Raw genomic sequence first — 261,710 nt, forward strand, 5'->3', positions numbered from 1 at the left:
GTCTTCAAACAAATCCTTTAATTCTCCTTTGAGGAAAAAGCCCTTGGGTCCTTGTTTACTAATTTATTTTGAAACACAGTGGAAGCTGTGTTTGTGAAGATTCTGAGTCCTGCGGGTGGTGAGGCAGTGAAGGGTGATCCCTGAGCGGAGGGAATCATCATTCAGTGAAATGGGGGTGAAGGGAGGGGTTGAGGTACCAGGAGCCGGGAAAGGGGGTCTGCAGTAGTCTGGGAAGCCTTCAGAGACTAATAAAGTTGGCCTTGAATAGGCACACTGGTTTTGCATGGAGAGAAGGAGAAGGGAAGAAAAGCAAGAGCCAAGGCTTGAGATGGAGGTGAGTATGGCCGGAGAGGGAGGGCTGGGAAACGGGGCCCACAGAGTGGAGGGGCTCACGGACAAGGTTGGACGAGGAGGGTGAGGCCGGCCACCGAGCCGTGTGAAGGTCAGACGGAAGCGCTGGGCAGGATTTCTTTTAGAAATGGGGGGAGAGGAGTCAGAGAAGGTTCTGAGAAGAGATGGAATGAAGCGTGTGTTTGCAAGAACGAGTCCGGATGAATTTGCGGGGTGGGGATACCCCTTAGAGTTAGGCTGTTGGGATACTGAAGGCTCAGCCTCCCTAGCCATCCGCCCGGAGGCTCCGCCCACGACAGAACCTGAAGCCGGAAGTCGAACTCAAGTCCCTGGTCGCCTGGTCCACGTGCTGGGGGGGAGTAGGTGGAGAGAGACCAGTCACCGGGTCCTTGGTGGCCACCTCCTCTGGGCAAGGCGTGTGTGAGAGGAAAAGCGTGCTCATTTATTTCCTTCCTTATTCTGAAGAAGACTTGTTACTTGTTCCTTGTTGGAGGGTATAGTTTTCTTCACGTGGGGCTTTTAAAGAATTAGAGACATTTCTGCGAGGTAGTCCATTCCCAGGGCTCTTCTGCCATCAGTGAAAATATCTATTGGGAGAAACACAGCTGAGGAGCTAAGTACTGAAAACTGTGCTAATAGCTTTGGAGCCTGACAAGAGGGATTGGGGGGCGGGGCGGGCAGGATCGAGTGATTTTTTTTCTTTTGGGTACCAGGTCTTTCGCACGTTTATACTCACACCACCCCAGCAGGTTGATGGTGGCATCCTCATTTTGCAGATGGAGAAATTGAGGCTTAAATAACTTGGTCCAGAGCCAACTTGGAAATATTGGCATTGGGCCAAGCCAGGTCAAATTCAGACTCAGAATTCAGATTCTCAAGGTCCCCTTGCCTCCATACAAGGAAAAAAAAAATACCTGGGAAAACTCCTACTCTCTTATAGTTAGGCATCCTACTTAAATGTCTTTTTCTCAGATTTTTTTTGGGGGGCAAAGAGAAGGCTTTGTGGGATAGAAGTAAGTGGGGAGACTCAGTCCAGAATTCTGGGCTTTGGAGGTCAAGGCTGTGTTTGCTCAGGACTCCTGGGACAGTCCTCACTGGAGCTTTCAGCCAGAAGATCTACACAGAGAGAGGGCAGGACTCCAAAACCATCAAGAGGAGAAAACACAGAGCTTTAGGAATGCAGACGTACATCTCCTGCTTGTTCTGCTTATTTGAAAATAGGTAAATTTACTGCTAGAAAGACCGCGAGGGACTTTTTACACTCTCTATAGCTCTGGCAAAGAGGTAGTTTTAAAATAGTGGCCGTCCCCCTGTGCGTGTTGGGAGAACTCTTTTGGCATTACATTTTAAAAACTTAAGTGACTTTACATATTAAAGAACCTAATGCGTGAAACGTTTTCTTTCTATAGCATCAGTTTCACTGTGGTTCTGTCAGTGTTGGGTGATTAATGTTTGCACAGATGCACCCTCTGTGGGTGCAATCATGTGTAGGGCTTTTATCACTTGATTTTTTTTCTCAAACACATTTCCATGTGTTAAAATCATTTATCTACTTGGTATATAGATATATATATATATATCAATATATATATATAATATATCTAGTTATATTATTTATAATTTCGCAATAGTCCAGCATATTGGTTTATTATAATTTCCTTTACCATTTCCCTAATTTGGGTAGTGGGGAGTGGTGGTACGTGCCGAGGGGGGCATTTGAGGAATGTCCAAACTTTCAGTTCTCTCTGTGAAACCATCGTGAACCTCTTTGCATAAATTAGTGTTTTTTCTTTGGGTTTTCTTGGAGGCTGTTCCCCAAAGTGGAATCACTAGGTCAAACATTTTAGTATCTCTTACTAGACAGTTTGGCAGAATTTTACAAACATGGTCATCACTCTCCTTCCCCCTTCCTCCAAGGACAGATATTCCTATCCTACATGGGGACAGCCACATTCCACGTCTGGAAGTTTTACCCTTCTATAGTCACAGAAAAACAGGAAGCTTGGGTTCTAGTCTCTTCTATATTTAGCTTTGTATTTTGTCCAGTTATTTCATTCTTCCTCTCTATAAAATGGGGTCATGTTTACCCTTTCTATTTTAATTGAAAATCAAGTAAAACTTAGATGAAAATGTGAAGACATGTGAAAGTGCCAAGCAGTCTACAAGTGACGGTAGGATCAATCTACCTGGGGATATGCAGTCTTTAAGAGAAGGGAAGGGAAACTAATATGTACTTAGTGCCTTGCAGGTTTCAGGTACTTCTTAAACTTGACCTCATTTCATCCAGCCTCATTGGATCCTTATTTAACCCTGTGAGGTAGGAACCCACCTTTAATACATGAAGAAACTAAGGTCCAGAGACAGTAAGTGTTTTCCCCAGTCACATAGCTAGGAAGTGGCAGACACAGAATTGACCAGCTTGACTTGATTCCGAGTCCAGGCTATATCCTGGGTTAGGATCCTGTGGGACCTTTTGTTGTATAGCACTAGTTAACAATCCAATCTGAAAAGGCAGATGTATTCATTTGCTAGGGCCGCTATAACAAAGTCCATAGATTGGGTGGCTTAAACAACAGAGATTTATCGTCTCACAGTTCTGGTGGCTAGAAGTTCGAGATCAAGGCAGTGGCAGGGTTGGTTTCTCCCGAGGTGTCTCTCCTTGGCTTGTAGATAGCTGTCTTCTCCTTCTCTTCACTTAGCATAATTCTCTGAAGATTCACCCAGGTTGTTGTATGTATCAATAGTTTATTTCTTTTCATTGCTGAGTAGTATTCCACTGTATGAATGCACACAGTTTGTTTAACCATTCACCTGTTGAAGGACATCTGCATTGTTAGAAGTTTTGGGCTATAAACCTTTGTGTACAAGTTTTTGTGGCAACACAAGATTTCATTTCTCTGGGATAAATGCCTGCGAATGCAGTTGTTGGGTCATGTGATAGTTGCATGTTTAGTTTTTTAAGCAACTGCCAAACTGTTGTCTCGAGTAGCTGTGTTATTTTACATTTCCACCAGCAGTTCATGAGTGGTCCAGTTTCTTTGTATCCTTTCCTGCATTTGGTATCGTCACTGCCTTTTATTTTAGTCGTTCTAAGTGTGTAGTGATATCTCATTGTGGTTTTAGTTTGCATTTCGCTAATGGCTAATGATGAGTATCTTTTCATTTGCCATCTGTGTATCTTCTTCAGTGAAATATCTTCTCATGTCTTTTGCCTATTTTCTAATGGATTGCTTTTTTCAAACTGTTGAGTTTTGAGGGTTTTTAAAAATGTTTATATATTCTAGATACCAGTCCTTTGCCTGTTTTTTAATTGAGTTGTTTGGGTTTTTGCTATTGAGTTGTGTGAGTTCCTTATTTATTCTAGATATTAACTCATTATTGGATATATGGTTTGTAAACATTTTCTCCCATTTCATGGGTTATCATTTCATTCTGTTGATTGTTTCCTTTTCCTGTGTAGAAGCTTTTTAGTTTGATGCAATCCCATTTGTCTATTTGTGCTTTTGTTGCCTGTGCTTTTGGTGTCATATCCAAAAAAATCACTGCCCAGACCAGTGTCAATAAGCTATTTACCTAGGTTTTCTTCTAGTAATTTTATAGTTTCAGGTCTTATGTTTAAGTCTTTAATCCATTTTGACTTGGTTTTTGTATGTGGTGTGAGATAAGGGTCCTTTTTTATTCTTCTGCATGTGGATATCCAGTTTACCCAGCACCATTTACTGAAGAGACTGTCTTTTCTCTATTCTGTATTCTTGGCACTCTTGTCAAAGATAAGTTGACTGTAGATCTGTGGATCTATTTTTGGGCCCTCTATTCTGTTCCATCAGTTTATATGACTCTTTTTATACCAGTACCATACTGTTTTAATTAACATAGCTTTGTAATATATTTAAAAATCAGGAAGTGTGATGCCTCCAGTTTTGTTCTTCTTTCTCAAGATTGCTGTAGTTATTCAGGGTGCTTTGTGGTTCCAGATGAATTTTAGAATTTTTTTTTTCTATTTCTAAAGAATGCTGTTGGGCTTTTGATAAGGACTGCATTGACTCTGTAGATCACTATGGGTGGTATGGACATTTTAACAATATTAATTCTTCCAATTCATGAACATGGGATGTCATTTAATTTTCCATATCTTTTAAAATTTCCTTCATCAATGTTTTCTAATTTTCAGAGTACAAATCTTTGATCTCTTTGATTAAGTTTATTCCTAAGTTTATTATTTTTGTTGCTATTTCAAATGGGATTGTTTCCTTAATTTCCTTTTCATATAATTTGCTGTTTATGTAAAGAAATGTGACTGATTTTGTGTATTGATTTGTATCCTGCAGCTTTACTGAATCTGTTTATTAGTTTTAACAATTTTTTTTGAGTCTTAAGGATTTTTCCATGTATGTGATCATGTCACCTGCAAACAGAGATAATTTTACTTCTTCCTGTGCAATTTAGATGCCTGTTATTTCCTTTTCTTGTCTAATTGCTCTAGCTAGGATATCCAGTACTATGTTGGAAAGAAGTGTTGAGAGTGGGCATCCTTGATTTGTACCAGATCTTAGAAGGAAATCTTTCAGTTTTTCCCTGTTGATTTTGTTGTTATCTGTAGGTTTTTCACATATGACCTTTTATATATATAACTGAATCACTTTGCTGTACACCTGAAGCATTGTAAATCAGCTATAGTTCAATAAACAAAAACCCCAAGAAACCCAAACAGCTTCTCTTTTAGCTGGCTTCCTCTGACACTCCTCCATCAGGAGAAGAGGGAATGCTGCCTAACTATTGCCAAATGGAAGTAAAAATTTAGGCTCCCCTCTCAGCTTCTGTTGACAGTGGGGAGTTCTTCATTACTACTGGAGAGCTGTAAGAGTTGCATCTCCTTACTAGGCATTCACTGATACTGACTTGCCTGGGAGAGGTATGAGTGCCTTGTCACTGCTCCCCACGTGGTCTCCAATGACACTTTTACGTGGGAGGCTGGTCTTGTTACTGTTGTATGCTGGTGAAAGTCATGACTTTCCACTAGGCAATGTTTGGTACCACCCAGGAGGAGTGGGAGGGTGCCTCATGACTGCCTGATAGGGGTGGCAGGGCAGACTCCCAGTGTATTCTCCGCTGACACCATGGGGAGGGGTGGTGGTGGTGGTGGTTTTGATGAACAGTGTTATAACCTGGCAGGGTTGAACATCTTGGTCCACACTCTGTCTTCTTTGACACTATGGTTGGAGGGAGGTGTGTTGGAATGCCTCATTACTCCCTGAAAAGTGTGGAAATCTAGGCTCCCCACTTGGCTTTTGTTGGCATGGGTGGAGGTGGGGCCACAATTTTTTTTCCATAATATTTGGTTGGAGTAGAGCAGTTGTTGTCTAAATGTTTTCTATCTTGTTAGGTTTTTTTTTTTTTAATTTTATTTATTTTTGGCTGCATTGGGTCTTTGTTGCTGCGCATGGGGCTTTCTCTAGTTGCAGCAAGCGGGGGCTACTCTTCGTTGTGGTGCACGGGCTTCTCATTGCGGTGGCTTCTCTTGTTGCGGAGCACGGGCTCTAGGCACGCGGGCTTCAGTAGTTGTGCATGGACTTAGTTGTTCCACGGCATGTGGGATCTTCCTGGACCAGGGATCAAACCTGTGTCCCCTGCATTGGCAGGCGGATTCTTAACCACTGTGCCACCAGAGAAGTCCCTTGTTAGGCTGACCCTTATCTGGTCCTTTGGCTAGAGAGAGCAAGCTTTTGGGGGGGCTTTTTATCTGCAGTCATTTATGTTTTTGAGTTGGCAGCTTCTGAGCTCCAAGTCTGAGAGAGGTGAGGCAAAGAGAAAACCCAAGGAGCTCACTACCAGGTTCTTCGGGACCCAAAGCCCCTACATAGTGGGCCATCTTCTCTCCACCTTTCATAGTCTTTTTATGTTTTTGCACATGTAATATCCAGAGTTTTAGTTGTGCTTAGCAGGAGGGATAAGGAAAAGTGTGTCTACTCCATCTTCCCAGAAGCAGAAGTCTCCCCTGCATATTATATCACACAATAGTTTATGTTTTGACATAGTCTTCACAATGCGCATTTTTCTGTACTGTAAGTTTTAGTTGACCATTATGTTTATTTTCGTGTAGTTGTTTCGATATACCAAACTAATGCATTATATACAATATTAACTAAAGCATAGTTACTGTATAGTTGCGGTTCTAAAGAATCTTTTTCAACTTCAGATCCATAATGGTCTGATGGGCTGAGGCCAATAAATTCTCTCCTATATATAGGGTCTGTTCCTGGATATTACAGAAGCTGGAATCTAATATTTATTTCCATTTGGGCCTCTGTCCAAATAAGTCTTTGCATTTTAATATATTTTCAAAGCCCTTTCATATCCCATCTTGCCTCTCTAACTTTGTGTATGCTTTCTTTAGCATGAAATTTCCTTCTTCACCTGACCAAATTCCTCCCACTTGGTAAAATGCCACCTCCATCTAAAAGTAGCCTCTTCCTTCTGAGCTTCTGTGTTGGATCTCTACCTGTGTTCGCTTGCTCAGACCATCCTCACGTTATTGTTTCTCTATTTCACATTTCCCCTTCTAAACTACACATTTCTTGAAGGTAGAGACAACTGTGCATTTTTCATCTTTGTTTCTTTTTTCCCAGTTTCTTTTCTTTTTTTATTAAAAAAAAATTTTTTTTTAATGGCTGCATGGCTTATGGGATCTTAGTTCCCTAACCAGGGACTGAACCCATGCCACAGCAGTGAAAGCACCGAGTCCTAACCACTGGACCACCAGGGAACTCCCTTTTTAAAAAATTTTATTGAAGTACAGTTGATTTACAATGTTGTGTTAATTTCTGCTGTACAGCAAAGTAACTCAGTCGTATATATATATATATATATATATATATATATATATATATATATATATATATATATTCTTTTTCATATTCTTTTCCATAATGGTTTATCACAGGATATTGAATATAGTTTCCTGTGCTACAAAGTAGGACCTTGTTGTTTATCCATTTTTCACCTTTATATGCCCCTTGTTCTTACTGGTTAAACATAGAAATAACTCAATATATGAATATGATTATATTAATATGAATACTGATTTATATGAATAAATTAATTATCTTATTTGACCCCCTACCTCATGTGTTGTGAGGTAGACAAATATTACTGTTTTCTCTCCCAAGGGAGTGTCCATATACCCCCTTTCTATTTATGTGTATATCTGACCTTGGGAAATTAGGGGAGAGTTCAAGGAGCCGAGCTTTTGGAGCCAGACAGGTTTGGGTTCTAATCCCAGCTTCATCTCTTACTGTGACCTCAAGTCTCTTAACCTCTTAGAACCTCATTTTTCTCATCTGTAAAGTGGGGACAATAACATCCACCACTCAGAATGGTGCAGAGAGTTAAGTAAAATATTTATTCCTTTCTGCCTATTCACTCTTAAGCCTTTGCATTAAACAATTGGCCATCACTTGGGAGTTCTCACTAACAGTCTTTAAAACCTCATTCTTTATTCATTAATTCGCTCCTACCTCCACCTGCCCCCACCCTCCCCGGAGAAAAGGCACTGAGCTTTGAGGCTCCTGAGTCCCTCCTGAGAGGTTCCTGAACCTCCACAGATAAGCTGGATCCTTCTGTATGCTCCCTGGGGAGAGAGAACAATAGCTCTCTAGACAATGTAACTGTTGGATTATGCACCGTGAAATGAATCTCCTGCTACGCTAAGTGAAAGAACAATCTCTCTCCTTGGCTTTCTTTGGAAGTGTCCTCTTCCTTATTCAGATATCCTCATCAGTTTATCAGCACTCTTTCTACAGTGGAAAATGGGATCAAAGCAAGGTCTGACTTCCTGCTTGGCATTAATCATTTGCGCGTCATGGAATAATAAATGATTTACTTTTTAGTTTGTTAACAGAATGCCAGTGAGATCAATTCTTTGGATCTAAGACTGACTGTCTATGGGTTTTTAAGTTGTTTGACCTTCAGCATAGATGTGACTGAAATAAACTCAGCATGCAAAAATCTACGCGTCCCCACTCCACTGCGCACTCTCTCAGGAAAGGAGCTGTAATTCATCTTCATGGGCAGATCAATATTGCTGTGTCTTCAGCAGTGGGCAATTTTTACACAGCGATTGTACCCATAGCGCTTATACCTGGGGAAGCTGTGCTATTCCAACTATTTCTTTGGCCAGCTGAGGAATGTAAATCTGTATATTTCACCAACAGTCAAGGATGCATTCAGATGTAGAAGGCAGGAGGATGTGTAGGTGTCTTGCGGCTACTGTAACAAACTACTGCAAACTTGGTGGCTTAAAACAACAGAGATTTATTCTCTCTCAGTTCTAGAGGCCAGAAGTCTGAAATCTACCAGGGCAGTGCTCCCCCGGGTGCTCTTCCAGCTTCTGGGGCTGCCCCCTCATTCCTGGGCTGGGAGTGCATCACTCCAGCTTCTGCCTCCCTTTTCCCCTCATCTTCTCTTCTGTGTGTCTGTGTCTTCTCCCCTCTTCTGTCTGTCTCAAATCTTCCCCTGCCTTTCTCTTAAATCCGTTTGCCATTGAATTAAGGATCCACCTGGATAATTCTCATCTCAAGATCCTTGACTTAATTACATCTGCAAAACTCTTTTTCCAAATAAGTTCACATTCGCAAGTTCCAGATTTGACATGGGTATCTTTTTGGGGTCCTTGTTTTAGTCTACCACAGAGGACTAAGAATGACTTCAAATTGGATGACTTACAGATATTTTATCTTTAGCCCCATGCCTTGATGTTTTGGGCACAGAAACATTTCTGTGGGCTGACGTACTAGACAGTTCCTGGGAAAATACAGAAATGGTTATGTTACTATATCAGCACTATAATTCTGATTATTTCTCTAATTCCAATAGTGAAAGCTCACTGATGCTAAATATTTTGTAATGGGTATGATTTCTAAGACTCAGATGTGCAAAAAGGAACCCTTAATTGTTCCCCTGTAATTTCTATCTCAAGCTTCATTTACCTGATCAAAATTTAATCAAGCCACTTCTAGAAAATTCCATCCCTTCAATGATTTCTCAGTCCTTTTAGATTTAAAGTTAGCTAAGGATTTCCCCTACTCCCCTTCCTCTCCATAAGACTGATTCTAAATTCCAGGCTTCGGCAGGCCATAGACTGTTATGATCATGAATGAGGCTTTGAACCTGCACTGAAAACCAGCATCTCTACTTACAATCTTGTGCAGTCTTGGTGCTGCAGATTGGGTTCCTGGGGAGCAAACTATGAGATGCAGGATGTTTGCTAAGGAGCGCCCTCGGGATCAATGCCTTTCAGGGGAGGAACGGGAGTGGGAGTGGACAAAGAAAGATGTCCAATTGTAATGTAGACCCAAAGACAGCTTTGGCCAACCCCACGGGCTGCTCTGAAGCTAGGATAAGCCTTCTGAGTTGTCCCAAGTTGGGCTGAGATGGCCAGCTCTTCGTACTTGCACATTGATCAGTCACTGGTTGTAGGCTACCCTGGGAGGTGATGAAATCTCAGGCAAGGCAGCTCTCTGCAGCTGAGGCAAACTCTTTTTTAATTTTTTTGGTAAATTTATTATTTATTTATTTATTTGGCTGCGTTGGGTCTTCATTGCTGTGCGCGGGCTTTCTCTAGTTGTGGCGAGCGGGGGCTACTCTTGGTTGCAGTGCCCAGGCTTCTCATCGCGGTAGCTTCTCTTGTTGCGGAGCATGGGCTCTAGGCACGTGGGCTTCAGTAGTTGTTGCACACGGACTCAGTAGTTGTGACTCGCAGGCTTAGTTGCTCTGCGGCATGTGGGATCTTCCCGGACCAGGGCTCAAACCCATATCCCCTGCATTGGCAGGTGGATTCCTAACCACTGCACCACCAGGAAAGTCCCCTGAGACAGACTCTTAAGGGTCTGACAGCTGAAGGCTGTCTGCCAATTACACCCCCCCCCCCCCACCTGTAGCTGCAGATCTGGTGATACATTACAGTATCCACTTCAGTCCATCACACTGCTTGGATCTTCTCCATCTGTGTTTCAGGAGCAGCTACTCCAGGGTGCCAGTGCACTTGTCCTCCTGGGGGAAATTTACAAGGGGAAGGTTTACGGGATGAACTACAACATTCACCTCTGAGCTGGCCTCTGGGCCACGCTGACATTCATTATCCCCTTCCTCTACTGGCTAGATTCCCTGCAACCTTGGCTAGCATGTTTGCTGGTCCTCATGGCATAATACAGACTCTCACCTCTGAGGGGGTCTGAGCCGTGGTCACTAAGGCCATCTTAGGCTGGAATTCCTGCCTTTGTTCATTTTGTGTCCAAATTGCACAAAGGAGTGCCGAGAGGTGCTCAAGTGGTTCCTCCCCACCCCCATTTTGTTGATCAGTGTTAATTAGCCCTGCCAGGATGGTGCATCCCCTTCTTTCCTGGTGGTCCCTTGGCTCCAGGAGCTGAAGCGCACCGATGGCGGTCACCACCTCAGCTTCAATGGGAGTCCTGCTGTGTCCACTGGAAGAGGTGTCCTCCCTTTGGGAACCATGAGTTGCAGAGCCCAGAGCTGGAAGGACAGAAGCACAAATTCCCCATGTGGGTCGCTGAGCGTGATGGTAAGTGATGCCACCCCTTGATTCCCAGGCCATGTGTTTTTCCTTTGGGGTTACAGCCCTGTATAAAATTTTGATTAAAAATGGGTACTGCTTTTCAAATGTACAGGGAATACTCACCAAGATAGACTGTATTCTGGGCTATAAAAAAGTCTCAATGCAACAGAATTGAAATATACAAGTATGTTCTCTGATACAAAAAGAATTAAATTAGAATGCAATAACAAAAATATATGCATCATATCACAAAATAGCTAGAAATAAAACCTAAATAATCCATGGGTCAAAAGAGAAGTCACAAAGAAAATTAGAATATATTTGGAACTGAATGAGAATGTAGACACAGGACATTAAAATTTGAGGGATGGAACTAAAGAACTATTGATATACAAGAGAAAGCTAAAATGTTAAGTGCTTATATTATAAAGAAAAGCTTAAAATCAGTGACCTAAACTTCCACCTTAAGAAGCTAGAAAAAGAAAAATAAAGTCCAAGGTATACAGATGAAAGAATTTAACAAATATATGCATATCAATGAGAAAGTAAATAAACACGCAATATACAGACCATGAGTGAAACTGAGTATTGTTTATTACAAAAGATCAAGAAAGAAATATGGGTACTGCCTTGGAGGCATCGTAGCATCTGAAATTATTGCTATCAAGCTTTGATATCTAATTTGCCATGAATCCCGCACCTCATTCCTGGAGGCCTCTAATCCTTTCACGTGGGTCTCTCCCGGACTGGTAGTATCCTCACGTGTGTGCCCTCTCAGTGCTCTGCTGAATACTTGAGGGTGATCCCCTGCAGAGCTCCAGCTTCTCTCCCTGGGCAGCTCTGTGTCCTGCAAGCTCTAGCCTCCTTGGGCTCTCTAGATCTTCAGATCTGTCTTTCCAATTCAGGGACTCTGCCGGGTTCCACCTAATGCCCTTCCCTGTACTGTGTCTTGGAAACTCTCAAGGCTTCAGCTGGGGCCGTCGTAGGGCTTGCTTTGTCTATTTCCTGTCTCAGGGATCGCAGTCCTTCCCTGTCTGATGTTCACTATCTCGAAAACCATTTTTTATGTATTTTGTCCAGGTTTTGGTTGTTTCATGGGGGAGAACAAATCTAGGTGGCAGCAGAATTTGACTGGGGTTTTCTAAACCTAAAGGCAAAAACTTTTATTTCCCTCTTGTTTCTTCATGGCTCTTTTCCCTTTGGGGCAACCTCAGTCCGGAATTTCCTGGCCTGCAAAGCAAAGGCTCACAGGTTAAAGTAATGGCAGGAAAATAACAAACAAAAGCCAACAAATATCTCTTAACAATACCACCTCTGATTCTTCCAAAATGGTGACTCATGCAATTTCTTTCACCGTAATCAAGTTTTATTGTCCTAACCAAGGAAGAGACACAGAAGATTCTGTAGGTGTCTAAACCCTATTTTTTCTTGGCTTGATTTTGTAAGGGAAATTGCCCAACTATACATGAGTCCTCTGAGAAACAAAATTGCCCAATATCAGGAACTTCCAAAGCAGCCTAAGGAGAGTCCAATGTATCCCTGGCGTCTTTCTCCCCTTGGTGTGTGAGATCCATTTTCCTTGCTCTAATGTGGAGAGCTTAGTTTTTGTTTGTGTGTCTGAGTCTCTAATGCCCAGAGTCAGTGTCTGCAGCACTGCAGGTACTTTGCCAACAGTGCAGGGGAGAGAGAAAACCTCGTGCAGGGGAGAGAGAAAACCCACTCCCATCAATCCCATTCTCTGTGGGCACCGTGGGGACAGCAGAGCTAGAACTCTGGGCACGTGGGCCCCTTCAGTGTCTCAGTGGTATTGAACTGACATAGAAATGAAAGTCCCAGCTTCTTTTTTTTTTAAAAAAATTTATGTATGTATGCATTTATTTATTTTGGCTGTGCTGGGTCTTAGTTGCGGCACGTGGGATCTTCGTTGTGGCATGCAGACTTCTTAGTTGCGGTATGCAGACTCAGTTGCGGCATGCATGCAGGATCTAGGTCCCCAACCAGGGGCTGAACCCGGGCCCCGCTACATTGGGAGCGTGGAGTCTTACCCACTGGACCACCAGGGAAGTCCCAGTCCCAGCTTCTTTAAATGAACACCGTAGGAGAATGGGTGCTTGGCTAAAGTGGACTTCATTGCGAGGCACTGAATATTCATTTTGGTTGATCTCCAAATGGCTAAGGACAAAAATTTCACATTAAGCTGAAACTGAGGCAGAAGCCTGTTATCACTATCACAGAAAGAACTCATGGGATATAAGAATGAATCTGACATTTTATTAAAAATTAAATTTTTTGCTGTTACTTAAAGTGGAAAACCTGCATTTGTTGTATGGGTATGTAGCTTCAAACACAGCCATATAGATATCCTTAGCATTTCATTAAATACGTATGTGTGTCCTGCAGAGTTACAACTGCACATGACATAATTTAGCTTTTGATACTATTGATATATGGTTTAGGTACATCACAAGTTCTGTTAAATATACATATGCATTCGTTTTCAAATCCGATACTCTAGGTGCACAATTTGCCTGTACGCAGTTGGGCTGATGGTCCTAAGATGAGCTTTAGTACAAGTATCAACAGAACAGTTGCTGAACTGCTAGATTTCCATGTGGTGCTTCTATCTTTCACTTGATGACACCCACCAAACTCTTAAGGTTACTGAAGTTTAGGAGGTTAAAAAGTCAGAGTGTCTTCATTCAGCTGCCGAATCAAATTTGTACATAGCACAATAGTACTGAATACCTTTAAATTACCACTATTTCAAAATCTGCCCCAACACAGCCTGTTCTTGCTTTGGGAACAGAAAAGAGGAAGACAACTGTTGAATATATGTTTCTTTTGTGATGGAGGCTGTGCATGTGTGAGGGTGGAGGTGTATGGGAAATCTCTGTACGTTCCACTCAGTTTTACTGTGAACCTAAAACTACTCTAAAAAAAATTCTACTTGAAAAAATTATATTTAATAGTGAAATGAAGTTTATTCCTACAGTTAAACACCTGATCAAAACCCTTCTTTCAATAATCTGATTAAAATGTAGAATGCTGATGTAAGTTATTTTACAGAAATACTTGAAGGGGGAAGAAACCAAACAGTATTCCTAAATCAGCATTTTGAAGGGAAATAAGTTCATCAGCCTCTGAAGGTCAAAAAGCATTTGCTACGCTGTCATCCTGTCCCCCACCCAGCTGCGGCTGGACCATGACCCTGTGTTTATCACTTTTGTCTCTGTGTCAGGACTTTTGGAATTAATGCTGTCTTCCTCAGAGGCTGAGGATTCTGTCGTGTTCTGATAAGAGCAGGATTTCCACAGAGCCCCAGATGACTAGCGGATTCATTTGCTAGGGCTGCCGTAACAAAGTGTGACAGACTAGGGGCTTCAACAACAGAAATTTATTGTCTCACAGTTCTGGAGGCTGGAGTCCAAAATCAAGGTGTCAGGAGGATTGGTTTCTTCTGAGGCCTCTCTCCTCAGCTTGTTAGATGGCTGTCCTCTCCCTGTGTCTTCACCTGGTCTTCCATCTGTGTGTGTGTCTCTGTACTAATCTCTTCTTATAAAGGCACCAGTCATTGGGTCCCATTGGGTTAGGGCCCACTCCAGTGACCTTATTTTACCTTAATTACCTCTTTAAAGGCTCTGTCTCCAAATAACAGCCACATTCTGATGTAATGGGGGGTGTGCCTGGAAACTTCATGACCACTCTGTGTCAGAGTCTGAATTTTTCTGAGAAGGAACCCTCTTTTTTGTTTACAGATGGGACAGGCAGTTTGGGGATATATTTAACCAAGAGTCTGCAACTACATGTTTGCAGTGATAAACGAGGAAACTGGGAAGGATGCTGAGTTGGTCCCATCTTTACATTCATCCTAGCAGATGGCACATGCATCATAGCCCTCTCCTTTCTGGAATTTACATAGTCAAAATCTCTTAGGATGATCTTTATAAAATGTTTCTTCTAATTGGATGTCTGTCCTGGAAAAGTTGTGTGAATTTGAAAATGAGTACCAAGGTGAAATGGATGCCCAATAGAATAAAGAAGGTAGAATTCCAGAGGTCAGCTGAATTCCAGAGCTAAACAATGTGGCCTCTTCCTTCATATGTGAACTCATCTTTCAGAGAGTTACCCCATTCTTTCCCAATAAAGACAGATGAAATGTCATTTAAAAACCTCATTATATGGATTCGATGCTGATTAGTTAATTAGCATCAATATTGTGAACTCTGGCTGCTTTGTATTCTGCTCTCTGTGCATTTAAAGATTTATTTATTTATTAATTTATTTGGCTGAGTCGGGTCTTAGTTGTGGTGCTCGGGCTTCTCTTTAGTTGTAGCACGTGGGCTCTCTAGTTGTGGCACATGGGCTCTCTAGTTGTGGCATGCAGGCTCTAGAGCACACGGGCTTAGTTGCCCCTTGGCCTGTGGGAATCTTAGTTCCCCGACCAGGGAGCGAACCTGCGTCCCCTGCATTGGAAGGCGGATTCTTAACCACTGGACCACCAGGGAGGTCCTGCATTTAAAAATCTTAATATCAAAATTGCCATCAGTAGAACTGGGCAGAGAAATACAAAACGAGCTTGGTGTACCTTGAAGCAGGGAAGTAAGGAAGTGCTCACTAAATAAATAAGGAAGAAAGTAAGGAAATAGGAAGAGAGTGATGAAGGGAGGGAGGGAGGGAGGGAGAGAGAGAGAAAGAGAGAGAGAGGAGAGGAGAGGTGTGTGGGGAGAAAAAAAGGGGAAAAAGAAAGAAGGGAGGAAGGAAGGAAAAGAAGAGGGAGGGAGGAAGGAAGCATGGGGGACCCAGGAGCCAAATGAAAGAGCTCCTAATGGCCAAAGCTAGAAAATTTCCAACAAAATAAATAATAATAGTAATGGATTATAACTTAAGGAATAAAATAACTATCTGAGTCCATAATGATATAAAGAAACAATTGAAGAAATAAATAAATGAGGAGAAGGCACAAACTTTCCTTAAAGAGAATACCAAATTATATATGTGGACTCTCCTTCTCCAGGGGGTGGGACTTAATTTCCCTCCTCTTGGGTGTGGGCTGGACTTGGTGACTCGCTTCCAAAAAATTGAGTGTGGAGAGGGAAAAGATAGTAATTTGATGGCAGAGAAACCTGCCAGACACCACTTTAACCAAATGATCAAGGTCAACATCACCAGTGATAAATTATGTTGATATGTATTCCTTGACATGAAATGATGAGAAGTGCCTTTTGTCTCTGTGGTATTCTTGCCAATAACCCATAACCCCAGTCTAGTAATGAGAAAACACCAAACAAACCCAACTTGGGGGAATTCTATAATATACCTGACCTTTCAAGGTCATGAAAACAAGAAAAGACTGAAAAACCATCACAGACCAGAAGGGACTAAAAAGACATGATGAGTAAATTCAAAGAAGAACCTTGGATTGGATCCTGGGACAGAAAAGGGATATTAATGGAAAAATGAGTGAAATTCACATAGAGTCTGTAGTTCAATTAATAGTATTGTACTTGTATTAATTTCTTAGTTTTGACAAATGTAGAATGGTTATGTAAGAAGTTAACATTAGGGGGAGCTGGGTGAAGGGTATATAGGAACTCTGAACTATCTTTGCAACTTTTCTGTAAATCGAAATTATTCCAAAAGTAATGTTTAATTAAAACATTATTCATGAAAAGATGCTCAACATCACTAATCATCAGGGAAATGCAAATCAAAACCACAATGAGATATCACCTCACATCTGTTAGAATGGCTATGAAAAAAAAGGGAAGAGATAACAAATGTTGGCAAGGATGTGGAGAAAAGGGAACCCTTGTACACTGTTGGTGGGAATGTAAATTGGTGCAGCCACTATGGAAAATATTATGGAGGTTCCTCAAAAAATTAACAGTAGAACTACCATATAACCCAGTAATTCCATTTCTGGGTATTTATTCCAAAGAAAATGAAAACACTAATTCAAAAAGATATATGCACCCCAATGTTCATTGCAGCATTATTTACAATAGCTAAGATACAGAAGCAACTGAAGTGTCCACTGATAGATGAATGGATAAAGATGTGGTGTACATATAATATGGAATATTACTCAGCCGTAAAAAAGATGGAAATCATGCCATTTGTGACAACATGGATGGACCTAGAGGGCATTATGCTAAGTGAAATATGTCAGACAGAGAAAGACAAATACCATATGATCTCACCTATATGCGGAATCTAAAAAACAAAAAACACAAAAATCCAAGCTCATAGATACAGAGAACAGATTGGTGGTTGCCAGAGGTGAGGGGTGTGGTGGGGGTCAAATGGGTGAAGGGGATCAAAAGGTACACAGTTCCAGTTATGAAATAAATAAGTCATAGGGATGTAATATACAGCCTGGTGACTACAGTTAATAATACTGTATTGCATATTTGAAAGTTGTTGACAGTAAATCTTAAAAGTTCTCATAACAAGAAAAAAAATTTTGTAACTATGTATGGTGTTGGACATTAAATAGACTTATTGTGGTGATCATGTCACAATATATACAAATATTGAATCATTATGTTTTATATCTGAAACTAATACAGTGTTCCACGTCAATTAAAAAAATCCAGGGAAGGATAAAAAAATTACAATCATTTTTCTAATTAACTCAATGACAATCCCAGTGTTTCTTCAAGGGTGAAGGGCTGTGAGCTCACAGGCATTCTCTGGTTCTGAGTTAATCAGAAAACCCTTCGCACCTTCAGCCTAAAGTCTATAACCAAAACGTGCTGAAGGTCATCAAAATGTCTAAGGTGCATTTTCAAAACTACTCTAAATATGCCAAAATACCAACATCTAAGAGCAACAGGTTTGAGGATGCAAAGGGCTGAACAGCCACAGTGGTCGATATCTGGACGACAGCATTAACATGGCTGGAGGCCCAGCCCCAGAACCCAGGGAGGGTCATGTAGCAACATTGTTGCAGGAGAAGCCTCTGCACCAAATAGGTGCTCGCTTTTAATGGCACGTGAAAAAAATATGATTAAGCCTTTTGATGCGAGCTCCCACAGACATTTCCCCTTTCGGAGCCAATGTCGTGGCTGGACCAGCCCTTGTGTTTCTTTTCTTTTCTTTTTTTTTTTTTAATTAATTAATTAATTAATTAATTTATTTATTTATTTTTAATTTTTGGCTGTGTTGGGTCTTCGTTTCTGTGCGAGGGCTTTCTCTAGTTGCGGCAAGCGGGGGCCACTCTTCATCGCGGTGCGCGGGCCTCTCATTATCGCGGCCTCTCTTGTTGCGGAGCACAGGCTCCAGACGCGCATGCTCAGTAGTTGTGGCTCACAGGCCCAGTTGCTCCGCGGCATGTGGGATCTTCCCAGACCAGGGCTCGAACCCGTGTCCCCTGCATTGGCAGGCAGATTCTCAACCACTGCGCCACCAGGGAAGCCCCCTTGTGTTTCTTATGATGATTGCAAGATGCACCTCAGCAACAGCCATCCCGGAACTCTGAGAAAGCATGGTCCTGTGGAAGACACCTGGGCTTCCTCCATCTTGCCGAGCCCCTTGGACCCTCCAAAGGGCCCACACCTGTGCCTCGGGACAGAGCCAGCATCTGGATGCCGGCCATCCGGAGGGCCAGGTACCATGAGCTGGGAAAATCGCAGCAACCAACCAAGAAGAGGACATCCACCATTATTTTTTTTTTTCCGGAAAAAGCAAATTATTTAATGGAAGATTCCAAAATACATGACTGTTTCCATTCAGTATACTTTGCTACAATTCCATGTGCTTAGAAAAAGGAACTCGGGCTCTTTAAACACAGCAGATCACAGGATTTCCTTGTGAAGCCCTCCCTCTTTCAGCCTAAATAGCACTTCATCCAGGCTAATGATGAGCCCCACGTGGAAGGGAGGGTCATTCCTGCTGGACTCTGCTAGGAGGCGGCCGCAGGAGCCCAGAGGAGAGCTCACTGCGATGGTCTCTGGTATGTGGGCCACGGCAGCCCCTCCATCCTGCACAGGGCCACGCGCTGCCTGCCTACCTGTTGAAATGCCGCTTCTTCTGGTCCTGATGGACGGAACTCTGCAAGGATGGCTCTCAGGAAGCTCTGTTCCAGAATGGAGTGATTTCTTAAAGAAAATGAGATGTGAGTTCTCCTAAGTGGCTGTACCACCAGCTGAGAGGCTGGTGCATAGCAGAAAATAGTTTAGTATTTTAACTAGCCTGTTTTCTAGGAATAACTGGGTACCGAGGGGTCATAACTTGTGCAAATCTGAAAGCCCTTCATCTTTACCTGCTGGCATCATTCTCCAGCAAGCATACAAGCATATTTACAGACCTTTTATCTAAAAACTGTTAGTGTCTCTAGATCCCAAACTCTAGGGAACTGTCTTTTTAAAGCATTCTTATTAAGTCTGTTATTTTGAATTTGATTAGTAAAAACAAAATGTGTTCTGAGTAGCCCATTTTTCTCTATCACGTTCTTAATTTCTTCAGATATTTTATATTCTTTAAGTCTGAATCAAAAATGATTCATTGCTGGTATTGTAGTACATGATTTGGGAGTTTCAGCTTCTTAAGAAAGTTTTGAGAGCGCAGAAACAGAAGCCCGTGTGCGTGGGAATTCCTTGCTGATGCAAGTTTGAAGGTCTGAAGTTTTACAGTTGCAGCCTCTTAAGCCTAGGCCTGAAAATTTTTTTTTCTGATGGCAGTACAATTCTAAAATATTAATTCAACATGTAACCAATATGAAAACATTGCTAACTAGATGTTTTACCTTTTTTTTTTTTAATCCAAGTCTTTGAAATCTGGTGTCTTACGCTGACAGTACATGTAAATTCCAACTAGCCACATTTCTGGTGCTCATAACTCGTATTGGACAGCAGAGTTCTAGACATAATTCTTAAGCCTGGCTTGTTTGCTTCCTCACCCTCCAGCCTCTCTCTGCTTCAATTGACTGGGAGCTACCTGGAGCCTGAGTCAGCAACAGTGTTGAGTGGATGGCCGCTCTCCTAAGCTGATTGTTGCTATGGGACTGAGTCATTAAGAAGCCTGGATAAACCAGCAAAGCTCCTAGGCTTTAGGTTCCTGGCTCAGATTTTCAATCCCAATTTTTGTGCTATTTCCTCATTTTTGTTCTCAAACCAGGCATTGTTTGTGCTCAACTCTTCCTCAGAATACTTACAGAATGCAACAAATAAAAACAGACACATACTAACACCATGGCCTGTCCGACGATTTTCCTTATAACTACAAGCTCGAATGGGCCCATGGTCTAGCTTCCGAGTTATCACAGGTGAAAGTTTTACCAAATGTTGATTTGGCCTCTAAAAATCTACTTTCTTGCAGCTTGCCCCTCAACGGCCAAGCTATGGTTACGTATTTTTGGCTTTATTATGACAGCACCGCACTTCAAACTATCAATCTCTAATGAAAGATGCTGTTAGCTGCTGTAACAAACCCCCTGAATTTACATGGTTTTACAAAGTTTACTTCTTGCTCATGTAACAGTCTGGTTGGTGGGAATCAGGCTCCTTCTGTCTTGTGGATTCATGATCCCCTAGGGCCTTGGAATCCTCTCTGCCTTCAGTCAGTGGAAACAGTATAAAGGAAGTATGAGCACGTGAGAGCCTTCGCCTGAAATTGCGCACATCACTGTTCACATTTCATTGTTTAGAATGCCACACAAACTGCAAGGGAGGCTGGGAAAGGTAGTCCTGGCGCTCAGGAAGAAAAGGAGAGCATAGATTTTGTTGAGCATCAGACGTCCTTAACATAGTGTTTACATGAATGAGATTGGATTTTAACTTTCCTCTTTCATATATTCCTTGTCTGGTGTTTGATATTTAAGGATGGAGTAGATTATACTAGTTATAAAAGGATATAAATTGGGAGTATTTCTTCTTTTTCTGAGAAGTGTTTGGGTAAGACTGAAATTTATTCATTCTTCAAATGATTGGTAGATTTTTCCATTAAAGCTGACGGTGCTTTATTGTGGAAAGATTTTAAACTATTGATTCAGTTCATGAACGTTACGGAATGATTTGGTTTTCTATTTTCTATCAATTTTGGTAAGCTCCACTTTTTATAGGAATGGATCCATTTCAACTAATTTTTCAAACTTAATAAATTTCCTCATAACATATTCTCCTTATCTTTTTAAAATTGAAGTATAGTTGATTGACAATACTATGTTAGTTTCAGGTATACAGCAAAGTGATTCAGTTATACATATATTTTTTCAGATTATTTTCCATTGTAGGTTATTACAAGATGAGTATAGTTCCCTGTGCAATACAATTAATCCTTGTTGTTTATCTATTTTATGTATAGTAGTTTGTATCTGTTAATCCCATAGTTTATCCCTCCCCCCTCCCTTTCCCCTTTGGTAACCATAAATTTGTTTTCTATGTTTGTGAGTCTGTTTTTGTTTTGTATATATACTCATTTGTATTATTTTTTAGATTCCACATATGAGTGATATTGAGTATTTGTCTTTGTCTGACTTACTTCACTAAGTATAATATTCTCTAGGTCCATCCATGTTGCTGTGAATGGCAATGTCTCATTTTTTTATGGCTGAGTAATATTCCATTGTGTATATGTACCTCATCTTTCAAGCCAATTGTCTATTGATGGGCACTTGAGTTGTTTCCATGTCTTGGCTATTGTAAATAGTGCTGCTATGAACATTGGGGTGTACATATCTTTTCGAATTAGAGTTTTCATCTTTTCTGGGTATATATCCAGGAGTGAGATTGCTGGATTATATGGTAGCTCTATTTTTAGTTTTTTAAGGAATTTCCATACTGTTCTCTGTAGTGGTTGTACCAATTTACACTCCCACTAACAGTGTAGGAGGGTTCCCTTTTCTCCGTACCCTCGCCAGCATTTATTATTTGTGGACTTTTTTGTTGATAGCCATTCTGACCGGTGTGAGGTGATACCTCATTGTGGTTTTGATTTGCATTTCTCTAATAATTAGCGATGTTGAGCATCTTTTCATGTGCCTGTTGGCAATCTGTATATCTTCTTTGGAGAAATGTCTATTTAGGTCTTCTGCCCATTTTTTGATTGGGTTGTTTGTTTTTTTTCAATATTGAGCTGTATGAGCTGTTTTATATTTTGGAAATTAAGCCCTTGTCGGTTGCATCGTTTGCAAATATTTTCTGTCATTCCGTAGATTGTCTTTTTGTTTTATTGATGGTCCATATCTTTTATTTCTGCAGCATTGGGAGTTGTGTTCCTTTTTTCATTTCTAATATTATTTATCTACCTTTCTTAGGAGTTTACTTGAGGATGTTCTCCAGAAAAACAAGTTTGTAAACCAGGAAAGGGGAAAGCATGGAATTGATATTCTGGGAGCATACGCAGCAAAGTCCTGGGAGATGGCTGTGTGGTGGACTTTGGAAGTCCCAGCCCACAAGGGAGAAGAGGACTAGGGGTCTTCTTCTTTAAGAAGGGGTGGGGGGGGTGGTCACAGAATGGAGAGTATGACTAAAAGGTTGAAAAAATATTGAGACACTAAAGGCAAATAATTAAAGAAAGGAAAGAAAATTGGAAAAGAGAGGGGATAAACTGCACAAGAAATATATAAGCCAACATAAAATGTGACATAATTATAAGGAGTTAATGGGGTGTGAAAATAGAGAATCTTATTTTTCCTTGATGTTAGAGATACTCTTTCAAGTGGCCTGGTGTTGTAAAATTAAATTCATAGAGAAATTAATGTAATTCTAACACACTGTGCAGCCCAGAATGGGGAAATATTTGCATAATAATGGTAATGAAATGCTTTCTTTTATTGGTTTCAACTTCTAGAGTGAGCGTATGAATGGGGAACACTTAGATGAAGGACAGAAGTGAAGTTCAATAAGCCTTGAAAATATATAAAAATGTGAAACTATAGCTATAATCATAACATACATCTTTGTACATTTGTGCCATTATTTCTTTAGGGTAAACTCCCAGGGGCTGGGAGGCTGCAAACATGGGTGTGTACATTTATATACATAATTAATATACTGCTAAGTCACCCTCCAGAAAAGGGGACCAGTTTATTCTCTCCCAATATGTCTCCCTGCCCCCACCTATTTCAGGATTTCTAGAAAGTCCTCAGAGGTTCTGGTTCATTTATGGTACCTGTCTGTATTTTTCCAGCCCTGCTACACATATTTCCCCCTGTATTACTATTTATTGGATCATTTCAAAGGATTTTTACATTAGTGGGGAGGTAAAGTGTGTGCTCTCAAACTACCGTCTTGAAAGCAGGAGTCCCCTGCCAGATTTTTAAAATGTAAATGGTTTTTCCTTCCTGATTACAAAAGTAATGCATGCTCATTGGAGAAACAGTGTGAAGCGAAGAGGAAACACCTAGTGCCTCTGAGCTTTTTTTTTTTTTTTTTAATTTTTATTTATTTATTTTTGACTGTGTTGGGTCTTCGTTTCTGTGTGAGGGCTTTCTCTAGTTGCGGAAAGCGGGGGCCACTCTTCATCGCGGTGCGCGGGCCTCTCATTGTCGCGGCCTCTCGTTGCGGGGCACAGGCTCCAGACGCGCAGGCTCAGTAGTTGTGGCTCACGGGCCCAGTTGCTCCGCGGCATGTGGGATCTTCCCGGACCAGGGCTCGAACCCGTGTTCCCTGCATTGGCAGGCAGATTCTCAACCACTGCGCCACCAGGGAAGCCCGCCTCTGAGCTTTTGAAAAGGCAGAAAGATACAAGAAAATTGGCCAAGGCTTTCTGCTCCTTGAAGAGTAGAGATCTCTCATCTGGGACTGAGAAATTGTAAAGAAACCTCTTTCTCCCTCCTCCTTGCCAAACATATTGAGAGAGAAAGATTGTCCAGTTTTGCCTTGTAATTTTCCCAAATGAAGCAGCAAGGTTTTATTATGTTATTTTCGAATTGTCACTGGTGCTCCTATAATTCCACTTTGTCTAATATCTTTCTTTGGCCTCTTTTGTGCTGCTGAAGGATCAGTCGATACCCCGGAACCCCAGTGACCCCCCTGTTCCTTCTCGCAGCGAGATCATCCTGCTGGCTAATTTAGAACTGCTAATGACTGAAAACTCTATATGGAACGTAGGTTACATCAGCCTGAGCCGCTTGATTGCCACCAACATGGGGGAAAAAGGAACTCTGCAGAGCCAACTAGATCTGGGTTTGATTTGTAAAAACCGGATGTCATTGGGGCTCCCGCACCCCTTGAAATTCCGGGGGAACTTGACCCAGACTCATTTCCACAGCCTGGGACATTAAGCTTCCTTGCACTCTCTGCCCTTGCTTTTTTGTGTGGCATTCTCCTGCCATCCTGCTTCCACGTGGGCAGCTCTGGTTCACAGGTGCCTCACGAATTTGGTAACTGAAGATTCTCAGGGAAGGGATCATTTCCAGGCAGCCCTCGCCTTCTGCCGGCTCTCCTGTCTCCTCCTACCTGAGGCCTCCCTGCTGTCACACCTGCGGGACCACCCACCCACAGGCCTTGGAAAGGGCCACCCCTGCAGGCTCTCCTTGGGGGAACGGCCCCTCATCACACCAGACTGCAGGGTCCGGGACCCCTGAGATCCCAGTGAATTAAAATGTCTCCATCTTGCTGTTTTACCTTAGCACTTGAAAGGAATTCTGCTATGTGATGGTTAGTTTTGAGTGTCAGCTTAGCTGGGCTGCAGTACCCAGTTATTTCACCAAACACTAATCTAGGTGTTGCTGTGAAGGTATTTTGTGGATGTGGTGGAGATCTATCATCAGTTAACTTTAAGTAAAGGAAACGACCTTCAATGCGGGTGGGCCTCATCTGATTGATTGGAGGCCTTAAGGACAAAAACTGAGGTTTTCCAAAGAAGTTCTGCCTCAAAACTGCAACATTAACTCCTGCTGGAGTCTCCAGCCTGCCAGCCTACCCTACAGATTTTAGACTTGCCAGCCCCTGCAATCACACGAGCCAATTCCTTAAAATATATCTCTTTATACTTATATACATACATACACATATATATCCTATGTATATGTATTTCTATCTATCGGTTCTCTCTGTGTGTGTGAGATTATATATAATCTCCTATTGGTTCTGTTTCTCTGGAGAACCCAAACTGATACACACTGTGTATTTGTTTTAATTACACAATAAGGCATGTTTAGTATAGAAAGTTAGAAATTACAGATAAACCAAAAGAAAAATCTTACCAGCAATTTCACCACCACCACAAAATAATCTCTCAAGAGCTGTGTGTAGATGTACAGATTTCAAAAAGGTATATTTTAAATATTTTTATAAGTAGCTTTTCCAGTTAATATGTAATGAATAGCTTTCTATGTCAGTATGTACCGATCTACCTAATTTTATTTATTTATTTTTTAAATAAATTTATTTTTATTTATTTATTTTTGGCTGTGTTGGGTCTTCGTTGCTGCACGAGGGCTTTCTCTAGTTGTGATGAGCGGGGGCTACTCTTCGTTGCAGTGCGCGGGCTTCTCATTGTGGTGGCTTCTCTTGCTGCGGAGCATGGGCTCTAGGCACATGGGCTTCAGTAGTTGTGGTGCATGGGCTTAGTTGCTCCGCGGCACATGGGATCTTCCTGGACCAGGGCTCGAACCCGTGTCTCCTGCATTGGCAGGCGGATTCTTAACCACTGCGCCACCAGGGAAGTCCATCTAATTTTAAATGTCTACCAAGTATTATACTTTTTGGCTATACTGTAATTTATTTAATTCTTCCTGTACTGTTGAAAAATTACATTGTCTATTTTTCTCTATTATAAACAACACTGTAAACAATATCGTTGCTCATATAACTTTGTGCCCTTTGTCTATGATTTCTTGAGGATGAGTCCTTCTGGCTTCCCTCTCGTGCTCCCCCTCACGCATACACACAAGAGGTATTTTCTACAAAACTGTGATCTCCTTGGGCTGTTGACCTCTTTAAGTGGGATTCACAGATTATTAAAGCTGGAGAGACCTTATGGATCTAGTCAAACTGATGCTGAAAACTCGGCCTCTGTGCACCAGTGCTGAATTGAATCTTGGAGACAGAGTTTTGGGTGAAGTAGAAAAGAATAGCTTTATTGCTTCACCAGGCAAAGAGGGGACACAGCAGGCTCATGCCCTCAAAAACTGTGTGTCCCAACCCAGGGGGATTTGGCAAGAAGTTGTATAGCAATGCTTCAAGGGCAGGGTTGCTGATAAGGATCAGGGTGTGGGCAGGTCCCACATTCCTTTAATCTGGCCTCAGGTGGTCTCCTGATGAGCTTTGTGGTTCCTTTAATCTGGCCTCAGGTGGTCTCCTGATGAGCTTCTGTGGTTCTCAAGGTTATCAAACTGTGACCTTCTCTCTGGAATGAAGAATGCTTCATCAAGCAGTTAACATCTTCCATTTGGTGGGGTTTTAGTTCTGCAGAAGAACTCAAAGATATTGTTATGTGTGTCCCTTGAGGCGGAACCAGGACCCTGCCCCAAGGCTGCACTATTGTTTCTTGGCTGTTCCTCCCTTGTTTTTGCATGCCCTCCCTTCCCTGATTAGCAACTGTTTGAACCTGCCCTTTGGAACTCAGAGAAGGTCATGGAGGCTGAAGCCTGTTTCTTACAAACAAGAAATGGGGGACACAGAAAGACTTCTGTGCCCAGGAGCCCCACAAGGTCCTGCTCGGTTTCAAAACCTTATCATTTTCAGACAAATGGAGGCCAAGAGAGGGGAAGTAATTTTCCCAACATCAGGCAGGCAGCTGAGAGCAGATCAGGGCGCGGAACCCAAGTTTCATAACTCTGTGCTTTCAGATTAATTGATTCCACCCTGTTCAATTGTTGAATTTTATCTCAGAAAGCACTACACCCTGTCTAGATGATATCCTTCAGTTTGGTGAAAGTCAACAATCAGAGTAATCGTCCCCAGCATTTTGCCCCAGGGAAACCAGTCCAGTGGAGGCTAAAAGAGAAAAACTCAAGTCCTGAATTTCTGGAAGACTTAACTTCCTTGCATTTTTGATTAGATGAACGATGCTGGAGGCACGATGAATGGCTGCTGCTAAACCACTGTCTAGAGAAACTGAACTGAGTAGTGGTAATTATTCACGGCAATAGAATGCCCCTTTTATTAGAAAAAAAGGTTTTTGCATTATAAAAATAAGATATGGTCTTTAAAGCTGGACAGTTTGAACAGTAGGAAGAAAACAGACTCGCTATAGTCATATCACTTAGAGGGCCACTGCTAACCTTTTTTGGGAACTTACTTCCAGCTATTTTGTATTTGTATTTTCTATAATACAAAGTTATAATCGTCAGAGTCTATATAGATTGTTTTTCCTGACATCACAGTATGAACATTATGAAATAACATTGTTATTTCATAATCTTTATAAACTTAATTTTAGTAAGTGCATATATTCCATTGTTTTAATGGGCCAGCTTGGCATTCCCCTCTTATCGAACATGTGGTTGTTTCTACTCTTTTTTTTTTTTTTTTTTTTTTTTTAAATTTTTTTTAAAGGATTTTCTTATTTATTTATTTATTTATTTATTTATTTATTTTTGGCTGTGTTGGGTCTTCGGTTCGTGCGAGGGCTTTCTCCAGTTGCGGCAAGCGGGGGCCACTCTTCATCGCGGTGCGGGGACCGCCCTTCATCGCGGTGCGCGGGCCTTTCTCTATCGCGGCCCCTCCCGTCGCGGGGCACAGGCTCCAGACGCGCAGGCTCAGCAATTGTGGCTCACGGGCCCAGCCGCTCCGCGGCATGTGGGATCTTCCCAGACCAGGGCTCGAACCCGTGTCCCCTGCATTAGCAGGCAGATTCTCAACCACTGCGCCACCAGGGAAGCCCTGTTTCTACTCTTTTGCTGCATGAGAGAGAGACAGGGACAGAAAAATGTCCTCTAAAGTAGGTATATGGAAATATTGGAAATGGTATTGATGCTGAAAGCTTGGCCTCTGTGCATCAGTGCTGAATGGAATCTTGGAGACAGAGTTCTGGGGGAAGTAGAAAAGAATATCTTTATCGCTTCACCAGGCAAAGAGGGGACAGAACAGGCTCATGCCCTGAAAAACTGTGTCCCCCCACCTGGGAGGATTTGGTGAGGCGTTTTATAGCAATGCTTCTAGGGCGGGGTTGCTGGTAAGGATCAGGGTGTGTGCAGGGCCTGTACTCCTTTAATCTGGCTTCAGGTGATTTCCTGGTGAGCTTTGAGGTTATCAAGCTGTGACCTTCTCTCTGGAACATCTTCCATTTGGTGGGAGTTTTAGTTCTGCAGAAGAGCTTAAAGATATTGTTATGTGTATCCCTTGAGGCAGAACCAGGACCCTGCCCCAAGGCTGCACTGTTGTTTCGTGGCTGCTCCTCCCTTGTCTCTGCATCCCCTCCCTTCCCTGATGAGCAGCTGTCTGAAAGGCTTCCGTGCCCAGGAGCCCCACAGCGTCCTGAAATAACCTTCGGTATTTCAAGGTTAACGCACATTGGTATAGCCCTAGGCTGCACTTCCGTGTAATAGGCAGATAATAACTAGAAATAAGATCATCGGGATAATTCTAACCTGACAACAATTTAAAAAAAAGTCTTGAGCACCTGTTTGGAGGAGGAATTCTTAACATACCCATTTATGCTTAATCTAAAGACTTTAAAAGTGGTCATTCTTTCTGTACATCAAATTTGCCAGTTCCTTTAGAGGCTGATAAAGGTCTTCCAGCCCCATTTTGTCAAACTGTGCTGTGCACAGGAATTGCCTAGGAAACGTTAAAATTCAGATTCCTGGGCCCACCTGTAGGAATGTATGTTTCTGGGCTGGAGCGGGACCTGGGAATATGCATTATTACCCAGCACCGCCTGGTGCTTCTGATGCGAGCTGCACATTACCCAACTCTGAAAAACACTGTGAGGCTTGTTAACGGAGTAGCTTCCGCCAGATGGGTAGGGGTGGGCCTCACAGTTCAATTCCATTCATCACGGAATGTTCCTCTGACATTTCTCTCAGCAGTTAGCAATGAATCAATCAGATTTTTTCCTCATTTAAATATAACCTATCCTTCATTGCAACTCACGTTTTACATCCAGATTAAGTTGCAAAAGATGCAAAGATTGCTGACTGCTTCCTTTGTGGTAGGTATAAATTTAACATTATTTTCTTTAAATTTTAGTTTATTAAAAGGTGAGGATTAGACCCTTCACTTCACAAAATCAGCCACAATCTCCCTTGCATCAAACTCTCCTCAAGCAACGATGATGCTTTGACTAGATTTGTCTTACACTGGTGCATAAAGTGAATGTCATGCCACTCAGAGGCCCCAGATGATGTAAGAATGACAGACTTGTGGTTGAGGACAACAGAGCAATGCAGGGCAGCAGCAGAGTCCAAAATAGACTTGTCCATCTTACTGAAGTCGTAGCAGTGAGGGACATGAAATTTAACCTCTGGTCCTTCCTTACTAACATATATGGCAACTTGGGCTAAAAACAAGGACCGCTAAGAAAAATGGACTCATAATTAAAAGACAGTCTCATTTTAAAATGGGCAGAGGACTTGAATAGATATTTTTCAAAGAAGATATACAGATGGCCAGTAAGAACATGAAACGATGCTCACCATCATTAGTCATTAGGGAAATGCAGATCAAAACCACAGTAAGATACCATTTTATACCCACCTAAATGGCTCTCTCGGTCATCATCATCATCATCATCAAGGAAATTAACAGGTATCGGTGCGGATGTGGGGAAATTGGAACCCATTGCTGGTGGGAATGTTAAATGGTACAGCCACTATGCAAAATAGTTTGGCAGATCCTCAAAAAGCTCAACATAGAATTACCATATAATCCAAAAATTCCACTCTAGATATATACCCAAAAGAATCGAAAAAGGAGACTCAGACAGATATTTGTTCATCAGTGTTCATGGCAGCTTTACAGTAGTCAAAAGAGGGAAATAACTCGTGTCTACCAACAGATGAACGGATAAACAAAACATGTTCTATACATCCAATTTAATGTTATTCAGTCATAAAAAGGAATGATGGGACTTCCCTGATGGCACAGTGGTTAAGACTCCACGCCCCCAATGCAGGGGGCCTGGGTTTGATCCCTGGTCAGGGAACTAGATCCCACACGCATGCAACTAAGAGTTTGCATGCCACAACTACAGAGCCCACCTGCCGGAACTAAGACGCGGCGCAACCAAGACCCGGTGCAACCAAATAAATAAATAAACAAATATTAAAAAAAAAAATGACATACTGAGACATGCTACAACGAGGATGGACCTCCAAAACATAATGCTAAGTGAAAGAAGCCAGTAATGAAAGACCACATATTATACTATTTCATTTATGCAAAATGTCCAGAATAATCAAATCTGTAGAGACAGAAAAGTAGATCAGCGATTGCTTAGTGCTGACGCGGATGTGAGCATAGAAGGGTGATTGCTAAGGTACAAGGTTTCTGTTTGTAGAGATGAAAACGTTCCAAAATTGATTGTGGTGATGTTTGCACAATTCTGTGCATATACTAGAAACCATTGAATTGACCACTTTAAATGGGTGAATTGTATGGTTTGTGAATTTTATCTCAAACTCTTTAGCTTACATTCCAGATTCAGAAGGATAAAAAAAATTCAGGATAATTATTGATGTGGAACTCTATTTATAATTTTAGAAAAAGTAACAACAGAATACTTTAAGAAAACAAAACATAAAAAGCTGTGTATTAGTGCACAACTTGTTGTCTGAGAAACGTACCAGCTGGCGTTACATTGTAATTTGCTCGTTAATATTAATATGATGATAATGACGAAAATTGGAAATGTTTTCTTTTGCATTTTGGTTAAAGATACATACTCAGGAGACGTTTTTCTGATCTTTTCAGTATACCTATGTGCCCATGAGAGCATATCTTCTTGTGTGTGTAATTTATGTATAACCTGAGATGCACACACATTACATGCAAATGAATTTGACCCTGTGCATGTTTTAGTTATTCTCATGCATAGATCTGTACAAATTGCTGGTCAGATCCTTTTTTATTCCTTAATGGCTGCACTTGTTCTCTTCACTTGCACTGTGTGAATAATGCCCTTGGCTATGTGAATTATCCTTGTCTGACCCTGTCAAGTTCTATGACCACTGGTCCTAGGGGTCCATGGATCCATGAGCAACCGATGGGCCTTGCACAGAGCCTTCTTATGCACAACATCTAATGCCTCCTGGTTCCAGCTTCTGTTTCCCTAATGTCTTTCACAGTCTAGCCAATCCACTTGTTAATTCAACCAAGGAAATGGTGATAAAAGTTTACATCCTGAGACAAAGAATGGAGTCTATCAGAATGGGGAAGAACAAGGGAAAAATATGAGGAGGAAACCAATTAAAAAAAAAATTACTGTGCCACACCTTGATGGTTTGGTTTAAAAAGTCAGGACAGAATACACATATCCCAACAGGTCCAAGAGAGAATGTGTTGAGAACCCATGCCTCCTGGCCTGAGGGGTTTGTGTGGTCGTTCATGTGGTTGTTTATAGTAGGGATATTCATTGTTTTTAACATAACCTTGAGTTTTAATTTATTCTTAAAATCTTTCCTCTTATCATTTTTAAATAGACTTAAGTTTCTTTTTAAAAATTATTATTTATTTATTTATTTATTTATTGAGCTGTGGTGGGTCTTCGTTTCTGTGCGAGGGCTTTCTCTAGTTGCAGCGAGCGGGGGCCAGTCTTCATTGCGGTGCGCAGGCCTCTCACTATCGTGGCCTCTCTTGTTGCGGAGCACAGGCTCCAGACGCGCAGGCTCAGCAGTTGTGGCTCACGGGCCTAGTTGCTCCACGGCATGTGGGATCTTCCCAGACCAGGGCTCAAACCCGTGTCCCCTGCATTAGCAGGCAGATTCTCAACCACTGCGCCACCAGGGAAGCCCCTAGACTTAAGTTTTAAGAGCAGTTTTAGGTTCATAACAGAATTGAACAGAAAGTACAGAGAGTGCCCATATGCCCCCAGCCCCACATATAGCTTCCCCCACTACCAACATCCCTCCCCAGAGTGGTCCATTTGTTACAATTGATGAATCTCATGGTGAACATCATTATCACCCAGAGTCTGTAGTTTACATCAGGGTTCACTCTTTTGTTGTCCATTCTAAGGCTTTGGACAAATGTATAATGACATGTATAGATCATTACAGTATCATACAGATTAGTTTCACTGCCCTAAAAATCCCCTGTGCTCCACCTATTCACCCCTCCTCCCTCCTAATTCCTGACCACCACTGATCTTTTTAATTGTCAATAGTTTTGCCTTTTCCAGAATGTCCTATAGTTGGAATCATACAACATGTAGCCTTTTCAGATTGCCTTCTTTCACTTAGTAATATGCATTTAAGGTTCCTCCACATCTTTTCATTTCTTTGTAGTGCTGAATAATACTCTATTTTCTGAATGAACCAGAGTTTATTTATCTATTCACCTACTACAGGACATCTTGGTTGCTTCCAAGTTTTGGCAATTATGAATAAAGCTGCTATAAACATTTATGTCTAGGTTTTTGCGTGGACATAAGTTTTCAACTCCTTTGAGTAAATATCAAAGGAGCACGATTGCTGGATTGTATGGTAAGAGAATGCTTAGTTTTGTAAGCATTGTAGCTGTCTTCCAAAGTGGCTGGTGCGTTTTGCATTCCCACCAGCAACGAATGAGTTCCTGTTCCTCTACATCCTCACCAGCATTTGGTGTTGGTGTTCCAGATCTTGGTCATCTCAGTAGCTGTGTAGTGGTATCTCGTTTTTTTGTTTTTTGTTTTTAACATCTTTATTGGAGTATAATTGCTGTACATTGTTGTGTTAGTTTCTGCTGTATAACAAAGTGAATCAGCTATATGTATACATATATCCCCATATCCCCTCCCTCTTGTGTCTCCCTCCCACCCTCCCTATCCCACCCCTCTAAGTGGTCACAAAGCACCGAGCTGATCTCCCTGTGCTATGCGGCTGCTTCCCGCTAGCTATCTATTTTACATTTGGTAGAGTATATATGTCCATGCCACTGTCTCACTTCGTCCCAGCTTACCCTTCCCCCTCCCCGTGTCCTCAAGTCCATTCTGTATGTCTGCGTCTTTATTCCTGTCCTGCCCCTAGGTTCTTCAGAGCCTTTTTTTTTTTTTTTTATTCCATATATATGTGTTAGCATACGGTATTTGTTTTTCTCTTTCTGACTTACTTCACTCTGTACGACAGACTCTAGGTCCATCCACCTCACTACAAATAACTCAGTTTCATTTCTCGTTTTAATTTCAATTCCCGAGTGACATGTGATATTGAGCATCTTCTCATGTACTTATTTGCCATTTGTATATCTTCTTTGGTGAGTTGTCTGCTCATTTCTTTTGCCCTACTCCTAATTGTTTGATTTTTAAATTTTTCTTATTGTTGAGTTTTAAGAGTTCTTTGTACACTTTGGAGAACAGCCCTTCATCAGATGTGTCTTTTGCAAATATTTTCTCCCAGTCTGTGGCTCGTCTTCTCATTCTTTTGTTAGTGTCTTTTCCAGAGCAGAAGTTTTTAATTTTAAAGAATTCCAGCTTATCAATTCTTTCTTGTATGCATTGTGCCTTTGGTATCATATCCAAAAAGTCATTGCATACCCAAAGTCTTTAGGTTTTCTTCTGGAGTTTGTAATTTTGTATTTCACATTTAGGTCTCTGATCCGTTTTAAGTTAATTTTGGGGAAGGGTTTAAGGTCTGTGTTTAGATTTTTTGCATGTGAATTACTGAGCATTTATTAGAAAAAATTTCATATGTTTTAAAGGAGTATTTCATTTCCCTTCCGTGTGGGCCTTTTCAACGTTACATCATTTAGAATCATTCTTGAACAGTTTTTAAACGCAGGGAAAGCTTCTTCAGAGTCTCAGTAAGGGACATGAATTTCTTGCTTATCATTTAGAAGCAGTGTGGACCTCAGCCAAGTACAGATTTGTTCTCTTGTTGATCTGATTTCCTTTCCTTTTTCAACTTGGTTAGTAGCCAGGCAAGGCAGGGCATTTATCAGTGGCAGCCAGTTTCAGGTGAACATTGAGTAGGGGAAAAGGTTACTGCTGATTTTGGTTTAGCTGGCAGCGGCAGCTGTTGTATAGGGCTAAGAGCACAGAAACGGATCCTAAATTGTCTCTGGAAGGGAAAACACAAAGCAGAAGCTACGGAGCAGGGCAGGAGGGGGCAGTGGTGATTCAGTGCTTTATGACTCCTTTTCTGAGTCACCACAGAAACAGTTTTCTCAAAGAGATGGTGACTGTTTGGGGAATGGCACCTGGAAAGCCAAGCCCAGCCCAGTTCTGCAAAGTGAACAAACTGCAGGGAAGGTGGGCCAAGCCGGGGTCCTGTTTCCTCAGGGGGTGGGGCTGGGGTGAGTGAGACCCCAGCAGACAGACACGCGGGGCCTCTCCCATGGCGTGTCCACGCGCTGGTGGAAGGGGCGGTGGACACAGCAAGCACCGAAGTTCACACTTCCACTTTTCTCCGTGTCTGGGTTTTTCTCCCTGGTTAATTCCTCCATCTTTCCCCTCTCTTTGCCCCCCCTGACCCTCACTCCATTTCTCACTCAGAGCCTTTCCTTGCTCTGGACTGTGGTTTTCACTGAGTCCCGCACTGCGCCAAACCAGATTATTGAGTGTCTGCTCCGAGCCCAGACACTGGACCAGCACTGGGCCTTGGGGAAGAGAGAAGCAGAGGTACAGAAATGTACAAGACAGTCGAGTTACAGAGAGCTGGGAGGGGAGGTGCATGATGTGTCAATACTGCCATTGGGACATCAGGGTCATTTTTTTCAGAGTATGGTAAAAAACACATAATATTCGATTTACCATCTTAACCATGTTTAAGTGTACAGTTCAGTGGTGTTAAGTATATTCTCATTTTGTGCAACAGATCTCTAAAACTTGCAACACTGAAATACTATACTGATTAGATACTAATTGCCCCAACATTAGAATACTTTTTATTTTTTTATTTTTAAATTAATTTTTATTGGAGTATGGTTGACTTACAATGTTGTATTAGTTTCTGCTGTACAGCAAAGTGAATCAGTTATACATATACATATATCCACTCTTTTTTAGATTCTTTTCCCATGTAGGTCATTACAGAGTACTGAGTAGACTTCCCTGTGCTATACAGTAAGTTCTTGTTAGTTATCTATTTTATATATAGTAGTGTGTACAGAATACTTTTTAATAGCTATGTCTTGATAATCACAGTGTCAGAAAACAAATGATTAAAACTTTCATCTTGAAAAACATCAAGCATATATATTTATATGCTTGAGCATATCCTGAATATCGCCGAAAAGATGAGTAGCTGCCTTTGGGAGAGGAAGGGGTGGCTGGGGACAGGGTAGTAAAGGGAGACTTATTTTTCATGATATGTTTTTTGTGCCTTTGGAATTTTGTGCCGTGTGTATATATCCTAGTAGAAAAAGTAACTAAGAAAACAAAAAAGATGAGGTCATGTGTGCCACAGACCACCCACCCCTAATCCCTGAGCAAAAGCTAGGCTCAGGGAGAGGTGGAGAGAAGGGGAAAGGGTGAGGGTTAAGGATGTTTATTAATATTTCTTGGTTATTAAAAATGAAATACAATAAGATAAAAAAACAAAAAGTAAAACGAATAACCTGTTTATATTTAGATACGACTGTTTGGATCCTGCCACCTCAAAACGTCTTCCACGCCAGAATGGCCCCGTCACATCAGCGATGCCAGGACATCGTACTTGGCAGTACATCCCAGGAGATAAGGTACCATTGGCACTGCTCAGCAGGGGCACGGACAACAGCAGAGGCAGCAGGGACCACGGTGGGCTACGACAGCCTCAAAGACGGGATGGAAGGAGGGCTCCTGCAGTTGTGCCTGGGAGGACGGGTCAGGAGGGCAGAAAGGATGGAGGGGGACCTAGGAGAAAGGAGAGGGAAAGTACCAGACATATTTAGCCAAGGGAAAGGCAGGAGTCTCGCTGACACGAGTACAGCAGAGAGAGTGAGGTGGGGGCCACTCTGTGGGAGATGTGGTTTGGTCAACACGCTGTACACAGTGGAGGTGGGGGGGGCCCTTATGTCATCCTAATGCTCCACACGCCTAGCTGTGTGTTCCAGGGTGGGCTGCTTAACCTCTCTGCGCCTCAAGTTTTCTCATCTGTAAAGTCAGAATAACAAAATGAAGATTGCTGTGGTTATTGAACGAATGGATATATGTCAAGATCTTAGAACAGAACCTGGCACATAGTACGTGCTTAGTAAATGTTGGCTATTGTTACTTTTACTTTTATTATGGGAAGATTAATCTGTTAGATCAGATTAAAGGAGAGAGAAAATGGAGGCAGGTAGATACGTTAGGAGCAGAGGTAGTGTGAACCAAAGGAAAAAAAAAAAGAGGTAGTATGAACTTAAAAAATGGTCGAGGCAGTGAAAATTCAGATGAATGCTAGAGAAAAGTTGAGGAAAGAACTCAGTAGTTGGCTACATCTGCAGTTGGGGGTGGGGGAAGGCAAGAGAGTAAGCCAAGTCCAAAGTGACCATGAACTTGAGTTTGGACTTGGGAGGCTATTGAAGCCATTAGTAGAAATAGAAGTCAGGCAGGGCAGCTCTTCTGTGGGGATGGAGGGACTCTAGCTTAATTTTAGATGACTTTGAGGTGACAGTGGGCCATTACAGTAGAAATGTCAAGTATGCAATTGGAAACGGTTGACTGGAGCCCATGAAGAGGGGACTCCATGGTCACTAATGGATTCATGACGCATCTTAGATCACAGTGGAGGCCGTTGTCCTCGCGGAGAGGTGACGGGGGAGGGGAGGGTGGTGGGGAAGCTCACGTGTCTAACGTAGAATGTCGTCTGAGCCCAAGGAAGGCGGGAAGGATCATAATGATCCTGGGGAGAGAGAAAAAAATACTGGAGAAAAGGCCCCCAGAGTTGAAAGTAGGAGATCCATGTTGACATTTTAAAGCATAGGACACTTTTCTGTTAAAACATTTAAAGTAAAAGCTTCCTGGCTTACAGTATTGAATGCAAGGTACAAAATATAAAGCAACTTTGGTTATTGTTGTGTCTGGCAAGACAAGTGCGTAAAGATTAAGAGAGAAACCGCACGTTGACCACAGCACCCTGCGTTGAGGCCGCTCACCTTCTCTCCAGGAATCTCCTGATTCCACAGCAGGAGCGTGACTTCTGTTCTGGCCTTTCCTCCAGCAAACGTTTCCTGAGGCTGCCTGGGTACCGGGCTCTGGGGACACAAAGGTGAAGGAGGCGTGCTGGGTTTGGAGCCGCTCGCAGCCTGGAGGGGGCAGGGGTGAGCCCCCAGTTCCCCTCCCCACCGCCAATTGCCTTCTCTACTCAGATGTAGCTGTAAAGAACTTGTGTCGTCGTGTCTGAGTAGATTGGGGTCAAGGACACTCACTGCATTTGCAGCTCTGTGTACCCCTCCCTGCCCCCCCTTTTGTCCATTTGCTGCTGCATTTTGAGTTCTCAGATGTCTTCTCTCCTTCACCTTGTTCAGCCTACTTCTTTCTAAAACTGGTCTTTCCACTGTGGGCGAAGATTGTCCCCTGCCTTATCAGTCAACAAAGGATGTTGCAGCCATCAGGCCATCAGTCACTGCAGCTGCCCCGACTGTGCACCCTGAGGGGATTCAGGATGGGGAAAAGCAGGATACCGGCCCTAGATAAGGTGCATATCAGAGGAATGATTTCAATGAGCCCAGACTCTTGCATGTTCCCATACACAGACAAGTACTAAATTCATTAACTTGAGATGTCTGGTTTTTCTTTAATTAGCAGTAATCTTTTGATGTTCGATGGTGAGGGTTTTTTTTTTCTTTGCTAAAATTCCTATATCCTGGCTCCTTCCTTACCTCTTCAGAACAGTCCCTCTGAGCAATCTGAGAGGCTGTTTCCCTGGCTTAAGTCCTCAGCAAGTTCTCAATTTTTAGGTGCATTTTTTTCAGTCGACACCACCCAGTGGTAAGAAAACGTCCTTCACCCCCCACCATGTCCAGCCTCTGGAGTGCACTCTGCTCTGTGGCTTCTCTGTGCAGGTTTGTGAGACCCCTCGGCCTAGAGTTCTCTCTGTGTCCCTGCGCCCCGGCCGCTCTTATTCATCCTCATGGCCCTCCCCACAGAAGGTTTCCTCTCATTGAATGCCCTCCACTAGGCTTCCATAGATTTTCCTGCTACAGTCTGTTCTTGGTAATAAACGAATGCCATGAACTGACCACCATCAGGCAGTTTTAGGGTATTGCCTTTCTCAGCTAGCTTTGCTGTGTAACTTCCAGAGCCGCGAGGGTTAAGTGCATTAAATGAGACTCCAGATTATGAGACTGGGCTGTGATTCCCTGCACTTCTCCATAGCTGGTATGCAGGTTAAGCATGAATCTTCAAAACCAGCCCTGTTTTCAACACAGTTAATACAATTTCCTTTAATGTTATAAAGCACATTCATGAATTCATATAAATTCAATATGCTTGATTTTCTTTTTACTCACTTCAGATCCCTGACCGGGCAGTTTATGACCTCAACACACAAAATTTTCCCAAGTAATGTAAAAAAGTTCTTAGAGATCTAATATATAAAAATTTAAATATTGTAAATCTCATGTTTTCTTAAATATTCCAGCATTGTTTGCAAATCTAGACAAATTCACACCTTTCAACTGAAAATCTTTAAGTCTAAAAATCAATGGCACATTTTAAATTGGAATCACAAGCTCATCTGTCAAATAATCTAAAATGTCATTCTCTGAAAAATGACACTTTAAACACCAAATACATAGATTATCTCTAACCTTAGCCCCGAAGTATCGATAGTGTGAATTTCATTTTAAACTTTCCATGGTTGAAAATGATTTCACCCTTATATAATCTCAGTCTAAGGATTTGTCAACTGAAAAAAAAAAAGCGCAACCTAAAAATTGAGAATTATGTTTTATTTAGGGCATCACTGAGGAATATAGCCCGGGAAGGCAGCTTCTCAGATGTCTCTGAGGGTCTGTTCCAAAGAGGTCAGAGAGGAGCCGGGATATATAAGAGTTTTTGCTAAAAAAAAAAAAAAAAAAGAAAAAAAGGTAGTGGAACATCAAAAGATCACCACTAATCACAAAAAACAGACATCTTAAGTGAATGATTTTAGCACTTTTCTATATACGGGAAGATGCAAGAGTCTGGGTTGGTTGAAATCATTCCTTTGATATGCACCTTAACTATCTAGGGCCAGTCTCCTGTTTTTCTCCATCCTGAATCCCCTGAGGGCACACTGTCAGGGCAGCTGCAATGGCTGCTGGCTTGATGGCCAGCATAATTTATTGTTTATCGGAAAGGCAGGCAACATTCTTTGTTTACTGAAATGCAGGCAACATTTTTTGTTCACAGATTTAAGGCTGCATTCTCTAGTTACAGAGCAGTGTCAAATTCCACACCTGGCACTGAGATCTTGGTACAGAAGAAAAAAATGTCTGTTTTCAAGGGGGGTAACAAATGATTAAAACAAAAGTGGTAGTTAAATATCTGTTATTCAATTTGTTTTCAATTTTCAATTTAAAATGCAAATCGGGTGTTGCCCATGCTAATTGAATGGCCTGAGTGGATAGAGTGGGAGCAGAAGAATGTCACTACTATTTTGTTTTTTTATTATGAGGTCTTTTTTTTTTTTTTTAATTTTTATTGCAGTATAGTTGATTTACAATGTTGTGTTAGTTTCACGCGCACAGCAAAGTGAATCAATTATAAATATACATATATCCACTCTTTTTTAGATTCTTTTCCCATATAGGCCGTTACAAGAGTATTGAGTAGAATTCCCTGTGCTATACAGTAGGTTCTTATTAGTTATCTATTTTATATATAGTAGTGTGTATATGTCAATCCCAATCTCCCAGTTTATCCCTCTCCCCCTTCCCCCTTGGTAATCATAAGTTTGTTTTCCATATCTGTGACTCTATTTCTGTTTTATAAATATTATAAGTTCATTTGTACCATTTCTTTAGATTCCACGTATAAGTGATATCATATGATATTTGTCTTTCTGTCTGACTTACTTCACTCAGTATGACCATCTCTAGGTCCTCACTACTGTCTTGAATGAGCCCAGTGGATGGGAGGTTCTCAGGGGCCTCTCAGGACTTCTATAACCTCTCTTAGTTTGAGAGGCTTTTCTTCTGAGTCCCTCAACACAATCCCAGTTCAACAGTGAGAATGTCCCATCCCATATAAAAGCCGCGCTTCAAAGGTGTGACCTCTACCCTCTCCCTGTTGGCGGGCGTGGGGTGGGGTAGGTGCTGCTTCAGTGGGGTGCCAGGCCTCCTCCCCACTCCCTGCAGGATGAAGGGCTGGGGCTAGAGACAAGTCCAGGGGGGGAGGCCTGTCTTAGGCTGGCTTTGTGAGGTCACGCATCTCTTTTCTGGTTGGCCCCTTGCTCCTTCTGCAGCCCTAGGAATCTGGGGGTGCTTTCAGCTTCTCCTGGCAGAGACTTAGTTGCCCCTAGTTTTGGACCAGCCCTGGAACCCCACGCTGGCTTTCTTTCGCGTGACTCACCTCTGGTCCCTCGGAACACTTGTGCATCTGCATCCAGACAAATCCTGGGAGCGCGTCCCCTCCTCTCTCCCTCCTCACTCCCGTTCCTCTCACTTCCCCTGGAGGGGCTGTCAGAAGATTCCAGATTTCCCTGGAGGACGAAACTGTGCCCATGCAGGCAGAGCACAGAGCAAGCTCACAGAGGGGCCTGCTGAACCCGAATTCAGGTGATGGCAACTTCCACCTCCCCTCTTTGAGGAAAGGGGATGAGGGGTGTCTCTAAACCCCTCATTTTAGATTCCAAAATCTCCTCGTCTCCAACCTGACTTACATTCCTGATCTGAATGATGAGAGGTTTAAGATCCATGTCCAGCGCCCTGAGTCTGGGTACCCCACTTGGGTAGCTCCCTCCTCAGAAACCCTGCTGGAGCTGCCATTTTGCCTTTCATTATATGGACCAGCTCCGCGGGCAGTGTCGGGGAGCAGCTTTATTATTATAATTATTTTTTTACCACCAATACCTTCACATGATTCCATCAATCTCCCTCTCGGCCCTCCACCCCCTATGGCATCTCAGACAGACCCACGGTTGTCCTATTTTAGCTGTAAGTACAGTCTCCTTTGCAGACATTTACAAGTTAGCCTAAGTCAGCACTGTGACGTCATGCTGAGTTCCAGACGGGTCCCCTCCCCTGGGGGTGAGGAAGGGGCCTGGGGTGTCTACTTTGGCTCCATCTTGCTCTGTCGCACTCTCTATGTCCTCCTGCTGCAGGCTCCTCAAAGGTGGGGGGAGAACGGGGGGCACAGAAGAAAAGGGGAAAGCCTATGTGACAGGAGTGCCGTGATGAGGCCACCTGGTACCTCTTTACTCTAAAGGCATGAGGTGTGTTTCTGGAACACAGCTTTGCAAGGACCTCTGTGCCATGCTCTTTCTTGCCATGTGGTGGATTCTCTCCCTACCCTGGTCCCCATCTTCATCTACAATATCTGCTGTGGTCTGAATGTGTCCCCCCAACATTTAAATGTTGAAATCCTGCCCACCAATATGATGGTCTTAGGAGGTGAGTCCTTAGGGAGGTGATTAGGTCATGAGGGTAGAGCCCTCATGAATGGGATTAGTGTCCTTATAAAAGAGACCCCAGAGAGATTCCTTGCCCCTTCTGTCATGTGAGGACACAGCAAGAAGACAGCTGACTGTGAACAAGGAAGCAGGTTTGCATCAGAAACTGAATCTGCCATTGCCTTGATCTTGGACTTCCCAGCCTCCAGAACTGTGAGAGATAAATTTCTTCTGTTTATAGGCCACTGGTCTATGATGTTTGTAACATGTACTAAGGCAGCCTCTTTCTGCTGATTCCCTCATTGCTGCAGACACTTCTCTTGGAAGGAGGAACTTCAAGATGTTTCAAGCAGGCTGTGTTCCCTGGGTCCTCTTGCTTCATGGGGATGTGTCCATCCTTGCACCCCTACTCACTGCTCATGAGCTTATGTTCACACGTATCCCCTGACTCGGGTTCTCCCCAACCCTCTCTCACCATCTACATCCTGGTGGCCCCACCAAGATGGTCCCATGAGTTTCTATAGCTGGAGGGAGACCTCAGGCACCGCTTCCCCGGGAGCTCCCCATCCTGCCCAGTGCTTTTCCTGGAGACCTCTCAGCTGGCTTGTGGGAGGCCCCTGCCTCCCTCTTCTAGCCCTGTGAATTCCCTGCCAGTAATTCTCCTTTCCCCTTTCAGTCTTCTTGTTCTAGGCTGGGGATGTCCAGCTAGATTGGTTCTGCTCTAGTTTACTAGGTTATTGGATCTGCTCTCATTTATTAAAATGTTAGTTTATTAAATCTCAGCTGTCTGTAGAAGTAGAGGTCCTTGTCACTATCGGCCTCAGCTTGGGGACTTTAGCCCAAACTCTAAGACAGCAGGAAGAGTATCATCACGTCCTGCGTGAGGGATGTAATTACACATAGGTTATTATACTTTTGGTTGTTGATCTTTTTCTTAAACCTACTTCATTTATGATAATCCCCTGCAAGCTTTGAGATTGTAACCCCTGCTCTATATTTTTCCTTATTTTTTAAAAGATTGTTTGATCTTTTTTTTTTAATTGGAGTATAGTTGCTGTACAATGTTATATAAGTTACAGGTGTACAATATAGTGATTCACAATTTTTAAAGGTTATACTCCACTTATAGTTACTATAAAAGATAAAAAAGATTGATCTTACTCTGACAGAAGTGAATTAGTCTCCCATTTCTTTGTGTTTTATTAATTTTGCTGCATGTTTGGCTTTTTGTACTTTTTGCAAGAAAAGTTATCTGAAACTTGGAAATAGGAAAAAGAGAGAACACTGAAAGTGTTCTTTCAGTGCAATGCTAGGCCTGACTCTATTTACTAGGTATTTCACAAGCCCTTGGGGCAGAGGTTAAGTTAACTTGCAGATGGTCGTCAGGTAGAGATGAAAATCATTTCTGTCCGGAGGAATAGATAACCCCAAAGGTTTATGGCCCTGTTGGACATTAACCAGTTTTGTATTTAACCCATAATTAAACTATACGTACATAACTAGCTTCTCAGTTGGTCTTTTGATAGGTTTGTTTGTTTGGTTTTTTAACAACAGAAATTTATTTCTCAGAGTTTTGGAGGCTGGAAGTCTGAGACCAGGGTGCCCACATGATTAGGTTCTGATGAGGACCCTCTTACTGATTTGCGGACAGACGTCTTCTCTCTCTATCTTCACATGGCAGAGAGGAGAGAGGGAAGCAGGTTCTCTCCTGTCTCTCTCTCTCTTTTTAAAAAATATTTTATTAATTAATTAATTAATTTAATTATTTAATTTTGGCTGTGTCGGGTCTTAGTTGCAGCATGTAGGACCTTTGTTGTGGTATGTGGGCTTCTCTCTAGTTGTGGCATGCGGGCTCCAGAGCACACGGGCTCTCTAGTTGTGGTGCACGGGCTCAGTAGTTGCAGTGCATGGGCTTAGTTGTCCCCAGCATGTGAGATCTTAGTTCCCTGACCAGGGATTGAACCCATGTCCCCTGCATTGGAAGGCAGATTCTTAACCACTGGACCACCAGGGAAGGCCCTTGATAGGTTTCAACATCTTTCTGGTTACCTCATTAATTAGTTAAAATCTTTGACATGTGTTCCTTTTTTTTTAAGGTTATACTCCATTTATAGTTATTATGTAATATTGGCTATATTCCCTGTGTTGTACAATACATTCTTGTAGCTTACTTATTTTATACATAGTAGTTTGTACCTCTTAATCCCCCTACCCATATTTTGCCTCTCCCCAATGGTAACCACTAGCTTGTTCTCTATATCTGTGAGTCTGTTTCTTTTTTGTTATATTCACTAGTTTGTTTTATTTTTTAGATTCTGCATATAAGTGATATCATACAGTATTTGTCTTTCTTTGTCTGACTTATTTCACTTAGCATAATGCCCTCCAAGTCCATCCATGTTGTTGTAAGTGGCAAAATTTCATTCTTTTTATGGCTGAGTAATATTCCATTGTATATCTGTGCCACATCTTCTTTATCCATTCATCTGTCGATGGACACTTAGGTTGTTTCCATATCTTGGCTTTGTAAATAGTTCTACTATGAACACTGGGATGCATGTATCTTTTCAAATTAGTGTTTTCCATTTTTCCAGATATATACCCCAAAGTGGAATTGCTGGATCATATGGTAGTTTTTAGTTTTTTGGGGAAATTCTGTACTCTTCTCCCCAGTGGCTGCACCAACTTACATTCCCACCAGTAGTGCACGAGGCTTCCCTTTTCTCCACGTTTGCCAGAATTTGTTATCTCTTGTCTCTTTGATGATTGCCATTCTAATATGTGTGAGGTGATATATCATTGTGGTTTTGATATGCATTTACCTGACAATTAGTGATGTTGAATACATTTTCATATACATGTTGGCTATTTATATATATTCTTTGGAAAAATATCTAGGTCCTTTACCTATTTTCCAATTGGATGATTTGGTTTTTTGTGGGGTTTTTTTGTTTTTGCTGTTGAGTCATATGAATTCTTTCTATGTTTTGGATATTAACACCTCATCAGATACATTGTTTGCAAAGATTTTTCCCATTCTGTAGGTTGTCTTTTCATTTTGATAATCATTTCTTTTGTTGTGCAAAAGTTTTTTTTTGTATAGTCCCACTTGTTTATTTCTATTTTGTTGCTGGTATTGATACTTTAGGCGTGATTTCCAGAAAATCATTGCCAAGACCCATGTCAAGGAGATTTTTCTTATGTTTTCTTCTAGAGTTTTATGGTTTCTGGTCTTGCATTTAAGTCTTTAATCCAGTTTGAGTTAATTTTTGTGAGGTGTAAGGTAGGGGTCTAGTTTTATTCTTTTACATGTGAATATCCAATTTTCCTAGCACCATTTATTGAAGAGACTGTCTTTTCTCCATTGAGTATTCTTGGCACACTTGCCAAATATTAGATGATTGGATAAGTATGGGTTTGTTTTTGGATTCTTGATGCTGTTCCATTTGTCTGTGTGTCTGTTTTTATGCCAGTACCATACTGTTTTGGTTTACTGTTTGGTTTACAACTTTATAATATAGCTTGAAATCAGGATGCCTCCCACTTTGTTGTTCTTTCTCAGGATTGCTTTGGCTATTTGTTTTTTGGTTTTTGTTTTTTGTGGGTCCATGTAAATTTTAGGATTTCTTCCTATTTCTGTAAAAAAATGCCCTTGGAATCTTGATAAGGATTGCATTGAATCTATAGATGGCTTTGAGTAGTATGGATATTTTCACAATATTAATTCTTCCGATCCATGAACACAAGATACCTTTCCATTTATTTATGTCTTCTTTGATTTCTTTCATCAATGTCTTGTAGTTTTCATTGTAGAGATCTTTCACCTCCTTGGTTAAATTTATTCCTACGTACTTTATTGTTTTTGATGCTATTATAAATGGGATGGATTTCTTTATTTTTTTTCAGATAATTCATTGTTAGTGTACAGAAATGCTGCTGATTTTTGTATGTTATTTTGCATCCTGCAACTTTACTGAATTCATCGATTAGATCTAATCGTGTTTTGAAGTCTTTATGATTTTCTATATATTCAATTATGTCATCTGCAAAGAGAGACAATTTTACTTCTTCCCTTCTAATTCTGATGCTTTTTATTTCTTTTTCTTACCTGATTGCTCTGATGGGGAATTCCAGTGCCATGTTGCATAGGAGTGGTAAGAGTGGGCACCCTTGTCTTGTGCCTGATCTTAGAGAAAAATCATTCAATCTTTCACCATTGAATATAATGTTAGTTGTGGGCTTGTTATATATGGCCTTTATTATGTTGAGGTACGTTCCTTCTTTTTGTTTTTTTTTTCCATGTAAATTTTTTTTTTAAGACATCTTTATTGGAGTATAATTTCTTTACAATGGTGTGTTAGTTTCTGCTTTATAACAAAGTGAATCAGTTATACATATACATATGTTCCCATATCTCTTCCCTCTTGCATCTCCCTCCCTCCCACCCTCCCTATCCCACCCCTCTAGGTTGTCACAAAGCACCGAGCTGATCTCCCTGTGCTATGTGGCTGCTTCCCACTAGCTATCTATTTTACATTTGGTAGTGTATATATGTCCATGACACTCTCTCACCCTGTCACATCTCACCCCTCACCCTCCCCATATCCTCAAGTCCATTCTCTAGTAGTTCTGTGTCTTTATTCCTGTCTTGCCACTAGGTTCTTCATGACCTTTTTTTTTTTTTTCTTAGATTCCATATATACGTGTTAGCATACTGTATTTGTTTTTCTCTTTCTGACTTACTTCACTCTGTATGACAGACTCTAACCCCATCCACCTCATTACAAATATCTCCATTTCATTTCTTTTTATGGCTGAGTAATATTCCATTGTATATATGTGCCCATCTTCTTTATCCATTCATCCGATGATGGACACTTAGGTTGCTTCCATGTCCTGGCTATTGTAAATAGAGCTGCAATGAACATTTTGGTACATGACTCTTTTTGAATTATGGTTTTCTCAGGGTATATGCCCAGTAGTGGGATTGCTGGGTCATATGGTAGTTCTATTTTTAGTTTTTTAAGGAACCTCCATACTGTTCTCCATAGAGGCTGTATCCATTTACATTCCCACCAACAGTGCAAGAGGGTTCCCTTTTCTCCACACCCTCTCCAGCATTTATTGTTTCTAGATTTTTTGATGATGGCCATTCTGACCGGTGTGAGATGATACCTCATTGTAGTTTTGATTTGCATTTCTCTAATGATTAATGATGTTGAGCATTCTTTCATGTGTCTGTTGGCCATCTGTATATCTTCTTTGGAGAAATGTCTATTTAGGTCTTCTGCCCATTTTTGGATTGGGTTGTTTGTTTTTTTGTTATTGAGCTGCATGAGCTGCTTGTAAATCTTGGAGATTAATCCTTTGTCAGTTGCTTCATTTGCAAATATTTTCTCCCATTCTGAGGGTTGTCTTTTGGTCTTGTTTATGGTTTCCTTTGCTGTGCAAAAGCTTTTCAGTTTCATTAGGTCCCATTTGTTTATTTGTGTTCTTATTTCCATTTCTCTAGGGGCTGGGTCAAAAAGGATCTTGCTGTGATTTATGTCATAGAGTGTTCTGCCTATGTTTTCCTCTAAGAGCTTGATAGTGTCTGGCCTTACACTTAGGTCTTTAATCCATTTTGAGTTTATTTCTGTGTATGGTGTCAGGGAGTGTTCTAATTTCATACTTTTACATGTACCTGTCCAATTTTCCCAGCACCACTTATTGAAGAGGCTGTCTTTTCTCCACTGTATATGCTTGCCTCCTTTATCGAAGATAAGGTGACCATATGTGCGTGGGTTTATCTCTGGGCTTTCTATCCTGTTCCATTGATCTATATTTCTGTTTTTGTGCCAGTACCAAACTGTCTTGATTACTGTAGCTTTGTAATATAGTCTGAAGTCAGGGAGCCTGATTCCTCCAGCTCCATTTTTCGTTCTCAAGATTGCTTTGGCTATTCGGGGTCTTTTGTGTCTCCATTCAAATTGTGAAATTTTTTGTTCTAGTTCTGTGAAAAATGCCAGTGGTAGTTTGATAGGGATTGCATTGAATCTGTAGATTGCTTTGGGTAGTAGAGTCATTTTCACAATGTTGATTCTTCCAATCCAAGAACATGGTATATCTCTCCATCTGTTTGTATCATTTTTAATTTCTTTCATCAGTGTCCTATAATTTTCTGCATACAGGTCTTTTGTCTCCTTAGGTAGGTTTATTCCTAGATATTTTATTCTTTTTGTTGCAATGGTAAACGGGAGTGTTTTTTCAATTTCACTTTCAGATTTTTCATCATTAGTATATAGGAATGCAAGAGATTTCTGTGCATTAATTTTGTATCCTGCTACTTTACCAAATTCATTGATTAGCTCTAGTAGTTTTCTGGTAGCATCTTTAGGATTCTCTATGTATAGTATCATGTCATCTGCAAACAGTGACAGCTTTACTTCTTCTTTTCCGATTTGGATTCCTTTTATTTCTTTTTCTTCTCTGATTGCTGTGGCTAACACTTCCAAAACTATGTTGAATAATAGTGGTGAGAGTGGGCAACCTTGCCTTGTTCCTGATCTTAGTGGAAATGGTTTCAGTTTTTCACCATTGAGGACAATGTTGGCTGTGGGTTTGTCATATATGGCCTTTATTATGTTGAGGAAAGTTCCCTCTATGCCTACTTTCTACAGGGCTTTTATCATAAATGGGTGTTGAATTTTGTCGAAATCTTTCTCTGCATCTATTGAGATGAGCATATGGTTTTTCTCCTTCAATTTGTTAATATGGTGTATCACGTTGATTGATTTGCGTATATTGAAGAATCCTTGCATTCCTGGAATAAACCCCACTTGATCATGGTGTATAATCCTTTTAATGTGCTGTTGGATTCTGTTTGCTAGTATTTTGTTGAGGATTTTTGCATCTATGTTCATCAGTGATATTGGCCTGTAGTTTTCTTTCTTTGTGACATCTTTGTCTGGTTTTGGTATCAGGGTGATGGTGGCCTCGTAGAATGAGTTTGGGAGTGTTCCTCCCTCTGCAATATTTTGGAAGAGTTTGAGAAGGATAGGTGTTAGCTCTTCTCTAAATGTTTGATAGAATTCGCCTGTGAAGGCATCTGGTCCTGGGCTTTTGTTTGTTGGAAGATTTTTAATCACAGTTTCAATTTCAGTGCTTGTGATTGGTCTGCTCATATTTTCTATTTCTTCCTGGTTCAGTCTCGGCAGGTTGTGCATTTCTAAGAATCTGTCCATTTCTTCCAGGTTGTCCATTTTATTGGCATAGAGTTGCTTGTAGTAATCTCTCATGATCGTTTGTATTTCTGCAGTGTCAGTGGTTACTTCTCCTTTTTCATTTCTAATTCTATTGATTTGAGTCTTCTCCCTTTTTCTCTTGATGAGTCTGGCTAATGGTTTATCAATTTTGTTTATCTTCTCGAAGAACCAGCTTTTAGTTTTATTGATCTTTGCTATTGTTTCCTTCATTTCTTTTTCATTTATTTCTGATCTGATCTTTATGATTTCTTTCCTTCTGCTAGCTTTGGGGTTTCTTTGTTCTTCTTTCTCTAATTGCTTCAGGTGCAAGGTTAGGTTGTTTATTCGAGATATTTCCTGTTTCTTGAGGTAGGCTTGTATTGCTATAAACTTCCCTCTTAGCACTGCTTTTGCTGCGTCCCATAGGTTTTGGGTCATCGTGTCTCCATTGTCATTTGTTTCTAGGTATTTTTTGATTTCCCCTTTGATTTCTTCAGTGATCACTTCGTTATTAAGTAGTGTATTGTGTAGCCTCCATGTGTTTGTATTTTTTACAGATCTTTTCCTGTAACTGATATCTAGTCTCATAGCGTTGTGGTCGGAAAAGATACTTGATACGATTTCAATTTTCTTAAATTTACCAAGGCTTGATTTGTGACCCAAGATATGATCTATCCTGGAGAATGTTCCATGAGCACTTGAGAAAAATGTGTATTCTGTTGTTTTTGGGTGGAATGTCCTATAAATATCAATTAAGTCCATCTTGTTTAATGTATCATTTAAAGCTTGTGTTTCCTTATTTATTTTCATTTTGGATGATCTGTCCATTGGTGAAAGTGGGGTGTTAAAGTCCCCTACTATGATTGTGTTGCTGTCGATTTCCCCTTTTATGGCTGTTAGTATTTGCCTTATGTATTGAGGTGCTCCTATGTTGGGTGCATAAATATTTACAATTGTTATACCTTCCTCTTGGATCGATCCCTTGATCATTATATAGTGTCCTTCTTTGTCTCTTGTAATAGTCTTTATTTTAAAGTCTATTTTGTCTGATATGAGAATTGCTACTCCAGCTTTCTTTTGATTTCCATTTGCATGGAATATCTTTTTCCATCCCCTCACTTTCAGTCTGTATGTCTCTCTAGGTCTGAAGTGGGTCTCTTGTAGACAGTATATATATGGGTCTTGTTTTTGTATCCATTCAGCCAACCTGTGTCTTTTGGTGGGAGCATTTAATCCATTCATGTTTAAGGTAATTATCGATATGTATGTTCCTATTCCCGTTTTCTTAAATGTTTTGGGTTTGTTATTGTAGGTGTTTTCCTTCTCTTGTGTTTCTTGCCTAGAGAAGTTCCTTTAGCATTTGTTGTAAAGCTGGTTTGGTGGTGCTGAACTCTCTCAGCTTTTGCTTGTCTGTAAAGGTTTTAATTTCTCCATCGAATCTGAATGAGATCCTTGCTGGGTAGAGTAACCTTGGTTGTAGGTTTTTCTCCTTCATCACTTTAAGTATATCCTGCCACTCCCTTCTGGCTTGCAGAGTTTCTGCTGAAAGATCAGCTGTTAACCTTATGCGGATTCCCTTGTGTGTTATTTGTTGTTTTTCCCTTGCTGCTTTTAATATGTTTTCTTTATATTTAATTTTTGACAGTTTGATTAATATGTGTCTTGGCGTGTTCCTCCTTGGGTTTATCCTGTATGGGACTCTCTGTGCTTCCAGGACTTGATTAACTATTTCCTTTCCCATATTAGGGAAGTTTTCAACTATAATCTCTTCAAATATTTTCTCAGTCCCTTTCTTTTTCTCTTCTTCTTCTGGGACCCCTATAATTCGAATGTTGGTGCGTTTAATGTTGTCCCAGAGGTCTCTGAGACTTTCCTCAGTTCTTTTCATTCTTTTTCTTTATTCTGCTCTGCAGTAGTTATTTCCACTATTTTATCTTCCAGGTCACTTATCTGTTCTTCTGCCTCAGTTATTCTGCTATTGATCCCGTCTAGAGTATTTTTAATTTCATTTATTGTGTTTTTCATCGTTGCTTGGTTCCTCTTTAGTTCTTCTACGTCCTTGTTAAATGTTTCTTGCATTTTGTCTATTCTATTTCCAAGATTTTGGATCATCTTTACTATCATTATTCTGAATTCTTTTTCAGGTAGACTGCCTATTTCCTCTTCATTTGTTAGGTCTGGTGTGTTTTGACCCTGCTCCTTCACCTGCTGTGTTTTTTTTGTCTTCTCATTTTGCTTATCTTACTGTGTTTGGGGTCTTCTTTTCACAGGCTGCAGGTTCGTAGTTCCCGTTGTTTTTGGTATCTGTCCCCAGTGGCTAAGGTTGGTTCAGTGGGTTGTGTAGGCTTCCTGGTGGAGGGGGCTGGTGCCTGTGTTCTGGTGGATGAGTTTGGATCTTGTCTTTCTGGTGGGCACGTCCACATCTGGTGGTGTGTTTTGGGGTGTCTGTGGCCTTATTATGATTTTAGGCAGCCTCTCTGCTAATGGATGGGGCTGTGTTCCTGTCTTGCTAGTTGTTTGTCATAGGGTGTCCAGCACTGTAGCTTGCTGGTCGTTGAATGAAGCTGGGTCTTGATGTTGAGATGGAGATCTCTGAGAGATTTTCGCCGTTTGGTATTACGTGGATCTGGGAGGTCTCTTGTGGACCAGTGTTCTGAAGTTGGCTCTCCCACCTCAGAGGCACAGCCCTGATGCCTGGCTGGAGCACCAAGAGCCTTTCATCCACATGGAAAAAAAGGAAAAGGGGAAAAATTAATATATCCTGCTCCCAAAGTCCACCTCCTGAATTTGGGATGATTCGTTGTCTATTCAGGTATTCAACAGATGCAGGCATATCAAGTTGTTTGTGGAGCTTTAATCCGCTGATTCTGAGGCTGCTGGGAGAGATTTCCCTTTCTCTTCTTTGTTCATACAGCTCCCAGGGTTCAGCTTTGGATTTGGACCCGCCTCTGCATGTAGGTTGCCTGAGGGCGTCTTTTGGGAGGTCTGACGTCTTCTGCCAGCGTTCAGTGGGTGTTCTGTAGGAGCAGTTCCACGTGTAGATGTATTTCTACTGTATCTGTGGGAAGGAAGGTGATCTTCACGTCTTACTCTTCTGCCATCTTGCCCCAAGGTACATTCCTTCTATACCTATTTTTTTAAGAGTTTTTTTTTTTATCATGAATGTATGATGAATTTTGTCAAATGCTTTTTCTGTACCTATAGAGATGATCATATGCCTATTTTTTTCTTTCATTCTATTACTGTGATGTATCCCATTGACTGATTTGCATATGTTGACCTATCCTTGCATCCCAGGGATAAATCCCACTTGATCATGTTGAATGTTCCTTTTAATGTGAGTTTGCTTTGCTAGTATTTTATTGAGAATTTTTTACATCTATATTCATCAGGGATATTGACCTGTAGTTTTCTTTTCTGGTAGTGTCCTTTTCTGGCTTTGGTATCAGGGTAATGATGGCTTGTAAAGTGAGTTTGGGAGTATCCTCTCCTCTATGATTTTTGGGAGACTTTTAGAAAGATTGGAGTTAATTCTCCTTTGATGTTTGGTAAAATTTACCAATGAGGCCATTTGGTCCTGGGCTTTTCATCATTGAGTGATATTTGATTACTGACTCAATCTCCTTATTAGTAATTGGTCTGTTCAAATTTTCAGTTTCTTCTTGATTCAATCTTGGTAGGTTGATTGTTTGTAAGCATTTTTTCATTTCTTCTAGGTTGTTCAGTTTGTTGGCATGTAGTTGTTCTTAGTGGCCTCTTATGATCCTTTGTACTTCTGTGATATCAGTTGTAATGTCTCCTTTTTCATTTATAAATTTGTTGATTTGGGCCCTCTCTTTTCCTTGGTTGGTCTAACTAAAGGTTTGTCAATTTTATCTTTTCAAAGAACGAACTCCTAGCTTTATTAATCTTTTCTATTGTCTTCCTGTTCTCTATTTCTTGTATTTCTGCTCTTATCTTTATTACTTCCTTCCTTCTGCCAACTTTAGGCTCAGTTTGTTCTTTTATTTTGGTCATGTTGTGTGCTTGCGGGATCTTAGTTCCCCAACCAGGGATTTGACCTGGGTCCTGGCAGTGAAAGTGCCGAGTCCTAACCGCTGGACTGCCAGGGAATTCCTTCTTTTTTTTTTTTTTCCTAGTTCTTTGAGACATAGAGTTAGATTGTTAATTTGAGATCTTTCTTGTTTCTTAATGTAGGTGTTTATAGCTATGACCTTCCCTCTTAGAACTGATTTTGCTGCACCTGTAAGTCTTGGTATGTTGTGTTTCCATTTTGTTTTTTTCAAAATACTTTTAAATTTCCCCTTTAATTTCCTCTTTCATCCATTGGTTGCTCAGAAGAGTGTTGTTTAATTTCCATTATTCATATATTTTCCAGTTTTCCTCCTATTATTAATGTCTAGTTTCATACCATCATGGTCAAAGAAGACACGTGGTATGATTTCAGTCTTCTTGAACTTGCTGAGGGTTGTTTTGTGGCCTAACATTTGGTCTATCCTGGAAAATGTTCTGTGTGCACTGGAGAAAAATATATATTCTGCTGTTATCAGGTACAATGTTCTGTATATGTTATGTCCATTTGGTCCATAGTGTTATTCAAATCTGCTGTTTCCTTATTGACTATGTCTGGATGATCTATCCATTGTTGAGTGTGGGGTATTAAAGTCCCCAATTATTATTGTATTGCTGTTTATTTCTCCTTTTGGCTCTGTTAGGTTTTGCTTTATACATTTAGGTAGTCTGATGTTGGGTGCATAAATATTTACAATTTTTTTTTTTTTTTTAAAGAGGAAGGCTTGCCTTTTTTTTTTTAAAGTATTTGTTTATTTATTTATTTATGGCTGTGTTGGGTCTTCGTTTCTGTGCGAGGGCTTTCTCTAGTTGTGGCAAGCGGGGGCCACTCTTCATCGCGGTGCACGGGCCTCTCACTGTCGCGGCCTCTCTTGTTGCGGAGCACAGGCTCCAGACGCGCAGGCTCAGTAATTGTGGCTCACAGGCCCAGCTGCTCCGCGGCACGTGGGATCTTCCCAGACCAGGGCTCGAACCCGTGTCCCCTGCATTGGCAGGCAGATTCTCAACCACTGTGCCACCAGGGAAGCCCCAATATTTACAATTTTATATCTCCTTGATGGATTGACCCCCTTATCATTATATAATGACTTTGTCTCTTTTTACCATTTTTAGTTTAAAGTCTATTTTGTCTAAGTATAGCTACCCCTGCTTTTTTTGGTTAGCATTTGCTTGAAATATCTTTTTCCATATCCCTTTACTCTCAGTCTGTGTATGTCTTTAAGGCTAAAGTGAGTCTCTTGTAGGCAGCATATTGTTGGATCTTTTTTTTTAATTTTATAAATTTATTTATTTATTTATTTTTGGCTGCTTTGGTTCTTCGTTGCTGTGCACAGCTTTCTCTAGTTGCAGCGAGCGGGGGCTACACTTCATTGTGGTGCATGGACTTCTCATTACAGTGGCTTCTCTTGTTGCAGAGCACGGGCTCTAGGCACGCAGGCTTCAGTAGTTGTGGCTCACAGGCTCTAGAGCGCAGGCTCAGTAGTTGTGGTGCACAGGCTTAGTTGCTCCATGGCATGTGGAATCTTCCCAGACCAGGGTTTGAACCTGTGTCCCTGCATTGGCAGGCGGATTCTTAACTACTGCACCACCAGGGAAGCCCCCCTGCTTTTTTTTAATCCATTCATCCATTCTATGTCTTTTGATTGGAGAATTTAATCCATTTACATTTAAAATAATTATTGGTAGGTAAGGACTTATTGCCATTTTGTTAACTGCTTTCTGGCTGTTTTGTAGATCCATTGTTCCTTGTTTCTTATTCTTCTGCTTTTCTTTGTGTTTTGAGGTCTTTTGGTATCAGTATGTTTTGACTTCTTTATCATGTTCTTTTGTGTAATTACTATGGGTTTTTCCCCTGTGATTACCATGGGACTTACATAAAATATCTTAATATTATAACACCATATTTTAAACTGATAGAAACTTAATTTCAATAGTATTCCTAACTTTATGCCTCACAATTTAGGTTATTGATGTTACAGTTTACAAATTTTTTATATTGTGTAACCAATAACAGATTATTGTAGTTATGGTTATATTTTTACTACATTTGTTTTTTAACTTTTAAACTAGAATTGTAAGTGAATTATGCACCACCATTATCATATTACAAAATCTTTTGACTATATATTTATCATTACCAGTGAGTTTTATTCTATCTTCTTATGTTTTTAATATGTTAAATAGCATCCTTTCACTTTCACTCAGAGAAGTCCCTTTAGCATTTCTTGTCAGGTAGGTCTAGTGGTGATGAACTCCCTCAGCTTTTGCTTGTTGGGAAAGTCTTTAACTCTCCCTCATTTCTGAAGGACAGCTTTGCCAGGTATAGAATACTTCACTGACAGGTTTTTTTCTTTCAATATTTTTAATATGCCATGGCATTCTTCCTGGCCTAAAAATCCTTATTGAGTTTTCTTTATGTGAATCTTCTCTCTTTTCTCTTGCTACTTTCAAAATTTTCTTGTCTTTGACTTTTGACAATTTAATTATAACATGTCTTGGAGTAGACCTATTCAGGTTCAACTTATTTGGGATCTTCTGGGCCTTATGGATCTGGATGTCCATTTCTCTCCCCAGGTTTGGGAAATTTTCAGCCATTATTGTTTTAAATATACTTCTTGTCCCTTTCTTTCTTCTTCTTCTGGAATTCCCATAATGTGGATATTATTTCTTTTGATTGTGTCCCATAAGTCCTGTAGGCTTTCTTCACCACTTTTCATTCTTTTTTCCTTTTACTCCTCTGAGTAGATAAATTAAAATGTCCTGTCTTCTAGGTCATTGATTCTTTCTTATGCACAGTCAAGTCTGCTTTTGAAGCTCTCCCTTGAATTCTTCAATTGTATTTTCTTCAGTCATTGTATTCTCAGTTCTTGGATTTCTGTTTATCTTTTGATGTTTTCTATTTATTTGTTGAAATTTCCATTTTGTTTATGCAATGTTTTCCTAATTTCATTTAGTTGTTACTGTGTTCTGGTGGTTCGCTAAACTTCTTTAAGAGGATTATTGTGAAATCTTTGTCTGACAGTTCATAGATCTCCGTTTCTTTAGGGTCAGTCATCATACCTCTGTTGGTTTCCTTTGATGGTGTCATGTTTACCTGATTTTTCATAATCCTTGATTCCTTATGTTGGTATTCGTCCATCTGGGTATGTGGTCTCCTCTTCCAGACTTTACACATTTCCTTTGGCAGAGACAGGTCTTCACCGGTCAGCTCAGTTTACGTTTCTGAATGTGTGTGCTGGTAATGCTCTTGGGCAGGTAAGACTTGTTAGCAGGGTCTATTTTGGGGTGAGGCCACTGCCTGAGCTCTGAGGTGGCAGAATGGGGTTGTGCCACTGGCTGAGAACAGTTGGATAGGACTACTGGCTTGGTTGCCTGTCCAAGCAAACTTGGTTCTCTGCCTAAGCAAAGTTGTAGGATGAGCTCTCTGGTTGCCTCAGTTCTCTGATCAAGTTTACTAGATGGTCAGGATTGAGTACTCTACTCAGCAAAGGATGGGGCTATGAATTAGCTTCCCTGTCTTGGAGGGGCAGCAGGATGGGCCCCAGGACCTGCATGGCTTATTCTTTGGGGACTTGAATCAGGTAAGACTGCACTGAATTCCCTGGCCAGTTGGGACCTCTGGTTTTGCTCTGCAGACAGGGAAAGCCATGAGTGTGCTCTCTGTTCAAGTGCCTCTGTAAGTAGGACCGTTGGGTGGGCCATGCAGCTTCCCATGTGCTCTGGTTAGGTTCTCTGGTAGGATGAGCAGAGGGCAGCATTTAGCAGTGGGTGGGGCTACAAATTAGCTTCCCTGCCCAGGTGCAGTGGGAGAACCAGTGCCAAGGCCGACAAGGCTCTTTGTATGTGGTGTTGACTCAACCTGACCCATGCCCCAAGTTCCCTGGCTGAACAGGGCCACTGGCTTTGCTCTGCAGACCATCAGCTCTGCTGGCCTAGTGTATTCTCTGCTCAAGGGTTGCTGGGTTCACAGCTTCCAGGTGTTATGGTCAGGCTTTTTGGTCAGGTGGGGCTGGGAGCTACACTCAGCAGTGAGTGGGGCTGACTCAGCTCCCCTCCATGGGCAGGAGGAAAAGCCAGCTCATAGCTGCTTCCCAGGTGTTCCTGATCAGGCCTTCTGGTCAGAAGGGGCCAGGAACTACACTCAGCTGTAGGTGGGGCTATGGATTAGTTCTCCTGCTTGGGTGAAGAGGGGAATTCTCCAAGCCCAGCAAGGCTTTTTGTTTGTGGTCTTGACTCAAGCTGACCCACTCCCCAGGTTCCCTGGCCAGTTGGTGCCACTGGCTTTGCTCTACAGGTCATCAGCTCTGCCTGCCGTATCCTCTGCTCTGCTTGAGCGTTGCTGGGCTATGCAGCCTCCCAGGTGTCCCCAGTCAGGCTTTCTAGCTGGAGGGGCTGGGAGCTACACTCAGCAGCAGGCTGGGCTCTGTACTCAGCTCCCCTGCCTGGGCCAGGGCAGACCAGCCTCCAGGGCTGGCAAAGCTCTTCGTTTGTGGGCCCAAATCAGGCAAGCCTGTATCCTGCCGAGTTCCCTGGCCGGACTGTGCCCATCTTGGCTCTGCAGATGAACAATACGGCTGCATTCGTTGGGACAACTGCTCAGACACCACAGGTAGGACTTGGTCTGCTAAGATCTGAGTGCTGGTTGTTGCCAGCCCTTCCCCACCTCTCCATCACAATCAGATTCCCAGGGGTCAAGTCCTGCAGGTACCCCTGCAATCCCCGTGGGGCATGACCAGAGTGGGGGGCTCCCAAGAAGGGACCCACAGTGGGAGCTGGATGTGTACCCTTGGCTCTCTTTTCCCACTGGAGGAGCCGTAGGCTCAGGGGCGACCCCTCAGTGTGATACTGACCAGCCCGGGGAGGAGGCAGAGCTGTCAGCACGCAGCGGCTCCTCTTACCCTTCTGATGTGGGGTCTTGGTCTCTGCGGGGCAGGGCTTGCTGCAGCCTCACTCCTGTGTTCTAGGGTTCTCTCAGGGGTGTCTTGCCCATGAATGATTGTTAGTTGTTCTTCCTGAGGGGGAGTGAAGGCCATAGGAATGGACTATGTCACCGTCTTGGCGATGCCACTGTCCTCTGTTGTTTCTTGTCTAATATTATTGGATGAAGGCTCCACCCTGTGACCTCATTTACCCTTAGTTACCTCCAGAAAGGCCTGATCTCCAAATTCAGTCACATTGGGGGTTGAGGCGTCAATGTATAACTTTTGTGGGGGACACAAACATTCAGCCCATCAGAGCAGGGCTTACTGATTTTGCCGTGGAGTTGCCGTCTGGGTTGTTTCTTGAGGAACTCTATATGATTGTATGTTTTTTATTTTTATTTTTTATTTTTTAATTAATTAATTAATTAATTAATTTATGGCTGTGTTGGGTCTTCGTTTCTGTGCGAGGGCTTTCTCTAGTTGCGGCAAGCGGGGGCCACTCTTCATCGCGGTGCGCGGGCCTCTCACTGTCGCGGCCTCTCCTGTTGTGGAGCACAGGCTCCAGACGCGCAGGCTCAGTAATCGTGGCTCACGGGCCCAGTTGCTCCCCGGCATGTGGGATCTTCCCAGACCAGGGCTCGAACCCGTGTCCCCTGCATTGGCAGGCAGACTCTCAGCCACTGTGCCACCAGGGAAGCCCCTGATTGTATGTTTAACTCTTTCCTCTCGGGCTGGTTATTCTCTAGAAAAGCCTGTCAATTTCTGGCCTGTGGGGAGAGGTCTTGTCAGCGTTCTGAAAACTGAGCTGGGGAAGATGGCGGGAAGTCTCAGTACTCACTATTTAATATGCATGGGTTCACTTCATCACCCTGTTCTCAGTTCTATTACCCTGACCTTCAGCTTCGTCTGGAGTTCTCTCATCCAAAGATCCTCTCTTGTTTGACTCCCTTAATTCACCTCCAGTCTGTTGCTGAGGTGGTAACAGAGCACGTGCTGAATGGAGGGAACCCAGGGACCCAGGACCTGTAAAGGAGCTCCATCAGTCCTGCCCTGGCTCTTCCCTTCCCCTCCAGTGTATGGTGTTGCCAGGTCCTGTGGCTTAAATTGTACTGGAACTTTCTCCACTATCCAGTCTCAACTGCCAACTGAGTTACTATTGTCCATCTGCTTTAGAGCTTCCAAAATCTTAGCACTTTCGTCTCTTCTTTTGTCCTTGTGTATTAAAAAAAAAAAAAAAAAAAAGAAATCCTCTTTAGTCTGTGTGAGCCAAACTAGGTGTGTGTATTCACTCCTCTATTTATTTTAACCCAGAAGCGTCCGTCCTTTTCTCTGAGAGTAACTTCCAGAGTTACTTGGTCTCAGCTATCTATTTAAATGGATTGATTACTTACTGCTGGTTCTCTTTCCGTATTATCCCTGTTCCTAAGTTCCTTATTTGGATATGTCTCTTGGCTGTATTATTCAAGTAGTTTGTCAAAGGAGAGCTCACTGGCAGTTGTGGCGAGAAGTGGCTGGAGGTTGGTGGGGGTGGAGAGCAAAGAGCATCTGCAAGGCAAACATAGCTTCAAGAAAAAAAAAAAAAAGAAAAAAAATCCCTTTCCAACCCAATTACCAGCCTGAAACCATCGGTTTTAGAAATTCTAGAGCCACCACTGCTCATAGGTATTAGGGTCCTTAAATCTTTGCAAGTTTGCGAAAGTCAACCTGTTGCCTTTATACTTAGCTCTTCACTTACCAGCTTTGTGGCCTTGGTTACATTATTTAACCGTTCTGAACCTTGGTTTCTCATTCGTAAAATGGGGGCCAAAATTCCTACCTCGGAGGATTGTTGTGAGGGCAATACCAGGCCTGTCCACTCAGATATTCTTCCCTTTCTCCTTCCCTTTCCCCAGCGTTCCTTTCCCTTCCTTCAGGTTGATGTAAGTAGTCCCTTACCTACTGCCCCAGCACCCCAAGCACGCAGTGGTCCAAGACCCTAGTTTTTGCAAAGCTAGATGGAGGCAGAAGCCAGCCTCAAACCCAGGCAGCTGGATGCCATGCCGGCTCTTCCTTGGAGGGCAGGGTGGGGTGGTGGCCAAGTGCCGGGCCCCTCCCCACCTGCCCAGCTGGACAGCAGGGACGATCGTCTTCCTGGCTCACTTCCCTGGTGGCGCAGTGGTTAAGAATCTGCCTGCCAATGCAGGGGACACAGGTTCGAGCCCTGGTCCGGGAAGATCCCACATGCCGTGGAGCAACTAAGCCCGCGTGCCACAACTACTGAGCCTGCGTGCCACAACTACTGAGCCCACAAGCTACAACTACTGAGCCCACGTGCCACAACTACTGAAGCCCATGCACCTAGAGCCCGTGCTCTGCAACAAGAGAAGCCACCGCAGTGGGAAGCCCGCACACCGCAACAAAGAGTAGCCCCCGCTCGCCGCAACTAGAGAAAGCCCGCGCGCAGCAACGAAGACCCAAAGCAGCCAGAAATAAAAAAATATTAATTAAAAAAAAAAGGGATAGAGTTACAGAGAGGGCATGTGAGCCCTGAAACACCATTAAAAAAAAAAATGTTGTGAGGTTAGCTCATACCGCTAATCTCACAGACAAGATCGGCCCTGAAACAAGAGGATAACCTTCCCTGCAGGGCTTGAGCAGTTGAGGAATCCGACCTGAAGCAGTAACTTCCATCAGGGAGATGAGATAAGGTACGGTCACCTCTGACCTCAATGAAAGTACATTCACGCTCCAGCGCCTCTCGGTGACGCAGAGCTTGGCATTTTGTGTGATGGGACTTGCTCCCAACCGCAGGTGCTGCTGCCTCTGCCGGGGCAAGGCCAGGCCGCAGGCAGGTTGTTCCTTCCCCACCTCCTGGAAGGTGGGTAACAAGTGAAGGATGGAAGGGCTTGGGGGCGAAGAACCACAGGGAGGGACACAGAAGCCTGTCATGGATGAGTGAGGCTTGTAGAAAAAAACTAAAGCAAATCTTAGTATTAAGTCAACGAGTGTATGCAGCCCCCATGCTTCATACACAGTTCTAGCTATTGTGACAATGAGGATATAAAGGAATGTAAGATATGAGAAGACCCCCTTAAATAAAGTATGGGATCTGCAGACAATGGGAAGCTAGGTAGTCATTAAAAAGGATGAAGTAGATCCGTGTGTACTGACACAGGAAGATGCTGGTGTTACATTTTGTGGAGTGAAAAAGGTTACAAAGCGACAGGCACTGTGTGACCATTTTACGTAAAGGTGACCGATGGTTGTGTGCGTTCGGGTGTGGGTGAGACGCATGGAAGCATGTTCATCACAGGGCTTACCACTGTGATGGTGGGGTTTCAGGTGATTTTGTACCTTTCTGTTTCATTTCAATCTGTCATATTGAGCATATATAATTTTTAGAACCAAAAAAAGCTATTTTTATTGAAACGGAAAGAGCAGACTCTCCCTTTGCTCTGCGTTCTCTCTTGATGACATCGTGCCCTTCCACTACCTGCACTGGGGAAAACCGGGCTGGTGACAGGACTCAGGTTACAGGTTGTCTGTTGTGAGGATGAAATAGTAAGAAAGCACAGCCTTGTTGCTCAGTACTTGTGTCTTCTTTAAACATAAGCTGACTGAAAACACTTTTCCCCTAAAAAAGGAAACATGGGGGTGGAGTGGAGAAAGGCCGAGTCAGTGACTCGCGTTGGAATCCTAAACCCACTTAGTATTATAGCTGAGCTCAGGGCTTCTGTGCTGGGCCGCTCTGCGGGCGCCTTTCACGTGGCTGTGTGTGCGATCCGTGGACATTTAGGGCCGGTGCCGACTCTACTGGGCAACGTGGTGGCCCTGGGGCTTCAGGCCCGGCCATGATGACACCAGCCTGTGTCCCCATTTGTTAATGGGGGGAGACGAGCATTGACCTTGAGGGCTGCATAAGGGTGGCCTAGATAGAGAAGCAGCACATGGTGGGCCTCAGATGGCAGTTCCCTCCTTGGAGGAGGAGTTCTCCAGGCAGACAGAAGGGTATTCTAGGCATGTGGAGACAGGAAGAGATAAGGCCGCACATTTGGATGTAGAAAAGCAGCTGGTTTGCCCCTTGTTACAGGCGTGTTTGATTATTTGTCTATGTTAAAATCAGTTTCTTTAAAAGGTCTGTAAGCTTAGTTTTTGGAACTGCCTTCACGGAGTTAAACCCAACCGTACAGAGGGCACACAAGTCTAAGGCACAGATGTGGCACTGCTCCTCCTCCCTGCCACGAAACGTGCCAGCCTCCCTCAGGGGACTCCCTAAGTGGATATGGCGACCTGTGCACACTCATGGGAGACCGCAGTCCATGCTAATCTAATGCTGGACAACTTTCTGGGAAGCCCCCAGAATTACAGTGATATTTGGAAATGCTTTTTGCTGTTGCAGAGTCTCAGCTAGTTTCTTGTCCCTCAAAGCATGGATCTGACAATTTGTAACCCTAGACTTATGTCAGTGAAACAGAAGGACCGATCAGAGGATGGGAGAGAAGGCCTCAGACCCCAGCAATACTATTCTTCTGACACTGGCCTCTAGCAAAAGTTCGAGAGTCTAGCAAAAAATCAGATTCTATTGCCAACAGATAAGAAACTCCCATGTTAAAATGGGCCAGATTCTGCACTTGTTAGATATTGGTCGTAATAGCCAGTACTTGTAGTGTGTTTTACGTTCCACAGGCCCTGGTCTAAGAAACTGACATACGTGAGCTCATTTAATCCTGACAACTACTGCACGAGGGAGAAATTATCATTTCCACTTTACAGACAGGAAACTTGCTGAGAGGCAAGAGCTTTCTTGCTCGAGGTCACACATCTGTTGAGAAGTCACTTCACTGGAGTAACGGCATTTTACATAATGTCATGGTTTATGCAGCGTCTCTCAAATGGGACCCCACTGGACCTCGCGCTTACCCTGACAGATGGGCGATTCTCTCATGTTACAAATTGGAGGGGGGGGGGCGTGTAGCTGAAAAAGGGGAGGGGACTTGCCCACAGCTTCAGAGTTAATAAAGGAGCCCAGGTTTTCAGAACCTAGAGCTTGAGCTCTTTCATCAGCTTAAGGGTCTGTGAGTTCTTTATGAACAAAATTCTGTTTTTAACTAGATGATAATCTTAAAAAACAACCACCACCCATAAAAACCTTTGGAAATGAAAAGTTGAATTCGAAAGCTGTTTTCGTAGAACAGGCTTTGGTTTTTAAGTTGTACTTTTCAGTATTCTTTTGTGTTAGCAGACATTTTTTCCTTTAAAAGGGCTCCACGTTCATTCCTAAGTTGGGGAAACAGTGAGCCCTACCAGGCCCTTTTACTTGGCGATAATGTATTTTTAAAGTCTCATTTTTTATTTGAATAGATTTCAGTCTGTTTCTGATAATTTAAAAACAACAACGAAACCTCTCCAGGTGATTTAAGAAAAACTGGAGTCAAAAGCGGAGCTATGTGAGTGGGCCTGAGATGGTTGCTAAGGAGTCACTCAATACAGATCAGAAACACAAGCTGCAGCTTTAAAGGTTTCACGCGGAGGCCGACAGGATCCTGTCTAACTGATCTTCCTTACGAGGTGGTCCATTTGAGCAGGCGCACGTATCTCTAGGAGAGCCAGGCCAGCCGGGCTGTGGAGGTGCCAGGCACCACACGTGCCAGGGACAGTGCTTGGCAGTCAGGGGAGAAGCTGAAGCTTCTGGCGGCAGAAAGGCTCGGTAAAAGAAATGTTCGCGTATCGAGGTCTGGGGAAGTCATTCTGGCTTATCCATGAGTTAACTTGAATCTGAAGCTGAACAGAACAGCCTGTTTGTGGCCCATCAAACATACACTGTACATCTGCTTTAATTATTAAAGAAAAGGGCGCACTGACTGACTAGAAGAATGTCCACGTTAAACACAAAGATCAAATGCCTCTCTGGCTGGGAAGCCAACGCTGATACTCCTTCCACGACGAGACTTCCTTCCCAGGTGCCAAGACCATACTGACTCGCTGTGTATGTGCTGATCTGTTTCCCCCCCCAAGACTGTGCTGAAAACCACGCTTCTCTGGGGCAGTTCCTCAGTTATCTGAGAGGCTGTCTTCTAGGCCATAATCGTCAGTTTGGCTCAAAATTGAGAAGTAGCTGAATTCCTTAAATAGCACTCACAGAAAGCGTCTGCAGTGCCACAGCGAGCCCACAGGAAGTCAATGCCATTTGCCTTGTAGCAGTTTAACAAAAGGGCAAACAGCGCCCAGGAAGAAACAAACACAGTGCCACAGGCAGGAAACCCAAACCTGTAAACTCATGGCAAATGTCACTGCGTTTACAGGGAGAGGAAAAAACCTTACGTGATTCTTCCTTGTATGTTGAAGGTTTTATTTTTCAAACCTTTAGAAGAATCAATTCCATTTAATAAACCTTTGTAAAATGCCACAGGAGCCAAGGGATGCAGGGTTAAGCCATGTTCTTAAGAACTGACCCTCTCCAGGCTGAGTCTCCTTAGTAGATTACCTGGAAGTTACATAGAGGCAGTTCTATAAAGATGAAACTTTGAAAAAGCCAGTCTTTTTCCTATTTTTAGATTTGGGCCTGTTTTCCATTTTTTTTGCTTTCACAAAAAAGTTTAACCCTGACCTTTCTCCATTTAAAACAAACCAAAATCCATTTAAAGAATTAAAATGCAGGGAACAGCTCCTGTGGACGTGCCTCTTGACGTCCACAGACGTCACCCAAACCCAGACACATGCACAGCAGACTCTGCCTGCTCAGGACAGACCAATGGGGAAGCCAAACGCCTCTCCGGGCGAAAGTGCCGCCCACGGTGTTTTGCAACTGTCAAGAGTGTGCAAAGTACAGACGATTAAAAATATGAAATAAATGGATGTCTGTAAATGGATGTCTGTAATGGCCCTTCATAGATGGTAGACGCCCAGATGAGAAAGGCTGGTTTCAAGCTTGAAACACAAGCCTACAATCTCACTTCTTCTCTCCCCATCACACTGTTACTTCAAACCAGAATGATGTCCATGAAAACAAAAGCTCATTTTCTTGACCTGTGCTGGAAGGCATATGTAGTTACAGGTCAGAGATCAACGTGACAGTTTTCACATGTCCCAACCTGGCGTTTTGTCTGTACAGGATATAAATAACCTGCTGATAGGAAACTAAGTGTCCTCCTCAAATGACATAGCCAGTTTTTAGTTTATGAACCGTCAGTTCAAATAAGTTGATCAGTTTGCTTTTGTCACTGTGCCTGAGTCATGGTTAGGTCACTTGCAGGCCTCATGCAGAATTTAGAAATTGGTTACAGGACTTAAGCCTCGAAAACGGAAGTGACGTCTTGAGAACATGCAGGAGGGCGCGGTGCGGGGGCTCTGAGCGCCCAGGCTCTGTGGGCTTGGTCAGCAGACGCCCGGCCCGGCCCTGAGCGCGGCTTCCAGTCTCTGTGACTCCAGCGGGAGGGCGAGGGGGAGGCTCCTTGTCAGGGGGTCAGGGAGGTCCATGTGCTTCGCTCAGCCTCTGTGCTGAGTGTTCAAGACATCCTGAATCTCTGTTTTCTGCCAGGGAGGATACGTATCAAGGTGCGCTGGTGTGGCGGTTATTTTAGATTTTTTACCATGTACGGACCTTGCAATCTGTAGCCGATCTTTCTGTAATAATTCCTGGTGCCAACCCCTGTGAAGAAGCAGAAAAACAAAAGTCAGAAGAGTCTCTTACTAAGCATTACTTTAGCAGGCCTCAAAAGCCAGCACCCGTGCCCCTCCTAGCCGTCCTCCTTCTCCCACTCTCATTCACAGACCAAAGTCCTTTCCAGATCGAATCTCATTTGATTAAGTTCGGAAATTTAAAAACATTCTGAATTCAAGTTGTGTTAAAACACATAAACTGTATTTCAGAGCCTGTGGGTTTACAATCCTGTGGGTACCGTGCAGCACGACTTCAGGGGTTACAGGTGAACGGGAAGTGGTGGATCTAATGTGTGAGATGTCCACACTCCAAGTGAAGCCAGACGGTGTTACGGTTTCCTGGAAGGTTGAACGAGAGGTCAGGTATGGGAAGTGGAGTTCCCACAGCCGCCGGCAGCCAGGGTGCCCTGACCAAGCGAAGTGTCAGTGCCACTCACTCATCCAGAGCAACGATTTTCACCAAACACCATCAGTGACATTAAATTAGTGCTACTTAATGTGCATTTCATTCACTTTATATATATATTTTTGGGGGGGTATTAATTGGTATACTTATATTGATATACGAGCAGTGTAAGTACCAGGAGTTTATGTCAGTTTTGTATTTCCATCCATTTAAGGAACACTAGCTGATTTAAGTCAATACTAAAGGTCCGTGAAGTTTTTTCTTTAAAAGGAATCATTATCCTAAATGGTACCGCTATAATAAAACACGATCACATTTAAGAAGCTGAGCTCCTAGGAGGATAAAGCGTGGCTTATGTGGTATTATCTATACGAGTGGCTAAGAGAATGGGCTTTTGATCATTCAAAAGATACGGATTTAAGGTCTAGACTTGTCATTTTAAGGGCTGTAGCTTTGGCCAATTACTTAATTACATTTTATCATCTATAATAACGTACCTATGTTTTAAGGATACTGAATATTAAATGAGATAGTCCTTGATATGTGCTTAGTCCGGAGTCTGGAAAAAGCCAATTCCTCCAGAACCAATTGGCTGCTGCTGTTATTATTTTAGAGCTTTTCATGGTCTGATATCTGATTATATTTCTGGCTTCACTGCTTGCTACTATTCTCCCCTGAAACACTATGCTTCAGCCCCAGTGAAGATTTAACTTTTCTAAAAGCTCCCGGTGTGTCTGGCTCTACCTAGCTGCCAGGCTTGGCTCATGCTGTGCCCTCCAGCAAACTGATCGAACCCAAGGGGGTTCGTGGGAACCTCTGATCTGGAGCTTGTTGGTCAGAAGCACAGTGACAACCTAGATTTGCAATTGGCATCTGAGGTGGGGTCATTCCCGCGGGACCGACCTGTAACCTGTGGAGTCTGATGCCACCTCCAGGGAGACAGTGTCAGAACCGAGGCAACGGTAGGCCACCCGGCTGGTGGTGCAGAGCTGCGTGACGTGTGGAAACCCCACACCTCCGGCGCAGTAGTGTTGTGGTTTTCGTGTGTGTAACGTAAAGGAAGACGCTGGCGTTTCTCTTTACCATGCTCCTCCCCACGGCTCTCCCCGCGGTGCACTGCGATTGCCGGTCGGCCTCCCCACGTGGTGGAAGCTCTATGTATCTTGTTCGTCACTTTGTATTCCTAGCGATCAGTATGTGCATGAAATCAGATCACTGCTAAGCCCCCTCCAGTGTCGCCTAATTCTGTAGACCAAACATTTACTGTTTAGGAATAGGGTTTCCTACCGTGTTTTGTTTCCCACCTCGTTCAAAAAAATTTCAAGTATTAAGAAAATGGAACTGAAACTGATGTGATAAAGGTAACAGAACCGTGTCATGTGATAATAGGTCACTGGAGAATTTCCCTTTTAATCCAAGGATTACTGACATTCCGTCTTGCACAATTTCAACCTTGTCTTTGTGTTCTAATCATTACTTTTGTTCAACACTGTGGCTTGGGGTAGAGCAGGGGGAAGACAAAAACATGAACAAATAATGGGTCAGGCAGCAGCTCAGACCCACTGGATCCAGGAAGACATCTCACACCCCTCAGAGGGTACAACCACTTTATTGTTTGCACTATCTCCTAAAGTTCTATATCCGTAAGCATAAGTTCTATATCCTATGACCCAGCAAGTATACTCCCAGAGTGAAAAGAGAAATGAATGCTTATAGCCAACAAAAGACACGTTACTCATAACAGCCAAAACAGGAAATAACCCAAATATCTATCAATAGTAGAATGGATAAATTGTGTATTTTCACACAATGGAATATGATACTGCAATAAAAAAGAAAGAACTAGAGCTACCTGCAATGCCGTGGATGAATCTCACAGACCTAAATTTGCATGAAAGAAACCAGATGTAAAAGATTTCATCAATGCAAAGTTCAGACGCAGACAAAATTAATTTTACGGTGATACAAGTCAGAATACTGGTTACATTTGGAAGATGATATGGACTGAAAGAGGGAACAAGGGAGTCTTCTGGAGTGCTGAAAGATGGTATATCTTGACCTGGATTAGACGTTACATGGGAACATACACAGGCAAAACATTATTAAGTGGTATACTGAAAACGTAATTTATTGCATGTACGTCCTAGCTCAATTTAAAAAAACTCAAGGGGGGGTACATCCATTTAATAGATGTTCAATGTGTTTTGAGAGCTCAACTTGTCCAAAGAATTCAGCAAAATAAGGAAAAAGGATGAGAGGCAGGTGGTTAAGAAATCATTACTGGAGTGATCACTCTATCACATCGATGCCTCTGAAGTCATTCAATGCAGTGCTTTTTTCTATTTCTAGAATCCCGCATGCTAGAAACTATTTTTTTCATCCTCTTTCTCTGCACTTTAAAAGTTCACATTCAAACTGAACTATTCTCTGTGACATGACAGCATTCGTCAGAGGCACAGGCACCCTGAGATTAAAACGTGCTTTTCCTCATCGTCACCTACACGTACAGACTATAGCATAAATCTAATCTAAGACTTTTGAGCAGAGAAGTGACATGATTGACTTACATTTGAAAGAGATCACTCTGCTATTTTGAGAACAGAATGGAAGCTCCAGGAGGGCAGGGATTTTTACCTGCAGGACCGCTAGCACCCGGAGCAATGCCTGCACATATTAAGTACTCACTGAAATATTTGTTCAATGAGTGAATAAGTGACCAAGGGCAGAAACAGGGAGACCAGTTAAGAAGCTATTGCAATAATCCAGATAAGCGATGGTGGTGGCTCAAAGCAGAGTCATGGTGGTGAAGAGTAGCTGGACCCTGGAAACATTTAAAGGCAGAGTCAAAAGAATCTGTTGATGGATGCAGGCTGGGACACAAAGAGAGGGGCCCAAGATGCCTCTAAGGTTTTTGGCCTGAGTACAGGAATGGTTTGGAGAAAGAATGAACTGCCAGTTAGTGAGACTGAAAGATGGTGAGAAGAGGGTCGGGGAGGAGGACGTCAGGAGCTCGGCTTTGGCTGTGCTGCAGGTGAAATGGCTGTTAGACATTCGAGTGGGGATGTTGAGGAATATGTGATTTTGGAAGCCTTTCTTGCTCTTAGATGGTCTCTTTTCTTGGATGCTCTTTTGGAAAGAAATTTATTTTCTTTATCTTAATTGAAGGATAGTTGATTTATAATAATATTAGTTTCAGGTGTATAACACAGTGATTCAAAATTCTTATAGATTATACTCCATTTAAAGTTATGATAAAATACTGGCTATACTCCTTGCTCCTTACAACATATCCTTGTAGCTTATTTATTTTACACATAGTAGTTTGTGCCTCTTAATCCCCTACCGCTACCTTCCCTCTCCCCACTGGTGACCACTAGTTTGTTCTCCATATCTGTGAGTCTGTTGGAAAGAAATTTCTGACTGGGGCAGTTGTCTTATGAAGGGAGTTGGCTGAGGAGGAAGCAGGTGGGTGGAGGCTGGCGGAGGGGGCAGCTGAAGACAACCTGGGTCCTTTTTGATACTGTTGAATCATCAACTAACCAAGTCTGAAGCTGCTCTACCAAGGAAGCTGTTAGGAAATAATGTTTTCCGTTTGGGTTAAGCCATTTTGTTTTGGTACTTTTTTGTATTATACTAATATACATAAGATAAACTTATCATTTTAACCATTGTTAGGTGTACAGTTTACTGGTATGAAGTACCTTCACTCTCTTGTGCAACCATCGCCACCATCCGTCTCCAGAAGTAAAACTGAAACTCTGTACCTAGTAAACAACAGCTCCCTGCTCCCTCTTCCCCCTGGTCCCTGGCGACCCCCCCGCTCTACTTCCTGTCTCTGTGGATTTGGTTACTCTAGGCACCTCATGGAAGTGGAATCATTCCGTATTTGTCTTGTGGTGACTGGCTTATATCTTCAAGGTTCATCCATGTTGGGTTTAAACCATGTGAGTTGAGTTCTGTGTTACTTGTAACTGAAAATGTTGTAACTGACATGTGAGCTTGAGGACAGGAAGAGATTAAACACATGAGGTCAAGTCAGCACTTAAAACCATAAATCAGGGTGGTAATTCTGACCATGCTGCTGTCCTATTGGCAAGTCCCAAGACAGAGCTCAGATTCCTCAGCCTGATTTTCACAAAGATTTTCACGTCCCGTCTGGTTTACCTCTAGTTCCTGCCACAACTGACCTTAGTCCTTATAGTCCGGCGTTACCAAACCAGGCATAATTTCACTAATCCACTGGCTTGGCCGCTGCCCTGTCAGTGCTGCAGCCCATGCCCCAGGGCACTCCCATTCATCCTTGAACCCTCCCTCGGACACCACCTTCGCCAGGAGACCGCTGCACACACCTCCCCTCTCCACAGAGTCCGGCATTCATAACCCCCCTCTCCACGGTGGCTGGATCCTTTAGAGCTCTACTGTTTCAGTAGTCATGCTGTGCTTTATTTTACTTGCATGTCTAGTCCCCTTCCTAGAATGTAAGCCTTTTGAAGTCAATGACTTCTATCCTCAGGGCTTAGTACAGTGTCTGCATATAATCAACAGGCAATAAATGCTTGCAGATTTACTGTACTGTATTCAGTTATCATTATGTTGTGTATATATAAAGAAATGTGCTCCTGGGGGATATATTTTTAAAAAAAGAAAAGAAAGAAGAACTGGCCCTATGTTAGCTGCCAGGTAGTGGGAATGACTCAATGTAAAAGGGATGAAGGGTAGGGCTTAATCTAGTTATAGATTTCCTACTTTGTTAGGTTACAGATGTAGAGGCAGCTCTCTGATTTATACTATTACCTCTAACTAATAAAAACTTCCCCTAAAATTTTCAGAAATATTTCTGGATTTTTAAAAAATTGAAGTACAGTTCATTTACAATGTTATGTTAGTTTCAAGTGTATAGCAAAGTGATTCAGTTATGTGTGTGTGTGTATATATATATATATACATATACACACATATATACACACACACACACACAAGATATTGAATATAGTTCCTTGTGCGATATAGTAGGTCCTTGTTGGTTATCTATTTTAATATATAATAGTGTATATCTGTTAATCCCAACCTCCTAATTTATCCCTCCCCCCACTTCCCCCTTTGGTAACCAATAAGTCTGTTTTCTATGTCTGTGAGTCTATTTCTGTTTTGTAAGTAAGTTCATCTGTATAATTTTTTTAGATTCCACATATAAGTAATATCATATATTTGTCTTTCTCTTGCTTACTTAATATGATAATCTATAGGTCCACTATGTTGCTGCAAACGGCATTATTTCACTCTTTTTTATGGCCGAGTAGTGTTCTATTTTGTGTGTGTGGCATTATTTCGTTCCTTTTTATGGCTGAGTAATATACCATTTTACATATGTACCACATCTTTATCCATTTATCTGTTGATAGACATTTAGGTTGCTTCCACGTCTCGCCTATTGTATCAATAAGTAATGCTGCTATGAACACTGGGGTGCATGTATCTTTTCGAATTAGAGTTTTCTCTAGATATATGCCCAGGAGTGGGATTGCTGGGTCATGTGGTAGTTCTATTTTTAGTTTTTTAAGGAGCCTCCACACTGTTCTCCACAGTGGCTGCACCAATTTACATTCCCACCAACAGTGTAGGAGGGTTCTCTTTTCTCCACACCCTCTCCAACATTGATTATCTGTAGACTTTTTAATTATGGCCATTCTGACTGGTGTGAGGTTAGCTTTTTATACTTCTAATTTTACAAAATAGATGCCATTTCCCATGGGCTTAAAACAATCTATTACAGAGAATTTCAAATATACAAAAGTAGAGACAATGGTATGTTGAACCTCCAAAGACCCACTACCCAGCTTCAACGATTATCAGTTCATCCGTCAGACTTCTAATGCTTCTAGCTCTCCACCCATGTGACGTCACAAGACAGATTTAACGCTTCCTTTTGGTTCTGCTCAGCTCAGTCACTGGAGACATGTTTAATTCTCCTCTTTCAAATAAAGATGATGGTAATCTTTACCATCTTCTTTACCAGTTATTACCAGATTGAAGATGTGCAGCTGGTCAAAGAGCTTTACTTCCCCAAACATGCCACAACCTACATCTGTCACAACCTACCATAAATAGCTGTTCCTTACACCTAACACAGGACTCAACACCCCTGGACAACCACAAGTGCCATGTTCTGGAGTGCCCTGATTGCCTAAGTGTGCCGGTTAAAGGCACAGCTTTACTGGGGTACAACTCAGCACTCCTCAGTCAGATTCCCACTGAGTGTGCAGGCTCCTCAGGTTCTCTACTTTTGCCCTAATACAGGAGGTGGGCCCTGGAATCTACTACCACCTTGAGGAGAGGCACTCAGGCTTTGCTATGAGCCTTTCTGAATAAAGGCGTATCTTTCAAGCTCCTCTCCTTGTTTTCAGTAACATGCTGTAGCACTGAGACGAGAAGTCTACTTCTGGACCTTCAGGGAGGCCTTAAGTCTTTTGACCTCTAGCCAGCCTGGACTCCAACCTCTTACTTAAATGACTAAACAAAAACATTCCCCGTTTGTATTTCTCTGTGCCTCTTGTTTCTTGAAAGAAAGATTCTTCCTCCATTCCTACACTCTGCAGAACAGGCTGGCGAAAGTATTAGCATTGCTAGCCAGCGCGGAAGGGAACACACCGTCAGCGGCGTGGGTGGAGGCCACACTCTGCTGCCTGCTCCTCTCCTGGGTTAGCAGGGCTCCTACAGTCCTCGTCACAGTAACTTTCCTCTTGTTAGCCAGCCAAGAAAAAGCAATTACCTTTCACAGCTGACGTCAGCCAAGCTCCTGGACTGACGCGGGCAGCTGTGTCACAGGCTCCTGCCCTTGAGGACAGACACGCAGCGGGCTGTACAAGTATCCGTGTTCTCTACCTGCTCGCCTGCGTGCGATTCTGCCAATCCCTGGGCTGGGGGGCAAGCAGCAGTAACCTCTGTGCAGCAGTCCTCAGGGTGCCCTAGCGGCAGAGCCGACAGTTGTCAGCAGAGCAGTAAGGATGGGGAGGAGAGGGGCAGTCCACATGCTTGCTTTGTTTTATCCTCCAAGTTACTGAACCCACAACCTGAATCTACCTATATCACGGGGGCCTTTTTCCTACTCTTGGAGGCAGGATAAATATTTTTATCTTCACTACTTTACCAGCTATGATGATGATGAAAGTGAAAAAGAATACCTTGGGGCTTCCCTGGTGGCTCAGTGGTTAAGAATCCGCCTGCCAATGCAGGGACACGGGTTCGAGCCCTGGTCCGGGAAGATCCCACATGCCACGGAGCAACTAAGCCCGTGTGCCACAACTACTGAGCCCACGTGCCACAACTACGGAAGCCTGCACGCCTAGAGCCCGTGCTCCACAACAAGAGAAGCCACTGCAATGAGAAGCCCGCGTACCGCAACGAAGAGTAGCCCCCGCTCGCCGCAACTAGAGGAAGCCCGTGTGCAGCAACGAAGACCCAAAGCAGCCAAAAAAACCCAAAAAACTAAAAAAAAAAGTATGTGTGTTTGGGGGGGGGCGGGGGGGGGAATCACAAAACCTTAAAAAGATGAATCAAAGATGAAAATGGAAAAAACCTAGCTGTTTAAATTCTACTGATTCTATATTAGAAAGTATGCAATCTATTTTAACATAAATTTAGAGGAAGCAGGCAAAAGGAGTAATAAACTAGTCAATGTGGTACCTGATTTGGCTGTGAAACTCTGCTTCTCCACATTACTGCAGCCCTTTCTTTCTAAGGGGATAAATCCAACACCAGAGTAAAGCTTAGAAGCTGAAAATAAACACATTTTCCCTTTAAAAGAGAAAATAAGTCAGGAGCAGGAAATGAGCCTCAACTCAACCTAGCTTGTGATTCTGACTAACTCCATCTCAAAACAAAAGAAGCAACAACTTTATAGCTGAGCGACTGTAAAGTACAAAGCTAGAGTAAGACGACTCTTTTCTGAGCCCTTAAATACATGCCAGGCACGCATGCTGGATGCTCAACACACACCAGCAAGACTGAGATTACTATCCTGGGAGGCACGAGAGTTTCAGAAAGGGTCATAACTCAAGGTCACATGGCTGGGAAGCAGAAGAACCATAATTCAGAGCCAGCTTGTCTCCACGGCACGCAGAGTATTCCCAAGGAGCCATGGTGCCTGTGTTGTGGGTGATGCCAGACCCTGCTTCCCCCGCTCTGGCTTTAAATATCTCGTTGGCTCTGATAACAGCACATCCATTTTTTATTAAAGCACAGAAAGGACATTTGACTTGTCTCGATCACCTTACCTCCTCTATCTGTGTCTAGTTTCTCAGTGTTCTTTGTTTGATAAATCACTAGATGGAACAAACATGGTGACCTTATTTCCATTTCACTAACAGAGCTCAGTAAGAAACAATAATTACATAAAATATTCTGATAACCTAGGCAGGCAACACAAAACTGTGTTAAAAGATGTGGCTCACAAATGTGAGAACTACTGGGAAGGGGGATACTTTTAAATAACAACTTGATAAATGTGGTCACCCTTTTTAAAATGAAGAGAAATACGATGTAGAGTTTGGGGGAAAAAAAGCAACAAAGATGAACAATGATGGAAACTAGACCCTAGAGGAGGAGACAAGTCAGGAGTATTTAAGCTTACAGAAAAGGTGACTTCAGGCTTGATTATGGCAGACTAGATGACCAGGATCAACTTTCCAGCTAAAGACAATTTAAAAATTTAGACAAAATTAAAAATGCTTCCACTAGAAAAATATCAAAGATCTAACAGTTATTAATTATCAGGCAGAGAATAAGGAGAAAACGTGAGCTTTGAGAAGGGAGTAGAGCCTTTTCTGCCTCAGTGGTGATGCCAACCCAGGAAGGTCGGCCAGATCCACAAAGGCCGGCTAGAGACAAGTAGGATGGGAGGAGTCACGTGGCCACCAGAGGCACAGAACCAGCTGCCAACACCCTGAATCTCACTCCCCTTCACGAAGGGCTACGCTCCAAGGGAGGTGGGGGAGCAACCATCATCTAGGTCTTGAAGTATTCCTGAAAGCAAATTCTCTCATAAAATGCTCAGCAAATAATAAAAATGAGGCACACTTAGAGACAACAACATGATAAGAAATAAGAGACTTCAAATCTGGAGTCCCTGCCATTATTTGACACAGATTGTAGAAAAGCTATGCTTACTACATACATGGAGATGGATACTGAATTTAAGAATGTTTAGAAGCAACAGGAAACTATAAAACATGATGTAACAGAGTTGAAAAAGATGCCAGAAATCAGAGACTTGAAAGATAAAATAAGAACTTAGGCATCAATGGATGAGTTTAATGGTAGATTAGACTTAATCAGTAAAGTGTAAGTTAAGTCAGAAGGAACTATCAACAATGAAGCATGGAGAAACCAAATAACAGGTGGGGGAAGAGGGTATGAGACACAATGGATACAATGAATAGGTCTAACATATGTTTAACTGGAGTCCCAGGATGAGGGGGAAGAGAATGGGATAAAATCAATATATGAGTCAGAGACTGAAAATTACACAGAACTAAAAAAAAAAAAGAAAAAAACCCACCACCAATTAAAGAAACCCAAGGAAACCTAAGCAAGCTCAAGCAGAGGAAATGCATATCTAGAAACAATCATAGTAAAACTAGAGAAAACAATCTAAAAATAAAGATACTAAAAAAAAATAATAAAAGCAGTCAGAGCATATCCTCAAAGACAGACATCTGACTTCTTAACTGTATCATTAAAAGTCAGAAGACAGTGGAAAGACAACTTCAAAGTGCTGAAAAAAAATAAATGCAAACCCAGAATTTTATACTCAGTGAAAACTTACTTTAAGAATAAGCAAAATAAGATATTTCATACAATCAAAATTAGAATAATTTGCTACCAGCAGATTATTACTAAAATAAATTCTTTAGGTACAAAGAAAATAATACTTGCAAATTACCCAAATAAATACTCATCAGTAGTAAAACAGATAAACTGTGCTATATCCACATCATGGAATCCTATGTTATCAATGAAAATGAATAAACTACCTTAGAGATTCAGCAAAGACTGAAGAGCAAAGAAAGTGATAAATATACCAGTAAATCTAAATGAATATGGACTGTATATAACAATATTATAGTAGTAATAATAATAATGTCTTGTGGATTTTTGAAAAAATATATCTCACACACAGACACTTCAGAAAAGAGGACATCTAAATGGCCAGCAAGCATATGAAAAGGTAGTCAACTTCATTAGTCATCAGGGAATGTAAATTAAAACTACAAAGAAAAACCACTACATACAAATCATACTGAACAACTGAAACTCTTATACCTTCCTGGTGGGAGTGAAAATTGGTAGCCCTTTGGAAAACCACTCTGCAGACTCTTATAGTTGAACATATGTATTCCCTGAAATCCAGCAATGCCACCCCTAGGTATATATTCCACACAAATGTGTATTTATGAGCCTTAAGATACATATATAAGAATATTCATAAGCCCAAACTGGAAACTACCTAAATACCCAGCAAGAGTAAGACAGATAAATTGTGAGATATTTGCATAATGGAGTCCAGCCTATCAATGAAAATGAATGGACATAGCCACACACAATGTGACCTAATCTCACCAACAATGTTGCACCAAAGAAGCCAGAACAACAACAAAAATATACCAAAATGATCCCACTTATCTAAAATTAAAAACAACAAAACTAAACTATTTATAAATGATTCATAATTAGGTAGTGGAATATAAAGAAACACACAGAATAAAGTAGGAAAAAAGAGGCTACTGGGGAAGGAGGAAGGCAAGGAGAGGGGAGGGGATTATGATGGGGTGGGGTCAACAGGGATGTTCTTGACCTAAGTGGGGGCTGGTTAAACAATTCATTTTTTAACATCTAATCAACTTTGCTGTCTATTTGCTACAGTTTACTGTCAACTTTTAAAAATGAAAAAAAATAAAAATAAAAATGAAAAAGAGAAGGTAAGATTAAGTTATTTCAACTACATGAATGTTTCTTTAAATGGGGAAATAAATCAATTCTTCATGTATATGGAAAATCAAATGAGAAAACTTGGGTTTAGTGATTCCAACAGGACAAAGAAAGAACATGAAATTTCTAATGTGACTTAATAGAGGAAGAAATCATTTAATCAAGTATTTATTGAGGATATACTAGGAGCCTGGAAATTAATGAGTTTTACCTCCTGGAATCTTCAAGAAAAGAAAAACTCTAGCCTAACAGACATTAAATGTCTGAAGAAGGAAAATGAATTCGAAATCTGGAGGTTCATTCCTGTTCTTTGACATGACCTTTGTTAGGACATAGGGCTGTGCTTCATGGCTAGTTATGTGTTGGACTGAATTAAAATTGAGCCCACATCACATTCCTAAAGCCAAACTTGAAAAAAGAGAGAAAATATGCTAAATCTATCCTTTGAAACTTAAATCTCTGATTTTTCTGATTAGATGCAAAAGATTGAGATAAGTCATGATCACTTAATAAAAAAAAATTAGTGAAATAAAAACAACTTCAAAAAACTGTTTTAATTACTTTTGGGTTCAATTAATCAACTATTTATTGAGTGCTTGATATATGACTAGCAGCATTAATACAAGGCAAATGTATTCATTAGTTTCATTCATTTGCTACTGAAATGAGATTTTATTACATCTCATTGATCTCTTAGTAGGATGGCAATATTTCACTCTTCAACAATACACACTGGTATCAGATTTGGGGAAAGGTTTTTCTTCTGAATGTTTGAAAATGAGCCAAATTAACTCAATGACCCTAAATCTTCGAAAGAGAACTTTTTTTCCTGTTCTGTTAAAAAGAAACTCTTAGAAGGTTACCCACATATGATCTTAGCTCTTCAAAGTAGTTGGTTATTGCAAGTCATTAACACAGCACGTTAGTGCATTTATTCTCCATCACCTTGGAAGATACAGAGAATATCTCAGAAGAAGAGATTCAACCAGTTACCCAGCAGCCTAAAGGTTCCCCTGTTCCTTCTGAAATGGGTACACCAAGATAACAAAGTAAAAATGAACAAAGAATAAAAGCAGTAACTTATAAAGCATGTATAGAGACTCTAAATAGAAGCTACCGTGGTAACTTACAGTAGGGAGATACTTACAGTAGGGAGATGCTGGAGGGTTATCCTATAGCTCTTAGGTTTATTCTTCACAGGGAGTCTCACATAGGAGGGCCCACAGTCATCTAATGCAAAAATGAGTGGCTCTATTCCCACCAGTGCAGAATGTCTGCTATGTCACAGATCATTTTCACTACTTCATGTCTCAAATCATTAGTGTGTTTCTGTAGAAGTTAAAGACTGTCATCAGTAACCTGGTAGGAAGAGGGATCCCTTCTATCTTTAAAAAAAAAAAAAAAAAAAAAAAGACTCTAAGAAGGAAAATGGTAGAGTAGAAAACGCTAGAGATCAGTCCCTCTACTGAAACAACCAGTAAGCTGGAAACAACAATCAAAGCCAACTACATGGGGACACCAGAACCTGATAAGGCACTTACAGCAACCAGGGGAGTGCCTGATGAAGGGAGAGGCCGCTGCCCTTTGGTAAGAGGGCAGCAGATGTGAACCACCTACCATCCCCCTATCCTAGAGTGGTCAGCTGGAGCCAGGGTGGGCAGTAATGGTATCTACTGTAAGATTTGAAGAGATATATTCCCTTACCACCTTTTTAAAAAAGATCCAGACATTTAAGGAAATCCCTGTCAGGTCACAGGCTGATTGCAGAGAAAATGAAACAAGAAATTTTAGTGAGCACATGCAACAAAGAATACTGACTTTGCCAAAATAGCTTGAAAAAATACAAGTGGATGACTGCAGCCCTCAAGAGCAATCCCCGAGGAGGGAGAGAATCTGACTTTTATAATTCTTGAGTATGTGCAGTTCTAAACAAAAAATTGCAAAGCATACCAAAAACAGGAAACTAAGACTCATTCACAAGAAAAAGAGAAGTTGACAGAAACTATGCCTGAGGAATCTTAGACACTGTGATTACTAGGCAAAGTCAACTGTCTTAATTATGCTCAAGGAGCTAAAGGAAATCATGTCAAAGAACTAAAGGAGCGCAAACAAGAAAAGCAGAAGTCAACAAGTGGGACTGCATCAAACTAAAATGCCTCTGCACTGCAAAAAAAAATAACAAAATGAAAAGGCAACCTACAGAATGGGAGAAAGTATTTATATTTGCAAACCATATACTGGATAAGGAGTTAATATCCAAAATATATAAAAACTCATTTAACTCAATAAAAAAAAATCTGATTAAAAAAATTGACAGAGGAACTAAATAGACGTTTTTCCTATTGGCCATAGAAGACATTCAAATGGCCAACAGGTACATGAAAAGGTGTTCAACATCACTAATCATCATGCAAATGTAAGTCAAAACCACAATGTGACAGCACCTCACATCTGTTAGAATGACCATCACCAAGAAGACAAGGGATAACAAGTGCTGGTGAGGACATGAAGAAAAGGGAAGCCTGGTACACCACTGCTGGAATGTAAGTTGGTAATGTTTTTTTCCACTATGGAAGACAGTACTGAGGTTCCTCAAAAATTTAGAACTACCATATGATCCAGCAAATTCCACTTCTGGGTATATATCCAAAGGAAATAAAAACAGGATATTGAAGAGAAATCTGCACTCCCATGTTTATTGTAGCATTATACACAATAGCCAAGATATGGAAACAACCTAAGTATCTGTCAATGAATAAATGGATTAAAAAAACTGTTCACACACACACACGCACACACACATACACACACACACGTACACACAGAGAAATATAATTCAGCCCGAAGAAAGGTGGAAATTCGTTTCCATACCATTTGCAACAACGTAGATGAACCTTGAGGACATTATGCCAAGTGATATAAGTCAGATAGAGAGAGACAAATACTGTACACCACTTGTGGAATCTGAAAAAGCCAAACTTGTAAAAAGAGAGCATAGAATGGTGGCTACCGGTGGCTGTGGGGTAGGGAAATAGGAGAGATGCTGTTTAAGGGTACAAACTTGACACCTGTAGATAAATAAATCCTGGTGATCTAATACACAATATAATGATTACAGGCAACAGTACTGTGTTATAAACATCAAATCTGCTAAGAGACTGGATCTTTATTATTCTCACCACAAAAAAGAAATGATAATCATGTGATGTCTTAGAGGTGTAACACTACAATGGCAATGATACTGCATTATATAAATGTAACAAATCAACATGTTCTACATCTTAAACTTACACAGTTATATGTCAAATCTATTTCAATTAAAAAAAGAAAATAAAAAAGACTAAAGGAAATGAGAACACTGTATGAACAAAGGGGGGAACCCAATAAAGAGAAATTATAAAAAGGAACCAAACAGAAATACTGGAGCTGAAAAGTACAATAGCTAAAATAAGGGACCTGTGTTACACCACCACCATCAAGCATACTAACACCACATCATAGGAGTCTCAGAGGGAGATGAGAGAGAGAAAAGGTAGAAAAAATAAATAATGGCCAAAAACTTCCCAAATTTGATGAAAGACATGAATCTATACTCCTAGGAAGTTCAACAAGTTCCAAGCAGGATAAACTCAAAGAGATCCACACCGAGGAACATTACAGTCAAAAAAAAAAAAAAAAAAAAAAAAAAAGGGCTTCCCTGGTGGCGCAGTGGTTGAGAATCTGCCTGCCAATGCAGGGCACACGGGTTCGAGCCCTGGTCTGGGAAGATCCCACATGCCGCGGAGCAACTAGGCCCGTGAGCCACAATTACTGAGCCTGCGCATGTGGAGCTTGTGCTCCGCAACAAGAGAGGCCGCGATAGTGAGAGGCCCGCGCACCGCGATGAAGAGTGGCCCCCGCTTGCCGCAACTGGAGGAAGCCCTCGCGAAGACGCAACACAGCCATAAGTAAATAAATAAATAAATTTAAAAAAAAAAAAGAAAGTTTTTTTTTTTTTTGGCTGTGCCGAGCAGCATGTGGGATCTTAGTTCCCTGACCAGGGATCGCACCCACCCCTCTGCAGTGGAAGCGCAGAGTCTTAACCACTGGCCCACCAGGGAAGTCCCCAGTCAAACTGTTGAAAGCCAAAGACAGAATCTTGAAAGCAGCAAGAGAGAAGTGACTCGTCACATACAAGGGATCCTCAATAAGATTAAGAGCTGATATCAGAAACCATGGAGGTCAGAAAGGAAGTGGGGTGACATATTTAAAGTGAGGAAAGAAAAAAAAACTGTCAACCAAAAATTCTTTATCTGGCAAAAGTATTTTTCAAGGATAAGGGATAAATTGAGACATTTCCAGATAAACCAGAGCTAAGGAAATCTGTTATCACTAAACCTATCCTACAAGAATCCTTCAGGATGAAATAAAAGGACATTAGGCAGTAACTCAAAGCCATGTGAAGAAATAAGTAAACGCTAGTAAAGATAACTACATAGGTAAATATAAAAGCTGATATTATTGTTCTTTTGGTTTGTAACTCCTCTTTTTTCCCTAAAGGCCATTTGCCTTTAATTTAAAAGACAAATTCATAAAATAATTATAAATTTATGTCAAAGGTCAGACAGGTATAAAGATGTAATCTGTGACAGTAACAATGTAAACGAGAGATAGAGATGTATAGGAGCAGAGTATTTGCATATTACTCAAACTAAAATGGTATTACCCAAACTAGGTTATTATAAATTTAAGATGTTAATTGCAATCCCTAAGGTAATCACTAAGAAAAATAACTCATAACCAAAAGAGAGCTGGGGTGGATTTAGTATCAAATGAAACACATTTTAAGTAAAAAAAAGTTTATAAGAGACAAAGAGGGACGTTGCAAATTGACAGAAGGTTCAATTCATCAAGGTTTAACAATTATAAATGTATATACATCAAATGACAGAGCCCCAAAATATATGAAGCAAAAATGGACAGAACTGAAGGGAGAAATAGATAGTTCTACAAGAGCTGGAGACTACGATACACATTTTCAATAATGGAGGACTTGAACAACACTTTAAACCAATTAGACCTAACAGAACACATCACCCAACAACAGCAGAATACACATTTTCCACAGTGGACACGTAGCATTCTCCAGGTTAGATCATGTATCAGGCCATAAAACAAGTCTTAATAAATTTTAAAAGACTGAAATCATACAAAGTATGAAAAAAAAAGTACAAAGAAAAAAAGGACTCAAATCACTAAAATTAGAAATGAAAGAGGAAACATTACTACTGACTTTACAGTAATAAAAAGAATTATGAGAGAATATGAATAACAATATGAATATGTATGTACACCAACACATCGGATAACCTAGTTGAAATGGACAAATTCCTAGAAACATAAACTACGAAAACTGACTCAAGAAGAAACAGGAAGTCTATATAGTCCTGTAACAAGAAAAGAGATTGATTCAATACAAAAACCTTCCATCAAAGTAAAACTCAGGACCAGATGGCTTTACTGGTGATTTCTATCAAATGTTTAGAGAATTAACACCAATCCTTCTCAAACACATCCAAAAAACTGAAGAGGGACACTTCCTAACTCATCCTATGAGGCTAGCAATACCTTGATACCAAAGCCAGACAAAGACACTACAAAGAAAATTACAGACCACTATCTTTATGAATATATATGGGAGAAAATATTTGCAAATCACAGATCATTTAAGAGTCTTGTAGCCAGAGGATATTAAAAATTCCTACAACTCAACAACAAAAAGACAAACAACCCAATTAAAAAATGAGCAAAGGACTTGAATAGACATTTTTTAAAAGACACAAATGACAAATAAGCTCACAAAAAGATGTTCAACATCATTTTAGTCATTAAGGAAATGTAAGCCAAAACCCAATAAAACATCACTTCACACCATTAGGATGGCTATAAAATATATATAAAAAAAAAAGGAAAATAACAAGTGCAGGCAAGGATGTGGAGAAATTGCACCCCTTGTGCACTGCTGATGGGAAAGTAACATGATGCAGCAGCTGTAGAAAACAATTTGGTGACTCCTCAGAAAGTTAAATGGAACGACCACTGATCCAGCAACTCCACTTCTGGGTACAGACACAAAGGAACTGAAAGCAGAGACTCAAATAGATATTTGTATACCAATGTGATAGCAGCATTATTCACAATAGCCAGAAGATGGAAACAACCCAAGTGTGTGTGTGTGTGTGTGTGTGTGTGTGTGAAAAGCATGGATGAACCTTCAAGACATTATGCTAAGTGAAATAAGCAGACACAAAAGGACACATATTGTATGATTCCATTTCATAGAGTCAGAAAGTAGATTAGAAGTTACCAGGGGCTTGGGAGATGGTGAAATTGGGAATTACTGCTTAATGAGTACAGAGTTTCTGTTTGGGGTGATGAAAATGTTTTGGAAATAGTGGTGATGGTTGCACAACACTGTGAATGTAACTAATGCCACTGAACTGTATACTTAAAAATGGTTATAATGGCAAATTTTATGTTATATACAATTTACTGCTTCCCCAAATGGGGGGAAAAAGACTTTAAGGTGCATTAACTATCTTCGGTATTTATGGAGAGGAAGGAACATCGATTAGGGTCAGATCTCCCTAGGGAAAGCATGTACCCTTGCCTAAGATGGTCTTCTATATTCCATAGCCTAGAAGGAAGACATAAATGGGCAACACCTTAGACCTAAAGCATGAGACATTTAGACAGGCCTGTAAGGGGAAACAGAGGAATGTCCTCATGGAAGAGAGGGCAGACAAAGGTCAGATGCAGGTGCTTCTTGTGCGGCCTGCCAAACTCCACTTAAGACAGCGTTAGGTGTGCCTGTGCTGCGTGACGGCTGCATGAAAATACTGGTATCAGGACGGGGACAAGAACCCCTGACGCTAGGTATGCCCACAGACAGTCCATCCTGGGAGAAGGCTACGTGAAGTTTCCTGTAGAAAGGGCTGGATGCCTATTAGTCACAGGTTAATGACAGTGTATTCGCTCACTTAGTATCCAAAGATGGTCACTACCAGAGCCTCTCTCTTTGAGAGGGGGGATTTTTTCCTTTCCCTTTAAATCTGGGCTGGCCCAATGACTTCCTTAACCAAAAAAAATGGGGCAGAAGTCACATCGTGGCAGGCAGTCTCTAAAATGACCCTCAAAGTTCACTGTCTCCCAGTATTCACAGTCATGTGTAATCCCTTTCCCTTGAAGGTGGCGTTAGACTCGTCGGCTCTCTTCTGAGACGGGGTTATGAAGACTAGGCTTCCATGTCAAAGGGACTCTGTCTCTGTGATCACTCTGCTGGGGGAAGCAGGCTGCCACGTGATGAGCGGCCCCACGGAGAGGCCCACATGGCATGGGGAGGAACGGTGGCCCTGAGACCAACGGCCAGTGAGAAACTGAAGCCTGCCAAAAACCATACAGTGAACTTGGAAGTGACCCTTCCATCCCAATTGAATCTTGAAATGATTACAGCCCCGGCTGACACTGTAGATGCGGCTTTATGAGATGCTCTGAGCCAGAGGCAGCCAGCTGGGTCCCTTCTGGACTCCTCACCTACAGAGACCATGAGATAACTGCTTGTTGTTTTCAGCCACTACGTTTTGCGGCTTTTTTATTACACAGCGATAAATGATGCATATAAGATGTTCTGCAACTTCTAAGCCGAGGCCTTTCCTCCCTCCTCTTAGAGGCCAGCCTTCATGCTAGGAGAAGTTCAAGGCATGTGGAGAAGCAGCAAGGTGCTCATGTGGACAGTCTCAGCCAAGCAGCCGCTACCAGCTAGAAGACAGACTCGAGGCAAGCCACCCCAGTGGCTGCCAGCCATTCAAGCCCCTCCAGCCGAGGCCCTAGACACCACGGAACAGAGAGGAGCCATCTTCTCCATGCCCTGCTGAATGTCTGACCTAGAGAATCACTGAGCAAATAAAATGGTTGTGTGAAGACACTAAATTTTGGGGTGGCGTGTTCCACCACAATAAATAACCCAGACAACCACTAATTAGTAGGATTTGCAGTAAGAGGTAACAGACCACACAGGGTATAGACCTGGGGCTTCTGACTGGTATACTAGACATCAGTGATTCATTCACAAATGGTGGACAAACTGAACAACTGGATGCATTGGGAGGCACAGGATGAGGTGCATAAGGAAACATTATCCTGTGGCTACAATCTAAAGCCTAAATCCACAACTTAATGTCTTGAAAATGTGAGCCGTTGGTTAGAGTCAACAGTTTAAGCCAGACTGACCAAAGAAATCCCCTGTGTATGTCCTGCTGCAATTAGAAATGCCCAAACTAAAAAGGCTCTATAATATCAGTATCTTGGTTGTTGCTAAAAAAAGGGAGCATCAGTATTTTCCAGCATTATTTAGTTACCTGCTCACCCAAACGGGAAGAATCTGCCAAAGCCCTGCCTCTAATAGATCTAAAAGAGAAAAGCTTTATCAAACTGAATGGGTTATAGCAATGTCAAACATTTAGAGAAAAGCACAGTACTAATCACATGAATGTTACACTGGTAAGGAGTTAACACTGCAACAAACTACAAAAGAGCCTTTGTGATAGACAGCAGATGGTGAGCAATGCAGGCTAGACCACTTTGGAAAAGGAGTCCTTGCTCAGAAAAAAGCCTGTGAAGCATGTAACTTTACAATAAAGGCGGTTCTTTACATTAAAGCTCCCAGACCTCTCGGGCATATTATTAGGAACCACATAATATTAACACTATTCCTCTACCCAAGCAGAAGTATACAGCTATCATTCCCAATACCCATAAACAAAAAGGAACAAGAATGGGGAGAAAAAGTCTACAAACATAGGTGTGTCAACGACATTAGCAAGGCTATCCTCCAAGACTTTAACCTGCACGTTTCGGAGACACAGGAAGACTTGACAGCGTGCACGTGGGAAGAGCAACAGCACGTGCCAAATCCAAATCCTGTTCCTCCAGTGTCAGCATATCTACTGGTATCACTAGCTTCTGCCTAGGAAACGTCACCAAAAATTCACTTGCCCACAAGATCCAAACAGTGGAAACTGACTAATGGCCTATTTGGGAATATTTGAAAAACATGCATTAATTAATATAGTCATGTGATGCCAAGTGAGAGATGGGTCCAATGCACTTGATATGCAATGTCCTATATAACTGGTACCTGATTCATCTATAAATGAATAAACATCAAGTCAGGGAATAAAGAGTCCTGAAGTGAGCTATGCATCAATGCCTCCACAGCAATACAGACACCACTTAGCACACATTTAGCTAATTTGATACCAAGCTAAGTAGTATACTATGTCATCAGTGCTAGTCTGATTAATAAAGATGATGAAATTAATAAAGTTCTTGTTGTAAAGCAATATTTTATGTTGTACCTATTGTTCTTGAAAAGAAAGATATTCACCACCACCATAACAAAATCCCACTGGAACATGCACCAAAAAAGAAATATGTATGATCACAGTTAGAATATCAAAATGAAAGAAACAGAGGAATATATAGAACCCTAATAATGTGCATTTAACTAGGGAATAGTTAGGGGATAATTTATGAAAAGATATATTATGTAAAGGGATGAAACAGAAGCTATAAAAGAGCAAACAGCCTTTTCCCTTCCTTTCTGAGAAGTCCTATATTAACACATGTGGCACAAACTGGTTTGCATTTGGCAGGCTTCCTGCGTCCATTAGCAAATAGGTAAGCCAAAATAAGGAAAAGCTTTTCTAGGCATTTTGGTAATGATTACAAGTCCATTACCAGACAGATCTAGTTACAAATGTACCCTTTTTTTTCCAACTAGATTATAATGCAAAGAATAAAACCACCTTCACCTCAAAAGGAGGGAGATGTGTTACAGCCTGGAATACAGGCCAAGTTTCTGGGGCCCAGTAAGTAATCTCAGTCACTCGTAGTTCATTGAAACAAAACGACTGTTACTTTCTATACATGCCCACATATCATTTGATTAATCAGTGGCTCTGGGGCACAAGACCATTAATTTCAGTCCCAGGAAGCCACATCGGATGCTGTAAGTCTCAGGCACATGGATTTTTTTCACTAGTGGGGATTGTACATGTGGCTTTAGAGTCATGCAACTCTGAGCTTCATGATCTAGAACGATGTCATCCCACGGTGACTCGTTTGCTCACCCTGTATTTAAGCTCTTCTCTTTTCCCCTCTTCTTTGCCTTTTTAATAGGTTTAAACAAAATGGCTATCAGCCTCTGACTTCAGTGATTTCTGTCATCAAACACTCAGACATTTTCCTCGTTTCTCATCATCGTTTGATCCGTCAGCCTGGTACAATTCTTGGCCAATGGCCATGTTAATTTTCTACTTGAAAGAACACAAATAGGATACTGCTTATGACGAAGGTAGTAGGGGGAGCTTGGGGAATAGCTGTTCATCTTGATGCACAGCAATTAGCTTGGCAAACAGAAACAGGAACATGATTGGATCTGATGCCTAGCCAAAACTGCCTAGAGGAAAAAAAATCATTTTGTTGGGGGTATTAAGTGGCTCTTTAAATAGTGGCTATCGACAGTTATATTTGCCCTTTTAGAAATCGTACGGGTGGTGTGACATCAGAGATCTCCAGTTTCCATGGTGATTATTAGTGATGGCATTTCAAATGTTACGGTTAAGTCCTACAGTGTAATCTTTGCACTTTACAACTTATGAGAGGGAAGAGAAAAAACTGCTCCATCTTAGCATTTTTAAAGGAAAGAATGCTGATCATCCAAGTAGATAAACATCATGGCTTTTAAGTAGATACGATTTGTTAATCTTAAACAGATGTGTGCTGATCGAAGCTACATGAGTAAGTTGATGAAAGATACTAAAGTACTTGGACTTAAGTATTAATTAACTTAATTAACTGCTTAGATTAATTAACAGCTTAGATATTTAGCAGCAATTAACTGCTATTTCCTGCCTACACATGATAAGCTGGTTGTTCTCATACTACTGATTTACCCATTTTTATATGTAGGAAAAGATGATTTTCTTACGCTGAAGCAACTAATCCTGAGTTGAGAAATAGTCTAAGTAGGGAAAAATTTGTCTTCCTCTGCAGTTAAGGACAATCCGCAGGGTGAAGACTGAGCGAGCTGCTCTGGCCCCATGTCAGCATCCCTCAAAGGCAGGGTGGCATCTCCTCCTTCCTCCCTCTGCCCTCTCAGCCCAGGCCCCCCGCACACAGGAGGTACTCAATACACGGAGTGATTTTGATGTTGATGAAGTTAGCCATTTCATTTTTGCTTTGTTTAATTTTCACATTTAGAGTTGATGGTTAATTTTAAAACACACAGTTTACTTACTAAGACAATTTTATATACTTAAGCAGAATGAATAAACTTAAAAGTCACTCTGAGGAAGTGCTTCATTGGACTCTGATAAACAAGTTTTCAGTTTTCTCATGTAGCTATAAAGTTAGTCTTTTAAAAAAGATAAATCAGCTATAAAATATACAGTATGTGTACCTTTTATTAACAAAATATATTGAGGTAACAGATAAAAACAATTTGTTTTTTGATATGGAAAAATAGACTATGTGGAGTCTTTCTGACTAGTGATTCAAATCACATCTACTGTGTAGTTAATAATATTGTCTAGAGGCAGTATCAAAGATTATAAATCCAAGAAAACAGAGAAAATCTGCTGGCAAGATGAAGGGAAATCACAATGAATCAGGATGTAATTTAAAAAAAAAATTCTAAATGCATAAATGCATTCCTCTTACAGTCACAGAAACCAGAATGATAAATGATCTGTCTCTCCCTTTACTCAAGCTACTAGTTATGCCAGGACAGAATACCTAGGCCACCACCGTGTATGACTTATGCAAAAGCCTACAGACCAGAACAAAGATGGATTTACAAATCAAGGACAAGGTCAGGAAAAAAAAAAGTAGGACACGGGTCATAAAATATCACTACTTGGGACAGAAATGGACATGCCTCCACAAATCATGGCTAGGATTAGCTACCTACGGGAAACTTTATCATCAAATACCCCAAACTAAATGAGACTGAGATCAATTACTAATGAAATTAAAGGGTCTCTTAATATGGTTTTAGAAAAGAATCTACTTCATATGTCATCAGTACAACACAGTTGGTCTTGTTGAGAACTAAAAGAAATGAAGATATTAAGGGGCAGAATTCTAGACTGTTAGAACTGTAAAAGATAACCTAACCCACTTATTTTTAGTAAAGAAATAAAGGTCCACGGAGATCAAGCAACATTATTCAAGATCACAAGGAGAGCTACTGTCAACGCAGGAATAGAATCCTAACACCCCCGTCCAAGTGTCTCTTCTTACTGCATCTAATGAAGTCTTGTGAATAAATGCAGCACACAAGCACCAGTACTATCACAAGGAGATCTGCATTCTAAGGATCAACCTATGGAGAATAATTCACTTTTTACGAAAACCAATTAAACACACACACACACACACACACAGCATTGTACTTAAATCAGAAAGACCAAAGTCAACTGAACAAATATGGAAGAAAAAAACCAACCAAAAAACACATGATAAAAAACACTTTAAATCTGCCCTCCTTGAAGTTCTGAATAATGGACACCTCAGATGTCTGATTCAGAAACTTAAATAGAACAGTAATATATTATTAAATTAGAGAAATAAAATGCATCACACACAGAGTAAATGTTCTTGGTGTTTTCATTTGAAGAGTGATCAGATAGTCAGTCAAACAGCAAGTCAAGGCCCTAGCTGGTTTCCCCAGCAGAGAGCAGTGGTGGGGAGGCTCACAGACCACAGAGACAGGAAGTAACACAGAACTCCCTTGAGCGCCAAGAATGCATTCCAGGGCTGCTCCTGTAGAAACCCTCTGGCCAAGAGAAACCCCTGTACAGAAACCGAGTAGTCTTACTGTGACAACTAATAAGCAGAAAGGTTCTTCCCTGTTATTTTTAGCAAGTCTCTTCTTGTTATTTTAAAAGTTCTACAAGCAGATGATCTGAAATTGAGCTATTATTTAGAGTATAACAAAAAGCTAGAAAGAGGACAGACGCTGATTTCCACGTAGAAAGACACTGCTCAAAAAGCAGAAACTGAGGCTCTTACAGGCAACTGAATGTGACCTCGGGCAAATCAGACGCCCCTCTCCGCATGTAACATTTCTAAAAAGAGACAGATATCATGAAGGCAAATTAAATATAATGGAGAAGTGAAAGAATACAGATGCCCTGGGACTTCCCTGGTGGCGCCGTGGTTAAGAATCCGTCTGCCAAGGCAGGGGACATGGCTTCGAGCCCTGGTCTGGGAAGATCCCACATGCTGCAGAGCAACTAAGCCCGTGCACCACAACTACTGAGCCTGCGCTCTAGAGCCCATGAGCCACAACTACTGAGCCCGCGCGCCACATCTACTGAAGCCCTTGCGCCTAGAGCCCATACTCCGCAACAAAAGAAGCCACCACAGTGAGAAGCCCGCACACTGCAACAGAGTAGCCCCTCTCACCGCAACTAGAGAAAGCCTGCGCGCAGCAACGAAGACCCAACACAGCCAAAAAAAAAAAGAATACAGATGCCCTTCAGTTTTAAAACTGATCAAGTTCCCACAGATACCAGAAAATCACTTGATTGCATATCAGACTTTGGGAATGCAGGCCCTGCCAGGGTCACAGAGAATATCTTTACCTTAGTGATTTGAAAGAGAATACTACATTTGGAAGAGAATACTAAAACCTTGCTACTCAAAGTATGGTCTGAAGACAATCAGTATAGGTTATCACTGGGTGCTGGTTAGAAATCTAGGCTTTCAGGCCCCACCCCAGACCTAATGAGTCAGAATCTGCATTTTAACAAGATCTCCAGATGATTCACAAGCACATTAACGCTTGGGAAGTACTGTACTGAAAACACTGACAGTGTGCTGGCAAAGGAGGCCACTGAAATTTCGGGTAATCCACAGGTGCACATGTACAAAGAGTTCTGAGTTGGTCTGGCCCTTTCCTGGTACCAGGAAAAGTTGACTTCTGATCAACCACAGGCTAAACAATCGAGAAGTAAACATTTTTTTATTACAAGTATCGGCACCAATCAGGTGAGCCTCATTTAGTTCCTACTTCTTTAGTGTGATTAAAGATAACACAGAAAAAACAGAGAACAGACTTGTGGTTGCCCAGGGGGGAGGGGGAGCGGGAGGGAGAGGGATGGTCTGGGAGTTTGGGGTTAGTAGATACAAACTGTTACATTCAGAATGGATAAACAACAAGGTCCTACTGTATATCACAGGTAACTATATCCAATCTCCTGGAATAAACCATAATGGAAAAGAATATAAAAAAGAATGTATATATGTGTATAACTGAGTCACTTTGCTGTACAGCAGAAATTAGTACAACATTGTAAATCAACTGTACTTCAATTAAAAGAATATTAAAGATAACACAGAAACATAGAGAGAGCTAGCCATGTTAAAAAATGCTTTTTTATCTGTCTGGATAATGCCAAAAACCATAGCCAGACTGAATAATCGATTAAGTGAGCCTGGGTCATTACATTTCCGTATTTGGAATCATTGAAATCTGGGCAAAGGTACTGATTTATTGATTGGCAACAACTTACTGATTTTTTTTTAAAAAGTGTCGTTTCAACTTTCATTTAATAATGCCATAGTCTAATGGGAAAACAAATTCTGCAGGGAAAATAACCTGAATCTTGATCATGGCTTTCACCATGTTAGCTTCTTATTGAGAATAGCAAAGTTTGTGAGGATATGACACTCTAGAGTATGAGTGAAAGGGTGCATATGTGTTATTTCTTGCTCCACTTACAGCAGGCCTTCCTTTACACGCCCACTTCTCCACTTATCTGATGTCCTAGGCAAGGTAAGGGGAAAGCTTCCAAACAGGGGAAATCTGTTCCCCAGGAACAAAGTCATTGAAAACAATTTTTAAGGGGCAAGGAACTCTGCCTTTAAACATCTTATACTGGCAAGTAGGTTCTATTTTAATTTCCAGAATGATACTGACAAATCTCCACACTGACTTATGATTTTCTTAGATCCGTATCATCAAATTTCATTTTTCCCAGACAGAGTAACTGGGCACAAAGCACAGGAGACCAGTGTGACACACCACGAGGAAGACAGGATATAGATTACTGGCCTTGCCACTTAAGAGATGGACAGCTTCTGCAAGCTCTATTCCGCCAAACTGCTTACAGGAAGTTTCTTTGTGCTTGAGCACCAGTCTTTCCCTATTTGGCTCTGCGCAATTTTGAACATAATAATCATAAATGGGGGCAAGAGAGGCCTGAGGTGCTTTTCATTGTGGAACCAAGTTAAAAATGTGAACAAATCATGAACTCTGCCCTCCCCCAGTTACCTGATATAACAGCTATTTTCCCAGATCCATGTTCTTCTCTAGCTATTCTTTCTGCTTCCTCCATTAGTAGCATGCCAAATCCCTGTAAGAGGCAATGGAGGGGTTAGGGAATTAAGAAGGGAAGAAGTCATTAAGAGGGGTCCATAAAACAAGAAGGGTAGTATTTCGTAGCTGCTAAACTCTTTTAAAATAAGAGTGACAAAAAACCATTTATGGGTGTAAGGAAAAGTTTCACTATTCAATTATACCAAAAGCACACTGTAGCAGACTAGGAATAACTCTGCAACAAAAGCCATCAAAAGGTATTCTGTGGATGATGTAATCTAGTCACAGCAAGGGGGTAATTGCCTCTCAACTTGTCTCTTTTTAAACAAGTTCTAGGCAATCTCCAGGTGATGAAAGTCTGGGGCATGTACTCTTGTATTATTAGTCACCCCTTCAATTTCTAAAAAGCTTTTTGAAACCAGGCAATATTCTTAAATCACCAATATGGGGGTTTATGCTACATCCACCATTAACAGTTTTAACCTATTCTCCTGAAATTTAAAAAAGTGAGTTATTTATTTAGGTTGTTTGGGGGAGTGGAATAGTGTTCCACTATATATATCACATAGCTTGCTTGTCTTTACGAAGTGCTTTAACATTTCGTAAGTGCTTTCTTTCAAATAATCATCTCCTTCAATCCCAAAATAGTTGAATCATATGAAATTGCCAGTATTAGACCATTTCTGACTTTCAAAAATAGCAATTTCATATGGTTCAGTCTATTATTATATTCCACTTGACTGAGTCTCAATTTGTCTCTCCCTCCCCCTCCCTCCCTCACACCCAAAGGGGAGCAATTTAAAGAGAAAACATCTCTGAACAACTGTAGTATTATACTGGTTCCTCTGTTTCTACACTTCCCGAATTTCCCCTCTCCTTTTCCTCTGTTCCCACCCTTGCCCCATTCTTTTTCTCTTTTCCTCCTTTGAGCAATTTCTTAATCATAGTCAAATAGAAATGGAATACAGGATACCTGATGCTGAAATTTACTGGGATCCCGACTGCTGACAGGGACGACACTTCCATACACATGCAGCTCTCGGACTATGGACACCCCCCCGACCAATTCGAAACGGAATGTCTCCTCTGAGCACTTCCGTAATCTCAGGAGGCCAATCAAAATGTCTTGATCGGGGTCTTCATAGGATAAGAACGTCTCCCAGCCACCATTTGCAACATAATCTCTTCTTACCAATTCAACCTGTTTCATAAAAAGCCACGCAAAAACTATTTTTTTCTTAAATTAGAGAACAAAGCGCATTTCTATAATTATATATGTTTATTTAGACTAATATCCACGATTAGGGATAAAGAATAAATAACCACAAATTATGTTTCTTTTTACTTGTCTCCTCTCAATAGCACTGAACGAGAGTTCATGACTTGTTCGTGGACTATATAAAAGGAAACCAGTTTTACAACTTCATAAATATTTGCACCTCATTAACTTTGTGATTCTTACAGAGTTTGGCGCAGTAAATGCTTCCATGTATTTAAATCTGATCCTCCATGAAGAGTCTCTAAGGTAAAATTATACATTATGTCACGTGTGCAGCTCTTGGGAGCACCCTGAGGCCCCAGGACTGTCAGGTACTCAATGGTTTTCTTTTCTAGTCCTTACCTCCTCCACTAAAACCTGCTTTTAGGGGAAAAAATGTGTTATTGGTTACTTATTCCTTGATGGAATTTTTAAAAAAAGTATCCCACAGGACCTTTCAAATAGTATGCCTAGTTATGAGATTAACATGTTAAAGAAAATCCAATCACCGGAGAGGGGCTTTTGGGGAAGCTTTTGTGTTAGCAATCTACATGGGCTTTTGACTCTTGCTTCCTGCTCAAGTGTCCCTTGTACTTTGCATAAATATAAGCAAAATGCATGCAGAGAAAGCTACATATGTGGGCAGGGTCACACCCAGATACACTCTGAAAATGGGCGGGCTGGACCCACAGTGAGGTGAATAAACAGACTAATACTGACGTTCCTCCTCAACTTAATGTTTGCTGAATAACTGGATTGCACAAGAATTTGGCAAAATGACTAACTATGCTTGGGTCTACTTTTTTCCTCAAAAGATCCAAAATGTGAAAAGTGTCAATCAAATAAACAATTCATTTTGAGAACAGAAATATCAATGCAGATCTACTCTAGCCTTTCTCAAATGGGCTCCCACACGACAGCTAACCCCCACAGAAAATCTGGCCAACAGCTAACACGATGTCACTCTAGGAGAGAAGTTAATTCATCACAAACACGTTGTATGGAACCCCAGTTGATATGGCTGATCTATTCGCTTGATTACCACCAAGAGGCAATAATTTAACAGTTGCACACAGAGATAAGCACATGACACTCAGCTTTACCTGAAGGTAGCCACTAGTCACATTTGGCTATTTACATTTGAATTACTTGAAATTAAATAAAATTAAAAACTAAGTTCTTCTTTGCACTAGCCACATTTCAAGTCACATGTGACTGGTAGCTGATATCTTATTAGATGGCACAGATTATAGAACATTTCCAACACTACGGAAAGTTCTACTGGACAGTGCTGATCTACAAAGAAGTTCAAACTTGGTTTTCCTAACCTGGCTCTTCTAGAGTTGAGCCACCCTCATATCTGGCTTTCCTGGCTTGACCTCATTCTCAGTTACTGTTTGCTCTTAGTTTACTCATTAACTTCTAGGGTTTGGTCCTACTGGTAAGCAGGTGTAGGCCCAAGCTTGACAAAGATTAATGAACAGGACCCACTCTCTCTATAAAATGAAGAAACTAACCTGGTATGGACGCACTTTGTGATGAATTTCTTGGATTCCAACCTCTCTGGTTCTCACATCTCGACACTGCCAAGAAAAAAGAAAGGAAAGAAAGAAAGAAAAGAAAGAAAAAAAAAAGTGGGAAGGGGGGCAAATATAAAACTTGTAACTAATTCAATTTTTATTGGAACTTCTCCACCAAATCCTGGGCTCAAAATTAAGTTTGGACATAATTTACATTGAGATAAAAGAAATGAATTAAAAATGAATCCATCTTTAATAAACCTGAGAATAGGGAAAAACAAACTAGAAATACATGAAGTTGGTACAGTATTGCTTTTAAAATAAGTTTAGAATCCAAAGGAGATCAATATATAATATTGAAAGTAAAGTACATCCTAAAATCTGAAAATCCAGAGGATATAACTGTATCTGAAACTGCAATCCAAAACTATGTCTACTGAAGAGTAAAAACTGAATTCCTAATTTTTTAAAACCTTCACCATTTTATGGCAGTTAACACTTTTAACATCACCATATTTGTATCATTTTAGGAATGTCAGAAAGAGGGAAGCTAAGACTGCTGTTTTTTTGCAGAGAAGGGCTCTGTGGAAGAAAGGATGGGAGGGAGGGAGGAAGGAAGGGAAGGAAGAAGAATGGAAAGAAAGAACCTTGAGCTATTTATTATACAATCTGAACCACAGTCGCAGATTGGCTCTTTGAGCGTCCCTGGGAAGCACAAAGCTGCCTGTGGATGATACGGAAGCAGTGCCTGGTCTGCACGGCCAAGCTATGTGATGTAACTCTTGCTTCTATTCCACAACCCAGTGTGCAGGCTACACAGCCTGACATTTATAATTACAGTAACTATTGTATGCCCTATGGTATATTTTCCCCTATAGAACTGTAAAAATTATTTCCAGGATTCTAACATTTTCCATCAGTGAGAAAAGATCGCCATAGGAAATCTGATGATGTCATGCAGCTATACTACTAATAGTATATCGAGTATATATATGGATGGAATTCCATGAGAAAAATAAGAGCTCATTATTCAGTTGTATAAGAACTAAGCTATTTCCATGCCCCGGGAACCCATATTACATGCTCTTAATGAACACTTGCATGCTTTTTTCTTTTTTTTGGAGGGGAGGGGAATGCTTTTTAAGGCAGAGATTGGTGTGTGCTTATTTTCTAGTAAAGACACTGCCTGTGTGAACTAGATGTCTTTTGGTGTGACTGAATGCCAGTCTTTAGACTCAATCCCAGCTTACCTTACGAGGGGCTATCACGGTTTAGGAGGGGTACAGGGTTAAAAACAGTGGCCGGTTGACGAGGTGAGCAGGCTCAGCAGGCCAGGGGGCACTCCGGCAGCGGTATCCTCAGGAGGAGGAGGAGCTGGGCGACAAGGACGGGGAGGGGCTGGGAAGCTGAGCAGGCGCACACTCGTCTTTGGGGCTATTCACTATTGTACAGACATTTGCTGTTTTTCTAGAACTGAAATTTTTTTTTTTTTTGCAGGGGGGAGGGTAGAATAAGCCATAATGTTCACAAACTCTCCTATGGACAAACAATTTTCTGAAAAATTTTCTCCATAATATATCGACAGAGAACAAAATGTTTTGGGTAGGTCCACAAACATGATATGCAGTCCTCTTAACGACGTCTTTCGAAGTGTGGTCCATGTTTGCACTGTGCGTGAGAACCTCCCACAGCTCCATCCCAGATGGAGTGAATGAGAATCTTTGAAGGCAGAGGCCAGGAATCAGTGCTCAGGCCTAGACACCCTCCTGGCCTTTTCTCTTTAGCAGCTCTGAGAAATAGCTCCTAGGGCACTGAGTTTCAAAACTTATCTTGATTTCAGAATCATCTACAGAGACTGTCAAATTGCAGATTCCTGGGCTCTTTCAGGGAAAGCAGAAAGGAGGTGCTTAGTAAATATTTGTGAAATAAATGAGTGAGTGAATAGACATGGGGGTGGGACAGGACAAGGGAGACTGGTATATCTGGGCAATAACATTGCTAATTATTTCAGCATGTAAGCCTTGTTTCTTCAAATGTTGTATTCTTCTCTAACCACTAGTCAAGAATCAAACACCCAATACTTCAAAAAAAAAAAAAAAAGTTTTTTTTAAAAAGCAGTTGAACACGTAGTTGGCAATCTGAGAAGGCAGAAAAAACAACCATTAAATTGACAAACCTACGCTCTTTTAGAAGAAAGCAGAGGGGTGTAGGGGATAGGATGCAGACTTTGCAACCACTAGCTTCAATTTCAATGTGTTATACGGTAAGAATGGCTTCAATACATGAAAGCTTTTTGACCAAACCTGTAAGTTTGTAATGTGATAGTATCACAGGTTTTCGTGTCTCAGGTTACTTTGATCTCAACAGTTATGGTCAGACTCTTACCTGTATTCCAAGGTCTTTCATTCTTGCAAACGCCAGCTCTCTCAAGTTACCATGCTCTACTCCTGAGCTGACTAAGGGCATTGGAATATCTCTGTAGGAGAAAAACATCAGCTGTTGCAAAATATAAGTCATTCTCTACAGCAGTAAGGCAGGGATATTTAAAAAAAAAAAAAAAAAGAACAAAACCACCCCTTCCCCACCTCAAAACCTACCAGGAAAGCAGAGGTTGAATATTCTAACCCGAAAGCAAGGTTCACAGCTTTTCTACCTCCCAGTTTTCCCATCTATGAAATTACAATGTTCACCTATCACTCAGGGTTTTTGTAAGAAACATCTGATGAAAACACTTTATAAGATTACAGAGTACAAAACAAATGTCCAATAACCATTAGTAATGATTTTTGGCTGAAGAGACAGACATCTGTACTAAACAAAACAAGAAATAAAACTGTTTTTTATAAAATCCAATTTAAGAGGAGAAATAAAAATTATTATTAACACACTGATTTATAGCTTACAAACACTTTCCCATACAGTTGCTGAATGACAAGTAATCAGGAAGCGTGAAAGCCTGGCTTAGACAACTGGTCTCAAAGAATAAATTTTTTCCCATTTCCTAAAAATCTAAATTAGAAGTGACCCTGCATTCGAAGAATAAGAACTTGCCTAAAGATGAGAGTAGATAAAATTTATTTCCTGGCATTAATATAGTGTAAAGTGCCTGGCATCAAGGAAACATCAATCAAAAGTTGAAATTATGAGTTTCATTTTAGTAGCCCTCACTATCCCTTCTAGACAAAAATCAGTATCTAAAGACAAGACAGTTTAAAAAAAAACCCTAAAGTAAGAATATGCTCAGCACATCTCCGGTTTAAAGACAAATCCCCAATTTCTTTTGTCTAACATTTGGTTGATTTAGAAGACTTGAAGAATACGTCATTTATCTTTTCTTCTCATTTTTGCTTTTGAATCAGCTTGAGTCTTTTCCTTCTCTTTTCACTTATCCCTCCAAACATTAAGTAAATACAATTAGCTAATTCATCCATTTGATTCTAATAAGATACTCCCCAATCACTCAAAAAAGTATCAAAAGCCAATTGATTAGCATTAAAAACTATACACAATAAATCTATCAGGCTCTGGAAGCAACTATAAAGCACTGATAAGCCAAAATTCTTTAAGAGAAAGACATACCAGGGAGTTCAAAGTGAGAGCAACATAAAAAACATATTTTAGAGTGATTAGTTAATAGATATGCTTTACTCATACTTTCTAGTAGAATAAACTTTCTGTCTTTGGAACTATAATTTCTTAAAATCAAATTCATCTTAAATTAGTAAGCAGATGAAACTGAAAGAAGGCTAGTGAACTAAAAAGTATAGTTTATTTTAGCAAGAAATGTACAAACAACTGTTTTAAATATTTTACTATTTCATATTATATAAGCCAAAGTTAGTCTTCCAAATGTCCCTTTTAACCCTGAAATATTTTATAAATTACTCACAAATACATGTGTATAGTTTCACAACAAAGTAAAATTTTGAACGCTGTTATAGGTCATATGAAATTAATCTGATAAAACCAATGGCAACCACTGTTAGTGATAGGGACGAAGTAAAGGGACAAATTAGGCAATTAAATAGTTAATCCCACTAGGGGATTGTAAGTAAAGAAGAAAGTATGGGAGACCCCTGTAAGTTAATGGTCATTCAAGAAAGCAGGTTTGGAGCTTCCCTGGTGGTGCAGTGGTTGAGAATCTGCCTGCCGGTGCAGGGGACACGGGTTCGAGCCCTGGTCTGGGAGGATCCCACATGCCGCGGAGCAACTAGGCCCGTGAGCCACAACTGCTGAGGCTGCGCGTCTGGAGCCTGTGCTCCGCAACTAGAGAGGCTGCGATAATGAGAGGCCCGCGCACCACGATGAAGAGTGGCCCCCACTTGCCACAACTAGAGGAAGCCCTCGCACAGAAACGAAGACCCAACACAGCCATAAATAAATAAAAATAAATTTAAAAAAAAAAAAAAAGAAAGAAAGCAGGTTTGCTTAACCACAAAGCCAAGCAGGCCTGCTTAGCAACAAAACCCATGCAGCAGAAGCATGAGACAAGCCTCAAAACAATAAAAACAATGGTGACATGAGACCCACATCCTGCCCAGTGAGCTCAGTAAGTCAATGATCCCTAGGACATGCTCTCTGCACACATAAAAAACAGTACTTTATGGAAAGGTGACATTTCAAAGTGAAAGACCTGAAATAATTTTTCCATAGTGCCATGACAGTCCTAGCTTGACCATGTAGGGACAAGAAAACTCCCCTGCCCAATCTGGAGGAGGAGCTGATGATGGACGCGTGATGTCTACTCAAGAATGAGGAAGAAGGTGGTCTTTTCACCCTCCCCACTTTTCCTTTGATTACAAAACTGTAGCCCACTAAGTTCTCAGGGCCTTGCACCTTCTCGCCCACCCGCTTGTAAGCCTCACAAGCGTCCTATTCTAATAAATCACTGCTTATCTATCACTTTGACTCTCGCTGAATTCTTTCTGCACTGAGACATGAAAGACCGGGCTCCTTGGAGCCCCCCTGAAACGACACTTATCGGTTTCGGCAGTACCCATTACGTGAGATACATCTGATCCTTGTTATTCATGGCAGTGAAGTCCTATAATGTGCTATGAACACTGAATTAGCGAATACTGAAGCACTGCTCCTATGGAAAAGGCAGGGTTAGGTTCCTGTGAGCCTCCAGTCCATTTTCTCCAACAGATCAACACGTAACCTTGTTTTATGTGTGTTTCCAGCTAAAAACACTTTATTTAACACAGAATTGATTTGGTAACATTGCACTTGTGGCCAATAGCACTATAATTCATGCTGCAATGAAGCTTATCTAACACATTTATTTTCTTTGTAAGACACATCACAGCCTTCTTGTACACAGGAACACTAGATAGCACCTCAACACTACATGTGGGGGCCATTTTACACAGCAAAATCAACAAAAAGCATAAAAATGTGAAAAATGTGTTATTAAATGGACGGTGAAAGGACACTTGTTACAGTATGAGAGCTGAAACAAGTACACTGCATCATGCCAATATCCTGTTCCTCACCAACCCTCCAACTACCAGACTAGCATCCACCAATGACTCCTTCTGTATCACCGTCCGTAGAATAGACAACAATGGTGATTATCTATTTCTACCATCCCTTCTGCATTTATTAGTTGAGCTTGTATTTTAAGGAAGAATGTTCCCTTCTCTATTTATTCATTTATTTATAAATGCATAGATTTCTATTTTATTCAATGAGCTGTAATCTGATATTAACATTATTTATTTTGTTGCTTACATTAGATTTGGTCAGTGGGCATGCATTTAGGCTGGCTTTGGGGTCCTTCTGACATGTTCCCACCATTGTTTGAATATTTCTTTACTTTCTGGAACAACAAGATGTTCCAGGTTGATCTTATATGTTTGCTGCCCCAGCCCTAGAATTGGCCATTTATCCAAGCATCCCTGATTCCTTTTAGTGGAGAGTGGTATTTAGAAACCAAGGTCTGAGCACTCATTGTGCTCATTACTATTGAGGTATCATTGCCTCTAGACCCTTTCAGTGTACACAACTAAGAAATTTACGTATGTATATGCATATGTGTATATATATTTATATTCATATATTCATATACATAAACATTATAACTGTTTCTATATATAAATTTTAAAAGCTGTGAGATCATGTTGATAATTACAATTCTAACCCAGCGCCTCAGTGTTCTTTTCAGCTTTCTACCCTTCAATATCTGTAAATCCCTTTGGACAGTGAGAAATCTGGCTCTCTTATCTTTAGTATATTTATTTGTTTGCTAAATCAAACAACTTATTTGCTCAATATAACCAATCTCCCAACTACTCTCGTTGCCACCTCTGCACTCACTACTCTTACTCTCCATTTCTTCAGATGCCAGGCATGCTGCTGTCAATACCTCTGTGGCACTGCCTCCAGAGGTGATGGGAAGGGGAGAAGAAGGGAAAGGAAGATGGGCTCTACAAATATTTTTAATAATGAACCAGTCCCTTTTTTTTTTTTTAAACATCTTTATTGGAGTATAACTGCTTTACAATGGTGTGTTAGTTTCTGCTTTATAACAAAGTGAATCAGCTATATATATACATATATCCCTATATCTCTTCCCTCTTGCATCTCCCTCCCACCCTCCCTATCCCACCCCTCTAGGTGGTCACAAAGCACCAAGCTAGTGCTTCCCACTAGCTATCTATTTAACATTTGGTAGTATATATAAGTCCATGCCACTCTCACTTCGTTCCAGCTTACCCTTCCCCCTCCCCATGTCCTCAAGTCCATTCTCTATGTCTGCGTCTTTATTCCTGTCCTGCCCCTAGGTTCTTCAGAATCATTTTTTTTAAGACTCCATATATATGTGTTAGCATACAGTATTTATTTTTCTCTTTCTGACTTACTTCACTCTGTCCATCCACCTCACTACAAATAACTCAATTTCGTTTATTTTTATGGCTGAGTAATATTCCACTGTATATATGTGCCACATCTTCTTTATCCATTCATCTGTCAATGGACACTTAGGTTGCTTCCATCTCCTGGCTATTGTAAATAGAGCTGCAATGAACATTGTGGTACATGACTCTTTTGAATTATGGGTTTCTCCGGGTATATGCCCAGTAGTGGGATTGTTGGGTCGTATGGTAGTTCTATTTTAAGTTTTTTAAGGAACTTCCATACTGTTCTCCATAGTGGCTGTATCAATTTACATTCCCACCAACAGTGCAAGAGGGTTCCCTTTTCTCCACACCCTCTCCAGCATTTATTGTTTGTAGATTTTTCGATGATGGCCATTCTGACTGGTGTGAGGTGATACCTCATTGTAGTTTTGATTTGCATTTCTCTAATGATTAGTGATGTTGAGCATACTTTCATGTGTTTGTTGGCAATCTGTATATCTTCTTTGGAGAAATGTCTATTTAGGTCTTCTGCCCATTTTTGGATTGGGTTGTTTTTTTGATACTGAGCTACATGAGGTGCTTGTATATTTTGGAGATTAATCCTTTGTCAGTTGCTTCATTTGCAAATATTTTCTTCCATTCTGAGGGTGGTCTTTGCGCCTTGTTTATGGTTTCCTTCGCTGTGCAAAAGCTTTTAAGCTTCATTAGGTCCCATTTGTTTATTTTTGTTCTTATTTCCATTTCTCTAGGAGGTGGGTCAAAAAGGATCTTGCTGTGATTTATGTCATAGAGTGTTCTGCCTATGTTTTCCTCTAAGAGTTTTATAGTGTCTGGCCTTACATTTAGGTCTTTAATCCATTTTGAGTTTATTTTTGTATACGGTGTTAGGGAGTGTTCTAATTTCATTCTTTTACATGTAGCTGTCCGGTTTTCCCAGCACCACTTATTGAACAGGCTGTCTTTTCTCTATTGTATATTCTTGCCTCCTTTGTCACAGATACAGTGACCATATGTGTGTGGGTTTATCTCTGGGCTTTCTATCCTGTTCCATTGATCTATATTTCTGTTTCTGTGCCAGTACCATACTGTCTTGATTACTGTAGCTTTGTAGTGTAGTCTGAAGTCTGGGAGCCTGATTCCTCCAGCTCCGTTCTTTCTCAAAATTGCTTTGGCTATTCGGGGTCTTTTGCATTTCCATACAAATTGTAAAATTTTTTGTTCTAGTTCTGTGAAAAATGCCGTTGGTAGCTTGACAGGGATTGCACTGAATTTGTAGATTGTTTTGGGTAGTATAGTCATTTTCACAATGTTGATTCTTCCAATCCAAGAACATGGTATATCTCTCCATCTGTTTGTATCATCTTTAATTTCTTTCATCAGTGTCTTATAGTTTTCTGCATACAGGTCTTTTGTCTCCTTAGGTGGGTTTATTCCTAGGTATTTTATTCTTTTTGTTGCAATGGTAAATGGGAGTGTTTCCTTAATTTCTCTTTCAGATTTTTCATCATTAGTGTATAGGAATGCAAGAGATTTCTGTGCATTAATTTTGTATCCTGCTACTTTACCAAATTCATTGATTAGCTCTAGTAGTTTTCTGGTAGCATCTTTAGGATTCTCTATGCATACTATCATGTCATCTGCAAACAGTGACAGCTTTACTTCTTTTCTGATTTGCATTCCTTTTATTTCTTTTTCTTCTCTGATTGCTGTGGCTAAAACTTCCAAAACTATGTTGAACAACAGTGGTGAGAGTGGACAACCTTGTCTTGTTCCTGATCTTAGAGGAAATGGTTTCAGTTTTTCACCATTGAGAACGATGTTGGCTGTGGGTTTGTCATATATGGCCTTTATTATGTTGAGGTAAGTTCCTTCTACGCCTACTTTCTGGAGGGTTTTTATCATAAATGGGTGTTGAATTCTGTCAAAAGCTTTTTCTGCATCTATTGAGATGATCATATGGTTTTTCTCCTTCAGTTTGTTAATATGGTTTATCACATTGATTTGCATATATTGAAGAATCCTTGCATTCATGCGATAAACCCCACTTGATCATGGTGTATGATCCTTTTAACATGCTGCTGGATTCTGTTTGCTAGTATTCTGTTGAGGATTTTTGCATCTATGTTCATCAGTGATATTGGCCTGTAGTTTTCTTTGTGACATCTTTGTCTGGTTTTGGTATCAGGGTGACGGTGGCCTCGTAGAATGAGTTTCAGAGTGTTCCTCCCTCTGCTATATTTTGGAAGAGTTTGAGAAGGATAGATGTTAGCTCTTCTCTAAGTGTGTGACAGAATTCGCCTGTGAAGCCATCTGGTCCTGGGCTTTTGCCTGTTTGAAGATTTTTAATCACAGTCTCAATTTCAGTGCTTTTGATTGGTCTGTTTATATTTTCTTCCTGGTTCAGCCTTGGAAGGTTGTGCTTTTCGAGGAATTTGTCCATTTCTTCCAGGTTGTCCATTTTATTGGCATATAGTTGCTTGTAGTAATCTCTCATGATCCTTTGTATTTCTGCAGTGTCAGTGGTTACTTCTCCTTTTTCATTTCTAATTCTATTGATTTGAGACTTCTCCCTTTTTTTCTTGAGTCTAGCTAATGGTTTGTCAATTTTGTTTATCTTCTCAAACAACCAGCTTTTAGTTTTACTGATGTTTGCTATCGTTTCCTTCATTTCTTTTTATTTGTGATCTGATCTTTATGATTTCTTTCCTTCTGCTAACTTTGGGGTTTTTTTGTTCTTCTTTCTCTAATTGCTTTAAGTGTAAGGTTAGGTTGTTTGAGATGTTTCTTGTTTCTTGAGGTAGGATTGTATTGCTATAAACTTCCCTCTTAGAACTGCTTTTGCTGCATCCCATAGGTTTTGAGTCCTCGTGTTTTCATTGTGATTTGTTTCTAGGTACTTTTGATTTCCTCAGTGATCTCTTGTGAACCGGTACTTTTAAAAGACACTAAAATTTTCAATACAAGTAAACTCTCTAAGGTCTAGGTTTTATCATATGGTGTTGTTATGCAGAACTATATGACAGAAAGACAGAATTACCAGCAGGGCTAGCTAATAATTTGTGGTGCCTAGTGCAAAATGAAAACAGGGGGCCTCTTCTGAAAAAATTATTAATGATTTCAAGACAGTGAGAGCAGAGCATTAGGCCAAGTTAAAGTCCTATGAGACTACAGAGGTCGCATGTCCCTGAAGCTGGCACTGACTACCCCAAAGCACAAGTCAGTGTGGACCTGGTAACACAGGGCTTTATAATGATGCTGACAGTTCATAAATGTCCTTAAATTTATGTCTGTCACTACAAAATGCAATATGGCTTTAATAGTCTTTGGCAGTGAAATGCCTGGAGCGTACCAGACAGGAGTTTTTCCTCATTAGGGAATAGAAATGTGGCAATCTCCACTTTCAGTGATAAAGTTTTTTTCACTAAAAATGAAGAGAGAGAGTTCTATATATGTTGAACATCTTCTATGTGCAAAGTAGTATATTAAGCAATTTGGAATATATAAATAGACACTGTTACAGACTCCTAGGAGTTCAAAACCCAGGTAAGATTACTGACCATCTGAACTTGCTACATCCATCTAGGTGGGACTTAAAATTATTTTTAGGCTTTTCAATTTGTTTCACTTTCTTGGCTTGAAGAGATATTACATTCAAGAATATTCATTTTTCTATTTCACAGGTAACATTTCAGGCTTAGAGGCACTAATATTTGCAATTTGCTCATCAAAAGCCTTTCAAAGTGCTATCTAGGGCTTTTTTGGTCTGAAGTTTCTCGCACTTCAGAAGCATCTTTTGGCTGCAAATTGGTATTCTATTCAAGTGCTTCACAGTGATGTAAAAAAATCACATCAAGGCAGACAGCTGTTAAATAGCCCGTGGGCAGCAGCAGTTTAATGTGGCCCCATCGTGTGCCTGGACAGAGCCGTACATCTAATCACTGACTGCACCCTTCAGGGCTGCGATACAGAATCATCTGTGGGATGCTGCTTCATAAAAACACCCAGTAAAATGGTATCGACGCAACTGTCATAAAATTTAAAGTGTAAATTAATTAAGAAAAAAAAGGGGGGTGGGGTGGGGAAAATGGCCAATTAAAAAAAATCAGGTAATCTAATAGTAAATTATAGTATTTTTTTTTTTAAAAGACAAGTGTAAAACATTGTGTTTTCACTTGAAATATCTTCCCTCTCACTTTCCTTCCTTTGCTCCTTCCTTCTGATGCCTGTCTAGACAATAATTCCTAGGGCTTCCCTGGTGGCGCAGTGCTTGAGAATCTGCCTGCCAATGCAGGGGACACGGGTTCGAGCCCTGGTCTGGGAGGATCCCACATGCCGCGGAGCAACTGGGCCCGTGAGCCACAACTACTGAGCCTGCGCATCTGGAGCCTGTGCTCCGCAACAAGAGAGGCCGCGATAGTGAGAGGCCTGCGCACCGCAATGAAGAGTGGCCTCCGCTCGCTGCAACTAGAGAAAGCCCTCGCACAGTAACGAAGACCCAACACAGCTCAAAATAAATAAATAAATTTATAAAAAAAAAAAAAAAAAAGAAAATCATTCCTAAAATCTTCTCCTCCATGTATATAAGTTTAGATTAGCTAGTCAGCACTGAGCAAGTTGCTTGTAATTAGTAGAAGCTGTCACTAGGTGAACCAACATAGAGATAGCCAGATTTTCTAAAGGCACAGAACAAAAAGACACACACGATTTTCCTATGATTTAAAACAAAACTAAACTATAATTATTAAAATCACCTGGATTAAACACCCTAAGAGGAGGCTTTTTCCTTTGCCAATGGCTTCTTTCCAGCAAGACATAACCAACTGCTTCCAAATTAATAGAGTGAGGGTACTTAACTGCACTTCTAAACCACTATCAGTTTTCTACATTTTCAAAATCGTTCTAAAAGTTTAAAACTGAAGCTAGACGAAACACTGCGATTCTCTTTTCCCAACTCAAAAGGTTTCTCAGTCCCTGAACACTGTCTAAACACTCAGCCTTCTCTTGTACACATCTGTATGTAAACCTTGAGTTACCCATTAACACTTTCCTTAGCACTTCTTTTTCAACATTTTACCATCGAGCCCTCGATACAAGTTTCTTTCTAGAAGTCTAGATATACCAAGTTCTAGCTATATCTGAATATAACTTTAAAAACATCAGTAAATGGAGCATAAAGTTTTTATACAGAGATATGAAGCTGTTTTACCAGAACACAGCTACCAAATTGTTATTAAGTGTTAAGTGTACTATGTGAACAAGGACAGCTCTCCAGAGAGCTGCAATGGGGTCATGACAGGAGAACTGGGAACGGGGAGGTGTCTTTAATCAGCCTCATGTTCGTTATCCATAATATCATGCCTTTCTCCTCGTACCCCCTTTTGGTTGTATAATATACATATCCTTAATTCTTCCTGTCATGACCCCTTTACAATTTTCCTATAGAGATTATATTTGCTGCTCCTGTTTTCTCGAAATCCTTGTTTTGTTAGCTGGTGGTAAGCCAGGATAATGTCCCATAGTGGTATTTCATAAAGCCTATAAAATTAAGCTTTTAATGTTATAGCAATGTCTTTGTTGCTTTTGACTCGCTGGTTACAGCAGTAAGAAATTTAAAGCTAAAAATGAATGGGGAGAATGCAAATTCTTCATCTGATTGCCCATGTGATCTATGCCTTGTTACTCTTGGTAGGAAAACTATGGTGTCTATGGCTGTGAAATTTCTATCTATTCTGTGTTATCTGTTGCCTTGCTCTGCTGCTGGGAAGTAGTGTCTTCACTGTTCTCTGGTTGCCCCAGTGAGTTAAATGCAAATGCTATTTTTCTTTTGTTGTTATTAGTATTACTTATTGCATCTTTGTTTCTATTGTATTAATTTTTTGAAACAATCTCAAAGTCACAGAAAAATTCCCAAGTGTGGTACAAATAACTATATTCCTGAAGTATAATATTTGAAAGTAAATTGGGAACAAGATGTCCCAATACCCCCAGAATACTCTTAGTATTTCCTACAACAAGGATATTCTCTTGCATAACAGTAATACAACCATCAAAATCAGGAAACTAACATTGGCACTTTACTATTATCTAATCCTAGACTCCAGCCCAGCTTCCTGTGAGCCTCTGGTCACAGGATTTCCATCAGCTGATCAACATGACCTTGTTTTATGTGTATTTCTGTTTAAGGTGTGTCTCTCTCTCTCTCAATAAATAGACAGATGATTCATTAACATGAAGCTCATGGCTCACAGCTCATGTCTGAATGAAGCTAATCTAACACATGCCTTTTCTCCGTAAGGCACAGCATAGCCTTTCTGCACTCAGGAACACTACACAACACTTCAGTACTATGCTTAGAGGCCATTTTAAACAGTGAAATCACCAACAAACAGCACAAAACGGCAAAAATCATGGCCATTAAATAGACTGTGAAAAGGACATGTGCACACACCATTATATTTGTTATCGTTTGTTACATTTACAATTATTTCTATCTCTACCAATATGTTGAAAACCACAAGTTCACACCAGTATCTCCTATTCCCAAACACCATGGGGTACATTCTAATTTCCTCCTTTTTCATATTTGTCATTCCCTTTTCAGATAACAGAAAACCCAGCTCCCATTATCCTTAATATTATCTACTTATTAGATCCAGCGCCTGCAAGTTACTGACCCTTTGCTGCTGTCCCCGTCTCCACACCCCTCAGACACATCCTCCTTGCCCTGCTGAGCTCTGACATCCGGTGCCAGGTCAGCCCTCAGTGAGAACGCCTTCCTCACACATCTGCGCTGCAGCAGCCTGAACCACACCACCACCTCCTCCCCAAGAACACCCGTCTCCCCGTGCTCTGGGCCCTGCGGCTCCCTATGTCCCTCGTGTGGATGCCTGCGTTGCTCAGCACCTCCTCATGTCTTTTGGACTGAACTGTTCCAGAAAGGTGGAAGAGAAGAGGAAGGATAATGCAAATGATTTTGATGGCTGATTTTCTAGTCACTATCTCCTTAGTATTTTTACCTGTATTGTAAAAAATAGAGATCATTAAGCAATTTAGGTCCTTAGGTTGGGCCAATAATTTTAAAAATTTGAGAAATAAATACACTGTGCCAGAAATGTGGTGTAAATATCCTTTGACCTTTAAGGAAATCCATTATTTTATATCCTTGATAATTTTCCTTTAGTTGATAGTCCTGCTTTATGTGATTAGTAGCACAGTCTTCGTGCTCAGTGGAATACTAGTCACAGCAGCTGACTGGACATGCATTTATCGATCCCCATTTGGCCTTGTACTGGTAATACTGGAATCCAGGCAGTTTTCGGCAGGGTGGTGGAAATGTGCCTTAACGACCAGGAAGTACAGGAATGGCTTTGTCAGGATTGTAGGTAAATAGGTAACTTTATGGCTTCTAAATTTTTTCTTCAGTGTTATGTTTCTATTTTTTTTTTTAAAAAAAGACCACAATTGTAAATGAGATCTCAGTTTCTCCTAGAAAAGTAGTTAAGATGATTTCCTTCACACTATCAGGAATATGTCACTCTTTCTCCACATTTACATTAATGTCAGTAAAGAAAGCTTGTTGCTACTCTTTCTTTTCTCTTCAGAGGCTCTAGAACAGGGATAACAGACACATGGCTCCATGTCCGCCTCCCACACTCACTAGAGTATCTAGGTTGGAGCAGATCTGAAAAAGGAAACGCTGATGTAGATCACAAGCTCCTGGAACCAAACACCATGCCCACTTCCCATCATCCTCCATCTCCTGGCTCGTGAATGGAGAGATGAACACGTGAATAAACGTGATACTGGCAAAGAGGTTTGGATGTGCTGTCCTATCATTTCCATCCTCTCTATCTACAGACAGCATTCTAGGTGTCCCATTTTTAATTTAAAAAAATTCAAACCCATCAATTTGCAGTAAGGCTCTTCTCATTAGAAACTGTTAAGAGATAAGACTCGTCACTGATGATTTCTGGCATAAAAGATTAACACATTACCTCTGCACTCGGTACACTCGAGTCCACGGAGGCACGAGGGCAAGGATCCGGGCCACCAATTCAATCAGGTCACTGGGAGAGTAACTCTTGTATCTTCCCGATTTCCACAGCTCATAAAGCCCAGTTCCACGAATCACGAGGGTAGGGTAGAGTTTCAAACCATCAGGACGAAAAGCAGGGTTCTCAAAAAACTCCTGTGAATAGAGAAAATGACTTCTCCATTAGTTATATGGAGATTACCCATAGTGAAGTTTCAATCTGGGGCTGGCTTCTCTCACATACCTACATGGTCCTTAGACTGACTTTCCTTCCCATCAAGCGAGGGAAGGTAGACAGAACAGAAACGCATTGTTTTTACAGCCTCAGTGGAGCAAAACATGTGTGTGCTGGGTGACCAAGCCTTTGCCAACCAACACAACCCCGGTCCACTGCTGTGGTGTCACCGCATGCCACCCTCCCCACCTTGCTTTTCTGTCTTTGCAAAGGCAATTTCCTCTGCCTGGAAATTTCATCAGTTTTCCTTCATCTGGCTAATCTTCAGGTCTTAGCTTGAATGCCAGTTCTTCAGAGAGGTCTTCCTGACCTTCAAATACAAGTTGCTTCACTTAAAAATGTTTTTTGGAATTCTGTACTCTTGCCTTCTTAGCAGCATCATACTGACAATTCATCTGATGCCTGCCTTCACCTCCAGATTGTATCCTCCTTTAATAATGGAATATATTTAATTGTTTAAACTTTTAAAAGCTGTGACATAGATCATCATCTGGGCTGAAAAACTTAAACCGTCTACTATACGGCCCTTTGCAGAAAAAGTATGCCGACCCCTGGATACGACTGTTTTGTCCTCAGGCCAACTGGCACCATTCCTAACCCGGGATGCACACAGTCCATTTGTTATCTGGACACTGAGGGATACATCTAATTCATCTATTTTGACATAGTAATTTCCTGCACTGTACCACCCCAGCTGGCTGCCTTATTTCTTTACTTGGGATGTAGAAAGGAGACATCAGGCATTCTCCTTTCTATGACTTTGCACTGCTAATTTGCTCTTATCTTGATTTCACTTGACACGTGATAGAGGAATGAAGGTGGACTCATACAGCTCCCTCTCACCCGGACCCTGGCGTTAGTATTTAAACGGCCAGCAGTACTGTATCTTGTGAATTGTGAAAATGCTTTTTTATCTTGTGCTGTTATTCTTACAGAGCTTTCCATTGTATAACTTGGTTTTCAAAGAAATATATAACTATAGAGTTTTCGACCTCTCTCATTGATTTCTGTCACAGTCTTAAATGCTATAATCTTTGTGCACCATTTGCTCTTAGGGATATTCTTCTGTAATTGCATGTAATTTTCCCTGTAACATTTATATATTAAAGATTCATGAGGTCTTTAATATTCTATAGCCATCCACAAAGAGTATGTATGCAAGTCACTTTCTACCTAGTCTGCATCTATATTAGAACACAGGATTTCAGTAAAGTACTTCTGGTTACTCGTGTAATAAATTTAGGGGACATATGGGCTGATATAATCCTTTCATAAGAATGATGATAGATGGAATTGGTGCTGGACTTCCGGTTAAACATGGAGAATTAAAATATGTGTTTCTTTCCTTTCCTTCCAAAATCACACTGAAATAACAGGAAATAATTTTTTAAAAAGCATAAACCCAGAAGAACAAAGAGAACATCAGAGGAGACAGGAGGGGGAATAAGTGATGGCAATTAATTTTTGGAAGACAGAAAACGGATGGAAGATTGGTAAATGACTTTGCAAATGAGGAAAACTGTAAACAAACTATCTGCAAAGGGGGATACAGATGAAAGGGCAGCTCAGTCACACCAGAGCCCCAGGAACGAGCATGGAACAGAAATAGTAGGAATGACAGTTCTTCAGAATATAGTTCTGATTCAGATGATGTGAATATTATACCAACAAAAAGACAAAAAACCTTAGTGATTGATTCTGATACGGAAAGTGAAAATGAAACTCATGATGCTGGAGAATGCTCCTTTGCTTCTACAGAAGAGTGGATTGAAGACAACATTTCATGAAAATTAGAAGACTTTACAGGTGTGTCAGGTGTAACTATTGAATGTAATAACCCACAAAGTGTTAGTGCAATAACAGAATTAATTTTGATCGGCCGAAATAAAAATCTCTGGCCACAGGCATTAATTTCTGCAAAAATCCCCCGGTCAATAATGAGTTAAAAAAAAAAAAAAAAAAGGAGGGAAAATGATTTCACAGAATTCTGTAAGTGTGAAGGTATTAGAATAGAGACATTTTGGGGCATGTAAAAGGCTTACTTCCCATGATGAATCCTTTCTTAGAAAGCTGCTGGAGAATGTGTTTTAGTAAAGTCAAGGAATAAACCAATAAAAAGGATTAACTTGGTTTCCAAAAAACAAAGGATCCGATCTTACAGAGAGGAGAAGAGGAGCCCTAAGGAAGACCCCTGGGAACTAGGCACAGAGAACTGTCAGTCCAGTTTGCAGCTGGAAGGTTAGACCTCCGGGAGTTATGTCTCCAGCCTAAAAAAGGAACTTAGAGAGGGGCTTTAACACTCAATGGGCACACTTGAAGGTTACAGATACTCAGAGAACTAACAAGCAAATAAATAAGACAATTTTACTGTTAACTCTAGGAAAAACAAAAAGGTATTTAAGAAAGTAAGTATAGTATATTACTTGGCTCCATGGAAATAATAATAATTTATGTAAAAACTGTAATGAAAACACTGACTACTCATATAACTAAAATAGTGGCCTAATAATATTGGGAGAATGGGAGTTCAAAGAATTAACTCTTTAACTATTGTATTGATAACAGTAAGACAAGAGGATCTCTCTACCGATGGTCAGGAAACAGGAATCCAAACATAGAAGAAGGAAACATGGTGGTAAATACTGGGACACCCCCCCCTCCCTTGGCCTGGCCTGGCTACAACAGTTGAAAGTGGCGGAGGCCTACTGTGTTTTGATATGACCCCTTTAGGACTTACTGGATTTTCAAACACTAGTTAATAATAATTTTATTAATTAGTACCTTTTATACTCTAAAGATAAAAATTAATTTAATCAACATCATTCTGGTGGCAATGTGGATGATACATTAGGAGGGAACATGGCTGGTAGCCGTGGGACTTAGCTAAGAAGCTGTCTACCTGTGCAGTGAGCTGACAAAAGCATGAACTGAAGTTGTGGCAGTGGGGATGAAGAGGAGGCGACAGCTCTGAAAGATATTCAGAGGGAGTAACACGCAGGACCTCCTGTTAGATTAGACCCACGGTAGAGGGAACAGCAGCAGCAGTGACGTACTGAGCACTCGCTGTGTGCCAGGCATTCTTCTAAGCATGCTGCATGCATTACCTCTGCCCACCTTCACAACAGCCTCATTCAGAGATGAGGAAACTGAGGAACAAAGCAGTCCGATTGCTACCAAGTGGCGGGTGGGGCCAGGATTCAAACTAGGCCCAGTCTGGCTCCACATATTCTCTCTTTCCTTCTGAATGACTGAATGTCTAGCTTGGGAGGGTATGTGGATGATGGAACACCAATATCACAGGAAACAGAAGATGAGGAGACCACTGCGGGAATGAAGTATGTCCATATTGGACACGTTAAGTCCGAAGTACACGTAAGACATCTGGTGCTAGTTGAAGAGTATTCAGCAATTGGACTTAAGAGCTAAGGCTTAAGGCTGGAGAGAAAATGAGATTCACTGAAGTGTAAGTGGTGAAGTTAGAACAACAGAAGAAAGACAAGCATATAGACGAGAGCAAAAGACAGAAGCCACATTTAAGTGGTGGGAAGAAAAAGAAGATCTAGCGGAAAAGAAATAGTCCTAGAGGTTAAAAAGGGAACCAGGGAACAGCAGAGTCACAAAAGCCAGGGAGGTGAGAATTTAAAACTGGAAAGAATCTTTAACAATAACAGATGCTAAGATTGGATAAAATGTCAGCCGAGAAGTATCCTTTGGATTTGGAGATTAGCAAGTACTTTACAATGCTTGAGAGAATAGTTTCAGAGAGAGAGAGAGAGAGAGAGAGAGAGAGAGTGTGTGTGTGTGTGTGTGTGTGTGTGTGTTGGTGGGCAGCGGGGAGTGAGTAGAAGCCAAGCTGCAGTGGATTTGGAGGAAGCAGGGACACTGAAGCGTTTGTAAATGACATGGGGGCACTCAAGGGAAAGGAAGGCAGGGTACTGCTGTTTTTCATTGTAGGCCTTACAGTACAATTTGACTTTTAAAATTTTGCATGTATTCCTTTGATACAAATAAAAAATAACTGAAAACGGAAGTTTTGTTTCTGTAAGATCCAACCCGACCAGGATTTCAACATCATTCAGGTCATGCATAGTCATTCATCGTAAAACAGACTTTCCTTGGCCTAAGAAAGGAAACACAGAAAGGTGCAATAGAAAGGGTGCCTTCCTAAGAGCCTGCTTCTACCTGAGACTCACCATGGCCTTTAACAGTTACTTAACCGCGTCAGGTCTTGTTTCCTTATCTGAGGAGGCTGGAACAGGTGGTCTTTTCTGATATAATTCTACACTACCTGTATCCTATGACATTAACTTAAGTATCGAGCCTTTACATTAAGAAAACCAAGCAAATGAAGAAGTAACAACAACAAACACCTCTAACCATACCTGCCAAACTGTAACTTGATCACACTGGCTTTTGGGAAAAACAGCTCAGTGGGGAAAAAAAAAGAGCTTCTGAGTGTCCAAAGGGTGGGCAAACATTAATGGACTTTGAAAGATTTCACATTACTGACAAGAGGTTCTGGAGATAAATTTTTCCTCAAGAGAAACTGACACTCTCTAAGCATTTTCAGCAACCTGAGTTTAGACATCCAGGAGCAGTCTAATTTTAAAAGAATAAAATACAAAAACAGCTAAAGGTTATTTTGAGTAGTAAATGATATAAACATTTTGGAGACCTGAGGACAGATGGAAAGGGTGAAGTTAATGCTCGGAGGATAAATTCCTAAGATGTTAAACATTCTCCATCACAACCAGGACTTTCAGCTTTATAAGAAAAAAGAAAACTTCATTTCAAAAATAAATCTTAGTTACTGAAAAATATAAGCAAATGCTATTTATCACAAACAGCTATGAGCTCTGTACCTACCACTAGATAAGAGTGTGAATTTGCAATGAACAGACGCAAATAACCAGTTTCGCTCTTAGTGACCCGGAACTGACCTAAGCAACAAGGTGTGAGAGCAAAGCCAATTTATAACTAACACATGCAGGCACATAGCTGGGATCCGTGCCAGGCAAGGCTATCTTGTCCTTTACAGATATAACATTTTTTAGACTTCTACAATTATACAAGTAGACCCTTTACTTAGCAACCCTTCCTATGGATAAAACACATTAAGGGAACAGTATCTGTGGGTTGCTAATAATGTGACAATAAAATAAAGTAGGGAAAAAAGAAATTTTTAAAGTGTAAAATATACTGCCTACTAATTCAGGAAAAGTTGTGAATTCCAAATAGGCCCAAACAAGATTTCTTAAACAAAAACTAGTTTAAAAACATTTTAGTAAACCTTTTATTGAAATATATCTTAGTATAAAAAAGTACACAAATCATAAGTGTACACCTTGATAGATTTTTACAAATCATGTAGCCAGCACCTAGACACTCAAATCAAGAAAAGGCACATTATCCAAACCTCAGAAGCCTACCACATGCCTGTTTCCAGCTACAATTCCACCCAAAGCTTCTGAACCTCACATTAATAGGATTGTATGTTAGGTAGTCTTTTGGATCTGGTTTCCTTTGCTCAGTATTACGCTGAATAGAATCAGCCACGTTGTTGCATGAAGTCATAATTAATTTACTCTTATTGTTTTATGTATTTCATTGTTTGACAACACCACAACTTACAATATTTATGTATTTGACTTTAATGGACACTTGGGTTGTTTCCAATATGATGATACTACACTCAGTAATTTGTGACTGTGTCTTGGTAAATATGTGTGCATTTCTGTTGGGTAAACGTGAAGGAGTAGAATTGTTGGGTCATGGAGTATGCCTACGTTCACTTTTAGTAGATACTGTCAAACAGTTTTCTAATATGATGTACTATATTCCCACTGGCAATAAATGAGAGTTCCAGTTGCTCCATACTCTTACCAACACTTGATATTGTCTTTTTTCATTTTAGCTATTCTTAGCTATTCTGATGAGTATACAGTAGCCATGCATTGTAGTTTTAAATTTCATTTCTTTGAAGATAAATGACTGAGAACTTTTAAATAGTTTTACTGAATATTTGAATATCCTATCTGTGAAGTGTTTGTTCAAGTTTTGTTTTTTTTCCCCATTCTCCTATTAGGTGGTCTGTCTTTTTTTAAATTGATTTGTAAAAATATTTAAGACAATCTATAGATTAATTTTTCAGAGACTTTTTCTCTAGAGAGAAATCAGATTTCTCATTTTAGCTCTATTTTGTTACTCATTTGCTGGAATGCAGTTAGAAAAGGCATATGGTCTGCTCATATTCCCTGTAGGTTTCTTTGAAAAGATTATAAACAAGCAGATAAATCCATTTACATGAAGGGCTGTCTCTGCAATATTATTTCTGAACTATTCTTTATTTTGAAGACACAAAGAAAATGAATTGTAAGACTCAGCTATTTGCTATTACTTGACATATTTTTTCCAAGGGCACTTAAAGTTATGAATGCTGGCTATACCACTGGCCCACCTAGGAGCTGTGCTAAAGAGAAGTGTGTTTCAGGTGCCTTTTAGGCTTGAAGTCTGAGTACCTGGCTAGTACTACTGAGGGGAAGATATTAGACTCAAAATCTATTACATAGTCAATATGGGGGAATTAATAACATCTGTGAATTAATGCTGTCTTATAAAATAGGCCTTTAGTTGTAATTCATTGGCTTAGAAATAAAAAAAATAAACTTTTTAAAAGGAAAGAATTATTAACTTCACAAATAAGGCATGATGAATTCTATTGTTCTAATAAACAGAGCAAAATAAAAGTATTTTTGTGGATGAAATAACTTGATAAATATTTTCATTCTCTTCTCTAAAAGGATATCCTTAAGCCACCTTCCCTATTTGAGCATCTGAAGGAAAAAAGAGTTTTGAGCAATCTCATTTCCCAAGACAAAGCTAATATGAATCAAGCTAACATGTGCTAGAGTAAAAACAAACAAACAAACAAACAAACAAACGAACCCCCGAGTTAGGTATTAAAATTCAAAGAACAGAAAGGCTAGAAGAAAACAGAATATTTTCTTTCACTGTTTAATGAAATGATGTATGAGAAAGGCAGTTCTAAGCTTAGAAGTATCTTAAGAAATCATCACTAAGAAAATAAGTAAGTAAATAAGATAGATTTGACAACAGAAACAAAAGGTCAAGGATAGGTTGGGGAAAATATTTTTAACAAATATAAAAAACAATCCATAATGTCATTACCTAGAAAGTTCATATAATTAATATTAAAAATATTCATATCTAATAGAGTAATTGGTCAGAGGACAAAAACACACAATTCCAAAAAGATGAAAGAATTATACTTATTAAATACAAACCTGAAAAATGCATTACTTATAATTACAAAATACAAGTTGAAACGGCACTTTTATCCATCAAATTAATGAAGATAAATATTGTATGTATGTGTGTGTGTGTGTGTGTGTGTATATATATGTATGTAGAAAATGCATAAATAGGAGAGAATTATTTTGGGAAAAAGATAACCCTGCTGAAATGAGTGTAAGTTGTTACAACCCTGGGAAAAGCAACTAAGTAATATGGTGAGATTCTTAAAGTATTTATACCTTTACCTGATAATTCTACTCCAGGGAATTTGTCCTAAAGAAATAACCCTAAATACTACAAAAAATTACAGGCGTAAATTTGTTGATGTGCAGTCTATTTACAAATATCTATTTGATATTTTGATATTATCAAAAACTGATAATATCTTCAATTAAAAAAACTGGAAGTGGTTAAGCAAAGTATGGCATATTTGTTCAATGGAAATTAAGTGGATATTTAAATATGTTAACCTTTTAACAGAGACCAGGCTATAACAGGAATAAATGCTTGCTATAATGTTAAGTGAAAAAGCTATTAAAATAATTACCTATCATATACATAACTGTAAGTATGTCTTCGTGTATCTATGTATCACCCACCTCATCCCCTAAAAAATCCTAAGTATAAAAAAACCCTGGGAGTATACTGACATGTTAGGGTTTTATTTGGTGTCAGGGCTGTGAGTGACTCCTCTTTCTCCACTGTGTCATAATGAGGATGTCTTGCTTTAATAATGGGAAAAAAATCAACAGTAAATAATCAGAAAGAGCAGAGAGGGTAGAAGCAGCATGCAGAGGCATTCTCAAGCAGCTTGGTTTAAGGTAATACTTACTGTAAACTGTTCAATGTCTCTCTCTAGTCCCACATTTGGCAGATCGGGCATCATATGAGCCACAACTTTGAAACCAGAATCTTTGGCCAGGTGAAAGGACTCACATACCGCCTTCACAGTGTGGCCCCTGAGGAAGAAAATTCACTACCTGTTACACAAATAAATGGGCAACAAGGTGAGTACAAGGAATAGAGGGAAAACAATCTCCAAGATAGGTAACAGTAGCTCTATAGTGAAGAATATGGTTGGGGAAAAAGAAATCGTAGAAAGTCATTTTTACATCTCCACCTCTGAGAAGGCCTGGAAAAAAATAATTTTACTTCTGAGATATTTCTCAGAAATTCCCTTATGCACTTACTCTGACAGTAAGTTCTGACAGTAAGTGACTGAGGTCACAGGAGTTAATATACACTAAAATTATTTGATTTAGCATCATCGGCCAAAATAAGCTTGCTAATGTAAATATCTAGGTTAAAAACAAGAATAATGAGCTCAAAACCATGCAGGAGCAGCATCTTGTTATGCTCTTTCCTTTAAAAATCTTTTAACAAATAATTTCATTTGGAGAAAGAAAGGGAGGGAGGGAGAGAGGGGGAGGGGGGAAGAGAGAGAGAGAGAGAGACAGAGAGAGAGGGAGAGAGAGAGATACATCTATATACAAAGTAGATTTCACTCTGGTGGGTTGGAGGGCCCTAAAAAAAAATTAAGAAGAGAGAATTATTTAGTGACAAGTCAGAATCATTTGGGGCCAGCTGTATAAATCATTTTAACATTCTAGTGCCATATTCAAGTAAGAAGCAAGCCCTAATAATAGTTTGGGGCTACTAAAGACCGAAGCCCTGTATCAATCCTTTCACCACCTAGCCATTCCCATTCACCACCAAAAAATCCTACAAACCATGGACTCCTTCCCACTCTCTGAAGGTTCCCATCCATTTCCATGGCTTCCATCTCTAATCTCTTTTTGTTAATGACTTCTCAATCTATATGACTGGGCCAGGCCTCTCTTCTGACACCATGCCCAAATATCCAATACTCTAATGCTGCACTGTACAATATTAGAGTCATGAGGCACATGTGGTTATTCAAGTTTATCTTTAAATTAATTCAGATGAAAAATTCAATTCCTCGGTTGTGCTATCACAGTGGACAGTGCGGGTACAGAACATTTCAGTCACTGCAGAATGTTCTGCTGGACAGCCCCCCTCTAAAGCAAACCTTCAACCGGTTGTCCCACAAGTATCTAAAACTTAGTTTATCCAAAATGAAACTCATCTTCCCTCCAAGCCTCTCTATTTCCCATTCTCTCTTACCCTCATTCCCACTCCCCCACCAAACACTGCTTTTCAGGACATCACTTCCTGCTTAAATTACCGCAGCAGCCTCTGAACTCACCTTCCTTCTAGCTTGGTCTTAGTCCACTCTCACACTGTGATCCCCAGGACTTCCCTGGTGGTCCAGTGGTAAAGAATCCGCCTTCCAATGCAGGGGACGCGGGTGCAATCCCTGGTCAGGGAACTGAGATCCCACATGCTGCACGGCAGCTGGGCCCGTGCGCCTCAACTAGAGCCCGCATGCCTCAAACTACAGAGCCCGTGCGCCCTGGAGCCCGCGCCACAACTAGAGAAGAGAAAACCTGCACGCCACAAATAGAGAGGAGCCCGCGCACCACAACGAGGAGCCCGCGTGCTGCAACTGAGACCCGACGCAGCCAAAAATAAATAAAATAAAATAAAATAAAATGCAGATATGCCTTGATTACAAGTTAGCTTGCAGCCTGGCCTTGGATTAAAGCCCAAACTTGCTGGGCTGACTTCTAAGGCGCCCCATGATCTGGCCAACCTGCTGACCCTTTCAGCCTCACCTCTTACCACGCTCCTACCTCACGCTCCACACTCCCACCAAATGAAACCACTCCAATTTCCCAAAATGTGCCGTGTGCTCCTATCCTCAGGAGCTTGCTCGTACTCTCCTTTCTGCCTGAAAAAATCTTCCTCTTCCCCACTTGACTAACTCAGACTCTTCCAGAGACTCTTTCCACCCACAAGGTACCTCTCTGGCATAGCCCTGGTTACTGCAGCAGCCCTACCAGCATTCCCGGTTCAAGCCTTCCCCGACAAGACCGCATCCTATGCAGGCTGATCTTTCTCACGCTTGATATCCATCTGACTCTTCCTGTGTGCAAAATATTTAATAGACCTCTATTACCTAAAGGGAAGCATCCGCCCTCGTTAGCCTGGCACTCTTCCTGGTTGTTGCTAAGATACTGACCCATGTGTTTCCCTAGTTTCCCTTGACTTCCTTCTCCGAGCACAACCCTCCACCATGTCTATCCAAATCCTATTAAAGTGAAGTAGCCTTTAAGATCCAGCTCAACACACACTTACTCCCTGAAGCCTGCCTTTATTTCTGGAGGGAAGAGAACTTCATATGGCTCTATCAACCCTTATTTCTTTCCTTCCTTAGACTCCCAAATTTCTCCAAGTTTATACCCATCACCTCACCAGCCTTTCTTTCTCTACCCTACCAACTGGCATTTGCTTCACCAAAACCAACCTCTTAAATCTCACACTAGTTTCCTTCTTGTTCAAACCCTTTTCTTTGTTCCTATTCTCCTTGGCCTTCTCTCATGCTTTGAACTACTAACCCTGAGCCCTGCCCTCTGCTTTCCACATGGGAAAGGCTATTTATCACAAGAACTGGAAGAGAGATGAGCATGTTTATAGACTACTGGAAAAAAGCCAGTAAAGAGAGACTGAAAATCAAGGAGGGAGGAGATGGAACTAAGAGCACAGACAGAAGAACGAATACGAGGAATACCTAGACCTCTCCCTGTCAGATGGGTAGTAACACAGATCCAGTCGGTGGGGGAAAAGGAAGGCTTGTGCAAGATCATCTGCACCGTCTTACCGGTTGGTATCTCTGGCCACATCCTCATAGACACTCTGCACCCCAATCTCCAGCCTTGTGCAGCCATAGGTCAACATATCACTTAAATGCCGCTTCATGCAATAATCTGGTCTGGTCTCAATAGTAATTCCGATGCACTTTGTGAGGCTTCTCTCAGAATATCTGTAGAGTAAAATCGAAAAGTAAACAACTTGCCAAAGTTTTAGGACATTTGTTCTCATTTAAAGGATGTCTTCTTCTTGTCCTCCCGGCTCTAACCCAGTGGTTAAGAGCGTGGGCTCGGACTTCCCTGGTTGCGCAGTGGTTAAGAATCTGCCTGCCAATGCAGGAGACACGGGTTCGAACCCTGGTCCGGGAAGATCCCACATGCCGCGGAGCAACTAAGCCCGTGCACCTCAACTACTGAGCCTGCGCTCTAGAGCCCACGAGCCACAACTACTGAAGCCCATGTGCCTAGAGCCCGTGCTCCGCAACAAGAGAAGCCACTGCAATAAGAAGCCCGCACACCGCAACGAAGAGTAGCCCCCGCTCACAGCAACTAGAAAAAGCCCACACGCAGCAACGAAGACCCAATTCAGCCAAAAATAAATAAGTAAAATAAATAAATTTTTAAAAATAGTTAAGAAAAAAAAAAAAAGAGCGTGGGCTCTGGAGCCAGACTGTCTGAGTTCAAATCCTAACTATGCAAACAGGAAAGTTACTAACCTCCCTGTGCTTCGGTTTCATTATCTGCAAAATGAGGATAAGAGTCGCTATACCTCATGGGACTGACGTGACTGAGCCGTCACAAAGTAATGTGATCATCACCATTATCGTTATTATTCTCCTGCAGTGCGCTGCAACCATAATCTCCTTGAAAGCAGGGATTTCAACTGTGAAAACCCTAATTTTCAATTCCTAGCAACGATTTTTCATGGAAGTGAAAACCATCTGCATTATTTATTTTCCACTCCATATTTTAGAGTTATGGTAAATAAAAGAAAACAAACGAGGGGGGAGGGGAGGGTATGCATAATGATCATAGGAGTAATTCAGATGAAATGTCTTCTATACCCACAAGTCTTTTTGTCAAGTCTATTAATCTTAGCAACAACTTACAAAATTAGGAATCATTTTTCTCCTTCACTAAAACCAGATATCAGAGTAGTGAGTACCACTTTAAATTTATTTATTTATTTATTTTATTTATTTTGGCTGCGTTGGGTCTTCGTTGCTGCGTGCGGGCTTCCTCTAGTTGTGGCGAGCGGGGGCTGCTCTTCGTTGCAGTGTGCGGGCTTCTCATTGCGGTGGCTTCTCTTGTTGTGGAGCATGGGCTCCTGACGCATGGGCCTCAGTAGTTGTGGCTCGCGGGCTCTAGAGCGCAGGCTCAGTAGTTGTGGCACACGGGCTTAGCTGCTCCGCGGCATGTGGGATCTTCCCGGACCAGGGCTCAAACCCATGTCCCCTGCATTGGCAGGCAGATTCTCAACCACTGCGCCACCAGGGAAGACCATGAGTACCACTTTAGATTCAAGCTAGAATCTAGAAGAGGCAAATGACTTGCTAAGTGGTCTGCTGATGCGATGGAATAGGAACCATTACCTACAGAGGCCACTGCGGCCAAGCACGGCACTATATACTCCACATGCACTGAATGCTCCCGTTAGCTCTATGAAGTATGTCTTATTATCCCCATTTTACAGATAAAGAAACTGAAGTTCCTAAAGTGATTAAATACTTTGTCCAAGGGTACAGAGCTCATAAAATCCAAGTCAGGATTTGAAGGTAGGTCTGCCTGACTTCAAAACTCCTGCTCTGTGTTTCACTCTATCACATGGCTTGGACAGTTCAGCATGGGACATCAGATCTGTCCTCTCTTCAACTTCTCCTAGAACGAAATAATTCTTCTCAGTGCACCCTTCTACAACTTTCTCAATTCTTCGGGCAGGGTGAGGGAAGCCTTTTTTTGCCACTTAATTTCCTTCTTTCCAAAGAAGTTCATAGCTTTTTTCTTGAAAAATAAAAATCATAAAATTTCCATAGTTTTGTAACTACTGTTCTCCTTTAAGTTCATTCATTCATAATTGTCAATAAAACTGACTTATCTAATTTAATAATAATTATTAAGAAGGTTACGAATCACTGAACTGAAGGACTGATTCTGAAGTCTTTCACTCTAGACGTTCAAAGTCTTTACACTATTACCCTATTCCTAAGGTTTTATATAGGATTACTAGAGGCAGCAAGAACCAAAGGGAAACAACTAGTTTATAGTTACTAAACGATGAATCATAAGACAAAAAAGGGCACAGATCTTATCAAATCTTGCTTCTGACAGCTAGCTTCTCTGAAACAATCAGATCAGAAAGTCTCACGCCTCTCAAATAGGTGGGTCCCAAGGCATGCAGAATACATGTAACTCACATTCTTCGAATACCAATTACTGTGTTTGGAGAAAACCATTGTTTTAAAAAATTAAGGGACTTCCCTGGTGGTCCAGTGGTTAGGAATCTGCCTTCCAGTTCAGGGGACGTGGGTTTGATCCTTGGTTGGGGGAATTAAGATCCCACATGCCGCGGGGCAACTAAGCCCGCGCACCACAACTACTGAGCCTGCGCGCTCTGGAGCCTGTGCCCCACAACTAGAGGGAAGCCTGTGCGCCACAACAAAAAAGATCCTCTGTGCCGCAACGAGGATCTTGCATACTGCAGCCAAGACCCGACACAGCCAAATAAAATAAATAAATAAATATTTTTAAAAAAATTAAAAAAAAGAAAACACTAACGTATTATGGAGAAAGCATATTGCATGACAGCTGAAAAAAACCAGAAAGCAGAAAACTCTAAGTTTTGAGTATATTTAACAAAGTAAGTGAGAACATTTTACAGTCAGGCATTCCAAAATTGTATCATAAAACCTCTCCATTCACTCATATTTTTATAAAACCCACAGTATTTCCTCGGACTTCCCTGGTGGTCCAGTGGTTAAGACTCCATGTTCCCAATGCTGGGGGCATGGGTTCAACCCCTGGTCAGGGAACAAAGATCCTACGTGCTGCAAGGCACAGCCAATAAATAAATAAGTAAACACAAACAAACAAACAAAACAAAAAAACAACCCACAGTATTTCCTAAAAGGATGCCATTAAGTTATCAGCAAAGTTGGCAGCACAACAGTACCTTGCATTACTAAAACTAGAGGACAGGCAACTGCACAGATGGGAATTCATCTAGAGGAAAGAGAAATTCACTAGCTAATCTCTATTGCACAGATCATCAAAGGCCCAAGCAAGACTGATAGAGAAAGCTGCTGCGAGGATGATAAGGTCTCTTCATAAGTAGTTAGAATGTAGTACAGGACACAGAGGCAAACCTTATTCGCAAACAATAATTTAACTCTATTTCAAAAGTGTCTTTCCTCTTGGGGAAAATGTCATTACCTTTTGCAGGAGCAGAAACGGAGGAACAAAAAATAACTCAAGTTTTTAAACGCCAATATTTTCTATTTACCACTATCTTTCTTTCAGAATTGTATTTTCATCTGAAAAGCAATTAAGCAGAAATTCCTATCAAATTTGAGCAAAAATAATGGAGTATTTTCTAAAGAACAGAATATAAGGTCATCTTATACAGTATAAGATCATTTTTTAAAGGATTTTTGTTAATGCTATATTTAGTTCTACATATCACTAATTCTTGCCTCTTCATTAAAGAGAGATGTAAAGGTATCAATATGATTGGTTTTTCAAAATATTGCAAATATGTTCATAAAGGCTGTCAACTAATCTAAGCAAAATATCTGAGCTGGCATTTTATGGCCTGCTATAACCCGCCACACTGTTTAGACAGCCATCCGACAGTGTGGCTCTCCTTTACTACCGAGTTCAACTACCATACAGTTGGGGAGCGGGGAAAGGCAGACTTGTTAAATTCTTGGGCGTTTACGAAATGTACCAAATTTTCCAACCCTGATCATGAGCTTCTAAGAGACAAAGCCAGGACTTGTACCCAGGTCTTCTGATTCCAATTCCACTTCTCTTTTTGTGGCATTATAGGGTCATTTTAAATAAGCCTAAACGTCACCACTGTGGGGCTATGCTGACTCCTACACGTTTCTGTACGCCATAGGACTGGCACCAACTATAAAAGATGCTAATGTTCTCTGTGAAGCATAACTTAAGCCAATAACTTATGCTGACAGCATTTTTTTTAACTGGGGGGCTGGGGCTGGGAGGGGGGTGGGAGATGGGACAATAACCTGGGAATATAAAAGCAAATAAAAACCAAACGCTACCCAGACTTCAAAACAAAGCTCAAATACATTTCTCCTGCCATGACATCTTCCCAGCGCCTCTCAGTAACTCCGCGCTCTCATTCCTGAAGTACCTTGCCCATACTCTGAATGGAGTTTGTCTTGTTATTTGTGGCTATGTCTGTCTATCCACCTAGACAGGAAGCTCCTGGAAGGCAGTAGGCTTGTATACATTTAGAGGTAAGGGCTTCAGCACTAAAAACTCTCCTTCAATATAAAAATTACAAATATGAAGAATGAGTAAATGAATGAGGCATAACCGAAGACATAGGAGGTCTCTCTCTACTCCCATAGCAGCCTCTAGCTAATTCTACTGGTTACCTTTCCTCTTGCAAATAGTTAACCCTAAAAGTTGCTTAACACTAGGCCAGGTAATCTACAGAAAGTAAAGATACAGTAGTTCTCGTCCCAGAGATGCTCAACAGTCTAGCTGTAGGGATAAGACACACAGCTAAAGCCAAGAACCACTTAAGAACAAAGAGCCAGAAGTGGCAGATATATAACTGGATAGAAATGATTTCTTGGAAAGCATACTTCTACTTCTGGAAGGAAGAAAGTGACCTATAAAAGTGACATCTATTGTTATTACTTACTGTCCCTTCACACTAAGGTCCCAACCAGGGGGACACTGAAGAAAGACGATGTGAAGGTCTCTTTATTATCTTCTGTAAACGGTTTCTGATTCACTCCAAGAAGGCTGTGGCATCAAAGAACACTTCTGATTACTATTAATCTCCCGAAGTCCTCTCTAAAACCTCTGTCATTAATTAAGTTGGATGTGTCTTACTTTAGATTTCCTGTGTCAAATCTCACTAGAGGTCTAAGCCCAAATTTCTGAGAGTTTTATGGACCCTTTCCTACATGGACATCCCTCTATCTCAAACTCAACCTGCTCAAACCAAATCACAACGTAAATATTTGTAATATGTAGATGAAATATTGATTTTCATTAATCACAATGTACAAACTCTCTTTTGCATCTGTAGTCTCAAAATGAGTAAGGAGAATTTATAAACTTCTTTGGACAGCCAAAGGTTTTTTTGACTTGCCAAATAACATCTGGGGTGATTGGTGTAATTCCTCAGTAGTACCACAGAACACATGCTTTTTTTTTGGGGGGGGCAGGGTGGTGCGGGGGCTATAATCATATCTGGAAAATATCTCAAAAAAATTTTATGTTCTGTATAATGCAGTGCTAGCGATATTCCAAACTTAAGAATGACTGAGTTGAATGTTTGAGAATTTAAAAATAACTATCTTTTTCCTTCTGAGATGGTGGTCAAGTTTGCTTCCTGAATATTGGCAGTTACGTCAAGAGGGTCTACAACATAAGGTTCTGCCTAACACAAACTGAGGAAACAGCCAGGAACAGAAGTTCAATTTTTAAATGAGTACAACCTATGAAAAACTCACCCGGTAACATAGCTTAGAGAGTAATCAGGGACCTTTGGTCCCTTATCATGCTAGTTGACAAGGTTTAAGATATATGAAAAACAACCCTTAACAGTTTCGGTTTTGATTCTTTCAGTAGCCGACAAGAATGCTACCATTTTATACTCCTAATCAGACAGCTGAAGAGCCAACAGCAATGTACTATGAATAGAAAAAAACAATCATGGTTATTACACATTCTTTTAATATTCTATTCACATTCAAATTTAAGGGCTATATACATAAATGCATTATAGAAAAGTTGTCATTGTCCGAAAGTGACTGCTAGATGAAAAATAACCTTCAAGCACATCTTTTAGATAAAAATTCCCATTCCAATAGAAATCTTCAAAGCATACAACGTCACAGAAAGAAGTGACTTTAGAAATAATATAGTCTGCCTCCTCATTAATAATGTAAGATAACAAAAGAAATAAGTCTGGAACCTAATTCTTAATGCACAGTTCTTCCCACTGCACTCATTTAACAATGTTTTTTAAGTACAGTAAGTCCCCTACATACAAATGAGTTCCATTCCGAGAGCACATTCATAAGTCCAATTTGTTCGTAAGTCCAACAAAATTAGCCTAGGTACCCAACTTTTACAGATAATGCCAGACACGTGAACTAACTTACGTGACTGAACTTGCAAACACACGTTCAAATCTTTGAAAATTCGCAACTTGAAGGTTCGTATGTAGGGGACTTACTATACCTTCTCTCCTCAAGGAATTGTGTTAGATGTGACAGACTCTCTCTCTCTCAAGAATACATTCCCTATTAAAGGATATAGAAAAAATGTATTGCACAGAATTAGACAATAATGGTATTCAGTAAAACCATTACTCTTGGCTACTGAAAACCAAAGTGAGGGAGTGACTAAATTGGTAGATGCAAATATTAATGGTATCTAATGTTAACAGATTAAACATTCCAATTAAAAGGCAGACATTGTCAAAATGGAAAAAAAAACAAGACCCAACTACTGTAGACTTCCATAAAACTGCCAACTAGACTGTTAAAAGAAACAGTTTCAATACAGAGACACATATGGGTGGAAAGTAAATGGATGGAAAAAGATACTACATAGGGAAAACAGTAAGTATGTAAAAGCTGTAATGGCTAATTTAACATCAAAAAAAGGAAACTTCAAGACCAGAAATAAAGGACATTTCATAATGATAAAAAGGTAACTTCATATTGATAAAAAGTTCATACACCAGGAAAACATATCAATCATAAATGTGCATATCCCTCAAGCAGATCTTCAAAATAAATGAAGTAAAAACTAATATAACTAAAAGGAGAAATAGATAATTCTTCAATCATAGTTGGATATTTTAATCTCTCTTTCTCTCTTTGCAACTGATAGAACTACACAGAAAAAAAACAAAACAAACCAACCCCAAGACAAGGACCAACTGAACAACACTATCTACCACTCTGACTGAATTGATATTTATAGAACATTACATCCAACAACTGCAGAATACACATTCTATCAAATATACATAGTTTGTTCACCAAGATGGACCATATATGCTGAGCCACAAAATAAGCCTCAATTAAAAAACTTTAAGAAATTGAAATTGTATAGAATAGACCCTCTCTGACCAATATGGAATTAAATTAGAAATCAATGACATTAAGAAATCAAGAGGGCTTCCCTGGTGGTGCAGTGGTTGGGAGTCTGCCTGCCAATGCAGGGGACACGGGTTCGAGCCCTGGTCTGGGAGGATCCCACATGCCGCGGAGCAACTAGGCCCGTGAGCCACAACTACTGAGCCTGCACATCTGGAGCCTGTGTTCCACAAGAGAGGCCGCGATAGTGAGAGGCCCGCGCACCGCGATGAAGAGTGGCCCCCACTTGCCGCAACTAGAGAAAGCCCTCGCACAGAAACAAAGACCCAACACAGCCAAAAATTAATTAAAAAAAATAGAATCTAGGCAATAAAATAAAGTCTAACCTTTAAAAAAAAAAAAAAAAAAGAGCAATATAAAAAAAAAAAAAGAAATCAAGAAAAACTCCAAGTTTTGGGAAATTTAGAAATTAAACAATCCATTTGTATATAATCCATGGGTCAAAATACAAACAATTTTAGGAAACATTTTGAACTGAATAATAATTAAAATACAACATATTAAAATTTGTGGGATTCAGCCAAAGCAGTGCTTAGGGGAAAACTTTAAAGCTTTAAATACTTACATTAGAAAAGAAGAAAGGTCTATAGTGATAAGTTTCTATACCTTACTTAAGCATAGAAAGAGTAAAGGAAATCCAAAGCAAGTAGAAGATGATAATAAAAATAAAAGCAGAAATATATTAAGTAGAGGACATAAACAAAACCAAAGGTTAGTTCTTTACAAAGAGCAACAAAATTGATAAACCTTAACTAGACTAATAAAGAAAAAAAAGAGAGAACAGAGGTAATCAATATCAGGATTGAAGGAGGGATGGATCACTAACATCCTACAGGCATTAAAAACAAAATAAGGGAACATTATGAACAACTTAATACCAAAAAGTTTGACAATTTGGATAAATCAAATTCCTTGGAAAATATAATTTACCAAAACGGACACAGAAGAAACAGAAAATTTGAATATCCCTTTATCTATTAAAGGAATTGAATTAATCATCTAAGACCCTCCCATAAAGAAACTCCAGTCTTGGATAGTTTTACTGTTGAGTTCTAGCAAACACTTACAGAAGAAATAATATTCATCTTACATGAACTCTTTCAGAAAATAGAGGAGGAAACACTTCATAAGTTGTTTTATAGGGCCGGCATAACACTAAAACCAAAACCTGACAAGGAAGTTACATAAAAGGAAATCACAGACTGCCATCCCTCAAGAACAAAATCCTTTACAAAGTCTTAGAAAGGTGAATCCAGTGATATATAAAAAGAAAAATACATTTTGACCAAATAGGGTTTATCTTAGGAATGCAAGGTTAGTTTAACATTAAAAGATCAATCAAAGTGATACATATTATCAGAATAAAGGAGGAAAATCATATGATCATTTAAATACAGACAAAGAAATCATTAGACAAATGAGTTAATGATAAAAAACTCTTAGCAAAATTCTTCAATCTGATAAAGGTATCTACAAAAAAAACTCACAAGTAACACTGTACTTAACACTGCAATATTAAATGTTTTCCCTGTATTATTGGGAATAAGACAGAGAGACTCACTCTCACCACTTCTATTTAACACTGTACAGAATGTCCTAGCTGTTGCAATAACGCAAGAAAAAGAAAAGCATGCAAATCCAAAAGGAAAAATTAAAACTCATTGTATTTGCAGATTATACGATTGGTGTTGAAGAAAATCCCAGCAAATTTACAAAAACAACTTTTAGAACTAAGTAGTGAATTTATAGTAAGGTCATATGATATAAGGTTAATATACAAAAATCAACCATGTATCTAGATACTAGCTGCAAACAATTTGAAAATACAATTTTTAAAAATTTCATTTAATATAGCATCAACAAAATACTTTGAAATAAATTTAACAAAAAGCTTACAAAATATCCAAACTGAAGATTGCTAAGAGAAATTAGAAAACACTTAAGGAAACTAGGAGATAGACTATGTTCATAAACTGGAAAACAATATTGTTAAATGGTAGTTTTCTCAAAATTGTGCTATAGTTTAAAAACAATCCCAATCCTATCACACTTTTTATTTTTATTTACTCATTTTTTTAAACATCTTTACTGGAATATAATTGTTTTACAATGCTGTGTTAGTTTCTGCTGTATAACAAAGTGAATCAGTTATATGTATACTTACATCCCCATATCCCCTCCCTCTTGCGCCTCCCTCCCACTCCCCCATTCCACCCTGCTAGGTGATCACAAAGCACCGAGCTGATCTCCCTGTGCTATGCAGCTGCTTCCTACTAGCTATTTTACATTTGGTAGTGTATATATGTCAATGCTACTCTTTCACTTCATCCCAGCTTACCCTTCCCCCTCCCCGTGTCCTCCAGTTCATTCTCTACATCTGCATCTTTATTCCTGTCCTACCCCTAGGTTCATCAGAACCCTTTTTTTTCTTTTTAGATTCCATATATATGTGTTAGCATACAACATTTGTTTTTCTCTTTCTGACTTACTTCACTCTGTATGACAGACTCTAGGTCCATCCACCTCACTACAAATAACTCAATTTCATTTTTTTGTATAGCTGAGTAATATTCCATTGTATATACGTGCCACATCTTCTTTATCCATTCATCTGTCGATGGACACTTAGGTTGCTTCCATATCCTGGCTATTGTAAATAGAGCTGCAATGAACATTGTGGGACATGACTCTTTTTGAATTACGGTTTTCTCAGGGTATATGCCCAGTAGTGGGACTGCTGGGTCATATGGTAGTTCTATTTGTAGTTTTTTAAGGAACCTCCATACTGTTTTCCATAGTGGCTGTATCAATTTACATTCCCACCAACAGTGCCAAGAGGGTTCCCTTTTCTCCACACCCTCTCCAGCATTTATTGTTTGTAGATTTTTTGATGATGGCCATTCTAACTAGTGTGAGATGATACCTCATTGTAGTTTTGATTTGCATTTGTCTAATGATTAATGATGTCGAGCATTCTTTCATGTCTTTGTTGGCAATCTGTACATCTTTGGAGAAATGTCTATTTAGGTCTTCTGCCCATTTTTGGATTGGGTTGCTTGTTTTTTTGATATTGAGCTGCATGAGCTGCTTGTATATTTTGCAGATGAATCCTTTGTCAGTTGCTTCATTTGCAAATATTTTCTTCCATTCTGAGGGTTGTCTTTTCATCTTGTTTATGGTTACCTTTGCTGTGCAAAAGCATTTAAGTTTCATTAGGTCCCATGTGTTTATTTTTGCTTTTATTTCCATTCCTCTAGGAGGTGGGTCAAAAAGGATCTTGCTGTGATTTATGTCAAAGTGTTCTCTATGTTTTCCTCTAAGAGTTTTATAGTGTCTGGCCTTACATTTAGGTCTTTAATCCAGTTTGAGTTTATTTTTGTATATGGTGTTAGGGAGTGTTCTAATTTCATTCTTTTACATGTAGTTGTCCAGTTTTCCCAGCACCACTTATTGAACAGGCTGTCTTTTCTCCATTGTATATTCTTGCCTCCTTTGTCAAAGATACAGTGACCATACGTGCGTGGGTTTATCTCTGGGCTTTCTATCCTGTTCCATTGATCTATATTTCTGTTTTTGTGCCAGTACCATACTGTCTTTTTTTTTTAACATCTTTATTGGAGTATAATTGCTTTACAATGTTGTGTTAGTTTCTGCTGTATAACAAAGTGAATCAGCTATATGTATACATATATCCTCATATCCCCTCCCTCTTGCATCTCCCTCCAACCCATACTGTCTTGATTACTGTAGCTTTGTAGTATAGTCTGAAGTCAGGGAGTCTGATTCCTCCAGCTCTGTTTTTCTTTCTCAAGATTGCTTTTGCTGTTCGGGGTCTTTTGTGTTTCCATACAAACAGTAAAATTTTTTGTTCTAGTTCTGTGAAAAATGCCATTGGTAGCTTGACAGGGATTGCACTGAATCTGTAGATTGCTTTGGGTAGTACAGTCATTTTCACAATGTTGATTCTTCCAATCCAGGAACATGGTATATCTCTCCATCTGTCTGTATCGTCTTTAATTTCTTTCATCAGTGTCTTATAGTTGTCTGCAAACAGGTGTTTTGTCTCCTTAGGAAGATTTATTCCTAGGTATTTTATTCTTTTTGTTGCAATGGTAAATGGGACTGTTTCTTTAATTTCTCTTACAGATTTTTCATCGTTAGTGTATAGGAATGCAAGAGATTTCTGTGCATTAATTTTGTATCCTGCTACTTTACCAAATTCACTGATTAGCTCTAGTAGTTTTCTGGTAGCATCTTTAGGATTCTCTATGTATAGTATCATGTCATCTGTAAACAGTGACAGTTTTACATCTTCTTTTCCGATTTGGATTCCTTTTATTTCTTTTTCTTCTGAGTGCTGTGGCTAAAACTTCCAAAACTATGTTGAATAACAGCAGTGATAGTGGGCAACCTTGTCTTGTTCCTGATCTTTGAGGAAATGGTTTCAGTTTTTCACCATTGAGAACTATGTTGGCTGTGGGTTTGTCATATATGGCCTTTATTATGTTGAGGCAGGTTCCCTCTATGCCCGCTTTCTGGAGAGTGTTTATCATAAATAATTTTATCATTGAATTTTGTCGAAAGCTTTTTCTGCATCTAATGAGATGATCATATGGTTTTTATCCTTCAGTTTGTTAATATGGATATCACACTTTATAATAGAAATTGACAAGCATAAACTTTATATAGAAAGGCAAAGAACCTAAAATATCCAAAGCAATCTTGAAAAACAATGACAGAGTTAGAAGACTTATACTACTTCAAGGTATACTATAAAACTACAATAATCAGGACTGTGGTACTGGCATAAAGACAAAAACACATCAACGGAACAGAAGTGAGTACAGTCCCAAATTTATATAGCCAATTGATTTTTTTAAAAATTAATTTATTTTATTTTATTTATTTTTGGCTGCACAGGGTCTTTGTTGCTGCGTGTGGGTTTTCTCTAGTTGCAGTGAGCGGGGACTACTCTTCGTTGCAGTGCGCTGGCCTCTCATTGCGGTGGCTTCTCTCGTTGCGGAGTATGGGCTCTAGGCGCACGGGCTTCAGTAGCTGTGGCTTGCAAGCTCTAGAGCGCAGGCTCAGTAGTTGTGGTGCACGGGCTTAGTTGCTCCACGGCAGGTGGGATCTTCTGGGACCAGGGCTTGAACCCATGTCCCTGCACTGGCAGGCGGATTCTTAACCACTGCGCCACCAGGGAAGCCCTAGCCAATTGATTTTTGACAAAGGTGCCAATACAATCTATATAGGAAAGGGAAGTTTTAAAACAAGTAATGTTGAAACAATAAGGTATGTATATGGAAAAAAAGAAACCTTGACTCTTACCTCACACTATATGTAAAATATTAAATCAAGATGGATCATAAGCCTACGTATGAAAGCTAAAACTATAACTAGAAGAGAACACAGGAAAATATCTTTTTGCCTTGTGAGTAGGCAAAGGTTTGTGAGAGATAATACAAAAAGCAGTAATTATGAAAGAAAAAATTGCTAAATTAGACTTTACCAAAACAAAATACTCTGCTCAAATATATTAACATAATGAACAGTCAAGCCACAGACTGGGTTTTCATATTTGTAAAATATAGATCTAACAAAGGACTAGAATCCAGGATGTATAATACCCCAATAAAAAATAGGCAAAAGATTTTAACACACACTTCACAAAGGAAATATATATAGAAAGCATAAGCACATAATAAAGTGCTCAACATCATTAGTCATCAGAAAAATGCAAATTAAAACCACAGTTAAACCCACAACACACCCACTAGAATGGCTAAACTTACAAAGACTGACAACACCTTATGCTGGTGGGATGTGGAACAAATGAACACTCATACATTACTGGTAGGAGTAAAAATGGTACAACCACTTTGGGAAAATGTCTGGCAGTTTTAAAACTAAACATATGATGTAGCAATTCCACTTCCAGTTATTACCCAAGAGAAATAAATACATATACTCACAAAAAGACTTATATAAGTATGTTCACTGAAGTTTTATCATAATAGCTACAAACTGGAAACAGCCCAGCTATCCAACAACAGAATGGATAAACAAACTGTGCTCTATGCATACAACGGAATCCTACCCAGCACTAAAACGGTAACGGCTACTGAAATACCCAACATGGATGAATCTCTAAATATAACGCTCGGTGAAAGACGCCTTACACTAAAGAGTATATGCTATATGGTTCCATTGATATGATGTTTTAGAACAGGCAAAACTAATCTATAAAAGGGAAAAAATGAGAAGACTGGCTGCTTCTGGGAGGTGCAGGTGAGGACTTACGGGGAGGAGACAGGAGGAAACTTTCTGGGATGATGGTAATGTTCTATATCTTAGTATGCTTTTGTTGCACAGGTATATGCATTTGTTAGAACTCATCGAAGAGTACCCATAAGACCTGTGCATTTCACAGTATGTAAATTTACTTGAAAAGAAAATATTACAAACAGTGAACTAGCTAATGATGTGCAAATGCACGTATTTGGGGAGAAGTGTACCGAAGTCTGCAGCCTGCTTTGAAATGCATTAAAATAAATAAATAAATAAATAAATAAAAAGAAGGAGTGATGGATGGACAGAGGAATGGCTAGTTGGATAAGTATGTGATAAAGCAAACACTGTAGAACCTAGGTGACAGGTATGTGATGTTCACTGGAAATTTGTTTGTTTCAAATAAAATGTTGGAAGAAAAACAACTAATATCACCTCTTTTTATGATGACTAAGATTGTATCCTAGGTTGGAATGCCAATGTTAAGGATCCTGGTCACCATCTATGAAAATCTGATTACCAAAGAAGTAAAAGTGATCAACCATATAAAGTGAGGGGCGGGGATGGGGAGGCTATTAGAGCCAAAGCCCAGACATCCAGGAGGTTCTGAGGCCTGCCAGAAATAAGGCCAGGGCAGCAAGGCAGGAGACAGCCACTTTCAGGCCTTCTTAGGTTGCTTTGCTTTCTTGATTCCTCTGCAAGTCTATGAAATTATCTTCCAGGCCTGGGACCCAGCATTACCTAGCACTCTAGCTTTTCCAAGACAGAGGACATAGTTGGAGGATTTAAAGTCATTGATGGAGGGGGAAAAAAAGAGGAAGCAACAGAACTGAATTAAAAATTCCACAGGGAGAAGGTATGACTCACCTACTTCTTGGTGGGTAACTACCCTTTTAAATTGCATCTTGTGAAAACAGCCAAGGAGCATTAAAAATTGAATGCAAAACTGCTTCTGGGCAAGGCTGATTAAAAAAGAATCAAACTATTTTAAAAGGTTGTTTTGAGATATTTGGCAACATTTGCATTCTGGTGAACGGGTGACTCAGATCCCACTGCCGGTCCTTTTCACCTCCAGAGCTATGATTTTTAGAGGATGATAGTCACCAGTAACTGATGCTCTCTGGAGATTACTGCGGTCTCAGTCTAGCTGATAGTAATGAGTGATTATCACTTTGCTTGATTTAATGAGCCTTCACAGAAATCATACCTGCTTTGTCCTTGACCTCTCTGCTCACTCAGCTTTCCAATGTTTCCATCTGCAAGGATATAACATACTGCTTGTTACTAACCTGCCATAAATAACAACCAAGTTCACCTTGTTAGGGCTTTTCCTTACCCTAACTCTTAATCTTTTAAGAAGAAAGCAAAACTTTAACCAGATGACACACACGATAGCAAAGCAGAGACACACTCGAGCTGATAGTAGAACTTGAACAAATTCTTTGTTCGAACAAATTCAAACAAAGACTTTTAACCTTAAACACGGTTGACTCATCTGTCACAATACGTAACTTTTAACTTAATTTAAAATTAATCTTAAAATAAAACCCCACCTAGGGACTTCCCTGGTGGCGCAGTGGTTAAGAATCCACCTGCCAATGCAGGGACACGGGTTTGAGCCCTGGTCCAGGAAGATCCACCTGCCGCAGAGCAACTAAGCCCGTGTGTCACAACTACTGAGCCTGCGCTCTAGAGCTTGTGAGCCACAACTACTGAGTCCACGTGCCACAACTACCGAAGCCTGCGCGCCTAGAGCCCTTGCTCTGCAACGAGAGAAGCCACCGCAATGAGAAGCCCGCGCACCGCAACAAAGAGCAGCTCCCACTCGCCGCAACTAGAGAAAGCCCGTGCACAGCAACGAAGACCCAACGCAGCCAAAAATAAATAAAATAAATAAATTTATTAAAAACAATAACAACAACAAAAAACACCCCACCTATGCCAAGCTTGTCAAAGTCAGTATTACATCTGTGTAGTTGTACTAGTATCAACTACTAGTAAAATAAACATGAAATTCATCACCTTACCTCTGAGAGAGGTGGGTCACGCTGGGTAACCCAAACAGTTTTCATGAATACCCTCTGTGCAAGAGGACTGAGAGAACAGCAAGGTAAATATCTCATCCAAAAATTTTGAAGAAAACATTATGTTCAAAACACAGTATCTCTGGGCTGCTCTACATTTTGCAAAGATGTCAACATTTGAAAATATTTTTCTATGTCTCTATAATACAAACCAGACAACTATTTCTTCAAATTATACAAAGCTTCCCTGAAAAACAAATACCAACTCTATTATAGGGAATTGGCAGTAAAAATTTACCTCAACAAAGCAAACAAGATACCACAAACTGGCTTTTTCCAGATAATCTCATAAAAGTATAGAGACCAGGAGTAAAAAAGCAAAACATGTCGAATGTGGGTTGGCAGGATTCAGTGTAGCATTTATGGATGGTTTCATGGCTCCCAGATTGTACTTTTATTACTTCCCGAGAGCCATTCATGATATTTGTTGCAATGAAGGCTCAAATCCCATAAAAATTTTTATCCGAAAGTAAAGTGTTTGTTGCCCCCTTGAGGTAAATTCAAGAACAGAAACAAAACAACACCGGCTCTGCCTAGTCCATTAGAGATAGAGGTTTGCTTCTCCAAAGGGCTTTTTCTACACACATACCGTAATCGCAAGTTATAATAAAACTATTTTCACCTGGAAAAAAAAAAGGCAATTTACAAACACCACTAGACACTGCACCATTTCTGCAAAAATAAAGATAAAACTTCACACAAAGAATATAGCAAATATTTTAAAGTTTCAGTTGATGAGATGTCAGACTAACTGCATCCTAAAAATTCATTATGCAGATATTCAGTTGGCCTAGCTCACATGAACCAGGGGACCCAAACTGTAGACTGAAAAGCTTTGCAGCAAACTTTCATGGGGGTGGGGAGGGGCGGGACAAGTCCAAGATATTTATGGCTCAAATCCACATACTGTGCAAGGTCTGCAACATGAGAACAGCTGCACTGAGAAAAAAATATATAATACATAAGCATGGGTAGGAAAATATGATGGTCTGAATAGATTATCCTGTGAGGGAATTCTTAGAGTTCAATGGATTTTAATCCTCTGAGGTACTGCTGCCATCCTAATATCATGGGGCTTTGAACAAATTAAGATTGTTTTTCTTCCTCCAACTGCATTTTATTCTAAGCTATCATCTGATTTTCAGTATTATTAGGAAAAATGCGATGGATTTACATCATTACTCCTCTAAAGATTGAAAGACTTCAGCGTTTTACTCAGCATGACTCATATTCATGAATGATCAAGGTTCTGAATGAGCAGTAAAATATGGTACCATCTCATCCTGCTACTAAAGGCCCTGCAGGATGGAGAGATCACCTGGGCCAGCTGTTGCTCTAAGTCCAGATTCATGGACATAGAATTAACCTGTCGCATCCTCTACTGGCCATCACACAAAGTAGCTGCTCACACATGCTCTCCCAGCTGCTGAACTCTCTACCCAGGCCCCTCAAACTACCCTTGAGATTTATTTAAACTTATGAAAAAGTCTCTCTACTCTTTTCATTTTTACCAACCCAAAGGAGAGCAAAAGAAGTTAAGGGGATAGGAGAAGTAGGGCGAGCACAAAAAGAGGGCCCTGTCCCCAATTCCAAGAGGAAGCCCTACCTAGGTCATTAGCTGTCAATATCTGACCAACAGATGGATCATTCAAAATTCATTCACAAGTTTGCTTGTGGCTACTATGTGCCAAAAACTGCTTTAATTACAGGGTAATGAAAGTTTCCTCACTTGTAAAACAGGGGTAAGTTAAATACTTAAAAAGACTTCTTATAAGAATTGAGTAAGTCAATACTTATCACAATGCTCAGCACACTGTACACTGTATACGTCCTCCTTTACCCCCATGTCTCATGTCCCTTTCTCCTCAGTGCTAACTATTGCCTATGATGATCACCATTCTACCACCTCTTCTATGCATTTATACTCACACAGGCACGTATACAAAAATGATGGGCTCACATTGTAAGAATTGCTCTAAAAATTGCGTTTTCATGTAGCATACCTTGGAAATCTGAAACTCTCCCATAAGGTGACCTTATACATTTGCATGGCTATAAATACCATCTATGAGCTGATAATCCCCAATTTTATATTGCCAGCCCAGACATCTCTTATATAGCCTAGGGACATCCGCACCTGAATGTATTCTAGGCATTTCAAACTTAATGCAGCCAAAGTAAAACTCTTGATTTTCTCCCACAAACCTGTTCTTCCTTCTGTCTTTTCCATCTCAGTATGTGACACAACTCTCAATCATTTCCTACAACCAAAACCTGGGTGTCATCCTTGATTCGTTCCTCTTTCTCACCGTGGACCTGATCCAAAGTCTGTCAGTTTCCACACAAAAATACAGCTAATCCATCTATTCTTTTCTGTCATTACTGCCACCACCCTCATCTGAGCTGGGGTGGATACAACACTCTTCCACCTGGTTTCCCACGTCATTCCTGCACCCACTAGCCACACAATAACCAGGATGAGCTTCTTACAAACCCGAACACGTCAGTCTCCTGCTTGAAACCATTCATCTACTTCCTACTGCTGACTCGAAAGCTTTTAAGTCCTCAAAAGCATGTGTAATCAGGCCCACACCTAACTTTTCAATCTCCCTTCATGACATATGCCCCCCTTTTCACTGGAATCTAGATACCCTGGCCTCCTCTCTGTTCCTGGAGTACCTCAAGTTCTTCCTCATTTCAGTGCCTCTTCTTTTTTCTGCGCTTGGCCTGACTCCCTCCTTATACTTCAGATCTCAGCTTAAACGTCACCACTTCGTGTGCAGAATCAGCCCAGGTATTCTCCATCACAGCCGTCTATATCCATCACAGCACTTACTGTTTGTTATTTGTTAAACCAGTAGAATGTAAGCACCATGAGGGCAAGGACAACATCCGTCTTGTTCACCATGTTGTTCCCAGTGCCCAAGGCACTGCATGGCCCCTAGTGGGCCTTTAATTAACATTCAGTAAATAAGAGAGAATAGTACACAGTAACTTAGCCAGGTGTTCCTGAAATTTCTGAAAATAAAAACTATTCTAAGACTTTTACTTCTTAAATCATTGAACTATACATGAAACCTTAGTATTCTTCTCACTAAAAATGGAGATATGAGGTATCAAAAGAAAGCATAATTGTCTTCTGTTCTGTCAACTAGAATTTGAAATAAATGATCCCATCCATAAACGAATTATTTAATAGTTATTAAACAGTAATTAAAACAGTAGTTATTAAATAATAGTCACTTGTTTTGTTTATGGTTGAGTAATATTCCATTGTATATATGTGTCACATTGTCTTTATCCATTCATCTGTCAATGGACACTTAGGTTGCTTCCATATCCTAGCTATTGTAAATAGAGCTGCAATGAACATTTTGGTACATGACTCTTTTTGAATTATGGTTTTCTCAGGGTATATGCCCAGTAGTGGGACTGCTGGGTCATATGGTAGTTCTATTTCTAGTTTTTTAAGGAACCTCCATATTGGCTGTATCAATTTTCATTCCCACCAACAGTGCAAGAGGGTTCCCTTTTCTCCACACCCTCTCTAGCATTTATTGTTTGTAGATTTTCTGATGATGGCCATTCTAACCAGTGTGAGGTGATACCTCACTGTAGTTTTGATTTGCATTTCTCTAATGATTAGTGACATTGAGCATCCTTTCGTGTGTTTGTTGGCAATCTGTATATCTTCTTTGGAGAAACATCTACTTAGGTCTTCTGCCCATTTTTGGATTGGGTTGCTTGTTTTTTTGATATTGAGTTGCACGAGCTGCTTGTATATTTTGCAGATGAATCCTTTGTCAGTTGCTTCATTTGCAAATATTTTCTTCCATTCTGAGGGTTGTCTTTTCATCTTGTTTACGGTTACCTTTGCTGTGCAAAAGCATTTAAGTTTCATTAGGTCCCATGTGTTTATTTTTGCTTTTATTTCCATTTCTCTAGGAGGTGGGTCAAAAAGGATCTTGCTGTGATTTATGTCAAAGTGTTCTCTATGTTTTCCTCTAAGAGTTTTACAGTGTCTGGCCTTACATTTAGGTCTTTAATCCATTTTGAGTTTATTTTTGTGTATGGTGTTAGGGAGTGTTCTAGTTTCATTCTTTTACATGTAGCTGTCCGGTTTTCCCAGCACCACTTATTGAACAGGCTGTCTTTTCTCCACTGTATATTCTTGCCACCTTTATCAAAGATAAGGTGACCATATGTGCGTGGGTTTATCTCTGGGCTTTCTATCCTGTTCCACTGATCTATATTTCTGTTTTTGTGCCAGTACCATACTGTCTTGATTACTGTAGCTTTGTAGTACGGTCTGAAGTCAGGTAGCCTGATTCCTCCAGCTCTGTTTTTCTTTCTCAAGATTGCTTTGGCTATTCGGGGTCTTTTGTGTTTCCATACAAATTGTCAAATTTTTTGTTCTAGTTCTGTGAAAAATGCCTTTGGTAGCTTGATAGGGGTTGCACTGAATCTGTAGATTGCTTTGGGTAGTATAGTAATTTTCACAATGTTGATTCTTCCAATCCAAGAACACGGTATATCTCTCCATCTGTTTGTATCATCTTTAATTTCTTTCATCAGTGTCTTATAGTTTTCTGCAAACAGGTGTTTTGTCTCCTTAGGCAGGTTTATTCCTAGATATTTTATTCTTTTTGTTGCAATGGTAAATGGGAGTGTTTTCTTATTTGTAGTGAGGTGGATGGGCCAAGAGTCTGTCATACAGAGTGAAGTAAGGCAGAAAGAGAAAAACAAATACCGTATACTAACACATATATAGGGAATCATAAAAAAAAAAAAAGGTTCTGATGCACCTAGGGGCAGGACAGGAATAAAGACGCAGACGTAGAGAATGGACTTGAGGACACAGGGAGGGGAAGTTGGTAAGCTGGGACGAAGTGAGAGAGTGGCATGGACATATATACACTACCAAATGTAAAATAGATAGTTAGTGGGAAGCAGCTACATCACGCAGGGAGATCAGCTCGGTGCTTTGTGACCACCTAGAGGGGTGGGATAGGGAGGGTGGGAGGAAGACACAAGAGGGAGGGGATATGGGGATATATGTATACTTATAGCTGATTCACTTAGTTATACGGCAGAAACTAACACAACACTGTAAAACAATTATACTCCGATAAATATGTTTTAAAAAAAAAGGTCACTTGTTCTGTTGATTATATAGCAGCTAAATGTCTCAGATTAAGAGTACTCCCAGTGCTCTCTTGGGTGGGCTCACCTAGTCCAATCAAAGCTACCCCTGCAGTTTAGACCAGCCTAAGGCTGAAAAGATCTGCACAGTGGTTTTTTTGTTTTTCTAAATAAATTTATTTACTTATTTTATTTATTTATTTTTGGCTGCACTGGGTCTTTGTTGCTGAACATGGGCTTTCTCTAGTTGTGGCGAGCAGGGGCTACTCTTCATTGCGGTGCGGGGGCTTCTCATCGCGGTGGCTTCTCTTGTTGTGGAGCACGGGCTCCAGACATGCGGGCTTCCGTAGTTGTGGCACATGGGCTCAGTAGTTGTGGCACACAGGCTTGGTTGCTCTGTGGCATGTGGGATCTTCCCGGACCAGGGCTCAAACCCGTGTCCCCTGCATTGGCAGGCAGATTCTTAACCACTGCACCACCAGGGAAATCCCTTGGTTTTGGTTTTTTGTTGTTGTTGTTCTTTCTTTCTTTTTCTTTTTTTTAAGTTTCTTTTTATTCTTTTACATAGTGATTTTGTGAAAATACTAATAACCAATGGACCATACTCACTTTTTAAAAACATAATCCTTTTTCCCACAGAACAGAAGCAACTACAAGGACCAGGACTGCATGAGATGATAGATGTTAACTAAACTTACTGTGGTCATCATTTCATGATATGTGTGACATCAAATCATTATGCTGCACACCCTAACTTATACAGTGCTCTATGTCCACTGTATCGCAAGAAAATTGGGAAAAAATGTATTTAACCTTACAACCCATAAAAGGTATGCAAATAAAAAGAATGACATCCTCTCCCCTCCCGCCCCAAAAGAACTAGGAATATAGACATAGAGCAAAAAGAATTCTCACAGACTGCTGCTAGGAGGATAAACCGACAACCAACGTTGGTGAATATGATAAAATAAGGATTTCTTACTTGACTGCTTCGTAAATATTGTTGGAGGTATGTCCTGATAAGGCATCATGTAAATTTCGAATAAAATAATCTCTGTATTCTTCTGGAAGGGCCATAAATGTTCCACCCATCACAATAAATTCCACTTTATCCACGCTGTGACCAAGTTGTTTTAACTGAAAGACATAAATTCATCAGCATTAGAAAGACATAGTCAACTACCCTAAGAGGGTTATTGCAAATTTCTAATTTTACTTTGCAGTGTTCTCATCAGTATAGTTTAAAAATGAGAAGCAAACATGTTAAGCAAATTCTATGGACTAAAAAAAATAGACTCCAGGGTCTGAAAAGAAAATTATTGCTCAAATAAGGAGGATGAGAATTAAAAATAATAAACAAGAAGTCTGATGTCAACTTACAGAGTTAAGTGAAAATTTAATAATACAAAGAATATAAATTAGAAAGCAGCAAAGCAAATAACACAATATGTAATAGAATAAACAAAAATTTATTGATTACATATTTTATGCCAGACTTTGTGGTCAGCATTGGGGACGAAGAAGACTATATGCAACATAATCAGGACTTGATGCAAGTGAAAGAAAGAGAACACTAGATTAGAAAGAAACATTAAGAAAGCAGTTTTAAATTAAAAGTTTTGAATTAATTATGAAGTTTCTGGGTACAGGTAGCACCTTAAGCCTGGTTTCAGGGGTGGGGGGAAGGACAATAAAAGTCTGAAATATGACATCTCTTCTATTTGGGAAGAGAATGGTATAGATCTTTCAGTTTTTCAACTACAATAAGACAAGATTTTAATTTTTAGAAACAGGTATTTAAATGTCTTGCCATATCTTAGGCCTGAGAAAAACTAGGTCAAGTAGACTACAAATTATGAACTCTAATGTACTATGTAAAGAGGATGTCCACACTTTTTTTTTTTTTTTTAATAGTTTTTAATACTTTATTTATTTATTTATTTATGACTGTGTTGGGTCTCTTAGTTTTCGTGTGAGGGCTTTCTCTAGTTGCGGCAAGTGGGGGCCACTCTTCATCGCGGTGCGGGGGCCGCTCTTCATCGTGGTGCGCGGGCCCCTCACTATCGCGGCCCCTCCCGCTGCGGGGCACAGGCTCCAGACGCGCAGGCTCAGTAGCTGTGGCTCACGGGCCCAGCCGCTCCGCGGCATGTGGGATCCTCCCAGACCAGGGCCCGAACCCGTGTCCCCTGCACTGGCAGGCAGACTCTCAGCCACTGCGCCACCAGGGAAGCCCGTCCACACTTAATATGAGCAAAATGGCAAATAACTTATACATACATACATCCTTACACATATGTAAATCCTTACAGATACATAAGCATATGGGCATGCATGTGCATACACATGCAAATATATATCTGTAAGTACATATACATAGCTATCAACACTAAAAGAATACTCTATAACTATGGTTGTTTACCAGGAATACACAACAAAATCTTCCTGGTAGCTTTTTCAAAATATCTTGCCTGGACCCTAAACCAGACTTAATCAGAACTTCAGCAGTGAAATCTGGCATGTGTTTTGGAAAAGTTACTCAGGTGATTCTAGTGCATTTACAGTTAGGAAAAGAATCACTAATCTCTGGTAGTTTCTAAAATCTTTCAAAACCCATGCTCCTTTTTGGTAAATATAAACATTTCGAACTCTACTGAAACACTTCAAATGAGTTAAATATCATGGCTAAGGGAATTCCCTGGTGGTCCAGCCAGTGGTTAGGGCTCCGTGCTTCCACTGCAAGGGGCATGGGTTCCAAAAAAAAAAAAAAAAATTATGGCTAAAAAAGAAACGGAACCAATGGTCAGTTTAGAAACTATGTCGGCTCCCTGCAGGTGGGGTCCTCTCCTACAGCTGGCGGTCCTGATCCATATACGCTTGGGTGACAATGATGCGAAAATTAGAAGTGGGTGGTATCCACTCGTAGTAACAGTTAAGCACAGAAGCCACTTACTGACTATGGTATGTGCTACTTTCCATGTGAGATTTTCTAGTTGTCCTGCTAGATGTAACTATAAAAACTATGGACAGTGCTTGCATTGTTTGAAATTGGACAAGTTTAAAATAAAATTGTGAAAAAGAAAATCTGTATTAATGCTCAGAGTTCTTGAACAGAGCAAGGCCATCTACACAGTACTTGTTTTTAATCAGTTATATTGAGGTATACTTTTTTTTTTTTTTTTGGCCTTGCCATGCAGTTTGCAGGGTCTCAGTTTCCCGACTAGGGATTGAACCCAGGCCACGGCAGTGAAAGCCCAGAATCCTAACCACTAGGCCACCATGGAACTCCCGGGGTATAATTTATATACAGTAAAATCCACTAACTTTAACTGTACAATTAAATGAGTTTTGACAAATGTTTAGAGTTGTGTAACCACTACCACCACCACCACCATCATACAGAACAATTCCATGGCTCCCAAGAGCCCCTCATCCCCCTGTACAGTCAATTCCCCATTCACACCCCAGCAAACCAGTCACAATACTTCTCACTTGGCTTATGGAAGCTAAAATTCAATCCACCCACCTACTGTCTAAGACATATCCACATTCTGTAAATTTCATACCATAAATAACTTTCTACAAATTGAAAGAACTTTAGAGACTATAAACTCCTTACAGAAAATAATACAGTCTTTAAAGGAAGTTGTGTTTTTGACCTTGCTAGATATTGCAAAATAGTCCCTCTCCCTCAGATGGATATTAAAAACTTACAAAGGGGAGAAATATTCTTTCAGTTCTTATTTCTGGTTCAACTCAAATCAAGCAATAATACCTTCTAACCAAGTATAAAGATCTAATGTAAAAATGCTTTTTAAAACCTTACCTGTTCTATTCGGTGTCTTGTCTGTAGATAAGGGTCATACCTAGCACGAATAGCTCGCATGGAGGTTGGCTAAGAAAAAAGAAAAGTTTCCTGTTATGCCCACACTGAATTAAGAATAAAAAGTAGTTTCAAAAGGGTATTAAAAATAAAGTTCTCTTGGGCTCCTTTCTTCCTCTCTCAGTCTTGTCAGGGTTCAAAATAATGTCCTGAATAGCACCTGGCTGCTCTCCAACTCAACAGCAGGCAGCCCCTTGGATCATAGTTATATCTTTGTGTAAACCCTTATGGAATCCCCAGGGTCACCAAATTGTTATACTGCTCACAGACATAGCTGTGTATACACATTCAAAAGAGTTACTTGATAAAATAACCTTTAAACCAGATCATTAAATATCAATACAACATTGTTTGTAATGGCTTAACAAAAAGCCATCATGCTATCATACAGTGGAATAGTCTACGGCCATGAAACAATATACTGATATAAAATGTTCCCTAAGATACATTGTTAAATGAGAAAGGTAAGGTGCAAGGTTTTGATAGATTACCTCCTGTGTAAAAAGTTAGGATAAGGAATATGTATTGCTGGGCTTCCCTGGTGGCGCAGTGGTTAAGAATCTGCCTGCCAATGCAGGGGACACGGGTTCGAGCTCTGGTCTGGGAGGATCCCACATGCCGCGGAGCGACTAAGCCCGTGAGCCACAACTACTGAGCCTGCGCGTCTGGAGCCTGTGCTCCGCAGCAAGAGAGGCCGTGATGGTGAGAGGCCCGCGCACCACGATGAAGAGTGGCCCCCGCTCTCCGCAACTGGAGGAAGCCCTCGCACAGAAACGAAGACCCAACGCAGCCAAAAATAAATATAAAAAAAAAAAAAAAAAAAAAAGAATATGTATTGCTTTTATATCTATATACTGTCTTTGAAGGATGCATAGGAAAGGGATGATACTGATTGTCTGTTTGGGGGCTGGAGCAGAAAGGGGTGGCTAGGGGAGAGTGATGAGAGGGAGCCTTTTCACTGAAAAATTCTTTTTGTATTTTTAAAAATTTGAACTATGAAAAACAGGTAAGAAATGAAAAACCATGTATAAGAAAAAAGTCACATGGTTTCCTGGCTGCTGGCCTCTTCGGACGAGGCCGACGGCTTCGAAAGCCTGCTCGCTGGCCTCCTGCTTTCACTCTTGCCCCCGCTCTAATCCTGCCCTCACAGAACCATCAGATGATCTTTTAAAAACCGACACTGGATTATATCATCCCCCTGCTTTAAACCTGGATGGCTTTTCACGACACCTGTAACAAACTCCTTGCCCTGGTTTACAATCCCCTGCGTCACCTGTCTCCCGAATCTCATTCTCCCCTCACCTGCTCTGCTCCAGAGCCCCCCACCGTCATTCTGAGTCTGGCTCCGTGTTCCAGCTATTCTCTCTGCTAGGAATGCTCTTTCTTGGTATTCTTGAAAGACTCTTTCTTGTCATTCAGGGCTCAGTTTAAATGTCACCTCCTCAGACCATTCCTTCCTAGCCTCCAAGGCTGAAGTATCCACCCTGCTACGACACCTTACTTGACTTTACTTCCCTGCTTTGCATTTACTAGTACCTGATATTTTTTTCTTGTTTGTTTCTTTACTGTCTACCCCCCATTTATTAGAATGTAAATTCCTCAAGACCTGACCTGTTTTTTCACAGCTGCAGAGGCAGGACAATGTACTGGTGAGGAGCACAGAATTCAAAGCCTGGCCCTGTTACATATTAGGGGCGTGTCTCCAGGCCAGTCGTGTAAGACTTCTAGGCCCTGGTTTCCTTATCTATAAAACTGGGATAATAATAGTGTCTACCTTCAAAATCCTGCTGTAAGGTTTAACGCTGTAAAGCACTTAGAACAAAGTTGATATATTAACAGTAAGTGCTTACATATTCTCCAGTGACTAGAACAGACACTCAGCAAATGTTTGGTGCATGAATAACTTATGTCATCAGGAAAAAAATAAAAAATAAAATTTTTAAGAAAGCCAGTACTTATAAAAGCATACTCTTAATAAAGTATGCTGTAACACTCCTCAGGAAAGCCTCACATTACTTTACCTCATATCCAGTATAAGACTGGGTCGAATATTCAAAGTCTGAATCAGGTCCACCAGGGCAGTATCTGCCAATACAATAAAATGAAGATGTCAGATACAGAACTTAGTTCAACAGTCTAGCTCAAGTATCTACAGGCTCCATAAAATCCTGACTGAACCAGCTTCATTTTCGAATCCTAACAGAAGATTGTACCTTTGTAGTATCTGCAAATATATACATTTTCTAGTAACAAGTAAAAAGATAAACATATAAAGGAACATTATTACAGTCATTTTCAGAGTACAGCAGTAACTATTATTTAAGAAGTTTAAGCTTTTAGGGGCAAATAACCGGGCCTAAGTTTTCCTAAGTTTGGACTGATACTCACAGTGCTCTCTTGGTAACTACACTTAAGAAAATCTTTCTCCTGATTAATCTTCCTGGCTAGAGTCATGAATATTCTTCTGCTAATTTTTCTGATTATCTAAATTTAATAAGTTTAAAGATTATTAGTAAGGATAACATTTTACTTTGATACTTTTCTGATCCAAATTCATTATAAACTTCTGACATTTGGAATTTAGGCAGCTCATATTTCCATGTATCATTTATCAAGTTAACAGAATATCTACTGTTTCGAGTTCTGTAACCTATGAAATTTTTTATTGTATATTGCAACAAATTAAAATCTTTATATGCTTCATTTTTAAAGCACTGAAATATCCTACTAATAGGTGCTTGTTTCAAAGAACTAACTTATGAATCTATTAAGTCAAAGTTTTAAATATTACCAGGGAGTTCCCTGGTGGCCTAGTGGTTAGTTATGCTGGGCTTTCACTGCTGTGGCCCGGGCTCAATCCCTGGTCGGGAAACTGAGGTTCCCACAAGCCGTGGCCAAAAAACAAATACAAACAAAAAAAAGTTTAAAATATTACCAGCATGTATTGATCAAGGCTCTAGGGGACTTATTGGTTCAATTAAAATACATACACATACACAACTTATCACAATCATCATACTCACACACATATGTTTCCTGTAAAACTGATGTGTGGACATCTGTGGGGTTTGCACATGACAGCCACAACAGCAATCTAAAAAAGGAAGATTAACAAAAAAGCAATTATGAAATAATTCATACAAAATTCTGGAGAGTGGTTATCGCTCAGAAAGCGGGAGAGGAATGCAATCGGAGGGTGTGGCACACAGGGGGTTTCAAAAGTACTGGTAACGCTGTATTTCTTAAACAGAGCCGTGGGTACCAGGGTGATCTCTTTTCAATATTATTAATCTTCAAAATGTACATACGCATTGTATACACTAGTTTGTATTTTACAATAAATTAAGTGCAAAATAAGGAATTAATGATTTTTAAAGTCACGGTGATTCTTATTCTCTCTTGCTCTTTCTGATTTGTTTTAATAAAATAGCCTACAAGAGAAAAATTACTTATGCAATTCTATAAAATTATATCTAAACCTAACCTTTGTATCTCAAACTCTTCCCAATAGATCTCCATATTTAGAATAGAGACTATTAAACTAGGAGCTAGACTTCAGAGTGTGTGCAAGATATTCTCAGAGGGGTCTGTCAGAGCCCAAGTGGGGTAAGAAGAGCATCTGCTTGAGAAGGACGTGATGGCAGAGTTAGACAATTGGCTTCATATGGGGGCAGCTGGTCAAATAAGGGTATACACTAAGATGAATGCAAGCCAGGTTTCTTACTGTCAGAGAAGAAAGTTATGATTTTTTAATTTATTTTATTGAAGTATAGTTGATTTACGATGTTGTGTTAATCTCTGCTCTACAGAAAAGTGATTCAGTTATACACATATATACATTCTTTTCCAAATTCTCTTCCATTATGGTTTATCACAGGATATTGAATATAGTTCCCTGTGCTATACAGTAGGACCCTGTTGTTTATCCATCCTATATAAAATAGTTTACATCTGCTAGCCCCAAACTCCCAATCCATCCCTCCCCCACCCCGCTCCCCCATGGCAACCACAAGTCTGTTCTCTATGTCTGTGAGTCTGTTTCCCTTTTGTAGATATGTTCATTTGTATCATATTTTAGATTCCACATATAAGTGATATCATATGGTATTTGTGTTTCTTTTTCAGACTTACTTTACCTGCCATGTTGCTGTAAATGGCGTTATTTCATTCTTTTTTATGGCTGAGTAGTATTCCATTGTATATATATACCACATCTTCTTTATCCATTCATCTCTCAATGGACATTTAGGTTGTGTCCATGTCTTGGCTGCTATGAACATAGGGGTGCATGTATCTTTTTGAATTATATCAATAGTTGTATCCAGATACATACCCAGGAGTGGGATTGCTGGATCATATGGCAACTCTATTTTTAGTTTTCTGAGGAACCTCCATACTGTTTTCCATAGCGGCTGCACAATTTACATTCCCACCAACAATGTAGGAGGGTTCCTTTTTCTCCACCCTCTCTCCAGCATCTGTTATTTGTAATGACTTTTTAATCATGGCCATTCTGACCGGTGTGAGGCGGTACCTCAGAGAAGAAAGTTAAAATATGGAAAGGGAGAGAACTAGAATGAACTCTGTGGGTTGGATGAAATTAAAGGTACTGTTGTGGACTCACAGTATACACACACACACACACACAAATATAGATGCAAGTGTGTTATGTATATGTGTGTGCATATATGTACATCTACATATATATTTCCTAGTTTGGTCCACGGAGAGGGTCTGGGAGCAGCAACACCCTAACGGCATTGAGCACATCTAGCACTCAGCTCTTTGCTTCTAAATACTCTTCTCCACTAAAAGAAACCAGGGCTCCTTGGAGAAACAGCTGATTCCAGGGCTGGGGTCAAGAAAGTACAAGATGAGCCTGGAACATTTTATTATGACTGAAAGCTTCAAACTGCTCAAAGAATGATGGGGACATTTAAAAAAGAAACAGAAACCAGCTTGAAAGGGCTCCTACTGGTCAAAACTGGGAAAATTTGTACATCAAAATAAATAAGGATGCAACAGATTATAACCCACCAAACAGGAAACCATTTAATCCATTCACACAAATGAATGAGGAAACTGGAAGTCTGATAAGGAACAGGATATTTGCATAGTTTCAAAGTACTTCACCACACAAAACTTCTTAATTACTAAGTGGAAAAGAATAACTTTACAAAGGGGACACCTAGCAGATATCACCTTGATCAAAGTAGACATCAGTGACAGGACAACAAACTATGCACCACCTGACAGGATATAATAAGAACACAGTATCACTTCTGTGATGTTCCTGCCACAGATGCAAACCCGAATCTAATTATGAGGACACATCTGATTAAACCAAATTGAGGGAGATGCTACAAAACAACTTGCCTGAAATCTTCAAAAGTGTTAAGGTAATGAAGTAAAGGAAAGACAGAGGAAGTGTCCAGACTGAAAAGCCATGACAACTAAATGCAGCACGTGATTCTGAACTGGGTCCTGTGGGTCATTACCGACACACCATTAGAACTTGAATGAGGTCTGAGGATTAGATGATGATAACGTATCAGTGTTAAATTTCTGATTTTGATGGCTGTATTGTGGTGATGCAAGAAAATGTTCTTGTTTGTAGGAAGTACACACTAAAGTATTCAAAGGCATCGGCTTTGCAACTTACTCTCAAATGGCTCAGGGATAAAGTGTTCTTTGTAGTGGATTTTCAACTTTTCTGTAAGTCTGTGATTATTTTTTAATAATAAAAATGATTAAAATTGAACTTAAATCATTAGTGATCTAGAGAAACTCCAAAATAAATAATTTTGCAAATCTGAATTAAAAACTTAGATTTTCAAACAAATGTTTGTATTTAAAATGAGACACAAGTGGTATATGTATACCACTGATGAGGTCAATCTAATTTCCCAATCTTTTATTGAGGGCCTACAATATAGGCCAGGTTCTGAGCTACACAGAGCAGGTGGGCCCTAAGACTACAAAAATATTAATGCACTGTCTCTGTCCTCTGAAATCATACAAGCTAGCAGGGGAGGAGGACATAGAGAAATAGGCTCTTTCAAAACCACATGGTAAGAAGCACAAAGAAAATACTAGGGATGCCCAAAGAAGGGGATTAATTAGCCCTGACCAGGGGCGTCAGGGAAGCCTTCCTAAGGGGTTGACAGCCATGCTGAGTAAGAGTTAACTGAGCTAAGAAGGCAGAAGGACATAGGGACCAGGGAAGCAATGTGCAGGAGTTTTCAAGCATTTTTTAAGTGGCTGAACTCTCCCTTCAAGTAATGTTTTACTTAGAACATCAACTTACAGAAGAGAGAAAAGCAACAGCCCTGGGTGAAGTAGAGATGGGGCCTGCTCCCACGGCTTCCCTGTTATTCCTCACAGTAGCTCCTAAAAAACTTATACAGATCCTGTAGTTTTGTAGAATACAGCTTAAAGAAGGTAGAAAAAGCTGTGACTTTGGAGTCCTCCAGAGAGATGAACCTTTGAATCTTTTCTCTGCCTCTTACTGTGTATTTTCCTGTTTTGTAAAATGAAGACAATACTACCTACCCTCAAAACAGTTTTGAGGATTAAATTAGAAAACACACCAGTGCAGTGGCTGGTATGTAACAGGTGGGCAACATACGGTCACTACTGTTGCAATGAGTAATGATACTACTCTGAATAATAAAAATCATGATTTTCAAAGCAAAAAAAACCAACAAAACAAACAAAAACTCAAATACAAACAGACTCAAAATGGATCATAGACTTAAGTATACTAAAAAGATATGCCACAGACTGGGAGAAAATATTTACAAAACACATGTCTGATAAAAGACATGTATCTTAACTATACAAAAAAAATCCTTAAAACTTCACAATAAAAAAACCAAACAGGGGGATTGGAGAAGATGGCGGAAGAGTAAGACGCGGAGATCACCTTCCTTCCCACAGATACAGTAGAAATACATCTACACGTGGAACTGCTCCTACAGAACACCCACTGAACGCTGGCAGAAAACGTCCGACCTCCAAAAAGGCAAGAAACTCCCCCCGTACTGGGGTAGGGCAAAAGAAAAAAGAAATAACAGAGACAAAAGAATAGGGACGGCACCTGCACCAGTGGGAGGGAGCCGTGAAGGAGGAAAGGTTTCCACGCACTAGGAGCCCCTTCGCGGGCGGAGACTGCGGGTGGCGGAGGGGGGAGCTTCGGAGCCGTGGAGGAGAGCACAGCCACAGGGGTGCGGAGGGCAAAGCGGAGAGATTCCCGCACGGAGGAGCAGTGCCGACCAGCACTCACCAGCCCGAGAGGCTTGTCTGCTCACCTGCCGGGGCGGGCGGGGCTGGGAGCTGAGGCTCGGCTTCGGTTCGGATCGCAGGGAGAGGACTGGGGCTGGCGGCGTGAACACAGCCTGAAGGGGTTAGCGCACCACAGCTAGCCGGGAGGGAGTCCGGGGGAAAAAGTCTGCAGCTGCCAAAGAGGCAAGAGACTTTTTCTTGCCTCTTTGTTTCGCGGCGGGCAAGGAGAGGGGATTCAGAGCGCCGCCTAAACGAACTCCAGAGAAGGGCGCGAGCCGCGGTTATCAGCGCGGACCCCAGAGACGGGCATGAGACGCTGGGGCTGCTGCTGCCGCCTCCAAAAAGCCTGTGTGTGAGCACAGGTCACTCTCCACACCGCCCCTCCCGGTAGCCTGTGCAGCCCGCCACTGCCAGGGTCCCGGGATCCGGGGACAACATCCCCGGGAGAACGCACTGCGCGCCTCAGGCTGGTGCAATGTCACGCCGGCCTCGGCCGCTGCAGGCTCGCCCCGCCTCCTCTGTACCCCTCCCTCCCCGCGGCCTGGGTGAGCCAGAGCCCCCGAAGCAGCTGCTCCTTTAACCCCGTCCTGTCTGGGCGGGGAACAGACGCCCTCAGGCGACCTACACGCAGAGGCGGGTCCAAATGCAAAGCTGAACCCCAGGAGCTGTGCGAACAGGGAAGAGAAGGGGAAATCTCTCCCAGCAGCCTCAGAAGCAGCGGATTAAAGCTCCACAAACAACTTGATGTACCTGCATCTGTGGAATACCTGAATAGACAACGAATCATCCCAAATTCAGGAGGTGGACTTTGGGAGCAGGATATATTAATTTTTCCCCTTTTCCTTTTTTTTGTGAGTGTATATGTATATGCTTCTGGGTGAGATTTTGTCTGTATAGCTTTGCTTTACAATAGCTTTATTTTACTTCACTATACTATAGCCTCTTTCTTTCTTTCTTTCTATTTTTTCTCCCTTTTACTCTGAGCCGTGTGGATGAAAGGCTCTTGGTGCTCCAGCCAGGCATCAGGGCCGTGCTTCTGAGGTGGGAGAGCCAACTTCAGGACACTGGTCCACAAGAGACCTCCCAGCTCCACGTAATACCAAACGGCAAAAATCTCCCAGAGATCTCCATCTCAACATCAAGACCCAGCTTCACTCAACGACCAGCAAGCTACAGTGCTGGACATCCTATGCCAAACAACTAGCTAGACAGGAACACAACCCCATCCATTGGCAGAGAGGCTGCCTAAAATCATAATAAGACCACAGACACCACAAAATACACCACCACACGTGGATGTGCCCACCAGAAAGACAAGATCTAGCCTCATCCACCAGAACTCAGGCACTAGTTCCCTCCACCAGGAAGCCTACACAACCCACTGAACCAACCTTAGCCACTGGGGACAGATACCAAAAACAAAGGGAACTACGAACCTGCAGCCTGTGAAAAGGAGACCCCAAACACAGTAAGATAGGCAAAATGAGACGACAGAAAAACACACAGCAGATGAAGGAGCAGGCTCAAAACACACTGGACTTAACAAATGAAGAGGAAATAGGTAGTCTACCTGAAAAAGAATTCAGAATAATGATAGTAAGGATGATCCAAAATCTTGGAAATAGAATAGACAAAATGCAAGAAACATTTAACAAGGATGTAGAAGAACTAAAGAGGAACCAAGCAATGATGAAAAACACAATAAATGAAATCAAAAATACTCTAGATGGGATCAATAGTAGAATAACTGAGGCAGAAGAAAGGATAAGTGACCTGGAAGATAAAATGGTGGAAATAACTACTACAGAGCAGGATAAAGAAAAAAGAATGAAAAGAACTGAGGACAGTCTCAGGGACCTCTGGGACAACATTAAACGTGCCAACATTCGAATTATAGGGGTACCAGAAGAAGAAGAGAAAAAGAAAGGGACTGAGAAAATTTTTGAAGAGATTATAGTTGAAAACTTCCCTAATATGGGAAAGGAAATAGTTAATCAAGTCCTGGAAGCACAGAGAGTCCCATACAGGATAAACCCAAGGAGGAACACGCCAAGACACATATTAATCAAACTGTCAAAAATTAAATATAAGGAAAACATATTAAAGGCAGCAAGGGAAAAAAAACAAATAACACACAAGGGAATCCCCATAAGGTTAACATCTGATCTATCAGCAGAAACTCTGCAAGCCAGAAGGGAGTGGCAGGATATACTTAAAGTGATGAAGGAGAAAAACCTACAACCAAGATTACTCTACCCAGCAAGGATCTCATTCAGATTCGATGGAGAAATTAAAACCTTTACAGACAAGCAAAAGCTGAGAGAGTTCAGCACCACCAAACCAGCTTTACAACAAATGCTAAAGGAAATTCTCTAGGCAAGAAACACAAGAGAAGGAAAACACCTACAATAACAAACCCAATACATTTAAGAAAATGGGAATAGGAACATACATATCGATAATTACCTTGAATGTAAATGGATTAAATGCTCCCACCAAAAGACACAGGCTGGCTGAATGGATACAAAAACAAGACCCATATATATGCTATCTACAAGAGACCCACTTCAGACCTAGAGACACATACAGACTGAAAGTGAGGGGATGGAAAAAGATATTCCATGCAAATGGAAATCAAAAGAAAGCTGGAGTAGCAATTCTCATATCAGACAAAATAGACTTTAAAATAAAGACTATTACAAGAGACAAAGAAGGACACTATATAATGATCAAGGGATCGATCCAAGAGGAAGGTATAACAATTGTAAATATTTATGCACCCAACATAGGAGCACCTCAATACATAAGGCAAATACTAACAGCCATAAAAGGGGAAATTGACAGCAACACAATCATAGTAGGGGACTTTAACACCCCACTTTCACCAATGGACAGATCATCCAAAATGAAAATAAATAAGGAAACACAAGCTTTAAATGATACATTAAACAAGATGGACTTAATTGATATTTATAGGACATTCCACCCAAAAACAACAGAATACACATTTTTCTCAAGTGCTCATGGAACATTCTCCAGGATAGATCATATCTTGGGTCACAAATCAAGCCTTGGTAAATTTAAGAAAATTGAAATCGTATCAAGTATCTTTTCCGACCACAACGCTATGAGACTAGATATCAATTACAGGAAAAGATCTGTAAAAAATACAAACACATGGAGGCTACACAATACATTACTTAATAATGAAGTGATTACTGAAGAAATCAAAGGGGAAATCAAAAAATACCTAGAAACAAATGACAATGGAGACACGACGACCCAAAACCTATGGGACGCAGCAAAAGCAGTGCTAAGAGGGAAGTTTATAGCAATACAAGCCTACCTCAAGAAACAGGAAACATCTCGAATAAACAACCTAACCTTGCACCTAAAGCAATTAGAGAAAGAAGAACAAAAAAACCCCAAAGCCAGCAGAAGGAAAGAAATTATAAAGATCAGGTCAGAAATAAATGAAAAAGAAATGAAGGAAACAATAGCAAAAATCAATGAAACTAAAAGCTGGTTCTTTGAGAAGATAAACAAAATTGATAAACCATTATCCAGACTCATCAAGAGAAAAAGGGAGAAGACTCAGATCAATAGAATTAGAAATGAAAAAGGAGAAGTAACCACTGACACTGCAGAAATACAAAAGATCATGAGAGATTACTACAAGCAACTATATGCCAATAAAATGGACAACCTGGAAGAAATGGACAGATTCTTAGAAATGCACAAACTGCCGAGACTGAACCAGGAAGAAATAGAAAATATGAACAGACCAATCACAAGCACTGAAATTGAAACTGTGATTAAAAACCTTCCAACAAACAAAAGCCCAGGACCAGATGGCTTCACAGGGGAATTCTATCAAACATTTAGAGAAGAGCTAACACCTATCCTTCTCAAACTCTTCCAAAATATTGCAGAGGGAGGAACACTCCCAAACTCATTCTACGAGGCCACCATCACCCTGATACCAAAACCAGACAAAGATGTCACAAAGAAAGAAAACTACAGGCCAATATCACTGATGAACATAGATGCAAAAATCCTCAACAAAATACTAGCAAACAGAATCCAACAGCACATTAAAAGGATCATACACCATGATCAAGTGGGGTTTATCCCAGGAATGCAAGGATTCTTCAATATACGCAAATCAATCAATGTGATACACCATATTAACAAATTGAAGGAGAAAAACCATATGATCATCTCAATAGATGCAGAGAAAGCTTTCGACAAAATTCAACACCCATTTATGATAAAAGCCCTGCAGAAAGTAGGCATAGAGGGAACTTTCCTCAACATAATAAAGGCCATATATGACAAACCCACAGCCAACATTGTCCTCAATGGTGAAAAACTGAAACCATTTCCACTAAGATCAGGAACAAGACAAGGTTGCCCACTCTCACCACTATTATTCAACATAGTTTTGGAAGTGTTAGCCACAGCAATCAGAGAAGACAAAGAAATAAAAGGAATCCAAATCGGAAAAGAAGAAGTAAAGCTGTCACTATTTGCAGATGACATGATACTATACATAGAGAATCCTAAAGATGCTACCAGAAAACTCCTAGAGCTAATCAATGAATTTGGTAAAGTAGCAGGATACAAAATTAATGCACAGAAATCTCTTGCATTTCTATACACTAATGATGAAAAATGTGAAAGTGAAATTAAGAAAACACTCCCATTTACCATTGCAACAAAAAGAATAAAATATCTAGGAATAAACCTACCTAAGGAGACAAAAGACCTGTATGCAGAAAATTATAAGACACTGATGAAAGAAATTAAAGAGGATACAAATAGATGGAGAGATATACCATGTTCCTGGATTGGAAGAATCAACATTGTGAAAATGACTCTACTACCCAAAGCAATCTACAGATTCAATGCAATCCCTATCAAACTACCACTGGCATTTTTCACAGAACTAGAACAAAAAATTTCACAATTTGTATGGAAACACAAAAGACCCCGAATAGCCAAAGCAATCTTGAGAACGAAAAATGGAGCTGGGGGAATCAGGCTCCCTGACTTCAGACTATATTACAAAGCTTCAGTAATCAAGACAGTTTGGTACTGGCACAAAAACAGAAATATAGATCAATGGAACAGGATAGAAAGCCCAGAGATAAACCCACACACATATGGTCACCTTATCTTTGATAAAGGAGGCAAGCATATACAGTGGAGAAAAGACAGCCTCTTCAATAAGTGGTGCTGGGAAAATTGGACAGGAACATGTAAAAGTATGAAATTAGAACACTCCCTGACACCATGCACAAAAATAAACTCAAAATGGATTAAAGACCTAAGTGTAAGGCCAGACACTATCAAACTCTTAGAGGAAAACATAGGCAGAACACTCTATGACATACATCACAGCAAGATTCTTTTTGACCCAGCTCCCAGAGAAATGGAAATAAGAACACAAATAAACAAATGGGACCTAATGAAACTGAAAAGCTTTTGCACAGCAAAGGAAACCATAAACAAGACCAAAAGACAACCCTCAGAATGGGAGAAAATATTTGCAAATGAAGCAACTGACAAAGGATTAATCTCCAAGATTTACAAGCAGCTCACGCAGCTCAATAACAAAAAAACGAACAACCCAATCCAAAAATGGGCAGAAGATCTAAATAGACATTTCTCCAAAGGAGATATACAGATGGCCTACAGACACATGAAAGAATGCTCAACATCATTAATCATTAGAGAAATGCAAATCAAAACTACAATGAGATATCATCTCACACCGGTCAGAATGGCCATTATCAAAAAATCTAGAAACAATAAATGCTGGAGAGGGTGTGGAGGAAAGGGAACACTTTTGCACTGCTGGTGGGAATGTAAATTGATACAGCCACTATGGAGAACAGTATGGAGGTTCCTTAAAAAACTACAAATAGAACTACCATACGACCCAGCAATCCCACTACTGGGCATATACCCTGAGAAAACCATAGGTCAAAAAGAGTCATGTACCAAAATGTTCATTGCAGCTCTATTTACAATAGCCAGGACATGGAAGCAACCTAAATGTCCATCGACAGATGAATGGATAAAGAAGATGTGGCACATATATACAATGGAATATTACTCAGCCATAAAAAGAAATGAAATGGAGGTATTTGTAATGAGGTGGATGGAGTTAGAGTCTGTCATACAGAGTGAAGTAAGTCAGAAAGAGAAAAACAAATACAGTATGCTAACACATATATACGGAATCTAAGGGGAAAAAAAAAAAAAAAAGGCCATGAAGAACCTAGTGGCAAGACGGGAAGAAAGACACAGACCTACTAGAGAATGGACTTGAGGATATGGGGAGGGGGTGGGGTGAGATGTGACAGGGTAAGAGAGTGTCATGGACATATATACACTACCAAATGTAAAATAGATAACTAGTGGGAAGCAGCTGCATAGCACAGGGAGATCAACTCGGTGCTTTGTGACCACCCAGAGGGGTGGGATGGGGAGGGTGGGAGGGAGGGAGATGCAAGAGGGAAGAGAAATGGGAACATATTGTATATGTATAACTGATTCACTTTGTTAAAAAGCAGAAGCTAACACACTATTGTAAGGCAATTATACTTCAATAAAGATGTTTAAAAAAAAAACAAAAAACAAACCAAACAACCCAATTAGGAATAGGGCAAAAGATCTGAAGAGACACTTCACCAAAGAAGATGCACTGAAGGCAAAATAAGTGTATGAGAAGATACTCAACATCGTATGTCATTCAGGAATTGCAAATTAAAGCAATGAGATATCACTACATACCTAAGAGAATGGCCAAAATCCAGAGCACTGACAACACCAAATGCTGACGAGCTTGTGGAGCAACAGGAACTCTCATTTACTGTTGATGGAATGCAAAACAGTGCAGCCACTTTGGAAGACAGTTGGGCAATTTCTTACAAAGCTAAACGTAGTCTGACCATATGATCCAGCAATCATGCTCCTAGGTATTTATTTACGCAAATGAGTTTGAAAACTTTTGTGTATGCAAAAACCTTCAAACAAATGTTTATCGTAGCTTTGTCCACTATAATTGCCAAAAATTGGAAGCAACCAAGATGTCCTTCAATACGTGTGTGGATAAACAAATTGTGGCACACTCAGACAATGGAATATTATTCAGTGCTAAAAAGAAATGAGCTATCAAGCCACTAATAGGACATAGCATAACCTTAAATGCCCACTGCAAAGTAACAGAAGCCAATATGAAAAGGCTACAAAACATACTGATTCCAACTATATACCATTCTAGGAAAGGCAAAACTACAGAAACAGTAAATAGATCACTAGTTGAGAGAGGTATGAAACAGAGGAAATGATGAGGGAAGTTTTAGGACAGTGAAACTATTCCATATGATACTGTAACAGTGGATGTGAAATTATGCATTTGGTAAAACCCACAGAATGTACAACACTGTGAGTGACCCCAGTGTAAACTACAGGCTTTGGTTAATAATAAGAGAGCAATATTGGTTCATCAATTATAACAAATATGTCAAGCCAATGCAAGGTATTAATAATAGGGCAACCTGGGGAAGGGGGAAGGGAAGTATATGGGAACTCTGTGCTTTCTGCTCAATTTTTCTGTACACCTAAAGCTGCTCTATAAAAAAATATAAACAAAGCACTACAGTAACAGCAGAAGTAAAAGCATGGAGGTTAGTGGGCATATATCTGGAGAAAACTATAATTCAAAAAGATACATGCACTCCAATGTTCATTGCAGCACTATTTACAATAGCCAAGACATGGAAACAACCTAAATGTCCATCAACAGATGAATGGATAAAGAAGATGTGGTACATATACACAGCGGAATATTAGCCATAAAAAATAATGAAATAATGCCATTTGCAGCAACGTGGATGGACCTGGAGATTATAATACTAAGTCAGTCAGAAAGAGATAAATATATGATATTGCATATATGTGAAATCTAAATTATGACACAAGTGAACTTATCTACAAAACAGAAGCAGACTCACAGACACAGAGAACAGACTTGTGGTTGCCAAGGGGGAGGCATGGTGGGGGAAGGATGGATTGGGATTTCAGGATTAGTAGATGCAAACTATTATATATAGAATGGATAAACAGCAAGGTCCTACTGTATAGCACAGGGAACTATATTCAATATCCTGTGATAAACCATAATGGAAAAGAATATGAAAAAGAATGTATATGTGTATAACTTAATCACACATTTGCCATACAGTAGAAATTAACACAACATCGTAAATCAACTATACTTCAGTAAAATAAATTTTTTAAAAAGCATAGAGGTTAGGATGCATAGCAGCTAGGGAATGACAATCAGCTGTGTTCTTTTGATATTTTTAATAGTCACTCTGGTGACACTGCAGAAAATGGATTTGGTGCAGGTAAGACAAAGTAGGCCCATTAGGAAATGACTAAAACAATCTAAACAAGAAATAATAAAGGCCAAAACGTTCCTTCCAGTGGTGGTAGGAATGGACAATGCGTTTCGCATCTTTTAGAAACTGAGTGGATGGGGGCACCATTAGCTAAGGTGGACAAGGAAGATGGACGAGCAAGCCTGAGGTTTTGGTTATGCTATACTTAAGGGAATACTTACAGGCAGTCAAAGGAGAAATGTCTAACAGGCAATTTGACATGGATGTGAAGCTTGGGGAGAAGTCGGAGCTACGAGTCAGCATATGGCAATACTTAAAAACATCAATGGATGAGATCACCAAAGAAAGCATGTATGACACTAAAAGCAGTTGGCCCAGGACCACAGAAAACATCAATTTTTAGAGGGAAGCAGAACAAGAGTAGCTGTCAAAGAAAGAAACGATCTGAGGTAGGAGGAAGACAGAGAGAATGGAATTATGAAAGCCAAGTGCATTTGTCAGGTTGAAACATTGCTAAACCTTTGTCTGCATGGTGGCAAGCCCACACACAATGCTGAAAAGTGAAAATCCAAGACTTATCCATAAAGCATGTTATTTAGGGATATGGAAGTAAATGCCAAGAAATCAGCTAAGACCTAAAAGTGGTTGCCCTGGGGGAACAGTGGCGGGGGAATGGGAGGTGAGGGGTTTGGACCTACTAGTTTTTCTGAGTCTTTTATACTAGGTACAAACAAACAAACAAACCCCAAACACTTAAGTACAAAGGAGAAGAGACTAGGATAGGTGGTACATTGTGTGTGAAAGTTCTGGGGTTTAATTAGTCACAAATATATGATCCAGGAGATACGGCTACTCAGCAAGTCATTATAAGCTGCATTTACTAGAAGTACAATATCCCCATCCAAACAACAGACTGAACTTCTTAGATCACATCAGGAACACAGCATTCGCTTCTGGGTACCATGTTTTAAGAGGGTCTAAATCCTAGCAATTCTTCCCTCACGTCTCTCACACTCATCCTTTTTATCCTGGAGGCCCTACCTTGATTCAGGCTCTTAACACTTCACACCTAGGTCAAACCAAGAGTATCCCAACTGGTTCTTTTGGCTCCAAGCTACCCTACATCTTGTAGGCAAATTAATTTTCTGAAAATCTATTTGGTTCCCATCACTCCCCTTCTCAAAAATCTTTCAGTTTCCTATTATCTGGCTATTTTGCAGGACATTTAAGATCTTTTACAAGTGGATCCCACACTAACTCTTCACCCCAATGTCCTGCTGCTTTCCAAAATGAACTGTCAGCCCCAGTGAGTCTGGTACACTCGTGGTTCCCTGCACACACGCCTCCTACCTCACCTCTACCTCTGTGCCCTAGTTCCTGGGTCCTCCCTCCCATTACTCTCTGAACCTGCTCTTCTCTGCTTATATGGGCACCATTTATATGTTAGTCAAGCTCCACGCTTCCTCTTGGGCTTTCCCTAGTCCCTTTTACTGCAGGGACATCTCTGTCCTCTGGACTCCCATATCACTCCCTATGGTGTCAACTGTTTCACAATTACCATATATATTAATAGAACGACTTTGCACTATCAATTAACTTTTCAAAATACCTTTTATAAGTATCAATCTTATAAGCCACAAGCTGAAGATGGCCAACAATACTGGTCATCTTATGATAGTCCCCAAGCATGTAGCTATACTTTTAAAGACAGCAAAAACCAAAACATCATCTACTCCTCTAAGAACAGTGACCTTTGCCCCTCTGTGCCCTCCTAGCATTCTGCACGTGTCTCCACTCCAGCACACACCATAGCATATGGATTTTATTAGTCCAAATCCCCCACCTCCACCTCACTACCCGGGTGTTACATGGAGGCAGGGATCTGTGGTGGAAGAGATACACAATCAATCTTTGATGAATTGAATCACTCACCCCACTGGCAGTTCTGATGGGTTTTGCCTTTAACTTGGGGACCAAGACCTTTCGATACTGAGGTGGGACTGCAGCAATGATATCCACCAGGCGGGGCTGTGCGGAAAGACCATATTTGGCAGCTGTCCTGGTTTTCACCCTGAAAGTAAAGCATCTAGCATTATCAAAACCACAATATTTCAAGGACAAGCTACCAAAAGGATAACCTATAAATAACATCATCAACTCCCATCACTCCCCTATCCCTTCACCAGATGACAACAGTGGTTTTAACATTTGTAACTATCAGGGAACTAGAACAAAATTCATGACTTCTTGTTCTCCAGAGTACCAGAAAGACAACCAGATGACTACGGGGCGGGGGGGGGGCCCAGGACAGTGATACAGTGTAGGTCTCGTTCAAAGTAGCGCTCCAGCTTCGAAGGATTCTACCCTTTTCTCAGCTTCCACGCTACTACATTTGGGATCACATTAATTCTGTCGTGGGGGACTGTTCAGTACATTGTACGATGTCTGGCAGCATCCTTGGCCTCTACCCACTGGCACCTCTTTCCGTTGTAACAACCAAAACTGTCTCCAGACATTGCCAAATGACTTGGGGGCGGGGATGGTCATGCCTGGTTGCAAAGCACTGCCTCAGGCCAACAAAACAAAACAAAACAATTTAAAGCAAAGCTATGCAGAACCAAATAGGAAATAAAGTAGATATATTTTTAAAGCTTTAAAAGTTTTAAAACTTTTTCTAATACAAAATATTATATAAAGAACAGAACAATAAAACATATAAATATACTCTAACAATTATAAAACAATCACTCATGTAACCACATTCCAAGAAAGAGAATATGATCAGCACTTCAAAAGACCCGTTTGCCCCTTCCTGACCGTAACCCTATCCCTAACCCCCGGAAGTAACCTTTATTCCAACTAATAATTCCTCACTTTCCTCTATAATTTAGCAATTTTTCCTTCCTTTGTGGCTGCTAACCAAATCCTAATAGTCACTTTATCTTCTCACTTTAATCCATCTAGAAATATTATGGGGTGTTCAAATCATTTCAACAAATGGTTACTGAGTACCTGATAGGTACAAGAGACTACCTAAGTACTTGGTACGTCAGGAGGTGTAAGGCATAGCTGTTTCGTGCTCTATGTTCGCATGGTTGCAGACAGGCACACACAAAAATAAATCTACAAGTAATAAAAACATACGTATCAATAATAAAACACACACACAACAATGAGTGATTCCAGAGCTAAAGAGAGGAACTCAATGTGTGCTGGGGACATACTGAAAGAAAATGGGCACAGAAAAAAGAGTAGACTTCAGACAGGCAATAAAGACACAGAGATGACACTGAGAGCCGACAGGCTGGCTTACGTGAAGATGCAAAAACAGGAGAGTACAGATTTTAAGAAATATGAGTAGACCAACTTAACAGAAAGCGGAAGGTTTTCAATATGAAGATACAGAAGTTTAAAAAGTTGGAAAAGTAAGTTGAAGCCACACCGAGAGGCCTTACATAATGGGCTGAGGAATCTGTGTTTAATTCCACAAGCACTGGGAACGTGCTGAAAGTTCCTGCACAGGGAAAGGACGAAGGAAAATTAATCCAGCAAGACAGTAAAAAGGACTGAAAGCATAAACTACTGCAGGAGTCTAGACTTAAGTTTAAAAAGGAATGGAAGAGGAAGTTGGTGGTGAACATGAAAGAGAGTTATAATGAAGAAGCAGTAGGCAAAATTTTGATCTAAGTGGACCCAAGGGAAAAGATTCAAAGATGACACTAGAGTTTCAAACCTGGGTGAAGGTTAAAACAATTAGGCAAAGAGGACATCTGAGTAGGGGCTGGTTTTAAAGAAGATGATAGCTTTAGCTTTAGATGTGCTAAATTAAAGAGAATGACAAAAACATACAAGAAGTAGAAATGTTCATATGTTCATGAGAAACAAAAGATTTGTATAATTAGAGGTATAGCCAAGAAAGATGGGGAAAAAAAAAACACTGCTAAACACATGGTAGAAAAACCAATAAAATATGTCTTCATGGTAAAAAAGAATAGTTACTAATTTATTCTTTAGCAAATGTTATCAAGCACAACGTTCCAAGGAAGGGATATAACATTGTAGTATCTCAAGTACCAGAAGACAGGGTCTAAAAAAATGTCATGTGCGTAGTGACTAGACCATTGACGACCTGGGGATGGGGGGAGAACCCTTTCACTAGAGCAGATCTATATCACAAATATATAGTAAATAAATAGATGCAGAGAGGAAAGACCACTCTTATTTGAGGATGTAGCAAAGTCAAAGCTGAACATGGTTGTGGAGAGGAAGTGGATGAACGTGTCCAGGAGGTTCTAAAGTAGGGAAAGGCTGGATTGGATCCAAGGCCCCAAAGAGAGGGCTTCCCTGGAAGAGAGCTACCACCTCTCTGAGACGACAGGGAAGAGAGGAAGGATGTGAAGTGAGAGTGCACAGCAGGACAGCGCCTGGGCTCTGGAGACAGATGACCTGATTCTAAATCCCAGCTCTGCCAATCACCAGTTATTTACTCCTGAACAAATTATTTAACCTTTCTCTGTCTCAGAGGACCCATCTGTCAAATGAGGTAAATACCTACCTCATATAGTGTTTGAGAGGATCAGCTGAGCCAATACATTTAACATACTACTAACAGTGACCGGAATACCGTAAGCGCCCAAGAAATGTTAGAAACTATTAATATTATAAGGCTATAAGGCAATTTTGCCATAAATAATCGATAGGGCAGGGCAGAAAGCTAAATTCTCAACTAAAACATGAAACATGAGATAGAACCAGTAGCAGCTGATAATTTCATAAAAGAGATCTACTACCCAAGAACAAGATTACCTTCTTTTTTATAGGTCCACTTACTTATTTAGATCGATGTCTTTCCCCTGTTCATGGGCTTCAATTAGTTGTTTAATAACATCTCCTATGGTCAGCATCATAAGCTCAGCAGGGCTGAGATTTCCTGAAAAGATAATATTTGACACTAAAAAAAAATCATATTATTCAGTAAAGGTTTTTGTATTTATTAGTTTTCCTTCCAAAATCATTCCAATCATGTCAAAATGATAGCTCAAGTACACAAGACACTACTGTTTACAATTTGATCATATATTTTATATCTTTAATTTTAAAACAAACCTGGCTTCACCTATATATGGGAAGAGTTCACGTTAGAAGCATATACACCTCAAGAATGATAGATGCAGGAAAGAGTAGAGACAAACATGAGGAAAAAGAACCTAATCACACAGGAAAGGACCAAAGTAGTTAAAGCAGCTTCCCTTTATCTCCAGATTGGTAATCACATTTAGATGAATTATTTCATCTGATTCTCAGAACACAGTGAGGTGGATGGAACAAGAATATTTGCCTGTCCCATAAAAATGTTACCAAGGGGTGAAGTTGAAACTCAAACCCAGGTATCCGCAGAAGTAATGTTAATACTATTTTGAAATACAAAGCAATGTAGTACTATTTTGAAATACAAAGACATGGGTCTGTACGTGCCTAGGGATCTTAACACATCTGTAAAATATAGTCTGTCTGCCATCGCAACATTCTCCTGGCAACTGAGGCCGCCCTTCTCTAAAAGGCAACAGCAGAAGCTGACATGTTCTTACATGACCCCATCCCCCCAGTTAAAGTTGACTGGTTCAAGGATGGGCACCTATCCAGGTCCGGCCAATCTGAGCTCTTTTTCTCAAGGCAAAAGACACCAGTCCCTCTCCAGTGATAAAAAGCTGTGAGATTTCAGCTTGGGAGCTACTAGCAAGCCTGCCTCCTGCCTGCAGAGAAAGCTGGTGTGCAAAGATAATGATGTCATCAGAGAGAAACGCAGATGAGAAAGCCCTGGCGCTCACGGAGCCCTTTCATTTACTTTATCTCATTTGAAACCTCACAACACTGGAAGGTAGGTATTGTTACATTTCACAGATGTGAAAAATTAAGGCAAGTTAAGACATAATTGTAAATGGCATAGTTAAGACTCAAATCCAGGTCTCTGCTCCGCAACTTACATGCTTTTTCCCACTGTACCAAGCCACGTCTAATTTAATGAGGTAAAGCTAACACATACAAAACAATTTGAGAGAAAAAGAAGTCCATCTATAATCAAAGGCTAAGTGCTTTCTAAACCATGTAACTCAGCCCTTCAGAGTTCTACAAAGGTGCCTGAGGGGCCATGTAACAGAGGTAGGGCTGGTGGTGATTAAGGTAAAGGAGGAAGGGGAGGGAGAGGGAGGCTCTCTTTCTCCATTTCAACCAAAGCCGCTTGGCTTTCATCTGCTTATATGCTGAAGTTCTGCATAAGAATTTATTTGGAGGGGGAAAAGGTGATTCGGGTGATAAAAATACAGGCAGACCTCAGAGATACTGCAGGTTTGGTTCCAGACCATCACAATAAATCAAATACTGCAATAAAGCAAGTCACACGAATTTTTTTTGGTTTCCCAGTGCATATAAAAGCTATGTTTACACTGTACTGCAGTCTGTTAAGTGTGCAAGAGCATTATGCCTTAAAAAAAAAAAACCTTTATTAAAAAATACCTTATTGCTAAACAATGCTAACCATCATCTGAGCCTTCAGCAAATCATAATCTTTTTGCTGGTGGAGGGTCCTGCCTCGATGTTAGCTACCAAACTGATCAGGGTGGGTGGCTGCTGAAGGCTGGGCGGCCGTGGCAATTTCTTAAAATAAGACCACAGTGAAGTGTGCCTCATCCATTGACTCTTCCTTTCATGAACGATTTCTCTGTAGCAGGCAATGCTGATTGACAGCACTGTACCCACAGAACTTTCAAAACTGGAGTCAATCCTCTCAAACCCTACTGCTGCTGCATCAACTAAGTTTAACGTAATATTCTAAATTTTTAATTGTAGTTTCAACAATCTTCATAGCATCTTCACCGGGAGTAGATTCCATCTCAAAAAACCGCTTTCTTTGCTCATCCGCAAGAAGCAACTCCTCATCCATTAGTTTCATCATGAGATTGCGGCAATTCAGTCCCAACTTCAGGCTCCACTTTCAATTCTAGTTCTCCTATTTCCACCACATCTGCAGCTACTTCCTCCAATCAAGTCTTAAACCCCTCAAAGTCATCCATGAGGGTTGGAATCAACTTCTTTTAAACTCCTATTAATGTTGATATTTTGACCTCTTCCCATGAATCACGAATGTTCTTAATGGCATCTAGAATGGTGAATCCTTTCCAAGTAGGTTTTCAATTGACTTTGCCCAGGTCCCTCAGAGGAATCACTATCTATGGCAGCTATAGCCTTACAAAATGTATTTCTTAAATAATAAGACTTGAGAGTCGAAATGACTCCTTGATCAGGCCACACAATGGATGTTGTGTCAGCAGGCATGAAAGCAACATTAATCTTGTACGTCTCCATCAGAGCTCTCGGGTGACTAGGTACATTGATGATGAGCAGTAATATTTTGAAAGCAATCTGCTCTCAACAGTGGGGTTAAAATATTCAGTAAACCATGTTGGAAACAGATGGGCTGCCATCCAGGCTTTGTTCCATTTAGAGAGCACAGGCAGAGTAGATTTAGCATAATTCAGAATGGTAAAGGAACATTGGCTTCAACTTAAAAGTCACCAGCTGCATTAGCCCCTAACAAGAGAGTCAGACTGTCCTCTGAGGCTTTGAAGCCAGGCACTGACTTCTCCCTAGTTATGAAAGTTCTAGATGGCATCTTCTTCCGATATAAGGCTGTTTGGTCTACATTGAAAATCTGCTGTTTAGTGCAGCCACCTTCACTAATTATCTTATCTTCACTAATTACCTTCTGGATAACTTGCTGCAGCTTCTCCATCAGCACCTGGGGCTTTGCCTTGCATTTATATGCTATGGAGATGGCTTTTTTCCTTAAACATCATGAACCGACCCCTGCTAGCTTCAAACTTTTCTTCTGCAGCTTCCTCAACTCTCTCAGCCTTCAAAGAATTAAAGAGAGTTAGGGCCTTGCTCTGGATTAGGCTTTGGCTTAAGGAAATGCTGCGGCTGGTTGATCTTCTATGCAGGTTACTAAAACCTTCTCCATATCAGCAATAAGGCTGTTTTGCTTTCTTATCATTCATGTATCCACTACAGTATCATTTTCAATTTCCTTCAAGAACTCTGTGTTCACAACTTGGCTAACTGGTGTAAGAGGCCTAGCATTCAGCCTATCTCAGTTTTCGACATGCCTTCCTCACTAAGCATAATCATTTCTAGCTATTGATTTAAAGTGAGAGATGTACGGCTGTTCCTTTTACTTGAACCCTTAAAAGCCACTGTAGGGTTACTAATTGGCCTCACTTCAATATCGCTGTGTCTTAAGGAATAGGGAGGCCTGAGGGGAGGGAGAGATGGGGAAATGGTCAACAGGTAGAGCAGTCAGAACACACACAACATTTATCAATTAAGTTCATCATCTTACGTGGCAATTTGTGGGGCCCCAAAACAATTACAAGAGTAACATCAAAGATCACTGATCACCATAATAAACATAACAATAATGAAAAAGTTTGAAATATTGCGGGAATTACCAAAATGTGACACAGAGACATGAAGTGAGCAAAAATGCTGTTGGAAAAATGGAACTGATAGACTTGCTCAAATGGGTTGCTACAAACCTTCGATTTGTAAAAAACACAGTATCTGCGAAGCGCACTAAAGCTAGGTGCAATAAAACGAGGTATGCGTGAAGATAAAGATTTTAAAAACACTTGTATAGCCCTTGAGTATATCAAGAGTTAACCAGAGAAGTAAATTAGTAAGAAAAGGCTTCGTGGAGGAAATCACACAGGGATCTTTAAAGGGCAGGATTTGGACAAGCAAAACAGAGGGCAATCCAGAAGGAACAATGTTAGGTATAGGAATTACCTATCATCTTTATGTGCAGGAGTACTGCCTAAATAGAATAGAGGCTTTTTGACAGGGTTCAGTAAGAACAAATTACAGGGTACACTGGCTACAAGGCAAAGGCATTTAAATAGGATGCAATACACAGTGGGGAATTATATGTTCTCAAGTTTGGGAGTAAAAAGATGAAAGTAGTGTTTAAAGAAAATAAGTACAGATTGATCCTTGAACACTGGCTTGAACTGCACAAGTCTACTTATATGCACATTTTTTCAAATAAATACAGTACCTGTATTTTTATTTTACAGATCCTTAAATTAACTAAGTGTGGGGAAAAGTTTGTGTTTGAGGACCTGAGTCCTGATTCTATCCAAACTGTTTCAGCTTCCTGCCCTTGGGTGAGTCATTTATCAATTCCTTTGTTTTTCAGGCAGAGATAAGCAACACTCAGAATTTCAACTGTGCAGGGGTCAGTGCCCCCGACCCCCTCCCTCCACTGTTCAAGGGTCAACTGTATACAAAATATACTAAAGAAAAAGAGGATACAAAAAAATGATTCAGAAGATGAAAAGAATACACATCCTCTGGATACTAAGTAAAAGGCTCTTGAAAGGCAACATTGTTAAAACAAAACAAAACAAAAAACAGATTTACAGTAAAAAACTTGGATGACACACTCAGTCCCTAGCTTCCAAACCCTACTGGCTGTGTGATAACGGGAAGATGAATGGCTTCTGAGCTCCCATTTCCTTGTCTGCAAAATGAGGATAATCCATACATATCTTTCACAAGATTCAGTAAGAATCAACAAAAATAATGTATATATGAAAGCCAAAGTATTATTCAAGTATCAGTTCTTAATGAAGGTGGGTTAGGGGGATGGTGGCTAGAATGATGAGGAATAAACTATTTCAAGAAGCAATTTGTATGAGAAGTAACAGGACTTGGTGATAAATGAAGTCAAAAGTTTAAAGCTGGAGAGATGGAGGAGGAGCACGTTAGAGGGAGAAGATGATTAATCAATTAGGGGCATGTAGAATTTGATGCCACAAAGTAACTGAAGGTAACCTGGATACTTGGTGCAGCTGATGCCAAGAGGCACAGTGATTAAGGAACAGATTTTTTTTAAAATTTTATGTTTTGGGGGTTCATAGAGACAGCCTGACAAACCAGTTCCACTTCCTAAATATAATTCTGGGCTAGGAAAGTTACTTAACTCTTTTAATCTCGGCTTCATTTGTGAAAAGGGGACGATATCAGCCTAAGAATTATTAACAAAGGCTCAATAAACGGTAGCCACAGTTATCATAACCACCATTATTATTAGACCGACTGCTCAATTGAGCTTACAGAGATAACACTAGAACCTGTGAGAAAATACTTGAAATTTGACTCCATTCGGCTGAAAAACTAAAGATGGAATTGCTCCACGCTAACTCAGGAGGTAATACAAATGGGAATAACTGCCTAACTGTCCCCCACAGAATCCAAGAATAATTCAGTGGTTTTCTTTCTTTCTTTAACTTAGAACTTTAAAACAATCTCAGATAAAAAAGCACGTGAAACGTGTCGTAAAACGAAACTTAGCAAATTAAGAGTCCGAGAACGTGTTAAATCCACCGACCACGTTAACTTCTTGGAGGGCATACCCTGGACTAGAGCTTTTGTCCCTTATGCAAAAGACACCAAGTGACTGCCAAAAAGGAAGAGTAAGGATAGGTTGGTTCAAAAAGCACAACAGGTGAAACGAGAAAGCAGGGGGCTGGAGGCCACAGACGGACCACAGGTGGTTGGGGAGACTGGATCAGGTAGCGGATTCTCGCGGGAAAAACTGGCTTCAGCATCTGAGGGCCCGGGTTTCGCCCCTTCCCTACCACCGCCCCGTTCCCCCTCCCTTTCGCACCTTTCCGCTTCTGCCTCATCTCTCCGCTGTCGTAGCAGCAGCCACCCCAGACAATGTAGCGCTGCCCACTCGGACCTCTGGGAAAATTGACAGCCACAAAGCAACCCTGTCCTGTCGTAAAATGACGATCAATATATCGTAAAGCTGTTCCCAGAAGACAGCGCGCGCAAAGGGTCCGCCCCGCATCCCAGCAGCTGCTCGTGGAGCTCCGGGAGGCGGGGCAAAGCTGCGGCTCGGGCGAAACAGCCCGGAGTCCAAGGGCTGTAGGGTACCCAGGTCCGAACGCAAGGGCAGCTTGAGCATTAGAAACCGCGACCTGGGCAGCACAGCGACAGGACAGAGCTTATGGACAGAGGCTGTGCCAGGAAACCTAGATAAGGGGGCGGATGTGGGCGGTCTCTAAATAAAGGTGGAGGAGCTCAGGGTGCGTTGCGTCCAGGGTGGCTGGGCGGGAACGTGAGTGGGGATCGCGGGAAACTAGATTCAGAGCCTGGAAGAGACCATGCAGGAATCAAGTAACGATCTGAGGTTCAGGCTCTGACGCCAGTGGATCCCCCTGGTCTCGGATGAATGGCGCGTTATCAGTAACCATCATGAAAGCTCTGGAGGTCTCTCCAGAAAAACGCACACACGCACAAAGTTTTGTAGTGTTTGGAGGCAGGACTTGGAATCATGTTTTCCTGAAACCCGTCCATGATCTCCTTTGTTCATGGACCAGAAATTAAGAACGCCTCTCGTTAACAAAGACAGGAATCTGTGTTGTTTCCAGTTCCTTACTTTCCACTAGAACTGAGGTACCTCCAAGTCTTTGACCTCACCATGACACTGAAACTGTCCTGGTCTTTTGTGACTGCCCAGCAGGACAAATTCAGTAGCATTTATGTGTCCTTATTGTCATCCTAGTACCAAGTGACATAAGTTAGCTACCTAGGAAGTCTTTTATGATAGGACCCTCCACACTCTGAGTTTTTCTTCTGCTTTTTCTCAATCCTGCTGTATATCATCTCAAAATATTGGTGTACCACAGGGATCACTTCTCAGCCTTGTCTTCCCCAACGTGATCCCCAGAGTACCAGAGCTTTTAAACACCATCTGTCTGCTCCCATTTTATATCCAGCTCCAACTTCCTCCCTATTTGACATCTTGTTAGATCTGCATGTCTGATATGTATCGGAAACTTAACATGTCCCAAAAGGAACTCTGCTTTTCTTTTACCTCACACAAGAGAAAGAGATGGGTAGTACATTTGTAGATTTTAACTTATAATTGGAAATGTGATATTTGAGCTAATATTTGATATGCAGATATCTGGGGGAAGAGTATTTCAGACAGAGGGAACACTTAGAGCAATGGTCCTAGGGAGAGAGGATGCCTGGTGTATTCAAGGAAAGTAAGGAGGCCGCTGTCAGTTGAGCAGTGAACCAGGAGAAGTGTAATAGAAGTCAGAGAAGTGATGGGGTGCAATGGGGGACACTGCAGCTCATGTAAGACCTTGTAGGCCAGTGTAAAGCCTTTGCCTTTTACTCTAAGTCACGTGAGGAGCGATTGGAGAGTTTTTAGCAGAGATATAATCTGATTTATAATTTAAAAGTACCTCTATTTGCTGTGTTGAGAATGGACTGTAGTGAGGAAGGGTAGAAGCAGGGAGATCAGTTAGGTGGCTGTTATCATACCTATGCCAGGGATTCCCAAACTTTGAGGCACATGAGAATCACCTGGAGAGAAGTGAAAAATCCTGGTAACCAGGTCACATCCCATACCAATTAAATCAAAATCTCAAGGGGGTGGCAGCCAGGCATTAGTATTTTTTAAGATCCTTGGGTGATTTCAAAATGCAGCAAAGTTTGGGAACCACTGAATGAGGCCAGGGATGATTATGACTTGAATCAGGGTAGTAAGCAGTGGAGGCAGTGAGACGCGAGACGTGTTCTGATTCTGAATACGCTTGGAAGATTTCAACAAGACTTCCGGACAGCCAGATGTGGTATGTGGGAGAAAGACAGGCATCAACATCAGGGGTGACACGGAAGCGTTTGGACTGAGGGACTGGAACCGTGTAGTTGCCCTGAGCTGAAATGGGGAAGATCGTAGGTGGAGTGGGGTTTGGGGGGCGGAGTGTGGGGGCTTAATTTGGATGCACTGGGTTTGGGATGCCTAGTGAGCAGTAAGACACGAAAAACATTGGGGCCGGAGATACTCAACTGAGAGTTGTGGGCATATAGGTGATATTTAAAGCCATGAAACAGGGTGAACGTGGAAAAGAAAGAGAAGAGACCAAAGATTAAGCTTTAAGACCTTCCTTTCTAGTTTACTCCTCTATTATCGGCAGGAAAGAGGAGTAACTAGAAAAGAAGGCTGAGGAGATGCCTCCAGGGAGGTTGGGAAGAAAACTAGGCAAGTGTGGTTCCTGGAAGCCGAGTGGAAAAAGTGTGTTAAGGAGGAGGGAGTGATCCACTGAGTAAAATGCGGCTGATGGGTCAAGAAAGAGGAGGGTTGAAAATTAACTAGGGTCACTGGGGACTTTGACAAGAACAGTTTCATAGAATGGTAGAAGTGAAGGCTTGACTGGAGTGGGTTGATGATTGAAAGGAGAGAGATTTGAGACAGTAAGTTTAGACACAACTCTTGAGGGGGTTTGCCATAAAATACAGATAAATGCGACAGTAGCTGGCAGGGAAACCGGGGTCAGAGGGAGTGTTTGTTAAAATGGAATAAATAACAGCATGTCTGTGTGCCGATGGGAATAATCCAGTGGAGAGTGAAAATTTGATGACCGAAGAGGGGAAAGTACTCTACCTTGTCCTGCGGTTGGAGAGAGCGAGTGGGATCTGGTGCACGAGAGAAGGGATTAGCTTTTGATGGGCACATGCGTAGGTAGTTCATCTGTTTACAGGCTGGAAGGTGGAGCAGGTGAGGCAGATCCTGAGAGGTGGTTGGGTGTGATGGTGGGGCTCTGTGGAAGTTCTCTTTCAATTGCGTCAGTGGTTCCAGTGAGTTCAGTGAAAATTCAGTCTGGTAGTTTGCCCAAACTTCTAACCAAGCATTCAGGACCTAGCATTCAGATGTCCAACAGCAGGTGTCAAGGACCCAGGCAGCTTTAAAAAGGACCAAAATTAATTTCAGTTATTAGGTACTTTAGTAGCACCTCTGATTAAGAATAGTTACCTGTTGAAGCAGAGAAACAGCCAGTAGAGGGAGAGCTAAGCACATATGTCATGAATATAAGGTATGATTTTGCCCAGAGATAAGTAGAAGATCCAACACTAACCATGTTATTCACGCTGATTTTCTTTGTTTTGAACTTTATATTGGTATTTCTATGGTTTTCTTATGGATAAGGCACCCATCTTGCTAAAAGTTCAAAGCAATTTTTAAGACCACATTCTTTTTCACCTTTTTGCTTTCTGAATCCCCACTTTGGGCTAAAAACATACCTACAGTTACCGAAGGTTATCCTAGTAATGACTGACTGTCTTTGAAGGTCAAACACTACCTGAAGCTGCAGGTTAAAAAACATATTTTTCCCCTGTACTTGATGTGATTGTTTGGGTTGTCAGATATAGCAATGTGGAGTAGGTTATGCTTTCTTTTCCTGGACAGCATTTTAAAAATACTTGTTTTTCTGTTTTGTTTTTAAAATATGGATGTAAAATTTAAGTTCCAGAAAGAGTTATTTAAAACTATATGACACTCATTTCTACAATCAAACAATCCAATGTTGTTTGAGTTTTGGTAAATTTCAAGATTGTGTATCAAGAATCAGTTTATCTTCATTATCTCATATTATCCATCTCTCCCAGTTGTCTTGTATTTGGCGGGGGTGGGGGGGGGGTGGGGGGGTGGGGGAGGGGAAACGAGTGCTTTGTCTCTCTTGGGATGGGGGCATTTTTCCTCTCTTGCTCATGTAAGTCAGATCCATCTGAATAATTCTCATCCTCAAAGAAAGAATGCTGCAGGATGGATCCTGCAATCTATTTGGAAGGGAAAAATGACTAACCTGTAGGGATAGGGCAGAGAAGAAAGAATATAAGAGCCCCAGTTCACATACAATTTAAGTTTAAATGAAAGAGGCAAATAGCGTGAATCAATTTCTGAGGGAGGAAGTCATCATAAATAGCCCTCTGATGACAAATTAGTTTCACTTCTGCTTATTTGTAAATGTGGCTTTGTGACTGTGGCTACAAAGGGCTCTATATCCTGGCTGGTTCCACATACCGAGACCAAGGCAAAGAAGCTGCCACTGTCTTCTTTTTGGAATTCTGGAGCTGAAGCAGAAAAAGTGACATCTGGTAAGTTGTTTCTCTTATGCAATTTATGCTGTAACTTATGGTTGATTAAAAAATTAGCTTTAGATTTATAGAAGAATTGAGACGATAGTACAGAGAGTTCCCATAGAACCCACAACCAGTTTCCCCTCTTATCTTACATTAGTATGATGCACTTATTATAATTAATGAACCAACATTTATAATATTATTATTAACTAAAGGCTATCTTTATTCAGATTTTCTTAGCTGTTACCTAATGTCCTTTTTCTGTTTTAGGATCCTATCCAAGACACCGTATGACATTTAGTTGTCATGTCTCCTTAGGCTCCTCTTGGCTGTGACCTTGATTTTGATGACGTTGACAGTTTTGAGGCGTCCTGGTCAGACATTCTGTAGGGCTCACCTCTATTGAGAGTTGTCCTTTTTTTCTCAGGATTAGACTGGAGTTATGGGTTTAGGGAGGAAGATTACAGAGTTAAAAGTCTCATTAACTTTGGCAAGCTTGAGGAAGCAATATGAGAGGATTCAAGTTCATTTCCTTAGAATCCAATAAAGTACGTAATGAAAATATCTGCTTATTTTACTGACCTGTTCGCCTGGGGGGAGAAGGAGTCATGTCATCCCAATGCCTTCTCTATTGTATCTGCCTCCCATGGCTGTGCTTCTAATGTTGCACACATTAGCTGATGTATTAATGCTCAAAACAGAACTCTTTTCCTTTGGGGGTTTGAAGGCCCTTGTTTCACTTTTGCCTCTAAGCTAATGTATTTAAATTGTTCCTTTGGAATGTACCTAGTTTGGAAGAGCAGTGCAATGTCCAATAAAGTGGTTAGGAAATTTTGCCAGCACCAAAGGTATTTAAGATTTAAAAACAGAAAGGAGATAAATCCTAAATGTCATCAACATTCCATCATTTTATTAAGAATCTCCTCCTTGCCCTTATTTTTCATTCTTCAGCTACCTCCCTGTGAGAAGGGGACGAGACTCTACCAAGTGCATAGAACCTTCAAGGTGACTGGTCAATGGGGACAAGAATGGGGGTGTCAGTTTATCAGTTAAGGTGGCATCTGTTCCCCCCAAAATAAATAGACTTTGCCCTGGTAAATATTAGTACTGATTTCTTGTTTAACTGTCTTCACCAAATATTCTGAAAGACAATAACATTTGTACAGATGCATGAGTGTCTGTAGACCAACTATGCATGCAATGTCACATTGAGTCCCCACAATGAACACCAGACATAAGTATATTTAATTCTCATTTTATACGTGGATAAACTGAGGCTCAGAGAGATTAAGTGATTTGTTCAGTGTTACATTGAAATGCCAGAGCAGGATCTCCAAATCCAGGCATTCTAACTCCAAAACCTGAGTACTTCCCACTACACCACTCCCAGTCTGGAATATAAGCTCTGGGTATGGGCACACCTTGCCCATTTTCTTCCCTGATGTGTCCCCAACACCTGTAACAGTGCCTGGCACACAGCCGACACTCAACAGATACTTATTGAACGAATGAATATAATTCCTGCCATTATTAATGACACGCTTCATTCATTCAACAAATATTTATTCAGTGTTTACTAAGCACTGAGCACTTCCCACATTTGTTAAAAGTAGGGAATAAACCAGTGTTAATGATCAAAATGCCCCTTCAAGGAACTTTGCTAATTGAAGCATTTTAATTTTTTCCTATCAGTGTTGCGTTGGGGTGGTGGGTAAGGGACAGAAATGAAAGGAAAACAAGAATCGTGTCGGGAGGGGTTAATGGGAAGCAAGGGAAGGTGGGATGAGATTCTGACTAAAGGAGGAGAAGAAACCTGGATGCTTGTCATTCTTAATAAACACATGCAGTTTGCCTCGGACACGGACTGAAGGCAGTGAAATGTACTACTCGTCCCCCACCTCACCACACACGTACGCACGCACAGACACATACACACCCTGCACACAGTCTGGCTTGTTTTCTTCTGAGGGCATTGAAGAATTTGCAGACAGTAGCTTCAGCTGGAGTCCCTAAGCACAATTTTTATCAAGTTCCCACTCTCCCTGCTACTCAACAGCCTTCACTCCCCGAATGCCTTCATCATGCATTAGAGGGAGCCCCTCATTTGTGGGCACTGTTCCCTCATTCTCCTACTCTTAAGCTCCGGAGACTTTGTTTAAATAGTACCACTTAGAGGCTGCTTGGTGGAATGAAGAGAACACGGAACTTGGACTCACTACATTACCTTGGACAAGTCGCTTCCCCTCTCTGGGCCTCAGTGTCCAAATCTGTAGAAGGGGCTCAAGAACATTATTTAATTCCACTACATGAAGCTGTTCTAGTATAGGAGTGACCGTTGCATTTGTGTCGCCTCTGTTATGTTCTCCTAAGAGAAAAGGCAGTAAGCAAACACAAACAGAAGGAAAGGAGAGCAAGAGAAGCAAGAAAAAGTGTCAATAGTCACAATTATTTGACAGGAAACTGGTTCTGTGCATCCTTCACACATCTAGATAAATATGCAGAGAGTCTCATTTGAAAGATGCTATTCTTAGGCTCAGTGCACATGAATGTAAATAAGTACTAAGAGCAAAACTTAACTGTTAACCACACAGCTGAAATACAAGTGAAATAAACCACACATAAAAAGCTTGCCCGTGTGAGCAATACATTTGGACGTTTTCAATTGCTTCTCTACAGAAACAAATTTTCACAAAAGATACCATTGTTGCTACCTCTCTTTGGTGGAAAGTGGAGCCCAACATAATTTGAGGAAGGACTATGGGTCTTTTGCTCTTCAAAGCAAAATGAACCTGAAATGACCGTAATCTCAGCTATGCTGCTTTTGATTACACAGGAGCCGTAGTTATTGGTAGTCTTGGTTTCCATGGCAAGTGACATTTCAAAATAAGAACTTAATCCTTTTGGCTCCCAACTAAATCAGAGAAAATTCGCACCTTAAGGACTAGTTCAATTTATAGATGGGAAAGCTAAGGCCCAGAGTGGTACAATGATGGGTCTCAAGTCCTATGGTTCCTTTGATTTTGGCAAAGCCAGAACTGGAAACTGCCACACCTGATTTCCAGCTTAATGCCCTTCCCACCGTATCATTTAGTTTAACTCAATGGCTATATACTGAGGGGCTATACCACACTATCCCCTATTAATTGATATGTTTGTCTATAGGTTTTCCTTTGTAAGTGCTTGGCATTTATTTCATTCTGCCTCTTCAGCCTTTTAGTAAATGATCCCTTTCCATTTTCCAGTGTCTTCGTTTATCAATCAAATGGTCCCTTTCTGCCAGTGTTGGAACGTTGGCAGAAGGAATAAATGAAGCAGAATTCACCACAACCACAACTCAAATAATTTCCAGTTTCTCCAAATTTCAGTTAGGGGTCACACATTACTCCTATACTGGTACCATAGGTGCTTTATAGTGGGAGGCTCATGGTTTGGTTTGGTGTCTGCATTGCAAGCAGCTAAACCCAATCTAACCCCAGACAGTTACATGCCAATAACCCTGCGCACTGTTGATTTAATCAGTAAAGGTCCTGTGACCCTGAAGGGAGCCCAAACCACTGCCCACATTCTAGAATTTGGTGAACACGTCTGTTTGTACTCCAAGTCCTCTTCCGTCTTGGACTGAAGGGCCTTAATCTCAGTGTTCAAATGGTGGTAACACGTATCAACTTGTTAGTTCTTTGGGGCTTCATCTGGCTTCTCTATCTGTTCCTGGCATTTGACTAGCAGAATAAGCTGTCCTGAAGGTCTACAGTGGATCTGTCCCCTGGGAGGACCACACATGTTGTTTTGTTTCCAGTGCCCACTGTGATATGATGCCTAACATTTTGCGTGACTATGGCTCATGGAGCTGCTGTCTTCAGAAAACAACAGATCTCCTTCTGAGGGGCAATTCCCATTTCCGCATCTAAAGTTACTGATGACGTTACCATATTTTTTCCTCCTAACTCGCCTAAGTTTTGATGTGGTTTAGCATTTCTAACTCAGCATTTCCAATCAGGAAACTCATGAATTTTAGTGACCTCGTAGAGCCCTCCCACCACCAGCTTTACTGGTGACCATTTCAAGCAAGAACACAGCATCTTGGGATTTAAAGAAGCCTTGAAATCCATCTAGTCCAATGCTATTATTAGGTTGCTATACCAGTAAAGGTTTAGACACCTCTGGGGCAGAAAATTCATTACATTCCATTTTGGACAACTCTGAGTACCAGAGAATGTTCAGCAAAAATGTGCTTTCTTATACTTACTTTACACCTAATGGATCTAGTTCTCCCTGCTTGGGACCACTGGAAACATGCATTGTCCGTCTTTTATATGCAGCTCTAAGGTCAAGTATTTGAAGACCACTACAAAGTCCTCTCCCCGTCTTCTGCCTTAGCCTGTGTCTTCCCTCCCTCAAGCTAAGCATTCTCAGTTCCCATGGAGCAGTCCTATCAAAATGAATTTGATTTTAAAACATCCTTTGGTATAGAATCTCATCAAAAGCTTCCCACCACTATTTCATTCATTCAGTCATTCAGCCTTATTGTCAGTCATTGCACTTCATGATAGAAATGCAGCATTGAAATCAATGCAGCCATGACCTCAAACAGCTCACTGTTCAGTAAAGAGGAAGAGACATAAAGGAAGCATAGCAAGCATCATAGTACAGATGTCCTTGGAGCAGTGGTGACACAAGAAGGGAATGAATGGGAATCAGGACACAGTTGCACAGAGGAAATACTCAAACAAGATCTTGAAGAAAGAGTAGGAATTCACCAGGAAGAAGAGGGGAAGGGTACCCTACACAGAAGCATGTTTCTTCTTGGATTCCCTGCCTCGGAGGACTGCAAGGAGTTTGGGGTGGTCGGAGAGGGAGCCTCAAGATGAAGAATGGAGAGATGAGGAGCTCTAGTGAAGGCTCAGGACCTTGTACATAGTAGGGTTCACCCCACATTCAACAAACACCCACCAAGTACAGAAACCATTTGTTTGGTTTGATACCCATGAGCCAAACTAAGAGTAAGAGGCTCTTTCGACTGACGAGTGGTGATTTTCGTTTGGGGGTAATATGTAAACGAGGCACCGTCTCCACAACTAACGGCCTGTGGGTCTAGTTGGGGTTGACAGGTCAGGTGGGCTTTTGCATATTTCAGAAGGGCTGGTGACTCTCGGCTTTTGAATTACGCAGTTGAGTGATCCAAATAGCAACATCGGAAGTGGAGAAGAAGCACAGATGCCCCCCAACTTGTGTCCCTCAGATTCTCCTCAACGTGTGGGGACAAAAGAACTCCAGGGGAGCAGGGCCCACTGTTCTGAGTCTTTACGGACCCACTTCTCCCTCTGTGCCCAACCCTGTGTGCCCGGGACTAGAGACACGTTGGATATGACACTTCTTCTTTTGGAGGGGCTTCTCCTTCTGTCCACCCACCCTGCCACCCGCAGATGCCCCATGAGGCGGAGCTGCTCGTAGCCCCCAGTAGGGGTGTCTTCCTGATTGAAGTGGTGGGTGGGCTGGTGAGGAAGATCCAGAGACCCTAGTTGTTGCATCTCTCCTCCCCACTCAGTGGCAACTCCAGGGGGCCCCAGGAGTATCAAATATTCCATCCAACTCCCAGACACTTGCTGAGACCTCCTGGGACTCGATATCACTGGCAAAGGAGTTGGAGGGTTACCTGATTGGGGCGCCGATGTCTCCCAAAGCAGCAAAGCTATATAACTTCACCTTCAAGGTTCTGGTCACTAGAGGTTTATTCTCTTTTCAGAGTGAGTTGCCTTAAAGATCTCAGGTCTTTTCAGTTTAAAGTTCTACGGATACAACTACTGTTGAAAACCAATAGTCAAACATGGATTTTTGTCATATTTAAGCCAACGTGTAGTGAAGTAGCTGTTGTGATGGATTTGAAAATAAGTTAGAATGGCCACTGTCCTTTAGAAGCTTGGGATCTAACTGGGGAGACAAAGCGTAAGCAAAATGACATGTTATTTTTGGTTTTTTGCTTTGTATTTACAGTTTCTGCAGTCTGCCCCTCCCACCTCCACCCTTGTACTTTGTGTGCATTTTTTTCAGGCTGATGCTCTAAGTGGACAAAAGCAGGCGATCACACAACCGGAAATGGCAGGACCTGAAGAGTTTGTGGGTCAGGGGCCACAGCCAGGTAACATACCTACAGTATCACCTGACGAAATGGATGGGAACTGTTTACCGTTATGTAATCAAGGGCAAATGAGCGGAGACTGTATTGAACTATAGTCATCATTCCTTGCTCTTTATTCAGAAGCTGCTTTCTCATGACACATTTTTTGGTAAAGAAATTCCTTTATTATTTATTTATTTATTTATTTATTTTTGGCTGCGTTGGGTCTTCGTTTCTGTGCGAGGGCTTTCTCTAGTTACGGCAAGTGGGGGCCACTCTTCATCACGGTGCGCGGGCCTCTCACTATCGCGGCCTCTCCCGTTGCGGAGCACAGGCTCCAGACGTGCAGGCTCAGTAGTTGTGCCTCACGGGCCCAGTTGCTCTGCGGCATGTGGGATCCTCCCAGACCAGGGCTCGAACCCGTGTCCTCTGCATTGGCAGGCAGATTCTCAACCACTGCGCCACCAGGGAAGCCCTCTCACGACACATTTTTAACAGTGAATGAACATCAATTATTTCAATAACAACGAAAATATCCTATTCATAGTACAGTGGGTTGTCTGACCAGCAATTACATTTGTGCTCCCCCCTCCTTTAAAAGAAGGTTCCAGGAAACCATTTTGGGTTTTCTGAGGGTAGCCCTCTCAGAATGGGCAAGGTAAGCCCCTGGAATCACTGCAGGTGCTTTCCTTAGAAGGAGAGTTGTAGGGTGAACAACACTGGAGTTTGTGAGGGTGGCCCCCCTTCCTAGAAGGCTGGGTGTAGGGCCCCTGGAGACAAGGGGGGAACCTTCCCTCGGAAGATGCAGGGGAGTAACCCCTATGTGCAGAAAGCAGGGTGTATCACATCCTTTGTGTTTTGAGAATTGAAGAGGAAAAACTGCTTCACTCCTGGGGATGAATTCCTTTCAGGGCAAGGGATCAGTGTTTCTGGGTCAGTGGGGTAGTGCTAGCATCTGAGACGTGGCTGGGCATGAAAACTGAGGGAAATGCAACTTTGGGGACCCCTTGGTTGAGGTTAGCCCTGAAGGCGTGGGGCGTTCTGCTGGGAAGTTCTGCGGCAGGTTCTGGCTACGGTCTGGTCAACAAAGAGCCTGTATTGAGAGCAGTTGTCAAAAGCGACACCTTGTGGCAGCAAGAAGCAACAGCAGCAGAGACTAAGGTAGACTTCTTTGGACTGCTACTCACCCCTCTGCTCTTTCTTCGAATAAATCAATGTAAAATGCTGGAAAAGGCGAGGGAGTGCTTGAGCAATTACAGGGAAGAATGAATGTGGCCAGTTCACACCAATTCATTCCGGTTACAGTTTAATATAAACCCACTACCCTTAAGTGGTTTAAATCCCAGATGAAGTACTTTTTCCTTTCCACGTGGTTTTTCATTTTAGAAATTGAAGAAAAAGTTTAAAACCTTGCTGTTTTATCTGACTTCTCAGCGTTTGCTTTAGTTGAGAAATAAGCTTCCAAACTTTGATCAGATTAATTGCCAGTCTTTACAAAGCTGAAATAAAGGCCAGGATACATGGGCTGTATTGAGACTCTTTTGTACATGTGGCTAAGATACTGTGTAAACATTGTTTACACAAAAGAGTTCCCGAGTTACAGAGTCAAGATCAAGGCCCTCCATCCTTTTACTTTCTTTCCACAGGCAGGGTGGAAACACACTGGAATTCCAAGACACCGTTTATAACACGTACTAAATTTTTCTTCAGCTGGCCGCTGGCTGCTGGCCGCTGGCCGCTGGCCTAGGGGCCCAAGCTGCATGTTGGTTTGTTTGTTTTTTTCTTTTTTAATGGTTAAAAATTATTTGCTTTATTTTGTTAAAACTTATTGGCAGATTTTCTAGAGTTTCACTTGATAGCTTCAGTCATAACATATAACTCTAAATGTTTTTCTTTTCCATACTCTGGGATCATGGATAAAATAGAAGAACAAGTTATAAACATCTTCTACAATATTAAACCATAATGTATAATAATTTAAAGTAATGAGACTGTAATTGTGCATCAAAAAACATTGGACTTGTAGTTTACATCCTTGGCTTTTTGTTCTTGCTCTGTCATTTGCTAGCTCTGTGCCCGTTAGAACAAGTCACTTGATCTCTCTGGAACTCTACATCTCAATTCATACATATTTTACATTGTTTTCCAGCTCATAAATCCTGTGATTCTGTCACCCCCCCTACTATCAATATCTAGGTTCAAAAGTTTAACCTACAGTGTATTCCCTTACGTAAGCTAAATTATTAAAGTTAGCTATTGATATTTGCATATTATAATCAAATAATCTGGGGACTTTGGAAAACCTTATCTGCCTCTACTTTTTTTTTAACTTTTTATTTATATGGGAGTATAGTTGATTAACAATGTTGTGTTAGTTTCAGGGGTACAGCACAGTGATTCAGTTATACATGTATCTATTCTTCTTCAAATTCTTTTTTCCCATTTAGGTTGTTACGTAAGATTGAGCGGAGTTCCCTGTACTATACTGTAGGTCCTTGTTGGTTGTCCATTTTAAACACAGCAGTGGGTACATGTCAATCCCAAACTCCCTAACTAGTGGCATGTTGTTTTTCTTCTTTGCCCATTCCACTCCGGCATAGCCACTGAGCCAGCAACCCCTTGGTGTTTCTAAGGCAGTCCTTAGACTGAGCCAGGATAACTTCTTTGAGTGGAGCTCACTCGTAAAGTTAGAACGTCTGAGAGAGAGGGTCTAAGGACAAGTTCTCTCAACTCCCTGTCACTGTGTGAGCAGGTGGGCGCAGAGCTTCGGGCTTTGGCAGGCAGCTCAGGCTGTGCTGCAGTACCCTGTGGGGTGTGAGCCGGCTCCAGAACACAGCAGAATCTGTGCTGGAAGATGCGAGGCTGAGGCCGCCTGAGTTGTCTGGGAGACCCGCGTCTGCAGGCCAGTGGCAGAGGCTGGGACTTCTGCTCAGGCTGCCACCCTGGGTCCCTGAGCGAAACCCCCTCTCTCTGGTTCTTGAAGGAATATGAACCCTGTGTCATGTTCGGTTTGGAGGCCTCACGCCCTTTTATGAGCTTAGAGAGTACGACTCTTGGGGTCACCTGTTTTTCCAGGTCACCTCATGGCCGTCTCCTAAGGCCCATGCCAGCCCCAGGGGCACTGGGTTAGAACCATTTCCAACAATCTTGACTCCAAAGACCCACCTACTGCCCCTTTCTAACCAGGTGAATCCTGCCAGGGGGGTGTTTTCTAAAACTCACCCAAACACACAGTTTTGGTTACACCCTTTCCTGAGGTTTATGGACCCTTCCAGTTCTTCACTTCATAACCGATGGAAGCCACTAAAGTGAATAAATCTCTGCAGAACTACAAAGATTTGCTTCTTGGCAATTTTTTTTTTCTTGCCCATGTAAGGAAGCAGCTGCTAATGTCTTTCAGTGAGGAAGCGGGGGGAAAGCCCCCCAATTTAATCTCTGAAGGATGTCCACTGGGAGGGCACCCTCCAAAACTCTTGTATTACTTATACTGATATTTTTGTCAGCCGACTCATTTTACAGATGAAGAAACTGAGGCTCCGGGAGAAGAAGAGATTTGCCCTGGTCACGTGGCCCGTTCTTTCCTCTGATTCTGCTCCCCATCAATTTCCCTGTTTGAAAAGATCTCCCAGGGGCCTTTCTCCACCCCACGCTGAGCCGTCTTGGGCTTCTCTTTACACTCTTGGCATTTGGTGAAGAATATCGAGCCATTTTGTCTTCTCAGGATTCCCAAACGGGAACTTTTCATGTCATTTCAACTTATCTTCTGGGGAGATACGTTGGACTCTGCGTTTTGGAACTAGATGCAGAGTCCTGGGACTCTGGGAATTAGGAATGGCCCAACAAGGCTGCTTTTGAAATGAGCTCACGGACATCCAGGGCTGGCAGGGGTCCTCCTAGACTCTTTGGGTTTGTGTATCGATAGAGGTCAGACAAACACAGTGACCCCTGAACAACGCAGGGGTTAGAGCGCCCACCCTGCTTCGAAGTCAGAAATCTGCATATAGTTTACAGGTCAACTGTATACTATACCCCCAAGACCTATAATTTTATATAACCTCTGTTTATCTCTAGTTGATGATGATTTATTTAAAGAACCAATGAAAAAAAGAAGACGGTCAGATCGAGACCAGCGGTTCCGAGCGTTTCCCTCTGTGGAACAAAGCGCCCTTAAGGAATGTGAGTGTCATGAGAAGGCTCTATCACTTGTTTTAATGTGGCTCTGTTCTTTTCCAAATGTGTTAATGTGCTCAAAGGAAGAGAAGGTTACATTCAGAAGCAGGATGGAACATCTTCGAATGATCCCGATCCAAAAAAGGAGGCCTCCTAGTCTCTGCAGAGATAATGTAATATGACAGTTTATCTCTCAGAATCTGGATAGGAGGCTTGTTACAAAAATAATCCCTTCTTGATTAGAACTGTGAATGAAAATGGCTGTTTTGGTGCTTTCATGGGTATTTATATGATGTCCTTGCATTTTTTTTTTTTCTTTTTATGACCACAGGAGAGAAGAATCTAGAAGGGCTACAGCCCATGGTGAAGCATATGCTGACTTCTGTTACACTGAGCCTCAGAGCAGGCTGGCTTCATGGGAGGCCCTCATTATCAATGATTGCTCTCCCACAAGCTATTATCTCTTATGTCAGATAACTTGTTCTCTTGTTTAATTGGCTTTTCATTTCTTTTTTTTTTTTTTTCCTTTCTCTGTAATATTGAGCAGATTCCACTTGTGGAGACCAAGTACTTGATCCCTGCCAGGTACATCCCGGCTAATACATCTCTATTGATTCCAGATGAGAAACTGGAGTCACGGACCAGAAGGGTTTTGAGCAACACTTACCAGAAACTCATTCAGTCTGTGTTCCTGGATGACAGCATCCCTAATGGTGTCAAGTACCTCATGTGAGTCTGACATCAGCTACCATCAGATCTTACTTGGATGTCTTTCCTTAGGTGGTGGTGGATGCTTTTCTCCAACAATGAAAGGGAATTTTCAATTAAAGACTGAGCAAAGGGGCTTCCCTGGTGGCGCAGTGGTTGAGAATCTGCCTGCCAATGCAGGGGACACGGGTTCGAGCCCTGGTCTGGGAAGATCCCACATGCCGGGGAGCAACTGGGTCCGTGAGCCACAATTACTGAGCCTGCGCGTCTGGAGCCTGTGCCCTGCAACAAGAGAGGCCGCAATAGTGAGAGGCCCGCGCAACGCGATGAAGAGTGGCCCCCGCTCGCCACAACTAGAGAAAGCCCTCGCACAGAAACGAAGACCCAACACAGCCATAAATAAATAAATAAATAAATAAATAAATTAATTAAAAAAAAACTGAGCAAAGAAAGCCAAAAAGTTCTGTAGCTACGGGCCATTATTGTTATTTCCGATAGTTACCATTTACTGAGCTGTCACTGCGGCTAGGTGATCTGCTAGATACTTTATATATATCAGATTTCGTTTAATTGTCCCAATACCCCTATAAAGTAGGGGCCATTATTATCACCCCCATTTTGCAGAAATTGAGGCTCTGAGAGGCCAAGACACTGACCAAGGTCACACGGCTGGTAAGTGAAAGGGCCTGGAATCCAGCCCAGGCTTGGGACTCTGAGCCTGTGCCCTCAGTGGCCTGTGCCCAGCTGACTAGAAGGACTTGAGTGGTGTCAAGCCTGCATCTCCTGCCCAGTAAGACTCTTAACGTTGCTCCTAATAATACTTCACCTCTGCATAGACTTTATTTCTAAGATCAAGACGATGTAATTTCCATGGAACACAAACAAGGAGACTTCACATCTATATAGACATTGTAGAGTTTGTGTAGCATTATCATTACCAAGTATTTTTGCATAATCTCGTTTGATCCTCATGACAGCTCTGTATAGTAAACAGGGATGACTATTCCCCTTTGACCAGGGAGAGAACAGAGATTCAGAAAGATGCGGTGACTTGCCCAGGATTAGAACTCAGTTGTTTTGTGTTCTGTTCTGATGATCTCCCTACTATGCTTCGATGACCGTGACAATGAGCATTTTTAAATTGATCTAGAAACAGGCTTCTTGCCTTGATTGAAAAGCCATCATTGGACCCAATCTACATCGGATTATTTGGAAGCACTGGGGCTGGGAAGAGCTCCCTGATCAATGCCATCATCCAGCAAGCCATGTTTCTGCCAGTGTCTGGAGAAAGTATATGTACCTCATGTATTGTTCAAGTGAGCTCAGGCTGCTGTGAGCAGTATGAAGCCAAAATACACCTACTCTCCGACCAGGTAAGTGTTGCCTTCCTCCCTTCCTCCCTCCCTCCCTCCCTGTTATTCTCCCTCTCTCCCTCCTTTCCTTCCTCCTTCCTTCTCTTTCTTCCTTCTTCCTTTTCTTTCCTTCCTGCTCCCTCTCAGAGACTAACATTATGTTCCTTGTAAATATAGCTCACGTCTTCGTTAAACGAAAAGAACATAGTACAGAATGAGAAAGTCCAACAGAACAAGATGGGGGTTCTAGTGGGTCCTGTCTCAGCTCGTTATGGGACTTTGGGCAGGACATTTCCCTCTTTGGGTTCCTGTTTCCTCGTGGACAAAACAAGGGGGTTGGATTAGATGATCCCTGACGGGATTAGGTGATTTTAGATTTCCTGGGTATGCGGCCCCCTGCCCTCCACAGGGACGATGGATTTCTCTCTTTGTCAGTGTCTTCTGTATCTGTGTCATGGGGGGCTTGGCCCCCACTCTGCCTTGGCAGGAGTGGAAGGAGGAGCTGAAGAACTTAACGAAACTCCTGCACAGGCCCGAGGAGCTGGGCAGAGAAGAAGAGGACGCCTGGGACAGGGCTGATGCAGTGGAGGAAGCCATTTGGAAGCTGCAAATGTTTTATGGAAACGGGGCGGCAAGGAAGAACTATGAGGAGTTATTAAGGGCAAAGCCCAAAGGAAAGATTCCCACCTCCAGAGTCATCACCCTCAAGGCGGAAGAGGTAGGTTCGGGATGTCTTTATTTTTTCACGAGTCTCAAGGATAACAATTGAATCCATTTAGGGGATTTGCGCAAGGCACAGTGTTCTTATTGGAAATAAGTTGATGCCAAAATCAGAAGTATCCATGAGAAAGTGGTTTTTCATTACTTATGGCTGTCAAATGGGAATTTTTAGTGTCTGAGTGGGGAGTTTTTGTTCACAGGAAAGACTGTGTACAGTTACTTAAAGATTAATTAAGGATGCTTTTGGTGGCAAATAATTTAAAAAATAAGCCCAATTTTTAATGGCTTAAACAAATAGGGATTTATTCATTTTCTCACGTAAGGATTCTGGGGGCAGCTGGGTTTGTGGTTTGGTTCAGTGGCTCAACCATGTCAGCATTCCTCTGGTTCCCCTGACCTTCCACATCCTGTTGCCTCATTGTAACAAAATTGCTACTGAAGTGCTGGACTTCACAGCTAGCTTCATAGAAGGAAGAAATGGATAAAAAGGTGGCACCAACCACATCTCCTCTTTCACTGGGAAGTAAAAGCTTTCCTAGAAACACACCCAACAAATTTCCATGTAGATTTTCTTGTTCAGAACTGAGTCACATGGCCTTTCTGAGCTGAAGGAGAGTCTAGAAAAGACAAGAAGCAGACTTGCCAAGATTGGCTGAGACCAATCTCAATCCACTGCCTTCCCAAATAAACAAACAGTCAGGATGCTGCTGGTGCAGGTGAAGGGCAGGATGGATACTGGATGTGCACCTAGTAGAACAATGCTCTCTTCATTTTTATGATCAATATTCATTGTATTTGAATTAAAATTCGATTTTAAATTAAACCAAAATACACAGGCAACTAATATGTAATTTATTAATGTTGTACATTTAAAAACCTAGTGTTTCTTGCATCTTAAAATTCACCTTTAATATATTGTTATTCTATTTGTAAATCTGGCAATTTTTGTATAAAACAAGAACAATTACTTACACCTGTTCTAAAATTTAATGTTCAATTATCTCCTAAGTTTACCATAGAAAAGCCTCCTTTAAAAGTTAATGCTACTTACATAACTAATCAACATTTCTTTTTATAGTTCAAATTTAATATATTTGATTCTCTCAGAAAAATTGAAATACTTGACCAGGCAGACTTAAAAGTCAAATGAATTAAACCTTTCAAGGCACTTAGCTCTTCTATATCTAGAAAATGGAACAAATGTAGTAGCCATTTCTTATACTTAAATGGCTATTATAGTTAAAACTCATTATGCTCCCAATATCTAAAACATAGACCGAGCATGTCCAAAGAAACATAATGATGATAAAACTGGTTACTTTATCTGAATACACACAACTGACACCAAGGTATCAATATAATATTCATTTCTTCACTACTCTGTATTTAGAAATACCCCTTCCCGGTGTTAAAGAATTTACCCATTGAAACAAGAGGAACAGAATTACCATCTCCATGAATGAGGGCACAAATTCAGAGTTTGGGTCCGGGATTCTAGGCTGGGGTGAGGGAATCTGAGTTTCCCTCCCAGAATGACTCGCCTCCACCGGTTTATTGAGTGGAGTCCTCTTCTTATAGAAAACCCATGCTTTTTCTTTTATGTTGCTCTTTTTGTATCCCCTTTATTTATTTATTTATTTATTTACGGCTGTGTTGGGTCTTCGTTTCTGTGCGAGGGCTTTCTCTAGTTGCGGCAAGCGGGGGCCACTCTTCATCGCGGTGCGCGGGCCTCTCACCATCGCGGCCTCTCTTGTTGCGGAGCACACGCTCCAGATGCGCAAGCTCAGTAGTTGTGGCTCACGGGCCCAGTTGCTCCACGGCATGTGGGATCTTCCCAGACCAGGGCTCGAACCCGTGTCCCCTGCATTGGCAGGCAGACTCCCAACCACTGCGCCACCAGGGAAGCCCCCCCTTTATTTTTTAATCAAAATATCTTAAAGAACTTTTATCATTTCCTCTTTCACAATTTCTTGTGATTTGATTAGAATTGATGAAACCCCTTACTCCCTACCCTGCAATTAAATCAGATTGCAACAAATCCTCTGACTTAATCTCAACTCTCTTAAGAATTTACTTTATCTTTCTTTCAGGACCATTCTGTAGATATTTATTAACAATGACTACCGTGCATCCCAAATCTTCTGTCCCCTGAAGTATCCCATAGAGATTCGCTGCCATACATGGTTGCTGGCATGAATATGTCATTGTACCCAGATATGTTTCGTGAAAAACAATAGGCTGAGAGTGATTCCCCATCTCACCCACCATCATTAAAACATCCTGGAAATGCCTATATGTCAATATATTTTTTGGTACTTGGAAGATAAATTTTTTAAATCTTTTTGAAGATCAACTTCAATTTTCAATCTGGAAAATATGGTCACCATCTCACTATCCATTTTCCACAGTCAGGGCTTTCTGGTAATGAACATGTTCACATTAACCATGTGGGAAGAATCCTCTCTCTCTCAAATTTAGAATATTGCATATGACTTCCATTAATTTTAGAACTGGAATGGAATTTAGAAGATACAATCATTATCCAGTGAAGCTATAACTTTCCTGAAGCCCTGTTCTGACTTTTTTTTCTGCATCTGTCAGTTAAGGAGCCTGAACTTCCTGATCTCCAGCGTCCTTTCTGGTTCTGAGTCTAGACCCTTCCAGGCTGGATCTGAGTCCTCCTGGTACCTGTTGCCCAGGTGCTGCTTTTCACGTTTCTCAGTGGACCTTCGATGAACCTGAGTCACAGCCCATTCAGGGTGGACGTGCTGGGAGAATGTCTGGTGTGTTTGACCTGACCCTCTTCCCCAGGCAGGGGAGCTGTCTCTCAAGCTGGACCCCTACATCCGGACTCAGAGGAGAGGCTGGGATGAAGGATCAGCTGAGACACAAATCTGGCCCTTGATCAAACTGGTGGAAGTGACTCTTCCCAAATCGGAGCTGATTCCAGAAGGGGTTGTGCTGGTGGACATTCCAGGCACAGGCGACTTCAACAGCAAGAGGGACGAGATGTGGAGAAAGGTGATTCTCTTTCATATGGCTTTGTTCCCTCTCCCCTCAACTCCAGCACCCTTTCTAAAGCAGCAAAGAATGCTCTGCTTTCCGCTTACAGGATTTTATGAGCTCATCGGAGTTAAATTCTTCCACGTTCTAAGCCTCAGGGCAATGGCAGGATATGGTTGGCCAGAGAAATTGGGGAGGGAGGAATCATGAGTATGTGATAGATGACAAGGGCCAGCAATAAAGTTGTCCAAGAGTGAGCAGAGGAAACAAGGACAGAGCAGGAGAGGGAGGCCAAGATTTTGGTGCAAAGCAGAGAAGCCAATAGCCACACACCAAGGAACCAGGAGGCTGCTCCCGTGTTTGGTTGTAAGGACTAGAAACTCACTAAAGCAATCCCAAGTCAAGAAGGGTTAATCAAAAAGCTATCAAAGGATCTCACGAGACACAGCCAGGTCCCAGGACCACCTATCAGGATGGGAGCAGCTATTTTCTCACTCATCCTCTGCCTGGTCTCTTGTGACCCTGTTTCTCTTTGTGCATCTCTCTGCAGAGTCCTGCTTCTCCCTTAGCTTTCTCTTCTAGCCATTAGGACCCATGTTGTGGAATAGGACCACCTTAGCTGCGTCTCTAAATGACATTGCTGTTCCTGTGCCTGTGACTGTCTGACTATAGTCTCTATGTCTTTTAGTTCAAATTCCTCAGAAGGAAAATCTGATCAATTACCACCCAGCTAAGGATCAACTCTCTCTGGATTAAGTATCCATCCCTAGTACAGTCAGCTGTGCCTGAAGGGGGTGGTTGAGATGAAAGTAGGTAGGAGTTCAATTCCCAGCAAATGGAGCATAAGTTGATTGGGGGCCCCCCCCAGATGTGTCTGCAGCCAGAGAGTTGAGCACTAGGGCAGTTTGAGCTGCACTTAGTGATTAGATGCTGGGGGATTTTTAAGAATTTATCTCTTTGTTAATTTGCTTTCTGTTCATCAAACACATACAATATGTAAGACTATGTACTAAGCACTGAGGATGCAAAGATTATAGTGAATAATAATAATAATAATAATAATGATAGCTGAGCTAATTTTATAGCTAATAACCCATGCAAGAAGGCTCAAGAGCCTCTCTACTGTCAACCTCTACTATATCCTACATGATAAACAACACAAAATGAGGAGTGAATGAACAGATACAGAACATGACCTTTTATGTTAAGAAGTGTGTGTGTGTGTGTGTAATGTTTGCAAATGCACAGCAAAAGTCAGATCCTGCCTTCTGGTTAGATACATACCCAACTGTTAACAGCAGTTTCTGTGTTTCCTACCGCTCTTTACTACAGACACCTCTGTATTGTTTGTATATTTTGCCTGAACATGTATTATCTTTAAAACTAAAAAGACGAAAACAAAATAAAACAATGTTAATGCGAAGCAGAGCCTTCCCTCGAGGGGCTTAGAGTCTACTAGGAGAAATGAAACACGCAGATGACTAAATACATGGCAGAAAATGATGTAAGAGAAGCACGAGGAGCTATGAGCTCTCAAAAGTCAAAATCACCTCCAACCAGAGAGCTCATTCCTTCAACAAACAGCCACTGAGCCTCTACTCAATTTTATAATAGGCTCTGGATGGACAGAGACAAAGTCCTTGCCCTTGGAAGGCTTATAGTCCAGAAGGGAATGAAATACACTAATGAGCAAACCCCATTACTTAAAAATGAGAGCACGAGGTGACGACTTCCTCTGGGAGGTGGGTGAGGCTTCAGAGGGGACACAGATACTCAGCCTCCACCAGGTAGAGAAGGCAGGTGGGGGTGGGACCCTGAGCACTGTTTCAGGCCGGAGAGCAGCATTTGCAGAGCCCAGAGGGCTGAGGGCGTGGGGGAAGGATGGAGAGAGGCGCAGAAGCCAAGCCTGGGAAAGGTGGGGTGGGCTTTAATACCATGCTTCCTGGGGAAGTTCGAAGGACAAGAGGGACTCGGGTGAGTGATAGAGAAAGAAAGGGCGTCTTAGAAGGAGCTCAGGAGTGCAGGGTGGGAGGGAACACGGGGCACAGGACCAGAGCCAGAAGGGACTGGGAAGGAGGGCCAGTGTCTGTGAGTCATGATCAGTGCAGTGGCTGCCAAAAAACTCACTGCAGGCCCACTGCTTCTCTGTATATGTAGACTTTAAATTCAGCAGATTTGCGCTAAATGAATGACTGTGGGCTGGGGGAGCTTTGTGACTGTGGTTTCCAATAAAGATCAGGATGACAGCTTACAGATAATCAGCCTGTGCCCTGATTTTACAGATGAAGAAATGAAGGCTCAGAGATGGGAAGTCATTTGCCCAAGACCACACATCTACTGAGCGGCAGAATTTGAACCAGAGAGCAGGTTCCCGCCTTCCCAGCTGAGGCTCTGTCTCTCACCCCCCAGGACATCCCCTAACAGTTCTTTAAGGTGGAGGCAGTCCCAGCATCCTTCACCCTTGGTGGTCTGCTCAGGCCTGGCCGGGAGAGCCTTTGTTTCTGCAGGGTTTCAGCTCTTGGAGTAGAATCGCCAACCTCCTCTAGTTCCAGGCCAGTCCCAGGGGGCGACAGCCTGAGCAGGTGGCCGGCCTCTCTCACAGGATGGAGCCGAGGCTGCTGCCGGTTTAGATACACTGGGCAGCTTATCAAAGGCCGCTCAGAACAGAGGAACTCTGAGGAGGTTGGGCTGAAGCGAAGTGATGGTTCCCGGCCTGCTCTGCGCTTCGTCGCCGCTCCCCTCCATGCTTGTGGTTTTGTGATATCCCCTCATGAGAAGTCACTAAAGACTCCCCTCCTTCCAGGGAGAACAGAACACGATGCCTCTCCCGCACCTCCCCAGCTGCCCAGCAGTACCTTCCCTAAACTAAAACCATTAAGAGCTCAGACGTCCCTGTGCTGCCTGAGTCACCTGACCTCTTGGAGGCCCATTCTCACTGTGGGAAGGGAGGAGGGCGGCGAAGGCAGGGGGCCATCCTACCCACTCCCAAATCCAGTGGCTCTTGTCTTATAGATCGGCTTTTTTCCGGTGTTTTCTGTGACTCTAATTTTACCAAATCCTGGCAGTCGGGAGCTTTGTGTAGGGCCTGAAATTTAACCACTGCAACCTTTATGATTGCAGTTCTCTTCTCTTTTAATAAACATTTATTAAGCATCTATAGTTTACCAGGACCAGGGGAATATAACAGTGAAAGAGTCCCTGTCCTAGAGGAGGAGCTTCACCTTCCACAGCCTGATGGAACAGTCTGAAGCATCCCTAAATTGGTTATAATTTGGGAAGCGGGAGGGAGCGATTGGTTTTATTTTCCTGCCCGAATTTGAATCCGTCCATGTAGGGGAGGAAGTTCAGGACCCATAGTTGTGTGGCCTTAAGCTGATCCTTTGCCTCTCCGGGCCTGTTATGTACCTTCTTTATAAAACAATGAAGTTTGTTTGACTCTTGAGATGGATGCTTTCATAACAATGATCCGTGAAGCCAAGGGGTTCACGGGCAGAGGGTGCAGGACACAGAGCAGGTGGGGACTCCAAACCCTCCACCCCCAATTCAACTATACCAGTTCTATTTTCAAAAATCAAGTTTGGCAATTGGAATTCTTCCTAAGATTTCATTTGAAAAAGGCTCCACCATTAAAAACATGTTTGAAACCCCCTGCTCTAGATCAAGCTTTCTCAGCCTCAGCTCTTTTGACACTTTGGGGCCAGCGAATTCTTTGTTGTAGGGGCCCGACTGGGGCATTGCAGGATGTTTAGCAGCACCCGTGGCCTTTACCCACTAGTGCCCCCTCTAGTCAAAGCGGTTAAAAATGTCTCCAGACATTGCCAAGCGTCGTCTGGGGTACAGAATCTCCACTAGTTAAGAACCAGTAGTATAAAGCAAATAATGACTGCATTAGCAACTCGCAAAGTTGTCACAGCTTTTTGTACAAAGTGCTGTTCTGAGGAACCATAAACAAACTCAGTCCTGATGTTGGACCAGCTTTTCATTTATATGGCGAGATAAGATGAGTGAAACAATACAGTCCGAGAAATGTCACAAGGCAACACACTATTGCTTGTCACATGAAAGTTGCATATTAGCTAAAGCAATACATATGTGATCAATCAGTAGGTTGCAATTTCATGTTCATTGGCCTTTGAAACTTGAATCACACGGTTTCTGGCTCCCTGCTGCCCCCTGGTGGTAGTATGCTGAATATGCAGGGGCAGCCAGACGTCAAAATGATGCCCTGTGGTGACAGCTTTGGGGTAGATGCATGACCAGGACTAGTTCTGGAAGAACAATTCAAGCCCGTGATGGATCTGGAACTGGAGGTCTGATTTCTTGAATTCTATCAATGACTACTGCCACAAACATCTCTGAAGCCTCTACTATGGGCCAAGTACTGTGCTTGAGGTGATGTGGATTCCAAGCTGAAAGGTGCAGCCCCTTCCCATCTGGTACCTCACAGTCTGGGTGAAGAGGGGGAGAGGGGTATAGAGTGCCGACCCTGTACAATAGTTCTGCCTGAGAAGTACTGTGGCAGGTAAGTCCAGGTGCTGTGGGATGCAGAGGTGGGGGGTAGCCAACCTAGCCTCACGTGGCCCTTGGCAGTATCAGATGGCAAATGGAGGTCAAGCAGAGGCACGGAAAGGACAAAGTCCCCAAGAGATAGATGAGCAATTTACATCCCAGGAAGTGTAAGAAGCTCGTATGGCTGGTGCCTAAAAGAATGTGGTGGGGAGGGATGAGAGGTGGGGTTGGAGAGAGAGTCGGGGCAGAGCATCAAGGACAGACATGGTACATTAAGGAAGCACATGCTCTACAACCGAGGCACCATTCATGCTCTTAAACATGCTGTGGTCATGTTTCACAGACCATTGATAAATGCTCAGTGATCTGGCTGATCAGTGACATTGAAAGAGTTTCTGGAGGGAGAGCCCATGAAGACCTTCTGAACGAGAGCATCAAAGCCTGCCAAAGGGGGTTCTGCAGGGACGTGGCCCTGGTGGTCACCAAGACCGACAAGCTCCACTTGCCGGAATATCTAAGGTACGGTGCTGGGCTTACAGGGATGCGGGCTTTCCTCCATGGGTCCTGACTGCCATAACTACGATAACAACAGAGCTTTGACTCATGAGCATTGCGGACTCAGGGAAGTGACCACTGGGGATAAAATAGAAGTCTGGGTGACTTCCTGGGACATCAGGACCCTTGGGTATGTTGTCTTGGGAATCTTCCAGAGCAGCTGCTTAACACCCAACAGGCTGTGCTCTACACAGCTCCAGGGGCGCCACTCATGAGATGCAAGGAGCAGCTCCTGGCATTTTACAGAGTGGTGGACCTGCCCGTCCCCCCAGATATGGGAAGTGTAGACGCCCCACAGCTAGTGGGCACTTCCTATAACACCGTCTGGCCCGGTACCGCTTTGAAGTGTCAAGATTCTGTTTCAGATTTGTCTCCTCCTGAGATTTTAAACCCATGAGGAGCAAGGTTCTCAGAGTTTCAGAGCTTGGCCCAAAGTAAAAGCATTCTTAGAGTCATACTCTAACAAAAAATAATGAAAGGTAAGCATTTTAGAGCTTAATAGATGTTAATATATGTTGATTTCCATGCACATGTCTGTTCCCCCTGTAACTAGGAGAACTGGAACTTGTCTTCCACGTTGGGACACTCTGAAAGTGAAAGGGGTTGTTATTAATCTTTACAGAGGATCGGCAGGTATACACTGGTCTGTTCCGGGGACATGGGACACATGGTCATGGGCTCTACCCTTGCCAGCGTTTCTCTGCTCTAACAAAAGCTTCTCCACCTGTCCCCTCTGCCGTATCCCCCCCCCCCCCCACTTGAGTCTACTGTCTCCAGGAACTAACTAAGCAGAGAAAAATTTCCTCAGTGAAGAAACAGACTAAGACTTTTCCCCCAACTTCTTGCTTTCCTGGTCTAAGTTGGAATTTCAGCTCCATTATTTTTTTCCCTGCAATTCCATTCACTCCACTCCCTCCCACAGAATAGTATCTCAAGTGCTCCCTTTCCAATGCCAGCTCTAAAACTGAACATAATACAGTTGAATTTATTAAATGTTTATTGAACACTGTGGTAGGGGCAGCAGATTCAGAGAGGCATCTTGCTTAGTCACTGAGGTCACTGTCTTAAAAGAGGATGAAAGGTTATATGAGAGTGACAAGTAAAGTACCATGGGACCTCGGAGAGTGAGGGCTGCATTTTGACTGGGCCAGGTGGTGAGGTCACAGAAAATTCCACTGATGACAAAATATTGAGAAATTAAGATACTTTTTTCAAATGGACACTGGAGGTGGGTCAGAGCATTTGGACTGAAGAAAGAGCTTAGGGAGAGGCATAAAGGCATGACAGTATATGCTGCTTTCAGGGAAAGTCAAGACTGCTGTGACACATCATGAGATAAATAACTGTTACATTTCTCATTTCAGGGAAAGACAAGTGGGAAGTGTAAGTATGGACTAGTTATTTTTTCTTTTCTTTCTTTTTTAAAGCTCAATTGAGATATAACTGATAGACAAAAAATTACACACATTTAATGTAAACATCTTGATGAGTTTGGACTCGTTATTCTTAAATAATACTTTTTATGATTAGTATTATATGATTCGAACACATGCACATTTGTCTGGGCCAGATGAAGAGCTGCCCCCAAAATGTGCATCTTATCCCTTTATCACTCTTGATAACCCTAGACTCTTTGCCATGCTTTTATTTCTTTTCACAATCCAGCAAGCTATTCAAAGTCAGCGAGAGGCTGTTTTAGAAAGAAATGAAATGATAAAGCTACAAAGGAATAAAGTTCTCAAGGAAAAACTAAAGGTAAGTTAACAGATTCTCCTATGCATTTTTCTGCTTTTCAACCACTCCGATTTTGAGAAACACCTATTTGGTCTTGTGCGGTAGCGAGGGCAGAAGCTTTGGAGTAGACAACTTAGTCCTGCTGATTAATTACTTTGTGACCTTAGGCAAATTACCGTACCTCTCTGAGCTTCCATTTTCTCATCTGTAAAATGGGAGAATAATAATATGTACTGCCTGTGATTGTTGGAAGGATTGAATGAGCATATGGTCTACTGAGAACTATGTGCAGATAAAATCAGGAATCACAGTGCAGGTTGAAGGGTGCTTGGCTAGAGGGATGCAGCGGGGCTGGGGGAACACAGAGGAAGGATGCCCAAGTCACGCGGGCAGCTGGGGGAGGCGGTGTTGAGGAGAAGTTCAGGGAAAACTTCTCAGCCTCTTCAGCAGGATTTTAAAGAACCAGTAGTCTTGAGTGAGGTGAAGAAGTCAGAGAAAATGTGTTTGATACAGAAGGAAGAACATAGTTGAAAAAAACTGCCACGCTTGGTGAATTATAGGCAAGTAGTTTTGAATAGCTCAGCAAGGGGCATATGCAGGAGTGTTGGGAGAAAAGCCCTGAACTCTATTTTTAAAGCTTGAGTAATTGTTCTGTGGGAATCTTGCTGTTTCTTAAGTTATTTTTATTATGCTGTCACTAAAAGAGGTACAAACATAAAACTCCTTCCTGTAATAGTCTTATGCAACTATAAAACTGAAACCAACTTGAAGATAAAATATAAACAGAACAACTTAAGTGTTATATCACACTTAGTATAATGTGATAGAAGGGATGGTTTTGCTGAAACTAAATCTTCAGTGTTGGATTTAACAGTAAAAACACATGGCCTTACGTCCAGTTCTATATTTAATTGCTTTCTGTATTTTGACTTCAATTATATTGATGCAGAAAATGTCTGGCGTACAATGTGGAATTGGAAATTTCAGGGCTTTTGTTTCTAATTCAGAATAATCAGACCTCATACTCAAGCCAAAGTCTTCTACCGAGCAATTCTTGAATGTTGATTTTAATGAGGCAATAAATCAGTAAAGCTGTTCTTATTCTCTTTAACTGTTCTTTTTGGCATTAAAGAAATATGCATTTTATTAGGACCTAATTATATTGTTTCTGGAAGCAGAAACATAAAATACCTCAATACACAATTTACAATTATATTTATTGCTAAAAAATGTGGCAGTTGGTATGTACAAGATAGGGTCTGGGCAACAATACATCAACTTGCAGGGTGACTGTGGTTCTGATTCTCATGGCACAAGTTCTTTTAGGTCTGCACACCTACACCTCTGATGGCTAGGTAACGCCTTCATTCTCCAACCACTTCTTTTCAGTTTGAATTATTGTGAGACCTTTATTTGTACTGCAGACCTTCATTTGGAGCAAATTTAATTTTGATCATAGAAAATATGAGGCAGAAGTTGATTATAGGGTAGCCACTCATAGAGATGTCTATGCTTATTTTTTTAATTATAAAAATGAAAATTAAGAAAAATATTGTAAGAAAAATTTCAGGCTCCTGGGACTACACTTATTGATTTCAATTTGGAAATATTATGCATCTTAGAAAGGTGATTTTCTCAGGAATATGGAGAATAGATGGTGGGGAGAGGGGCTGGTGAAGACTGGATGTAGAAAGACCAGCTGGGAGGCTTTTTCTGTAACCTAGGTGGTGTTTAAAAAAGAAGAAGTGATAGGGCTTCCCTGGTGGTGCAGTGGTTAAGAATCCATCTGCCAATGCAGGGGACATGGGTCTGAGCCCTCTGGGAAGATCCCACGTGCCACAGAGCAACTAAGCCCATGCGCCACAACTACTGAGCCTGTGCTCTAGAGCCCGTGAGCCACAACTACTGAGCCCGCGTGCCACAACTACTGAAGCCCACATGCCTAGAGCCCATGCTCCACAACAAGAGAAGCCACCGCAATGAGAAGCCCGCGCACCGCAATGAAGAGTAGCCCCCGCTCACCGCAACTAGAGAAAGCCCGCGCACAACAACAAAGACCCAACGTAGACAAAAAAAAAGAAGTGATAAGAGCCTGAACTAGGCAGTAACCATAGAAATAGAGTAGAGGAGATGCATTCAAGAACTAATAGGGGGTTCAGATCCATAGGTCTGGACGACTAACTGTATGTGGCAGGTAAAAGAAAGCTGGGTTTTGATGTTCTCAGGCATGTCTTTTGAGCTGATTATTATACAGCATTTTGCCTTTGCTTTAGCAAACCTGTAAAGAAAACCTATGCTACTGCTCCAGTGCCCCTCTCCTTCACTCGCACATGACTACCGCACTCACACTTCTGACACCAGATGCGTGGGAGTTTTCTTCACACTAAGCAATTCTCTCTGACACCAGCTGGGCACCTTACAATTTAACTCAATTTGACATTGTCTACCTGGAGATAGTGTCAGATCCCACAGGTTAAGGGTTTAGTCCCACAAGACTGCCCCCCACTTCAGATATGTATCGCAAGAAGTAGGTCCCCAGGTTACCCACAACTCTGCCTGACTTGGCTGCAAATTGGTTCCCATGACCTCCTCTCCCTTGCGTTGGGTTATTTGCTAGAACAGCTCACAGAACTCACAGTGAAACACTCACATTTACCAGTTTACTATATAATAAAGGATATGACAAGAGATGAACAGCCAGATGAAGAGATACATAGGGCAAGGTCTGGGAGGGTCCCCAGCGCAGGAGCTTCTGTCCCCATGGAACTGGGGTGCATCGCTCTCCCAGAATGTGGATGTGCTCACAACCTGGAAGCTCTCTGAACCCCACACTACTGGGATTTTATGGAGCTTCATCAGACAGACATGATCAGTTATTAACCCCAGCTCCAGCTCCTCTCCCCTCTCTGGAGAATGGGGGTGGGGGGTAGAAATTCCAAGGGATTTGGGAGCTCTGTGCTGGGAACTGGGACCAAAGACTCAGTGTTAGAATGAAACCCCCTATTTATAAGGAGTTTAGGAGCCCTGTGCTGGGAACTCAGGGCAGAGATAGATAGATAGATAGATAGATAGATAGATAGATAGATAGATAGATAGAGATAGAGCTTATTACTTCATAATACCTTATTATTTTACTCAGTTTGAGGATTATAATGAACTCATGGCTTTTCACAGAATTACTGTGTTCTTTTTGATGTTCAAGTTCACATCTTGGCCAATGGGAGCCTTTAATTTAAGCTGGCTCCTTTTAGCATTACCCAGACATTAAAAAAAAAAATCTTTCCTCTCTGACAACAAGAACATATTCAGGCCCATTTTCTTTTTCCCTGCCCCAAGGCATGGAACTATTACTATCAAAGAAACTTGGGTTTCTTTTAGCAGAGAATAATATTAAAAATAAAAGTTGGGGTGCAAGAGGTTCATATCAACTAATTCATACAAGTAAAAGAAGTGGACAGGGTGATATCACTGCAAAGTCATTTTATTGACAAAGCTAGAAAATACAGATTTTTAAAAAATGCGGTTACAACTAATTCAAAAAGATACATGCACCCCAATGTTCATAGCAGCATTATTTACAATTGCTGAGACATAGAAACAACGTAAGTATCCATCAACAGATGAATGGATAAAGAAGTTGCAGTGTATATATATAATATATATATGTAGATAAATAGATAGATAGATATATACACACACATACATACATACAATGGAATACTACTCAGCCATAAAAAAGAATGAGATTTTGCCATTTGCAGCAACATGGATGGACTTGGGGGGCATTATGCTAAGTGAAATAAGTCAGAGAAAGATAAATACTGTATGATAATGGCTTATATATAGAATCTGAAAAATACAACAAACTATTGAATATAACACAAAAGATGCAGACTCACAGATATAGAGAACAAACTAGAGGTTACCAGTGTGGGGGGGAGGGGCAAAATAGGGGTGGAAGAGTGAGAGGTAGAAACTATTGGGTGTAAGATAGGCTCAACATGGGGAATATAGCCAATATTTTGTAATAACTGTAAATGAAAAGTAACCTTTAAAAATTGTATAAAATTTTTTTAAAAATGGGGTTACAAATTATATTCCTGATTTCAATCTAACTCCAACTTTACTATATGCATTTTGATTCTGCTTCCATCTTGTGTCACTTCTATTTTGAGCTTCCAGGTTTTCTCCTTTCTTATATACAATATCTTCTTACAAACGTAATACATTATGCTATATATAGTTATTAAAAACCATGTGTGTAAATGATAACAGTGGCTCATCTTTCTATAGGATAATCTGATGAGCATCTACTTAGCTCTTGGATCCTACCTTCCAACTGTAACTGTTTCTACTTCTCTTTAGCAATAATACAGAACCTGCTACTGTAGTCATCCCGTTGACACTATAAAAATATTTCTTTGGATTACAATAACAAGCAGAAGTGTCAACTAATCTTCAATAAGTTTTAGAAAAGATATACAAAATTTAGAGCAAAATTTTAAATAACGCAAACATCTGGGTAAAGCTAGGAATACTCCTTTCCTTTTAACTATTTTAAAACTCTACTAACATTTAATTCCACATTAGTTTTATCTCCCAGTAGAAAGTGGGGTCAACTTTCCCTAAACATTTTCCTAGAGTCAAAACTCTATCAAACAGGGAAAAAAATAATAATCTTGGCAGCTCCTTTATATAACTTTAGTCCTGACTAGAGTGTGGGGCTTCTAGCATCTCTATTCCAGCCTTGACTAGATGGGCTCACAACTTGCCAGAGATGCAGCTTCTTGCCTCTCCCAGTGGACCACTCACTCAGCTTTTTTGTTGACAGCTCCCTACTGTGTTCTACCACCCCCATATACCCATGCACACACATGCATACTCTTTATGGCTTTTCTCTTTTAAGTGAGAAGAATGAAGTATTATGAAACATCATTTATGTGTCATTCTAGTATGACTTCTCTGTGGTGATGTTTTTCTAATCATAAAAAATTTCTCATATGATTCTTAATTCCTTGACATTTAAAACCATCATTTGCTTAAACATTACTCTGCATTTAAATGTGTAGGATGACTAACCACCCAGTTAAGAAACTTGCACTTTTATAGGACCTTTGCCCAGTGTTGTGTTGTGTTGACAAATTGATAAACGTTTTAACAGTCAGCTCTCTGTTTAAAAAACAAAAAAGGCCCAATTTGTAGCATTTGCCGATTCCTGTGGTGTAAATGCTCCCTTGCCAGTTTCAAGCTACCGATGTGCTGGTGCTGAGGGCGGAGTCGGGAGGAGCTGTGTACGATGGAGGCTCAGGAGCTGGTCCAAGCTGGCTCCTGCCCATCACTGCCTTTGTCAGGGCTGTGCTTCTTTTTCCAAAACGGATCCTGGTACTTTCCCCCCTCTGACCATTTAAGTATACCTTTTTAAAAAATTGAGGTACAGTTAATTTATGATGTGTTAGTTTCAAGTGTACAGCAAAGTGATTCAGTTATAATATCTATATCTATCTGTCTATCTATCTAATCTTTTTCAGATTCTTTTCCTTTATAGGTTATTACAAGATATTGACTATAGTTCCCTGTGCTATACAGTAGGTCCTTGTTGTTTACCTATTTTATATATAGCAATGTGTATATGTTAGTCTCAAACTCCTAATTTATCTCCCCCCCCCCCCGACTATCCCCTTTGGTAACCGTAAGTCTGTATTCTATGTCTGTGAGTCTATTTCTGTTTTGTAAATAAGTTCATTTGTATCATTTTTTTAAGATTTCACAAATAAATGATATCATACGGTATTTGTTTTTCTCTGTCTGACTTATTTCACGTAGCATAATGCCCTCCAAGTCCATCCATGTTGCTGCAAATGGCATTATTTCATTCTTTTTTTATGGCTGAGTAGTATTCCATTGTATATATACCACATCTTCTTTATCCATTCATCTGTCGATGGACATTTAGGTTGCTTCCACATCTTGGCTATTGTAAATAGTGCTGCTATGAACATAGGGATGCATGTATCTTTTGGAATTACAGTTTTCTCAGGATATATGCCCAGGAGTGGGATTGCTGGATCCTATGGTAACTCTATCTTTAGTTTTTTAAGGTTAAATACACTTTTGAACTATTTTCTCTACACATTTCCTTCTAGAATTGCTATTTTTTTCACTCCCAAGAGAATCTCTGCAACAGTGTCCTCACAACCTCTGACCTTGTGAGGTGGACACTGGGACTATTGCTCGTTCCTTACAGGGCTTGTGCAGAAATGAAAGTGAATGAGCTAAAGTTTGCTGAAGGCTCTTGTGGAGCGTGTGCATGGTTGCCTTCATGGCGGTTGAGTTATTCTGTTCTCTTTGTGCCTCTCTCACTTCAGAGAAAACTGCCAGCTGACTCCAGGGTTCTGGAGGACTCAGAGCTGGTGTACACGGTCAGCGCCCAGGAGTACTGGCAGCAGGCTCTCCTAACCGAGGAGGAAACCGGTAATTTATACATATATATATTTTCATCTCAATCACTCCAATTCTCAGGATTAAGCTTGGCACTCTGGATTTCCCGTTCTAGAACTTTCTGTGCCACACTTCTAGTTTGCCACAGTTTCTATACCTATGAGCAACTACATGCGTGTTTCTCTCTGCATTGTTGTGGTGCCTGAGACCACAATTCCTTTCTCCTCCAAATCTTACGATGAGTTGTCATTTCCTTAGTGTTTGCCTTGAGAGTCCTTGCTCACCCAGGGACAGGTAGAAATAGCATCCATGGCATGCTTTTTCTTTGGGGGGGGGTGTGGGGTTAGAGAACATGGCTCCTTTCTTCAGAGAACTTGAAATTTACATGAAGAGCTAATACAGTAAGTTCCCTACATACGAACGAGTTCCATTCCGAGAGCACGTTCGTAAGTCCAATTTGTTCGTAAGTCCCACAAAATTAGCCTAGGTACCCAACTAACACAATCGGCTATATAGTACTGTACTATAATAGGTTTATAATACTCTTCACACGAATAATACATAAAAAACACCAAAAATAAAGAAAACATTTTTAATCTTACAGTGCAGTACCTTGAAAAGTACAGTAGTACAGAACAACAGGTGGCATCCAGGGGCTGGCATGGAGTGAACAGTTAAGAAGAGTTACTGACTGGAGGAGGGAGAGGAGGTGGGAGATGGTAGAGCTGAAGGATCGTCAGCAATAGGAGACGGAGGGCAAGCTGCAATGTCACTCACGCCTGACGTTGATGGCGCAGGTTCTGGTTCCTTGCTGGAACCAGATGCACATTCGCATCTTTGAAAGTTTGCAACGTGAAGGTTCGTAAGTAGGGGACTTACTATACTAAGCCACGTGCAAAAATCAAAGTAAAAATGAGGCTAGTTCTATGGTGCTCTGAGTACAGCAGAAATTCAGAGAACCCAGGACCTGTGTGACTGGATTACTGAAGGAAAGCTGGGTGAGGAGGCAGGATCTGAGCTTGACCTTGGTCTCAGCTGAAAATGGTTTAAAATGGGTCTATATGTCACTAGACATGGATGAGTGTCAAAGGTGATTAAGGAGCAGAAGATGTGAAAAATTGCCGGGAATGGGGAACTGCTTGAACAAGGATATCAAAGAAATAATCAGCACGGCACAGGCAAGGAATAATATAGAAACATTTCCACTTACAGGGATAATGGGGGGAAAGTAGCATGACATCTGTTATCTTCCGACTAACAGAGGATTCGGACTAAGATACGTGTCTAATCTGGAATTGCACTTGTCAGAGGTCCTACCCTGTCTACAGCAAGCATGAGCTATTTTGATGTTAATGGTTATTTGATATAGATAGAAAAGTCTAGCAGGACCAAATGGCTGAGGCTCTAGAAATGTGAGCCCCTCGTTCTATATACTATCCAGGTAAGTACCGTCCAGAGGGAAGTGCCCATTTTTTTAACCAGCCTGAACTTTTTCACGGAGTTTGTTCTCTACCACTGAATAAAATTGGCATGCATCACTGCTGATCTACCGTCCATAACTGCCGATCCTAGACTGGGGAAAACAGACAGGTTGGTTTAGTGAGCAACCCACCTGCATAGGACCTCAGCGGAAGTTAATTCAGACTGCCAGCCTGATCTGTTAATTTTTAAGAATTCTATTTCCTACGAGCTCTGGCCTTTTCAAATTGTTTGTGCTGCCTGTGAATTCCAGAAATCCCCAAGTTAAGAGAATATATCAGGAGGAGGCTCTTGGATAAGAAGAGGAGGATGGCGACCAAGTATGTCACTGAAGCTTTTGGCCTCTTGCTCCTCACAGACAGTTTCAGCTGCACGGACAACCTGCCGGTAGGAAGACCCCTGGGCTGTGTGTCCTCTGCCTCCCGGCCTGGGCAGAATGCGCCCTCTTACCAAGTTAGAAAATTAACTCACCGTAATCTTTCTTTTCTCATCAGAGGAAGACCCTAAGCTCAGAGAATCTAAAGAGAGCAGAAAGATAATTCGAGGGTTAACATTGTAACCTTTGAGTAAAAGAAAAAAAAAGAAATAATGTTTTACCTAGGACAGATGGGCTGAGAGGAAAAGGTAAAAATAGTCACTTTTGCCTCTCCTGAGACTTGAATCAGGTAGAATGTGTTTAATGGTAGGAGGGATTTGTCTACTTCTACTGGAATATGTCAGTTCTTGGTTATCCTAAAGAGGCATGTGTGCACATACAGTCCAAAAAACTTTCTTCTGCCTGTGGACTTCCTGCGTGGCCTGGTGCTGTCAGAATCTCAAACTCAGAGCAGTGTGGTTATATAATGTGAGAGGAAGGAAAAGAAGAGGGCCTTTCAGCAGAGAGATATTATCTTCACGGTCTAGAATGCAGGTCTTCTGAATAACCAGTTAAAAATGACTTTTTTCATAGCAGTGGACAAAGTTATCTTTTTGATGGATGAATTTTTTTTACCCTAAGATAAGAGGGATAAGCTGCTAAATTCGAGGTTTGGGAGAGTTTGGGAGAAAACTTTGTTGCTGGAATCAATCACCAACTGCATTGTTTCCTTGTGAGGGAATGAAAATACAAACAGACAAGCACGTATAAAAACAGAACTCTGACCCACAGCCTGCAGCAAACTGCTTAGGAAACCAACCCGCCCCGCCCCCCACCCCGTCTACAACGAACAGCTCAGGAAGCCAGCCTGCTCTAAAACTTGTAGGAAGTTAGACTACTATCTCTAGTAACAATCTAAGAAGCTAAACAATAACTTCTGTAACAATCAGCCCCAAATGGCCAGACCTTTGTTAATGACTGACAGCTTCCCTTATCCTTTTTTTTTTAACCATCATCCATATTTTATGGCAAAGAGATTGCCATTTCTCTTAGGTGTTTTAAAATATGAGCAATGGCTGCTTACAAAATAGAAAAAAAAAATTAAACAACCCATCAAATTCAGATGACAGAAATATGGCTGGAAGGTTACATCTCCCGGCCAAACTAAACCCTTTAGCAACGATTGCATTGCCTTGAATTCTGCAAATGACAGTCTCCCAGCAGGCTGCATTATTCTGATCACACACATCCTCACTATAATCGGCTGCCCGTGAAACTCTCATCACAGACAGCCTTGTTAGCTCATGGGCTTCCCTAATCTTTATCCCTGCTTCCAACTGAGGACCAATCAAGAAAAGATAAATATGCATCCTCATGAATCACGTAGGATCCCTGCTTCAAGGTCTCCACCTACAGCTGCCCCATGCCAGGGGCCTCTGATCAGGGTACCGGAAGCCTTCCCATCCCTCTGCTTGCCTTTGAGTGTCTGCCAAACGCAAGTGATGGCCACGGACTCTCTTGCTATAGCAAGCTCTAAGTTCATAGCCTTTGTGTGTTCTCATTTGGTTGGTATTTCTTTATTTCCACACTTGCTGTCAGCTATCAGATTTGCACAGCCAAGCTGTCTGACTTGTTGTTATGCACAATAGGGAAAGGGGAGAGAAATGTACCAGTAGGGCTGGTCCAGAGAACGTGGGAGAGTGAACCTGGGAGGGCCCTGTGGAGTGATGAGCAGAGGCAGCTGGTGGGGACCTGACTTCAGTGTGAAAAGTAAGCAATGTCAACTCTTTTATTTTTAATTAATTAATTTATTTTTGGCTGCGTTGGGTCTTCGTTGCTGTGCGGGGGTTTTCTCTAGTTCCAGCGAGCGGGGGTACTCTTTGTTGCAGTGCGCGGGCTTCTCATTGAGGTGGCTTCTCTTGTTGCGGAGCACGGGCTCTAGGCACGCGAGCTTCAGTAGTTGTGGCATGTGGCTTCAGTAGTTGTGGCTCGAGGGCTCTAGAGCACAGGCTCAGTAGTTGTGGCGCACGGGCTTAGTTGCTCCGCGGCGTGTGGGATCTTCCCAGACCAGGGCTCGAACCCGTGTCCCCTGCATTGGCAGGCGGATTCCCAACCACTGCGCCACCAGGGAAGTCCCAGCAATGTCAACTCTTGATGGTCCACGCAGTGTCAGTCAAATGTCCACACTTTAGAAATTAAAAGTGCCATATAGAGCAAGATTCACCATCTTTTTTCATCACATTTCTTATTCCTTGTTTGGGTCTAGTTCTGTGTAAGAAAAAAGAAACCCTCCTGGAATCTGAGACTTTCCAATTTGACTTTTGTCCTCTGAAATACTAGCGAAAGTTTTGACATTCTAACTTCCCCCCAAAATTCTTTGGGGTGAAAGTTGCCTCTCTGCCCAGCAAAAGATTGCTCTTGGAAGTGCTGATGGAAAACGAATCGGATGTGGTGTCGTGCGTGGTTGGTTGATTTTATAAACACCGGGACAAAGCATTTTGCAATCAAAGTTGGAGCGTGGTATGGAGGTGCAAGCCGTGTAGGGGCTCAGTCCCTCCTTGTAGCCAGACTGCAGGCGACAGAAGACACGGAGCAGGGGGCTGGCTCGCACTTCTGTGATAGCCTTTTAGAAGGAGTTGCCAGCAGGCTTACTCAAAATTCTTTGGCCTCAGATATTGGTCTCAGTCTTAGTTCTCTGATGGAAAGCTGGAAGACAAGAGTTTGTCAGTTCCTTTGCATTCTGGAAAAAAATATATGTGATGGATCATTTTTTAAGATTGTGACTCAAACCAAAAATTTTAGAGTTTGGATAGTTAGTGATTTGAAATGAACAGGGATCTAGTCTTTATTTTTAAGAATCAATGGGAAGTTGATTATGACGATCTCAATGTTGAATGAGTCCTGCATTTATTCATAGTAGATGCCAGCCTTTCCCTTTCTTACTGCTCTTTTATTTCCAGCCCCTTCCCTTCTTATCATTCTTTTGCTTCTTCAACAAGGATTCTTTGAGAGTGAGCCTTTGTGAGAATCTTGCCCGTGGAGTTTCTTCTCATGACTTTTTTCTTCTTTCATTTTGATCACTAGTGACACCACAAACTCCAAAGAATCTAGAGGGAACTCTGGGGGAGAAAGTATGGCTTATAGAATTCTAACCAGTGAAAACTCTGAAACTGCCCAGGGCTTGCCTGAAGCGGAATAGTTTCCATAAACTTCTAAAACTCCTCTATTCTGAGACTCAGGGTATAGGAGTTTGAGGCTGTTTTCAGGATCATTCAGCCCCATTCACTTACTTCACAGACGATGCCCTTGCGATCCAGAGATGCTAAGTCATCTCTGTAAGGTCACACCTCAATTCAAGAGCTATTTCTGTCATCAAATTTGGAATACACTTTAAAAGCCTACATTATCCAGCCATTTCTCCACGCCACTCATTCACCCCAGAAATGTTTATGGACCGTGCTCTCCGTGCCCCCCCTCGGAATAAACAAACATGAATAACAGAGTCTGTCTCTCCAGCAAGGTCCTGGCCCAGGGCAGGAGACACATGGCCTGAGAGAGACATAGCACAGCAGGGGTGTCCCAGATGCAATGGGAGCCCAGGAAAGAGCGCCCCAACTCTGCCCGGGGAGTCAGGGAGAGCATCACATGGGAAGTGACTTTTGAGCTTCGGGAGTATGCGAACATGGGAGGAGCACATGCAAAGGACCAAAAGGATGGCACGTTTGGGGAACGGTAGCAAGTTCAGGGGCAGCTACGCGGGAGGACCTTTTGGGCAAACAGAGAGCTGGTGGTGCTGGAGAAATTGGTTGAGTTTTGGCCACGAAGGACCTTAAGTGACGAGCTAAGGAGTGTGGTTTCTTTCCACTGCAGTCAGGCACCGTGTGGTCCCCGGGGTTCTCGTACAGGGGACAGACACTACAGAGTTTCCAGTTTGGAACCTAGAGGTCAAGGCTGCCCCTGGCGGTCCCTCCCTTGTATTATTTGAATAGATATTTTCTTCCCTGACTAGACTATTCTCCTTTGAAGCAGGAACCAAGTCTTTATTTTTGTGGTCCTGTAGCTTTGCTGTTTATTTAAAGTGGGGTCCAGAAGATCAGTATTACCTGGGGCTTGCTAGCAACGTAGAATCCCAGGCCCTTGGGTTTGAACCAACTCTTCTGGTGATTTCTATGCACATTAAAGTTTGACAAACCCTATCCTCCAAAACTGCTTTGTGCACAAAGTTCATAAATATTTGTTGAATCAGATGTCATTGGAAAAATCTCTTTTAATGACAATTGGATTGTTTAAAAATATTTACTCTTTCAAGTAGCCTAATGGATTAACCCCCAGGAAAAGTTGCAGGAGGAAATATTTGTTTGATTCTCCAATCCCACAAAGCTTGAGGAGGTCTGTGCCCTGAAGGATGCCTTATTGGGATGACAGGGAGGGGTCCACCATGGGTGATCTGCTCAAGCTAAATCCTGTGTTGGTGACAGACTTAAAGCAAGCAGAGCCGGAGGAGACGGTGCCTTGAGGGAGGGGCTGGCCTCATGCTCCTGATGGTCCTTGTCTCTAGAACGAATACTTGCACGTGAGTGGCCTGCGGAGATTTGTGGAAGAGGAGATACAGCTGCTGGAGAAGGCCATCGACCAGTGCTTTGCCCACATAGTGCAGCCTCTGCAGGAAGGGGTCCTAAATGCCAGGAGTTCCTACCGACGGATCCTTGGGGCGTGCCTGATGGTGAGTGACCCTCTAAAAAGAAAAACCGTGATGTTCGGTGAGACCTGCCTGATTCTCCACCTTTTTTCACTATCCCATTGCTTTTAAAAGAAATAAAGAGCTAGAAGAAATTAGGAGAGAGTGAAAATTGCACACAAGAAAGCATATTGAGTGAATTGTTTGTGCATTGTGAGGACGCAGGGAAGGGTACATGTGCAGCAGAAAGAATTGGAATTTAGGATCCGAGGGTCTTGTTTTGAACGCCAACCCCACCAAACATCCTCTCTGTAGGCCTGGGCAAGGCCCTAAACCCACTTAAGCCCGTTGGGATTTTTCTTCTATAAAATGGGGATGGTAAACACTTGCCCAATCTATTTCACAGGGCTGATGTAAGTATCAATTAGATACACAGTAAGAAAGCACCCTATAATCTCTCACTTGGCACACAAATTGTTGTTTTATCTTTTAATTATTCAATAGTTATATGGGGTTTCTAAGGGATGAGAGATAAGAAATGTGTGTGGTTGTTTAAGCCATGAAGTTTGGGGTAATTTGTTTCATAGCGATAGGTAATGAAGTGACCCTGGAGAGAACTGTTTCTATACGATGGTGGAAGATCCCAGATCACAAAAGGTGAATGAGTGGGTGGGTGCTGAGAAGGTGAAGGCACGAGGTGGGGACCAGTCCTCTGAGACAGTGTGCTTGTGGAGGAAGGAGCAGCAACAGGCACCTTCAGGCTGTCACCAGGGCTTCATCCCAGGAACCGTCCCCTCTCCCCTCAGCCCTTCAATGGCTTCTTTACTCTGTGACTATGGGCACAACCCAGGGTGTTCCTATTTGATAAGCAACTTGCCTTTGCGATCAGATATTTGGGCAGACATGTATATACTAACATCATATCTTTAGGTAACAATAGCCTAAATGTCTAATCATACGAGAATGGTAAAGTGAATTATGATACATCCATATGACATTACGTGGTTATTCAAATAATTTTTTGGAAGTATTTACAATGAATTCAGGAAATGCTCATGTTATAATATTAAGCAAAAACTGGCAGAATATTAAAATAGAGATAGATGATAGATAGATTGATACGGGAAGATAGATATGGATAGATAGATAGAGATAGTATGATGCCAGTTGTACCATGCTACATGGCCATTCACTTAAAACATATTCCCTTAAAACATATATCATTGACTAATGATCACAAAGGCCTCTACTGAAATTTCAGTCAGTGCAAATGTATTTTTTATTCTCTTTGCTGAGGATCAATCACCATGTGGCTAAAATTTGTCAAGTCTCTTATAGCTCTAGCTTCATATTATTTTTTTCTTCTGATGTGTGAGTTTATGTCTCTGGGAGAAAATATTACAAAGATATACACATCAAGTTACATTTTATCAAATATTTTTTAAAAAGTGTAAAACATCGAGGCTGTGCTTGGAAAACCTAAAACACATACTCGCGGTAGAGTCAGAGCACATTTTCATTTAATAACTGCTCATTTGGCATATACTTATCAAGCATGACCTATACCAGGACCAGATGGTGAGGACATCACGATGGATGAAACATCGGGCCTCATCTTAACCAGCTGATGGTCCAGTTTAGCAGCCTGATGAGTAAAGAGACAAATGCAAAGCTGTATGTAAGCAGAGAGCAGAGGATGCTTTGGGAACCCAGGGCAGGGGCACCCGCCAACTTGAGGTGTGACTGCTATCCTCTCTGTGTAGCTTAATAATACATTGAAAGATCATGTCTCTACTCTTCCCTGTGATTCTTGGTAATGGTGTTTGGCCAAAGGCAGTGCAACTCTGATCCCGTGAATTCTAGGTAACACCTACTAACTCCACTATCTTATTGTTTAATTATCCAGAGGAGTAGAGGAAACCAGGGTTTTCACCAGACTCTGAAAGCGGTTTGCCTGAAAAACGGTATCTATGCCTCCAGGACTCTTGGGAGAATAGATCTGAACGAAGCCATCACGCAGCCCATCTATGAACAGATTGATCCTGTGTTTGGAGTCATTTTTAGGTAAAGGATCCTTCACTTGGCTCCTCTGTGAACAAACATCCGAAGAACGCTCATCTTTAAGAATTTGTACTTTGGATCTGGAAGGGTCCAGAGTAGCTTGCAACTTGAGGAGGAAAACTTAGTCTTTGGCAAAACACAAAAGCCTTAGTTTGGTTTACTTAAAAATTTCCTGTGGTGACCTGGAGTGCAGCTGGAGATGCTGCTTTCAGATTAATATTATGATTCCCATTATTTTTAAAATATCTCCTACATGCACCGGGGATCCATTTTCTTATAGATCTGAGCCCAGGACAGGGGTATTTTGGTTGGAGAGTGTGGAGTTAAGGAAACACACGGCCTTCGTAAATTTCCCTGAATGAGAAAAGGAAAAGTGGCTCACAGTGGCTCTGCTTGCTTTTGACACACAGCGTGCTCACACATGGCGTGGGGTGGGGGGCTTGAACCTTCACAGCGCCCCGTCCTTCCCTTCTTCCTTGACCTCCAATCCTTTTCTCCATCCACAGAGACAGTCTCTTCTAATCCCCAGCCTGTCCCCAGTCTCCCTCCTTTGCCCCTGGCATTTCACCTGGCCTACCACCCTCTCCTGTTTGAGCCATTCTACCTTTGCTCGATTCTTACTCAGTGCCTCCACCCCCGTGCCCCCAACCTTCCTTTAAATTTGTTTGGAATCCTGCTATTCTACCTACGCTCACCCACCCCTGTTTACACATCTGTAGTGTAAACTCCAAATTCCTTGGAACGGCCTTCAAGACATTCCACCTGCTTCCAACTGGCCTTTCCCATCTCTCCCCACGCCCCTGTCAGTGTCAACCCCTGGCTTTAACCAGCCTGCGGACAGCAAAGAGCAACTGAGATGTACCAGGAACTTGTGCTAAGCACTTTGCAGGCATCCTGTCGTCACACCCTCCCCATAACCCTCTGAAGTGGCTCTGGTCTTCTTACAAGTGAACACACTGCCATTCGGAGGAATCATATAGTTTTCCCAGGGTCACCCGGCTCATAAGTAGAGAGCTAGGACTTCAAGCCTCTGCCCTCTCCTCTACTCACCTGATGCTTTTTATTCCTGGGATGTCCTGAAACCTAGTTCACTATGTCGTCCCTGTGGAGAACGCCTCCTCCTTCTTTTCATGTCCCTAAATCTTACCCATCTTTTAAGGTGTAGTTCGTCCCACCCTTTCAAGTGGGAACACCTGGGCAGCAGAAAGACTATGAGTTTTGAGGTTAAACAGATCAGTGCCCAAGGTCTGGCCCTGCTACTCACTAGCTGTGCGACTTTGAACACATTAGCTACCGTCTCTGAGCCTCAGCTTTCTCATCTGTAAAATGGACATCATTGCACAGACTACATTATGGGAATTTTATAACTGTTAGATCTCGTCCTCCTTCTCTTAAAAATGAGTAAAAGAATACCAGCTAGTTTCCTCTTTGTTTTAACCCCACAATAGCCACCGTTGTCTCTCAACATTTTATGGTGCTTTCCCCTGTAGGTCTGGGAAGCCCACTGATGGTTCAGCTCTGATGCCCCACATAGATGCTTTTAAGCACTCTCTGCAGGAGAAGATGACGGAAATTGGGATAAGAAATGGCTGGAAATATGATAGCTATAAAAAGAGTTTCCTGATCCAGGAGGTAAGATCCTTATAAAGTGAAGAGGGCAGCGAGGGTGGGTAGTGGTTTTCTTCCCAGCAAGATTTTGGAGGTGCCTGTCTTTTCCCACTTGTTTCCCTGGAGTGTCCAGGGTCTGGGCGGACCTTATAGCAGGCACTGTGGGATACAGAACATAGTGGGATGGGGCAAAGTGAAGCGGTCCTGAGTCTGCTACAGACGTAGCAAGCTTTGTCCCACTGAGAAGCAAGCAACAGTAAATGCTGAGATTGTCAAGTAGACCCAGTTCCCAAGAAGAATCTTCAAAGAATCCTTAGAAGTATAAACATTTGAATCCACTGGTACCATTCTCACTGACTTCTTTATCATTTTTGCCAGTATCATGAAGTATTATCCACAGCGGTGAAGTTTAAAGAAGTGTCCTTCTTTGCAGATCATGTTTCAGTTTTGAGTCCTCAAGACTCTTGTCTGTGACTCAGTTTCTTAGTCCAGCCTGTCTGAGTCTGTTTGGGCTGCTGTAACAAATACCATAGACCGGGCAGCTTATAAACAGCAGAAATTTATTTCTCACAGTTCTGGAAGCTGGAAGTATAAGATCAAGGCGCAGGCAGATTTGGTGTCCGATTGGGCCTGCTTCCTGGTTCACGGGTGGCCATCCTTTTGCTGTGTGCTTACATGGCAGACGGGGCAGAGGAGCTCTCTGGGGTCTTGTCTATAAGGGGAATCATCCCAATTGGGAGGGCTCCCTCCTTAAGACCTAATCACCTCCAAAGGCCCCACCTCCTAATGCCATCACATTGGGGTTTAAGATTTCAACATAAGAATCTGGGGGAACATGACTATTCCGTCCACAGCACAGGCCCAGCCCAAGTTACAGGGTAACACTAGAGAAATCGCCTGTGCCTCCGCTGCCCTCCCCCAAATGCCCCATCCCAGCAGCTTGCACGCACCCGAGTTCAACTCTGCAAATAGTTACCGAGTTTTCTGAGGTGCCCGGCACTGTGGGAAGCACTTGGGGATATAAAAATGCTTCAGATAAAGTTCCTGCTTGTGAGGAGTTCACAGTGGCGGAGATGTGTGAACAGCCAACGATAATACAGGGCAGAGGAGGCGGTGGCCGTACACGGGAACCCCTGCCCTGCTTCTATTAAGGGATTGTCACAAATGGCTTTTGGTTAACGTGGATTCTCAGATAAGCGCCATCCTGGGAGGCCTGGAGGGACACATCCTCAGAAAGAAGAGGAGGATTTATGAGTCTCTCAGCACCTCTGTTCAGAACGACCTGAAGCCCTGTTATGAAGGTGGGCCCCCGAGAGTAACTTTTCCGCCTCCTCCGGGGTCTGTCGGCTCCTTTGGCATCCTTGTCTGCTGCTCGCCCTTCAAAGTGTTTGTCCTCCTGTGTCCTAAGTCCCCATAGCACTCTTGGTCTACAAATTAAAACCAAACAATTGCAAGGGTGTGGGGAGAGGTCAGCCATGAACCATTTCCATCTGTGTGTTTCTAGTTCTTTCTGTCCAGCCTTTATCTAGACACCTGGCTTCTCCTCTCCGTGCTGCATCTCAGCTAATTAAACCATAAAATCCATTATCCAATTCTCATTCTTATTTTCTTTAAGTATCTGTAAACTCACTTTCCAGCTTTTTCTTGGTTTGGTGGGCCCACTGTTTTTTTTTCTGGGGTGGGCGGGTGAGTTTGGAATTTTGGAAGCTTCTGCTTAATTCACTCATTAGATTTTCAACATGAAAATGATCTAAATATTGAGTTAGTGTTTTGTATCATGTTATTCTATTTCCACGGTGTAGAAAATGGTGCTACATGTATGAATATATATGTGTATGTATGTAGGTATGTATAATATATATGTGTGTGTGTGTGTGTGTGTATAGTTTGCTTGTCTTTCTTTTTTTTAATGTGCTTTTTAAATTTTTTAATTTACTTTTTATTTTTATTTTTTAAATAAATTTATTTATTTATTTATTTATTTTTGGCTGCGTTGGGTCTTCATTGCTGCGTGTGGGCTTTCTCTAATTGCGGTGAGCGGGGGCTACTCTTCATTGCGGTGCACGGGCTTCTCATGGCAGTGGCTTCTTTTGTTGCAGAGCATGGGCTCTAGGCGTGTGGGCTTCAGTAGTTGTGGCTTGCGGGCTCTAGAGTGCAGGCTCAGTAGTTGTGCACTGGCTTAGTTGCTCTGCAGCATGTGGGATCTTCCCGGACCAGGGCTCGAACCCGTGTCCCCTGCATTGGCAGGCAGATTCTTAACCACTGCGCCACCAGGGATGTCCCTGTTTGCTTGTCTGTCTTTCTGATGCTAAAGGTCTCTAAGCAAGTCCTTGCTGTGCTGTGACTGTGACTATCATTTTTGCCAGAGGCAGCTCAGATCACGGGCAAAAAAGCATGTGAAAGAATGAAAGATGTCCTCAGAAGATGGCTGGACCAGCAGGTGGCCGAGGGCATGTTCGAACGGGCTCAAGAAAGGATGCAGCACCAATTTCACCAGCTGAAGGTATTTGACATCCATGGTTTGAATTCCAGTCCGAAAGAGGCTCCTGGGGGAGCACAGGAAGCAGGTACAGAAGACAGAAGAAGCTGTAGTTGTTTGGGCCCAAATAGAGCCAGGTGCCTTCTGTAGAGAAGGCCCAACCGATGGCCATGATGCTGGGGAGGAGGCCAGCCTCCACTGCCACCACATGCTGGCTCGGGCTTCTCTCTGAGGCCGTGGCTTCAGAAATGCAGCCCCTCCAGCTCTCTCCTGCCTCTTTCCTCTTTACTGAGTCATCACTAGGACAACTGTAATATCTAGAGGGGATCCTAAGCTCTTCACAAACATGAGTTCATTGAATCCCCAGCAAGTCTGTGAAGTATACTATTATTGTTCCCATTTTACAGATAAGAAAACTGAGGCAGAGAGAGGTGTATCAAGAGGTCGCACAGCTAGTAAGTTACAGAGCGGGAATTTGGGACCAGGTAACCTGGCTCCGGCAATAGCATAATCTTAAGACAGATTTTTTTTTAAATGAGGGAAAATGACTTGTCTACATAAAATACCAATAGATAAATGCCAGTCAACTATTATAGGTCAGTCTGTTACAGTCCCTGGCATAGATTTAGGTGTGACGCTGTGTGTCTCAGAAGACAGTTCCTAACAGTTTCCTCAAACCTAAGTGCTTCTGTCAAGTACGGTTGGACGATCTTATCCCAGCCCTGGGTCTCTTAGCTTGCCAACCCCTCCCCAAGTAATATAAATTCTTTGTTTTAGTCCAACGTACTGCTGGCTGTCCCCCCACCCAGGCCCCAAGCCAATAGGGTTTCCAAATTCATCAGCCTCAGTCCAGGCTTAGCTGACTCTCTCCCAACCTCCTGAGGACCCCGGCTCCTTGCTATTTCCGTCCACCTCTGAACCAGCCTGCTTCCTGAAACCTGCTTCTGCACAATCTCCTCTCCCCGCATCACCACGGTTTTGGAAAATACCTTTCTCCACAATACAAGGCATGTAATATCTCTTGGACCAGGCTAAGAGGTATCTCATTTACCAGGCGTGGTTTAATTTCCATCATTTAACATATTACCACCGACTACAAATACTTGCAGAATATTTGCCAAACTCTACAGCTGCCAATCCCCACTGAATGTATAAAAACCAGCCCTTAAGGTGCCGAAGAGAACAATCCCTCTGAAAAATGATTAGCACGTTGAGCATGTACAAATGTATCTTAAATGGCAGCAATGCAGGAAGGTGAAACTGGGCAAGACCACAGAGCGTTCCCATTCTCTGATCTCACAAACAAGGAAGCTGAGGCCAAGGGCCTGAGGTACTAGCACAAGGTTCACAGATGCAGCCGAGATTAGAGCTTTGGGTTCCCGGCCTGGTGCATTGAAGAAAAGACCATAAGACTTGGAGTCAGGAGATGCAGGTTCAAAACTAGGCTCTGTCAGGCTAGTGGAGAGTCCAGTGCTTTTCAAAGGGAGGCAAGAGATGCTTAGAAGAGGAAAACTGGTTTTAGTTGATAGAACGACTGAGAGTGGCAAGAAGACATTTCTCAGGTAGTTGGAAAGTTATATATTAATGGTGTATTATGAAAAGCAGGAGGTCAACAAACATTTACGCTGTGACTAAATGCATGATAGGACAATGGGACGGTGACGCTCACTTTGCCTCTTTTTCTGTCTCTGCGGTGGCTGTTCTCCCCCCACCATGGTTCTGTGTGTCCTCACTACTCCTGATTCGGTCATTCAGCATCAGAGGTACAATTTCCATGAGTCTAGGAAAGGAGATGCAAAGGCAGGTGGGGCCCCTCAGAAATGCTGTCCTGATGACTCTGGTCACCCAGGGTATTCTCAAGTGGTCCACCCTTGGACCTGACTTTGAAAAATTTGCCAAAAGGGGAACTTTGAAAAAGTTGCCAAAAGGCAACCCCAGTCGCTAACACTCTCTGGCTGGGGGATTGGGTGGGTGGGGGGTGGGGTCCCTTTCATGAGATTCCTTTCCCTGAGGCTGTGCCCTCCTAACAGAATGACCGTCCTTTGTCGTGTAGAATGGAATCACGGAGAAGGTGAAGGGCAGTATCACCACCATGCTGACCCTTGCTTCGTCCCAGGGGGATGGGCTCTACAAGGAGCTTGCAGGTAAATACATGCGACCTTTGCATAAAGGGTGATGATGCCGACGCCCTTACCCCCCAAACTGCGGTTGCTCGTTGCTGGATTTAAAGAAACTAAGTTAGGAAGAGTTTCGAGGGCAAGGGATGGAGATGATGAGGACGATTATGACTGGCCCCTCCTTTGCTGAGCACCCAGCTGAGACCAAGCATTATATTCGGGTTTTGAATGTCACCACATTCTTATATTCACCCTCAGGGGCAGGCATTCTTGCTCCATTTTGCAGATGCAGAAACAGAAACTTAGATAATGTGCCGAGGAGCCATAGCTGGAAAGCGGCAAATTCAAATCCATTCCTCTGCCCTGGTGTCTCCATAAACCCGTTCTTTTAGATTGATACCTTCCCATGAGAAGCCTCATTTGCTGGTTGTGGTGGAGAAGGTTTGTTTTCACCCACCAGGAAGCTGGGGATGCAGCACCAGGGGCGTGTGGTACAGGCACCCATCTCCCCTTCACACCGTGGGCTCCACCAGGTCCCCTGGTGTAAACCGGAAAGTGTAAGCTGGTGCAGACAGCAACTGGGCAATTTCTAGCAAAATTAAAAATGTGCACATCCTTTGGCCCAGCAATCCTTCTTCTAGGCATTTATCCTCTGATATCCTCATACACGGCAGAGTGGCGCGTGCACAAGGTTATTCAGGGTAGCATTGTTCATGGTGTCAGGACCTCAAAGATCCATCCATAGACTTAGGGGTCGTGACGGTTAAGCTCACTTAGCTACACCACTAGTAGAGGACCTTGCAACTGGTTAAAAAAAAAAGCAGCTTTATATGTAGCGGTAAGAAACAAGCTCCAAGATATATTGTAAAGTAAAAAAAAAAAAGCATGTAATGTGTTGCCATTTGTGAGAGCAAAAAAAGGAAAAGCATATGTATGTGTCTGTATATGCAGAAATATCTCCATGGAGTACACAGGAACTGGTCACACTGGTTGCCTCTAAGGAGGGGAACTGGAGCCTGGAGAATGGGGAGGGTGGAGACTCGCTTTGCACTGGGTCTTTTAGGTTTTAAACTGTGTGCACAGTTGCCTGCTGGGAAAAAAAAAAAGAGCTGCTGCCTTTGCTGAGTCCATCAGGGTGAAAGTGGTCAGAGCTATTTCCAAAGGAAAAGCCACAACTTCCGCTTCTAAAGATCTGTCCTGCACTTACGTATTTCTTTGGAAATCATCGTTCTCTCCCAGTTCTGGCTGGTGAGACGGCCGTCTAACCTGTTCCTAATGGTCTCCGCGAAGGAGATACGACACCCTTGCACTGCAATTTATCGGTCTTTCCCATGACCATCTGTCTTGAACCTGTTTTAAGATTAGAGTCACCCAATCGTGTCTTCTTTTAAGAACCCCCCCCTCGAAGTGGTCAAAGGTCTTCCGACTCTCCAGGTCTCACAGACAGAAAATGTTCCCCTAAGTTTGATGTAAATTACTCTTGCCACAATTTAAGACCGTCTCCTTTTCTTCCCATCACCAGTGAATATACAGTATGTAGGGAGTACTGTGCCAGGTACCAAAGAGGTCTGAAACAGTGCCTGCTCTGAGTCTTAGCTCGTTGTTAAGACAAGATGTGCAAGACTGTAAATCACAATAGCAGATCATATGCATTCACTCCACAAGAAACCACAGCCCCCTCCTAGGCGCTGGGCAGTGTTCTAGGTACTGAGGATACAGCAGTGACCAATACAGACAAAAATCTCTGCCTTCATGGAGCTTACAGCCCAGAGGGCAGAAGGTAGGCAGGAAGCAGAATAAATAAAGTGTGTGGCAAGCCAAAGGGCGATACATGCTATGGAGAAAAATAAAGCAGGGAAGGAGAGAGAGGTCCTGGAGGAGGGGCCAGGGTGGCCAGGGAAGGTCTCACTGGGAATGTGACATGTAAACAAAAACCTGAGGGAGGGGATGCACTTGGGCACCAGACTGTTATTCCTACAGTGCAGAAGACAGTGGTTATTCAGGGCTGGGACACTGGGGTAGCTTCAAGTAAGCTGGGTCCTAGAATGGAGCCTGCAAGGATAAATACGATTTAAGAGGCAGTGAGGAAATGGGAGACCTTCTAGACTCAGGAGAAAGACAAATAGACTCAGGGTTCTGACTCCCTTCTTGGTCAAGGTCTTGGCTCCCATCACTGGCCAGCTCAGGGTGGGTGAGTCTGAGTCATGACATATAGAGCCAAGGGCGATTGGAGAGGCTTTCAGGAGCAATGCCAGAGCCAACCCCAAGGTCAGTCTGAAGTGTCCCTTCAAAGAGGACTGTGTCAGGGTTCTCCAGAGAAACAGAACCAATAGAATGTACACATATGTCCATATATATATATATATAGGAAGAGATCATTTTAAGGGATTGGCTCCTGCAACTATGGCAGTTTTGTGCATCCAAAATCTGATAAGGGAGGCCAGCAGGCTGGAGATACAAGAAGGACTTGCAGTTCAAGTCCAAAAACAGTCTGCTGGAGAACCAGGAAAAGCTGACATTGCAGATGAAGTCTGAAAGCAGTCTGCTGGAGAATTCCCTCTTGCTCAGGGGAGACCAGCCTTTTGTTTTAGTCAGACCTTCATCTGATTAGATGAGGCCCACCCACATTGTGGAGGGCAATCTGCTTTACTCAGAGTACACTGATTTAACTGTAAAGCTCATACAAAAATATACTGACAGAAACATCCAGAGTAATGTTTGACCAAATATCTGGGCACCACAGCTCAGACAAGTGGACACATAAAATTAACCATCAAAAGGATACCTTTTGATTGCAGATCATGGGCTAAAAACCTGAGATGCCAAAAATAAGAGCAAATTCACTTAGAATGGGGACAGCTGTGGGGAGAGATCGGAGAAGGAGAGAGATGCCTGGAAAAGACTTGGGGGAGGTTTTGTGTGGGGTGTGCTTTGTATCTCCTTCCACTGAGCACTTATGAGGCCTTTGTAAAGACTCAGTGATTTCCCAGACCTTTTTTGTGGGTAGGTTTGTGTTTATTTTCAAGGTGCCCCCTATGCTGAGATAAGCCTTAAGGTAAGAGCAAGAATGCCTGGTTTGATCGAGCTATTTGTAAAACATATTGACTGGACTGTCTGATCGCTAAGCTCCATTCTCAAGCTCACATCCTGGGACAGGTGACCGAGGTCAGAACAGGATTGTTGGGGGATTTGTTTTCTGGGGACGTTTCTGAAAAGGACTAACTCCTAATGCTTGCTTTCTGCTCTTCTGTAGATGTCAAAAGTGAATACAAGGAGATGGAGAAGCTGCACAGGAGCCTGAGGGAGGTTGCTGAGAATGCACTGCTGCGTCGGGGCATGCAAGATTTCCTTCTGAGGATGTCCCCCAGCAAATCTGGCCCCCCCAAAACATAGATTTAATTCTTGGGGCTTAGCACCATGGAGTACAAACCTGGAGGCAAAAATTCAGATTTACTACTGTTTGTTAAAACCTAATAAAGAACACCTCCCAACTTTGGGGGCTTTATAGACAACTCAGTATATTGTTACTTCTGTCATAAGTTGAGTACAGAGCAACATCATTTCATTTTTCTACTATTGCCAGAAAGAGTCATCTTGAAACCCTCACGAAGGTCTAAAGCTTTAGGGACAAGAAACTTGTGCTTTACTGGAGAAAAATATCTAAACAGCAAAAAACTTATATGTGGAATCTAAAATATGATACAAATGAACTTATTTATGAAACAGAAACAGACTCACAGACATAGAAAACAAACGTATGGTTACCAAAGGGGAAACAGGGTGGGGAGGGATACATTAGGAGTTTGAGATTAGCAGATACAAAGTACTATATGTAAAAAGAATAAACAACAAGGTCCTACTGTATAGTACAGGGAGCTATGTTCAATGTCTTGTAATAAACTATAATGGAAAGAATATGAAAAAGAATATATATATATGTAACTGAATTGCTTTACTGTACAACAGAAACTAACAAAACATTGTAAATCAACTATAGTTTAATAAAAAGCAAAACCCAAAAACAAACATTGAAAAGCTTAAATATTGTGGGAAAAAATTGCAAAATAAAGCTTTAGGGACCCAATTCTATTTGCCATTTTAATACTGATGAGACTTTTGGGTAAGGAGGTAACATTGTGCCATGGAAACAACATGGGTTGTTCTGTGGGTTGAGAGCCAGACAGATAAGAGACCTGGCTTTACCGCTTCTCAGGATTGTTATATAAAATGAGCACTTCTCAAACATTTTGATCTCAGGACCCCACTCTTAAAAATTATTGAGAACTTTAAAGAGCTTTTTTGATGTGGGTTATATCGGTTGATATATACTACACTCAAAACCAAGAAAAATTGTAAATAATTATTTACTAATTCATTTTAAAATGACAATAATAAACCCACTACATGCTTTCATAAATAACATATTTTTATGAAAAAAAACTTTTCAAAAAACTTTAGTGAAGAAGAGTGGCATTATTTTACACTTTTACAAATCTCTTTATTCTCTGGCTTAATAGAAGACAGCTGGATTCCCTTATCTGTCTCTGCATTCAATCTGTTGCAATATTTTTGGACAATGAATATGAAAAAAAATACAGTCTCACAGATACAGAGGTGGAATACAGAAGAGTCTTTTAATAGACTCTTAGGTCATTTGTGGATATTCTTCTTTGATACTACAGTCTTGACAAGTGGTAATTTCTTAAAGGTTAGTTGCAGTGTGGAATCTGAAATCATATTGGTGAATTTTTTTTTATATCCTGTTACATTAAAATACATTTCTATCTCATATTTTGAATGTATCTTTTACCAATTGTGGTGTCAGGCATTGGTCATTTTGAAAACATTCATTCACTGGGTTAAGCAGATCTTCCAAATGTTGACATTTCACTATATAATACTAAAAATCATATTTGTTGATATCTCCACCAACTTCACCAGGAAAGTTTTGAAGTATTGGGAATCTGTCAAGCTCGTGGTGGAAGATACAAGTTTTATAAATATCCATTTTCCCCTAAAAGCTCAGCTTATCATTGGCAACAAATACTGTCAGTTGTTTTCTTTGAAGTGATAGTTTCATTTTGTTCATTTTCGAGAAAATGTCCACCATATAACTAAGTATGATTAACCGTAGTTTGTCTGTCAAATGCCATTTCAAACAAAAATGATGTTCCATGAAAATACTGTCAAGTTCAGCTCACAACTGAACCATACAAGTGCTTTTCTTTGAGGCAGTGGAAGGGCATTAAGTGTACTCCCCATTCTGTCACATAAATTGGCATCTACTTAAGGGTCAATAATGAATAGAATTAATAACATAGTATTTCACTAAGAACATTTTAAAGTGAAACTGGCCTTTTTTTTTTTTAACTGCAAGTGCAGAATAGTGAGAAATACAATAGTTACTAGAATAGTTTGATGGCATTGCCTTGGTTCATGCTAAGGTGCAAGTGGTTTTACTACCTTTATTTTTCAACCTTCCATGTAAGGGTCAACATGGTAAAAAGAAAAAGGCAAAAAATGTCCTAATTCTATTATAAAAATAGTTTGACCTACCAGACCCCAGAAGTATTTCAAGAACCCCTGAGAACCACTGTTTTAGACAAATCATTTAAACTCCCTCAGTTTCAGGCTTGAAACTACTAGGGGTGTCAGGAAGTTTAAAATAACGCTTTCAAGAATGATTGTGACACACTGTACTCAAGAGTACTTGATAAATGGTTATTATTTGGGGGCAGAACAGAAGTAGCATGGTTTAATGGCTTGTTTATTGGGATACTTGGCTAATCCCAGCTCTTCCCACTACTAATATGACTTTTGACAATTCCTTAACATCTCTCAGATTTCATTTTCTCATATACCAAATGAGGGAGATTAACTGGATGGTTTTTAAATCTTTTGCGTCTTTAAAATTCTAGGATATTTAAATTCTTCCCTTATTATTTTGGTGGGGTTTTTTTCCCCCCTGAGTAAGATAAAAAAATGATTCATCCATGTAGGTGGGTCTCAGTGCTTCCTCTTCATTTTAAAATTCTAAACACATACAGTTCCATTGCAGTTTGCATAGTTTCACTTTTTATATTTCAAGTGAGGAATGTGGATGACTTCTACTTCCAGCCATGCTTGAGTAACAGGGACCAGATTTACCCTCTGGCCTTAAGCCACTAAAAAAAAAAAAACCAAGCAAGATTTATGAAACAACGGTTTTCAGGTAGGAGAAAATAATAGTGCAGGACAAGGATCCCTGCCAGAAGGGAGACAAAAAAGATGAGCCCTACAATTGCCCATTCTGCTGCCTGAATAGAGTTTCCAGGCCACAATACAGGAAGGGAGAACCCAAACAGAGCCTCAGGTCTCCCTGAGTTGAGACAGAGTTCAGAGTTTGGCGAGTCCAAGGTGGTTAGAATTCACAGGGTGGAGTACCAAGAAGAAAAGAGATGTACAGAGAGAAAGCTCCAGAGGTATGAAGCAGGTTTCCCTTGAATCTTAACTGAGTACTGACTAGCACATGCAAGTGCCAAGAAAGAACCACTGGAAAGGAGCAGTTAGAAAAATACCTAAATCTCACATCAAGCTAGGGCAGCCTTGGTGGAAAGACCTTCATACACATGGGGTGTCAAGTAGAGTTCTCAGAAGAATATTGGCTTAATATTGGGGCCAAAATAGTCCCAGATTAAACGTTGTTGTGCACCCACTTAACAAAGTTTAAAAACAAGCCTCAGAAGGATCAAACTGTTTTCAAATAACTCATCCCAAAACAAAACATGAAAACATTTAAAGGAATAAAAAATTCCAGCACCCAACAATGGAAATGTCACAAGATATGACATCAAAACAAAAATTACCAGGTATGCAAGGAAGCAGGGAAATATGACCCACAGTGAAGAGAAAAATCAGTAGAAGCAGACCCAGAAATGACACAGGTGACAGAATTAGTAGACAAGGATATTAAAATGGCTATTATAAATTTACTCCAAATGCTCAAGAAGATAGGATAAAACATAAACACAATGAGGAGAGAAATGAAAGAAATGAAAAAGACCCAAATTGAACTTCTCGAGATAAAAAAATTCAATGTTCAGCTGGAATTAACAGCAGAATAGATGTTTTTTTTAAAAAAAAGGATTACTTTTTTAAAAAGGTAAATATGTGAGGTGATGGATGTGCTAGTTAATTAACTTGATGGGGGAAATCCTTTTACAATGTATATGTATATCAAATCATACCAAATCATCATGTTGTACTCTTTAAATATCTTACAATTTTATTTGTCAATTTTACCTCAATAAAGCTGAAAAAAAAAAGAAAAGAATAGTGAGCCTGAAGACAGCATAACAGAATATAGTCAAAATGAAACACAGAGAGGAAAAAAACTGAAGAAAAAAAAAGATCAGAGTATCAGTGAATTATGAGACATCATAAAGCAACCTAAAATATGTGTTAGTGGAATCACAGAAGGATAGGAAAGAGATGCAGATATGGAAAAAAAAAAACATTTAAAAGCACAATGGCTGAGAATTTCCCAAACTTTATAGACACTATAAACTTAAAGATTCAAGATGCTAAGTGAATCCCATGCACAAGAAAACAGGAAAATCTCACCAAGACACACCATAAAAAATTGCAAAAAACCAGTGATGAAGAGAAAATCATAAAACCAGTGAGAGGGGGAAGATATTAAACACAGAGGAATAAAGATAAGAATGACAGCAGACTTCTCATCAAAGGCAATGCAATCCAGAAGAGAGAGAAATGATCTCTTTAAAGAACTGAAAGGACAAACAAAACAAAACCATTAACCGAGAATTCTACACCCAGTAAAAACATTTTTCAAAAGCCAGGTGATACAGACTTTGTCAGACATACAAAAGCTGAATGAATTCATTACCAGAAGATTCATATTATAAGAAATGTTAATAGATAACTAATAAGAACCTACTGTATAGCACAGGGAACCTGACTCAATACTCTGTAATGACCTATATGGGAAAAAAAATCTAAAAAAGAGTGGATATATGTATATGTATAACTGATTCACTTTGCTGTACAGCAGAAACAAACACAACATTGTAAATCAACTATATTCCAATAAAAATTAATTTAAAAAAAGAGGACTGCCCTGGTGGCGCAGTGGTTAAGAGTCCACCTGCCAATGCAGGGGACATGGGTTCGATCCCTCATCTGGGAAGATCCTACATGCCGTGGAGCAACTAAGCCTGTGTGCCACAACTACTGAGCCTGTGCTCTAGAGCCAAGCCACAACTACTGAGCCCTCATGCCACAACTACTGAAGCCCACATGCCTAGAGCCCATGCTCCGCAACAAGAGAAGCCACCACGATAAGAAGCACGTGCACTGCAACGAACAGTAGCCCCCATGCACTGCAACTAGAGAAAGCCCGTGTGCAGCAATGAAGACCCAAAGCAGCCACAAATAAACAAATAAAATAAATACATTAAAAAAAAAGAAATGTTAAAGAATGTCCTTCATTCAGAAGGATAATGGTACCAGATGGAATTTTTGATCTTCACAGAGAAACGAAGTACACTGAAATAGTAAATGTGTGGGTAAATATATAAGACTTTCTCACTTTTCTTTCATCTCTGAAAGATTTAAAATATTGTTTAAAGCAAAAAAAAACAACAATGTATCACAGGGTTTATAATATGTAGAAGTAAAATGTATCAGTATGACAACAGAACAAGGCCAGAAAAGGAGAAATGGAATATATTTTTGTAAGGATTTTATATCTAAAGTGATATAATATTACTTGAAGATAGAGTGTGATAAGTTAAAGATGTATACTATAAACCCAAGAGTAATTACTAGAAACACAGAAGAAAGATATATCTAATAAGCCACTAAAAGCAGTAAAATGGAATATTAAAAATACTTGAATAATCCTAAAAAAGGGAGGAAAATGAGCAAAGGAACAAATAAAAGATGGTAAAATAGAAACATATAGCCAGATGGTAGATTTAAACCCAACCACATAAATAATTACATTAAATGTAAATGACCTAAAACACTAATTAAAAGGCAGAGATTATCAGATTGGATTGAAAAAAGCAAGATCCAACTATGTGTTGTCTACAAGAAACACACTTTATTTATTTATTTTATTACTCACTAGATTACTGATTTATTAAAAAAGGATACAAATCAATAGCCAAATGAAGAGATATATAGGGCAAGGTCCTGAATAATGGAGCTTATGTCCTTGTAGGGTATGGGGCCTGGCATGGTGGCAAATGGAAGTATGATTCACCATCATGAAGCTCTCAGAAAGGGGAAGAAACCCACTTTAAATATAAAGACACAAGTAGGTTGAAAGTAAAAAGATAGAAAATATATACTTCAAATCCTAATATAAAGTTAGAGTTGCTATATTAATATCAGACAAAGTATTGATTTCAGAGATAAAGAGAGTCATTGAACAGTGACATAATGGTTAATTCATCAAGAGTATATAACAATCCTAATTGTACACCACAAACAGTTTCAAAGTACATGAAGCAAAAGCTGATAGACCTCAAAAGAGAAAAAGCCAAATCCACAATTACAGTTGGATATTTCAATACCCCCTCTTGTTAGTTGATAGAACAAGTAGAGAAACTCAGAAACGATATAGAATACTTGAATAACATATCAACCAACCTTATAAATTGATATTTATAGAACATTCTACTCAACGGCATCAGAGTACACATTCATTTTGGTGTACTTGGAACATTTACCAAGACAGACCCTATCCTGATCCACAAAACAAGTCCCAATAAGTTTAAAAGTACTGAAATCATACAGAGTTTATTCCCTGACCACAGTGGAATTAAATTAGAAATCAATAACAGAAAGAAATCTGGAAAATCTCCAAATATTTGGAAAGTAAACAACACACTTCTAAATAACCTCTGCAAAGTGAGGTCTGCAGACTAACATCTTGTTGGATTTATATCTCTCTCCTCCAAATCTTAGTTTTTCCCAAATAAAATTACCTCGCTGCTAACAGGAGGTGTAGAGTTGACTCCAGCCAAAGCTTAGAAAGTTAGTTGGAGCTGGCACTGGCATTGTTTGTTAACTGCCTAAAGAACATAACCAAGAGCTGTCTGTTAGGAAGGCACTTAGCTGGCAGAGCAGAACAAATGGGGAAGAAGCTGGGGCAGAGTTTTGAGTCCTGGCTGATACTAACAAGAATCCAGGAGAGAAGGTCAGAACAGATGCCAGAAAGAAAGGGAAAGCTTACACAAAGCTTACACACGAAGGGTGGAATCAAGAGGAATACAGGAGATTCAGGAACAAGAGCTGCTGGTTCAGGTGGTTAATGTCGGGAGCAAGAGTCTTTCATTTGCACCAGTCAGAATGGACATGATTAAAAAGTCTACAAATAATAAATGCTGGAGAGGGTGTGGAGAAAAGCGAACCATCCTACACTGTTGGTGAGAATGTAAATTGGTGCAGCCACTATGGAGAACAGTATGGAGGTTCCTCAAAAAACTAAAAATAGAGTTGCCAAATGATCCAGCAATCCCACTTCTGGGCATATATCCAGAAAAAACGAAAACCCTAATTCTAAAAGATACATGCACCCCAATGTTCATAGCAGCATTATTTACAATAGCCAAGACATGGAAGCAGCCTAAATGTCCAACAGATGAACGGATAAAGAAGATGTGGTATATATATACAATGGAATACTACTCAGCCATAAAAAACAATGAAATAATGTCACTTAGAGCAACATGGATGGACCTAGAGATTATCATACTAAGTGAAGTAAGTCAGAAAGAGAAAGGCAAATGCCATATGATATCACTTATATGTGGAATCTAAAATATGAAACAGGGACTTCCCTCGTGGCACAGTGGTTAAGAATCTGCCTGCCAATGCAGGGGACATGTGTTCGAGCACTGGTCCGGGAAGATCCCACATGCTGCGGAGCAACTAAGCCCATGAGCCACAACTACTAAAGCCCATGCGCCTAGAGTCTGTGCTCCACAACAAGAGAAGCCACCACAATGAGAAGCCCATGCACTGCAATGAAGAGTAGCCTCGCTCGCCACAACTAGAGAAAGCCTGCATGCAGCAGTGAAGTTCCAATGCAGCCATAAATAAATAAATAAATAAATAAAATAAAATATGACACAAATGAACCTATCTATGAAACAGAATCGCAGACATAGAGAACAGACTGGTGGTTGCAAGGGGGGAAAGGGGGTGGGGGAGGGATAAATTAAGAGTTTGGGGTTAGCAGATACACACTACTATATATAAAATAAACAAAAAAAGGACCTACTGTATAGCACAGAGAACTATATTCAATATCCTGTAATAAACCATAATGGAAAAGAATATGAAAAAAAGAATATATATATGTATAAATGAATCACTGTGCTGTACACCAGAAACAAACACAACATTGTAAATCAACTATATTTCAATTAAAAAAAAAAAAGAGTCTTTCGTTTGGTTCTTAGTCTAGCCCACGGGCTCCATCAAGGTTCTAAGTCACAGCTGATCCATCTTCCCAGGAAATGGGACACTGGCTAGAGTTAGGCAGGATGCTACCATCAGCAACAGCAAGACTGGGGTTCAAGCCAGGCCTTGATTCTACAGGAGACCAGGGGAGAAGTTACATTGCTCAGAAGACTGGGAGGTGGGCAGGGAAAACAACAGTTTTTGAAAACACAGCTTTAAATGCCACACAGTATTCTGATGCATAGATGTACTACCCTTTATTTTCCTATGGTTGGACATTTATATGGTGCTGTTTTTCTCCATTGTAAATAATATCATAGGGAATATTCTTATACAGATATCTCTATCTCCATCTCTGATTTTTATCTTCAGGATGAATTTTTAAGAATTCCATTACAGGATCTGAGTATAAGAGCATTTTAGTCTCAAATGTTTTCAAGAAACCCTGCTTACTAGCAGGAGTGAGAATTCCTGTGATACCATTTTTTTTAAACCAAAAATGAATATTATTCTTTCCTGCAGTAGGTCCATGGAATCGGATTTATATTACTGCCTTGTACTGCTTGGGTTGACATTTTTCTTTTTACTTTGAAAGAATTTCAAACTCAGAAAAGTTGCAATAGTACAAAGAACTCCCATCTACCGTGTATCAACTTGCCAACATTTTATAACATTTGCTTTACCATTCTTTATGAATGTATGTGTGTGTGCTTGTGCATATACCTGTCTCAACTATTCCAAAGGAGTTGTGTATATCATGTCCCTTCACCCCCTAATATTGTAGTGTATTCCATAAAAACAAGTATGTTCTCTTACATAACCCCAGTATAATGACCAAATTCAGGAAATTCAACATCAGTATAATACTATCACCTTATCCACAGTCTACTTTCAAATTTCATCAATTGTCCAGTTGGCTTATAAAGCAATACTTTTCGGTATAGCATCCAACCCAGGACCAAGTACTTCATTAGATTCCTTTAATCTCAGACAGATTTGAGGAATACAGGCCATCTGTTTTATAAAATGTGGGTTTGTCTGATGTCTGTTCATGATCAGGATTAGATATCTTTGGCTAAAAACAACCGCTTAAGTGCCTCATCCTTTTTAATGAACAGAGTCGGAATTCACTGCTGACCTCTTGACAATGAGGGAGGAATCTGGAAACTAAAAGCAGATACAAGTCTAGAAGCAGGTCCCTCACTTTCTGTCCTGCAGGGCGGTCCTCACTAGCCCATGGGGGTGAGTGTGTAGGGCAGGGAGATTGAGGAGGACTGGGAATAAGCCTCCCAGTCTCTTAGACCTGGAATGTCATCTGCCCATGGCTGCTGGTGACCAGGAGGCATTGCCAAGATACTTTCACAATGTGGAGCAGGAGCGGGGAGAAGGCAGTGGACCCTCAGCTCCATTTCAGCCTGTGGGCTTCAGGAGGCAATACCTTCCTTTCTCAAGCTTCCCTGACTCTCCAGATCGGCTGAACCCCTGAAGCGCAGGGCGCATCTCAGAGCACAGCAGTGGGGGGGACAAAAGGCATGACCTTTGCCACTAAGCAGAGGACCCTGCCAGGCTGAGACCACTAGCAGCTCCCTGTCTCCTGACCTCCCTTGGTCTCTCCTCCTCATGTTCATTTTCCAGCAGCCCTCTTTGGGCCCCACACATCCTCCTTTGGGAATTCCTCCCTTTTCTATCTTCTGGTGAAAGCTCCAGAGCTCATGGCCAAAGCCTTTTATATATATAAAACTGAATCACTTTGCTGTACACCTGAAACTAATGCAACACTGTAAATAAACTATACGTCAATAAAAATTTTTTTAAGTTAAAAAAAATTAAAAAATAAAAAATGTTTCACTGATAAATGACATAAGGGAATGTGTTGTTTGTGGAGCACTTCATTACCTGACAACATGGGATAAATGAGGTGTTATTATCAAAATACAACAGCATCAGCATTTCCGTGTCAAGGAGAGAATTGAGAAGCGACCTCTCATTTTCTCTGAAAGCATCATACCACGCGCAGTGTGTGTTACCAATTTACTTTCAGTTCTTCTGTTTCTTTTGCGTTTCGCTCCATTCCAATTGAATTACCCAGAAAATTACGAATGTGTGCTGGTTTATTTTCTTCTTTCTAACTACCATGTCATAGTTCAGTATATCTTCCCTTCTCCCAGCCACATGGTTTAATCTGATTAGGGATAAAGAGAAAATTGATAACAAGCCATGAAATCTGGATGAGACTGTGTTCTAGACACCCTCTGAAATAAGAACCACTTTAAATTTCTATTTTAAAATCTTGCTGCCTAGTCTTTATACAAGTCTTTTCATTTATTTTTCCCTCTGGCAGAAACATGTGGGTTCTTGCTGCTGGAAAGGGGACAAGTTATGTGACTGTGGTCTTTTGTCTTTTGGCATCACATGGAGAAAAAGGCAGATTTTACTTTGAGTGAGAAGATGAGAAAAGGCAGTATAGACAGGTAGAAAGAAAGCTGATGACCGCTGATTGGCGCTCTCTCTCTCTCTCTCTGTCTCTCTGAAGTCAAAACCTGTAGTAGAAAGTTTTTAAAAACCTGGTAGAATTGTTGAAACTCTGAAACTACCTGTGTCTTAGAAACAGTTCAGGGTGACTGAAACATTCCTACTCAAGTCCAGATTGGGCAGAGCCAACATTAGGTAGCAATAATTGAGGACAATTAAGGACTATATTTAGGCATGTACTTCTTTACATCTTACTGAGACTGTTCAATTTTTATTATTTTGATAATGACATTTATTTACACTATTTGAGTGAGTATAATAAAGGGGCTCAAAGAACTCAGGAGAAGAAAGGATGAACAGAGTGAGAAATTAGAAGTTTTTAACAAAGAGTTAGAAAATATAAAGAGGAACCAAACAGAGAGAAGAATACAATAACTGAAATAAAAAATACACTAGAAGGAATCAACAGTAGATTAGATGATACAGAAGAACAGATCAGCACACTGTAAGTCATAGTAGTGGAAATCACTGAAGCTGAAGAAAGAAAAAAGAATAAAAAGAAATGAGGACAATTTAAGAGACATCTGAGACAACATCAATCATACTAACATTTGCATTATAAGGGTCCCAGAAGGAGAAGACAGTAAGGGGCAGGAAACATATTTGAAGACATAATAGGTGAAAACTTCCTTAACCTGGGAAAGGAAACAGATATCCAAGTCCAGGAAGCACAGAGAGTCCCAGACAGGATCAACCCAAAGAGGACCTCACCAGGACACACTGTAATTAAAATGACAAAAATTAAAGATAAAGAGAGAATATTAAAGCAACAAGTTACATACAAGGGAACTCCCTTAAGGAAATCAGCTGACTTTTTAGCAGAAACTCTGCAAGGCCAGAAGGGAGTGGCATGATATAGTTAAGGTGATGAAAGGGAAACTCTACAACCAAGAATACTCTACCCAGCAAGGCTATCATTCAGATTTGATGGAGAGATCAAAAATTTACAGACAAGCTGAAAGAGTACAGCTCCACCAAACCAGCTTTATAAGAAAGGTTAAAGGGACTTCCCTAAGCAGAAAAGAAACTAGAAATAAGAAACTTATGAAAGGAAAATGCTCATTGGTAAAGGCAAATATACAGTAAAGGTAAAAATCAACCATGTACAAAGCTAGCAGGAAGGTTAAAAGACAAAACATTAAGCATGGGAGGAGGGAAGTAAAAATGTAGGGTTGATAAAATGTGTTTGAACTTAAGAGATCAGTAACTTAAAATAATCGTGTATATATATATACATATACATAGATAGATTGCTATATATAAAACTCATGGTAACAAACAAAAAATCTATAGTAGATACACACACACACACACACACACAGAGAGAAAGGAATCTAAACATAACATTAAAGGTAGTTATCAAATCACAAGGGAAGAGAGCAAAAGAAAAAAAAAGGAACAAAGAAGGAAACTACAAAAACAACCCCCAAACAGTTAACAACATGGCAATAAGTACATACCTATTAATAATTATTAATACTTTAAATTAAATAGACTAAATGCTCCAAACAAAAGACATATAATGATGAATGGATAAAAAAATAAGATCCATGTATATACTGCCTATAAGAGACACACTTCAGATCTGAAAACATACATAGCCTGAAAGTGGGAGGATGGAAAAATTATTCTATGCAAATGGAAATAAAAAGAAAGCTTTGTTAGCAATACTTATATCAGACAAAATAGACTTTAAAACAAAGACTATAGTAAGAGACAAAGAAGGACATTACATAAAGATAAAGGGATCAATCCAACAAGAAAATATAACAATTTGTAAATATATATGCACACAGCATAGGAGCACCTAAATACATAAAGCAAATATTATCAAATATAAAGGGAGAAATTGACAGCATCACAATTAGAGTAGGGAACTTTAATACCCAACTTACATCAATGAACATATCATCCAGATAGAAAATCAATAAGGAAGCATTGGCCTTAAATGATATATTAGAACAAATGGACTGTATATATACATTCCATCCCAAAGCAGCAGAATACACATTCTCTTCAAGTGCACTTGGAACATTCTTCAGGATAGATCACTTGCTCGGCCACAAGACAAGTCTCAGTAAATCTAAGAAGACCGAAATCTTATCAAGCATCTTTTCCAACTACAATGCTATGAGACTAGAAATCAACTACAAGAAAAAAAACTTCAAAAAACGCAAACACATGGAGGTTAAATGATATGCTACTAAACAACCCATGAATCACTGAGGAAATCAAAGAATAAATTTAAAAAATACCTGGAGACAAATGAAAATGAAAACACAACGATCCAAAATCTATGGATGCAGCAAAAGCAGTTCTAAAAGGGAAGTTTATAGAGATAAAAGCCCACCTCAGGAAACAGGAAAAATCTCAATAAACAACCTAAACTTACACCTAAAGAAACTAGAAAAAGAAAAAAAAAAAACAAAACCCAAAGTTAGCAGAAGGAAAGAAATCATAAAGATCAGAGCAGAAATAAATAAAACAGTGACTGAAGGGGAAAAAAAGAAAAGATCAATGAAACTAAGAGCTGGTTCTTTGAAAAGATAAACAAAATTCATAAACCTTTAGTCAGACTCATCAAGAAAAAAAGAAAGAGAGCTCAAATAAGTAAAATCAGAAATGTAAAAGGAGAGGTTACAACCAACACCACAGAAATACAATGGATCATGAGAGATTACTATGAACAATTATACACCAATAAAAGGGATAACCTAAAAGAAAAATGGACATATTTATAGAAAGGTACAATCTCCCAAGACTGAATCAGGAAGAAACAGAAAATAGAAGCAGACCAATTACCAGTAATAAACTTGAATCAGTAATTTAAAAACTCCCAACCCATGAAAGTCCAGGACCAGATGGCTTCACAGGTGAATTCTTCCAAATATTTAGAGAAGAGTTAACACCTTTCCTTCTTAAGCTATTCCAAACAAAATTGCAGAGGAAGGAATATTTCCAAGTTCATTCTATGAAGCCAGCATCACCATGATACCAAAACCAGACAAAGATATCACAGAAAAAGGAAAATTATAGGCCAATATTACTGATGAACTTAGATGCAAAAATCCTCAACAAAATTTTAGCAAACTGAATTCAACAATACATTAAAAAAATCAGACACCATGATCAAGTGGGAATTAGCCCAGGGATGCAAGGGTGGTTCAATATCTGCAAATCAATCAATGTGATAACCAATTAACAAATTAACAAGAAAAATAAAAGGAATCCAAATTGGAAAGGAAAAAGTAAAATCGTCACTGTTTGCAGATGACAGGATACTATATATAGAATATCCTAAAGATGCCACCAAAACACTACTAGAACTCACCAATGAATTTGGTTGCAAGACAAAAATTAATATACAGAAATCTGTTGCATTCCTATACACTAAAAAGAAACTATCAGAAAGAGAAATTATGAAAATAATCCCACTTACAATAACATTGAAAAGGATAAAATACCTAGGAATAAATCTAATTAAGGAGGTAAAAGACCTGTACTTGGAAAACTAAGACACTGATGAAAGAAACTGAAGACAATGCAAACAGATGAAAAGCTATATTGTATTCATGGTCATTTTAACAATAACCATACTACCGAAGGCAACCTACAGCTTCAATGCAATTTCTATCAAAATACCAATGGCATTCTTCACAGAACTAGAACAAATATTCTAAAAATTATATAGAAACACAAAAACCCCAAATAGGCAAAACAATCTTGAGAAAGGACAAAGCTGGAGGTATCATGTGCCCTGATTTCAAACTATACTACAAAGCTACAGTAATCAAAACAGTATAGTACTGGCACAAAAACAGACACATGGATCAACGGAACAGAACAGAGAACCCAGAAATGAACCCAGGCATATACAGGCAATTAATGTATGAAAAGGAGGCAAGAATATGCAATGGGGAAAAGACAGCATCTTCAAGTGGTGTTGGGAAAACTAGACAGCTACAAGCAAAAGAATCAAATGGGAATACTCTCTCATACAATGCACAAATATAAATTCAAAATGGATTAAAGACTTAAATGTAAGACCTGAAACCATAAAACTTCTAAAAGAAAACATAGGCAGTAAGCTGTTTGACACTGGTCTTAGTAATATTTTTTGCATATGTCTCTCCAGGTAAGGGAAACAAAAGCCAAAATAAACAAATGGGACTACATCAAACTAAAAGACTTTTTGCACAGCTAAGGAAATATCAACCAAATGAAAAGGCTACCTACTGAATGGGAGAAGATAATCGATATATCTGATAAGGGGTTAATTTCCAAACTATACAAAGAACTCACACAACTCAACATCAAAAAACCCAAGAAACCCAATTAAAAAATGGACAGAGTGTCTGAATATACATTTTTCCAAAGAAGACATACACATGGCCAACAGGCACATGGAAAGATGCTCAATGTTACTAGTTATCAGGAAAATGCAAATCAAAACCAGAATGAGATATCACATCACACCTGTCAGAATGGTATTATAAAAAAGACAACAAATAACAAGTGTTGGCCAGGATGTGGAGAAAAGGGAACCCTCATGCACTATTGGTGGGAATGTAAATTTGTGCAGCCACTATCGGAAACAAAATGGAAGTTCCTCAAAAAATTACAAATAGACCTACCACACGATCCAGAAATCCTACTCCTGGGTATTTATCTGAGGGAAAAGAAAAACACTATTATCGAAAAGTTATATGCGTGCCTATGTTCACCGAAGCATTATTTACAATAGCCAAGGTATGAAAGTAACCTAAATTCCCATCAATAGATGAATGGATAGAAGATGTGGTGTATACACACACACACACACACACACACACACACACAATGGAATGTTACTTGATCATAAAAAAGAATGAAATCTTACCATTTGTAACAACATGTAACAATATGGATGGATCTAGACGGTATAATGCTAAGTGAAGTAAGTCAGAAGACAGACAAATACTGTATGATTTCACTTATATGTGGAATCTAAAAACAAAACAAATGAACAAACATAACAAAACAGAAACAGAATTATTGATACAGAGAACAAACAGGTGGTTGCCAGAGGAAACGGGGGCAGGGGGAGGAAAGAAATAGGTGAGGGAGAGTAAGAGGTACAAAGTTCCAATTGCAAAATAGATGAGTCACAGATATGAAGTGTTCAGTGTGGGGAATATAGTCAATAACTACGTAATATCTTTGTATGGTGACATAGCCATAAGTATGGTGATCATTTTGGAATGTATAGAAATATCAAATCAGTATGTTGTATAACAGGAACTAACACAGTGTCATAGGTCAATTATATTTCGAAAACAAACAAACAAACTCATACAAAAAGAGATCAGATTTGTGGTTACCAGAGGCAGGGAATAGGGAGGAGGAACTGGATAAAGGGGGTCAAAAAGTACAAAGTTCCAGTTATAAGATAAATAAGTGCTAGGGATGTCATGCACAACATGATAAATATAATTAACACTGCTGTATGTTATATATGAAAGTTAAGGGAGTAAATCCTAACAGTTCTCACCACAAGGAAGAAACACTTTTTCTACCTCTTTCATTTTATGTCAATACGAGATGATGGATGTTCACTAAACTTGTTGGGATAATTGTGACATATGTAAGTCAGATCATTATGTTGGACACCTTAAATTTATACAGTGCTGTGTGCCAATTATATCACAATAAAACTGAAATTAAAAAAGAGATTGTATGCACTTAATAGTGCATACAATCTTTACCTTTTAAAAAGGTGTTTCAAGTGCTGCTCTCCTGAGGCATAGAGTTTTAGAAATATTGCTGGTGGACTAATAACCAACAGATCAAATCAGACCCTACACTGTAGGTTCTCCAGCTCCTACGGAAATCTAATTATGCCTGGAAAAGGGAGTGTACACACTCCCTGCTGTAAAATATGCTAGTAAAGACCTCAGCCATAAGACAACCAGATATGCTGCAGATTCTTTTCCAGCGGGGAGAAAATTTTACATTTTCTCCACAGTCTTCTGTTTTCTTCTATCACTTGTTTATAACAAAGTAAGAGAAGAAGTTTTTCAATATGAGCCTAGAAATTGCTGCAATTTCTTCATAGAAATGGAAAATAATGTCTGCTTGGTAAGTCAGAATCTGGTTTGCTATACATATTCACGGGTGTCTTAGTCTGCTGGAGCTGCTGTAACAAAAAACCACAGACTGTGTGGTTGCAACAACAGAAATTTATTCTCTTCGGTTCTGGAGGCTAGAAGTTCAAGCTCAAGGTGTCGGCAGGGTTGGTTGGAGACCTCTCTCCTTGGCTCGTAGAAGGCTGCCTTCTCACTGCAGCCTCACACCATCTTTCCTCTGTCTGCGCTCCCTGGAGTCTTCCAGTGTGTCTGAGTTTCCTCTTTTTATATGGATACCAGTCAGATTGGATTAGGGACTGGTATCCCATCAGCTTCATTTTAACTTAATTACCTCCTTAAAGACACTATCTCCAAATATAGTCACATTCTGAGATAGTGGGGTGTTAGAGCTTCCACACGTGAACTTGAGGGGGACAGAGTTCAGCCCATAACCACGGGCCAGTCTTCCCAGGACCAAGGGACGCCTGGTGCATCCTTGACAAGGCCCAATGCTGGCTACCTCCGCACTCCGGACGTGTGCTCTCCACCAGTCCTTCTCCAGTAATTCATGGTCAGCACTACCTGTCTACTAAGTCTGATTAGGACTCCAATGCCCAAGAGTAAGCCCCCCCTCATGAAAGCTTGCAATCTAGCTTTGGAGATGTGGAGATGTGGAGGTGACCTCTATAAACAAAACCAAGCCTAAAGAGAGGTCCAAAGAGTTATGGGGCTTCAGTGGAGAGAGGGAGCTTGTTGCCTGGTGTCCTAGTCTGTTTGGGCTGCTATAAAATACCACAGGCTGGGTGGCTTATAAACAACAGAAATTTATTTCTCACAGTTCTGGAGGCCGGGGAGTCCAAATCAATGTGCCAGCAGATTCAGTGTCTGGTGAGAACCCACTTCCTGGTTCATAGCTAGGGCCTTCTCCCTGTGTCTTCACATGACGGAAGGAGCAAGGGAGCTCTCTGGGGCCTCTTTTATAAGGGTACTAATCCCATTCACAAGGGCTCCACCCTCAAACATAAATTGGTGCAGCCACTATGGAAAACAGTATGAAGAGTCCTCAAAAAACTAAAAGTAGAGTTGCCATATGATCCATCAATCCTATTCCTGGGCAGATACCCAGACAAAACTATAATTTGAAAAGATACATGCACCCCTATTTTCATAACAGCACTGTTTACAATAGCCAAGACATGGAAGCAACCTAAATGTCCATTGACAGATGAATGGATAAAGAAGATGTGGAGTGTGTATATATATACACACACACACACACACACACATATATATATTTATATATATACACACACACATATATGTGTGTATATATATATATACACATATATGTGTGTGTGTATATATATATAATGGAATATTACTCGGCCATTAAAAAGAATTAAATAATGCCATTTGTAGCAATGTGGATGGACCTAGAGATTATCATACTAAGTAAGCCAGAAAGAGAAAGACAAACACCATATGATATCACTTATGTGTGGAATCTAAAATATGACACCAATGAACATGTCTATGAAACAGAAACAGACTCACAGACATAGAGATCAGAGTTGTGGTTGCCAAGGGAGTGGGGTGGGGGAGGGAAGGATTGGGAATTTGGGATTAGCAGATGCAAACTATTATATATGGGATGGATAACTAACAAGGACCTACTGTATAGCACAGGGAACTGTACTCAATATTCTGTAATAACCTAAATGGGAAAAGAATCTGAAAAAGAATAGCTACATGTATATGTATAACTGAGTCACTTTGCTGTACAGCAGAAATTAATACAACATTGTAAATCAACTATACTTCAATAAGATTAAAAAAAAAAAAGGGCTCCACCCTCATGGCCTAATTACCTGCCAAAGACCCCACCTCCTAATACCATCACATTGGGGGATTAGGATTTCAACATACGAATTTTGTGTACAAATATTCAGTCCATAGCACCTGGGTAGCTGTAGCCTCTTCTTGAAAAGCAGTGACTGCAGGAGACAGTAAGCTGAGCTGAGCTAATGGCACTGAAGGGTGTTCAAGTCCAAGGCCCCTCACTCCTCCAGGCCCTCCTCCCTCTTCAAAGGGTCATGTTCTTGACATCAAGAGGGCGAGGAGCCAAGAGGTTGGGCCTTTGTTCAGTAAGGCAGAAGTCAAGACAAAACCCTGCTCAAGTGAGAGAATGAGAGAGGACGTGAGGTCATACCTCCCCAGACGTACATGAGCACGCCCCATGGATGTCCCTCTGAGGCTGTCCACCTGGAAGGGTACGGTTCTCTAGATGAGTAGATTCTGAAAATGCACACATTAGTCTCTCCTCTTTCTCCCCATCAATTCTTTTCCTTCCAGAGGGCAGGGGAAAATTTGGGTTGTCTTGAAAACACGAGCGCACGTAGAGATCTCCATGATTTCTTCTTGGGTGGGTGAAGGTCAGTGCTTGGAACTTGCATGTGTATATACAAGTGACCAGGGAGTCTTGTTTAAAGGCAGGCTCTGATACAGCAGGTCTGGGGTTGGAGCTGGAGATGCTGCCTTTGCAGCTGTCTCCCAGATCTGCTCAAGCTGCTGGTCTCTGGGCCACTCTTCGGGGAGAAAAGAGGGAGAGGAAGTCAAGAGCCTTGGCTACAGGCCCTGCCTCTTCTGCTGGGATGCCTGCACCAGTTACTTCACTTCTTCGGGCCACGGACCCCTCATCTCCAAAATGAGGGAACAGTGTGTCACTGAACTCAAAGGTCCCTTCTGGATCTCACATTCTAAGAGACTAACTTGAAGTTTGCCAAAGGGGTGGGGCATTTTCCCAAATGATAATAGACTGGATGAAGAAATAGGAAGGCCACAGCAGATAGCAGCACTGCACAACTCCAGGGATGCATGTGAGTGGGACCCCCTGGATTTGTACAGTGGAGCAGCCCCAGGGCTACCAGGCAAACTTCTCTATGTCTGTTTATTCCCTTAACTCTTGAGTTCCCACAACAGTTCCTCTCAATGTAGAATGCATTGCCAATTTTTAGAATTGCCGTATGCTTGAGGGATCAATACTCCTCCAACTGCCCACTAATGACAGGTCCCCCGGCCCCCTGAGAAGTGCTTTCCCCTCTCCGTCAGAAAAGATTAGGCCTAAAAGGGCCTGGTGCCTGGAAGAGGAAGCTTGGGAGCGACTGCTCGGTGCTTTGAATGTGCGCCAAGCTGTGCTGTAATATGAGACCACGCGCTCAAATGTGCCCAACTGAATACTGGAATGTCAGCACCAGAGGGGCCCTGGGAATCACCAGGGTGCAGAGGGGTCAAGGGTGTGGGCTTGGCATGTTGGCACCTGGATGCTTGGGCTTCAACCCTTTGGCAAAATGCCTGTGGCCTCTGGAGACGCTGCTGCCCGGCCACGCAGTCATGCAGGGGAATGGGCTCTGTGTGCGCCCAAGCTCAGGGCACGCGGCTGGAGAGAGGACTCCTCAGAGGAGAAAACAAAAACACAGACCTGGCTGCCAGGCAGGCTGGCTTCTAAAGGAGGGATGCTGCCAGAGAGCAGAAGAGTTGGAAGTGACCGTAAAATCCCTCCCGATGAATCTCTGATCCAAGATACGCCTTCTGGGAATGCAGGCTTGGAGGAGGAGGATGTGGTCGCAGGGACTTTCTCTTTCTGTCTTCCGGGGCGGTGGACAGTGGCCGGAGCAGTGTGACCAAATGGAGGGTCAACCGCGCCCACACTGATGCGGCATCCGCTGGCCCGCTGGCCTCACCGGGTAGGCTTGTGAGTGCTCTCGGCCCGTTTTCCCTGCTCAGCCCCTGCCTCCGGCTGAGGTCTGACCATCTGCCTCTAGTCTGGGTCCCCGCCAGCTTCCTTCTATTAATGCAAGGGACTGGAAGAGTTTCCGGAGAAAGACAGCAAGATTCACAAGCCTGTTGTTCCTGACACATGCTAAAATCCTCAGGAGATGAAGTCCACTCTGTGAGAGGCACGCGTGTGGAGAGCCAGCGCGGGCCGGGGAGGTGGCCAAACGCACGCAATCCAGAGAAGGGGAGAGATGCCCTACAGCAAGAATGCTCACTCAGCCTTGCCAAGAGCTCGTCCTAGTGCTTCTTAAGGAGCAGACACTTAATCCCAGCCAGTCTTCATTCTAACTCACTGTCTTTACCTTGGATTTGAGGTTTCCATGCATAATAGGTATCAGTATGAGTGGGGGAAGGGGGAAAACTATTGATCTGAGGATGAATCTATCTTGAGAAATACACGTACGCGCACACACACACTTTCCAAGGAGCGCATTGAGGGATCCAGGGAGGGGATCTCCAGTGCTGGCCACTCCCTGCACCCTGCACCTCGGCTTAACCCCAGCAGAGCCCCCAAAGCTCATGAGCAGAGAGGAATGGTCTGTGGAAATGTGGCCAGATTATTCCGACACTTTCTTCTCTTCTTCTTTTGGATGAAGAAAGTAAAAGAGAGAATATGTGGGCTAGAGAGAGAGCAGACCTGTAGCCTCATGAGCCCCAAGGCAGGACTTCCATGAGACTGTCCACAGACTTGCCTGGAATCAACATTGGCCCACTATGTTTGTGTCTTAACACACTGTGTTTGTGCATTACCCACATCATTTATTTTCTGTTTTCTGATACTTTGACATCTGGGGCCTTGCTGACCCTGGAGGGACTGCCCCTCATTATTTTGGCCCCCTCCCCCCCCCCCACCCCGCCTCAGGATTATCCAATTCCTACAGCTAGTAAATAACTTGCCTTCCAGTGGGTGTGCTTTTCAAATGCAAACCAACTAGTCCAGAGCCCACCCCCACGCCACCTCCTTTATTGGGCTCTGACTCTGGTCACTACCCCCCCTAATCAGCCCAGGGCCAGGTACCAGACCACTAGGGACAGACCCCATGCTCCAGAGCCTGCTGAAAGTATTCAACATAGCTAATCCTAAACTTGCTTACCCTGATTTACCTGTTCCTTCCCAGGGAAATCAAAAGGAAGGCTCTTGTCCACATTCTCCCCACTCCATCTGCCTCCTGACCCACCCCGGTGTGGCCTGCCCCGCCCCCTTTTTCTTAGTTTGAGCAACAAACTATCTTTTCATTAGCACTTGCCTCCTCATCTGTTGGCCTTACCCTACCTCAAATCTTCTATTAATACATTCTGTTTTTTAAAATTAATTAATTAGTTAATTTTATTTATTTTTGGCTGTGTTGGGTCTTCGTTGCTGTGCGCGGGCTTTCTCTAGTTGCGGCGAGCGGGGGCTACTCTTCGTTGCGGTGCGCGGGCTTCTCATTGCGGTGCGCGGGCTTCTCATTGCGGTGCGCCGGCTTCTCATTGCGGTGGCTTCTATTGTTGCGGAGCACTTGCTCTAGGCGCGCGGGCTTCAGTAGTTGTGGCACGTGGGCTCAGTAGGTGTGACTCGCGGGCTCTAGAGCGCAGGCTCAGTAGTTGTGGTGCACGGGCTTAGTTGCTCCACGGCATGTGGGATCTTCCCGCACCAGGGCTCAAACCCGTGTCCCCTGCCTTGGCAGGCGGATTCTTAACCACTGCACCACCAGGGAAGTCCCACATTTTGTTTTAAAACAATTTCCATTGACATAGAGAAGCAAAAAGACTCATGACATTCCTGTGGCCGTGATGGAGAAATATGGGCTGAATGCCAAGAGATATAGATTGTGTTATAAGAGCCAAGCATACTTGCCCAGTGGGTCGACATCATCTTGGGGCCAAAGAGAGCCAGTAGGGTCATCCAAAGCCTTAGTCCTGAGCTTTTCAGCATATTATCAGTGGCCTGGTTGTAGCAGATGGCAGGCTTGTCAGATTTATAAATGACACAAAGGTAGGATTCGCTAATATTATGGAAGATAGAATCAAAATTCAAAAAATCTCAACAGGCTGGAGTGATGAACCGACGCTCACAAGATAAAATATAACTGGGGATAAATGTAAAGTAGATGCTCACTCAGAATCTGTAAGGCAACTACTAAGAGCAAGGTGGAGAAAACCTGGTTTAATAACCCATGTGTAAAGTGGTTTGGGTGACTCAGTCAACAGAGTCGAGCAGCATTTACATGTCATTTGGTCTCAGGCTGCAACAGCAAAGAGTTGTGTCTGGAGCAAGGAGGCAATGTCCCAAAGTGCTATACTCCTACAGACCTGCAGACCAATGTTGGGTTGTCCATCTCAACAGATATTTTGAGAAAGAAGAGGAGGTCCAGAGAAGGATGACCAGGATGGCCAAGAGTCTAAATACAAAGCCGTACATAGAATAATAAGTGTTTATTTTTTATTTTTAAAAAATTTTTATTTATTTATTTATTTATTTATGGCTGTGTTGGGTCTTTGTTTCTGTGCGAGGGCTTTCTCTAGTTCTCTAGCGGCAAGCGGGGGCCACTCTTCATCGCGGTGCGTGGGCCTCTCACTATCGTGGCCTCTCTTGCTGCGGAGCACAGGCTCCAGACGCACAGGCTCAGTAGTTGTGGCTCACGGGCCTAGTTGCTCTGCGGCATGTGGGATCCTCCCAGACCAGGGCTTGAACCTGTGTCCCCTGCATTGGCAGGCAGATTCTCAACCACTGTGCCACCAGGGAAGCCCTATTTTTAATTTATTTTTATTTTTGGCTGTGTTGGGTCTTCGTTGCTGCACGTGGGCTTTCTCTAGTTGCAGTGAGTGGGGACTACTCTTCCTTGCGGTGCATGGGTTTCTCATTGCAGTGGCTTCTCCTGTTATGGAGCACAGGCTCTAGGTGTGTGGGCTTCAGTAGTTGTGGCACGCAGGCTCAGTAGTTGTGGCTCACGGGTTCTAGAGTGCAGGCTCAGTAGCTGTGGTGCACAGGCTTAGCTGCTCCGCGGCATGTGGGATCTTCCCGCACCAGGGCTCGAACCCACGTCCCCTGCATTGGCAGGCAGATCCTTAACCACTGTGCTACCAGGGAAGTCCCAATAAGTGTTTAAAGATTGGCTAAAACAATCATGGATGAATCAATCATAATAATGAACTAGTGTAAAATTACATGTGCAAAGAATTTTTTTAAATTAAATAAATGGGGCTTTTGGTTAAATATGACAGATTGAATATAAATATTTATCTCCTCTGCCTTTAGAACCCCACTAAAACAACTAAAAATGGTTTTGGTATTTTGTTGTTGTTTTTAGGCACAAACCTAGTTGAAGTGGATGGGAGAGAAAACAATGTCAACAAAATTCTAGAAGCTGAAAAGCAGAAAAACGAAGATTCAAGAAAACTGAATTCCCTAAATTGTGAAGGCAGAGAGGCCAAGGAACAATCTGATTTGAAAACTAATGTGGTGGTTTTAAAACATAGCCCCCAAATTCTTTGACACTCCTCCCAGTAAGAGATGGCATTTATGTCCTCTCTCCTTGATCTGGAAGGATGTGACTTTTTCAATCAATAGAGGATAGCAGAAGTGATGCTGTAGGACTTCTGAAGCAGTTCATAAAAGACCATACAGCCTCTGCCTGGTTCTCTTGGAATGCTTGCTCTCAGAGTGCTCCCTCTTGGACCCTATCTATCACTCTGTGAGAGACCAAACTACATGAAGAGACCATGTAGAGAGTTCCAGCTGAGTCCCGCCTAACAGACTGAGTCCAGTCCAAATCATTGCAGCCCAAGTACCAGATGAGTAATGAAACCATCTTGGAAGTAGATCTTTCAGCCTCAGCTGTTTCAATCTTCAGCTATTTGAGTCACATTTAGCCATCTGAGTCTGCCCAACTGAATTCCAGACATCATTGCCTGGCCTGCCCACATTCCTAACCCATGGACTCCATGAACCTGTTAAAATGGTTTTAGTTTCATGCTATGAGGATTTGGGCTGGTTTGTTACACAGCAATAGCAACTGATACAAACCATAAAACTCCCCAGAGTCTCAGGAACTGACAGCACCAGATACCTTTCGAACCGGTTTGAAGGTAGAGCTTAAAACTGGATGATTTTAAGAATCTGTATATTAAGCATTTCAACTCCCAGCTAGTCTCTCTGACTCCATACTCTGGGGAAATTGTTCCTTCCCTTCCCCAACAGAAAACTGTGGGCTAGTCTCTCGGGGGTTTCTAGACTGAGGAACATCAAGCCTGGTTATATCATACTGATAGCATACTGTAAACAAATTAAGTACACAGCAGGATGCTGATGCCCACTTGTCAGCACTCTTTCCCCTTCAGCTCCCAGAAAATTGACTGCCAGTCTTAGACTCTCCAGAGAGAAGGCCAAAGACGATCAAACAAGAAAAAAATATTAAAGACAAATATTGGGGGGTCCCTTGTAAAACAGCCCATTCAGATCACCCTCACAATGAAAGCCTGAGTTGACCCACCCACATCCACAGATTTTTCAAATAGCTTTTTCAGTCCTCCACTCTTTTTTTTTTTTTTTTTTTTTTTAAAGGATTTTCTTATTTATTTATTTATTTATTTATTTTTGGCTGTGTTGGGTCTTCGGTTCGTGCGAGGGCTTTCTCCAGTTGCGGCAAGCGGGGGCCACTCTTCATCGCGGTGCGGGGACCGCCCTTCATCGCGGTGCGCGGGCCTTTCTCTATTGCGGCCCCTCCCGTCGCGGGGCACAGGCTCCAGACGCGCAGGCTCAGCAATTGTGGCTCACGGGCCCAGCTGCTCCGTGGCATGTGGGATCTTCCCAGACCAGGGCTCGAACCCGTGTCCCCTGCATTAGCAGGCAGATTCTCAACCACTGCGCCACCAGGGAAGCCCCAGTCCTCCACTCTTAAACACAATCAAGACTTTAGAGGAAAGTCTCTCAAATAAGAGATAAAGACCAAAACAAAGAGAATATAAGCAGCTTAGAGGAAACAGAGACAATTATAGGGAGAAGAAAATATTTCTTAGAAACTATCATTAATATCTTTAGGAAGACATGTGAAGATATTGCACTGATGAGAAAAGAAAGTGCTATGATTAAAATGTATCACACAGTAAGAAACTCCTGGAAATTAAAAAATTTGCTAGCAGAAATTTTTTAAAATTAAAAAGGGCATTTGCAAGATAAATTCAAGGAAATGTCCCCAAAAGTAGGACAAAAAGTGAGAAGATGGAAGCTGGGAGTGAAAAGCTAGGAAAATTAGAGAACTTGTTCAGGAAGTCCAACGTCTGAATAAGAAGAGTTTTGAAAAAGAAAAGGCAGGGGGGAGGGAGGGAAGGAAATGGTGAAGGGAATAATTCATGAAAATGTCCCAGAAATATAGAACCTGAGATTTCAGATTGAAAGGTCCCATTTAGTGCCTGGAACAATGGGTAAAAACTGACCCATATCAACACTCATCTTTGTAAAATTTCAAAACACTGGGGACAGAGGAAGTTTCAAACTCTTCTAAAGAGGAAAGGAAGAAGGTCATAGGTAAAGGTCAGGGATAAGAATGGTTTTGAACTTCATAATATTGGAAGCTAGAGGACAATAGTAGAATGCCTTCAAAATTTGGAGGAGAAAATATCTCAACTTAGAATTTTATACCTAGACAAACTATCAGTCCAGGGTGAAAGTAAAAGTAAAGATATTTTCAGCTGTGCAAAGTCTCCATAAAAGTATTCTACCATAAATGTGCTCCACCAAACAAGGAAGAGAAAGGCAGGATAATAAGAAAGCAGAGCCTCCAACCCAAAACAGAATCAAGGAGAAGCTCCAGGATTAAGGTGAAGGAAAATTTCTGGATAGCCATGAACTAGGTGTAGAATGCAATTGGTCTACATGAAGCCAATCAGAAAGTTTGGGGGGGATATCTACAGAAATATAAATTAGTAGGATATCTGATGTATTTGATTATGTCTAGAAGAGAGGGATGCAAATGATGCTGGGGGATGGGTGGAGATTGGAGAAGAATTCGTGATACATAAATAGAAAACTACAGAATCAGAAAAATAAGATAATTACTAACTCCACGGAAAATCAAATATTGTAGAAGAAAATATATCACATGGCTTGGCTGTAAATAGCATCTACATAGTCATAATAAAATAAGCTGAAAAATGGTCTAAACAGAAGTATGATATGGTTTTACTAGGAGGGCAGGGGAAGGAATGTGCTTGAGGTGGGAGGTAGGGAAAGCTAATTCTTTTCTCCACAGTGGGAATGGATAATGCATAAAACACACAAAAATCAGGAAATAGCAGTATAACTGTGTTATTTAGAAAGATGGAAATAAATATAAAAAATAACAGTTTAAAGACTGCAAATGGGTGCCTATGGGATTTAGGATTTGGGTTTGAGCATTTAGGGAGCTGTTGTTTCATAATAAACCTGTAGAACTAATTGATTATTTTTAAAAATTATTTAAAATGCATGCATATCTTTGAAAAATATAAAATCTAAATTAAAGAAAGAAAACCTTCATATTGTACTAGCTGTGATATATATCCAGTGCTTCAGGAAGGGGGAGAAAGAAAGAAAAATATTCTATCACTTGATATTCTATCTGATTCCTTCACTCCTTCCCTCCCCCTCCTTCCTCTCTCCCTCCCCTTCTCTTTTTCCATTTATTTGCCTTGTTTTCCTCTCTTTTACCACCATAATTCTTTCTCAATTTCTCTTCAACTTTTTCCCTTTTTTCTCCTTTTCTCTCTTTCTGGCATGACATGTAGCCAAAATATCTTTATTATTATTACTTATTATATTTATTGAACATAATGTTTCCTGTTCTTAGTTCTTAATATTAAAAGCATGCATGGAATGTTCTTTCTTTCCCCCAACCAAAGCAATCTAAGCGGCAAAATCAGTTTAAGTTACTTTTTAACAAGGTGGAGAAATTTTTCATGTAAAGGCGCTCTTAGACTTGGGAGAGATGTCAGAGGTCACTGGGTCCAACCAGTCACCTGGTTTAGGAGACCCCCTCTGCGGTACTTCTGTTCAGCACAGACTACCCAGGCTCTGATTAAACAATGTGAATTTTCAGTCATCAGCCAGGACGTCCAGAGCCAGACAGCTCAGTTGTGAATAAGAGCTTCTAGATGGTGAATGGAAATCTGCCTCTTTCTCTAGGATTAAAAAAAAAACAACTAACACTGCTCTCCATGACAGCTCTTCATATATCATCTGTCAGCAGAAATCCCATCCCCATGAGTGATTTCTGCTCTGGGCTAAACACTACTCTTTCCTGTTGGTTTCTGGACCCTTCTCCACCCTACTCACACACATGGGCACTCTCTAAGCTGCAATTTACTCTTTCAATCAGAGGCACCTAGAACTGAACATACTTCACCAGGTGTGAGCTCAGTGGTACAGACTGCAGGAGCTCTGTCACCTCCCTTTTTCTGCTCACCATGCTTCTGCTGATGCAGCCCAAGTTTTGAAATAGCTGAATATCTATTTCTCTCAACTCTTGCTGACTTACATCAACCTCAAAGTCATTTAAAATCTTATTTTTTTCTCTTATGTGTTCCTGAGAGGCCTGGTATCCCATATCCTGTATGTAAACAGATGAGTTTTTCCAGCATTGCTATCTATTTCACATTTATCCCACTAAATCTCTTCTTCCAAGTTTTGGCCCCAATTTTCACCCTGTTTTGAGAAGTTCCTTATGAGTCACTTGAATGAACATGTTTGGCTCCCAATTACAAACTGCTCACATTAAAATTACTTCATCACCCAATTCCTAAACAAAATTTACATCACCTCAGCTCCAAGACAGATCCCCTTCAAGCCCCTCACTATATGACCCATGTTGGATTCCCTGGGCCATCGAGTTTGACAATAGGAGGAAGTCCAGGCCAGCCCTCCTCTTGGGTCTCTGGCCTGTGCCTATGATGGGGAGTGGGATTCATGGCCTTTACTGCCTACAACCCTGGACCAGTGTCAGAAAACTTGAGCTGTCTCCTGTAATCCATCATCCATCCCCACATCTTCTGGGAAATGAATGAAAATGAGCCGAGCACGTGGGGACAGATCAGATGGTTAGGTGGGTTCCATACTGGACGCGGAGCAGGGGACCCCATGAGGTGGAGGGCCCTGCTCCCGCCGCCTCGGACTCCGCGCCAGCTGTCAGCAGCTGGACACGAGCGAGAGCGCCACGGCACAGTGAATACTCCATCTGTCAGGGGCTGTCAACTCTGAAAAATGGTAACGATGGCTGACATTTGCGAAGCGCTCTGAGTTTTCAGCCTTGCTCTCCCTTGTAATAACCCTTGAGATGGGAAGGCCGGGGAGAAGCAACCCAGCGTGACCGATGAGGAAACCAAGACTTGAAGAGGTTCGGAGATTTGCCCACAGCCCCCGCGCTTGGGAGGGTGGGGCTGGAGGCAAGGTGGGGCATCCTGCCTGCAGTGTTCTCACCACAAGGCATCTCTGAAGCCAACTGTCAGGTCATCGGTTAGTAAGTGTTGACCTACCAACTGCGCTGGGCCTATTGCTGGGCTAGATGCTGGAGGGGGTACACACAAGAGTATGACACGTGAACCCTGACCTCCACGAGCTCAGAGCAAGCTATGGCACTTTGTTCAGGCACCTGAGCAGGTGGGGCAGCCTCTGAGCACAAGAGCCATGGAGAGAAGAGGAAGCCCTGCTGGGTGCAGGATGCTTCAGGAGAGGGGCAGGGCATGGGCTGGTCCTGCAGGGTGAGCTGTGTTGGAAAGTCTGGGGAGATGGAGGTGGGGGTCAGGCAGTGGGTGGGTGTGAGTGGGGAGGGGAGGGGTGAGAAGGGACCGGCCTAGTAGGGGTCAAGGTGAAGAAAACAGGATGGAGAGGGTGAGCCGGTGGCAGCCATTGGCCTTGAGCAAGGAGGTGAAACCCATGCTTTAGGCGTCCAGCTCACGAACATTTATGGGGCTGTGCTGCAGCCTGGGGTGGCAGTAACAAGAGGGGCGCGGTCCCTCCTTCAGGAAGGTGACAGGCAGGATTATCTTACATCCTCTCAGGATGAATGCCTCCTCCCCACACGCCAGTAGCACGAGACATCTTCTACTGTTTGGCACTCAAAGGAATAAGACTTACAATTTTCTAAAATTTGTTTTGGTTTAATTGTAAACAAAGTCTTTTTACTATTATAGCTCAGAATTTCCTTCAGCGTGAGCTGTAGAACACCAGCCCTGTTCTCTGTGTGCACTTAAAAAGGGAGAAAACTTAATACTCCATCCCCCTCTTGGAGAGGCACCATGCTCAATAGCATCTTAAAGGCTCTGATAAGTCCTGCAATAAAAGGACACTTTTGCTTTGACCAGAGAACCCTTTTACAAGGGACTCCTACGAACATCTCATGAAACTAGTGGGCTCACAGTCACTGTCTCATCCCATCCGATCCTCAGAACTGCCCTGTGAGAAGGAGTTATTATCTTTATGTCCAGTGAGAATGTTGAGACTAAGAACTTAGTGCTTTGCCCAAGGACATGCAAGTAGGAATCCTCAGATTAAAGTCTGGACTCAACACTATGAGTCTATGGCTTTGTCCGAATTCAGGCGTACAGTGTCTGAATCATCTTTTTTTTTTAAATTAATTTATTTTATTTTATTTATTTTTGGCTGCGTTGGGTCTTTGTTGCTGTGCATGGGCTTTTCTCTGGTTGCGGCGAGCGGGCTTCAGCACTTGTGGCTTGTGGGCTCAGTTGCTCCACGGCATGTGGGATCTTCCCGGACCAGGGCTCGAACCCGTGTCCCCTGCATTGGCAGGCGGATTTTTAACCACTGTACCACCAGGAAGCCCTGAATCATCTTTTGAAGACAATTATTGTATTTTTCCTAATTAACAAAGTATACATACTTATTTGGGGGTGGGGTGATTACAGAAAGTTATGGAGGAGGAAATAAAACTCACTAGGAATGACTTAAAGCTGATCAGACATAGATTCTCCAGAGGCCTGGGCTGTTCTGATTCAGAAGCCCCTTTCCTTGGGTACATTCTTCCTCCCCTCACATTTAGCTCTTATTGGCAGGGGGCATTGGGGCTAGCTGCTGGACAATCATCGACAGGAAGACACTGGAACTCACCAAAAAAGATACCCCACATCTAAAGACAAAGGAGAAGCCACAATGAGACGGTAGGAGGGGCGCAATCAGAGTAAAATCAAATCCCATAACTGGTGGGTGGGTGACTCACAGACTGGCGAACACTTATACCACAGGAGTCCACCCACTGGAGTGAAGGTTCTGAGCCCCACGTCAGGCTTCCCAACCTGGGGGTCCGGCAACGGGAGGAGGAATTCATAGAGAATCAGACTATGAAGGCTAGTGACAATTGACTGCAGGACTTCAACAGGACTGGGGGAAACAGAGACCACACTCTTAGAGGGCGCACACAAAATAGTGTGCGCATCGGGACCCAGGGGAAGGAGCAGTGACCCCGGGGGAGGCTGAACCAGACCCACCTGCTAGTGTTGGAAGGTCTCCTGCAGAGGCAGGGGGTGGCTCTGTTTCACCGTGGGGACAAGGACACTGGTAGCGGAGGTTCTGGGAAGTACTCCTTGGCGTGAGCCCTCCCAGAGTCTGTTATTAGCCCCAACAAAGAGCCCAGGTAGGTTCCAGTGTTGGGTTGCCTCAGGCAAAACAACCAACAGGGAGGGAACCCAGCCCCACCCATCAACAGTCAAGTGGATTAAAGTTTTACTGAGCTCTGACCACCACAGCAACAGTCAGCTCTACCTACCACCAGAGCCTCCCATCAAGCCTCTTAGATAGCCTCAACCACCAGTGGGCAGATAGCAGAAGCAAGAAAAACTACAATCCTGCAGCCTGTGGAACAAAAACCACATTCACAGAAAGACAGACAAGATGAAAAGGCAGAGGGCTATATACCAGATGAAGGAACAAGATAAAACCCCAGAAAAACAACTAAATGAAGTGGAGATAGGCAACCTTCCAGAAAAAGAATTCAGAATAATGATAGTGAAGATGATCCAGGACCTCGGAATAAGAATGGAGGCAAAGATCGAGAAGATGCAAGAAATGTTTAACAAAGACCTAGAAGAATTAAAGAACAAACAGAGATGAACAATACAATAACTGAAATGAAAACTATAGTAGAAGAAATCAATAGCAGAATAACTGAGGCAGAAGAATGGATAAGAGACCAGGAAAACAGAATGGTGGAATTCACTGCTGTGGAACAGACTAAAGAAAAAAGAATGAAAAGAAATGAAGACAGTCTAAGAGACCTCTGGGACAACATTAAACACAAAAACATTCACATTATAGGGGTCCCAGAAGGAGAAGAGAGAGAGAAAGGACCAGAGAAAATATTTGAAGAGATTATAGTCGAAAACTTCCCTAACATGGGAAAGGAAATAGCCACCCAAGTCCAGGAAACGCAGCGAGTCCCATACAGGATAAACCCAAGGAAAAACACGCCGAGACACATAGTAATCAAATTGGCAAAAATTAAAGACAAAGAAAAATTATTGAAAGCAGCAAGGGAAAAATGACAAATAAGATACAAGGGAACTCCCATAAGGTTAACAGCTGATTTCTCAGCAGAAACTCTACAAGCCAGAAGGGAGTGGCATGATATACTTAAAGTGATGAAAGGGAAGAACCTACAACCAAGATTACTCTACCCGGCAAGGATCTCATTCAGATTTGATGGAGAAATCAAAAGCTTTACAGACAAGCAAAAGCTAAGAGAATTCAGCACCACCAAACCAGCTCTACAACAAATGCTAAAGGAACTTCTCTAAATGGGAAACACAAGAGAAGAAAAGGACCTACAAAAACAAAACAATTAAGAAAATGGTCATAGGAACATACATATTGATAATTACCTTAAACGTGAATGGATTAAATGCTCCAGCCAAAAGACACAGGCTTGCTGAATGGATACAAAAACAAGACCCATATATATGCTGTCTACAAGAGACCCACTTCAGACCTAGGGACACATACAGACTGAAAGTGAGGGGATGGAAAAAGATATTCCATGCCAATGGAAATCAAAAGAAAGCTGGAGTAGCAATACTCATATCAGATAAAATAGACTTTAAAATAAAGAATGTTACAAGAGACAAGGAAGGACACTACATAATGATCAAGGGATCAATCCAAGAAGAAGATATAACAATTATAAATATATATGCACCCAACATAGGAGCACCTCAATACATAAGGCAACTGCTAACAGCTATAAAAGAGGAAATCGACAGTAACACAATAATAGTGGGGGACTTTAACACCTCATTTACACCAATGGACAGATCATCCAAAATGAAAATAAATAAGGAAACAGAAGCTTTAAATGACACAATAGACCAGATAGATTTTATTGATATTTATAGGACATTCCATCCAAAAACAGCAGATTACACTTTCTTCTCAAGTGCGCACGGAACATTCTCCAGGATAGATCACATCTTGGGTCACAAATCAAGCCTCAGTGAATTTAAGAAAATTGAAATCATATCAAGCATCTTTTCTGACCACAACGCTATGAGACTAGAAACGAATTACAGGGGAAAAAACATAAAAACCACAAACACATGGAGGCTAAACAATACGTTACTAAATAACCAAGAGATCACTGAAGAAATCAAAGAGGAAATCAAAAAATACCTAGAGACAAATGACAATGAAAACACGACGATCCAAAACCTATGGGATACAGCAAAAGCAGTTCTAAGAGGGAAGTTTATAGCTATAGAAGCCTACCTAAAGAAACAAGAAAAATCTCAAGTAAACAATCTAACCTTACACCTAAAGGAACTAGAGAAAGAAGAACAAACAAAACCCAAAGTTAGCAGAAGGAAAGAAATCATAAAGATCAGAGCAGAAATAAATGAAATAGAAACAAAGAAAACAATAGCAAAGATCAATAAAACTAAAAGCTGGTTCTTTGAGAAGATAAACAAAATTGATAAGCCATTAGCCAGACTCATCAAGAAAAAGAGGGAGAGGACTCAAATCAATAAAATCAGAAATGAAAAAGGAGAAGTTACAACAGGCACCGCAGAAATACAAAGCATCCTAAGAGACTACTACAAGCAACTCTATGCCAATAAAATGGACAACCTGGAAGAAACGGACAAATTCTTAGAAAGGTATAACCTTCCAAGACTGAACCAGGAAGAAACAGAAAATATAAACAGACCAATCACAAGTAATGAAATTGAAACTGTGATTACAAACCTTCCAACAAACAAAAGTCCAGAACCAGATGGCTTCACAGGTGAATTCTATCAAACATTTAGAGAAGAGCTAACACCCATCCTTCTCAAACTCTTCCAAAAAATTGCAGAGGAAGGAACACTCCCAAACTCATTCTATGAGGCCACCATCACCCTGATACGAAAACCAGACAAAGATACTACAAAAAAAGAAAATTACAGAACAATATCACTGATGAATATAGATGCAAAAATCCTCAACAAAATACTAGCAAACAGAATCCAACAACGCATTAAAAGGATCATACACCATGATCAAGTGGGATTTATCCCAGGGATGCAAGGATTCTTCAATATATGCAAATCAATCAATGTGATACACCATATTAACAAATTGAAGAATAAAAACCATATGATCATCTCAATAGATGCAGAAAAAGCTTTTGACTAAATTCAACACCCATTTATGATAAAAGCTCTCCAGAAAGTGGGCATAGAGGGAACCTACCTCAACATAATAAAGGCCATATACGACAAACCCACAGCAAACATCATTCTCAATGGTGAAAAACTGAAAGCATTTCCTCTAAGATTAGGAATGAGACAAGGATGTCCACTCTCACCACTATTATTCAACATAGTTTTGGAAGTCCTAGCCATGGCAATCAGAGAAGAAAAAGAAATAAAAGGAATACAAATTGGAAAAGAAGAAGTAAAACTGTCACTGTTTGCAGATGACATGATATTATACATAGGGAATCCTAAAGATGCCAGCAGAAAACTACTAGAGCTAATCAATGAATTTGGTAAAGTTGCAGGATACAAAATTAATACACAGAAATCTCTTGCATTCCTATACACTAATGATGAAAAATCTGAAAGAGAAATTATGGAAACACTACCATTTACCACTGCAACAAAAAGAATAAAATACCTAGGAATAAACCTACCTAGGGAGACAAAAGACCTGTATGCAGAAAACTATAAGCCACTGATGAAAGAAATTAAAGATGATACCAACAGGTGGAGAGATATACCATGTTCTTGGATTGGAAGAATCAATATTGTGAAAATGACTATACTACCCAAAGCAATCTACAGATTCAATGCAATCCCTATCAAATTACCAATGGCAGCTTTTACGGAACTAGAACAAATCATCTTAAAATTTGTATGGAGACACAAAACACCCCGAATAGCCAAAGCAGTCTTGAGGGAAAAAAACGGAGCTGGAGGAATCAGACTCCCTGACTTCACACTATACTACAAAGCTACAGTAATCAAGAAAATATGGTACTGGCACAAAAACAGAAACATAGATCAATGGAACAAGATAGAAACCCCAGAGATAAACCCATGCACCTATGGTCAACTAATCTATGACAAAGGAGGCAAAGATATACAATGGAGAAAAGACAGTCTCTTCAATAAGTGGTGCTGGGAAAACTGGACAGCTACATGTAAAAGAATGAAATTAGAACACTCCCTAACACCATACACAAAAATAAACTCAAAATGGATTTGAGACCTAAATGTAAGACTGGACACTATAAAACTCTTAGAGGAAAACATAGGAAGAACACTCTTTGACATCAATCACAGCAAGATCTTTTTTGATCCACCTCCTAGAGTAATGGAAATAAAAACAAAAATAAACAAATGGGACCTAATGAAACTTAAAAGCTTTTGCACAGCAAAAGAAACCATAAACAAGACGAAAAGACAACCCTCAGAATGGGAGAAAATATTTGCAAACGAATCAACAGACAATGGATTAATCTCCAAAATATATAAACAGCTCATTCAGCTCAATTTTAAAGAAACAAACAACCCAATCCAAAATTGGGCAGAAGACCTAAATAGACATTTCTCCAAAGAAGACATACAGATGGCCAAGAAGCACATGAAAAGATACTCAACATCATTAATTATCAGAGAAATGCAAATCAAAACTACAATGAGGTATCACCTCACACCAGTTAGAATGGGCATCATCAGAAAATCTACAAACAACAAATGCTGGAGAGGGTGTGGAGAAAAGGGAACCCTCTTGCACTGTTGGTGGGAATGTAAATTGATACAGCCACTATGGAGAACAGTATGGAGGTTCCTTAAAAAACTAAAAGTAGATTTACCATATGATCCAGCAATCCCACTACTGGGTGTATACCCAGAGAAAACCATAATTCAAAAAGACACATGCACCCCAATGTTCATTGCAGCACTATTTACAATAGCCAGGTCATGGAAGCAACCTAAATGCCCATCGCCAGACGAATGGATAAAGAAGTTGTGGTACATATATACAATGGAATATTACTCAGCCATAAAAAGGAATGAAATTGAGTCATTTGTTGAGACGTGGATGGATCTAGAGACTGTCATACAGAGTGAAGTAAGTCAGAAAGAGAAAAACAAATATCGTATATTAACGCATGTATGTGGAACCTAGAAAAATGGTACAGATGAGCTGGTTTGCAGGGCAGAAGTTGAGACACAGATGTAGAGAACAGACATATGGACACCAAGGGGGAAAAACTGCAGTGGGGTGGGGATGGTGGTGTGCTGAATTGGGTGATTGGGATTTCATTGGGTTATTTGTATGGAAATATGTTAATATAAATGTTTCAGACATTACGTGACATTTCTAAAAATCTTATATGTTCTGGTATAATGTTATAAGTCATAATTCTAGTTATTACTTTAAAATGTATAACTCAGAAATAACTAAATTTCCTTGTCAATTACATTTTTTATGAACTTTCATCAAATCTTTAACCGTGGTCATTTTTAAGTCTTTTGTCATTTACAGACAGTTCTGGGTGTACTCTGATGCTTTTGCAAATATGTTCCTATAAACGGGTTTCATCTTCAAGGAATTCATGGAAAAGACTCTGACAAGTACAGGTTTCTGGTAACTGTACTGCTGAACTGAATGAATAAGAATTTTCAGAACTCTAATGAAAAACTGATGAACTCATAAAAGTGCTAACAAAAGATCAAGATGAAAAAAAATTTAATTACATGGGACTGAGTGAACTGATGAGGATGATTATAATTTTTGTGACTTTCTGTTTGAATTAAAAAAAGAAAAAAAATCCCACAAGGACTCAGAGGCAAAGAATATACAAATCAATTTTCACTGCAAAGTAAAGGAGCTGTTACAGTGGAGGATTACTGGACTGAATGTCAATATTATGACATAGTATGAGTGTGTTTCGTGTTTGGTAATTGCAATCATTGTTGCTTTTGTTGTGGTCATCCATGTACAATGCTTGGTGTCAGTCTATTTATCTCTTGTAAAAATAAAATACAGTGTGTGTGTGTGAAAAAAAAAATCAGACTAAGTAAGTATAGTTACAGGAGCTGAACTTCACTGGTCGTCAAGGAAATGTAAATTAAAACCACAATATGATGACTCCACAAAAGATAAACATCACTAACACAGGCGAGGACGTGGAGCAACTGGAACGCTCATGCTTTGCTGGAGGAAGGTAAACTGGTACAATAACTTTGCAAAATTCTTGGGCAGTATCTACCGAAGCTGAACACAGGCCACCCTAGGACCCAGCAATTCCCTTCCAAGGTATACACCCAACAGAAATGTACCCATTTGCTCACCAGGAGACAGGCACTGAATGATCATAGCGGCACTCTTTACAACAGTCAAAAGCTGGAACCTACCCAAATGGGAATCCACAGTAGAAAGGATATTCACACAATGGAGTACTTATAGCAACGAGAACGAATGAACTACTGCTAAGCACAAGGGAACAATCTCAAACATGATGTTGAAGCCAGACACGCAGTGAATGATTCCACGTACATGAAGTTCAAAAACAGGCAAAATCATCTGCGGTGATGGAATATGGGATAGTGGTTATCTGGTTTGGGGGGATTAGGGACCAGAAGGGGCATGAGGGGAGCTTCTGAGGTGCTTGGAATGTTCTGCTCTACACTCAGGTGCTGGATTCTA

At 41.2% G+C, this 261,710-nt stretch overlaps 2 protein-coding genes across 3 annotated transcripts; one reads left to right on the forward strand and one right to left on the reverse strand.

The window, feature by feature from the left end:
• Nucleotides 1-62,951: 62,951 nt before the first annotated feature.
• ELP3 (elongator acetyltransferase complex subunit 3) lies at nt 62,952-172,358 on the reverse strand. Of its 2 annotated transcripts, XM_007192723.2 has the most exons (15): nt 172,256-172,358; nt 166,363-166,462; nt 163,465-163,603; nt 148,858-148,928; nt 147,856-147,919; nt 145,778-145,846; nt 142,937-143,091; nt 121,079-121,240; nt 118,169-118,295; nt 109,750-109,943; nt 97,278-97,368; nt 94,890-94,955; nt 93,088-93,315; nt 92,070-92,151; nt 62,952-65,287 (listed from the first exon to the last, which is right to left on the reverse strand). In XM_007192723.2, the coding sequence occupies exons 1-15, from the start codon at nt 172,272-172,274 to the stop codon at nt 65,211-65,213; spliced, it is 1,644 nt and encodes a 547-aa protein (XP_007192785.2). In that variant the 5' UTR covers nt 172,275-172,358; the 3' UTR covers nt 62,952-65,210. The 2 variants fall into 2 exon arrangements, with proteins under 2 accessions (XP_007192785.2, XP_007192786.1); XM_007192724.2 differs by lacking the exons at nt 163,465-163,603; nt 172,256-172,358 and having other exon boundaries at nt 166,363-166,428.
• Nucleotides 172,359-181,952: 9,594 nt separating this feature from the next.
• NUGGC (nuclear GTPase, germinal center associated) lies at nt 181,953-224,003 on the forward strand. Its single transcript, XM_007192787.2, has 19 exons — nt 181,953-182,024; nt 182,578-182,665; nt 186,716-186,820; nt 187,435-187,543; nt 188,673-188,895; nt 189,362-189,592; nt 192,406-192,615; nt 197,450-197,625; nt 199,026-199,044; nt 199,327-199,416; nt 205,761-205,866; nt 207,566-207,699; nt 212,226-212,390; nt 214,252-214,409; nt 215,897-216,038; nt 217,207-217,315; nt 218,381-218,517; nt 220,547-220,637; nt 223,864-224,003. Exons 1-19 carry the CDS (start codon nt 181,953-181,955, stop codon nt 224,001-224,003), a joined length of 2,505 nt encoding a protein of 834 aa, XP_007192849.1.
• The last annotated feature ends 37,707 nt before the right edge of the window (nt 224,004-261,710 follow it).

This window comes from Balaenoptera acutorostrata, chromosome 6 (genome assembly GCF_949987535.1).
Source record: "Balaenoptera acutorostrata chromosome 6, mBalAcu1.1, whole genome shotgun sequence".
Lineage (NCBI taxonomy): Eukaryota > Metazoa > Chordata > Mammalia > Artiodactyla > Balaenopteridae > Balaenoptera > Balaenoptera acutorostrata.

Coding starts and splice junctions, on each gene's coding strand:
- NUGGC (XM_007192787.2), top strand. CDS start 181,953: ATGCCCCATGAGGCGGAGCTGCTCGTAGCCCCCAGTAGGGGTGTCTTC. Junction 192,616..197,449: donor GGGACGAGATGTGGAGAAAG/GTGATTCTCTTT, acceptor CATGTTTCACAG/ACCATTGATAAATGCTCAGT. Junction 199,417..205,760: donor TTCTCAAGGAAAAACTAAAG/GTAAGTTAACAG, acceptor CTCTCACTTCAG/AGAAAACTGCCAGCTGACTC.
- ELP3 (XM_007192723.2), bottom strand. Junction 163,604..166,362: donor AAAGACATCGATCTAAATAA/GTAAGTGGACCT, acceptor CTTTACTTTCAG/GGTGAAAACCAGGACAGCTG. Junction 109,944..118,168: donor GAGACATTGAACAGTTTACA/GTAAGTATTACC, acceptor CTCTATTCACAG/GAGTTTTTTGAGAACCCTGC.